Source organism: Scardinius erythrophthalmus (assembly GCF_964197995.2).
Source record: "Scardinius erythrophthalmus genome assembly, chromosome: 7".
Taxonomy (NCBI): Eukaryota; Metazoa; Chordata; class Actinopteri; order Cypriniformes; family Leuciscidae; genus Scardinius; species Scardinius erythrophthalmus.
This window is the reverse complement of record NC_138227.1, coordinates 30,256,389-30,474,379: the sequence shown is the minus strand read 5'-3', so window position 1 is coordinate 30,474,379 and position 217,991 is coordinate 30,256,389. Positions and strand designations below refer to the sequence as shown.

At 40.9% G+C, this 217,991-nt stretch overlaps 3 protein-coding genes and 1 long non-coding RNA gene across 4 annotated transcripts; 3 read left to right on the top strand and 1 right to left on the bottom strand.

Annotated features, from left to right (window-relative positions):
- The first annotated feature begins 12,298 nt into the window (after window positions 1-12,298).
- Window positions 12,299-114,297, top strand: LOC308693793 (uncharacterized protein). The gene is made up of 26 exons (XM_081370891.1): window positions 12,299-12,658; window positions 13,417-13,527; window positions 14,228-14,344; window positions 14,544-14,654; window positions 14,758-14,874; window positions 25,507-25,623; window positions 25,887-26,316; window positions 27,702-27,773; window positions 27,911-27,980; window positions 28,608-28,700; window positions 29,082-31,088; window positions 31,184-31,340; window positions 42,293-42,706; window positions 44,478-44,918; window positions 81,060-81,500; window positions 84,368-84,781; window positions 86,207-86,656; window positions 91,189-91,641; window positions 91,771-92,028; window positions 92,118-92,360; window positions 92,499-92,744; window positions 112,494-112,751; window positions 112,828-113,133; window positions 113,254-113,523; window positions 113,613-113,696; window positions 114,165-114,297. Exons 2-26 carry the CDS (start codon window positions 13,427-13,429, stop codon window positions 114,229-114,231), a joined length of 7,737 nt encoding a protein of 2,578 aa, XP_081227017.1. The 5' UTR covers window positions 12,299-12,658; window positions 13,417-13,426; the 3' UTR covers window positions 114,232-114,297.
- A 16,428-nt stretch (window positions 114,298-130,725) lies between these two features.
- Window positions 130,726-148,111, top strand: LOC308693792 (uncharacterized protein; the record flags this gene model as incomplete). Its single annotated transcript, XM_081370890.1, has 14 exons — window positions 130,726-131,088; window positions 131,698-131,774; window positions 132,739-132,855; window positions 133,049-133,159; window positions 133,310-133,540; window positions 133,694-133,810; window positions 134,027-134,137; window positions 141,178-141,294; window positions 141,544-141,660; window positions 141,780-141,896; window positions 144,175-144,583; window positions 146,912-146,975; window positions 147,338-147,430; window positions 147,690-148,111. The coding sequence occupies exons 2-14, from the start codon at window positions 131,758-131,760 to the stop codon at window positions 148,109-148,111; spliced, it is 2,043 nt and encodes a 680-aa protein (XP_081227016.1). The 5' UTR covers window positions 130,726-131,088; window positions 131,698-131,757.
- LOC308693453 (uncharacterized protein) lies at window positions 148,023-191,875 on the top strand. Its single transcript, XM_081370351.1, has 8 exons — window positions 148,023-149,644; window positions 149,972-150,128; window positions 150,647-151,102; window positions 166,089-166,547; window positions 169,313-169,723; window positions 172,143-172,553; window positions 173,961-174,397; window positions 191,435-191,875. The coding sequence occupies exons 1-7, from the start codon at window positions 148,117-148,119 to the stop codon at window positions 174,319-174,321; spliced, it is 3,783 nt and encodes a 1,260-aa protein (XP_081226477.1). The 5' UTR covers window positions 148,023-148,116; the 3' UTR covers window positions 174,322-174,397; window positions 191,435-191,875.
- On the bottom strand, window positions 175,829-177,308 carry LOC308693408. Its single transcript, XR_014030449.1, has 3 exons — window positions 177,118-177,308; window positions 176,225-176,592; window positions 175,829-176,084 (listed from the first exon to the last, which is right to left on the bottom strand). It is a non-coding gene; the product is annotated as an uncharacterized lncRNA (long non-coding RNA).
- Window positions 191,876-217,991: the final 26,116 nt, after the last annotated feature.

Here is a 217,991-nt window from a genome sequence, read left to right as displayed (position 1 = left end):
ATAAATACTATTATTTTCTATTCAACAAAGAATCCAAAAAAAAAAAAAAAAAAAAACATTTATTACAGTTTCCACACAAATATAAAGCAGCACAACTGTTTTCAACATTGATAATAATTAGAAATGTTTTTTGAGCATCAGATCATCATATTAGAATGATTTCTGAAGGATCATGTGACACTGAAGACTGGAGTAATGATGCTGAAAATTCAGCTTTGATGACAGGAATAAATTACATTTAAAAAAATGTGCTATTTAAATCATAATAATATATCACAATATTACTATTTTTTTCTGTATTTTGATCAAATAAATGCCACCTTAAGAAAAAATCTTATCAACCTCAAACTTTTGAACTTTTTTCTCCATGTCTTTGACCTGTTTGCGGGAGAACTCTTTAAAGAAGTGTAGTGTCATCTGTCAATCATTCGCAGTGGAGGAGAGGAGACCAGAGAATGTCTGGGGAGACCAGTTTTATCGGAGAGATATTTGTTTACCGAATTGTCAGCAATTTTTTTTTTTTTACAACAGATATTTACAGTCTTAACTACCTTCAGACAGATTTGACCTCAGGTGACCGCATATACATTATTATTCATATATTTTATAATTTAAATTGCATGTATATTATCATGTAATCGTATTGTTTATTGAGTTGAATGGTTTGTGACATTAAGAAACCCAGTAAACCCAACTCGTTGTAAACCAAACTTGTTGTAAATACAGCTGTATTTTATAAGAGTATCCTTGTTTGTAAAGGTGAATGTGCACTCAAATAAAATGTTTGTGCAATTTAATGGTATAGTATATGAATAACATTTTATTCTGAAAAAAAAGTTAAACACAATAATAGTCTGTGAAAGAGGATATTGGGAATTTATATTTATTTAATAATAAAATGGTTAATTTAATTGTTGTTTTATTTATTAAGAAATAAAATAATTTAAATCAGAATAGAAGTGTGTTAATTAATTGTGTTAATGCAACAGGCCATAAACACTATCAGCTCTTTGTGAATGTATATGTGCAGCACAGCAGGATGAAGGTGAAAGTGATCTTCCCAGGCAAGATCAGAGTGTGCTTCAGGAAAGGACCAACTGGATATCTGAGACAAGATCCCTCAGATGAAGCCGCGAGGATCAAAGACAACCCCAATCTCCAGGACAAATCAGCCCCTCAAAGGGAAGACAAGGTCAAGGAGAATGCCCGCTCTGTTGTCTTCATGAGAGGAGGAGATGTGTCAGACAGACAGGAGGTGCTGGGAGAGTATGTGCTTCAGTTTGGAAAGTACAAAGGCAAGTCATTCCGGTGGCTGCTAGAGAATGATGTAGGCTATATCATATTCTTGACTCAGAAGGTTGAGGAGGAAGAGAGAGCCGGACAGTTTAAACCAGAGGGTCCCAAGAAGGACAGCCTAATTTCATTTCTTGAGTGCAGTAGAAGCTTCCAGGAAGTCGAGGATCTCCTAAAGTATTTAACTGGAAGATCAGTGGCACCACCTGTGAGGAATGAAGATGACAACTTGGTTGGCTTTGGGATTAATGCAGAAAAGACTTGGAGGGATGTTTGGGTTAGGGTTAGAAGAGCAGATTGATATGCTGCATTTATCCTCCAGAAACAGTGTGTCCCGGGCAGCAAAATGTATCGGCTGCAGCAGTTCCTCACTCAGAACAAGAGCCAGCTTCAGTGTTTCAGCGGAACCTGCTTCCACTGGCCTTACAGCATCTGCCTCTCATCCTGCAGGTTTGTTGACAGTACAGTTGAGTATATATAAGGTCAAATTGAAATATGTAAATGTGGGATGACATATGATCCGCATCGAGTGTCATTCATTCCTGTGATCAAATTTCCAGCATCATTACTCCAGTCTTCAGTGTCACATGATCCTTCAGAAATCATTCTAATATGATGATCTGATGCTCAAGAAACATTTCTCACTATAATCAATGTTGAAAATACATTATAAAAAAAAACATTATAATACATTATAGAAAATACATTTTTAATTACATTTTTATTTCAGGATTCTTTGATGAATAGAAAGTTCAAAAGAGCAGCATTTATGTGAAATAGAAAGCTTTTGTAACATTACCGTTCACAAGTTTGGGGGCAGTAAGATAAATCAATACTTTTATTCATCAAGGATGAATTAAATTAACCAAAAGTTACAGAAAAGACATTTATAGTGTTACAAAAGATTATTTTTCAGATAAATGCTGTTCTTTTGACCTTTCTATTCATCAAAGAATCCTGAAAAAAATTGTACACAACTGTTTTCAACATTGATAATAATAAATGTTTTTTGAGCATAAAATCATCATTCTGAAGGATCATGTGAGACTGAAGACTGGAGTAATGATGCTGAAAATTCAGCTTTGATCACAGGAATAAATTTATTCTTTTAAAAACATAAAAAATTGTACCGATCCAAAACTTTTGACCGGTAGTGTAGGTGCATGTGTGCTCACACACACACATTTTATATACTTTATTTGGTTCCATATTACAAGTCAAATTTCATTAGGAATCAAATTTTTTAAATAATCCAACAGATTAAAACAAATCAGCACATTGTTATGGATTAAACTGTTCTAAGGGTACAGGAAGCATCGCCTTTTCCAAACAAAAATACTTCCTATAATACCGCCAATGCAAAGCCCACGGATCGTCAGCCTGTGTACATGACCTAGACTACCAAACACCAGCACAATAAGCCGGCATTTGTACCCAAGGTTCTCAATGATCGATATCAATGACTGATATTTTAGAATCTTGAACAGTAAGAGTCCTCCATAAACAAGTCAAATGCACATGACACCTCAAATAGTGTAACTTTTTTTCCATTCTGAGAGATGTTAACGATAAAGGGTGTATTTGCAATTCCTAAAAACGCACACACACACACACACACACACACACACACACACACACACACACACACACACACAGCGCTTTAGAAATAAAGTTGACTTTCTGACTTGGCTTGTATGCATATTCAGTGTGTGTGTTGTGTATACTGTACTGTACATATACTGAATATACATACAAGCTAATATAGATTTTCACAGCAGCTTCACTGTAGTAACAAATTCAAAACAAATTCTGCTGTAAAGCAGCTCTAAGAAGCCATTCAGCTCAAGTCACTTCTGTGTTGATTCAGTTTCAACTCAATTCAAGATTAAAATCAATTGTGCATACATACTGTATACAGTGTATTTGTGCACATACAGTACATGTACGCATGACTTCTGTACACACCACTGTTCACTGAACAAGCAAAAGACACGTAGCAGTGTTTTACATTTGTGTGTAGTTTGGTGTGTACTGTACTTTAACAGTAAAGGGTTTTAGATGTCATTGTGTCTGTTTATGTCATAAATGCTTGAAAGTTAAATTATCTTCACTATGCTTTCAGGTTCCGAAGTTGTTGGAGTCCCGGTGGTCAAAGGTCTTATAGTGCATACTAGAGATGTTTCTGACATGAATCAGGATTATCTGTTCTACATTGATTTGTTGCTGTTAGGCCATGTTCAGGCCCTGTTCTAATTATTGTGTTCGATACTAACATTTATATCTTATCATTGAAGGTAAGTACAAAGTTCTTGTTTTGCATGTTTTTTTTGCATGCTATACTTTAAACATTTGGTATGTACAGTACTGTGCAAAAGTCTTAGGCATGACCAAAAATGGTTTTAAAGGGGTGGTTCACTGCCTTTTTTCTTTGCTTGATTGTGTTTATGGGCTGCAATATAACATGTCTTCGTGTTTCGTTTGTTAAAAAACGCCTTATTTTTCATAAATTTCACCTTTATTGTAAGCCGCTTCCTCCTCTGTCATTTGAACGACCGGTTGACTTCCTGATTCTATGAAACCACTCCCTCAGAAAGAGGCAATGAGCTCAGATTGGTTAGTTCGGCCGGTGTGTTGTAATTGGCTAAACTGCGTCCGGAATCTTCACGCCCATTACCTTTACGGGCGACAGTTGCATGTGCTCCGGTCAAATGTAATGGTGTCAATATTGCCTCATCAGTTTGAGCCAGAATCAGACCCAGAGAGCGGTGATGAAGAGAGTCAAGCAGAACCTCCGCAAACACGGCTCTTACTAAACGTTTCTGAATGGTAATTTATTTTATTTTATTATTATTCTCTCAAAGAATTTCCATACGCTGTTACTTGAAAATGCTACTGCTGTTTGTTAGCTTTTGAGATACGCTTTCCCCCTGATTAAACATTTAATATAACTGAATACATGACTGAGTAATACCGTTTTTTAAAGATATTGTTTTATTGATAGAATGAACAACCGTTTAACTATTCACAAAGCTTAGTTTACTCAGTTTGTCGTTTTCTTTAGGTGTATATGTGATAGCAGCTGAAGTTTGCTGTTGCGATAATTTTTTTAAGTTTGTACACGTTTGTCTTATACACACAAAATAGCATCGAACTAACTAGCTACTATAAACAAACAGCTTTGGCATTGGTTTGCGTTCTTGATCAAATCAAAAAATTACGTCATAAAGTATGCATGGAAAATACGTTTACAAAATTTGTACATATTACAAATTCGGGTCCAAAATGTTTGTACGCGTTTGTCATATACTAAAGCCAGCGCTGCCATTTTTTTACATCCTTGATAAAACTAAAACATTACGTCTTAAATTATACAGGCAAATACATTTAAAATGATTAAACCTTACTTGCAGGTTGTGGCCTCTGGTTTTAAAGCTGTAACTGCTTCATGTTGGAGTAATAGTTTCTTGTTGAATCCGGCATTGAACTCGTGTAGATTCTGGAAGCTGTCTTCCGTAAAATGTGCAGCACAGAGAGCTAAACTATGATTGTAATTGTCAGGAACATAACCAAACTTAAATTTTAACCATTGTTGACGAACTACAGCGTCTGTAGGAAGCCTGAACACAGAAGACCTGACAGCTACAGCTCTCCACTATAACTCCTCCTCTTCGACAGCAGAACATGTTCCGGAGGGAGGGTGGATGTAAATGTATGGGTTAGTTACGTATAAAACCCGGGAAGTATCTCGTTGTAGTCCCATTCGAGACGTTTTTGTAGGCATTAAACTTCCTGATTTTTAAAAGACAATATCTCCGCTTACGTTGAACTTTAAGCGCAGCAACTTTGCAGATACTGTTCATGCACCAACAGCAACATTACACAGTATTTAAAATGAAAAAAGTGAAATAGCAATCAACCACCCCTTTAAGTCAGTTATTTATATCTTTTGCTGTAGTGTGTCAGTAGGAAATATCAGTTTACATGAGCGTGCACACCTGGCTTACCTGTCCACTGATAAGAATGTGCTGGATGGAGACAGTGGACTTTATGGTCAGCAGACCATCACAGGGACACTAAGAGCAACAAATACTCCTGCTCCATTTGGTGGGTATGGTGATGTGGTCGGCTGGTATGGAGTAACAGTCTCACCCCACTACTTGGTTCACTGCCTCATTCAGGAGTACCATAGGCAGGACAGCACAATCAATCTGCTCCTTCAAGGCACGTTTGGACAAGTATTAAGGGCTGACCATACCCGCAAGGTGGCCCGGAAGGTTGTGCTTGCATCAGGTACTATGTCGTCATACGCTGTGATGAATGAAAACTGGATGATCTTGTTCTGGGTGATGCTGCAGTCTGAAAGTGATAAATCCCTGCAGCCAATGTATGAGGGGCTGTCCTGTCATTACATTTTTGCAGGACTGCCAAAAGCCAACTACCAGTGGGTTGACAGGTAAGAACCAGCCATCACATTTTCCTTCCCACCTATATTATATTTGTAAAGTAAACTAAATATAGTATAGCAAATACATGTATCCTATTTATTTGAATGTTTAATATTTTAAATATACTTCTCTTTGTGTGTGAAACAGAGACTGCTGTGCTGCCTTCAGGATCCCAAACCCTGATCCCCAGGAGCACCTCCTCTGGGATTCTTGGAAGACCACTGAGGCTATAGTGACTGTAGCAACCTCTGGGCATCTCATCAACACCTGTGCCTCCCGCAAAGAATATAATAGCGACATCAACATCAAGCTGGACTTGTTCCACTGCATGCGGCGGTTCTCCAGAGAGTGTACTTCAGAGCACCATCCACTGCACAGTGCTTTCTGCAAGTTTCTGTCAGCAGCTTTTAGTGTTGTGGACCAGACGGACCTACAGAGACTGAAGCAGGCTTATGTCTTCTGTGGGATAGTGCCTGCAAATCCAACAAAGAAGCACATCAGGGAGCACTGCCGCACTAGGGTCCCACAGCCCAAAGAGCTGCTGGAGAGAGTGGAGAGCGTTCTCCAAAGATTATTTTTAGAATGTGATCCTGATGCTGGGCCACTGTTCAAATCAACAATGTTGAAAATGTGGAGGATTCAGCGAGTCCACATCCTCAGAGGCTGCCTGAGTGACCCAGAGATTGAAGAGGGGATCCTCTATAGGCATGGTGGAACGGTCCAGCTGAACCATGTGAAGGGGGAGGCGGCAGCTGTACCCGTGTGGATCCCTGTGAAAAGCAACTCTCAGCAGGAGGGGTTCCATTTCCATCAGACGAGATGGGTGACAGGCACTCAGGTATCCACAGAACTTTTCCAGGTACAGGGCATGATTGGAGTGGCTCGCTGGAATTTCCAGCGCCTTGTGGACCTCAAGCAGCCTGGAGTGAAGCTGCCAGCAGTTTTTGATCCTGTGCTGATCATGGAAATGAACAAGCTCTCAGACGTGGTGACAGGCCAGGCCAAGTACCCTGCCTTGTCTCACAGACAGACACCAGAGAAAGGTTTGGACTGCAGTATGTGGAGCCTGGTTGTCATCCTGTCCCCCTGGACAGGGACAAGCACCAGTCCTAGAAGGTACCTGTTGCAGGGGAGGGAGAGCATCAGTCCTCACAGCCGTCTGCTCTCAGTGAGATATTCCCACCCGATGACACACCTGAGGAGGTGAGGGAGGAACACTTTGCTCAGGTAAACTTACAAATATTCCACTCGCTAAAATACAAAATCTAACTATGTAATTACTGATTGTAACCCAAATTAATTACCCTATGGTCCAGGATGACATCTTTGGTGTGGCTTCTCCTGGCTCACAAACAATGATCCAGCCTGCACAGCCCACCAATGTAAAAGGTGATTCAGCTCACATCTTCATCCTTTATTATTCCTTATTAATATGAAAACTACAGATATTTCAGAGATAAAAGTGAAACTGATTTATTTTTTTCTGTCCCTTTTCCTCTCTTTTAGATGAGATGACACCACCACTGCCCTTTGCTCCCTCTCCACGAGCAGCTCGCACGGTTCCATCAAGGCAGGGGGTCTACTTTTTGTCCTGGACCATTTTCAGTGGACACAGCCCATGAGGGATTCCATTGATGGCCTTCTGGCAAAGTACCATGGGCAGAAAGACCTTCTTACCCAGGTGGATGCGGAGTATGCTGCCCTTGTGCAGGCTGCCTCCAGGGATCCCAATAGCCTCTTACACCCCACCACGAAACTGCATATCTCACGTTATGTGAAACACCTGGCCAAGATGACAAACACAAGTTCATCCCTGAACATCAGTCCAGAGAAACTCCTGAGACCCAGCAGCTGTGGCATCACCTCACAAAAGGTAGTGAAACTGTAAGTGTTCCAGTGGTAACCCTCCCACCTGCCCCAGTGAACCCACCCAGAAATAAGCCCCAGGAGTCCCCGTTAACTAAAGGTGAGATTGAACAGATGGTGAAAGAGATTGTGGCGAAGCAGCAGCAACGGCAACAGCAGCCGGTTACAAAGAGGACACGGAACTGTCTTGCTCGTGGCCAGCCAAAGTCACGTTACCTTGGAGATGGCTCCTCCATTCATTTCTTTTATCAGTCTGAGAGTGTGAAGTACTTTTACTGCTCTACAAAGGTATACCAGATGTATGCAGCAGAAGGCCTCACCAATCCTCGAATGCCGTTTGCTGACTTTGCTGAAACACCCTTTTTTAATCGAGAGCTACAGGCCGCAAAGCAGCGCTCTGCAGAGGCAAGACAGGTATTAGAGAATTGGAAAAAGAGAAAAGCCATGGAGCAGCATCCCACTGGTCGCCTCTGTAGGTTCTGCCACAAGCCCCTCAAACAAGGCCCAGAGAGTCCACACACGCATACTGGGTTCCCTGGTGTAGCAGGGAAATACGTATATTGTCCTGCCAAAGTGTTTTCCCTATATCGGACAGAGGGGATGACTCACGAGATGACTTGGGCAGAGTTCTGTTAGTCTTCCTTTTATGAGACAGAAAGGAAGAGATGGAGGGAAAGTGACTGCCCTCATGTTTCCTGGGTTTGAATGTATATATTGTAATTATTGTATCATAAAAATATAACTCTGTATCTTGCTTGTTATAGATTTGTTTTTTTTTTTTGTTTTTTTTTTTTTACTTTAGAATGCCATGTTGGTCCATGCATGACTGTAAATTTAAAAAAAGTAAGTTATATAATATAACTTTTACTGTTATATTATAGATAATTTATCAGTTAAAATGTTTTTACATTTTCAAAACTATGATTATTTAGATGATGGAAAGCACTACTTTTGGTAACACTTTATTTTGATAGTCCATTCGTTGAGACTAGTTATTAGTTGCCATTCAGTAGCTTGTCAACAGTGCATCAGTTGACATTCAACAACACTGTTTCAACTGACAAGAAACATACGTTCAACTGACTGCCTATAAACTATAAGGTACAATTCAAGTGTTAATCTACAGATTTTACGAAAAAGTGCCTGTTGACTGTCAATGTTATTTTGCAACAGGTTATTAACCAATTGTCAACTAACTTTCAATTGTCAACTAACTTTCTGTAGATTGAGTACCAACAACTCAAGATCAATCTGTCAGTTAAATGTCAACAGTCATGTCAGCATATGAAGTATATGATACTGTATATCCTAATCAAGGGGTCTGATGTGCATCAAATTAATGATTATTTTAGCTGATTTAAAGCTGTTTTTAAAAAATTGTTAACCATTTGTAGATAATCTGTTGATAGTCAACTAAAGATTAGATCTGTTGCTTGTCAACAAATAAATTTTTTATGATCAGTAGACTATTAATAGACATTATCCACTAAGTGTTAGTAGATACATTTTAGGACTATCTAATTAAAGTGAAAAACAGTTTATATCAGTAGAAAGTCTATAACCTATCAACAGATATACATATTGTTTATGATCAGTTGACTATTAATAGATTAATATCACGATCACATCTGAACCATCTGATTATGTGAAAAAAATTATATTGAGCATTCCAAATGAAAACTCTCAATAGTCTACATCATTTCAAATGCCCAAGGCCAAGATCAAAAGTTATAAACAGCAAATAATAATAATTATTAATTAATACATTTAGCCTTTCATGACAGTAAGTTTTACAGAAAATCGCATTTATTAAATGCAGTTTAACGTTATAGGCCTAAACAGTTACTCATTTAAGAAATAATCTCTGTTCCTGCTACAAACTCGCTTCGGAGGATTAACAGACAGGACTATAGTTTAAACCCTTAACAATATCTTCTTTAATCGTTTTGTAACATTTAGTTTATTTAACGTTACGGTGAGACACAAAAGGCATTTTCTCCTATAGAACCATAATACACCAAAACACAATATAAATTAACAAAATACATCATTTTTATTAGCTAACGTAACGTTAGATGTAATCCAAATCTTTATAATCCATACGCAAGCAAGAAACAGATCCAAATTCAGCCCTTCATCCAGCGATCTCCATCTCCATTCTCAGCAGCGACCGTAAATGTCAAATCTTCTTCTTCTTCTTCTTCTTCTTCTTCTTTTGGTGTTTTATGGCGGTTGGCAAACCAACTTCCGGTGCATTACCGCCACCAACTGGACTGGAGTGTGAAGCACTAATAATAATAAAAAAACAATATGCATCTCAAAAAAAAAAAACTTTTCCCCTATTCTTCAAATTCTACAACCTACTCCTATTGCTTTAAGATACTTCATTATCACACTATATATTTTTACTTGTTCTACTTGCATTCCCAATAGACTTTCCATACTAAATACTACCACACCCAATTTTCTTACTTTCCTCTTAAGTACTAACCTTTCTTTTCCATATTTTAAACATTTTATTAAAACATGTTCTATTGTTTCTAAATGTCAAATCCCGCGCTCGTGATGAATTTAAATTCAAAAATTGCGCCCTCAAGAAGCGTTACGACATGTTTTACGGCAGTGATATCAAACGCTCATTGGCTCTCGCCTGCTTCGTCACAGATTGCAGCATGCCGTGTTTCAGTTGAAACAACATTGAAATGCAGAAGCGTGTGCGCGCGCGCCGTCTTCACGCAGAGGGAAGCTGGGTTAACATTTTCATGGATTATAAATTAAATTCTGCTCTGTCTCTTATACAAAATTGTTATACACTGCCAGAGAGGACTGCAACACATCGTCATTTGAGCGACTTTTGGTACCGATTTACATTTTCGCAATAAATTATTATGATTACACATCTGTTGTTTTTCTTCATAATTTTAGCCTGCATAGTTTTAAGAAATGGTTATGGGTAGGTTTTGGGGCAGGAGTAGGATTAATGTTATTGGCTCAAAATATATTTTAATGCTATAAATAAAACTGCCATTTCCCTACACATCTCTGTCCATAAAGTGTTTTATTCTTTTTATAATCTGTATAAAATGAGTAATTTATATTTAGGTTTGGGAGTAGGGTTAAGGGAACTTACATTTATCTATAAAACAGTATAAGGGAAATGATACAGATATCTTTATGATTCGTAAACGTTTTGTAGCTGTGAATTCGTAATAATTCTACGTTGCAGACATGTCTGTATCATAAGTTTCAGCATCTAACGTTATCCAAACCTACAAAAAAAGTATGTTTTCAATCTGTTGATAGGTTAAAGACTTTCTACTGATATAAACTGTTTTTCACTTTAATTAGATAGTCCTAAAATGTATCTACTTTAACACTTAGTGGATAATGTCTATTAATAGTCTACTGATCATAAAAAATTTATTTGTTGACAAGCAACAGATCTAATCTTTAGTTGACTATCAACAGATTATCTACAAATGGTTAACAATTTTTTAAAAACAGCTTTAAATCAGCTAAAATAATCATTAATTTGATGCACATCAGACCCCTTGATTAGGATATACAGTATCATATACTTCATATGCTGACATGACTGTTGACATTTAACTGACAGATTGATCTTGAGTTGTTGGTACTCAATCTACAGAAAGTTAGTTACAATTGAAAGTTAGTCGACAATTGGTTAATAACCTGTTGCAAAATAACATTGACAGTCAACAGGCACTTTTTCGTAAAATCTGTAGATTAACACTTGAATTGTACCTTATAGTCTATAGGCAGTCAGTTGAACATATGTTACTTGTCAGTTGAAACAGTGTTGTTGAATGTCAACTGATGCACTGTTGACAAGCTACTGAATGGCAACTAATAACTAGTAAAGTCTCAACAAACGGACTATCAAAATAAAGTGTTACCCTATTTTTAATCTGCAATTGCAAATACTTTGCATCTCACCTGTAAGAATTGTTTTGCATATAATATTTCTTAAGCATGTTGTTATATTGTTCTTACTTTTTATTAGTTTGTTACTTTTGGCACAATCATATTTATAACTGTCCTGTACATGCACATGGGCAGTAGGATAATCTTTGTTTACCTGAAAAAGTACGGTGTAGCCTGTTTCAGCCTGTTTCTTTTTTATTCTTCCGTAGACCTTTGTGTTTTTAAACTGTCACTTGATTTCATAGATTTATTATTTCTTTTGGTCATGTTGAGATATTCCCCTTTTTTAACATTTGTTCATTCAATTGCCTTGGTTCACATTATTGTGTACTGTTACTGTACATAGTGTTTTGGTAGAATGACTCTTTTAAAAGGTATTATTTTATAATGATATATTTTATAAAGATATATTTATAAAAATGTTTGAATATTTGAATGTTTAAATTTTATTAAAACATAATTTAACTGAAAATATCCCAAAAATCATTCATTGACTGACTTTTTGGACAAGCACAATAAGTTACAGTATCGTATTGCACCAATTAATTTATCAGTAAAATAAGGACTGTTATTTTAGACAAGCACAATAAGTTAGATATCACATTGCACCAATTCATTTTTCAGTAAAATAATTATCCTTCAGAAACAAGTTTCATATTAGAAAACAAAAGTAAAGTGATTACTGATTCATTATCCATTAAAAATATTAATTAGTGAATGTGTCAAAAGGTATAAATAACATAATTTTCATCTCAGCTGAGATTTTTCAACCTAGAGGTCCAGCGGGGTTTTACGGAAGGGCGTAATACATTCCTGGCCAAAGTAAAAGTGGTAAAGTAAAACACAGACGGCTTATAGGCGTGTTCATTTGACGCACCTTCAAATGTAACATTACTTTTGTACTCTGTCGAGTATTATTTGTCTGCTCAGGTCCTATACGCGTCTAATAGTATCAGTTTACCAAGGATTGGTTTGGATTTGATTGGTTTTCGATTTAGGCTTATCAACATTTTTCGCGGCAACAGCTCTGTGTTAAGTCGCCAACAATAATGATTCCCATTGCTGAATTACTCACACAATTCAGAATAGGAGCAAAATAGATTAAGCTGGTAAGTGTGGTTCACTCTGACTTTTATTTATTTAATTATTTTTTCCCTGTGGCAAGTGAATTATGCTAGTTATGAGATGAAGTAAAGAGTGATTATGTTATGCCTTAATTTTTCGTCATTAGAAACTTGACATACTTCGACACTTTCCCCTATCCATTCTTTTGGGTGTTTTGAGAGAGTAATATGTTTTTAGGTAACAATATTTGTGTGGATACAATTTGATTTGTAATCTTTTCTTTCAATTGTGCCTAGTTAAAATGAAGTTGCTGACAGCCTACAGATAGGCCAAACGTTACTTCCTTGTTTTCGTGAAGCCATTATTTACAAACGCAGTTAAGTTTTGCATTTGGCTTACAGTAGGCTGTACTTTGTAGTAAAAAACTATTTTTGCACTAGATAATTAAATAAATATAGGCTATAAGATTGGACAGTTTTAAAAATTGATTATTTTTCTCTAAAATTGATTAGTCCAGAGCCTAGTTGTCTGGTAAACTATAAACTACCTTTTTTTATTTTGTTCAATTCATGATGTATTGCAATTCACTTTAAATGTTACGTGTTTATATAACATATGTGTTTACAGTACTTTAACTGGATTTTCAGGACCTTTGTGTGTTTATTTTACAAATATCCACTCTTATTAGTTTCATATTTGTATCTCATGTAATAAAATAACTGTTTGTTACCATTGTGTGCTGTATGTGTACAACCATCCATTATTACATAAGAATAATCTCACTTTTTTTCCTGTATCAAAGGGTGAACCAGATGAAGCCCCCCAGCACTGCAATATCTGTCTCTAACAAGCAATCAGACGATGGATCGCTCGATTGTGTTCAAAATGGAACCTCTAGATATATGGAAGAGAAGTATGACAATTTATATTGATAAACCAGTTTTCTCTCAAGTTTGAGATCAAATGACACAACACTCTAGAACCTTTATACTATGGCCTTGCCTAAGTTGTTATGACAAGTTTTAAAGAGTTTTAAAGTTACACTATGTAAGTTTTGGCCCTCTAGCAGTTTATAATTTTTTTGGGAATAATTATGCGAGTTGGGCTTCAGCGCTGCAATTCTACGTGGATGAATCTGAAGGTTTAAGGCGTGCCTGTATGGCCATGGTTACAGGTGATCATCTTATCAGAGTGAATGTTACTAACAACGATTACATCCACCCCTCACTCTCCAAAGGAAAATGAAAAGGATGAATATCCTCACACCCTCCACCTACAGTAGCCAGAAACCATTTTTCATTTCACACGTTGCAAAATCTGTGCAATATGTCCCGACACCTCTAATATATAAATCATTATTGTAGGCTTACCATAGTGACTCAAGGAAAGGCAAAAACACGGTTTGGAATTAAGGAGATGTTGTCAATTTCTAACAATACAAAATGTACATGGTGTAGCTTTAAATACTAGAAATATGCTAGTTTATGAATAGATGTTTTTTAGTATATGTAGAGGATTTGTAGAACCTTCAATTACAATAATATTTATGTTTGCATTTAATGGACTCAACCATTTCAACGTTTACTTGACACTTTTGTCTCCATGTACTAAAGGGCGAGACCAGATGAGGCACCCTCTCCAGCACTCTCACTCCTGTCTGCAAAGAGTGATCAGTCAATGGATAGACCCATTGCCTTCAACCATGCAGCACAAAGCTACATGGGAGAGAAGTATGAGAACTTACATTGTCAGCTCAGGAGGTTGAAGATATTGTGCTTATTTTACAATTTATTAGTTACAAAACTTCTTGTTTGGCTTTGCATATCTCTTGTCCAATGTTAAACTGGATTTGTTTCTCCTTCTGCTTTCTGGGCTTTTAGAATCTGTAATAATTAATAATAATCTCACATTGTTCTCCATGTACCAAAGGGCGAGACCAGATGAAGCAGCATCTCCAGCACTCTCACACCTTTCTATGAAAAGTGATCAGTCAATGGATCGGCCAATTGTGTTCAGAAACGAAACCGCTAGTTCCTATGGGTAATTTACTTTGTTTTAAATGGTGTGCTTGTTGCATGAAAAAAAAATATTAAACATGTCTCTTTTACATTGTTAAGTTTAATTTTCTGTCTCATCCTGACAGTCTAAGACCAGATGAGGCAGCATCTCCGGTAACTTCATACTTCTCTTTAAAAAGCAACCAATCAATGGGTCGACCGATTGCATTCAAAGACAGAACTCAGCCTTACAGTGTTAAACGGTATGAGAATTTGCATTCTTTGATCAGATATGCATGTGATTGTCTATTCAAAGAAGTGTGGCTGCAATATAAAAATTCAGTTCTTCGCTACCAATACCACAAAAAGTCATGATTCTCTACCATTTGTCATTTTGAAAAAAAGATTAACTTTTACTGTCTTTAAACACTGTCTTTAACAATTTACCTGTTTTATTTAACTATTTAAAAATAGAAACTCACAAAATGATTATTTAACAGATTAATAATTACATTTGTTCTGTCCACTGTGTGCGTACTCTCCGCAAAAAAGTGACAGACAGCTAAACCGGTGTACTGGGCACTCAATGATTAACCCTCTGGGGTCTGGGCTGTTTTTGGGGCCCTTGAGATGTTCTGACATATTAATGGCAAAGGTGTAAATTCACTCTATAAAGCACAAACAGGGCTACAATAATATGTGAGCCACGTGTATGTAAATGTTTTCATTTTTGAGAGAATAATGTTTATGCATGGATATTGAAAAGACTAAAAACTAAAATTTCTGAAATAAGGCCACAAAACACATAGTAAATATGTGTCAATAAGACTTTTGACTAATGGATGTCCTCGCCTAGAATTTTTTCTTCAAAATTATGTGAAAATAGTCTTGCTTTATTGTTCACATAAAACCATACATTGATTTAAATTGATGTAAAACAGGTTTTGCTTGGAAAGCCAATATGCGAGGGGGAGGAGTAGTTTACACCTTAGATTACAATGTCCCACCCACTCTGCATAATGATGAGCCTTTCACACAGGTGTGAAACTGACTGAGCCACAATGCAAGGACAAAAGATATATTTAGAAGAAGACTTATATTGACCATTTAAGATTTTGCTTACATCTATCTTGTAAATATGTTTTGCTATTTTATTAAAAAGGTTACAATTACAACAATAATTACAATTTCAACAATATTTCAAGTGTACTCTTTCTTTGTAAAAAAAAATGATTATAGGCCTACATTTTATCTATGTATTCATTAGTTTGAATTTAGTCAACATTGGAACAGCTAACATCTTAGTTGATGACTTATTTTTGACAAAAATAGTAATTTATATATAGAAATTGCTAAACAAAAACTTATTTGACGTGGCAGTATATTCTACAGTAAAAACTGTACCCAAATCTAGTCAACAAGATGTTGTCTTTCATATTTCGCCTGACTGTAACGTTGTTTTCATGAAATATTAGGGCATATTGTTAATTTGCAGTTTAATACGTGGCTTATACAAATAGCCTACATTTTATTTCAACATATTTCAGTCGATTTTTACTCATCTCAGTATAGCAATACAGTTTGCTAAAACATCATCATTCATTCACACACGCGATTTAAATTTAACTTCTGGCAAAGATGAAGTTGACGATAGGCTTTTGACTCGCGATCTTCGCAGTAGGCTAGTGAACGCACCGGAGAAATGCACATTTATTAGGCTACATAGTTTTTTGTTTTGGATGGTTTTGTTTACCAGCTTTCTGTAAATATATTTCACATTTTTTAGACATGTGAGGCGAGTAGGCTATTTCAAGAGGAGAGAGTCCAGTTCAAGAACCTTATGTAGTGATTGCTAGCCTATATTTACTTTAAATCCAGGAAATTTGTTAATGAAAAAAATATTAAAATTAAGATACAATTGATACAAAACGAAATTCGTTTTAAAAAAAGGATTTGTACTTTCTGTTTTGAGGTCTCTGTGAAAGTTTGAAAGTCTTGTAGTGCTTTTTTTAGAGCGCTCGCGTCCATAATGGAGAACTGTCACGTAATATTGTTTTTTTGCCAGCTGTGGTAAACAGCGCGCATCTATGCCGTTCATTCATTCATAAACAGAAACCCGAGAAGGAAAAACTTACTAGTATTCCTCAGCTCGTATTCCTCATTATTCCTCACAGCGCTGCGTTGTAAACAAGTAATGTTCTGAATAAACTTGTGTTTTGGTTTTCTCGAGCTGATGGGGGCGTTCACAGGATTGCGCGGATTACCTCAGCCATTTGCATTTGAATAACGTGCGCTCTCCGTGGGCGGAGTCACATTACATTTGAATTAGCTCTAATGAGGTCGACTGGAATCGCTCTCTTTTAATACAGATTTCACAAGATGATAATATTTGTTTTTTATATAAATTGCTTCATTTAAAAGAAGAGAATTCAAGCTTCATGCCTATGTGACTATGCCTGTTTGACTGAGTATTTGAGTATTCAGTTTACAGTTATATCAGTCACAAACACTCAATACCATGAGGTAAATATTGCATGTGAAAGCAGACGGCAGTTATATATCTTATCATACAATAAATCATGACAAAATATACAGCCCTAACCATTCACAAACATTAAATATGTCAGGTCTACTTACAAACATAGCTTCTTCAAGGCTCAACTCAGGCAGATGCTGCAGATTCACCAGAGGCCCAACTGAAGCCTCTTGCCATGCCAAACATACTTCTAAAATGGCTGGTCTCACCTAAGACCAACCATGTGACCAACCCCAACCAATAGGAAGACAGGAAAAATTAAGTGAGCTGTCTGCTTTCTCCACACAATCAACAGGTGGTGCTAAACACTCTACACATACATGAAACCAGTGACATCACACTCCCCGTCTGGTATTGCATACAATAGCATTATTAGGTATTAAATGAATCCTGACATCAGAAAACATGAAAATTCACTGTCCATGATAAACACTTACACAGACATAAGTACCACTACTTCTGTTATAGGCCTAAGAAAGGTCCTAACAGTCCCACCCTTAGTGACTTTTAACTCAAGCTTCCTGACTTTACCATCACCGTCAAGATATGCTTTAATGACGCGAGCGATAGGCCAGTAATTTCGTGTAACCAGAGAGTCTTTAAGCAACACCAAGTCTCCTTCCTTGATGTTTGGATGTGTGTCTTGCCACTTGCTGCGACTTTGAAGAATGGAGAGATATTCTTTCTTCCATCTCTCCCAAAAGACATTTGCCAAGTGTTGGACACGTCTCCATTGTTGGCGATGCAGATCTGCATGTTCAAAAGATCCTGGCGGAGGAAGAGGGGTGCAGATCTTTTGCATCAATATCATTGCTGGTGTGAGAGGGAAAGGAGCATCACTCGACATTGGTGTAAGAGGTCTTGCATTTATTATTGCGGACACCTTGGCCATTAAGGTTGACAGTACTTCATGAGTGAGATGGGAGGGGTTGAGCTGTAAAAGCATGGAGTCAAGAATCCGTCTTGAATCCCAATCATTCTTCCCCACACTCCTCCCATATGTGAGGAGTAGGGTGAGTTGAATAGCCAAATACATCCCTCCTCACTTAGATACTTGGAAATGTTTGTATCGTCTTGAAGGAAGAACAACTCCTTGCAGGCTCCTTTAAAGTTTGTACCGCAGTCAGAGCAGATCATCTTTGCAGGACCACGCACTGCAAAGAAGCGGCGTAACGCATTGATGAAACTTGATGTATCCAATGATTCTATCACCTCAATATGCACAGCACGAACACTTGGGCATGTAAAAAGTACTGCCCATCTTTTACTATTTGCTGCACGTCCTCGTGTACGGTGAGTGGAGATGTTCCAGGGGCCGAATACATCCAGACCAAAATTGGTAAAAGGGGGTTCTGTACAAAATCGATCAGGTGGGAGATTCACCATCTTTTGTTCTGCCATCCTACCACGGAGTTTCCTGCAAATGACGCACTTATACAGAAGGCTGGAAATGCATTTCTTTGATCTCATGATCCAGAAGCCATCTGTACGCACAGCACCCTCTGTGAAGATTCTGCCTTGATGTTTAACTCTCTCGTGCTAGTGATTAATGAGTAGAGTAGCAACATGGCTGCGACCCGGAACGATGAGAGGATGTTTTTCTTCCATCTCAATTGGAGCATGGTGAAGTCTGCCACCTATTCTCAGCAGTCCATCGCTGTCAAGTGTGGGATCAAGCTTCCTCAGTGAACTGTTTTTTGGTATAGGACTTCCTCTCTCCAGACAGGAAATCTCAACCTGATATGTTTCCCTTTGAATGCATCCAATTACAACTGCTTTTGCTCGAGCCAGTAAATCGGGCATATGCGGCTCAAGATGATATGCATGCTTGCATCCTTGAGTGTTGCTCTCTCGCTCAGATTTAAAGGACTGAACAATATGAATCAAGGAGGCAATACCTCTAATAAGGGATTACCATCGAGAGAATCTTTCAAAGCGATGTGAACCAAGACCTTTTTTGAGATCAATAACTGCAGTGGTGTGACATCGGACCTCTTTGTCAGATTCTGGATCAATGAGGTTATACTTAATCTCCCCTGTTGTGTCTGTCTCCCCAAGACATAAGAGGAAATCTGGACCTGTAAGCCAGAAGGTGTCTGCGAGTTGAGCTGGAGTCACCAATCTGGTAGCAACATCCGCAGGATTTTGTTCAGTTCGGACATAATGCCACTGTTCAGGATGTGATGATTTCCTAATCCTTTCCACCCTGTTGCTCACGTAGACATAAAATCTCCTGGTTTCGTTGCAGATGTAACCAATAACCACTTTACTGTCAGTGTAGAACTGCAGACTGTTAGGTTTAATATCCAACTCACTCATAACCAATTCGGCAAGTTCTACTGCTAAGAGAGCGGCACCAAGCTCAAGCCTGGGAATAGTATGGACTGATAAGGGGGCTAACTTAGCTTTCCCCATAATGAAACCTACATGGCATTTTTGATCTTTGTCTACAACCTTTAGATAAGATACGGGTGCTATGGCTTTTACAGAAGCATCTGAAAAGACGTGAACCTCAGTATGATGAGCGGTGGAAACAGAATGCAGTGTAGGCTCGAGGAGTTTCAAACTGTGCCAGCTCTTGTAGAGAATCTCTCCAAGTTGACCACTCTGCCTCATTTTCAGCTGGGAGCGGAACATCCCAATCAATAGCATCATAACTGGTGAGCTGCCTCAGCAACAACTTCCCTTGAATGGTAATAGGAGCGACAAACCCAAGTGGATCAAAAAGGCTATTAATGGTTGAGAGGACTCTTCTTGTAAACGGTTTGTCATTGTCAGCCGCACAAAATGTGAATGTGTCATGTACCAGGTTCCAGCTTAATCCAAGACTGCGTTGTAGTGGAGGTGACTCAATGTCAAGGTCCAGATCTTTTAGTTCCTTTGCATGGTCAGTTGGTGGAAAGGCATGCATGACGACTGAACAGGTAGATGCAATTTTATGGAGCCTGAGGTTTGAAATTGCAAGCATACCTTGAGCAGCTTTCAAGAGATTGATGGCCGCATTTGCAGATGACAGTGATTTAAGTCCATCATCAACATAGAAGTTCCTGTGTATAAATCGCCTCACATCTTCTCCAAATTCATCTTCTCCATATGTGGCTGTTTGGCGTAGACCATAAATTGCAACTGCTGGAGAAGGCCGATTGCCGAATACATGGACTTTCATCCTGTATTCCAAGACACCTTTAGTTGGGTCATTGTCTTTGAACCATAAGAATCTGAGAAAGTTCCGATGGTCCTCCCTGACGACAAAGCTATGGAACATCTGTTCAATATCTGCAGTAAAGGCTACTGCCTCAGACCTAAACCGCATTAATACTCCTAGCAGGCTGTTGTTTAAGTCTGGGCCAGTCAACAGCACATCATTCAAGGAGACACCAAGGTGTGGGGCACTGGAATCAAAAACAACCCGTATCTGACCAGGCTTACGTGGATGGTACACTCCAAAACTGGGAAGGTACCAGCATTCTTCTCCATCTTGCAGAGGAGGTGCCAATTCAGCATGATCTTGCTCAAAGATCTTTTGCATGAAAGCCAAAAAGTGACTCTTCATTTCAGGCTTTATATCCAGAGTTTGACAGAGATTGGTAAAGCGGATTAATGCAAGTTCTCTATTGTTAGGCCGGCTACACACTGGCTGCGTGGCGTGAGCGTGGCGTTTCTGAAGCGTGTCAGATGCATGGCGGCTGCGTCGCGTTTTCTGTCTTTGCACACCAGAAGCGTGTCTGACGCGGCGCTGCTGCTGCTAGGTGACATATTGGTGACATGGGGAGAGAGTTGTGGAAGGCCTATACTTCATGTTAAACATAAATATATAGCAGCAAAGACAACGTCGGCAGTGTTGACGGCAATATAGACTATAGAATATTTCGTTCTGTATTGACAGGTGCAGTATTTGAAAATCGATAATATTTTTTTTAAATTGCATTTATATTTGCATTTATGTCAAACCCTAGACACTTTCAAACATCAAAATGACATTTATTAATATGTATTCGTGTCAAAATGTCATATAAACATCTTTTCCTATTCAATTTTGCCTGGAAACGCTTCCAAGACGCTTGCGTGTCGCGTGAAAAATAGGCGTCGGTTCTATTTCTAGCAGGCACGCGTTTTCCGCGCGGCTCGAGCCGCGCCTGAGACGCGCGTGTCACGCAGGCAGTGTGCAAGCTCTAACCTGTTAACATGGGAGCCGAAATAAAAACGGACACGCCACGCAGCTGAGACGCTTACGCCACGCAGCCAGTGTGTAGCCGGCCTTAGGTAGGCGAGGCCTTGGCACACGAAAAGGAAGGGGGGCCACCCAACTGTTTCCATCATTTATGAACATCTCCTTTTCCATCAATCCAATGAACTGCTTGTCCTCAATGGATAGAGAAAATTTGTGGTCATCCTCTGTCCTTTCAAATATTTTTGCCCCTAAGGAATCATAATCAGTATGCTGGTCAGGCTGGTAGGCTGTCAGCAAAGTCAGAGCTTTTTTGACTTGACCAACTAAGTGGCTTTGTTTTCGTCCCAACAGGAAATATCTCTTTTAAAATGAGATGGTTTGGACATGGACTTAGATAGGAATGCCGGCCATTTTCCAGGATATTGGTCCGGTAAGCACTAAGTTCTATCGGCTTGTGTGCTGCACCCAGACAGACATCTCCAATGATCACCCAGCCAAGATCCAATCTTTGCGCATAAGGAGCATTATTTGGTCCATTACGCTGATCTCTAAACCTTATGGACCTATAGGATATCACGGCCGAGAAGAAGGAGAATCTGTGCATCATTGTCAAATTCAGGGATGAGATGAGCCATAGACTGAAGGTGAGGATGGTGTCTAGCAGCCTCAGGCGTAGGTATTTCCATCTTATCTTCTGGCATATAGTTACACTCTATGAGTGTGGGAAGAGGAACACTAATACTTCCATCCAGTGATTGAGCAATGAAGCCAGTCCCCCTTCTTCCTAACTTCTCTGTAACTCCAGCACATGTGCGCAGAGTATAGGGAGACTCTACACCCCCAAGATTGAACAAGTCGAAAAACTCAGACCGAGCAAGAGACCTATTACTCTGATCATCAAGAACTGCATAGATTTTTATTGATCGATCTGGTTGGCCCACAGGATACACTTTTATAAGACAGATCTTAGAACAGGAACGAGAGCTGTTGGCCTCACCACAAACCGCAGTGCATTTGGAAGTTATACTTGGAGAGGCCTCTTCCCTTCTCTCCCCGCCATGCTCTATATCTGGCTCTTGTGTAGTCCATGGAGCTGGTCCTGGATGTAAAGCTGTAACATGTCTGTTGCTGTCACACTCCTTACAGTGAATCACTATTTTACAGTCTTGAGCTCTATGATCGGTTGATGAGCAGCATTTGAAGCAAATCCCTCTCTCCTTTAGAAATGCTTTGCGTTCTTCAAGTGTTTTGGCTCGGAAACCTCTGCATCGTTTAAGGGCATGTGGCTTTTTGTGGATAGGACACAGCCTATCATTATCCAACTTACTGGTGTTTAGTGTTGTTGTAATATCTGTTTTGTGGGCTGAAACATGGCCTTTTAAGTTTGTGTATGTTTTTGCTAAGTTGTCTGATTTCATTGTTGACAACCCAGTAGATGAACTAAGTGTGAAACTTGGATCATTACGGATATGGGCTTCTTTGCAAACAAAATCTACAAAGAATGAAAATGGTGGAAACTGAACATTGTATTCCAGCTTATACAAACTACCTTGTGTCATCCATTTCTCTTGAACCCCGTATGGCAGCTTCTCCACAATGGGGTTAACACCTCGAGAAGTATCCAGGATTGCGAGTCCAGACAAATAACCTTCAAGTTTAGCTGACTCCAGCTCCCTCAATAAATCACCAAGCTGTCTCAGCTTTAGGGGGTCTTTGTTGCTGATCCTGGGAAATTTTTCGAGTTTCTCCAGAAGAGCCCTCTCTATTCTTTCAGGTGACCCATAGCACTCTTCCAAACGTATCCATGCCATGTTGAGCCCAGCCACGGGGTCATTCACATTAACAGATCTAATTCTCTTGACATGCTCCGATGACTGAGGGCCAAGCCACTTAATTAGAAGTCAAGTCAAGTCAAGTCAACTTTATTTATATAGCGCTTTTCACAATACAGATTGTATCAAAGCAGCTTCACAGTATTAAATAAAATAGTACATCGTTTACATGTAGTACGTTTGGTAATGCAGATCAATAGCACTGTTGAATCAATTAATCAATTTAAGTATCCCCAACTGAGCAAGCCAAAGGCAACAGTGGCAAGGAACCGAAAAACTCCATCAGGTGACCTAATGGAGAAAAAAAAAACTTGGGAGAACCCAGGCTCAGTCGGGGGCCAGTTCTCCTCTGGCGTTTATGAAGTAGAGACCGGATTTAACTGTAAGATTAAAATATTATATGAATGCCTGGCTGAAGGTCAAGCTCTTCAGTGCAGGTGAGTTTTAATCCTTGTATGACGTTCATAAAGGTTGACTTTCAACTCCAATAATTTTCTGGAAGGTCATCAAATTTAATCATCCACAAGCTCACGGCAAGCCATATAAATAGCAAATTCACTGACAGTTGCATGGTCATGAGTAGATGATTGTGTTGCCTGTCGCATCCAAGGTGAAGGAGTAAGAGGCGGAGGTACCTTCATAGTTGAAAAACTGTGTGGATGGATGCTAGGACGACATTGTGTAGCTGGCTGATTCATAGGATGCATGTTGGAGCGGGCTGCTCCATCTCCACCTGTATGAATGGATTGCTGGTTGGTGTCTTGGTGTGTCGCCGCACAAGTAACATCAGGATGAAGATTAAATCCAATACGAGTCTCACGATGGGGCACAGACTGCTGACTGGAGAGCATTTTTGAATGACATTCCACATAATCACTTGTTCTTTTCTCTGCAGAGTCATGTGGAATTACAATATCAATTTCTTTGGAGTCTGCTTTAGATTCCACTTCTGCTGCAGCTGACTCCAGAATCTCTGCCTCAGCTAGCGCAGCTGCAACTTCTTTTTCTTGCTTTAATGTGGCTAGAGCAGCCTCCATGCGTGCCTCTTCTACTTTTAGCTGAGCCTTTTTCCATCATGAGCTCTGTTTCTTTTTTCACAAATGTAGAACGAGCAAGAACTGCTTCAGCTTTGGCACGAGCTTCAACTGCCAATAAGCTTGCTGATGACTTGCTAGACCTGCTTGAAGAAGATCTGCTGGAAGAACTAGCAACAGATCTGGTCTCGAATGACTTTGCAGATGAATTCTGAGATTTAGCTCTCTGCTGCTCTTCTTCATTTGCCTTGCTATCCATCTTGTAAAAGCTTCACACATTCTTTTTCAGTGTTAAGATGCAGTTAAGATGGAGCAGAGCAATGATGTAATGTCTTTCTTTGCAAGAATAGCTGTGCTGAGCCCGCTGTGATGCTGTTTTTTCACTGTTCTGTCCACTGTGTGCGTACTCTCCACAAAGTGACAGACAGCTAAACAGGTGTACTGGGCACTCAATGATTAAAGATGACAAGGATGTTGAAGTAAAGTTAAATTCTTTTACTTGTTTGTCTTCATCACTTGTTTTTACAGTGCTTTTCCACTTACTTTGTGAAACTAAAAACACAAGAAAACTTTCTTTCAGTTTACAGTTATATCAGTCACAAACACTCAATACCATGAGCTAAATGTTGCATGTGAAAGCAGACGGCAGTTATATATCTTATCATACAATAAATCATGACTAAATATACAGCCCTAACCATTCACAAACATTAAATATGTCAGGTCTACTTACAAACATAGCTTCTTCAAGGCTCAACTCAGGCAGATGCTGCAGATTCACCAGAGGCCCAACTGAAGCCTCTTGCCATGCCAAACATACTTCTAAAATGGCTGGTCTCACCTAAGACCAACCATGTGACCAACCCCAACCAATAGGAAAACAGGAAAAATTAAGTGGGCTGTCTGCTTTCTCCACACAATCAACAGGTGGTGCTAAACACTCTACACATACATGAAACCAGTGACATCACAAAATTTGTTTGTCACTCCTGAAATTTTGCTGAACACATATCCTCTTAGCAACATGAAAAATAAAACTTCTAAATATGAGTGATATAAGCAAAAACGTGAGCAAAGAGCATTCCTTTTTTAATCACTGAAACTGTAAATTTAAAGAATTGTATCTGAATCTGTATAAGAATTGTAATTGTATGTGTTGAATTGTAATCGGTACTGCAGAAAGACCGCCATCGTTACATTTTTGTTTACATTTTCAGTATCAACTTTGTACTGAATTACTGTACTTATGTTAACACTATGAGCTTGTATGTAGATTAGAGGTCCTAATAACAAATCAAACAACTATGCTTTTACTCTTACAGTCTGAGACCAGATGAAGCAGCATCTCCAGCACCCTCACTCCTGTCTGTAAAGAGTGAACAGTCAATGGGTAGACCCATTGCGTTCAACAGTGGAGCGCAAAGTTACGTGGAAGAGAAGTATGAGAACTTACATTGTCAGGGGATTAAAGTCAGCTTTCTTGCTGTACTGTGCTTGTTTTCATAGCATATCTCTTGTGCATTTACAATGTTGTTTTAAGTGTCTCATTTTGTAATATCAAATTGTAGGCACTATACACTGAAGGTTTAGGCACACCGATATCTTCTTGTTTTTACTTTTTTTTTTTTTACTTTTAAATTTTATACTGTGTTTACAATCTTTGCATTACAGTTGAAAATAATAACCAAATATGTTTCCACAGCACACTTTCAGCCACTCTGCTGAAAGAGGATCACTACAAGTGCCCAGTGTGCACAGAGGTCTTTAAAGATCCAGTTTCCATCCCCTGTGGACACAGTTACTGCAAACACTGCATTGAGATCTACTGGAGCAAACCAACTCAAGCTGGAGGTTACGCTTGTCCTCAGTGCAGAAAGAGGTTCAGAAGTTGTCCAGTGTTGAGTGTAAATGTTGCTTTGTCTAAACTGATTGAGGAACTCCAGAAGGCAGGATTTAGTCCTGCCCTTCCTGCTCACTGTTACGCTGGACCTGAAGATGTGCCCTGTGATATCTGCACTGAGAAGAAGCTCAAAGCTGTTAAATCCTGTTTGACCTGCACTGTGTCTTACTGTGAGACGCACATCAGACAACACTACACAGTACCAGCACTGCAGAGGCACAACCTGGTGGAGGTGATTGTAAAATTACATAGAAATTTATGGCAGAATAAATATCTACAGGGGCTGCATATTTAAATTAAAAATAATTGTGATTACAGTTACAGGTCCTTGATTAACTAATCATGAAACATGCAGATTACTGCATTCTGATTTTGATCTTTTTTCTACATAAACGGTTTCTATTGAAAACATTTTAGATTGTAACCAGTCACAGACTTGGTTGTTGAGTGCATGAATGCAATGAACAATCAGAGCAATATCTAATCCGAGTCCATAAGCCAATCAGTAATGACAAAGCATTCCTAATAATTTAGGTTTAAGCAGCCTGACGGTGGGATGGTGGCACATTAAAACAGCTGAAGAAACATCACCTCATACTCAAAAAGAAGCATCATGATACATGTCCACAGGCTCTGAGAAATCAAATCACCAGAGTTTTATAATGCAAGCTGAATGACTGTTTGTTCATGCAGTGTTCTGCAATCTAAAGACCGATTCGGACGGGATTAACTTTAAAAGGGTAGATGGAGTAATGTAATTTTACCACAGGATGTCTGTAATATTAATGGCCAATTTGCACGGGATAAGATATCTCAGTAAAACTAGCAGAAGTGGGAGGAGTAACTCGATTTGCGCATCGCCGTCACCCTCCTGTCGTCATGTGCGTATTACGTTGCTTCCTGATATCACGTGTGCAAACACATAGCCTACATTTATACCGCTATGTCCGGTCGAACGATGTATTAATTAACTTCAGATTGGATTGTGTTGGTAATTGGCACTTACCTAACGCTAAAAGATGTTTCGTGCCTCCAACAAGTGCTTTCGATCTTCTTTCTGATCTGAATGTGGAAAACACTTGAATTTTGCCACAGACTTGTCCCAGCGTCTAGAACGCAACTGAATGCTTTTTCAAGCATCTCCATACTTGAAAACCCGGAAAACTACTTTTAAACAGGAAATGACTAAATATTTACGCACATATTTACGGGTCTATTTGCACGGGATTAATATTACCTGAGGTAATTTTTCCGGACCTTTTTACTGAGGTAAAAGTCGCCGTAATCTTTACTGACATTGTCCGTAATGATTACTGAGATGGCACATTTGGATGGGACTAAAATCACAGAGAAGCTCTGGTAATTATTACTGTACCCCACCTCTCCATGTTAAACTAGTCCCGTCCGAATCAACATAGCGTAGACACAGTGCGAATAATATATTTATTGTGCAGTGCAGACCACTTCATTGATTAGTGAGAGTGTTTAATTTTTTTGTTCACACAGGTGACCTTGGAGTTGTATTGACTTTTGAATGTGTATTTTATTTTTATTATAACTTTATTTGCTGAGTTTGTTTTGTAACTTAGCTTAAACTACTGATGCTACTTTGTTTAGGCTACTATGTCAATACAAGTCAGTAAGGACATCAAGGAGATCAAAGAGCTTCAAGTCAGAGTCATCGAAGAGGTAAATGAAGAAATCAGAGCGTTGAGAACATTTTCTGAATGTGGTGGTTACCTCAAAGAGATATTTACAGCACAAACACAAACATATTACTAGGTTTTCTGACAATATTCAGATATCTTTTTTTTTTTTTTGCTTAGTTTTCAAGGGATGAAAAGGCTGAAAATTTGAACCCTACTAAGTGCTTCTACAGTGGATTTTCCTCTAATGGTATGACTGGCACTCCTCTTACAAGCTTATTTACAAAAGTTCTCATAAGTATCACAATTGGATTATTTTAGCTGTAACTTTATTTTAGCGACCTTGATAATTGACATCCTTTCAAGTAATAAATAGAAATAGCTTCTATTTGTAAGTAACTTTGGATAAAAGCATCTCATAATGAGTAAATATAAATAGTATAATTTGAAATGAAATTTGTTATCAGATATCACAATCTTGGCTCGACTTCATGACATTACCTCAGATTAATTATTTTTTACTGAACATTATGATTTGCTTCTTATGTTGAAATCAGTGAATGGCCGCACAATTTGGAAATTCCAGAAAACAAGAAAACATATTTTAAAAGTTTGTACAGTATCTTTTATTTGCTTTTACATTTGTTTATTGTTATGAGTTTAAACATATAGTTTGTGAAATATTACTGGGAAAGAGGGTGTAATGTTTACTATGGTGTCTTGTAATCCAGTCAAAGAGATGTGCTGTAATCTTTCTGTATATATCATGGTTCAAAAGGCTTGTTTAATAATGTTTTTCAAGGGCTTTTCTAAAATAGCTGTGATCTAAATGTAATACTGTGCACTCCCCCCCCCCCCCCCCCCAAATTACTCACAGATTTGCCTATGGATGTAACTGAGATTACGGCAATTGGTCGTCCTTTGGATCTTGGAATGTTGTATGACTATCGGAATGAATCATTTATTTCAGGTTGGTCTATCTTACTCATTTACCCTGACTATTAGCTTATTATAATACATAATATTATAATACTATTTTAAAACAGATATAATTTTAAAAGCTCAAATGTTGTAAGTACATGTTCATGTTATTTTCCCTTTTCCATCCTACATTTTGCAGTGCTATTTTTTATTTTTTATTTTTTATTTTGTCCTTTAGTAAAAGATGCAACTAATTAAATTTGTTAAATAAAAGTGTTATGTTCTTTGACTTTATGATATTTTTTAAACAATTCCATACTCCCTCCTCTTAGGCTTCTGTGATGTAAATTGATATTGTATGTGTAGATGGACTGAATATTTTTTCGAATAAGTCAAATTAAAGTAGAATGTGCTGTGAATGTGTTTACAGACGGTAATCTTTGGGATAACCACACTGTAACAAGTAACAGAATATCTTGGCCCCTACCGAAAACACATCTAAAGGTTATGGAAGATGACTCCCTTCCGGAGAGATGCAAAGCATTTGAAATGTCACCTGTGTTACGAGTAAGTGCTCTGTGTGGACTCATGAAGCTAAATGGAGCTGCAGCCTTTCTGAATCACCCAGTTCAGTCTCAACATCAGGACAGATTTACACTACACTATAAAACCACCACCAGACTCGACATGATCAGCCAAAGAATGTTACAGGAAGGAGCTCCTACCTCAGTGATTAATGCAACCAAAGCAACACATGTGATCATCGCTGTGTTCTATGGAGCCCAAGCTTTCTTCGTTTTTGATAATGAGAGAATCAGCACAGAGAAAAATACAGAAATGGAGAATGTTATCAAGAAGCTCACCACCACCCTCAGTGCAAGAGATGTGTTCTCAAGTCTTAATGAAACTGAAAAGGCAAACAGCATTTTATATGACTGCAGTCTGTACATTGATGTGGGTGATTGGAAGAGTCCAGTGTCTTTTGATAAGGCTGTGGAGATCTACGGTTCTCTACCAACACTGCTTGGATCTAAAGGCGAGAGAGCAGTTCCTCTGAAGGTCTGGCTGTACCCTCTGAAGAAACTGGACAAGAGCTCAGTGTGTGCTGCTCTGAGTGGAGTCATTGAAAACTTGATGCATCGAGCTGAGAACATTCTGGAACATCTGAGAAAACAGATCAGGGTGTGTCAGGACATGATAACAGACTATGATAATCTGACTGTGATTACTTGGTTTCCTGCTTTGGAAGAACAATTTCAAAACTTTTCAGAATTTCTACAAGAGTACATGACAGAGTTTCAGAGAAAAGCTGCTGAGATTATTAAATCCATAAATGTCAAGGAAGGTGAAGGAGAGAAGAGTTTTCAAGAACTCATCAGTAACTGTGTTCAGTCTCCATTCAATCCAGAGAACACACATCATTGGCTTGAAAAGAAGAAAACTGAGCTGGCAGTTTTAAATGAGTGCAGAGCAGTGAACATTACTATTGTGAGATCACAGGAGGAGCTTCAGCATGTCATTAATGATCCTTCGATGAGCAGTGTGTTCTGCTTCACTATTTCATCAATGGAGGCTGGAGATTTTCTCACAGCTCTGAAGCAGCACATTCAATTAATGAAAGAGTGCACATTGACCATGCCTGATTGCATAAAGCTAGAAGAATCAGTGCAGTCATTAAAGCACGTTTGTGTAAGTCAGAAAGTATTTTCTGACTTAAAAGTGTTCATTGCTGCCAAAGACACAAATGAAGATACAAAGCAAACCAAGTTCATTGCTGCATTTGTACCTGATGATGGTTTTCCAGAACACTGTGTGCAGTTCTACCACGCTGGAACGATTATAAGCCGAAATATGAAACTTCAGACAAAGCCAAATCTTATCCAAATATCTCACATAAAACACTGTAGCATATCCCTAAAAATTAATAATAGACAAAACAGAAGCATTGAGAGGTATTTGGTGGAGTACAGAGCTCTGGGTGATGATGGAATGAACAACAACACTTGGAAACAGATCTTTTATGATGCCAAATCTGTTGAGGAAACCTTCATTATTTCAGGACTTACATCAGGCAAACGATTTCAGCTGAGGTATTTGGTTATTGAGAAGGGCTGTATGAGTAACTTTAGCAAGATTATGAACTTTCATACAGCACTTGCAGAAACTCCTGGGAAACCCTTAGTGAACAAACTGAACAGAAACACTCTCAGATTTGACTGGTTGAAAGCTGAAGCTGATGAAGATTGTCCAGTGCTGCGGTATATGGTTGAGTATAAAGAAGCAGGACTGGAGGGCTGGTCATCAGTACTAACACAAGGACCTCAGTGTGAATGTACTTTAACTGTTCCTCACAGCACCTGCTATAGAGTCAGAGTCTCTGCTGTCTATGAGGACGTCACCAGCAAACCTAGTGAGGAAACACCAGTACCGGTTGACGGTGAGACATGAGTGACACTTTTAAATCAATATAGTTATCAACTTTTTTTTTTTTTTTGCTGATCTTTCTGCATCTGATTCCATTGTCATCAATAGTTTGGTCTATAAAGCTCTCAGAGAGAAAGAGCTCCATCCTCCTAGAAGTGCTGAAACTCCAAACAGAGAAGAAACCAGTAGAGCTGATAGACTGGACAGATGAAGAGAGTGAAGTGAGGGGATTCCTCCAGTGTCTGCCCTACATCTCACAGCTCAGGTGAGATTCATTTGCGTACATCCTACTTTACAGAAAGTATTTGAGTCGCTACTGTAAGCTGGTGTATAGCCAAAACATTTTGAGAAATAAATGTGGTTTTCATTTCCAAAAACAGTGTGAGGCCTGGCGTCACCCCTCCTGCGATGATCTGAATGATTATTATTGTAATTTTAATTATGCTAATTGTATTATTAAATAGTATTATTAAAACTACCTACAATTACTTTGCCCCACAATAATTTCATAGCGCATCACCACATAACTGATGGCTGCGATGATAATAAAAGATATTAGATTAGCTTACTCCCCATTTAAAAAAAACAACTTGTTTAACACAAAATACTTCTCTTCTCGTTTTTTCACTATACGTATAGGCCACAAGAGAAAAATTAAGAACAGTAAAAGGCTCTACAATGTGAATCTCAAAACACAAAATGCTATTAAGATTTTTGTATATAATTGCACCGCATGTTATATTTAATACGTTCAGATTAGATAATTCTCCGACATTGCTTCTCTTCAAAGAAGCAATGTCTGTAATAGATTAATCTTCTTGTACCATTTCTGGCTACAGCATCTTTTGTGGTCTGGGCATGTGCCACACAGGATTCGAAACCCATAACCTGAAAGGTTCGGGGCTCGTGGCTTAACAAGTTTTGCCACTCAGTTGACGCACATTCCCCAGGCTGCTGAAGAGAGCTTTCAAGGAAAGAATGAGCAGACCAAAGCATTACTTAGCATGTTAACTGTTAACATAGCTTGATAGTTGAAGAGCCACATTGAATGGTTAGAATTATATGGTTAGCATGTTAAGCTAACATGTTAAGTCAAATTTGGAGAGGTATTTCTCAGGAATGGTAGTGAATATCAAAAATCTGTTCAGTCATTTCTGTGCGTCTTGGTCCAAAGATCATCCAAGCTGATTTTGGACAAAATTGGACAAGATTTGAAGGAGTAGTGAAAAAAAAAAACGTTTTAATTTACTTCAATATGGCGGAGAAACAAAATGATGGAAAATGAAAAATGACATATCGGCATAAACCAAGGAATGTTATGACACAAAGAAAATATTATTGCAAAAAACATATCTATGGAACACTAGGTGGCGCTGTGTTCAAACTTCTCAGATACCTTCAGGACATGCTGTCAATGAACCCTACCAAATTTTGTCAATATGTCAAATCTGTTTTAAGATTTTGGTTTGTCTGATCCTGTCAAAAATCAGTGTGACACAAGGAATCCATAGGCACCAGTATCCTGATTTTCTGACAAACTGTTCAAAAGTTATGAGAAAAAATACCCATTTTTCATATCTCATGACCCGTAGATGGCCGAACTTTGGCATGGACCCTCAGATCATGGTGTTTAAGCCTACTGAGTTTCATATTTATTGATCAAAGTTTGGCTGAGATACAGCCTCTGAACAAAATTTGGGTCGACATTTAGTTCACAACAACTTTTGAACAAAGATGAATAAATAAAAAAAAAGGCAGCAGCTATTTGCATTAAGTGCATTAAGTAGTATTTGCACTAAGTACAAATAGCAATAGATTATATTTACACAGTATTTAAAATAGCAGTATTTTCTTTGCAATAAGTGTAAATAGTAGTTAGATGCTATTTATACTTAAAAAATAGTGGCATATACTATTTGCATCTGAGTGTTTTTGTACATTAAACTGTATGCAATAATGATAAAGAGTGTAAATTATTAAATTACTTAATATTATTAAATAGATTCCGCCTTATTGGGACAATAAAGCCCTTCATACTGTACATCTACCCTTTTTTATTGAAAATAAATGGCGTTTCAGTCTGATTTGCGATGGGAAAAGGGAGTAGAGCGAGTTCAGCAAAAGGCGTATTCGACCACGGGTTGATTTGCGTCAGCTTTCTGCCTCGCGCATTACACCTATTCTACTGCTACTGTTCGCATTGCAGCATCTTACGTAATTTTGTCTGGCCCAACCAGATGTCAGTGGGCGGAGTTAGTGTAAATAGCCTCTGCCAACAAGGCTGGCTATTTGCATTTAGTGTAAATAGACACTCCGTAAAAAAGTTGGTCAGATTACTATTCATTACCAGTGGTGGACGAAGTATACATATCAAGTACTTGAGTAAAAGTACAGATACTCTTATTAAAATATTTATCCAGTAAAATATTAAGTACTCTTTTTCAATTTTATTGGAGTACAATTACAAAAGTACTTAATTTTTTAAAGTACTTGACTTAAGTATTAAAAGTAAAAATGTACTAATTGATGAATGTTTATTTTGTAATTTTATATACTTGTATACTTTTTAATTTATATTCATTTTAGGGTAACACTTTACAGTAAGGTTTAATTTGTTAACATTAGTGACATGAACTAACATGAACTAACAATTAACATGAACTAACAATGAGCAATACATTTGTTACTGTATTTGTTCATCTTTGTTAAAGCCACACCGCGGAACTTTTGCGGGCGCTAGGGGCACTAGCCCTGGAACTTTCACGTCGAGCGCCACCTAGAGGCCACAAGCGCCGCAGCACTGTCGCAAAAGTCTAGAAGACAGTATATCAGAGCCTATGGTCACGTGACGGCCGTAAAGCGATACGTTCTCCAGGTCACATGACCTGTTCAACGACGGTCCGTCTCCTCCAAACTTACATAGGCGGTATTTCAAGAGGGCAGCCCCGCTCGGAGCATTAATAGTGTCAAACGCTGTATATTGGCCTGAGGAATCATTTAAAATAACTCGTATGCGTCAACTCTTTAGGTCACAAAGTCCACGGTGTGGCTTTAACATTAGTTAATACAAATACAGCTGTTCATTGTTTGTTCATGTTAGTTCACAGTGCATTAACTAATGTTAACAAATACAACTTGATTTTAATAATATATTAGTAAAAGTTGAAATTAACATTAACAAAGATTAATATAATGCTGTAGAAGTGCAATTCATTATTAGTTCATGTGAACTAATGTAGTTTACTAATGTTAATAATGAAACATTATATAGTGTTACCAATTTTGTATTACATGTTTTATATGATCCTACTGCTCAAAAAAACAAACAGGGGGAGGGTGTCATAGTTGGGGTGAAGGGATAAAGTGAGAGGTTAAGGGCTTTTATTAATTCTAAAATAAAATAAAACAAAAACAAACTAAAACTACCCTGTGGGGGGAAAACAAGACCAGTAACTGGACAAGGCAAGACTTGGAAAGGCAAACGGGATCTGGCAGGACAGGACACCAGGGGTACATTTGACGACGAACTCGCACAAGACTGCAAACACAAGGAGAATATTTATTAAATATAATGGGAGCAAACAAGGCAAGTAATGAGGGAGGACAGGTGGGTACAAGCCATGTGCTCACACCAACAAAACAAAAACAACACATAGAGACAGAGCCACATAATCTGAAAACCAATACAAATCTGACTTTGTACTGTGTGAAGCTGCCTCCTTGTCATTTCTGACTTATAACAAAAAAAACAGAACACTGTCTGAAAGCTGCTATGTGACAGGGTGTACACAGGGCTGTTTGAAGGAATTTGGGGGCCCCAAGCAAAATGGACATGGAGGCCCCCCCAATAAAAAACATATTATAATATGTAACCATATTCCATCCGTTCGAAAAAAAGTTGCACTAACTGTTTGTTATAAGCAGCATTTGCCGTCAAGCAGGTAGCTAACATAAACATATTTTTTCTAGCCTACCTGGTGCAAAATTACACCATTTGTACAAGACAAGTGGAGCTATTTTATCCAGTGTAATTTATCACTTACCACTAGGGGTGTAACAAAATTCACGGTTCGGTTCAATATGATACACTTGTGTTACGGTTTGGTACGTTTTCGATACAGCAAAAAGAAAGAAATGCCAGAGAAATTTCCTTAATTTATTTTGTTTCTTCTTTTTTTAATTAAAACTAACATCATAAAATGTGTTTTTCTTTTTTTTTTTTTACTTTGAGCAATTCTGGAGCTATAATTGACTCTTCTTAGGAGCATAAACAAAACAGCTCCTTGGAAAAAATGAAATGTAATATTGTAGTAGTTATAAACAAATGTTTATTTTAGTTCAGATTAACATTTGAGGGCATTGTATTCATAATGTCAAAATAAAACCGACGTAATGTTACTTGAAGGTATTATAGCCTACTATTCCTGCCAAACTATGTGAATGTTTCTCACTGGATCTCGCAGCGATGTTATTACTTCTGTGGCCAATTAAAATGCTTTCTTTACTGGATCTCTTATTAGCGCTGTGTAGCAACAATGTCGCTTGATCAAGATCGGCTCGCGCTGCACTGGTCCAAACCATAGACTGTAAAAAAATAGGTCCAAACTGATAAACGGTCCGTCAACCACACAATAATGAGCAGTTTCGTTCCGCTTGCATTACCTTGCATTACGTTTGCCATTTGATGTTGGGCAATGTTGTGGTCGCGCCGGCGTCATTATGAGCGCGCTCGCCACGCGCAACGCGCCTTGAAATAACGAAATTTTGGTCGGCAGGAAAAATGGTCCGACGAACCGTTCGGTTTGAAAATGCGTACCGAAACCCGAACCGAAAGCCTCGTACCGACCGGTTCAATACGAATACGTGTATCATTACACCCATACTTACGACTATCTTGTTTTTTCTTATCCTCCTCTTCCTTTCTCTTCACTCTTTTCTGGCTTCCTTAAGCATAATTCCGCTTCATGATGACTGCCGAGGAGTATGGAGTCAAAATAATGGCACATAGTTTTGCAAAAGAATAAAATATCGCACAAGAAAATAAAGTTTTGCAAAACAAAAATAAAGTTTTGAGCAAAGAAAAAATGTTTTGCTCACAAAAACAAAGAATGGCAAAGAGGGGGAAAAGTGTATATATATATATATACATATATATATATATATATATATATATATATATATATATAAAGATTTGCAAAATAAAATAAAGTACTGCAAAAAGAAAGATATAATTAATTGCAAAAATCAATGACAGCTGCAATCCTATTTTATCTCTGCAACATATTTTCCATACTCACACCTACTAAGTTATTTGCAACTCTGCTTTTATTCTGCGTTTCAGTCAATGGCTCGCATATCTGAAGAGCCGACTCTATTTTTAAAAAATTAAATCATTATGTAGGCTAATAATGAAATAATGAATGATTTTAATTGTATTTAAAATAACTGACTAATTCAAAGACCAACAAAAAAAATGATTATATAGGCCTAAAGGCGCACATTTGTTTCGACTGTCTGATCATTCTCACATTCTGTTCCTGTCAATCATACACGCGATGTCAACCAATTAAACTGCATGAGGGAGGGCCGAGCCAACTCACACACACACACACACACACTAGAGATGCGGATAAACCGTGGATCGGGCGGGTGACGTGACGAAAAATAATATTTTAATTAAATTCGGGCGGGTGGCGGTTGAACCTAGCCTGGTTCTACCAGACTCTCGTACATTTCATTTGTACAGAGAGTCTGGCCTCTCTCCATTGAGAAACGTTTACTTCCTTGTAGGCGGGTTCTCTGTTAAAGTTCAAAACTATTGGATCTGCCCAGAGTCACTCAGGATCTGCCATAGCCAATCGCTAACGTGTGGTCGTGACGTATGTCATGCGCCGAAACCGGCCGGAAACAACAAGTCCAAATGATCAGAGGATTATGTTTAGAATAAGATGTCTGTCAACGAGAACTGCAGGTTTTGTTCATCGAATTTAAGAGTTCAAGGAACAATTGTAAATTCTAAATGTATATTTGACACTAAGGACAGTGATGTATTCAGTCAACTGTCGAAGCTGGGTCTAATCATTAACAATACCCCGCTGCAGTCGTTTCGGATCTGGCGCAAATGCTGTATAGTGATCACCAGGCTACTGCGCGATACGGAAACAACTTTTCTGCCTCCTTCACTTGGTCCTTCATTAGTGCAACAAGAGGGGAGATGACAACAACTATTGGCTTTGCATCCCTATCGTTCGCCTTAGCTAACTCATTCACCACTAGCACTAGAACTGCCATGGCGGTCATATTGACCGTTTTGAATTTTATATCTGCAATAACTTTGTTGAAAAAATAAATACAATCCTGCTGGTACCTGACTTTTCCTAAAAGTGTCTGTATTTTCATTTAAAATGTTTTTCATATAAATTACCTATGTAAATTACACATAGGCCCTAAGGCAAAAAAAACAAACAAATGAATATATTTACCTATTTCGGCCATAAACGGTCATATTGACCGCACTGAATTTCGCGGTATTATTATACCAATATACGCAACAATAAAATGTGGTAAAAATACACTAAACATATTCAAAAACAAATCATTTAAATGTAATGATATTCAGAACAGAACAAGAATGAAAAAATAACTAAAGCCAAAATGAAATGCTTTATAAGCGAAAGTGAAAGTATATTGAAAAGTTATATTTTATTATGGCTATAATGAACAGGCTGCAATGCTGGAATATGGTGTGTGTGTGTGTGTGTGTGTGTGTGTGTGTGTGTCTGTTGGCGGGCGCGATCGAACAGTGGAAACATGAAAACATCCGTCATTTTGTTCAGGGCATCTACGAATATTATTTATTTATAAATTATAATTAAACTTGTTTAAATGTACAGTTTGGTGTTGTTTTGTTTTTAAAAGACATCCTAATACAATAAATGCATTAATCTCTCTATTGGGGATTTATCATTAAAGATATAGGGCCCTATTTTAACGATCTGAAACGCAAGTGTCAAAGCGCAAAGCGCAAGTAACTTTGTGGGCGGGTCTTGGCACTGTTGCTATTTTCCCGGCGGGATAAATGACTCATGCGCCAGGCGCAAATCTAAAATGGGTTGGTCTGAAGTAGCTTCATTAGTCATAGGTGTGGTTTGGACATAACGTGAAATAAACCAATCAGAGCGACATCTCACATTCCCTTTAAGAGCAGATGTGCTTGTTACATGGCGGATTGCTATTATAACAGCGCATTTGCCAGGTGCACGCCAGTAGCCGTAAAGACAGAGAAGTGGCATTGTATGGGGATGGAGAAACCCACCCAAATTAACTTCGGTTAAAAAGGCGTATGATAATTTGGGTAAATGTGTAAGCTAGATGTATGCTTTTATAATAAATTGTCTATCTATCTATCTATCTATCTATCTATCTATCGTTATAATGTATGATTTGCAAAAATGAAAACTGCTGCTTCTGTGTAGATGAGAGAATCAAAGTGTATGCGCGTTGTGCACACGCTACATTGATTATTGCCAAGCATGCGTCCTTAAAATAGCATATGAATAACATGCGCAACGCGCCACTGACTTTAAACTATTTTTTCCTGGTTAGTGGCGCAATTGTTTTCTAAACCTGCAAAATAGCATGAAGGAACGTTTGCGCTGGAACACGCCTCCTTTTTTGCGCTGAACCGCCCAGTGAGCGCAAGTTCATTCCCTAGTTTAGTGACGTGCTTCTGTGGAGGGAAAAGCGCGCTTTGCGCGGGTGCAAAATAGGAATGATACATGCGTCGGTGTACAAATTCAATTGCGCTGGGTGCAAGATAGGGCCCATAGAGTTTTGAATAGCGATCAAAATGACCGCTTGCGGCAGTTCTAGTAGTTATGGAATTCTGGCACTTCTAGTGCTAGGCGGAGTGAGCTGGAAAATCAAACTTTTCCCGAACCCCGTGGGGAGGAGGGCCACAACATCATGGCCACCAACAAAACTTAGCAAACATTGTTCTTGCTCCGGCTTTAACTTCTGTATATTCGGCAGTTTTGCAACAACGGACCGAATAGCTTTTCTCACATCTTTCTCCGCTGCCATTACTCCAACTCAAACTGACGCACTACATCAACGTCATCGTTCTCAGCCACTCCCTCTGTTCGCTGATTGGTCCTACAAAAAATTGGTTTCTGGAAACCTAAGAATATACAGCAGTCCCAGACGTAGTACTGAAGTAAAATGAAATTGAGCGGAAGTACGTAGGAGGGCGGAGCCAGGCTAGGTTGAACCAGTCAAATGAAAAAAGTTTGCCACTAAGCAAATCTGCAAGCTATGAGCCTAGCTGTCAGTATTGGAGGAGGCCTAAGCGTCTCGTAGATGAGACTGCCTGGGGTATTTTGTTTCGATATTAGTTAAATTTTATATTTTAAAACAGCCAATTGTAGCCTACCACTCGTGGAATAGGCATTTAAAAGAGAGACAGATTATGGTCTGATATGACTCAGAAATGACATCGGGCAATGGCAGCGCAAGATGTTCAGAAGAATGCAAGAGCTGAACTTCTACAAGCTCAATAACATCCACATAAAAAATTAAATAAAAAATAAAGTAAGAAAAATAGTCAGTCATAACTTTGCCCATTAATTAGATGTGCAAGGCAAGCAGACAAGTTTTTGGGTTGTTATGGACAATTAAAAATGTGAATATTCACGTTGAACAGTTGTGCGGTGGACTTTCAGCAAGTTAAAACTATAAAATAAGTTATACTGTAAAAAATAGGTTAAAACATATATATTTTTTAAAGAGCCGTTCGTGAGTCAAAAGAGCCGGCTCTTTTCAGTGAGCTGATTCAAAAAAGCCGGCTCACAAAAAAGAGCCGGAATGCCCGCGTCTCCTGCTGGTGACGTGACTTTGCGGGGTTCCTTGACTCCACCCCCACGTTAAAACAGCGCCATGAAGAGAAACGCAGAGAAAAGTGCAGCGCAAAGGGAAAACGGTATTGCGAGCACACGCTTGACTGTGTATTTTGCAAATCTTTTTTTTTATATATATACCTTTCCCCCCCTTTGCCATTCTTTATTTTTGTGAGCAAAACATTTTTGTGAAAAAAAAAAAAAAAAAAACATTTTTTCTTGGCTCAAAACTTTATTTTTGTTTTGCAAAACTTTATTTTCTTTTGCGATATTTTATTCTTTTGCAAAACTATGTGCCATTATTTTGACTCCATACTCCTCGGCAGTCATCATGAAGCGGAATTATGCTTAAGGAAGCCAGAAAAGAGTGAAGAAAAAGGAAGAGGAGGATAAGAAAAAACAAGATAGTCGTAAGTATGGGTGTAACGATACACGTATTCGTATTTAACCGGTCGGTACAAGGCTTTTGGTTCGGGTTTCGGTACGCATTTTCAAACTGAACGGTTCGTCGGACCATTTTTCCTGCCGACCAAAATTTCGTTATTTCAAATGTAGGCGCGTTGCGCGTGGCGAGCGCGCTCATAATGACGCCGGTGCGACCACAACATTGCCCAACATCAAATGGCAAACGTAATGCAAGCGGAATGAAACTGCTCATTATTGTGTGGTTGACGGACCGTTTATCAGTTTGGACCTATTTTTTTACAGTCTATGGTTCGGACCAGTGCAGCGCGAGCCGATCTTGATCATGCGACACTGTTGCTACACAGCGCTAATAAGAGATCCAGTAAAGAAAGCATTTTAATTCGCCACAGAAGTAATAACATCGCTGCGAGATCCAGTGAAAAACATTCACATAGTTTGGCAGGAATAGTAGGCTATAATACCTTCAAGTAACATTACGTCAGTTTTATTTTGACATTATGAATATAATGCCCTCAAATGTTAATCTGAACTAAAATAAACATTTGTTTATTACTACTTTATTAAACTACTACAATATTACATTTCATTTTTTCCAAGGAGCTGTTTTGTTTTATATGCTCCTAAGAAGAGTCAATTATAGCTCCAGAATTGCTCAAAGTAAAAAAAAACAACATATTTTATGATTTTAGTTTTAATTAAAAAAAGAAGAAACAAAATAAATTAAGGAAATTTCTCTGGCATTTCTTTCTTTTTGCTGTATCGAAAACGTACCAAACCGTAACACAAGTGTATCATATTGAACCGAACCGTGAATTTTGTTACACCCCTAGTGGTAAGTGATAAATTACACTGGATAAAATAGCTCCACTTGTCTTGTACAAATGGTGTAATTTTGCACCAGGTAGGCTAGAAAAAATATGTTTATGTTAGCTACCTGCTTGACGGCAAATGCTGCTTGTAACAAACAGTTAGTGCAACTTTTTTTTCGAACGGACGGAATATGGTTACATATTATAATGTTTTTTATAGGGGGGGCCTCCATGTCCATTTTGCTTGGGGCCCCCAAATTCCTTCAAACGGCCCTGACTGTAAGACAGATCCAGAGACAGATTTGTTTTAGTTCCTACTGTTTACATTCACTTGAGACAGAACTGACTGCATTTACATTAATATTGAGCCAAAACACACTGATTCTGAGAGCAGAAAAGTATTTAAACCAACCAATTTTATATTTCATGTCTGTGCACTTGACCACACTGTAGATTTAAGTGGTCTTGACATGTTGTTTGTAATTATTTTTATATTTTCACTCGGATTAACTTTTAAATAGAGTCATATATTTAAAAAGATTATTTCCACCTTTTGTCACACACATTTGGTTTAAGTGCTACATCTCTTTAAGGCTTGTCAGTAAACGGCCACTGTTATGATTGGCTAAGGTCATTTAATAGGAAAAAGTGTCAGAGCCTCCAATATTGCACTCGAGTTAAAAACATTATCCGTAAATATAAAACTGTCATTTACAGGCAAAGCATTATGAATTTGTTTACATTTGTTTTATGAAATTTTTTACATTTTGTGGTTTCAGAAAGAAAATTCAATTACTACATTTGTTTCAATATTTCACAGTTGTTGTTTATTTTTTTATTTTTTTATTTTTATTGATTTTAACCAGTGTGGCTCCACTTGCCCATATCATTTTTGATATTTTGCCAGAAAAAAGGGCAATTCCACCTCAGAGCAAAACTAAGGATAATTATAAAAACATCTGTTCATCACTTTTCACTGTTCAATTACACTGACCTTAGGTATTATATGAAAAACTCTGATTAATTTCAAGAATCTTTATTTGTCTCCTTTATCATCTCTAACTGAATCTTGTTCATTCTTTCTTTAGATTTGTTGAACCACAAAATAAATCATCTGAATCAGGGGAGAAAAGAAAGAGATTATTAATACTGGATTTGTGTCTGCAAGCTGCTCTCCACCAGAAAGAGAAAACAGAAGAAATTGTGAAGAAACTGCTGTCATCTGTGAATTATGAGAGATGTGATTTCCTGCTGGATCTGTGTTCACATGTGAAGGACTATGAGACTCAAACAGGCAGGAGTGTCCTTCCAGCATTACAGCCAGTTTATCAGTCAGCTCCTGCAGTCTGGAGAATAAAGCTCTCAGAGAGAAAGAGCTCCATCCTCCTAGAAGTGCTGAAACTCCAAACAGAGAAGAAACCAGTAGAGCTGATAGACTGGACAGATGAAGAGAGTGAAGTGAGGGGATTCCTCCAGTGTCTGCCCTACATCTCAAAGCTCAGGTGAGAGTCTCATCAGGAACAGATCAACCATGCTTGATTATTGTGTTAAGTGCTCACAATGAATTAATTAAATCAATGTATATGTTGGGTAGACAATATAAATGTGATCGTGAACCAGAATTGAAAACATTGAACTGAAGTGTGGTTTTGCCGACACCACAGCGGCCGGATGCATAAACTTCTTAGATTCTTACAAGTTAGTCATCTCATATTTTTCTTCTTCATGACTGATAATAACTGTTTTAAAAGAGTTACATAAAAAGGTAGATTGGTGTAATTTAAATCTGTAGAGAAAGTCTGATTTGCTCTAACTAACTGCTAGTTGTTCAGACTAGTTCTCATGACACAGTTTTAACTAAGCGTCTCTGTTTCTGCATCTGGCCGCTGGCAGTCGTGTTGTAAGTAAATCTGTTGTTCAAATCCTTCTCTCACTCTTGTTCAGTCAGTCTCTGTAGAGATTGATTTTGTTCATGTATTTCTATTGTATCAGCTTCATGCAGCTCACAGAACGTTTATATATGCGGTTATAATCGAGTTACAGTGGGTTTCTGCATAGTAAATATTCATCACACAATACTTTATCAAATATTTTCAAGATTAAAAAACATCACACATTACTCTTGACTTCCACAGTTAGTGCACAACGATGAGGCCAGGTGTATTCTGATTAACACACTGGATGAAGTCAAGATACAATCACATTATCTGTTGCCTGTTCATCCGTCTTCAGAAACACCAAACCAGTACAATTTCAACTGGACTATAAAAATATACAACACTTTAAGAGACTAATAATGTTTTAAATTTATACCAACTAAAATATAATGTTTAAAGTTCATGTAAACTTGATTACTGATGTGACGTAATACAGGACAAAACAGCACTTGACTTTAATGGATATGGAAGTAAAATAATGACAAATGTTTTTGAAACAGAAAAGCTTGTTGAATTGCACTACTTGAAAAAATGTGCATTGCATTAACCCTGCTTGTATTTTAATGCATAGTATTTTTAAAGGGTTAGTTCACCCAAAAATGAAAATTCTGTCAGTAATTACTCACCCTCATGTTGTTCCAACCCTGTAAGACCTTCATTCATCTTCGGAACATAAATTAAGATATTTTTGATGAAATCTGAGTGCTGGATCACTCCTCCATAGGCTTCTAAGACAGTATAACTTGCTGGCCCAGAAAATGTATTAAAGACATTGTTAATATAGTCCAAGTGACTCCAGTGGCTCAATCTTAAGTTTATAAAGCGACGAGAATACTTTTTGTGTGCAAAAACAAACATAAATAACAACTTTATTCCACTTTTCATTTCCTTCTCTCTGGGCCTCGAGTCTTTTCACTTTTCACTTTATGGGCTGAAATCCATCATGGTTGTATATTCGAGCGGTGAATATTTCAATTCAAAACATTTCACACACATTTTCAAAAATTATTAAAAATTCAATAATCCATATTCAGCCTTTCAGATTTCACTTCCAAAATATTAATTCTGTTTAAAAATACAACATATAATATTCAACAGGCAATGTTCGGTCTATTTTATTTCACTTTACAAATTCAGTGGTTCAAATTTGACAGAAAATTTGCTCAAACTTTGTTTTTAAAATTTAGTTTAGAATCCAAAAGATAGAAGCTATTCAGAAATACTTATTTTACTAAGTACTACTTACTTCAATTTAGGATTATATTTTCACTTTTATCCAATATTTTATATTCTCCTACACTGGACAATAAAGTGAAAATTATGTGTGTCTCCACAGATTTTGGGACATTATCTACATGAAGAGAGAAGCTGCTGTAAAGTTTCTGCTGAATCTGTTTGTTTCAGCATCAGAGTTTGATGCAAATACAGAAGAAAATTACACTGAACTATTAACATCTGTGTGCAGCTACACATCTTTCCCCTATCATGAGAATTATTGTTATACCTGGTATCAGTGTGATTTCCTGCTGGATCTGTGTTCACATGTGAAGGACTATGAGACTCAAACAGGCAGGAGTGTCCTTCCAGCATTACAGCCAGTTTATCAGTCAGCTCCTGCAGTCTGGAGAATAAAGCTCTCAGAGAGAAAGAGCTCCATCCTCCTAGAAGTGCTGAAACTCCAAACAGAGAAGAAACCAGTAGAGCTGATAGACTGGACAGATGAAGAGAGTGAAGTGAGGGGATTCCTCCAGTGTCTGCCCTACATCTCACAGCTCAGGTGAGAGTCTCATGAGGAACAGACCAACCATACTTGATTATTGTATTCAGTGCTCACAATAAAATTAATGAAATTAATGTAAAGTGTATGTTACGAATACAATATGTGAACCAGAATTGAAAACGTCTCGGTTACTGATGTAACCCTCGTTCCCTGAAGGAGGGAACGGGAGACGTAACGTCGACGTGACGACGTAATTGGGATCACTTCAGGGAGCCCTATCAACTTCGAGTGTCTACAGAACGAGCCAATGAACGTTGGCGTGCGTGAATCGCGTCACGCGCCCCGCCCCGCCGCGCGGGTATAAACAGGAAGCGGGCGCACGCACACATTGTTTTTCGCTGAGGAGCCGAGATTTGTGACGGCCATGCAGCGATGGTCAGCAACGGTGGCGACGGGACGTTACGTCTCCCGTTCCCTCCTTCAGGGAACGAGGGTTACATCAGTAACCGAGACGTTCCCTTTCAGTCGCTCACGTTCGACGTAACGTCGACGTGACGACGTAATTGGGATCCCATGGAAAACGCCACGGTTGCTGCCACATCCAGCGCCCTACGCAAGACTCTCAGACCCCCAACTGCTGGGGCGGAAGATCTGCGTAGAGGGAGTTCAACTGCTGTTCCATTATACCCCACACAGCGGAACTCTTGGATAACACTGGGAAAGCGTACCTCTCCAGGGGAAAGAACGCTGCGGAGCCACATCCTGCCCGAAGGGAGGTAACATGTGGAGAATACACATATGGACTGGCCGAAGGGGCAGTGCGACATATGGAATGTCACTGGGGTGGCTCCACCCGAAGGGGGAGACACACCGGACAGTGACGGCAGAGCAGACTCTGCCAAGGGAAGACACGGGCTCACCGCAGGGAACTGGTCGTGGAAGAATACACATATGGGATCGCCGCAGGGATCACCACATATGGAACCCAGCCTAGCACAAGTTACACAAGCATACGAGCACTAGGCCTGGCGTCGGACGCTCCGCAACGTCCGACTGCCGAAGGGGTGCGGAGGAACTCACAGGGTTCGCCAATGGGGAACTCGACTGGAGTAAAAAGCGCACGTATCCGTTCCTAGGAAGGGAGTGGCGCAGCAAGCCGACACTAGAGCGGGAACTTCGGTGTTACCGGCTAGTAGAAGCGAGCACACAGGAAGAAACCGGCTCAACACGTAAGCTATAAAACCTAGCGAACGTGTTAGGTGTCGCCCAGCCCGCAGCTCTACAGATGTCTGTCAGCGAGGCGCCGTGAGCCAGCGCCCAGGAAGAAGCGACACTCCTAGTGGAGTGGGCTTTCAACCCAGGCGGGCAGGGCACGCCTTGGGCTTCGTAAGCCAAGGCGATGGCATCCACTATCCAGTGGGCCATCCTCTGCTTGGAGACAGCCTTCCCTTTCTGCTGGCCTCCGTAACAGACGAAGAGCTGATCTGAGGTCCTGAGGCTTTGCGTTCTGTCCACGTACAGACGCAGAGCGCGAACGGGACAGAGAAAAGCCAGGGCTGGGTCTGCCTCCTCCGAAGGCAGCGCTTGCAGGTTCACTACCTGGTCCCGGAAGGGAGTGGTAGGAACCTTGGGCACGTATCCGGGCCGGGGTCTCAGGATGACGTGAGAGTTATCCGGGCCGAATTCTAGGCACGATTCGTCGACCGAAAATGCATGCAGGTCCCCTACCCTCTTGATAGAGGCCAATGCAACCAGGAGTACTGTCTTACAGGACAGAATTTTTAACTCAGCTGATTGCAGAGGCTCAAAGGGTGGTCTCTGAAGTGCCGAAAGGACCAGAGACAAGTCCCAAGAGGGTATAGAGAGTGGGCGAGGAGGATTCAGTCTCCTCGCTCCCCTCAGGAACCTGACGATCAGGTCATGCTTTCCCAAAGACTTACCATCAACAGCATCGTGATGTGCGGCAATAGCGGCAACATACACTTTAAGGGTGGAGGGAGACAGCCTTCGCTCCAGCCCTTCTTGCAGGAAGGAAAGCACGGCTCTGATCGAGCAAGATCGGGGGTTCTCCTCATGAGAGGAGCACCAGTCAACGAACAGGTTCCACTTCAATGCATAGAGGCGCCTCGTAGAGGGGGCTCTAGCGGAAGTGATGGTGTCAACTACCGCAGGGGGTAGGTCACTTAGAACCTCCGCGTCCCGTCCAGGGACCAGACATGGAGTTTCCAGAGGTCTGGACGCGGGTGCCATAGGGTGCCCCGTCTCTGAGAGAGCAGGTCCTCTCTCAGAGGGATGGGCCAGGGAGGGGCTGTCGCGAGGAGCACTAGTTCCGGGAACCAGGTCCGGTTGGGCCAATACGGCGCAACTAACAAGACCTGCTCCTCGTCCTCCCTGACTTTGCACAAGGTCTGTGCAAGAAGGCTCACTGGGGGAAACGCATACTTGCGAAGGCCCCGGGGCCAGCTGTGTGCCAGAGCATCCGTGCCGAGGGTCCCCTCGGTCAGGGAATAGAACAACTGGCAATGAGACGTGTCCGGGGCGGCAAACAGATCTACCTGAGCGGTCCCGAAGCGCCTGAAAATCAGCTGGACCACCTGGGGATGGAGTCGCCATTCTCCCGGTAGCACCTGCTGCCGTGAGAGCTCGTCGGCTGCACGGTTGAGCAGGCCCGGAATGTAAACGGCACGAAGCGACCTCAGATGCTTCTGACTCCAGAGGAGGAGATGGCGGGCGAGTTGTGACATGCGGCGGGAGCGTAGACCACCTTGGCGGTTGATGTACGCAACGGTCGCAGTGCTGTCCGTACGGACCAGTACGTGCTTGCCTAGTAGCAGCGTTTTGAAACGGCTCAGTGCAAGACGTACTGCTAACAACTCGAGGCAGTTGATGTGCCAATGCAGTTGAGGCCCCGTCCACAGACCTGAAGCTGCATGCCCGTTGTACGTGGCCCCCCAGCCGGTGGTAGAGGCATCCGTGGAGACCACAGAGTGCCTGGACACTTGTTCCAGGGGAACACCTGCCCGCAGGAACGAAGGGTCCGACCACAAGCTGAGAGTTTGGCGACAGTGCGGAGTCACTTGGACCCGGCACGAGCCGCTCTGCCACGCCCATCTCGGGACTCGATCGTGGAGCCAGTGTTGGAGCGGCCTCATATGAAGCAATCCGAGCGGCGTAACCGCGGCTGCAGATGCCATATGCCCCAGGAGCCTCTGAAACAGTTTCAGTGGTGCCGCTGTTCTGCGTCTGAGCGTGCTCACGCAGTTCAACACTGACTGGACACGGGCCTCGGTGAGGCGCGCTGTCATGTTGATCGAGTCCAACTCCATACCAAGAAAAGAGATCCTCTGCCCGGGGGTGAGTTTGCTCTTTTCCCAGTTGACCCGAAGCCCTAGATGGCTGAGGTGACTGAGCACCATGTCCCTGTGTTCGCACAACTGCTCTCTCGACTGGGCCAGAATCAGCCAGTCGTCGAGGTAGTTGAGGATGCGAACACCACGCTCGCACATGGGAGCAATGGCCGCCTCCGCGACTTTCGTGAAGACGCGGGGCGACAGGGCCAGCCCGAAGGGTAAGACCTTGTACTGATATGCCCGTCCCTCGAACGCAAAGCGGAGAAACGGTCTGTGTCGAGGGAGAATCGAGACATGAAAGTACGCGTCCTTCAGGTCGATCGCTGCAAACCAATCTTGGGGACGGATGCATTTGAAAATGCGTTTCTGCGTAAGCATCTTGAACGGTAGCCTGTGAAGGGACCGGTTCAGGACGCGCAGGTCCAAGATTGGTCGTAACCCACCACCTTTCTTGGGTACAATGAAGTACGGGCTGTAGAAGCCGGTCTTCATATCGGCTGGAGGGACCGGCTCGATCGCGTCCTTCGCCAGTAGGACTGCGATCTCCGCCCTGAGCACGGGGGCATTGTCCGCCAGAACACGGGTGAACAGGATGCCCTTGAAAGCAGGGGGGCGCCGGGCGAACTGAATCGCATAGCCGAGTCTGATGGTACGGATGAGCCAGCGAGACGGGCTGGGAAGCGTTAACCAGGCTCCCAGAGACCGAGCAAGCGGGACTAACGGCACCACAGACGTACCCGGGGTGGGGCAGCGCGGCGGAATGCAGGGACCCGACTCGGACGGCACAGCGGCCCGAAGTGGGGTCTGAGTGTGTGGTGCAGCACATACCTGCTTCCGTCGAAGGGCAGAGTGAGTGTGTGGAGGCGACCGCACGTCCGGAACACAGCCACTGCTGCTTGCTGGCGATGAAAGAGGGGCTCGGGAGTGACAAGGCATGGCGGCGTCGTCGACTGCCAAGCGCGCCCTCTTGGGGCCCAGAGGTTTCAGAAATTGCTCTTTTTTTGAAAATGTGGGTACCACTGACCCGTGGGTCAGTGGCGGAACAAAAAGAAAAGGAAACAAAAGATTCTCCGCCCGGCCCTCCACCGGGGGAAGGAGTGGCGCCTTCGCCATCTCCTGAAGAGCAACTTGATCCACCTCTGGGCCGCCCGTCTCAGGGTCGTTTGCACCGTCGCTTGCCTCCTGGTTTGGCAGCGGCCTGGACGGGCGGGGTCGGCTTTCTGCGGCTTGCTCCACGCTGAGGCCTGGATGATGGCTGCTGCTGCTGGGGCTTGGCGGGAGCGGAGGACGCCGCAGAAGGCCGACCTCGGCGACGAGTAGACGGAGGGTCTGCGGCCGGCGGACGGGTGGGAGCAGCAGCGGTCCGCCGGGGCAGGATGTGCCGGATGGCCTCCGTCTGCTTCTGTGCGGCCGAGAACTGTTGGGCAAAGCTCTCGACCGCGTCGCCGAACAACCCAACCTGGGAAAGAGGGGCATCCAGGAACCGATATTTATCAGTGTCCCTCATATCCGCCAGGTTGAGCCAAAGGTGGCGCTCCTGGACCACCATGGTGGACATCGCCTGACCAACTGAACGTGCGGTTTCCTTCGTCGCCCGGAGGGCGAGGTCGGTTGCCACACGGAGCTCCCGGAGGAGCTCTGGGTCAGAACCACCCTCGTTCATGTCCATGAGCGCCTGGGCCTGGTGGACCTGCAAGAGCGCCATGGCATGGAGGGCGGAAGCAGCCTGTCCACAGGCCTTGTAAGCCCTCGCCGTTAGACCGGACGAAAACTTACAGGCCTTGGACGGGAGGCGTGGATTACCCCGCCAAGAGGAAGCGGACGCCGGACACAGCTGCATCGCGACGGCCCGCTCCACTGGGGGGATATCCACATACCCCTTAGCTGCCCCGCCGTCGAGGGTGGCGAGGGGTGAGGAGCCACTAGAACGGCTTCGGGCACTATACGGTGCCTTCCACGTCCTAGAAAGCTCCTCATGCACTTCCGGAAAGAAAGGTACCGGGGCGGCGCACTGAGAACCAGCACGGCCCGCCCCGAGAAACCAATCGTCCAACCGAGAAGGTTCGGGACGTGGTGGAGGATTCCACGCAAGCCCGACCTTCTCGGCGGCCCGGGAAAGCATAGCAGTCCATTCTGGATCTGGCTCGGACAACGCTACACACCCCGAGGGGGGCAACGCAGCCGAGTCGTCATTTCCAGAGGACAGCTCCCCCTCCGATGCTGCGATCGACATCTGATCGTCAGCTGGAGCCCCAAAGGAAACGGTTGGCCGTTCCGGAGAAGGACCAAGACGTTCACTAAGGAGCCCCAATGGCGACAGCGCTTGTGAGGCGTGAGGGGCCCGCGGAGGATGACTCGACGGGGAAGCCCTCACGGTAATCCTCAGATCACCCTGGTCATGCACCGAAGTAGGTATATTCTGCGGGGCAGAATAGACACTAGATCGGGGCATAGGCGAGGGGACTGCACCTCCCTTGAGGTAAGCGAGTCTCGATCTAAGCGCTGCGATAGTCATATTCCCGCAATGGGAACATGAACTATCCACAAAAGCTGCCTCAGCGTGTTGAATGCCCAAACACGAGAGGCAACTACTGTGGCCATCTGCTGGCGCCAGGGAACGACGGCATCCAGAAACGCACAAGCGGAATGACATCTTGAAAAAGACGCAGGATCACGCTTGTGTTGCTCTTTTAGTGAAAACAAAAAAAATAGAAAAATAACTCTCTCAGTGCTGAGGCACCCAGGGGTAGCCGCGGTGTGAATGAACACACGGGGAACGCCCACCGAACCGACACACACACACACAAACACAGAACAATAGTGCTGTGAAAACAGCAGTTGTGAGCTGCAATGCTCGCGGCCACCGCTGATCGCGCCGTCACACCAACACAAGGAGAGTCCTCTTCTCGTTTTCAAAGGCAGTCTTTTCCTGTAGAGTTCGGAAGTGAAAGCAAAAGCTCGGCTCCGAAGTGAAAGACAATGTGTGCGTGCGCCCGCTTCCTGTTTATACCCGCGCGGCGGGGCGGGGCGCGTGACGCGATTCACGCACGCCAACGTTCATTGGCTCGTTCTGTAGACACTCGAAGTTGATAGGGCTCCCTGAAGTGATCCCAATTACGTCGTCACGTCGACGTTACGTCGAACGTGAGCGACTGAAAGGGAACACTAAGTTGCATGAACTTCTTAGACTAGTCTTACAAGTTAGTCATTGTTGTGGCAAAAATTCATTAAACATTCATCACTGCGTAAGAGACATTTCTGAAATTCAAATGATCATTAAAAGGTATTTTATTCTTGCAAGAAGGCCCAGTTGCCACACAGAAGTCACCAGTACAGTCTTTGAAACAATTGCGACGAGGGAGGGCGGGCGGGCAGAGGAGCCTTTATACTGCTTTCAAGGTCTCCTGCTTACAGGCCCTTATCTAAACAAGGGAAGGTTTCTCTGCTAGTCATCTAATCCTGCTGAGTTTATTCTTACAAACTCACAAGTTCTAAATTGGACGGCCTCTGACCCTAGGGGTCAGAGCCCCTTTTCCATCTGCCTCCTCCTGATGTCTCACCTGTTTCCCAGTGTTTAAAAACACACACACATTAGTCATATGTTGGCAGACTACGTACAGTCCAGCAAAGATCATTTCAATGTCTTAATAATGAAAATAATGAAAATCAACACTGTAAATCAATGAAAATCTAAATTTTCCATTACAATTCCCCCTTTTTATCATTTACTGATAATTGATTAATCAAACACATCAAACCAAAATAATACTTATACTCTTCATCTCTGATTTTCATATGACTGATCACTCTTCTTTAAACTTGTAGGAAAAGAAAGGATTAAAAATGAAATAAGCTTAGGCTGTTTTTGTAAGGATAGGCCCTTAATTTTGTATCAAGCAAGTAATGGTTTATATAAGGCCGGGCTAGGTGAACAAGCACTGTTATTGCACCCCCAACACTATAGATCGGACCCTCAGTCACCTCAATATAAACAAGAAATAGTGTAGGTTATATTTAGTAGGAAAACAACACATCAGTTCAACACCCCTTGTTGATTTCAGAAAACTATTACACAAAGAAAAGAAAAAAGTAGATAAAAAATATCCCTCAATTCAAACCCTGTCCTTGTATGCCACCTCGTAACATTTTCGCCAATTGAACAGACATTCCAATTTTCTCGTATCCCCTCATGAATAACAAAATTATCAGAATAACACATACAATCATAACTCCTATAGCCTACATTCAGCCCTTTCCATTAATCCACGCCCATCTACATATTTCCTAACCGTATTTGGTTAACTTTTAATTCAATCGGGCAATGGTTTTACTTAGTAAGCTCTATTTAATACCCTATTTAATAAAATCTAACTAGAAGAGTTTTATGATTTTATCCATTCTATCCAATGTGCTTGTTAAAAATTAACTCTGAGTTCTCTTACGAGAGGTCTCTCGTACTGCGTAAGTATCTTACGCTAGGGGAAAATCCCTTTTCCACGAGATACTGAAGCCAAGAAAATTATCCTTAATTTTGTATTATTATAAAACGCGTTGCGGCAGCATGCAGACATAGGCAAGACGGCTCGTGTGCCTATTGGCTGCTCTGCGGCAACTGCAGCAGCCTATCGAGCGAGGCCTAGCGTGACGTCAGACCCAATGGGGTGCTTCGCGCCCACTGCGTCACGTCCCGCCGAAACGGGCGTGGCCTAGGCCTATAAATCCAGCTCGCAGGCAGCTATTTCTGATTTTTCATCTCTTCAGCGAAGCACACGCATCGCTGGATCCCGAGAGAAGCCATGCCGCCTGAAGAAGCCTCTGCAGCGGGACGAGTCGCCTCTGAAGTCGCTGGCCGCGCCGCCTTCCCGCCGCGCTATCCGGCGCTCATATCCTTTTTTCTCTGCTGCGTGTGTGTTCGCCGCCGCGACACACACTGTCTAAAAGAGCTTGCGTCTTTTTAAAGATGCCATCCTGCGGCTCGTGCAGAGCCACACTCAGTGACGGGGACCGCCATGTTATCTGCGCTTCCTGCCTGGGTGAGGATCATGCAGCTCTCGCGCTCACTGACGGCGGCTGCCCTCATTGCGAGCTACTGCCCATGGCGACTCTGAGGACTCGCCTGGCACTCTTCGCCGAGACTGCACCCCCGCCCGCTGTAGTGCCGCGGCGTAAAAAACGGCGTGCTCAGCGGGTCCCGGAACCTTCCCCCACCCGCCTAAGCTCGCCGGTTCGCCCGCCAGCTTCACCTGTCTCGTCAGCGTCTCTTCCTGACGGACAGCGGCCGCTGTCTGCCACCGCTTCCGTTTACGACGCTAATGAGGAAGCTGCGTCAGGGGAAGATGATTCCTGCTCTCTTCTGGCATCGGGCAGTGAGGATTGGGCGAGCTCCGGAGATCTCGCTCCATCTGCTCACGCATCGTCAGGCAAGAGAGCTAGCATCGAGTCAGAGCTGATGTGTGTACTCGCACAGTACTCGTCGAGCCTCGAGTGGACTACGCCTGAACAGCCTGCTCACAACCGGCTGGACGGATACTTTCTCCTTGGGGAGCGTGCTTCGCCTGCGTCCAGACCAGCGCCTTTTCTTCCCGAGCTTCATGAAGAAGACGCTAAGTCTTGGAATGCCCCCCACTCAGCTAGAATGTGCTCTTCTGTTTCGCTAGTGTAACCAAGGTTACCAGTGGACAGAAACAAAGTGCACTTCAAATTATACAACAGAGTTAAAGTATGAAAGATCATACTTTCAGATCAAATATAAGACTGCAAACAAATTAATTAATTATATAGAAATGGAGAAATATAAAATATTGAATGTTATAAATATGTCCAATAGCCTTATCTCCCTTTACATAAGCCTCCAATGAGATCACATTTTAAGTGACGTCATGGAAAATTCCGCTATCGCGGCACTTTTAGAGAGCAGCGCCTTCTAGAACCTTCTTTTCTCCGTGAACCTCTGACGCGAGCAGATGCTTGTTGCTGCTCCGGGAGATTTGAAGCTCCGATTGAGTCGAGAATTGATGTAAGAGTTGTATAAATGCCTCTAAATCATTTATATGATGACGATGTAGAAATAAGTAGCAGTAAAATGAGTTGAAGTGATATGATTGTTCACGTTATGTGTTGACCGCATGTCAATGACGCAATATTAGCGCGAGTTTAAAGCTAATACAGTGTGTGTCGTGTGTCGTCTCTAACGAAGGATTCAGAGAGAAGCAGTTTATGCTCGAGAATGACATTTTGAGAACGTGTATCATCTGGAACTTCCCTGGTTCTTCCGATGTACATGTAAACGAGTTCCTTGGTGAGTTAATATAGTTTCACTAATTTCAGTATTGTTCAATAAGGTTTATTAAGGATCATATTAAGTGTGTTACATCAAATTGTTTATTTGTTGCAGTATTAATGGCAAATACAGCCAAGTGTAAAATGAAAGATGTAATTAGGCATTTATGTGAAATTAATGCCATGAAATGCAATGTGTGTGTGTTAAATAAGATGCTTACCAGCAAGTATGCAAAAAAAATATTTATTGCACAGACAATTTATTGCATAAAGACAATTTATTGTACAGTGTCTTATAAATGGACATTATTTGCTGTGTTTTATGAGAAGTTGTGTATAATCTGAATTGATTTGTATATAGTGTCAAATGCTAATTGTTTTTTTTTTGGCTTTGTGTCTTCAAGGCCAGGTTTTTTTTTTTTTCTTCTGCTTTTGTTTCCATGTCTGAGTGCTGTGATGTCCAGCTGATGAGTGTGACCCATTTTGCATGTGAATCGAACAAAGTGTGAATCATTCCTGAATTGTGGATTGTCTCAGCTCTTCCTGTGTGTGTAACAGTGGGGTTGGACTGGCGAGCCGCCCATTTAACGAATCCTTTGATTTCCCTGTGAAAGAGAAAACTTGCTCATCTTTGAACGGTAGGATTAGAACCACACATCAAATTATTCTGTTCTATCCAGGGCAGAATAGGACGACTGAATTAAGTGCCTCACGAACTTTTGGACTGAGTTTACGAACTGATCTGTTCATTTAGAAACATCCAACTTTTGGACTTTCCGAGTATTTACATTCAAGAGTGAATGAAATTTTGTTTTGTTTTGTTTGTTTCATTTTCTATTGTTTTCCTTACGCCTGTGTGAGGTTATGTGGGTCCATGTTCAACAAATTGATTAATCATTACAATCTAACAACAAGGTGAAAAGAAAAGAACATATTCAGTAAATTCAAACTTTTCCTTACCTCATCCTTTTGTTTGAGTATTCACTGCTGCTGTATCATCTCTCTCCCCGGACAAACCTAATCTTTTGAGCCCACTGGTCCGTTTGTTAAGTTGACACAAATTTATCACGTGTAACGGGTTACACTAGCATTCCGCTGGACGGCGCGCTAAGCTGGCGCTACCTTCTAAAGCTTGCCGCATGACGTCAAGCCTGCTCGGTCGCACTTTCTCCACCGCTGGGCAGGCTGCGTCAGCGCTGCACACTATGGCCACGCTGCAAATTTTCCAGGCCGATCTCCTCTGAAAGCTGGACGATAAAGGACCAGATGCAATTTGCGTGCCAGACGGACCTCGCTCTCCGCGCTACTAAGTCTGCTGCACAGGCCATTGGACGGAGCATGGCCTCTCTCACCGTAGCTGAGAGACACCTGTGGCTGACGCTTTCCGAGATGTCTGAGGCTCAGTGTGCCGCGTTCCTCGACGCTCCGCTTTCTCCCGCTGGCCTCTTCGGAACTTCCGTTAAAGATTTAGCGGAAAGGTTCGCCGAGGTGCAGAAAGCGTCACAGGCTATGAAGCACTTCCTACCAAGCGCTCCAGTTCTGCAGCAGGCCATGCAAGACCGTCTGCCCAGAGCTCTCAGCCTCCGCCCACCGCCGCCACTTCGCAGCACTGACAGGCCCGAAGCACGAAACCGCGCTCTCGCTCATCTGGCCGCCGCCCCGCCCCGCGGGGGCCGCGGCCCAGGCTTGCGGTAAAGCCCGAGGCCCCAAAGTCGTCCTAGCACGCCTAGGGAAACGACTGTGTTCAAGTCCCGCTGCGGCCGGGCTTCCACCAAAACTCATCGCTCGTCCAGTTCCAAGAAATGTGACTGTTCCAGTGCATTTCGCAGCCAACAAGCCGGTTCCACTGCCCGCTTGCCTGCACACAAAAGCCATTTTCATGGCTACCCAGATAAATCCCACAAAGAGCATGTTTTCTGGTGTCCCGGCCACGGCCGATGGTATTATGAGTGTAGACAAAATGCCCACTGCCCAGTGCTCATTCCTACACACAAGCACAGCCCGTCACACAGGGCTCGCGCACATAAAATCGACCCAGTTCGATTGCGCATTAAACATAGCAGATGTGCCCACTGCCCAGTGTCCACAGTCACTACGTTCTGCATGTCTCCATGTTTCTGTAAAAAAGCGAAACCAGTGTGCATTCGCTCTGCCCAGGCAGACAATGCTCTCGGTGTGGTGAATGTGCCCGCTATCCCGCGCCCACATCCACAAATAGACATGACAAATCCTACGGGATTCGCCCAGCCCTCCCCCTCTCGGTTTACCACCACAGAGGAGTCGAGCGCGGGCAATCTGCCTGCTGTCATCAGCGCGCCCTCTGCCTCGAATGTCATAAACGCGACGCTTATGTTGCAGCACACCGAAGCCCCCCGGTCGCTAAGCGACCAGCGCGCGCTTCGCATTCAACCCCTAGCCATTCATGCAGATGCATGGGCGAGGCTGCCCGGGGTTTCGAAATGGGTGCTAGACATTATAGAAAGAGGCTATTCGCTACAGTTTCGCCGATGCCCGCGCCGAGACCACGGTAAAAACAGAAGTAAAACACCTACTTCGAGACGAAATTTTTAAAATATTGAGCAAAGGGGCCATAGAGCCGTCATCTCAAGCTCAGAGCGAAGGAGGGCTGTACAGCAGATACTTCCTGGTACCGAAAAAAGACGGGGGTCTCAGACCCATTCTAGATCTAAGGCAGCTGAACAGAGTGCTTGCAAAGTGACAGTTCAGAATGCTCACGACCAGAAAAATTCTCGCGCAGATTCGCAGAGGAGATTGGTCACGTCACAGGCGATATTTGAGATTCGCCTTCGAGGGCCAGGCATATCAGTACACAGTCCTTCTGTTCGGCTTGTCCCTAGCACCCCGTACATTTACGATGTGCATGGACGCGGCGCTCGCACCCCTCAGACTACGGGGCATGCGAGTATTGAACTACTTGGACGATTGGCCGATTCTAGCTCAATCTCACTCGGTGCTCATAGAGCACAGGACCATTTTGCTCGATCACCTCGAGAATCTGGGTCTCAGAGTCAATTGGGCAAAGAGTTCTTTGTTCCCCAGACAGATAATGGGTTAGGGTTATCTTTTCTGGGCACAGAACTGGACTTGCTGTCTATGATAGCGCGACTGTCACCACAGCGCGTTCTAGACATTCAGCGCGCAGCGAGCTCTTTCCGCTGCAGCGCGTCTGTCCCGCTCAGGAAATTTCAGAGGATGCTGCGTCTCATGGCCTCAGCATCGTCAGTACTTCAGTTGGGCTTGCTACGCATGCGCCTGCTACAGTTCTGGCTGAAAGCGCGAGTTCCGCGCTGAGCGTGGGCTTCCGGTCTGCTTCGTCTCAAGGTCAATCAGAAATGCATCGCAGCTCTGAAACCTTAGAAAGCAAACGACTGGTACCGAAACTGCCTCGAAATGCTGGCGGTAGGCAACGCGCTGACGCGTTTTCGTCCCCAAATACGAGGACACCACGTCCTGGTCCGCTCGGACAACATGTCAGTGGTGTCCTACATAAACCGCCAGGGCGGCCTCAGGTCCAAAAACCTGTACAGGCTGACAGAACGCCTCCTGGTGTGTGCTCAGAGCAACCTGCTCTCGCTGAGAGCAGCGCACGTGCCAGGGCTCCTAAACGTAGACCTGTTCGCGTCTCAAGAAAACGCTCACTGTCCGGAATTTTTCTCCAAGAGCAGGGACGCGCTGGCTCATGTTTGGCCTCGCTGCCCGCTCTATGCATTTCCTCCTGTCTCTCTCCTACCTCAGGTGATAGAGCGGATCAGGGAAGAAGGATGCTCAGTGCTACTCGTAGCGCCGTTCTGGAAGAACCAGCCCTGGTTCTCAGTTCTGATGCAGCTAGCGAACACTGCCCCATGGCCAGTGCCAGTGAGGAGGGACCTCCTCTCTCATGCCAAGGGCTCGATTTGGCATCCGCGCCCAGAGCTGTGGTCCCTTCATGTTTGGGCCATCAACGGGTACCCGCTGACCTCCCAAGCGGAGTGTTAAACACGATCACGCAGGCTAGAGCTCCGTCTATATGACGTCTCTATTCCTCGAAATGGTCAGTGTTCTCCAGCTGGTGCACAGCTCGTGGCGTGTCGCCCCCGGACTGTGGGGTGACGGAGGTTCTCTCCTTCTTGCAAGAGCTGTTGGATAAGGGCAGGACCCCTTCCACGCTCAAAGTTTATGTGGCGGCCATTGCAGCGTTCTCGAACGCAAAGCTTGGTCAGTCAATAGGAATGAACGATTTAGTCATCCGCTTCCTTAGAGGAGCTAAGAGACTGAATCCTCCCAGACCTCCCTCAGTCCCCGTATGGGACCTTTCCACGGTGCTGGAAGCCATGAAAGGTGCCCCATTCGAGCCTTTGCAGACCATTGGTCTTAAACACCTGTCTTTCAAGACAGTGTTTCTTCTGGCTCTCGCTTCAGTGAAGCGCATAGGGGACTTACACGCGCTCTCAGTGAGTGCGACGTGCATGGAATTTGGGCCTAATGACTCAAGAGTTATACTCAAACCTAGGCACCGTTATGTTCCAAAATCCCTCAACACACCGTTTAGGGCGCAGGTCATTTCCCTGTCACCCCTACTGGTCTCTGACGAGGAAGGAGACGCGAGCTTCCTTTGCCCAGTCAGGGCATTAACCCTCTGGGGTCTGAGGGGTTTTTGGGGTCCTTGAGATGTTCTGACTTGCCCTGACATTTGTGCTTTTTTCAGTTGCTTATAAACATATTAATGGCAAAGGTGTAAATTCACTCTATTCAGGGAAGTAATAGCGAGCAGGAAGGCTACCTTAAAGGATAAAAATTTCTCAGACACCTTATCCAGGGATTCGAAGGGTGCCAGGGATAAACCTTCGAGGACCACTGCCAGGTCCCACGTGGGGACCCTAGGCTGGATAGCAGGCCTCATCCTCCTGGCTCCACGAAGGAAACGAATTATGAGTGGGTGTGTCCCCAGCGTGCCCACCCCTAAAGGCGTGTGGAAGGCTGATATAGCCGCCACATAGACCTTAAGCGTGGACGGGGAGAGCCCGTCAGAGAAACGATTCTGGAGGAACTCCAGTACTGAAGCCACTGGGCAGTTAACTGGGTCCAACTGATGTTCTCTGCACCATAAAATAAAAATTTTCCATTTAAATGCATAAAGTTTCCTCGTGGAGGGGGCTCTAGAGTTTAGAATGGTCTCAACAACCTCGGTTGAGAGACCAGAATTTATGAATTGGTCCCCCTCAGGGGCCAATCCAGTAGCTTCCTGGGCTACAGCCAAGGGTGAAATATCATGACCTTGGGCTGAAGAGGGAGGACCATCCTGATCCAGATTCACCGCGGAAGGCCTGCCAGAAGGGCCCAGATTTTTGGAAGCCATATTTGGGCCTGTCAGTACAGGGCCACTAAGAGTAAGCTGATCCCGTACTGCTGAACCCTCTTGTACTCTAGAACCCCTGGGGGCAGAACAATCGGGGAAAGTATACACAGACATGGCCTCAACCATGTTTGTATCATGATATCCAGACCCAGCAGAGCTGGAAGAGCATGGGAGAGGTGGCGCAGAAGGTGGCCGTCCACATGAAGGGGAAACAGGAGCACCTCTGACAAACCGACCTCCATCCCGGCTAAAGCCAACTTGGGGTGGAGTTCGAAATCCCCGGGCTGCAGCCCCTGCCTCGACAGGATGACTGCCCCCTCCTTGATCAGAGAGACCACCGACATAGTGTCTGTCAAAAATAGAACCTAATGGTCTCTCTGAAGTTTCCTCAGACCCTGTGTTTCCAACACAGGTACTAGGAGCAGGAACCATAACTTCCTCCCCATGATCAGAAAACGAGGGCATGTGCGCGTAACTCTGGTCATGCGGAGTGGGTTCCCTCTCGGGGAAAACCCATTGGTCCTGAGCCACTACTACAGGGCCCCCATGTACAGCAGGCCAAAGAATAGTATGTTGAACACTGCTGCCAGCGAGCCCACTCTTTGATAAGGTCACGTAGTGGTGGCCTGGCCTAGCTTGATATACATGACTATGGTAAGGAAGATGAGTGTCTGAGCTGGAGACAATTGTGCCTGCATCATGACTATAACCTACACCGCCCCCAGAAATCGGTTTCTCTGAAGAGGCAATGGTGATTTTTCCTATACTCTGAGCCATATTCCCGAGCACCTCACGAGACTCGGAACAACACCTCGGTGTTGAACTGTCTGCTCTAGTAGTCAATGGACAGGAATGAGGATGCCCTGAAGTCTCCATGGAGCTAGGACAGTGACCATGCATTCCGAGGAGGTGCGGGGATACAATACTAGGCCGAATGGAAGAATCCGGAACTGATGTGCTTTTCCTCCAAAAGCAGATCTCGGAAACTTCCTGTGATGGGGTTAGAAGGGAATGAGGAGTTAAGGACCTTGTGGATCTATCACGACAGACCAGTCCTCGGAGCTGGTCTGACTGACAGTCGGAATCTTGAATCTGAACCCCCTCGGAGGTTGATCCATTACCCTGAGATCCGAAACAAGGCCTTACTCCCCTTCCCTCACAGGAACTATGAAGTACCGGCTGTAGAACCCGGGCTCCCGAAACCGAGGAAGAGTCCACCTTGAGGTTTCCTTTGTTAAGAGAGACTAGACTTCTTGTTCCAAGAACCAACCCTGCTCGGGGCTGGCAGACATGTGAACCACCCTTAGTAGATAATATTTGTATATTAACTGCACTGTAAGTAGGACCCTCCAGGCTATATTTTGAAGACCCCTCGGGGTGTCTAAATATGCTATTATGGGGACCAGTCCCTCGAGACTGGCCTTGGCTAAAAATGTTCAAATGGTTTCGGTGACCTGAAGCAGCTAACTGGCAGGGACTAACCGAAATATGCTCTCTCTACAGACCTCCTGAGAGGCAGCGAACTCGACAGGGCCGCAACGTTTCCGGGCAGATACTGCGATTTGTGTTCGCTGGAAGCTGATGTGTCCCGGAGCGCCATCGGCGGCGGGAAGTAAACATCGATTTCCTAAGGGCTGTATAAGGGGGCGAGACTCCTGTACTCGCTCTCCTGGGGGAACGGCCATAAGGGTCTGCGTGTTACGACAAGACCTCTTAGTTGAAGCCATCTTAGCCCGAGAGACAGTCATCAGACCTGTCCTCGATATAGAGGGCTTCATACGAGAATGTCTCTTCTGGCCCCAAGCCTTTATACGGGGGGGCACGAGAGGAAACCTTCTCAAAATATGAGGAACTGGCGGCTGTCCCATGAGGCTGCCCCCTGGCAGCAACCCCATGAGACCTAGATTGACAACTGGGGATAGCTGAATGTCGCTCTGCCTCCTGAAACCTTTTGACAACGGTTCTTGCCGCATCGCCAAAGAGGCCAGAAGGTGAAAGGGGGGCATCGAGAAGGAAAGCCCTGTCTTTCTCCTCGATCCCCAAGCGATTAAGCCATAAATGTCTCTCTGTGACGACTATTGCTGCCATAGAACGACCAATAGCACGAGCCGTCTCCTTAATAATAGGAGAGATAAGTCAGCTACTCTACGAAATTCAGTAATACCGTTGAGTGAGATCTCCCAGTTATCATCCACCTCTTTGAGGAGGTCAGCCTGGTATGCCTGTAATAACCCCATCGTGTGTAGGCATGCACCGGCTCGACCCACCGCCATATAAGCTTTCCCTAACAAATTTGATGTACGAGATTTGGAGGGAAGTGTCTGAGCTATCAGGGGTGACGTAACATCGGGGAGAAAATATTTCGCAAAATATTCCTCAACCCGAGGCATCACCCCATAACCATTCTCATTAGATTCCCTAATAGATGAGTAAATACTGTATATACATGGGGGGAAAATAATTGAGATGAACATGGATTTTCCCACGATCTCGATACCTCAGTATGAAGATCAGTGAAAAAGGGAAGGCTCTGACACAAAGATTGTGACTGGGTCTGCAGGAAGCGCTCATCCATTTTATTTTTCTTAGTCGCTTCCTGCTTATTATATGGCCATTCAACATTTAATTTAACCACTGCCCTGGTTAACCACAACCTCCAGCAATTCCTCAATAACGGGAACATGGGGTGGCGAATCCCCTTATCTATGTGATTCAGTGTTGATAATATCTAACCCCTCGGAGCCAGATAAATCAAACTTTGTGTCTTTAACACGGTCGGAAGAAGCCGCAGCGCGGGCTTCCGAACCGTGCGCGAGACCAGTGGAGCTGGTTAATAAACACTGAGAAAGGGTCTCAACCGTCTCAGTGTTATCTGCCAGCTCCACGTGCGAATCCCATGCATACAAGCGGCGCGCTGCCTCAACAGACGCGGGACCTGATGCACTGGAAACGCGAGCCTGATCTGATTGATCGAACAAGCTCAAACGGGAGCGGAGCTCTCTCATAGATAGCTGAAAACAGTTTGCACAGACAGCGCCCTCAAGCACTGCCCGTGCATGCTCCACTCCCAGACAAACAACACAAAACGAGTGCGTCACCCTCGCTCAGATAGCGCGAGCAAGGGGACGCACACCGCCTGAGTCGTTTCTCTATATTCGCCATATATATATTGAGATAGACAAACAACACCAAATAAGACAATACAGTCACACAGAACGCTTGCTGAAGACAGAAAGCTGATACGGCTATGTTCCGTTGTCCTTTTATAGCTTCCGGATCACCGTCACATGCAACGTCACGAGTGACGAGCACCAATCAAGATTGGAATAGTTCCATTACAGACTTCAGACGCGTCATGCCGAGGGCATTCCCCAAAGTATCGAGTATCGATGCAGCGGGAGTTCCCTTTACGAAAGGGAACTAAAGTTTCTGAAATAAGGCCATAAAACACATTCTAAATATATGTAAATAAGACTTTTGACTAATGGATGACGTTGCCTAGAATTTTTTCTTCAAAATTATGTGAAAATCATCCTGCCTAATCATTCACATAACACAATACATTGATTTAAATCTTGTAAAACACTTTTTGTTTGGAAAGGCCATATGCGGGTGGGCGTGATTCACACCTGCGGAGTCAATGGGGCCCGCATAATGAGGCTGCATACGTAATGAGCCTTTCATTCAGGTGTGTGACTGAGCCACAAGAATGCAAGGACAATATATAACTGGTTTGTTGTTTTTTCCACAAATTTTGCTTGCAAATTGTACAATATCCAAGGTAAACATTTCTAGTAATTGTGCAGTTAATTGTTCTCATACTGTATTTTCAGATTTGGAATATATTCTCTTCCCAAATGTGTCACTAATAAAGCATAATAAAATTATTTAAAGCGAAGGCTTATAATGACCTTTTAAGATTTTTTTTACATCTATCCTTATATATATATATATATATATATATATATATATTTATATATATTTTTTTTTTTAAGGTTATACAATTACAACAACATTTAAAACTGTAACAATTTTCCAGTGTAATCTTTCTTTGTATTCGCGATTCATATTAAAACAGTATTTTTGCCAGCTGTAGTAGCTCCACAACAGCGCGGATCTGTGCGTTCATTCATTCATAGAAACGCGATTCATATTTAAACAGTATTTTTGCCAGCTGTAGTAGCTCCACAACACGCGATTCATATTTAAACAGTATTTTTGCCAGCTGTAGTAGCTCCACAACAACACACATCTGTGCGTTCGTTCGTTCATTCATTCATACACAGAAACGCGATTCATATTTAAACAGTATTTTGCCAGCTGTAGTAGCTCCACAACAGCACGCATCTTTGCGTTCATTCATTCCGATTAGAACAAAGCAAACAGAACTGACCTATTCCTCAGCGGGATCCGTTTGCTCCTCGAAATGATACTTCCAGAACTTCTGAGGTAAATTTTTACAGGTTTGTTTGGATCGCCTCACATTTGCGTTTGAATAGCGCGCGCTCTCCGTGGGCGGAGCACATTAAAACTTAATTAGCTGAGATGAGAACGACTGACATCTCTCTCTTTGCATACATATTACATAAACTGTGAATATTTGTTTTTTATAAAAATTACTTCATTTAAAAGAAGAGAATTCAAGCTTCATGCCTGTGTGACTGTATGCCTGTTTGACTGAGTATTCGCTGAGTTACAGTTCATTTTCGGACGCGTTTCAGAATTGACTTCACTGACGGAGAGTAGGCAGAACTCGCATCATGTTTATTTTTCTTTATTTGGCGAAAAGCACAACACTTTGTTTTTATTATGAGCATACACAAAAAAAATACACACTAAACAGGATCGATTGATGTATAACACAAGCATATAAGATAAAAATTAATATTTTTTTTTTATTAATTTTTTTGCACTCATACGGAAAAAAACGAGCCTATCGCGCCGGCGCGATAGCCGACCCTCAGGGGGTTAAGAGCTTATGTGTCTCGCTCATCTGTCTTCAGACAGACGGAGCAACTCTTTGTTTCGTTTAGCGGACGCTCCAAGGGACTGGCCGCGTCGAAACAGAGCCTATCCAGATGGATAGTTGACGCCATTGCGCTGGCATACACTTCCAAGGGCATGCAGTGCCCGTTGGGTGTCAGAGCGCTCTCCACGAGAAGCATGGCTTCATCGTGGGCCTGGTCGAGTGGGATTGCCTTGCAAGATATATGTATGGCGTCAGGCTGGGCCTCCCCGTCTACATTTATAAGGTTCTATAACCTAGAGGTTCCCGCCTTACAGGCCAGGCTGTTGTCGGTCTAAATACACCAGTACTGTCTGTTCCGATACTATCGGTTCAGCATACTGTGTCTGCTGAGCACTGATCAACAGCAATGCTCACCGGTCGACATATAAATGGTTATGGGCATTGTTAAGATCCACAATTTCCCATCAGCTCAGGCCGCACTATGCCCTGGCTGTATGATGACATTTGCGTCTTAGGGACGCTACTGCATGTGGAAGAGTGCGGCTCCGCCCCTCCCTCTTCCCGATCTCCCTGTGAGTTCCCTTGGTGATTATGCACTATATGAACTCCGGGCTTTGCCCGTGGGTCTTTGGTGTTAGATCCCAGCACGCACAGAGTTTTACATTGGGTCCCCTAGCATAAGATACTTACGCAGTACGAGACCTCTCGTAAGAGAACGTACTCGGTTACTAATGTAACCTCGGTTCTCTCTAGAAGAGGGAACGAGTACTGCGTGTCTTGCCGTGCATGCACACGCTCTGGTTAAGCTTCGGCGATGAAAAAACAGAAATAGCTGCCTGCGAGCTGAATTTATAGGCCTAGGCCACGCCCGTTTCGGCGGGACGTGACGCAGTGGGCGCGAAGCACCCCATTGGGTCTGACGTCACGCTAGGCCTCGCTCGATAGGCTGCTGCAGTTGCCGCAGAGGAGCCAATAGGCACACGAGCCGTCTTGCCTATGTCTGCATGCTGCCGCAACGCGTTTTACAATAATACAAAATTAAGGATAATTTTCTTGGCTTCAGTATCTCGTGGAAAAGGGATTTTCCCCTAACGTAAGATACTTACGCAGTACTCGTTCCCTCTTCTAGAGAGAACCGAGGTTACGTTAGTAACTGAGAACGTTTTCCATTACAGACCGACTGTCTTTTTGCTTATTACTGTACTTCACAATTCACATACTTTAATAGAATTTCCACTTTTCCTGAAAACATTTGCACCAATCAAATCATTAGATACCAATCAAATAAAATCATCAAAATCGTCACAAAACAAATTATTCTGCTAAACTTAAACCATTAGTTGGTCCGCATCCTCCTCCAGGTGTGTTGACCATCTCATTGCCCCATGGACATTCCGTTTTCACCAATATGACACTTTGCGTGCCGTAGAGAGGATTTTCTCCCGTAGGCAAGGGAGGGTACGTTACCAGCACATCCCTTGACCCCTCACTGTCCTCCGCGTCGGCGCGTGGTGTTGCTAAGGTTGGTTGGTGTAGTCTAAGGTGAGAGGTGTGGACCCATGTCTCACACTCTCCACCATTTTCTGATCATTACAAGATTTTCCCTCAGATCCCGACCGCACCTCCACTGGAATGAACCATTTCCTGCCTGCTGTCACCTGTGAATGCAGACCCTAGCTATTTTGTTATTGACCGCTCGTCTGGCCGGTCGTCCCTTATGGTGTGACCTGTTGAATCAACAGCCTAAAACATATTGTCACCAGATAATTTTGCTCACTGAATAGCACTCAGGGTCCTTGTTTTCCCTGAAAAACACTTAACCCACTTTGCTCATGTCAACAAAACAATATTTATACATTTGGAACAGAATCAGTTCTGTTTGACGCAATCCATCCTGACATTCTGCAAAAGGAAGATTTTAAGTTATGCGCTGCGCAAGGTGTGGCCTTTCTGCCACAATAATAACTCAAGCCAGGATAGTGAGCCAAATTCATCCTTAGCCATTATTTTAATGGGCACACTCTGACCTGCATCAAAAGTCTGCATGCTCTGTAAAGAAAAACAAACGTCGAGGTTATTGTCAGATAATAAAGTACACATAGTTTCTTTTGTCTGCTGTGCTGCCTTCGTTGCCGCATCTGCCCTGGCGTTCCCTGTTGAAACAGTCCTTATTAGCACACCTACAGACAGCAATTTTGTTAGGGAGAAAAATGACTTCTTACATGGCTTTTACCCAGTTAAACGCAGTGTCCTCCCAACATTTATCGTCCCACCTGTTTGATTGCATTCAGCAAATTTGAATCTCTTGGTATGGCAATTGTTACCATCCCCCTTTTGATGCATGATTCAACTCGTGCATCAATTTAACAATGGTGTTTGGGTAAACAAAGTTTTCAACACTAACCCAAACGTTGTCCTTCAGCCAAATTTCCCCCAGACATCTTTCTCTGCCTCTGAAACAAAACATTACGTAAGCCACAATCTCATTTTCTTATCTAATAATTTGAAGGGCAACGGCCCTGAGTCTCACTTTTTTTCAGGCCTGTTATTTGGTCTCTCAAGTCAGTCATCTACAAACATTTTTCAATGTTTTTTCTAGGAGTTTATAAATCTGAAATTAGGATTCACACTAACTTTTAGGAGGCTAGCACTCTCCGCTTGTGATGCATCTTTTGCAGTTATCATTGTAAATAATCCGTGAGATTAGTCTCTCTATATCATCTAAACCCTTTAAAAGTGTTCCATTAAAACACAATCATCCCTTTCGTTACTTTTATGTATTTTGCAACTCATATTTTTAGTCATTATCCTGTATTCATCAATTCACTTATAAAAAATATTATCATAGATCTTTCCTTCAAAAGGATTCCCTTAAGACTTAAATCTTTCAACCTTCTATTAACCTTCAATCTTCTTACAACTTCCATTTATCAACTTAACCTTTAACTTTCTTTTCTCCCTTATTTACTTGCACGTTCTTTTCACTTTCTTTAGCACTGCGTTCACATTCTTAGTTTTTTCTCAGACGAAAACTTTAATATCGTCATTTAAATACTGTTCTACTTTCAAAACCCACATTAATACACGTCACTTTCACATTATCCCTTTCTTTTCTGAGTGTCCATTTACAATTACGGGCTAAATGGCCCTGCTGACCACAATTAAAACACTCTCTTTGCCTATAGTTTGATCATTGAGCTTGCAAACGGCTCCAGCTTACTGCACACCCTTGAAGCAGTGTGTCCCCATCAGGAATGTAAACAGAGCCACTGATAATCAGTTCTCTGTATTCTTTTACAGTCCACCAGTGGCGGATTCAATCACAATAGCCAAATCATAATCTTCATCATTATCATTGGCAGCACATTAATTTTCATAAGCTGCACAGAAAATCACTCAACATATTCTAATTTAAGGGGTTTTCACATGTTTCTGTTTGACTTGAATCACATTTCTTGAATCTGCTTCTTACAGCATTCACTCTCTTGTCTTACTGTTTGTTTCAGGATTCTCAGTCCCACTTATCTCTGCTGTTTCACAAAAACCAAAATATCATATTACTCATATCTCAATCCCTAAAGTGCACAGACAGCCATTATAGCTGCTTGCTCCTTCAACTCTTGTTATGAAAATTCTCTAGACATCATTATTTTACCAGTAAAATATAATTGTTCCCCATTCTGCTTAATAAAACTTTTGTTCATTCCTCATCTTTATGTCACTTAATTTGACTTAACAGGTGTTCATAAATAGTTCCATAAATTCTATCAGAAATTTTATTTTCATCACATACATTTTACTATATTTCTTCTCATCTTTCCCTTCTTTTCGCTCTGCCTCATCTAACCAGTACACGATTGTTTGCTTACAATCCACACACACGTCTCACACACAACAACCTTTTGTTTTTCACTTCCCTCTTCCTTCGAGTCTCTCACCGCTGTCAGCCTAGTGACACTTAACATTCCCTCCCTGGGAAAATCATGGTACTTAATCAACTTTCCCATAATTTTTCTTCATTTGACTGTAAACCGGTGAACAAAACCGGTCTCATTTACTGTTAGATGTCCCCATTTTGGCTGAATCTCCTCTCTTGGATTTTTCCTTTAGACTTCATTGCACAGTACACCGGTCATATTTGCTGTTAAATGTTCCCAAAATGGCTGTTTTTCTATCACTATGCCTGTGGCTTTTCAAAATTCAGCGCGCTTAAACTGACTTTTCACCCAAAATCAGAGGGGTCGAAATTAATTTCTGCTTACTCTCAATATCTTTTTCTGGAGTTCGTTCCAGTGATCAATTATTTCAGCTCCTTGAATTAATTTCCTAATAATGAGTACTCAGCTTCGGTCTGGACAATATCTTGACCTGCTCTGAGGTCTCAATTTCCATGCCCTTTTTAAAAGCCTCCCCTTCCTCGTACCACAGCTCTAGTTTCAACTTCCAATACAGCCATTATGGTTCACCCATACATTTTCTTAAAATCCCCAAAAGAAAATAAATTTAACTGTCTCTTACCAGAGATTTTTCTGTTGCCACTCGAATTAATTTTCTTAATTCCAGTGTTTGCTCCCTCCGGACCCCGGCGGAACGGCCCCTCGTCCCTCAAAACTGTTCGGGGTAGGGCTGTGACTCTTAGTCCAGGAGGCCAATTCACCGTCCGCTCTTGTGGCAAAAATTCATTAAACATTCATCACTGCGTAAGAGATATTTCTGAAATTCAAATGATCATTAAAAAGTATTTTATTCTTGCAAGAAGGCCCAGTTGCCACACAGAAGTCACCAGTACAGTCTGTGAAACAAGTGCGACGAGGGAGGGAGGACAGAGGAGCCTTTATACTGCCTTCAAGGTCTCCTGCTTACAGGCCCTTATCTAAACAAGGGAAGGTTTCTCTGCTAGTCATCTAATCCTGCTGAGTTTATTCTTACAAACTCACAAGTTCTAAATTGGACGGCCTCTGACCCTAGGGGTCATAGGGGTCAGAGCCCCTTTTCAATCTGCCTCCTCCTGATGTCTCACCTGTTTCCCAGTGTTTAAAAACACACACACATTAGTCATATGTTGGCAGACTACGTACAGTCCAGCAAAGATCATTTCAATGTCTTAATAATGAAAATAATGAAAATCAACACTTTAAATCAATGAAAATCAAAATTTTCCATTACAGTCATCTAATTATTTTATTCAAGACTGATCATAACTGTTTTAAAAGAGTTACATAAAGAGGTATATTGGTGTAATTTGAATCTGAAAAGTAAGTCTGATTAGCCCTAACTAACTGCTAGTTGTTCAGACTAGTTCTTGTGCAGTGTTGGGAAGTAACTAGTTACAAGTGATTGGTCTAGGGGAGGCAAGCAACAGCAAACATGGATGGTGGTGAAATGAATGTGCAACAGCATGAATGTGCAACAGACATCGAAAATCCGCTAGGGGCAGGTCCCAAAAGGGAGCAAATGTCCATAGACCCCCATGTTAAAATGTCTGTTTTCACAGCATAAATTCATGTTTTTACAGGTTGGTCCCATGGACTTTTATTGTATTTTTCGATAGGTTCCGAGTGCCTGACAACTGTGAGGGGGGTGATTTTTTTTCTAACTCGTTAGTTTAGATCGTATTTAGATATAAAATGTATGACAAATAAGGGCGTGGTTAACTTTGATTGACAGCTTGATTGACAGCTGATAACGAGCATAGGCTTCGCCGAGTGGAATTCCTGAATTTTGACGTCTCGGCCATGATCTGACACAACACATCATACCACCTCTGTATCCTTGGGCGGGGTTAGGATTTTCCAAGATGGCGCCGCCCATACCCCCCATAAACGGCCTCAAAACCGTTCTTCAGAAAGTCTATGGGTGACGTCACAGACGCTTTGTCCATATTTTTTACAGTCTATGGCGTCAACACAACATCAAGTCTGGGGTTGACCATGAGACCTCAAAGCTGTTGCACACAGTCAAGCCACCACCACAGCTCTTCTTCTTCTTCTTCTTCTTCTTCTTCTTCTTCTTCTTCTTCTTTGGGCTTATTGGCGGTTCGCATTCTTAAAAAGAGCATTATCTACTGTAGGTAATAGATCAGAGACAATATATCACAACTCCCAGAACAATCAGGGCTCATGCTTTCAATGTTGCTGTGTGTTCAGCTCCTGCATCTACAGCCAAAGTCCATCATATTCCAGAGAGGAATAATGATACTAAAAATAATAATAATAGCCTATCTATATTCTATAGATCAAATTTGTTCTATTTAAAAACTGTATTACATAACTAATAACATTTTTTTCTTTTTTTTCACAATTGTTAATGATTTGAAATTCAAAAATCCAATCATCCCTATCAATTTTCATTGTGCGCTCATAACTTCACCAATGCAGCAAGCTGGCTTTGTCTGAAGATGGAGAAGCTCAGATCATATAGCGGCTAAAAAAATACAGCCTTTATTTTCATGTTTCTATGTTGCTGCTTTATTAAATAACAGAAGTTGTTTAATAAAATTGTGGCTTGTCATCAGTTTGAGACAGTTTTAACTAAGCATCTCTGTTTCTGCATCTGGCCGCTGGCAGTCGTGTTGTAAGTAAATCTGTTGTTCAAATCCTTCTCTCACTCTTGTTCAGTCAGTCTCTGTAGAGATTGATTTTGTTCATATATTTCTATTGTATCAGCTTCATGCAGCTCACAGTTATTTTATATTTGTGGTTATAATCGAGTTACAGTGGGTTTCTGCATAGTAAATGTACATCACACAATACTTTATCAAATATTTGCAAGATTAAAAAACATCACACATTACTCTTGACTTTCACAGTTAGTGCTCAACGATGAGGCCAGGTGTATTCTGATTAACATACTGTATGAAGTCAAGATGCAATCATATTATCTGTTGCCTGTTCATCCTGTCACAGTGTCTAGTTTATGTTCCTTGGGTCACCACTAGATGTCCTCCTTCCCCACGGTGTCCATCACACTCTTGAACTACATCCCCCATGATCCTTGTCTTTTCATTGCACTCAGCTGCCCCTTATCACTGATCATTGCACTCAGCCTGTTCCCCATTAGCATTGTTATTTCCCTGTGTATTTATTTTAGTATGTGTCACAGAGTCCTTGCATTTATCACGCCACTTCAGTGTCCTGTTCTTGTCTTGTGTTTTGGATTGCTCTATTTGGAATTTGACCTATGCCTGGACTTGACCATTGATTCGGATTACCCTCAAATAAATATTACTCACTGCAAATTGGATCTCTCTGTTTCCCTGTGTGGATTGTGACACATCCATCTTCAGAAACACCAAACCAGTACAATTTCAACTGGACTAAAAATTTACAACATTTTAAGAGACTAATAATGTTTTATCCCAAATGAAATGTCAAGTCAAGTCAAGTATATTTTTATAGCGCTTTTCACAATACAGATTGTATCAAAGCAGCTTCACAGTATTAAATTAAAATAATACAACAAGGTTTGTTTCTAGTGGAATTTATTGATTGATAAAATTTAATTAAATATCCCCAAAATATCCCCAACTGAGCAAGCCAAAGGCAACAGTGGCAAGGAACCGAAAAACTCCATCAAGTGACCTAATGGAGAAAAAAAAAACTTGGGAGAACCCAGGCTCAGTCGGGGGCCAGTTCTCCTCTGGCGTTTATGAACTAGAGACCGGATTTAACTGTAAGATTAAAATTTTAGATGAATGCCTGGCTGAAGAGATGCGTCTTTAATCTAGTTTTAAACTGGGAGAGCGAGTCTGAATGAACAGTATCAGGAAGGCTATTCCAGAGTTTTGGAGCTAAATGTGAAAATGATCTCCCTCCTTTGGTGGATCTGGATATCCTAGGTATGACCAAAAGCCTCAAATTTATTGATCTTAAAGAGCGCGATGGATTGTAGGGCGATAGAAGATCCGTTAAATAGACTGGAGCTAAGCCGTTTAGGGCTTTATAAGTCAGTAGCAATACCTTGTAATTAATACAGGACTTTATAGGTAACCAATGTAGTGATGTTAAAATCGGTGTTATATGATCATATTTTCTTGATCTAGTAAGAACTCTAGCAGCTGCATTTTGGACTAACTGTAACTTGTTTATTAAGGATGCAGGACAACCAGCTAATAAAGCATTACAGTAATCTAGTCTCGAGGTCATGAACGCATGAACTAGCTTTTCTAGATCAGAAACTGATAGCATATTACGTAGCTTAGCAATGTTTCTAAGGTGGAAAAAGGCTGTTTTTGTCAGGAAGCATACAACGGATCCAGTAGCGAGTCGAAATAAGGTTTATTGTAAACAATCAGTAGAACAAACAGGTTGGCTGGCAAACAACGAGCTCTCAGCAAGTCCTAGGAAACACGAGAACAGTAGAGTAGAATCCAAGCAGGGTAGAAGAGAAGTGACGCGTCGTGAATCTCCTCAGCACAGGCAGACCACAGTTCAGGCAGAACGACAAACAGGAGATCCGTGCAAGCCGAGAGCAGGACCAGACCTGCACAGAACAGATGTCAGCACAAGAACCAGCAACCAAAAACGATCTGACACAAAACTTGAGTAAGACAGCACTACAGATAGGACTAATAAACGAGACGCACCTGTGACTGATCTGATTGCTTGTCAGCGCAGCTGGTGCTGATAGGCAATCATATCAGCGCAGTACACACAGAATGAGCAAACAAACCCATGAACCGTGACATTACCCCACCCCCTAGGAGCGTCACCTGACGCTCTCAGAGGGTCCTACCTGGCGATTGTAATCATTGATAAGGGAATGATCCAATATGTCCCGGGCAGGAACCCAACTCCTCTCCTACGGGGCGTAACCCTCCCAGTCAACCAAGTACTGGAATCCACGTCCCCTCCGCCTTGAGTCCAGGATGCGATTAACCGAATAGGTTGGTTCCCCTTCTACGATTCGCGGCGGTGGGGGAACCGGGACAGGCGGATTAATAGCTGAACGAAAAACTGGCTTGATTTTAGAAACATGGAAGGCGGGGTGAATTCTCCGGTACGCCGGAGGAAGTTTGAGGCGAACCGTCACCGGACTAAGGATCTTGGTGATGGTAAACGGGCCGATGAATTTAGGAGCTAATTTTCTACAAACGGAGCGGAGAGGAATATCAGCAGATGAAAGCCACACCTTTTGACCAGCGACGTAGAAAGGAGGTCTCGACCGGTGGCGATCGGCCTGGACCTTAGTGCGCAAACCCACCTGGAGAAGGGTCTCCCTGGCCGTTCTCCAGATGTCTCTGCACCCCTGTACGAATTCGTGGGCAGAGGGAACCGCGACTTCGGATTCCAGACTAGGAAAAATTGGTGGCTGGTACCCTAAACTACACTCAAACGGAGATAGGCCCGTGGACGACACTGGTAATGAGTTATGCGCGTACTCAACCCATGAGATATGCTGACTCCAAGAGGACGGATTCTGAGATACTAAACATCGCAAACCTCGTTCCAAATCTTGGTTGGCCCTCTCCGTCTGACCGTTGCTCTGGGGATGAAACCCAGAAGAAAGGCTGACATTCGACCCCAGCAAACGACAAAACTCTCTCCAAAATTTGGATATAAACTGGGGACCCCTGTCAGAGACCACGTCTGTCGGGAGGCCATGGATACGAAACACGTGGTCTATGACAGCAACCGCTGTCTCTCTGGCTGATGGTAATTTGGGCAGAGGGATGAAATGCGTAGCCTTCGAGAACCTGTCCACCACGGTTAAAACCACCGTGTTACCCTGTGAGGCAGGGAGACCTGTCACGAAATCTAGCGCAATATGTGACCAGGGTCTCGAAGGAACTGACAACGGTTGAAGGAACCCAGCAGGAGGACGAGTGGAAGACTTACAACTGGCACAGACCGAGCAGGCCAATACAAAACGACGAGTGTCGCGAGCCATAGTTTGCCACCAGAACCGTTGCTTAATGAGAAAAATGGTACGATTGACTCCTGGATGACAAGCCACCTTGGAACAATGACCCCACCGGATGACGTTGGACCGCAACTTCTCTGGCACAAATAAACGACCTGGTGGACATCCGGGCGGAGGCACTACCCCGTCTAAGGCCATGCGGACCTTCGATTCGATCTCCCAGGTCAACATTGAAACCACACAATTACGTGGAACGATGGACTCGGGAGAAATCGGGCGTTCAGATTGGTCAAAAATGCGGGACAATGCGTCAGGTTTGATGTTCTTGGCACCTGGATGATAGGAAATGGAAAAATCGAACCGACCGAAAAAAAGTGCCCACCGAGCCTGCCTAGAGTTAAGTCGTTTGGCGGATCTGATGTATTCAAGGTTTTTGTGGTCGGTCCAAACAATGAAAGGTACCCCCGAACCCTCCAACCAATGACGCCACTCCTCCAAGGCTAACTTGACTGCCAACAATTCTCTATTACCAATGTCGTAATTACGTTCGGCGGAAGACAAACGATGAGAATAATAAGCGCGCGGATGAACCTTGCCGTCCACGGAGGAGCGCTGGGAGAGAACCGCACCTACCCCCACCTCTGACGCATCGACCTCCACCACAAACTGACGAGAGGAATCAGGGGCGACAAGAATGGGGGCTGAAACAAAGCAGTCCTTGAGTTTGGAAAATGCAACTTCAGCTGCACTAGACCACCTGAAAGTCGTCATGGTGGAGGTCAAGGCTGTCAGAGGCGCGGCTAGTTGGCTATAGTTGCGAATAAAACGCCGGTAAAAATTGGCAAAGCCCAGAAACCTCTGCAGGGCCTTGCGGGAATCTGGAGTTGGCCAATTAAGCACTGCCTGAATCTTGTCGGGATCCATGCGCACCCCCTCAGACGACACGATATATCCTAAAAAAGGAACCGACTGTGCATGAAAAGCGCATTTCTCCGCCTTGACAAAAAGCCCATTCTCTAACAGCCTCTGAAGCACTCGTCTGACGTGCTGAATGTGTTCCTGGAGAGACGAAGAGAAAATCAATATGTCATCCAGGTAAACATATATGAACTGATCGACCATGTCTCTCAGCACGTCGTTGACGAGTGCCTGGAAAACCGCGGGGGAGTTGGAAAGGCCGAAAGGCATAACCAAGTATTCAAAGTGCCCCCTGGGGGTATTAAACGCGGTTTTCCACTCATCCCCCTTCCTTATGCGGACCAAATGATAGGCGTTACGTAGATCCAACTTTGTGAACAAAGCGCCCTGCAACCTCTCGAAGGCTGAAGACATCAGCGGCAAAGGATAAGTATTCTTTACCGTGATGCTGTTCAGCCCTCGGTAATCAATACAAGGACGCAGGGAACCATCCTTCTTTCCCACAAAGAAGAACCCCGCCCCTGCAGGAGAAGAGGAAGGACGGATGAGTTTGGCTGCCAGAGAATCAGAAATATACTTCTCCATGGCCTCCCTCTCCGGAGTGGAAAGAGAGTATAATCTGCCCTTAGGCGGAGACGTACCTGGCAATAAGTCTATAGCAAAGTCATAAGGACGGTGCGGAAGAAGAGAAGCCGCCCGGGACTTACTGAACACTTTCTTCAGGTCGTGGTACTCCCCGGGCACGTTAGACAGATCTGCCTGCTCATCCTGCAACACAGAACAAGACACAGAAGAACACGCAGACACCAAACAAGACGCATGACAGTTCTCACTCCAAGACATGACAGTTCTGACGCCAGTTTATGTGAGGATTGTGCAGGGAGAGCCAGGGGTGTCCCAAAACCACAGGAGCAAAAGTCGAGTCAATGAGGAGAAAGTAAATCTCCTCAACGTGGTTACCCGATGTGATCAGACTCACCGGTCCGGTGGAGTGGGTGACCGATGACAGGAGTTGTCCACCCAGTGCATTTACCGAGATAGGGTGAGTAACGGGAATTATGGGAACTCCCAGATGATGTGCCAGGTCACGGTCCATAAAGCTCCCCTCCGCACCGGAGTCCACCAGAGCCTCACACTGATGATAAGAGGCGGCCCACTGCAGTCTTACCGGAAGGAGCGTTGCTTCTCGAGCGGATTCATTCCAGGAAATTCCACCCGTCAGTAACCTCCGTTCTACTGACGGGTGTTGGCTTTTACCGGGCACTTGGACGCAAAGTGACCCCAGGCTCCGCAGTACAAGCACAGTCCTTGTGCTCTTCTGCGCTCCTTCTCCTCTCTAGACAGACGAGCTCTGCCCACCTGCATGGGTTCCGGATCGAATGAGTGGCCGACCGCATCACCTGAAGGGAAGACCGGATGGACCTCCACGTCTGGAACTCGACCTCTCTGCATCAGAAGACTTTGACGTTTGTAATCTCGTGTCTACTCGGATAGCTAGATCAATCAATCCATCCAATGTTGCAGGTAACTCCAGGGTGTATATCTCATTTTGTATGCGGTCGGCCAACCCATGCAGAAACATGTCCCACTGCGCCTCGCTGTTCCACTTACACTCCGCAGCCAGCGTCCGGAATTCAATGGAATAGTCCGTAACCGATCTCTGCCCCTGACGTAGATCTGCTAATACTCTTGCTGCTTCCTTGCCTGCAACTGCCCGATCAAAAACTTTCTTGAGCTCTGTGCTGAAGGTCTGCAAAGACTCCAAACAGTCATGTCCCTGCTCCCAAACAGTGGTTCCCCACAGCGCCGCTCGTCCAGATAGTAGGGTAATGACAAAAGCCACTTTAGATTCCTCTGTGGGAAATGATGAGTGCTGTAGGGCAAAAAACAATGAGCATTTTGTCAAAAATGATCGACATAGATGTGGCTCACCAGCATAGGCAGCAGGAGGCGGCAGACGGGGCTCCGGATTGTAGGCGGGGCGATCGGTGGGCGGAACAGGTGGATTAGGCGCAGTGGGCGCGTGGGCAGGCTCGACTCTAAGATGTTGCTGTTGCGTGGTTAAATCAGATACTTGCGTCACTAAAGCCTGGATTGCTCGACCAGAAGCCGTGATTTGTTCGTCCTGTCGATCGAATCGAGCATTAATGTTGTGAAGGGCTTCTCTCAGTTCGTTTACACTCGCTGGATCCATAACGGTCAGATCGTTATGTCAGGAAGCATACAACGGATCCAGTAGCGAGTCGAAATAAGGTTTATTGTAAACAATCAGTAGAACAAACAGGTTGGCTGGCAAACAACGAGCTCTCAGCAAGTCCTAGGAAACACGAGAACAGTAGAGTAGAATCCAAGCAGGGTAGAAGAGAAGTGACGCGTCGTGAATCTCCTCAGCACAGGCAGACCACAGATCAGGCAGAACGACAAACAGGAGATCCGTGCAAGCCGAGAGCAGGACCAGAACTGCACAGAACAGATGTCAGCACAAGAACCAGCAACCAAAAACGATCTGACACAGAACACGAGTAAGACAGCACTACATATAGGACTAATAAACGAGACGCACCTGTGACTGATCTGATTGCTCGTCAGCGCAGCTGGTGCTGATAGGCAATCAGATCAGCGCAGTACACACAGAATGAGCAAACAAACCCATGAACTGTGACAGTTTTTGTAACATATGAAATATGATTTTCAAAAGACAGGTTGCAATCTAGTATAACACCCAGGTCTTTTACTGTAGAGGATAAAGTAACAGGACATCCTACTATGTTAAAGTTGTATTGTGAGAGGTCTTGTGGGCGTTTTTTTGAACCGATAAGTAGTACCTCTGTCTTGTCTGGATTTAATAAAAGAAAATTACACGTCATCCAATCTTTTATATCTTTAACACACTCTGTCAATTTGGATAATTTAGCGTTTTCATCCGGTCGTGATGAAATAAATATTTGAGTGTCATCAGCATAACAATGGAAAATAATTCCATGTTTCCTTATAATATTTCCAAGTGGCATCATATATATTGAGAATAATAGAGGGCCTAACACAGATCCCTACGGCACTCCATAGTTTACTGAAGTTATGATCGATTTTTCCCCATTTAAATAGACAAAATGGTAGTGGTCAGATAAGTATGATCTGAACCAGCTTAATGCTTGTCCTTGAACACCAGTATAATTTTGTAGTCGATCTAAGAGTATTGTGTGATCTATAGTATCGAACGCAGCACTAAGATCAAGTAAAACTAATATTGAGATACAGCCTTGGTCAGAAGCTAAAAGTAAATTTGTGATTTTTATCGAGCGCAGTTTCAGTGCTATGGTGCGGCCTGAATCCAGACTGAAACTTTTCATATATGTCATTTTCTTGCAAGAAAGAGCCCAGTTGGGCGGACACAACTTTTTCTAATATTTTAGACATAAATGGAAGATTTGAAATGGGTCTATAATTTGCTAGGTTATTATGATCTAATTGTGGTTTCTTAATGAGTGGTTTTATAACTGCCAATTTAAATGTTCTTGGAACATGACCTAAAGCTAAAGATGAGTTAATAATATTGAGGAGAGGCTCTTCCACTATAGGTAACACTTCTTTCAGTAGTTTAGTGGGTATAGGATCTAATAAACATGTTGTTGTTTTAGATGAAGTGATAAGTTTATTTAACTCTTTTTGTTCTATAGTTGTAAAGCACTGTAATTGTTCTTGCGGGGTGATAATTGAGGCTGAATTATAAGGCGTGATTGAACATTTACAATTGTGGTTCTGATGCTTTCTATTTTCTCAGTGAAGAAGTTCATGAAATCATTACTACTAAACTGTAATAACGGGATATTTTGTTCAGGTGACGCTTGTTTATTTGTTAGTCTAGCCACGGTGTTAAATAAAAACCTTGGATTGTTTTGGTTATTTTCTATTAGTTTGTGGCGGTGCTCAGCCCTGGCCGCTTTTAGGGCCTTTTTATAACGTGACATACTGTCTTTCCACGCAATTCTAAAGACCTCTAAATTAGTTTGTTTCCATTTACGCTCTAAATTACGGGTTTCTCTCTTTAGAACATGCGTAGTATTGTTGTACCATGGTGCTTTAATTTTCTCTCTGACCTTTTTTAATTTAATGGGTGCAACAATATCCAATGTTTTAGAGAGAATGGTGCTCATAGTGCTAGTTAGTTCTTCTAGTTTATCTGTTTGTTTGGGTTCAGGCAGCAGCTGAGACAGATCAGATAAGCAATTTGAAAAATTATCTATGGTGGATGGAAGGATTGTTCTGCCTGGTCGATAACGCGGCGCAGCATGATATATTACAGAAGTACGTAATATGCAAGTTACCATGTAATGGTCAGTAACATCATCACTTTGTGGAATGATATCTATATCGGTTGGATCGGTTCCATATGATATAATTAAATCGAGTGTATGATTAAGACGATGAGTGGGACCAGTGACGTTTTGCTTGACCCCAAAGGAGTTTAATAAATCTCATTAAGATCGAAATAATCATTTGGTTTAAGCCAGGTTTCAGTAAGGCATAGTACATCATTGCTATTATCTGTGACTATTTAATTTACAATAACTGCCTTAGGTGGGAGTGATCTAATGTTTAGAAGACCTAGCTTTAGAAATTGTTTTTGTTCACTAATAGTGAGATTTTCTGTTTTAATAACAATTACATTATTCCTAGGTCCTGCTGTAGATTTATTATTTGATCTCACTAAACGAGTAATAGACACAGTTTCTATGCAATGTTAGTGTTTATATCAATTAAGTTGGTGCAGCAGAGACTGTAATTTGGACCCACAGGTGAAAACCGGTGTTGGGTCACTAATCGGCTTGAGACGCGTCTGCTCAACAAATGTAATGTTTAAAGTTCATGTAAACGTGTTTACTGATGTGTAGTAATACGGGACAAAACAGCATTTTACTTTAATGGATATGGAAGTAAAATATGACAAATGTTTTTGAAACAGAAAAGCTTGTTGAATTGCACTACTTGAAAAAACGTGCATTGCATTAACCCTGCTTGTATTTTAATGCTTTGTATTTTTAAGGCTTGAATTTTTATGGGCTGAAATTCAACATGGTTGTATATTCAAGCTGTGAATATTTCAATTCAAAACATTTCACACACATTTTCATTATTAAAAATTCAATAATCCATATTTACCCTTTCAAACTTCCAAAATATTAATTCTGTTTAAAAATACAAACTATAATATTCAACAGGCAATGTTCGGTCCATTTTATTTTGCTTTACAAATTCGCTTCCTCAAATTCAGTGGTTCAAATTTGACAGAAAATTTGCTCAAACTTTGTTTTTTACATTTTGTTTAGATTCCAAAAGATAGAAGCTATACAAAAATACTTATTTTACAAAATATTCAATTTAGGATTATATCTTCACTTTTATTCAATATGTAATATATTCTCCTACACTGGACAATAAAGTGATAATTATATGTGTCTCCACAGATTTTGGGACATTATCTACATGAAGAGAGAAGCTGCTGTAAAGTTTCTGCAGAATCTGTTTGTTTCAGCATCAGAGTTTGATACAAATACAGAAGAAAATTACACTGAACTATTAACATCTGTGTGCAGCTACACATCTTTCCCCTATCATGAGAATTATTTTTATACTGAGTATCAGGGCGATTTCCTGCTGGATCTGTGTTCACATGTGAAGGACTATGAGACTCAAACAGGCAGGAGTGTCCTTCCAGCATTACAGCCAGTTTATCAGTCAGCTCCTGCAGTCTGGAGAATAAAGCTCTCAGTAAGAAAGAGCTCCATCCTCCTAGAAGTGCTGAAACTCCAAACAGAGAAGAAACCAGTAGAGCTGATAGACTGGACAGATGAAGAGAGTGAAGTGAGGGGATTCCTCCAGTGTCTGCCCTACATCTCACAGCTCAGGTGAGAATCTCATGAGGAAAATTCCACTCATAGTTTGATTTAGTTTATTTTAATGTTGTCATTTAAATGCATATCATATCCATTAGTGATTTAAGCTTAATTTCTATTGTTTTAATGTAGCTGAAGATTTTGGCTGTAAGACTTTAAGACAGATCTGTTGTTTTGATACCTATTAATTTTTTTAGTTCCTACTGTTTACATTCACTTGAGACAGAACTGACTGCATTTACATTAATATTGAGCCATGAAACACACTGGCCCTCATTTATCATTCTTGCGTAGAAACGGGCGTATATATTGGCGTAAGATTATGCTTACACTCCTCTCATCGCCTGATTTATGAAGCTGTGCGTACCTTTGAAATCCAGGTGTACGCAATACCTGCCCTTGATAAATGCTGCGGCTGAAAACGATCGTCATTAGAATAACACCCCCCTATATATTCAAGTCTCCGCTCCCCCCACGCCCTCATTTTACGCCATGGACACACGGAAGACGGCAAAGAAGAGAAACTTCTTTGAGAAAGAGAAAGCGAAACCAGGGAAGTGGAAAGAAACAAAATTGATCTCTAGATTTTTATTATTAATGACACTTAGCCTATTGTTATTTAGAAGAAGAATGTCGTTATTATTATTATTTGTATTATTATTATTATTATTATTATTATTATTATTTAAAAGAAGAAGAATGTCATTTTTATTATTTTGTCAGTCTGAATAATTTTTTTGGTCATTGAAAGCCTTTCATTTCTAAACCCAGTCCGTGCACATCTGCCGGGTCTAACCCTGGCCTAACAATCGTTTCAAAGAATAGTACAACGGCGAGCGCGTTGAGTATAAACGCCTCGTCCGTTTGGGAGGTGCGCGCGCAGTCTGCGGAGACTCACGCTACGGAGCCAGGCGAAAGTATAAACAATGCTTGAAACGTCAGGTAAAGCGCACAGGCTCACAACTGAAGGAATACATATGCCTACAAATCAAATGCTTTGGTAAAATCACACAAATTAAACATTGAAGTCCATGTTGCACAAAAATAAACACTGATGTTTATAATTACTATGTTGTTGTTTTTTTACAGTGGGTCATAATATATCATATCTTTTAGTTTGTCAGTGCGTTTCGTGGTGTTAAGAATTGTTTTTCTGCGCATTCCCGGACTCAACCACCTCCTGAGCTGGCGTAGGATTTGAGCGTGCCGTACGCCAACGTCCATATTGATAAATCTCAAAGTCACCGTGGTTTTGGGTGTACGCCAGGTGTACGCTGGAAATTTGGTGTACGCACTTTTGATAAATGAGGGCCACTAAGAGCAGAAAAGTAATGAAATCAACCATTCGACCTTGACAAGATGTTTGTAATTATTTAAATATTTTTACTCTAAATACAGTTATATATTCAAAAAGAATATTTCAGTGCTCATTTTGACCTTTTGTCACACACACTTGGTTTAAGTTCTACATCTACTTTAAGACTTGTCAGTAAACGGCCACTGTTATGATTGGCCAAGGTCATTTCATAGGAAAAAATATCAGACATTGGCATTGCTCTATATTTCAATAAAAGTTTCTTTGCAAACTCTACATTAAATTGTGCCTGATTACAAAATCAAGTCTGTAGTGAAATGGTCAGAACAAACATAATCTTCCAACATGACCCTAGACTTTGTTTAATAATAAACCATCATTTGTTCCTAATGCTGGAGTCCTTCAGAAGGCTGTGCAGATCTTCCCTAACATCTTAATATTGAACTAGTTTAAAACTTGCAGGAAGCTTCAGGAGCCTGTTAACATGAGTAGCTCTATAGTCTTGGGTGACCGGCTCTCTCTCTTTCTTGTCACTCCATTGTTCTCCACTGCTGGGCAGGTTACCAAGATGAAATGGTAAAGTAGGCGTTGATGTGTTGTTGTGGAGTTGGTCAGATGAAAATATCTACTAGAGTCTAATGTCACCATGTGAAGAAAGTAGAAAACTAGTCATTTGGCAGCTTGATTTCAACTTATGACAATTTTTGGGGGGTCTGAAAAGTTTTTTTCGTTGTATGATGACATCTTATATGTCAATAGATCAAAGAAAATTTGATTCCTCATTTCATAAATGCTTTATTGGTCAACAAACATAACACTGTGGCTGATTCACCAGAGAAAAGGGATAAATGTGGCCCTACTAATATCGACTTTGGTAACTAGGGATGTATGATTTAGACAAGAAGTCTCAGCTAGGCAATACCTCTTCTGAAACGTGTTGTTCTTGTGTTGTGGCGACTAACAACTGGATCTGGCAACACATCTGTTTGTGATCAGCGGTTCTGTGTTTCCTGAGTTTATAATGTTTTCTTCCACACAGCGAGACTCACAGCTGATACGTGAATAAATTTCGGTTTCTAGATATCTGGGGAATAAATGGAATTGGTTGAAAGTGTAAATGCAGCCAAAGTGTTTATAATGCATCAGTAATGGTGGAGCAACCTTCTGTCTGACAGAGATTTACAGTAACATCAACTGAATCTGTTAATAAAATTAATAATGTAGAACTTGTGGTTTCAGGAAATTATTTAAATTACTGTATTTGTTTCATTATGTTTTACAGTTTATTTGGAATTTTGCACTCTTTTTTAATTTGAAAAATTTAATTGATTTCAACTAGTGTAGCTCCATTTGCTAATTATCATTTGATATTTTGCTAAAAAAAAAATGCAATTTCACCTCAGAGCAAAATTGTAAACTAAAGATAATTATTAAAACATCTGTTCATTCACTGTTCAATTACACTGACCTTAGGTATCATCTGACAAACTGTTTGATTAATTTCAAGAATCTTTATTTCTCTCCTTTGTCATCTCTAACTAAATCTTCTTAATGATTTCTTTAGATTTGTTGAACCACAGAATAAATCATCTGAATCATGGGAGAAAAGAAAGAGATTATTAATACTGGATTTATGTCTGCAAGCTGCTGTTCACCAGACAGAGACAACAGAAGAAATTGTGAAGAAACTGCTGTCATCTGTGAATTATGAGAGATGTGATTTCCTGCTGGATCTGTGTTCACATGTGAAGGACTATGAGACTCAAACAGGCAGGAGTGTCCTTCCGGCATTACAGCCAGTTTATCAGTCAGCTCCTGCAGTCTGGAGAATAAAGCTCTCAGAGAGAAAGAGCTCCATCCTCCTAGAAGTGCTGAAACTCCAAACAGAGAAGAAACCATTAGAGCTGAGAGACTGGACAGATGAAGAGAGTGAAGTGAGGGGATTCCTCCAGTGTCTGCCCTACATCTCACAGCTCAGGTGAGAGTCTCATCAGGAACAGACCAACCATGCTTGATTATTGTATTCAGTGCTCATAATAAATTAATGAAATCAATGTATATGTTGGGTAGACAATATAAATGTGATCGTGAACCAGAATTGAAAACATTGAACTGAAGTGTGGTTTTGCCGACACCACAGCGGCCGGATGCATAAACTTCTTAGATTCTTACAAGTTAGTCATCTCATATTTTTCTTCTTCATGACTGATAATAACTGTTTTAAAAGAGTTACATAAAAAGGTAGATTGGTGTAATTTAAATCTGTAAAGAAAGTCTGATTTGCTCTAACTAACTGCTAGTTGTTCAGACTAGTTCTCATGACACAGTTTTAACTAAGCGTCTCTGTTTATGCATCTGGCCGCTGGCAGTCGTGTTGTAAGTAAATCTGTTGTTCAAATCCTTCTCTCACTCTTGTTCAGTCAGTCTCTGTAGAGATTGATTTTGTTCATGTATTTCTATTGTATCAGCTTCATGCAGCTCACAGTTATTTTATATTTGTGGTTATAATCGAGCTACAGTGGGTTTCTGCATAGTAAATGTACATCACACAATACTTTATCAAATATTTGCAAGATTAAAAAACATCACACATTACTCTTGACTTTCACAGTTAGTGCTCAACGATGAGGCCAGGTGTATTCTGATTAACACACTGGATGAAGTCAAGATACAATCACATTATCTGTTTCCTGTTCATCCGTCTTCAGAAACACCAAACCAGTACAATTTCAACTGGACTAAAAATGTAGATAACATTTTAAGAGACTAATAATGTTTTATCCCAACTGAAATATAATGTTTAAACTGTGTAAACGTGATTACTGATGTGATGTAATACAGGACAAAACAGCACTCGACTTTAATGGATATGGAAGTAAAATAATGACAAATGTTTTTGAAACAGAAAAGCGTGTTGAATTGCACTACTTGGAAAAAAGGGCATTGCATTAACCCTGCTTGTATTTTAATGCATTGTATTTTTAGGACTTGCATTTTTATGGGCTGAAATTCAACATGGTTGTATATTCAAGCTGTGAATATTTCAATTCAAAACATTTCACACACATTTTCATTATTAAAAATTCAATAATCCATATTTACCCTTTCAAATTTCACTTCCAAAATATTAATTCTATTTAAAAATATAACATATAATATTCAACAGGTCCATTTTTATTTCGCTTTACAAATTCGCTTCCTCAAATTCAGTGGTTCAAATTTGACAGAAAATTTGCTCAAACTTTGTTTTTTTTACATTTTGTTTAGATTCCAAAAGATAGAAGCTATACAGAAATACTTATTTTACAAAATATTCAATTTAGGATTATATTTTCACTTTTATTCAATATTTTATATTCTCCTACACTGGACAATAAAGTGATAATTATCTGTGTCTCCACAGATTTTGGGACATTATCTACATGAAGAGAGAAGCTGCTGTAAAGTTTCTGCAGAATCTGTTTGTTTCAGCATCAGAGTTTGATGCAAATACAGAAGAAAATTACACTGAACTATTAACATCTGTGTGCAGCTACACATCTTTCCCCTTTGATGAGAATTATTATGATAATGAGGATCAGATGTATCAGTGTGATTTCCTGCTGGATCTGTACTCACATGTGAAGGACTATGAGACTCAAACAGGCAGGAGTGTCCTTCCAGCATTACAGCCAGTTTATCAGTCAGCTCTTGCAGTCTGGAGAATAAAGCTCTCAGAGAGAAAGAGCTCCATCCTCCTAGAAGTGCTGAAACTCCAAACAGAGAAGAAACCAGTAGAGCTGATAGACTGTACAGATGAAGAGAGTGAAGTGAGGGGATTCCTCCAGTGTCTGCCCTACATCTCACAGCTCAGGTGAGAGTCTCATGAGGAACAGACCAACCATGATTGATTATTGTATTCAGTGCTCACAATAAATTAATGAAATGAATATAAAGTGTATGTTAGGAATACAATATATATGTGAACCAGAATTGAAAACACTTAGTTGCATAAACTTCTTAGACTAGTCTTACAAGTTAGTCATCTAATTATTTAATTCAAGACTGATCATAAAGAGGTATATTGGTGTAATTTGAATCTGAAAAGTAAGTCTGATTAGCCCTAACTAACTGCTAGTTGTTCAGACTAGTTCTTGTGCAGTGTTGGGCACGGGCAGTTACTAGTAATGTGTTACAGTAATATTACTTTCTCTGGTAACTAGTAGTGTAACTAATAACATTTTTTTTGTCACAATTACTAATGATTTGAAATTCAAAAATCCAATCATCCCTATCAATTTTCATAATCGTTGTTGTGTGTGTGCGCTCATGACTTCACCAACGCAGCAAGCTGGCTTTGTCTGAAGATGGAGAAGCTCAGATCATATAGCGGCTGAAAATATAGCCTTTGTTTTAATTTTTCTATGTTGCTGCTTTATTAAATAACAGAAGTTATTTAATAAAATTGTGGCTTGTCATCAGTCTAAGACAGTTGTACTCCTCATTTATTTGTAATTTCATGGATTCACAGGGCTGCAAAAATGATGCAATTACCATAGTATCGAACGCAGCACTAAGATCAAGTAAAACTAGTATTGAGATACAGCCTTGGTCAGAAGCTAAAAGTAAATCATTTGTGATTTTAACGAGCGCAGTTTCAGTGCTATGGTGCGGCCTGAATCCAGACTGAAACTTTTCATAGATGTCATTTTCTTGCAAGAAAGAGCCCAGTTGAGCGGACACAACTTTTTCTAGTATTTTAGACATAAATGGAAGATTTGAAATGGGTCTATAATTTGCTAGATTATTATGATCTAATTGTGGTTTCTTAATGAGTGGTTTTATAACTGCCAGTTTAAATGTTCTTGGAACATGACCTAAAGATAAAGATGAGTTAATAATATTGAGGAGAGGCTCTTCCACTACAGGTAACACTTCTTTCAATAGTTTAGTTGGTATAGGATCTAATAAACATGTTTTAGATGAAATGATGAGTTTATTTAACTCTTTTTGTTCTATAGTTGTAAAGCACTGTAATTGTTCTTGCGGGGTGATAATTGAGGCTAAATTATAAGGCGCGATTGAAGATTGAACGTTTACAATTGTGGTTCTGATGTTTTCTATTTTCTCAGTGAAGAAGTTCATGAAATCATTACTACTAAACTGTAACGGGATATTTTGTTTGGGTGATGTCTGTTTATTTGTTAGTCTAGCCTCGGTGTTAAATAAAAACCTTGGATTATTTTGGTTATTTTCTATTTCTGTTTGCGGAGGTGCTCAGCCCTGGCCGCTTTTAGGGCCTTTTTATAACGTGACATACTATCTTTCCACGCGATTCTAAAGACCTCTAAATTATTTTTTTTCCATTTACGCTCTAAATTACGGGTTTCTCTCTTTAGAACACGCGTAGTATTGTTGTACTATGGTGCTTTAATTTTCTCTCTGACCTTTTTTAAGCTAATGGGTGCAACAATATCCAGTGTTCCAGAGAGAATGGTGCTCATAGTGCTAGTTAGTTCTTCTAATTCATCTGTTTGTTTGGGTTCAGGCAGCAGCTGAGACAGATTAGATAAGCAATTTGAGAAATTATCTATGGTGGATGGAAGGATTGTTCTGCCTGGTCGATAACGCGGTGCCGCATGACATATTACAGCAGTACGTAATATGCAAGTTACCATATAATGGTCAGTGACATCATCACTTTGTGGAATGATATCTATATCGGTTGGATCGGTTCCATATGATATAATTAAATTGAGTGTATGATTAAGAGGATGAGTTGGTCCGGTGACGTTTTGCTTGACCCCAAAGGAGTTTAATAAATCTGTAAACGCAGCCCCTAACGCATCATTTGGATTATCTACGTGTATGTTAAAATCTCCAACAATTAATGCTTTATCGACATTGACCAACAGATCTGAGAGAAAATCTGCAAACTCTTTTAGGAAATCAGCGTAAGGCCCTGGCGGTCTATATATGGTAGCCAAGGCTAGAGATAATAGGGATTTTTTTTCTAACATCTAAGAGCGTAACATTTAGTACAAGTACTTCAAACGAAATAAACTTATAACCCATTTTCTGAGTAACATTGAGAATATCTCTATAGATTGTTGGAACACTGCCGCCACGACCAATCAGACGGGGCTCATGCTTATAGGAGTATCCAGATGGAGTAGACTCATTTAGACAGAAATAATCATTTGGTTTAAGCCAGGTTTCAGTAAGGCAAAGTACATCGAAGCTATTATCTGCGACTATTTCATTTACAATAACTGCCTTAGGTGTGAGTGATCTAATGTTTAGAAGACCTAGCTTTAGAAATTGTTTTTGTTTACTAATAGCAACATTTTCTGTTTTAATAACAATTAGATTTTTCCTAGATCCTGCAGTAGATTTATTATTTGATCTCACTAAACGAGGAATAGACACAGTTTCTATGCAATGTTCTACACTAGTATTTATATCAGTTAAATTGGTGCAGTAGAGATTATGATTTGGATTTTTGGTTACTAGTCAAAAGGTATTTAACATTTTGGAGATGTTATCCGACAGAAGATCCGCTCCGAATCTGTTTGGGTGTAAGCCATCGGCACGGAAAAGCCTAGGACGCTCCCAAAACAGACTCCAATTATTTACAAAGAGCAGTTTCTGATCATTGCACCATGACATTAACCATTCATTTACCGCAAATAATCTACTAAACTTTTCATGCCCTTGTCGGTACGTGGGAAGCGGTCCTGACACAATGATCGTTGTTTCAGGCGATGTGCTGCGTACCGTATTGATCAGATTCCTGAAGTCTTTCTTCAGAACCTCCGTCTGGCGCAGCCTGATGTTGTTCACTCCCACGTGCAGGACCACAGTTCCGACGCGCTCGTCACTGTTCAGAATCTCGGGAACGCGAGCAGCGATTTCAGAAACATGAGCACCAGGAAAGCAGTGGCTGTGCACCTTACTTTTACCTAACATAGCGTGTACGTGCCAAACGATGGAATCGCCGATGATCATAGCATCGCGTTCTATTTCGCTAAGAGGGGAGAAGCGATTTTGGGTGGAGATCTCGAAAACCGGGAGGGTCGGAGAGAGTCTTGGTCTAGACCTGACTCGCGTCTTCCGCTGCGGAACCATCCAGGCTTCGTGGTGGTGTGTTGGAGCCGGAGTGAACGAGACCATGGCTGATCGCGACCTCGGCGCTCGGGACCGATGCTGAGAAAGTAGACGAGGTCGGAGTCAGCGGGTTAGTAACGTTAATCACTGATTTGTGTGCATTGGCACGTGATGTTTCAAGAGCTAAACGCCGGTCTCTCAGCTCGGCTTGTCTCACTAAAAGGTCGTGGATCTGTTTCTCAACAGCTTCCAGTTCAGACTGCACCGCGTGCAGCTCAAATGTGTCTTCACCTGCACCAAAAGGTAGACTACTTACATCTGATATATTCGCCATTTTAACAGATGGACAGTAAGTTAGCAACGACGCTACCAGTGATGCTATCAATATTAATACTAATTTATGACTTAAGTCTTGGATATAATCCGTTTTTTTAGTGGTACGGGTGTAGAGTAGACGCACGATAGGCGAAAAAATGTTTGTTTGTAAGTGAGTGTGGAGAAGCCGTGTTCCACAGGAGTAACCTATAGGAGTATCCAGCGTTGGATCACTAATAGGCTTGAGACGCGTCTGCTCAACAGTCCGCGTTGTAACTATGAGGTTTGAGCAGTAGTGCTTCTCAGTGAGGAAAAGTAGAAAATGTTCATTGTAAGTGAGTTTAAAGAGAAAAAATAAAGAATTATAAATCAAATCGATGGAGCTCCACAGACAACAACGCGTTCAGACGCGACGCATGCGCATTCGTCAAAAGGAAGTCACGGGTCACGGAAAAGGGTCAAGCAAGGAACCTTGTGTGTGTGTAAGAGAGAGAATGGAAGTCTTTTGGGTTTTTTTGGTTTATGATTTATTGATTTTATTTCACAATTCGCATATTCTTAAAATCTGCTCTGATGCAGTCTTACCAGTTCATGTCTGTGTGTGTGTGTGTGTGTGTGTGTGTGTGTGTGTGTGTGTGTGTGTGTGTGTGTGTGTGTGTGTGTGTGTGTGTGTGTGTGTGTGTGTGTGTGAGAGAGAGAGATTACTGATGTTACGTAAAACAACACCTGACTTTAATGGAGCTCTAGATTAAGTGTTTACTGTCAAATCAGAAAACAAACTGTGTAGAAACTGTCAATTACACATACTTGAAATGAAAGGTTTAAGGAAATTAAGTTACTCAAAACTTTTATTATATTTATTTCCCAAAAGATAGAAGCTATAGAAAAATATAATTCAATTTAGGATTATATTTTCACTTTTATTCAGTATTTTATATTCTCCTACGCTGGACTATAAAGTGATAATTATGTGTGTCTCCACAGATTTTGTGACATTATCTACATGAAGAGAGAAGCTGTTGTAAAGTTTCTGCTGAATCTGTTTGTTTCAGCATCAGAGTTTGATGCAAATACAGAAGAAAATTACACTGAACTATTAACATCTGTGTGCAGCTACACATCTTTCCCCTGTCATGATAATTATTATGAAGAAACTGAGTATCAGATGTATCACTGTGATTTCCTGCTGGATCTGTACTCACATGTGAAGGACTATGAGACTCAAACAGGCAGGAGTGTCCTTCCAGCATTACAGCCAGTTTATCAGTCAGCTCCTGCAGTCTGGAGAATAAAGCTCTCAGAGAGAAAGAGCTCCATCCTCCTAGAAGTGCTGAAACTCCAAACAGAGAAGAAACCAGTAGAGCTGATAGACTGGACAGATGAAGAGAGTGAAGTGAGGGGATTCCTCCAGTGTCTGCCCTACATCTCACAGCTCAGGTCTGTGTTAAACACTACTCATCTAACTAAAGTTATGCTTTCATGTAAGCATGATATTTTCTGCCTGAAAGTATGGCAAAGCACTATATGTTTAAATAAATAATTATTCATCATTTCCTTGTCCTGTAGGAATGCTGAGCGGTTCATCCCTTCAGTATGTAAAGTGTTTGGGCCGAGAGTGAAGGCAGATCAGGTGACTCCTCTGCTCCAGGCTTTAGACTTCACTGTTACTCTGAGTGGAGAATTACCCAGCAGCTCCTGCAGATCTGTGGCGAGAGTTCTGGGCCGTTCGCCCTCAACACTAAACCTGACTCTGAAGACACTCGCCATCTCTCTCAGAGGACTCAAACTGCTCTTCAAACACATCACACACCTGCACAAACTGAGGTTTCAGATTCATCATCTGTATTCACACTTTTAAATCATCCTGAAATCTACTGAATGTTCCTCATGATCTGTGATTTTGTCTTTGACAGTGTGGAAGACGAACTGTTAGTGAAGATGTTCAGAGCGCTGAGATCACTGAATGGTCCTTTCCCACTGATAGAGGAGTTTTCACTGCTCACAAAAGACTCAAAGCGAAATCTCTCTCATATCCTGAGCAGCTTGACGTCTCTCCTGAGACTGGTGTCTGTTCAGTGTTTGGATCTTACTGAGTGTAAATCAGAGGCTCTGTCTCTCACGGCTCTGTTGGGTCTCCAGGAACCCGTGACTATCAGGTCTGTGTTCAGCGAAGTTGGTCCATTTTCTGTGAGTAAATCAACCTGTTTAAAACTGATGAGTCCTGTTCTGTGTGTGTGTGTGTATGTGTGTGTGTGTGTGTGTGTGCGTGTGTGTGTGTGTGTGTGTGTGTTCAGGTTCTCTAAAGAGACTCTTCAACAGCTGGTTTCTCTGGTGTATGAAGCACAGGATGATGAACTGACACGCTCTTATCTGAAGAAGGTGTCGGAGGATCTGACTTCCTGCTCACTGACCTGGGAAGTGATTCATTTCTTGCTGCAACATCAAGATCTACATCTGAAGTTGGACTTTAGAAAGAACAAAATCTCTTGTGAAAACATCAGAGAACTTCTGCCCTTGTTAGAGAGAATCAAGTTGAAAAGGTAAAAATAATCCATGAAGAATAGAGCCACGGTTTCCCTCGCTAATTTATATTAAATAAAAAAAATATATATAAAAAAAATATATCTATATATATATATATATAGAATTAATTTGTATTATTCATTTTTATTATTCATTTTTACATACCTCAAATGTGAGTTTTGAAACCATCGTGTGCTAGATTTTTGCTTGCTTGCTTGGTTGTTGTTGCGCATGCGTCACGTCTGAACACGTTGTTTTTGGAGCTCTATCGATTTGATTTATATTTTTTGATTTTCTCTTTAAACTCACTTACAACTAACATTTCCAATTTTCCTTTACTGAGAAGCACTTCTGCTCAAACCTCATAGTTACAACGTGGACTGTTGAGCAGACTCAAGCCTATTAGTGATCCAACGCTGGATACTCCTATAGGTTACGTCCGTGGATCACGGCTGAACGCGTCTTCTCCACACTCACCTACAAACATTTTTTTTTCGCCTATCGTGCGTCTACTCTACACCCGTACCACTAAAAAGACGGATTATATCCAAGAGTTTAGTCATAAATTAGTATTAATATTGATAGCATCACTGGTAGCGTCGTTGCTAACTTAACGTACTGTCCATCTGTTAAAATGGCGAATATATCAGATGTAATTAGTCTACCTTTTGGTGCAGGTGAGGACACATTTGAGCTGCACACATTGCAGTCCGAGCTGGAAGCTGTTGAGAAACAGATCCACGACCTTTTAGTGAGACAAGCCGAGCTAAGAGACCGGCGGTTAGCTCTTGAAACATCATGCGCCGATGCACACAAATCAGTGATTAACGTTACTAACCCGCTGACTCCGACCTCGTCTACTTTCTCAGCATCGGTCCCGAGCGCCGAGGTCGCGATCAGCCATGGTCTCGTTCACTCCGGCTCCAACACACCACCACGAACCCTGGATGGTTCCGCAGCAGAAGACGCGAGTCAGGTCTAGACCAAGACTCTCTCCGACCCTCCCGGTTTTCGAGTTATCCACACAAAACTGCTTCTCCCCTCTTCGCGAAACAGAACGCGATGCTATGATCATCGGCGATTCCATCGTTCGACACGTACACGCTACATTTGGTAAAAGTAAGGTGCACAGTCACTGCTTTCCTGGTGCTCGTGTTTCTGAAATCACCGCTCGCGTTCCTGAGATTCTGAACAGTGACGAGCGCGTCGGAACTGTGGTCCTGCACGCGGGAGTGAACGACATCAGGCTGCGCCAGATGGAGGTTCTGAAGAAAGACTTCAGGAATCTGATCGATACGGTACGCAGCACATCGCCTGAAACAATGATCATTGTGTCAGGACCGCTTCCCACGTACCGACTAGGACATGAAAAGTTTAGTAGACTATTCGCGCTAAATGAATGGTTAATGTCATGGTGCAATGACCAGAAACTGCTCTTTGTAAATAATTGGAATCTGTTTTGGGAGCGTCCTAGGCTTTTCCGTGCCGATGGCTTACACCCAAACAGATTCGTAGTGGATCTTCTGTCGGATAACATCTCCAAAATGTTAAATACCGTTAGATGACTAGTTACCAAAAGTCCAAATCATAGTCTCTGCTGCACCAATTTAACTGATATAAATACTAGTGTAGAACATTGCATAGAAACTGTGTCTATTCCTCGTTTAGTGAGATCAAATAATAAATCTACTGCAGGATCTAGGAAAAATCTAATTGTTATTAAAACAGAAAATGTTGCTATTAGTAAACAAAAACAATTTCTAAAGCTAGGTCTTCTAAACATTAGATCACTCACACCTAAGGCAGTTATTGTAAATGAAATAGTCACAGATAATAGCTTCGATGTACTTTGCCTTTCTGAAACCTGGCTTAAACCAAATGATTATTTCGGTCTAAATGAGTCTACTCCATCTGGATATTCCTATAAGCATGAGCCCCGTCTGATTGGTCGTGGCGGCGGTGTTGCAACAATCTATAGAGATATTCTCAATTTTACTCAGAAAATGGGTTATAAGTTTATTTCGTTTGAAGTACTTGTACTAAATGTTACGCTCTTAGATGTTAGAAAAAAATCCCTATTATCTCTAGCCTTGGCTACCGTATATAGACCGCCTGGGCCTTACGCTGATTTCCTAAAAGAGTTTGCAGATTTTCTCTCAGATCTATTGGTCAATGTCGATAAAAGCATTAATTGTTGGAGATTTTAACATACGCGTAGATAATCCAAATGATGCGTTAGGGGCTGCGTTTACAGATTTATTAAACTCCTTTGGGGTCAAGCAAAACGTCACCGGACCAACTCATCGTCTTGATCATACACTCGATTTAATTATATCATATGGAACCGATCCAACCGATATAGATATCATTCCACAAAGTGATGATGTCACTGACCATTATATGGTAACTTGCATATTACGTACTGCTGTAATATGTCATGCGGCGCCGCGTTATCGACCAGGCAGTACAATCCTTCCATCCACCATAGATAATTTCTCAAATTGCTTATCTAATCTGTCTCAGCTGCTGCCTGAACCCAAACAAACAGATGAATTAGAAGAACTAACTAGCACTATGAGCACCATTCTCTCTGGAACACTGGATATTGTTGCACCCATTAGATTAAAAAAGGTTAGAGAGAAAATTAACCCTCTGGGGACCAAGGTGTTTTTGGGGCCCTTGAGATGTTCTGACATGCCTTGACATTTGTGCTTTTTTCAGTTATTTATAAACATGTTAATGACAAAGGTGTAAATTCACTCTATATAGCACAAACAGGGCTACCATAATATGCAAGCAACTTGTATGTAGATGTTTGTATTTTTAAGAGAATAATGTTTATGCGTGGTTATTGGAAAAAATAAAAATGAAAGTTGCTGAATTAAGACCACAAAACACATATTAAATATGTGTCCACAAGACTTTTGACCAATGGATGTGGTCCCTTTGAGTTCTAGCTTCAAAATTATATGAAAATAGTCTTGCTTTATCGTTCACAAAAAAAAAATACATTGATTTAAATGGTGTAAAACAGGTTTTGCTTGGAAAGCCAATATGCGAGGGGGAGGAGTAGTTCACACCCACTCTGCATAATGACTCTGCCTAATGAGCCATCCTTTCAGGTGTGACACTGACTGAGCCACAATGCAAGGACAAAGGATGTATTTAGAAGAAGACTTATATTGACCATTTAAGATTTTGCTTACATCTCTCTTGCAAATATGTTTTGCTATTTTATTAAAAATGTTACAATTACAACAATAATTACAATTTCAACAATATTTCAAGTGTACTCTTTCTTTGTAAAAAAGAAAAAGAAAAAAGATTATAGGCCTACATTTTATCATATGTATTCATTAGTTTGAATATAGCCGCATTGGAACATCTAACATCTTAGTCTATGACTTTATTTTTGACAAATATATATATATATATATATATATATATATATATATATATATATATATAAAACGTTAGGTATGAGCAGAAATTGCTAAACAAAAGCTTATTTTATGTGGCAGTATATTTTACAGTAGCCTAAAAACTGTACCCAAATCTAGTCAACAAGTGACTGACTGTAGCGTTGTTTTTATGAAATATTAGGGCATATAAATGCTAATTTGCAGTTTAATACGTTGCTTGTACAAATACATTTTATTTCAACATATTCCAGTCGATTTTTACTCATCTCAGTAGGCTATAGCAAAGCAGTTTATTCTTTCACACACAGACGCGCGATTTATATTTAGGCTAAACAGTCTTTACAAATATGTACCCTTCATTCATCTCACAGAAAGGCGAGTCATATTATAGAAATGCGATTCATCTTTTTGCGGTTTGCATAGGCCTACACTAACGTTATTCCATAACGTTATTCCACACTTGAGAAAAGAAAACAGCCTACCTCACTCCTCAGCGGGATCTGCTCCTCATATCAGGATATATTGCTCCTCATATCAGCACTGTTCTGAGGAATCTTTTCTCCATAAGGTAGGCTATATTATGCCTCACTCGATCGCGACGCGCTTTGTTTACAGCTGATGTGGGCGTTTCACAGATCTTCAATAGTTCTCAGAATTTGCGTTTGAATAGCACGCGCTCTCCGTGGGCGTGTCACATTACTGTGAATTAGCTCGTAATGAGCTCGACTGGAGTCGCTCTCTTTTTATACAGATTACAGAAGATGAGAATATTTGTTTTTTATATAAGTTACTTCATTTAACAGATGCGATCTCAAGCTTTATGCCCGTGGGTCTGTTTGCCTGTTTGACTGAATTTTCGCGGAGTTATAGATCATTTTCGAACGCGTTTCAAATGGGAGTTTACTGACAGTGAGAAGGCAGAAATCGCATCATGTTAATTTTTCTTTATTTGTCAAAAAGCAAAACACTTTATTTTTATTGTGAGTATACAGAAAAAAAATAGAAACTGAACAGGATCGTTTGATGTATTACACGAAAATGAAAGATCAAAATTAACAGAGCATTTAGTGTTTATTTTCATTGCTAAAAAAAAAAAACGAGCAAAACGCGCGGGCGCGTTTTTGGTCCCCAGAGGGTTAAAGCACCATGGTACAACAATACTACGCGTGTTCTAAAGAGAGAAACCCGTAATTTAGAGCGTAAATGGAAACAAACTAATTTAGAGGTCTTTAGAATCGCGTGGAAAGACAGTATGTCACGTTATAAAAAGGCCCTAAAAGCGGCCAGGGATGAGCACCTCTGCAAACTAATAGTAAATAACCAAAATAATCCAAGGTTTTTATTTAACACCGTGGCTAGACTAACAAATAAACAGACATCACCCGAACAAAATATCCCGTTACAGTTTAGTAGTAATGATTTCATGAACTTCTTCACTGAGAAAATAGAAAACATCAGAACCACAATTGTAAACATTCAATCTTCGATCGCGCCTTATTATTCAGCCTTAATTATCACCCCACAAGAACAATTACAGTGCTTTACAACTATAGAACAAAAAGAGTTAAATAAACTTACCATTTCATCTAAAACAACAACATGTTTATTAGATCCTATACCAACTAAACTACTGAAAGAAGTGTTACCTATAGTGGAAGAGCCTCTCCTCAATATTATTAACTCATCTTTATCTTTAGGTCATGTTCCAAGAACATTTAAATTGGCAGTTATAAAACCACTCATTAACCCCCTGGGGTCGACGGTATCGCCGGCGATACCAGCTCGCTTTTTTTCAGTTCAGTTCAAAAGAAATTAATTTTGCTCTGTGGACTTTGATATTACAAGCAAGTTTCATACATCAATCGATTCTGTTAAATGTGTATTATTTTTGTGTATACTCATGTAGCCTATGGACAGGACTCATGATTACTTGTCATTATAAATTTTAAAGGGATAGTTCACTTTGAAATTAATTTTTGATATGTTTTAGCTTACCTCAAGGGCATCCAAGATGTAGGTGTCTTTGTTTCCGCAGTAGTTTCAATTTTGATATTTTTAGGTCAAACCGTTCTTGTCTGTCAGTCATTTGATGCAGGTCTATGGTCACTGGCTCAAAACACAAGCACAGAGTCCAAATTAAAACAATTCCCCATCGTCCAAATTAAACAATTTCCCATCATAAGTACACATTGATGGCCTAAGACACGAAACGAGCGGATTGTGTGAGAAAACGAACAGTATTTATATCGTTGTTATCTCTTGAAAACAGCACACGTCCAAATGATCTGACGGCGCGGGCGGGTATAGATATATACACTAGATGTCATCTATGTCATAGATGTCAGCTCTTGCATTCTTGTGGCTCAGTGACTCACCTGAATGAATGGCTAATTAAGTATGCAGGCCCCATTGTCTCTTAAGGTGTGAACCACTAAATATGCATGATCGTTGACGCCCACTCCGCATATTGCCTTTCCAAACAGAAAGTGTTTTGCAAAATTCAAATCAATGTATTGTGTTATGTGAATGATAAGGCAGGGTGATTTTCACATCATTTTGAAGAAAAAACACTAGGTGATGACATCCATTAGACAAAAGTCTTATTGGCACATATTTAGAATGTGTTTTATGGCCTTATTTCAGAAACTTTAGTTTTTAGTTTTTTCAATAACCATGCATAAACATTATTCTCTCAAAAATGCAGACATGTACATTCTTGTTGCTCACATATTATGGTAGCCCCGTTTGTGCTAAATAGTGTGTAATTTTTTTTTGCCATTAATATGTTTATAAGCAACTGAAAAAAGCACAAATGTCAGGGCATGTCAGAACATCTCAAGGACCCCAAAAACACCCCAGAGGGTTAAGAAACCACAATTAGATCATAATAACCTAGCAAATTATAGACCAATTTCAAATCTTCAATTTATGTCTAAAATATTAGAAAAAGTTGTGTCCGCTCAACTGGGTTCTTTCTTGCAAGAAAATGACATCTATGAAAACTTTCAGTCTGGATTCAGGCCGCACCATAGCACTGAAACTGCGCTCGTTAAAATCACAAATGATTTACTTTTAGCTTCTGACCAAGGCTGTATCTCAATACTAGTTTTACTTGATCTTAGTGCTGCGTTCGATACTATAGATCATACAATACTCTTAGATCGACTACAAAATTATACTGGTGTTCAAGGACAAGCATTAAGCTGGTTCAGATCATACTTATCAGACCGCTACCATTTTGTCTATTTGGAGAAAAATCGATCATAACTTCAGTAAACTATGGAGTGCCGCAGGGATCTGTGTTGGGCCCTCTATTATTCTCAATATATATGATGCCACTTGGAAATATTATAAGGAAACATGGAATTAGTTTCCATTGTTATGCCGATGACACTCAAATCTATATTTCATCACGGCCGGATGAAAACGCTAAATTATCCAAATTGACAGTGTGTGTTAAAGATATAAAAGATTGGATGACGCGTAATTTTCTTTTATTAAATCCAAACAAGACAGAGGTACTACTTATCGGTTCAAAAAACCGCCCACAAGACCTCTCACAATACAACTTTAACATCGTAGGATGTCCTGTTACTTTATCCTCTACAGTAAAAGACCTGGGTGTTATACTAGACTGTAACCTGTCTTTTGAAAATCATATTTCATATGTTACAAAAACAGCCTTTTTCCACCATAGAAACATTGCTGAGCTACGTAATATCCTATCAGTTTCTGATGCAGAAAAGCTAGTTCATGCATTCATGACCTCGAGACTAGATTACTGTAATGCTTTATTAGCTGGTTGTCCTGCATCCTCAATAAACAAGCTACAGTTAGTCCAAAATGCAGCCGCTAGAGTTCTTACTAGATCAAGAAAATATGATCATATAACACCAATTTTATCATCACTGCATTGGTTACCTATAAAGTTCCGTATTATTTACAAGGTATTGCTACTGACTTATAAAGCCCTAAACGGCTTAGCTCCAGTCTATTTAACGGATCTTCTATCGCCCTATAATCCATCGCGCTCTTTAAGATCAATAAATTCGAGGCTTTTGGTCATACCTAGGATATCCAGATCAACCAAAGGAGGGAGATCATTTTCACATTTAGCTCCAAAACTCTGGAATAGCCTTCCTGATACTGTTTGTTGCTCAGACTCGCTCTCCCAGTTTAAAACTAGATTAAAGACGCATCTTTTCGGCCAGGCATTCATATAATATTTTTAATCTTACAGTTCAAACTACATTCCGGCCTCTAGTTCATAAATGCCAGAGGAGAACTGGCCCCCGACTGAGCCTGGGTTCTCCCAAGATTTTTTTTTTCTCCATTAGGTCACCTGATGGAGTTTTAGGACACCATTAGGTCACTTGATGGAGTTTTTCGGTTCCTTGCCACTGTTGCCTTTGGCTTGCTCAGTTGGGGATATTTTGGGGATATTTAATTTTATTTTATCAATCATTATTACATGGCTTGGCTGAATTCCAATGTAGAATGCGGTCTGTTATTTCTTGATAAAAGACCGCTGTACCGCTCTTAGTCACAACACGAAGGCTGAGGTTCTTTTAACTGATGTTTAATGCTCTCTGGAGTCAGACATCAACATCAACACCGTAGAACTGAGTAAAAAGGATGAATATACAACAAAAAACATGTCATACAGTCAGTTACATGGAAAACACACATGACTTTAAACTCGTACATAAACAGAAAATACATACCACTTTTGCCTGCTTGTGAGCTAAGAGAGGGGGTTACATCTTGAAGCTTCTTGATTGCATGACTTATGATCATAAAGAGAAATACTTTAAACTTTGCGAAGATTACATCGTTTTATATGATCAGCAAAATTGCTCTGTCAAACTCCGACCGCAGTTCTGACTCATTGTTCGTGGCAAAAAAACAGGCAGTGACATACAAAGGCACGATGGGAACAAAATAAAATATACCCAAAAAACTCTTCGAAAGAATAATTATTGCTCAAATATACAACAGTTGAGTATATAAATCACAACAAGCATTATAAAATAATCGAAATATAAAAATATACAGATTAAACTGATTCAAAGTTGCTGAAATAAATGAGTGTTGAAGTACACAAGCGCCATCTAGTGGAAATAAACATTATAGACACCCAAAGCTTTGTGACAGCAAACACACTCCCACCATCACACATGTGTGATTCTTAATAGAAGTTCAATAACTCAGCATGAACTTATAAACATTCAGAGGGTAAGTATTTGTACACGTTTAACATACACAGTTAAACACTAATCAAAGCTAACCCTTTATTCAGCTTCAAGTAGTAACACTGTTTTGTGTATGGGTCTTTCTAAGTAGACTGACTTGTTTGTGCGTGCACCCTTACTATCTAGTGTTGCATCACTAACCAGAAGTTTAAGTCTTCTCACCATTCCATCAGATCCAGGGAAGACTTCTACCACTTTAGCTAGCTTCCACTGATTTCGTGGAGCTAAGTCATCTTGAAGCAGAACAATATCATTTATCTTGGTGTTTCTCCTGCTCTTATTCCACTTACTCCTCTGCTGCAAACTCAACAGATATTCCTTCCTCCACCTAGTCCAAAACTCATTCGCCAGAAACTGAACTCTTTTCCATCTCTTCTGAAGATAAAGATCCTCCCTTACAAACTCTCCAGGAGGTGGTGCAATGATGGTGGACTTCATTGTTAGTATATGATTCGGCGTTAATGGTTCTGGTCCCACAGGATCATTGATGTGCTCTGAGGTCAATGGTCGACTATTCACGATCGCCATTACTTCATACATGAATGTTCTTAAAGAAGAACTGTCTAGTCTTGCTGCAGACTTGTCTAGGATGGATGTTAGTACACTCCTTACAGTCCGAATCTGTCTCTCCCAGACACCACCCATATGACTGGAAGCAGGTGGGTTCATGACAAAGGTACAGCCTAACTCTTTCACATGTTCTTGATCCATTCCCTTCATCAACTTCAGGAACTCTCCCTTTGCCCCCATGAAGTTGGTACCTTGATCACTATGCAGTTGGCTTACATTGCCACGTATAGCAATAAGACAACGCAGTGCATTAAGAAAGGCATCAGTGCTAAGATCATCCAGCACCTCAAGATGAACAGCTCGTGAACACATGCAGGTGAAAAGTAGTCCGTATCTCTTCAACTCTTTCCTACCCTCTTTAACATAGAACGGACCGAAGCAGTCCATGCCACTATAGGTGAACGGAGGAGTAGCTTCCATTCTTTCTAGTGGCAGGTCAGCCATCCTTTGCTCCTGATTGCATTTGCTCAGCTTCCTACACTTAATGCATTTGTAGATGAGAGATGAAACTTCACTACTGCATCCTAGAATCCAAATACCATTGGAGCGGATTTCATTGATGGTCATGCCACGACCTTGATGTTGCACCTTTTCATGGAAGTGTTTTATGAGTAAACGAGATATATGATGCCCTTTAGGAAGAATGGCTGGATGCTTTACATGAGGGTGAAGTTCTGCCTGGGTTAATCGTCCTCCCACCCGTAGAACATCATGGTCGTCGATAAACGGACTTAACTTGTACAGTTTGTTGAACTGACATGAATTAACTTCCTTGCCTTGTCTTAGATGCTTCATTTCGTCACTGAACACTTCTTCTTGAACGATACGAATAATGAATTGTTCAGCATCCTTTCTTTCATCAAGTGTTGTGAAATTGTTGGATCTTTCTACCAAACCTTTCACACTCCTTGCACAGCGTTTGAGTCTAGCTATGGCTTTCACTGCCCTCTTCCAATCTGAAAACCTTTGCAGGCGATCTGACAGACACCACTCTTCTCTTGCCTTGGTCGTAAGAACTTGTGTCCTTTTGAGCTCCGGATCTTCATCATTAATCTCTCCCACCTTAATGTCTTCCTTAGGGAGTTCTCTTTGCCATAGGAAACTTGGACCAGTAAACCAGTTCGATCCCATGAGTTCCTTTACGGTGAGCCCACGAGAGGCGTGGTCAGCTGGATTTTGTTCTGAAGCCACATATCGCCATTGACTAGTCTCAGTGCTTGTTCTGATTTGCTGAACTCGATTGGCTACAAATACATGGAAACGTCGTGCAGCGTTGTTAATATAACCAAGGACAACCTTGGAGTCGGTCCAATAGTATTCACGGATGCCATCCAATTCCAGTTCTCTTTTGAGCAAATCACCAATTCTTGTGGCAACCACTGCAGCTGAGAGCTCTAGTCTGGGAATTGTTACCACCTTTGATGGAGCAACCCTAGCTTTACCCATAACGAGAGTGCAGTAGACTTCTCCAGACATGGTTACAGCTCTGAGGTATGAACATACTCCATAGCCTGACACACTGGCGTCTGAGAAATGGTGTAGCTCATATTGCTGAACGTCCTTGAATGTTGATGGCACATAACAACGTGGTATCTTTACCAAAGACAGGTTATGGAGGTCTCGCAGCCAAGCTTCCCAATGCGGCTTGAGGTCATCAGGAAGTGGTTCGTCCCAACCTATCTTATCTTGACACATCTTTTGTAGGGTACTTTTCCCAACTAAAATGAAGGGAGCGACGAATCCAAGAGGATCAAAAATAGAAGCAACCGTAGACAACACTCCTCTTCTAGTAAAAGGATTTTCCTTTACTAGCACTCTGAAATGAAACTCGTCTGAAGCTACACACCATTGGATTCCGAGCGCCCTCTCTACTTTAGGCTCTCCTAGAGACAAGTCAAAGTCAGTCGCCCCTTCAGTACATTCCTCCTTTGGAATTGTGGCGATCACAGTCTTGCTGTTGGTGATGAATTTGTGCAAGTGAAGCTTCCCGGTATTGCAGAGACCCCTGGCTTCCTTTACAAGCTGGATTGCCTCTGCTTCAGTGTCTACACTTGCTAAGCCATCGTCAACATAAAAATTATGTTGTATGAACTTCACTGTGGCTTGATTAAACTTGCCTTCACCTTGTACGGCAAGGTATTTGAGGCCGAAGTTTGCACATCCAGGCGAGGAGGCCGCTCCGAACAAGTGGACCTTCATTCGAAAAACTGATGGTGGGGCTTTCATGTTTCCATCTTCCCACCATAGGAACCTGAGGTAGTCCCGATCCTTTGGAGCAACATGAAACTGGTGGAACATACGCTCCACATCACACATGATGGCAACTTGCCCTTTCCGGAAACGATACAAGACTCCAACAAGGGTATTTGTGAGGTCAGGTCCAGTCAGTAGATGCTCATTCAGAGAAGTATTCTGAAATCTTGCAGAGCAATCAAAGACGATGCGAATCTTGCCTGGCTTCTGCGGGTTATATACTCCATGGTGAGGTATATACCATGCTGGTTGATTACTTAACTCCATCTCTGGGACCTTTTCAGCATCGCCTCTTGCCATTATGTCCTTCATGAAAGCCAGGTAATCCTTTCGGTACTGCTCATCTCTCCTTAAACGCTTCTCTAGAGATCTGAGTCGATGCTCGGCACATGCTTTGTTGTTTGGCAACTCTGGCCTCTCACCCTTAAAAGGCAATGGCATCTTATAGTGTCCATCTTGCGTTTGCTTAATGCCTTCATTCAATTTAGCCAAGAACCTTAAGTCTTCTTGTGTCGTTGAGACTTCCTCATTATCCCTTTCTACAAAGTCTGACTCAAAAACCTTCATTATCTCTGCTGGAGTGATCATCTCTTTTACCTTGTTCCTCTGTACAAAGCAGACTTCAGACTTGAGTTTGTGAGATGGATCACCAGCTGGCAGAACTTGCTTCATAATAATCCTGTGACTCACACCGATTTCATCTTGATAACTGTCGTCATGGTTGTATCCAACGATACTCCAGCCCAGCACAGATCTTAGTGCAAATGGCTGATTCTCATTGCCACTGAGAACATCTCTGGGAAGTAAGGCTTGAGGACAGTTGTATCCTATTAACAAACCTACTTCACAGTCAAGTGCAGGAGCCATTACATCTGCCAGATGTTCTAGATGAGGCCAGTTCCTTGCGGTTTCACATGTGGGTATATGAGATCTATTTGCAGGTATATAGTCTCTAGTGTAAGTTGTTGGAAGTTTTATTTTCACTTCGGACCGGAAGCCTCTTACTTGTAGTCCATTCAATTTGTGACTGGACACAACCTTCGTTTTGGATGTTATTGTAGAAATCTTGAGTTTGACAGGCTCTTTCCTGATATCAAGTGTCTCAGCTGTGTCCTTTAGAATGAAAGTAGTGTCGCTCTGAGTATCAAGCAAGGCATACACTAAAATCTCCTTCCTTGGTTCAGCTGTTGTTGAGACATAAACTGGAATGATCGATGAGGTATGAGTGCCGTTCCTTTCTTGAACTACTCTGTTCGAAGTCACAGGCTTAGACTCTTGTACCTTATGTGATTCAGCTGTTCTATCTGCAGATCCGTGATTGACCTTGATCTGATCTTGACTGGTTTTAGATCTTTGTACTGGGGATTTATTTAAACGGTCCTGATGTAGGCTTGTTGGGTGACACTTCTCACATTTTTCACACACGCTCCTAGAGGTGCAGCTTCTGGAGTTATGACCAGTCTTAAGACAGCCAAAGCACAACTTCTCAGACTGTACAAACTTCAATCTTTCCTCAATCGGTCTTTCCATAATCTTACGACACTTATGAAGAGTGTGGCCATATCTTTTACAAAAGACACACATAAAGCTAGTCCTTTCCTCGTTGGAACTAGTGGTGAATGTCTTGGCAGTTGAGTTGCGATTCCGCTGAAACTTATGATCTTGATTTGTTTGCTTGTACCTTTCTTGCTCTGCTGGCTTTATTGCTTGCAGTGACGTGATAGGATTGCATGCAATTCGAGCTTCCTTGTTGAGAAATTCAACAAAGTATTTGAAATCTGGGAACCCCTTGTATTCGTCTTGAAACTTGGTGACTGCTCTATTCCAACGTGAACTTAACCAGTCTGGCAATTTGGCTGATATTCTCTGATTTTCAATACAGTCATTCAGAGCTTGTAAACCTTGAACATAAGGCATGGCTGACTCAACACTGCTAAGGAAATCTACAAATTCCTGGAGATCTTTGCTGTCTTTGGTAGCAATCTTGTGCCAAGACTGTATTTTGTCACGATAAGATTTGCCAACTACGAACGGATTGCCGAACCGGTCATCAAGGATGTTCCAGGCTGCCGTGTAAGCTATTTCTGTTCCAGCCACAAAATGTCCTTCAATAGCTCTCTTGGCCGGACCAACTACATACTTGCGTAGAAAGTAGAGCTTTTCTTGAGGTGGCAAGTTCTTGCGATCAATTAATGTCTGGAAAGACAGCTTCCAGTCATTATACTTTAGGGAATCTCCAGAGAAAACAACAGGTTCTGGAATTAGGATCCTGTTGGCTGTAATCGCTTCAGCGAGTGCCTTCACAAGGTCATTAGAAGCTTCGTTGGGAACAGGCAATGAAGTTGACTGAGAGATATGAGCTTGGGGAATTGGTAACCTTTGAGAGGAACAAGAGGGTTGGTTGAAAGGAGCAGTGTCTTGTGCGAGCATTAACGGCTTAGAGAGAGAAAAAGGAATGCTTGGTTGAAAATCATAGTCTTCTTGTCTTTGTTGAAGAAGAGGAGCAGAACGCCGTTCTCCCTGATCACCTGTGATGCTTTCAGCATAAACCTGCAGCCTTGCTTGTGCTGCGTTATGTCTTTTTAGTTCCTCCAACCGTTCCACTTCCTTTCTCTTTTCTTCCAGCTTTATTTTCCTAACAGTGCTTTCCGAAATAAATTGAGCCCTTTTTCTTGCATTATCCGCTTCGGTTTCTCTTTCTTGAGCTTCTCTTTCTGCTGTTAACCTTTCATCCTCTGCCTCCAGTTTCCTAATTTCCTCTTCATGTTGATGTTGTGTCTTCATTATTTTAATCACTTCTTGTGTAGCCGCTACTTCAGCTGCTGCTTCTTGTTTTTTGTGCAAAGAATCACTGTAAGATTGACTGGACATCTTGGAAACAGACTTTGACTTACTAGAGGTTGCTGAGATGATGCTGGACACCGTGGCTTCAAACACTGAATCTGAATCAGGCCAAGGAATCTCCTTAGGATCACCGTTGAGAAAGCTCTGAGACTTCTCATTTGCAGTACTAGTAATGGCAAGACAAGTGTCATTTTTCCTTCGGATTTCAGGTTCCGGGCTTGTGATGCTTCTTATATCGTCATAAATATGGTCGACCTCAGACTGAATGGCATTAATGGCGCTCACAACTTCACAAATCAATTCTGCATCATCATTGTTCTTAATGGCTCTTTTCAAACCATTGATGTGATATTTCCACCTTCTATACTTCTGCTCAAAGCTTCTTTTCAGATCGTTTAGTCTAGCGTCTTGCAGTGTTTTACCCTTCTCGGTAAGCGTGCGTGCTCGCTGACTTCTAATATCTGGGAGCTGTGTTATATCTTCGCCAATCTGAGGTTGTTGTACTTGTGCAGCCACTTCAACTTGCTCAGTTATATCAGCCTGCTGTGGTGGGATAACCTGCTCTGCATTGTCTACGTCTTGTGCAGTAGGGTATGTAGAGCTGACTTCTTTAGTAGGCAGCAATGTTTTTTCACTTGTGTATGACATGCTAGACCTGTGTTGCACTATAATGTGAATATTCAAAGAGTTCAAAATAAATCTAAAGTTTAGTGTAAAGCGATTATCTTAGCTAGACTTAAGTGATCCAATCATGTAAATGATAAACAATTGCAGAACTGTCAAGTAGTAAAGGTATAAACTTGTAACTTGTAAAATGTGAATATCAACACGCTTAAATTATAAAGTATGCAAAACACTTGAATATAACAGAAAATTAAAATCTTAGTCTTATTCACACAATTGCACAATTGCCCATCTATCTAGTTCCTTTAGTTTCTTAATAAGCCAAACGATAATAGAAAAATGTCCAACTTTATCTTAGAATGAGGATGACGGAAATACCAGAGCAATTGAAACTTCAGCGACAGTTCACAAGACCTTGTGCTGCTTCCAAGTCACTAACTTCCATAGTGCTTGCTTGTTCAGCCTTTACTTGCCCACTGGTTGCTTCAGTCAGTCAATTGCGATATTTTTATGTTGTACTTCCCTCATTCAACACGTGGCGCCTCTTGATGGCCGTCTTCCTCGTGCAGCTTTACGATCAGATGCTGTTGGCCTTCACGACGCAGCAAGTGTTCTACTGTACCGCTCTTAGTCACAACACGAAGGCTGAGGTTCTTTTAACTGATGTTTAATGCTCTCTGGAGTCAGACATCAACATCAACACCGTAGAACTGAGTAAAAAGGATGAATATACAACAAAAAACATGTCATACAGTCAGTTACATGGAAAACACACATGACTTTAAACTCGTACATAAACAGAAAATACATACCACTTTTGCCTGCTTGTGAGCTAAGAGAGGGGGTTACATCTTGAAGCTTCTTGATTGCATGACTTATGATCATAAAGAGAAATACTTTAAACTTTGCGAAGATTACATCGTTTTATATGATCAGCAAAATTGCTCTGTCAAACTCCGACCGCAGTTCTGACTCATTGTTCGTGGCAAAAAAACAGGCAGTGACATACAAAGGCACGATGGGAACAAAATAAAATATACCCAAAAAACTCTTCGAAAGAATAATTATTGCTCAAATATACAACAGTTGAGTATATAAATCACAACAAGCATTATAAAATAATCGAAATATAAAAATATACAGAATAAACTGATTCAAAGTTGCTGAAATAAATGAGTGTTGAAGTACACAAGCGCCATCTAGTGGAAATAAACATTATAGACACCCAAAGCTTTGTGACAGCAAGCACAACCGCTGCGAAGTATACATACAACCGGCACATCCGGGAACTTAACTGTCAATTTCGTAACCGCCCCTTTTTAGGGGAAAACAAGCCAGACTTCCCATAGACTTCAATACAAAATAGCGGCACAAAACAACGTCCGTACACAGCCGGCAGACGTGTATAACTTCAGAAATCACTTAGATGAAATACGTTGAGTAATTCAGGGATTAAAGTTCTCCGTCGCTACGACGGATTTCCGTTAATTGCAGCAAGTCTATGACGGATTTCCGTCAATTGCAGGGTTCCAGTCTGTCCTTACAGTCTTAAATTCACTTTTCATAATTTTAAGGCCGTAAATAGGCTTTCATTTCTCAAATAGTGTAATAAATATCTTAATTTTAGTTTGAATAGGTCTTAAATTAAGGAAAGACGAGGTGTATTCACCCTGCTGAGGGGGATGTGATCAAAGCCTGGAGTGGAGCAAAAGCACGTTCCTCTCTCCACTCTAGGCACTCTGTAATCACTTCGCTCATGATCCACTCCGGGTTTTCAATTACCGCTCACGGAAAGTGCATGTAAGGCTACAGCTGAGCGCTGAGGTAGAACTATATTTCAGTGACACACTTAATGCAGGTAGGGCTGGGCGATATATATCAATATAAAAAATATATCGATATATTTTTTAAATGCGATATGGAATTAGACCATCGCATCGATATAGTTCAAATTTGCTCTGTGATACTTGCTCCCCGCGCCCCCGCCCCTCCTCCTCCACTCTGCGTGCGTGTTTAGAGCAGTGGTTCCCAAAGTGGGGGTCGATGATTTCTATATAAAAAAAAGTGGAAAAAATATATAGGCCCCATATATTTTTGTTGCAATTAATTTAACCCTTTCGCACGTACGATCACACCGGGTAGATTTTCTGTTTGGCGAGTAAATCTCAAAAGGCTATCCGCCACACTGGCGGGTGAATGTTCATACCAAAATATGCAATTTTCAGCGCGCACGCGCTTTTCTGCCTCTGACGAGCAGCAGAGAGAGAGAGCGCGCGCACTCACTATTCAGAGCGGCTAAGCGTCAAGCTTCCCCGTACTTTTCAAGCGTCCTTGACAGGACGGCCAGAGCTTCTTTGCAGCTCAAGTCGGCGGCGGTGTGTGCGTACGTACAGTTAACGCTCTATCTGTTGACGGCGCTGAGGAAAAAGCTCCCGCCACTGGAAGCAGCGCATTTATCATGGGGGTCGCGGGCTAAAAAGTTTGGGAACCCCTGGTTTAGAGCATGTTATGTTATGAGAGGCGAATCATGACTACTTCAGAAAACCCAGCACAATAGGAACTACCAGGCAGGCAGTGACATAAGTGTACGCTGAAATAAAGTTTTTCACCTCAGAAAAACGGACTTTCTTGTCCTGTCAGCCGTTCCTGTTCGTAGCGCACACTCAATTGCACGCGCAAATGTGCCAGTGTATTGCCTCACTGATCAAGTGCAAAAGAAGCTACGAGCATGCAACGCCGTTACGTTGTAAATTACATGAAATAAAAGTAATGCAGGTATGATTCTCATTCTATTCACCAGGAGCAGTTTATGTTTCATTAACAGTTATTGTTAATATTGTGTATTCACCATGGTAACTGTCGTTTCCATATTAACCCCAAAATGCCACTATTTTTCTTTGTGTTATTTTTTATATCTTTAAATGACTGTAGTGGCTCATACCAACATTGTATTAACAAAAACTAGTTTGGGACTGCTATTTAATAGCTTTAGCATAGGCCTAATGTTTATTTATTAGAACTAGTCTTTACTATTAGTCATATTCTTACAATTCATGTTAAGTAGAGGGGAAAAGTAACTTACTTGTGTGTTAACAAATTTTGTGTAAACATGTTATAATTTGCCTATATATTATATATACTGTATATATATATATATATATATATATATATATATAATATATAGGCAAATTATAATTATATTAGTATGCTCCCTGCCTGGTTTTCATAGATTAAAATAGCTTTTAAAATACGCCTACTGGCAATATTAAAGCGGTTTAAAACATCTCCCCTTAAAACGCTATTGGTCTCGACTATTTAAAAAGTTAAAGGAATATGACTTGGCCTAAAAAAAATTTCAGTCAGAAGAATTTTTTTCACTTTAATCCCTGGTAATTATATGTCCACCCTGCCTTCCATAGAGCGTGAACGATACATTTATAAACTTAATTTGGGCAACTTAAAAACATATCCCGTTTCATTCTACCAGCGTCAAATTGGTCTAACAACCCCACCCAGTGGTTTACCCGGACATTTACTCGTACCTCATCGAGTCACCAGGTAGCCAGTGAATGATTTTACTACGGTTTTAATAAGTAAACATCTTTAAATGTATAATATTGTGTCTTTATATTTAGAGTAGCTACTGAGTGCACGTTTCTGTCCAGCTATACAACTAGCCTGATTTAGCTTTCGATAGCATCATTCGTAATTCATGATATTTCCATAACAGCAAGATATTGATGATGATGGCAGGCAGAGATGGGCATAAATACATGGAAATGTATTTAAAATAAAATAAAAAATACAAAATACTGTGTGGAAAAAAATAATTAAATACAAATACATAATAGGGGTAGCCTACTGTGTGAAATTTTTTTTTAAATACAAATTACTTGTTTGTAAGGGTTAGTACACGTCCTCAATCCGTTACTGTGTATGGCGCTCGCCGGATTGTTTTCCCCTAAAAGTGGGCGTGAACCTTTTCAGAGACGTTCTATGACGCTACGCCGGTTGTATGTATAACAGACCGTTGCCATGAAAAACAGCGCGTTGCTATGGACGCGGAACAGACTATTTTCTTTGGCGGAAGCAATACAATCGTTTATAAATCAATAAACTCCTTTTTAAATAAATAATTTGTGTCAAATTATTTATTTATTTTGTAGGTAGCCATGTAATAAGCGGGATAATGTATAGTGAGCCGGTTGTTATAGTGAATAACAACCCCTTCAGGCTGATCTGAACATCCCCTTCAGCCTGTCGGGGTTGTTATTCACTATAACAACCGGCTCACTATACATTATCCCTTACATAAATTCCACTAGAAACAAACCTTGTTGTATTATTTTAATTTAATACTGAGAAGCTGCTTTGATACAATCTGTATTGTGAAAAGCGCTATACAAATACTTGACTTGACTTGACTTGACTTTAAAAACATAAGTTGCTAACAAGTTGCCTCTGGTTGCTCCTGGCTTATTTCTCAATCATTGAAGAAACGCTCGTTTGAGAAAAGACTATGTAATTTTTGTCGTTGAACAAAATCTTTTGAAGTAATGTTTTTCCACAGACTTTATATTTACTCATGAATTGAAAACCACTATTCTAAATTCCTATTAGAAAGTTTGCAGGCTGACCCGTGGCACATTAGATTTCTGGGTCACTTTACATATTCACATCATGGCTAAACAGTTCAATTGCATCCATTGCTTCTCTATTAAAGAACATGTAGTTTATTTCTCTGTGTTCACTGAGTGACTTTGATTCAAGTAGATTTTACTGATGATCTTATTCTCCACAGGTTGAGCCCTAGCTTTACTCTGTCCCTCATTATGGAGATTTACGAGTCTCGCTCTCCTCAGTATGTGTCCAGTCTGATGAGTTCAGCAGGAAATGACATCAATCTGAGCGGCAGAGTGTTGGACTCTGTTCACTGCGCTGCCCTGCGCTTCACTCTCGAGAACTGCAACACTGTTAAACTCAATCTGCTCTGGACCTCCGTACCAGAGGAGGAGCTGGAGAGCTTTCTGCCTTTGCTCAGCAGAGTCACACAACTCAGGTTAGCAGATTTAAAGCACTGATATTATAATGGCTGTTGTTTTGCTCAAGAATCTCTTTAACAGTGTGTGTGTTAGTGTTGACAGGCTGCTGCTGCTGAAGCTGCTTCATTGCTGCAGTTCCTCTGATCTCCAGCAGGAGACAGCATCTGTTCTGCTCTCTGCTCTTCACAACACACTGGACTTCTCCTGCTGCTCGGCTCTGGATTTAACAGACACACTGGAAAATCAACAACATTTGATACTCACAAATAAAGATTGTAAAATAATCTTATCTGTGCTTCAGAAAACCCAAAGTGTTGTGAAGTTGATTTTACAGGACTGTGAGATCTCTGATACGGCCCTGAAACAACTTTGGTCAATCCTGCCTCGAGTCCAGCTGAGGTGAGAAACCTGACAGATCCCTTTCATTACTGATATGACACAGTACAATTATTTATCTCCATATAAACTCCCTGTATATTATTCTCATGTTTGTCTTTGTGTTCTCCTGTCTCTCATCAGCTGTAGTAAAGCTTTGCTGCTGCAGTTTCTGGCTTGTATTAAAGATGGATCTCAGAGAGGCTCTTCGAGGAGGACTGAGGCTCTTTCACAGGCCTTGGGAGGAGAGATGGACCTCAGTCACACTCAGATGGACCCGAGCGCTTGTGAACAGCTGGCGCTGTTTCTGGAATATTCTGAAGGGCTGAAAGAACTGGATCTCAGTCACTGCAAACTCACTGATCACTGCATGAAGCCGCTGATGCCACATCTGCACAAAACTCAGACTCTGGAGTGAGTTACAGAGACACGGCAGCAATAGACAAACACTAAACGTGTTTATTTCTGTTATTTTATTGTTTCTGTCTCATTTCTTCTTATAGTGTGAGTCACAATAATATCACAGATGAATCAGCAGAGAGAATCCACAGCGTCGTCTCCACTCACAGCAATATCCAGACTGTGCGGTAAGTGTGTGTGTGATCTGTGTTTTTACTTCTGTATGTTTATTAACCCTCTAACCCACATCATTTATTAATAAAACAGAAGTTTTAGTGATTTAACTAAACAAAACATAAATCATTAGATTTTTATATTATAAAGTCATATCTGTTTTCTGTAATTTTATTAACTGAATAATTGTTATATCACAACAAGTAAAAAAAAACTGCAAGCAATGCTAGTTTTAGATCCTAATTGTTGAAGGGCCACAAGCATTTTTTTTAAGCATTTGAATTTGATTAATCTGTATTTTTATATATGTATACATAAAAAGTGTACATTAAAAATGACTAGTCATTCATAAATGTCAGCGGTTCATCTTAGAATACAAATGTTCCACTTAGACAAATATACTTTAATATATACTTTATGATGAATACTTTAGCTTGTTGACTGAAGGCTCTGTCTTATTGTGGTCAATTTTGTGTTTTCAGGCTGTTCGGAAACAAAGTCAGAGACAAAAAGGAGTTCATCGGAGACAAGAGATTTGAAATATGGTGAAGATCCTGGACCGTATCCTGATGATTCATTATTAAAGGAGAACTCCGGTCAATTTTAACATTGAGCTCATTTTTTTGTAAATTTGGAGTGCTGTCAATACAGAGAACAACGACAAAAATCGGTGTTGCCTACACCGAGTTCCCTTTCGTTGTCACTCCGAGTTACGTCGGATGACGACGAATGGGGTTTCGCTTAGAAATCCTATCATCTTCGAGTATTAAAACACGAGCCAATGGCAAAGAAATGCCATGGGTCTGCGGAATTTGCATAGCGTAACTCCGCCCCACCCTGGGGGTATATAAGGAAGTCGCTGGCAAGATGCAGATATGTTTTCGCTTCGGAGCCAAGTTGATGTACTTCACTCCACAGCCAAATCCTGAGTTCATCTCTTCATCTCTTCGAGACGAGCCTCTCTCCAGGTGTTGGTGTGACAGCGAGTTCCAGCGAGTGCACATTCCCTGCTGATCTGTGCAGTGATCTGCCAGAGTTTGTGTGTTCTCTCCCTGGTCGCTTCAACACTCTGCGGAGAAATCTCCTTTCATAAAAGAGCATTGCACGCGGCACGTCTTTTTAAAGATGCCTCGCCCGTGCACTTCTGGTTGCGGTCTATTTGTGTCTGACTCTGATGGGCACAATCGCTGTCTTGTGTGTCTGGGTGTTGAGCACGCTAAGGCAGCGTTTGTGGATGAGTCATGTTCCCACTGCGGGAACATGCCCATCGCACGGTTGAGATCGAGACTCAATGATCTTAATGTGAGAGTCCCCTCATCCGCACCCCGATCTACTGGTCCCGAGAGGGCTGGTACTTCGGCTGGCGGCCAGGGTGATCTGAGGGTTACAGTGTGGAACAAAGCGCCGACTATTCCACGCTCCACACTGCCCTCTGTTCCCGTGCAACCCGCGAGCGTCCGAGTGGAAACCGCTGTACAGTCCTCTGACTTGCCGCGAGTTTCATTCGGCGCTCCAGAGGAAGACTCAATGTCGATTGCTGCATCACAAGGTGGGCAGGAGTCCTCGGGAAGTGAAGATTCGGCTGTGCTGCCACCCTCGGGTGTCCCAGCATTGCCCGAGTCTGATCCCGAGATGACGGCCATGCTTTCCCGGGCCGCCGCGGCGATCGGTCTTGAGTGGTCCCCGCCACCTGGGCCGGTTCGTTCGCGGCTGGATGATTGGTTTTTGGGTGCGGCTGCTGATCCGCGTCGGCGGCCAACCCCAATGCCTTTCTTCCCGGACGTGCATGAGGAGGTCACGAGGTCCTGGAAGGCACCATTGTCTTCCCGCGATCGCTCGGCGACCTCCTCCGCCTTGCCTCCTCTCGATCAGGGGGCTGCCAAAGGGTACACTGGGGTTCCCCAGGTTGAACGCTCTGTTGCGATGCAGTTGTGTCCTCAGAGTGCTTCTTCCCGCGGGGACCCAAAGCACCCCTCCAAGGCCTGTAGGTTCTCCTCCACCCTTGTGGCGAAGGCCTACAGAGCTGCGGGGCTGGCGGCCTCCTCACTGCATGCCATGGCGACACTCCAGGTCTACCAGGCCCAGATGTTGCGTGACATGCACGAGGGGAGGTCTGACCCAGCACTCTTTGATGAGTTGCGTGCCGCCACCGACCTTGCTCTCCGAGCGACGAAGGTGACCGCACGCTCGCTGGGTCAGGTGATGGCCACTTCGGTGGTCCAGGAGAGACACCTATGGCTTAACCTGGCTGATATGCGGGAGGCCGAGCGGACCCGGTTCCTCGACACCCCCATATCCCAGGCTGGCCTGTTCGGCGGCGCAGTCGAGGACTTTGCCCAGCAGTTCTCGACTGCCCAGAAGCAGACTGAGGCTCTAAAACACGTCCTGCCCCGGCGGCCCGCTGCTTCGGCAGCGCAGTCGTCGGCACAGGTGCCTCAGCCCGCTCGCCGCCGAGGGCGCCCTCCTGCGGCTCCCGCCCCTCCCGATCGGCCCCAGCAGTCCGCTGCTTCCGGGTCGCGTCGGAGAGGAAGCCGTAGGAAGGCGCCACAGCCCTCTCCCGCCCCGTGCCCCGCTAAACGCCAGGCCAAACGGCGCTCCTGAGACGGGCTGCTCAGAGATGGCGTTGAGTTCTGTTCAGGAGTCGGTTGCAGGGCCGCTCCTTCCCCCGGTGGAGGGCCGGGGGAGAATCCTTGGTTTTCCCATCCCCGCTGCTCGTCCCACGACGGGCAGCACCCTAAAATGGTTAAAGAAAGAACTCACTACCCCATCTCTGAGCACACGGAGTGTGCGGATGAGAGCACGCGCCGCCCACGGGCCACGCTCCTCTCATCCCCCTCTGTCGCCAGACCCCTGCCAGAGCACGCCCCCGTGGGACGCTGGTCCTCCCCTGGCCTCCTCTGGCAGGACGCGGCTAATGACCGTGCCCCCGCACCGGGCCGCTATGCCACCCATGTCTGGGCCGGTCATTCCGCCTCGCTGCACCCCCGACGGAACGTCTGTGGTTCGTATGACCCCGCTGGTGCACTTTCTGGAGGCCTGGCTAGAGCTTCCCAGACTGTCCCGCTGGGTCGCGAGAACCATCAGGCTCGGCTACGCGATTCAGTTCGCGCGATCTCCTCCCCGCTACAGCGGAGTCCGCTTCACTATGGTCGGTGGCAATGCCCCTGTCATGAGAGCGGAGGTCGCTACCCTACTGGCGAAGGGTGCGATCGAGATTGTCCCTCCAGCCGAAATGAGGTCCGGCTTCTACAGCCCTTACTTCATTGTTCCGAAGAAATCGGGTGGGTTACGACCGATCCTGGACCTGCGCGTCCTGAACCGCTCCCTTCACAGGCTGCCGTTCAAGATGCTCACGGCCAAACGCATTTTCGAGTGTGTGCGGCCACAGGATTGGTTTGCAGCGATCGACCTGAAGGACGCCTACTTCCATGTCTCCATCTTACCTCGACACAGACCGTTTCTACGGTTTGCTTTCGAGGGGCGGGCATACCAGTACGCGGTTCTCCCTTTCGGGCTAGCCCTGTCTCCTCGCGTCTTTACGAAGGTCGTCGAGGCAGCCCTTGTTCCCCTCCGGGAACACGGGGTTCGCATCCTGAACTATCTCGACGACTGGCTGATCCTAGCTCACTCTCGAGACCAGGTTTGCGAACACAGGGACCTTGTGCTTCGGCACCTAGCTCGTCTGGGCCTTCGGGTCAACTGGGAAAAGAGCAAACTCTGCCCAGTGCAGAGGATCTCTTTTCTCGGTATGGAAATCGACTCGGTCGCCATGTGCGCGCAGCTTACGAGCGAACGCGCGCAGTCACTGCTGACTTGTCTTCGCCAGTTCGAGGGCAAGAGTGCGGTTCCACTGAAACTTTTTCAGAGGCTCCTGGGGCATATGGCATCCGCAGCCGCAGTAACGCCGCTCGGATTGCTTCATATGAGACCGCTTCAGCTTTGGCTTCGCGATCGAGTCCCGAGGTGGGCATGGCAACACGGCAAGCTCCGGGTCCCAGTGACTCCGGCCTGCCGTCAGACCTTCACCCCGTGGTCGAACCTCAGTTTTCTACGGGCCGGAGTGCCCCTGGAACGAGTTTCCCGGCATGTTGTTGTCTCAACAGATGCCTCCTCCACGGGCTGGGGCGCCATGTGCAATGGACATGCTGCCGCGGGCTCCTGGACAGGACCCCAACGCCTTTGGCATGTCAATTGCCTCGAGTTGCTGGCTGTACGTCTCGCTCTGCACCGCTTCCATGCGTTGCTCAGGGGTCAGCACGTACTAGTCCGATCAGACAATACCGCAACAGTAGCGTACATCAACCATCAGGGTGGTCTACGCTCCCGCCGTATGTCGCAACTCGCCCGCCACCTCCTCATATGGAGTCAGAAGCATCTGAGGTCGCTTCGAGCCATTTATATCCCGGGACACCTGAACCAGGCGGCCGACGAGCTGTCTCGAGTTCAGCCTCTCGCTGGAGAATGGCGACTCCATCCCCGGACGGTTCAGCTGATTTGGGATCAGTTTGGCGACGCACAGGTAGACCTGTTTGCCTCCCACGACTCGTCCCATTGCGACCTGTTTTATTCCCTGACCGAGGGCACGCTCGGCACGGATGCACTGGCGCACAGCTGGCCGCGGGACCTACGCAAGTATGCGTTTCCCCCAGTGAGCCTTCTTGCGCGGACCCTGCGCAAGATCAGGGAGGACAAGGAGCAGGTTATGTTGGTTGCTCCTTACTGGCCCAGCCACACCTGGTTCTCGGAACTCATACTCCTTGCGACAGCACCTCCCTGGCCAATTCCTCTGAGGAAGGACCTCCTTTCTCAGGGACGGGGCACCCTTTGGCACCCTCGTCCCGGTCTTTGGAACCTCCACGTGTGGCTCCTGGACGGGACGAGGCAGGTTTGAGTACCCTACCACCAGCGGTGGTGGCTACCATCACTTCCGCTAGAGCATCGTCCACGAGACATGCCTATGCGTTGAAGTGGAACCTCTTCGTCAGCTGGTGTTCTTCTAAACAACAAGAACCCACGAAATGCCCGATCAGTGTCGTGCTTTCCTTCCTGCAAGAAGGGTTGGAGCGAAGGCTGTCTCCCTCCACCCTGAAAGTGTATGTTGCCGCCATTGCCGCACATCACGAAGCAGTTGAAGGTAAGTCTCTGGGGAAGCACGACCTGATCATCAGGTTCCTGAGAGGAGCGAGGAGACTAAATCCTCCTCGTCCTCCCCTCGTACCCTCTTGGGATCTCTCAGTGGTTCTAACTGCCCTGCAGAGCGCTCCATTTGAGCCTTTGCAATCAGTGGAGCTTAAGTTCCTGTCAATGAAGACAGCACTCCTGGTTGCATTGGCCTCCATCAAGAGGGTAGGGGACCTGCAGGCATTTTCGGTTGACGAAGCGTGCCTGGAATTCGGGCCGGCTAACTCTCACGTGATCCTGAGACCCCGGCTTGGATATGTGCCCAAGGTTCCTACCACACCCTTTCGAGATCAGGTAGTGAACCTGCAAGCGCTGCCCTTGGAGGAGGCAGACCCAGCCTTGGCACTGCTCTGTCCAGTACGCGCCCTCCGTGCTTACGTAGACAGAACGCAGTGTTTCAGGACCTCAGACCAGCTCTTTGTCTGTCATGGTGGGAAGCTGAAGGGAAAGGCTCTCTCGAAGCAAAGGTTGTCTCACTGGATAGTGGACGCCATTGCTTTGGCTTACCAGCAGCAAGGTCGACCATGCCCCCTTGGTGTGAAGGCCCACTCCACTCGGAGTGTGGCATCCTCTTGGGCTCTAGCGCATGGCGCCTCGCTAACAGACATCTGCAGAGCTGCAGGCTGGGCGACACCTAACACATTTGCGAGATTCTACAATCTCCGAGTGGAGCCAGTTTCTTCTCATGTACTCGCTTCAACTAGCCGGTACTAGATTCTGCTCAGGTGTCTTCGCTTGCTCGCCATTCCTCTCCACGGACGGGATACGTGCGATATTTCCTCAGGTGAGCCTCATAAGCCCTGAGTCTCCTCCAGCACTGACGACGTCAACGCCAGAGTTATGCCACGGGCAGCTTTCGCGCTTGGCTAGGTGCCTCCATGTGCATGGTCCCCCTTTGGCGACCCCCACATGTGTATTTCCACTGTAAGCCTCTTTGAGCATGTGTCTTTCCCTTGGCAAGCCACCTTGCCACCCCTGGGGTTGAAATATTCCACCTGCGGCTGGACACCCCAGTGTTACTCCGTATGCAGCCCTTCGGGGTCATATGTGTATTCCAAGTCCCCCCCTTCGGGTTGGGCATGATTGCATATTTCCACTGGATATGCTTCCCAGTGTACCTTGGTATCCCTGTGTTAAGTAGGACTCCTTCGTCCGTGCTAGTTTCACGACAGGGAGCTCAGACTTACGCAGGGCACTGGAAGACAGTCGAGAGGTGGCGTGATTATACGGGAACCCCATTCGTCGTCATCCGACGTAACTCGGAGTGACAACGAAAGGGAACGTCTCGGTTACGTATGTAACCCTCGTTCCCTGAGTAGGGAACGGAGACGTTACGTCTCCCTGCCACTTCCGCTGTACCGCTGGAACGCCTGAGTTCAGTCTCGGCTCCTCAGCGAAGACATATCTGCATCTTGCCAGCGACTTCCTTATATACCCCCAGGGTGGGGCGGAGTTACGCTATGCAAATTCCGCAGACCCATGGCATTTCTTTGCCATTGGCTCGTGTTTTAATACTCGAAGATGATAGGATTTCTAAGCGAAACCCCATTCGTCGTCATCCGACGTAACGTCTCCGTTCCCTACTCAGGGAACGAGGGTTACATACGTAACCGAGACGTTATTCTATTTTTAAAATTTGCACCCTGTTGACTTCAATGGGGCAAGTACTAAACCTGCTTTTAGCCTCTTAACATCCTTGATGTGTCATTACAAGTGCACAGCCATGTTAGATGATTCCTTCAGAGTCAACACGGGTGAATCTGACTGCAGTAGATGTGAAAGATATGAATAAAAATGATGTTTATTCAGCCAGCGCACATACCTGTATTTACATCCTGTTTTCGGTCGAGGTCCACAGTAGTCGATTGTCGAGTTCACGCGCGTGATCATAGGTACTAAACCTATGCGCGTGAACTCGACAATCGATTACTATGGACTTCGTCCGAAAACAGGATGTAAATATACTCAGACTGTTTTAATACACTTATTTGAGCTGTAAGAAAGTTAAATGCAAGACTTATGGTTATCATGCAGTAAAATGTATAGTTAGACCCAACCTTAGCTAACAAACGTGTTGTACTTCATCTTCATCTTGTTATCTCTCTATATGTATATTTGCTTATTATTATTCATTGTTCATTTTCCTAATCACTTTGTTACTCTTTAATCAAATCTTGTGTTGTCTTCACAAATAGAGATAAGAAGAGGTCTCCATTTTAAGATTTTCATTACATGTTGTTAAGTAGTATTTTTTCATGATGTTGTTGAGTAGTAATTTTCGTTGACTGCTTTGGTATAATAGCACTTGTTGAATTAGAGCTGGTCAGAGTTTCTCACTGAGAACTAGAAAAGACGCTCCTAAAAGATTAAATGAACTTTGCTTATGTTGTTGTACTTCGTCTCCTGTGTTCTTTTTTTTGGGGGGGAAATTTTATTTAGCTTTTTTCAAAAACTCAAGACACAAACGAGGCAAAACAAAAAAACACAAACAAAAAGGGAAAAGGGAGATACAATGTAAAACAGATTTTATCAAATAATTCCCCCCTGCCTCTCATTGAATATGTGATCTCTAAGGGGACACAGCTGCAAATTTCCGACAACCACAATCCAACTGGCACATCAGTGTCTGCCTTCCATTTCAAACAACACATTTTTCAGCTATTATTAACAACATTTCAGTAAGCTTAATAGCTTGACTGTTTCGGAGGTTAGAGTTGGTAAAATCACCTAATAAACACACCTCTGGATCCATCGGAAAATCAATTCCATGAATCTGATACATCACATACATGCACCCAAAACACCTTAACTTCAGGACCCAACCACAGGTGGAATGCAAAAATGTTCCTTCTTCTGTCCCACATTTGAAGCAGAGGGGTGAAATACTGTTGTTAAATTTACATAATCTAGATAGAGTGTAGTAAAGCTGGTGTAAACAAATTTAACTGAATTAATCTATACCTAGAATTCAGGGTTGAGGTGACCTCATCTTTACATAATTGACCCCACAGTTCCCCATCTATTCAAAACCCTGAATCCTGCTCCCATCTCCTTCTGGATTTATCTGGGTCATCTAAAGGCTGATTTGAGATCAGAGCTTCATATATTCTAGAGATTGTTTTATATAGTGGTTTATCAGAATAACAGAGTTGCTCTATACATGTCAAATCTGGCATCTTAGGATACATTTTTGCTTTGACCTTTGAACAATCTTGTAATTGCAGATAACCAATTCTTTATTACTCAAATCATATCTATTTTTAACTGTTCAAACGACATTTAAACATCATCATCAAAACAATGCTCCAAATGTCTAATTCCCTTATCTGCCCATATCTTAAAATTTTGGTTTTGATGACATATTGGTAGCAATCTGTTCCCTCATAAAGGTGATTGAAGGGAAAGAAAATTACCTGTCCCAACAGAGACCGCAGTTTCTACCAAGTCTGAATAATCATGGGATTGTTAGTTCTTTTTTTTTTTTTTGGTCAATTTGTCATCTCATGTATATATAAGATATTGGCAGGACACTCTTCTTTTATCCCAGATTTCTCCATATTCAGTCAAGAGGGAAAGGCAAACATCTGAGCTAAATACCTGGATTTGGCTTCCCAATTATACATCTTAAAATTGGGAAGTCTCAGTCCAGTCCAAAGCCAGTTTATCAAGGCTGACTCTATGTGTTTTTTACAATGCCAAATAAATGATCTTATCAACCCATTAAGAGAAGAGAAATCAGAATTAGGGATTAATTTTGGGAGAGATTGAAACGTATAAAAATTTGGGCAAAATGTCCATTTTAACTGCATTTATTCTACCAAGTAATGTGAGTGGTAGATCCATCCAGTTGGTTAAATTTCTACCTTCTCTAAAAGACTAGCCAAATTAATTTTATAGAAATTCTTTAAATTACCATCTACCTGTATACCCAAATATTTAATGCCAGTAGGTGAGCACTTAAAGGAAAACTCGTCCAGTGAAGTAGTCGAACTCAGGGTTAATGACAAAATTACACTTTTGTCAATATTAACTTTGTATCCAGAAAAAGTGCTATAATTGTAACACATTATTTCTGTATATGAGACTAGGGGTGTGCCGGTTTCAGAATTGGTGATGACGGTTATGACGTGAGTCAAATGTGACGGTTCATAACATAACCGTCGGCCGGGGGTTGGGGCGTTGCGAAGGTCGTCTGTTATAGGACAACTTAGTTTGAATAAACGAGCAGACACTGATTAGCTACTTGGTCGCCTATTAAACAAATAAAATTAATATCTCAACATCCGCACCAATGGTTTTTTTTTTTTTTCAAAGCCGCACCCGCCCGCCATCCGCTGATTGTTTTGCGGTCTATGGACGATGCAATGCTCTGTTGATGCGAGCCGCAAGAAAGCCCTTGTCTGTTCTAGAAAGGATGCAGCAAAGATATTAAATGCTAATGTATGAGGCATAGGCCTACGCTGAGTTTCATTCATTTACGATGAGATGCGCTCTAGTTCACAATGAAATGCAATGCAAGTGAACGCGGCGCGCCCGCGCCTGCATGTCGCGGTTATTATATTGTCTGCTATGTTTTCTTTTTATTTATTGAATAGGCTACATGAAATTGGTTGATGAAACATTTATTAAAATTAAGATACAATTTGTACAAAACGAAATTCGTTTTAAAGAAAGGCTTTCTACAAAGCAAAACTTAATGAAGTGGTAAAAATCATGTCTGATGATTTAGCCTACAAAACTTCATTAAGTGGTAAAAACCATGTCTCCCGAAATATTGCGCATCTTATGATCCAATCTTTTATTACAATTGTTTTTTTAGCTAAAATGTAATACACATCATATATACACACACTGTAGGCTATATGTTTCGTTTATCAAACATGTTTGGGGCCAGTCAGGCTAAACTGCACGATCACGGTAATGATACATTTGTTATTATTGCAAATGTTTATTGCTAATGTTTATTATTGCAAATGTTTTTCCTTTGTTTAATAAATCTCATAATGATGGCACATCACTATATCATAGTCCAACCCGGTATCACGACAAGACGTGAAATAATCACGTTGGTCCACTTTGGAAAACGTGTAGATGTCACAGTTTAACGCCCTCAAACGTGAATCTTACACGTTCCCTCAAACGTGAATCTTACACGTACCATTATCCCGGGACGTTTGCTAATCCTACCCCAATCTAATCATAACCATTTCTTAAAACTAAGTTACGTAGGCTACAATTATAAAGAAAAACAACAGACAGACAAGTATAATCACAATAATTTATTTATTGAGAAAATGTCAAAATCGGTACCAAAAGTTGTTCACGTGACGATGTGTCGCAGTCCTCTCTGGCAGTGGTTTTGTATGAGGTAACAGAGCAGAATTTAAGTTATTAATTCAAATCCATGAAAATGTTAATCCGTCTTCGGTTCGGTTCGCTCTGAGGGCTGCGCGCTTCATTTCAAATGTGAATGTGCATGACGCAATCTGTGACGAAGCAGGCGAGGCGAGAGCCAATGAGCGTTTGATATTGCCGTAACCATAGTAACCTTGAGGGCGCAATTTTTGAATTTGAATTCATAACAAGCGCGGGGTTTGACGTTTACGGTCAAGATGACGATTACTGGATAAAGGGCTGAGTTTGGATCTTTTTCTTGCAAATAATATTCTGAAGGTTTGGATTACATCAAGCTAATAAAATTTATGTATTTTGTGAATCGATGTAGTGTTGTAAGGTTAGTATATTATGGTTATTAGGAACGATAAATAAATTATTGTGATCATACTCGTCTGTCTGTTGTTTTTCTTTATAATTGTTGCCTAGGTAACGTTAGTTTTAATAAATGGTTATGGTTAGGTTTAGGGGTAGGATTCGTGGCTCAAACTATCTTTTAATGCCATATTGTTCATAAAAATGCCATTTTCATACACATATCTGTCCTTACGTTTTATCATTTTAATATTGTCCATAAAATGGGTATGTTTAGGTGTGGGAGTAGAAGGGATCTTACATTTATAATCTATAAAATGGTAAGGAAATTGTACAGATATCTTCAATGGCAATTACGTGTAAGATTCACGTTTGAGGGCGTTAAACTGTGACATCTACACGTTTTCCAAAGGGGACCAACGTGATTATTTCACGTCTTGTCGTGATACCGGTCGTAGCTTTTATTTCTATCTCAAATGATTGGCTGTAGGGGGTACTTGGCAAAGAATCAAATACAGTTGGAAACGACGTAGATCACTAATAACACAGACTGTTAACAATTGTTTTTAATTAGTATTTAAACATTCTCTATGATAAAAAAATGTTTGTAAAAAATATTTTAATAACACGGTTTTGGCGGTTATAGAGTTCTAATGACGGCGTTCATCTATAACCGTCGGTCTCACGGTTATATACTAACCGTCACACCCCTATTTGAGACATAGCCTGTGGGGTTAGTTAGAAATAAAAGAATATCACCGGCAAACAATCATATTTTATGCATTTCAGGGCCGAATCTAAAACCCTTTATATCAGTTGCATCTAATAGCCTCGGCTAAAGGTTTGATAGCCAATGCAAAGAGAGCTGGGCTTATGGGTCATCCTTGTCTACATCCTCTGTATGTAACGGCTCAAATGTGCTTCCACTTGCTCCATTTATTTTCATGTTTTTTTTTTTTTTTTATTTTTTTTATTGCATGAACAACATTTACAGAACATGAAAAAAAAAAAAAAAATACAAAAAAGTACATAAATAAAAATAAAGATGCCAGGGTTAAAGATACACAAACACACAATACAAAAATTTTATGAAAACAAAACTAAATAGACCAAACAAACAATAAAAGGCTTTGACATTTCACAAAATCTGAAAAGTATTCAACAAATACATGGTTTTAACAGCTTTTTTGTTTGTACTGTCCTTAATGGAAACCATATAATTTTCTAATTCTTTCAATAGCACAGAAAAAAAAAGGTTTCTGATTAGTAAATTTACATCGATGAATATGAAACTTAGCTAAAATAATCAAAAGATTAATAATATACTCTTCCTTTTCCAGACTCTTTTCATATGGGAAAAAACCAAATATAACATGTTCGTATAGCAAAAGAAAATTAAATCCAAATTTGTTATTTATAAATTTAGAAACTTCCCACCACAACCTTTTGGTGTATTGACAGTGCCAAAAAATATGAGGTACAGTTTCTGGTTGCAAATAACAAAATGAACAATTTACATCTATGTCTTTTTTAAATTTGGACCATTTATTTTCATGTATGGCCCCTTTAATGACACTGCACTCTCCGCTCAGAACTGGTAGTATAATGAACTGGTTCCAGTAGGGTCATTTAGATCCGCACCAGCTAAGAGAGTGAATGGCTGCGATGAGTGAGTGCTCCATGAGAAGAATATACTGTATTAATTGTATAATTTTGTGGGTTAATACTGGCTTATACTTGTGTTTAGAAGTAGCCTATGTTATATGATTTCTGTTAGTGCCACTGTTATATGTATTTTAATATCAAGTTTGATGTTCACCTCCATTATAGAACATGCACAAGGGTGATTCCTGAGTCTGATCACTGATGTTCTATGTTGTCAACAGAATAAAAATCCATCATAAAGCGCAAATTGGTGTCTATCGTGAGTTAAACACAACACAACGCAGAGACAACCCTGTTACATATACAGAGGGAATGTAGCAGAAGTTATTACATTAGTAACAATTTCTGCTTTAGGGGATTTATAAAGTGGTTGAATTAGGTCAATATATCGTGTTATGATCATAAGTGAATTGGGTAACACTTTAGAACACTGTTCCATCATTAATGAATAACTACACTGGTACAAATGAGTTATGCACTATTAACATTCTTGTATCTATACTAACAAGAAACTCTGATGAACAAATTAGTAAGTAATAGTGCTCAGTTGAATGTAGTAGTTCTCCATTCAATAATCTATTTTTTTAGTTCTTAGTAGTCCTCTGAGAGAACTATACAGGTTCATAATTAATATGAATAATGCATCATTTATAATTAAATCTAAAGTGAAGATCATTGTAACCCACTAGTAACAAATCAAGTGTTACCGAATCCTTCTGAAGGAATTACTCAATATTTGGATCAGTATTCTAAAGTGAAAAGCATGATAAATCTTTAGTAATGGCTGAAATCCTTGTAAGATTTTGAAGTTTATGTAAGGTTTTGTTTGGTAATGACTCATGTGTTAGTGCATTCTGCTAAAGCAATTACTAATTATTTGGATCAGTATACTAAAATGAAGATCATAGTAACCCAGAGGCAGTTTTAATATTAAATGACATGGCATCTGACACAGAGAAGCCAATGGCACATGTTGCTATGCTTGGTGACACATCCGGTGGCACTTCCGGTCTTCATTGGCATGTGCCAGTGGATAGTGGCATGTGTCACTGACATTTTCACGAAACACTGACACTGAAACACTGAGTCACAGAACATGTCGTTGTATGTTGTGACACCTCCAGCAGTGACGGAGATGAGTTGAGCAGCTATACTGACGTAATTGCCACATAAAATCCTAAATAAATAGCCAAACTTAGTGATATTTTAAAATAAATATCAATTAAACGCATCAAAGTGAGTAATGTTTTTTCAAACATGTTTGTCAGTTTGTGGCACATCTGTATTTGAGAGTCATATGCCACTGAATGTTTTGTAATACCAGTAATACCAGTTTATCACACAAAGTCGTGAACTGCCCATTCTAGGAAAGACTTTATGTTAATGCATTAACAGTTACATCCTGTAAACCTTTATTTTTGCATGATGCTGCACACACGCCAGTAGGTGTTAGTATAAGTAGGCTAGGCCTGGGTATAACACTGGCCAGCGCAATATTATCATCTGTGGCTTTAATATTTCAAAAATAATTTTATAGAATTATATCTCAGCATGCAATCCTTTTTGGATACGTAACAAATGAATTTCAAAAATTGAGTTCTTGTGCTGGACAGTGTTACTCTTACTTATACTGTGTCACCTACCGGCGTGCTTGCAGCATCATGCAGAAATTGTATTGTAAAGTGTTTTCCAAAAAAGTTTACAGTAACAAATGCTACTGTTATGCCTTATTCAGTATAATGTGGGTTACAATGATCTTGTAATTATTATAAATTATAAATTGTACATTATTCACATTAATAATGAACCTGTATGTAAATCTTAGTAGTCCTGGGAGGTATGAAAAAATAGTAGCTATGATTTGCTAATTGTGAACCACCACATTCAACAAGCACTATTACTTACTAATTTGTTAATCAGAGTTTCTTGTTAGTTAATAGTAACTAGAGTGTTAATATTGCATAACTCATTTGTTCCTGTGTAATTAGTCATTAATAACGGAACAGTATTCTAAAGTGTTACCGTGAATTGTATTGTTGACTAGTATTTTGAAAAGGGATGTTGGTGGTTGGTAACAGTGGGGTGTGTGACCGGTTTGTCCGTGTCGTTCTGCAGATACACTGTCGGACCGCTAGATGGCGGTGTCTACTACAGGCCAGGGACCAAAGTTTTTTTTATTTAATTTTTTATTATTATTATTGAATATTATTAAGAACAAAACATATTGTACATACAAAAGTGCATATAATCATACACGTCAGGGGTAAAAAAAAGTGTGTACAGTTGTAGAGTTTTCCTTGCTTTTAAGTTTTTACTTTTTGATATAACGTCAATTTTAAATTGTTCAAAATTTGGAATTTTATTCCATTTGACGAAATTAATATAGTAACGGGCAATTACTAAATCAAATATAACAAATAATGAAATCAAATATAGCCTACATTTTGTATCACCATCAAACATGCGCGTAATTTGCACGGGGGTTACGGGGGTTATGACCCCCCCGAAAATCTGATCCAGCTAATATACCCCCCCCCCCCCCCCCCCACACATATTAAAATAAATATGAAATATTCCGAATGAATACTTTTGTTCGTTTTCTTTATTTCATTTGCCAGCAAGAAAGATAGTATCATATTTTAAATAATCTGTAATGTACTTCCCGCCCACCGCACCGCCGACTACTTGGTATTACCCAACCCGCTTTCTCTACCAAGTTTGTTCACTATATTGCGCAGTCGCTGGGATGAATGGTTGGAGAAAGCTGACGGTGCATGCTAACGGATGGAAAGATGAAAAAGGACACTGAAAGGCAGCCAGACAACGATTTTTCATTGTTGGTCGACACCATTTTTTACAGTCTATGGTCGACACCAGCCAAAAAGAGGAAAAATCCTGACCAAACGGAGGTGCGTTTCTCAAAGTGTGAGGCGCGGGCGCGTGCGCGGCCCACTGCTGGGGGGGAATAGAGACATGACAAATGGGGCGCGACAAACAGGTTTTGTGCCCATCTTTTTAATTCCTTTATTTATTGACCATACACTCAAAACAAAACAAAGACACATTTAAATGTAAGCCTTGCTGAACCTTTTTACACGTAAGTTTAAAAGTAGTAGCTAGGCTATCACTTTATGGTTCCCATGGAGACGCGTCATTCATTGCTTGTCACACCGCAGCCACAATAGCGCTGAATGAATGACTGATGATCTGCTTTTATTTCTTTTTATTCAAAATTTCACAAATTTGTTAGCTATAGCAGGATATATCTGATATTCCGATTGTCAAATATGTGCAAGTGGATGTGTTTTGTTGTTTAAACACCTTTATAACGATCGCGTTAGTTGTATGCGCAACGTATTTTAGGTAAGTTATCTTAAAATACCTAAAAACAAAAATACGTAAATTATTAGGAATTTACCACCTCCGGCTCAATTTGAGATTATTATCATAATTTTTATTTTTTTATAATTTTTTTGTTCTTTTTGCAGTTTGCAAAGTGACAAAATGAATCAAAGCACAACTAGTCCACACTTTCCCAGTTTCTGAATTTGATGTTATCAGAGGCTAAATGCAAACACAATTTTTTTTTATCTACTTTTGAGTCTTATTTCATGCAAAGTGATAATATAATTGCACTTTCATTTTCTCTCTTTGAAAGTTTTTAATGCTGTTATTTGATGTTAAGTTTTTAAAATGTGATGTTAATAAAATACATTTTAACAGATAAACTTAAAGATTTTGTTAGTGGATGGTGAGTTTTGGTGATGCCCACCAATATGTGAAATCTGTTCAGAATAAAGGTGCAAGCTGCACTCCAGTGTGCCACCCTATATTGTAATATTGAGAGTTGAATTGTGCATAATACATTTGCTGCATGTAGGTGCCAATACAGTGATGCAATTGATTAATCTTTAAGTTTTTTTTTTTTTTTAGTTTTTTTTTATAAGATATTGAACACACAAAAAATCAATTAATTGGAAGCTGCCACTGCTGGCTAGTGCTTAAACACTGTGTCATTATGGCATAAATAGTCAAGTGAACAACTGCATTTACGTTAAGTAGCCTAAATCAGTAAAAGTATCACAATGTATTTCTAAAACAGGAACGGCAAATTACCTTTTACACAAGAAAATTATTCAATAAATAAATTAATAAATATGCAGCGAGTTTAACCCCCCCAATGGTAGACCCAAAGTTACGCCCTTGCCATCAAATAAAAAACATTTTAGCATAACATCAACAACCAAAGGTAAGCTGAAGAACTTTGTTGTTCTTTGCATCGAGAAGCTTTTTCACTGGAGCAAAACATTCAGTGGAATTCTCTTTAAATCTCAGTCACGTTGAGGCAGGAATCAGGCATGGTTTAAATCGCGAGCATAAATAACCCGCTGCAGGCTTACTTTACTCAGTGAAAGATATCAAGACTAGAGACTCTGGAATGCAAGGTGTAATCTAGCTAATAATAAAAAATAAAATAAAAAATAAAAAAACACAATCGGATACGAAAGGTTTGTGTGCTATGTAAAATCAGGAATCGTTGCCTCTGCACATTCAACCAGTAGAAAGTAACGGAAAAGCCAGTAAAGCGAAAGTAAAAGCAATAGGAGTGAGCCACACGCTTGTTGCCTTGATGCACAAATTTATCATTTTTTAAACTCTGTTATTATTGTTATTTTGGACGGTTCAGGTAGGCATATGTAGGCTACGTGTCTAACGCCAAGGATTGAATTGGTTTACGAAATATTCGACATTTTTCGCCAACATCTTGTCTGTGATAAGGTCGCACGAAAACAATGCTTTCCAATGCATAATTACTCCCATAATGAAGAAGAGCAGCTGTAGGTTTAACTGGTAAGTGTGCTTCACCTTGAAATGTTTTACTTGAGGCAAATGAATATCAGTTATGAGATAAATAATGTGATTATTGTTAGGCCTCAATTTATCTGTGTTACTGAGACGTTTGGTCATTAAACTACATTCTTTGGACGCGTTCTCCAGAGTTCATTCTTTTGGGAGTTTTCAGATGTTTTCAGAGAGCAATATCTGTGTAAATAGCTAAATACAATTTGATTTTTTAAATCTTTTTATTTTATTTTATTTTTTTACTGTGCCCATGCAGTCAAAGTGAAGTGTACTAGGCAGCTTAGGTCCTTCATTACTTGCGTGTTTCATGAAGACAGCATTTATATGCAGTTTTAAATGCATTTGAACGTCATGATTTAAACTTTTAAATGATGTAATGTAATTCACTTTGAGTTTTACATGTTTACATAAAACATATGTTTATTTACAGGACTTTTACTGGATTTTCAAAACCTGTGTTTATTATACAAATTGTCTCTTTTATTGATTCCATGTTTGTATTTCATATATGAAACTAATTCCTTATTACCAGAGTATGCTGTGTACAACAATCCATATTTACATAAGAATAATCTCACTATTTTCTCTGTATCAAAGGGTGAAACCAGATGAAGCTCCCCAGCGTTGTCAGACCTGACTCTAAACAGGCACCAGTCAATGGATCGATCTATTGTGTATGAGAATTTAGTCTTTTAGATGATTATGTAGTGTACTATTTTTATATGATAAACAATTATAATTTGTCAGTGACCTTCCATGCTCATCTTGCATAGTTTGCAGTCTTAAAGGGTTAGTTCACCCAAAAATGAAAATTCTGTCAGTAATTACTCACCCTCATGTTGTTCCAACCGCGTAAGACCTTCGTTCATCTTCGGAACACAAATTAATAATTTTTGATGAAATCTGAGCCATGTCTCACTCCTCCATAGGCTGCTAGGTGTCTGCGCGTCTGTGTTCCACGTCATCACGCATTACACACATGACGCGCGTCGGCCAATAGTGAGCCTACGTGGTGACGTGTAACACGGACGCACTGCGCAAAAACACTACGCGAACCAACTAGAGGTCCAGAGAGAAGGAAATGAATGGTGGAATAAAGTCGTTATTTTTGTTTGTTTTTGCGCACAAAAAGTATTCTCGTCGCTTGATATACATAAGATTGAGCCACTGGAGTCACTTGGACTATATTAACGATCTCTTTAATAACTTTTCTGGGCCAGCAAGTTTCGGACACCATAGCAGCCTATGGAGGATTCAGATATGGCTCAGATTTCATCAAAAATATCTTAATTTGTGTTCCGAAGATGAACGAAGGTCTTACGCGGTTGGAATAACATGAGGGTGAGTAATTACTGACAGAATTTTCATTTTTGGGTGAACTAACCCTTTAATATTATTTTATGTTAAAACTACTGTATGTAACAACATCTGCAGAATCTATATACCTTCAGACTTGGCTAATTATTATAAATAAGATACTGGGTAGAAACTTGACAAATGCTGTATGTAGCTTACGAATAGATTTTCTTTCCGAGTTTACTTCAAGGATTTTGTAGACCTTTCAATTCCTCACTATGCTAAGCTTTATGTTTAATGTTTAATGTTTGATGTTAATGTCATTTTTGATGTTTATCGAAGAGTGATACAAGAAGAGATGTCAACACCTGCACTCTCACACCTGTCTGTAAAAAGTGATCAGTCGATGGATTGGCCGATTGCATTAAGAGATGGAGCACAGAGTCTCGGGGTCAGAGGGTATGAGATATTATCAGATTATGCTTTGTTTGTGTAAAAACAAAAAGTATTAAGTAGTTTATTCTTTTTATCATTATGATTATATCTACAATTTTACGTGTAAATTTAATGCATGGTTTAGGGTTGTTCGAATGGATTACCTATTCAAATGGAAACAACAATCTCACTTTTTTTTTTTTTTTTTTAATCAAAGAGTGAGACCATATGAGGCGCCATCCCCAACACTCTCACACCTGTCTGTAAAAAGTGATCAGTCATTGGATCGACTGATTGCATTCAACAATGGAACCCCTAGTTACATTGGGTATGAAAAGTATTAGAATTTACTTTTGTTTAGTGTTTATAAATTGCATGCTTATTGCATAGTAAAGAAGAGAAAAACAATTCAGCTATGAAACTATTCTTGTCTTGCATAACGTTTTAAAGTCATGTTTTCTCTGTCCCATCCTGACAGTCTCAGACCAGATGAGGCACCATCTCCTGCAACTTCATACATATCTCTAAAAAGTGACAATTCAGTGTATCAACCAAAGGTGTTAAACGACAGAACTCATTTACACTATCACAGTCTGAGACCAGATGAAGCACCCTCTCCAGCACTCTCACTCCTGTCTGTAAAGAGTGAACAGTCAATGGATCAACCGATTGTGTTCAACAATGGAGCACAAAGTTACATGGGAGAGAAGTATGAGAATTTACTCTGTCAGGAGGTTGATGATATTGTGTTGTTTATTGTATAATAAAGAAAAGAAAAAAGTTTATTTGCTACAAAACTATATTTGTTTGCATAAAATATCTCTTGTACATTGTTTAACTCAAGCTGTCTCTCCTCCTGCAGTTTACATCCACATGAAGCAACATCTCCAGCGCCTTCATTATTTTCTCTGAAAAGTGAGCAGTCAATAGACAGACTGATTGCGTTTGGAAATGGAGCTCAGAGTTACAGGGTTAGAAGGTACGAGATAGTATCATATTTATTGTGTAGTGTACTTTCTTAAAAAAGTTTTTACACTGTGTAGTGTAAAAAAAAAAAAAAAAAAAAGTTTATTCTGGATGTTCTCATTCTGGCTATATCTGCATTTTATGTTAAATAAATGCTTGTTTTAAGGTTGTTCGAATGGATTATAAACCTAAAACAATCTCTTTTTTTTTTTTTCTTAATTTATCAAAGAGTGAGACCAGATGAGGCGCCATCCCCAGCACTCTCACACCTGTCTGTAAAAAGTAATCAGTCATTGGATCGACTGATTGCATTCAACAAGGCAACTCCTAGTTACAATGGGTATGAAAATATGATCATTTACTCTGTTAGGTGTTTATAATGGGGTGCTAATTGTGTCAGTGCAAGGATAAATGACAGGAGACATTAGGAATTTCAGAGGGTCATAACAAGCACACAGAGACGTCTATTTGATGTCTGCATTTTCATCTGCAAGATGTATTTTTTAGAGTGTTTGCTCATCTGCAATATGTCTCTTAGATGTTTCCTGTCAGATGTTAAATGGATATTTAGAAAATGTCTTTAAGATGTTTATGATTTAGAGTGTATGTAAAACTGCTTTTTCTAAAATGTTTATCAGATGTTTGTACACAACAGATGTGTTTTAGATTAAGCGTTATTTGGAAGCGACTTATATTGACAGAGTTTAGCGATTTGGAGAACTAGAGAAAACTTCAGAATAATGTCAAAGAGCTCATTCATGAAGTTCTGTGAAAAACACACGGTATCCTTATAGAACTGAGCACATGCCCACCTTGGTCAGAGTGGTAATAATGCGATTAAAGTTTACATGCCTGTTTATTGTGATTAAAATTGGCGTACGTAGTTTAACCCTTTGGTCCTCTTCGATCAAAAATGACCGAAAACGTAACCCTTTCGCACGTACGATCACACCGGTGTGATCAGTCTTGGCTGGTCCCTGGAGCATACAATCACACCGGTGTGGCTAGGGATGGGTATCGTTAAGGTTTTAACGGTATTACTACTCTTACCGATACTCCTTATCGATCCGGTACTTTAACGGTATTCTTATCGGTTCTTTTTGTTATATTTAAAAAAAAAAGGGAAAAAAATTATTTAGAACATAATTAATATTGCTTTATATTCTGAAATGTTAAATATATTTAAAAGCAATGCTTTAACAAAACAAATAAAACATGTATGTTATGCAGAAGGGTGCAGGCTTTTGTGTTTCATAAGACATAGGACACCAAAAACAAAGTACAAACACATGGTCAAACAAAAAAGAAAAGTCAAGTCATGACACTGCATAGTTTATCATAGATAGATTAAAGCTTATAAAAGCCAAAATTATTCATTCAAGAGCTGCGACTGATTTTCTCTTTGCCTTTTGTTGTTTGATTCACATTAAATGGAGCAATCGTCAGCAGGCTTATTAGACTGCTGCCTCTTTAAGACCAAATGCAGATCTAATCATTATTACGCATCATATTTTCTTAAAACTATTTACGCCCATTTAAGACATAAACTGTATTTAAGTGAATAAACGGTTTACGTGAATCTGCAAGACGGCCATTTTGACATATTTGTGTGTACAGTGCTATGCATAAGTTTAGACACCCATGCTAAAGTTGACTAAAAAGAGGAATAAAAAATCATCTTTTGGAAATTGAACTTAATGCCTTAATTTAAAAAATTAGGAAAAATACAACCTTTAAGGACACCAATTTTCTTTGTGAATGAATAATGTATCGTAAATAAATAAATGTTCTTCCTTAAAATACAGGGTGCATAAGTTTGGACACCCCTATGTTAAATTCCCATAGAGGCAGGCAGATTTTTATTTTTAAAGGCCAGTTACTTCATGGATCCAGGATACTATGAATCCTGATAAAGTTCCCTTGGCCTTTGGGATTAAAATAGCCCCACATCATCACATAGCCTTCACCATACCTAGAGATTGGCATGGGGTACTTTCCATAAGATCATCTCTCAATGCAAATCAAACTAGAGGCTAACTGAAATAAAACCATGCCAATCTCTAGGTATGGTGAAGGCTATGTGATGATGTGGGGCTATTTTAATTCCAAAGGCCAAGGGAACTTTATCAGGATGCATAGTATCCTAAAAAAAAAAAAAAAAAAAAAAATCTGCCTGCCTCTATGGGAATTTAACATAGGGGTGTCCAAACTTATGCACCCTGTATTTTAAGGAAGAACATTTATTTATTTACGATACATTATTCATTCACAAAGAAAATTGGTGTCCTAAAAGGTTGGATTTTTCCTAATTTTTTAAATTAAGGCATTAAGTTCAGTTTCCAAAAGATGATTTTTTATTCCTCTTTTTAGTCAACTTTAGTATGGGTGTCTAAACTTATGCATAGCACTGTATATTTGATCGTTTAGATGCGCACACGAAGCCCAAAATATACGTTGCTTGTCTCGTTGCCAGGGCCGGATTAACAATTTCCTGTGCCCTGGGCAACAAGACTCAAGGCCCCCTGTAGTTAGGGGGGTTTGGGGGCATGCTCCCCCGAGAAAATTTGGATTTCTCTGACCTACATATGTGCAATTTAGGACTTTTGAAGGCCAAAAAATTATAAGAAATAGGCTAGCTTTAAAACCTTGTCATTAGATTATTTGTCTGCTCTCTCCTCATCTTCATATTTCTTATTCTCTCAGTATTCTTATACTGGCCTATTTCTACCTCTCCTAAAGCTGAACTTTGACTGATAGTCTTTTCATTTTCGTCTGTGTCAATGACGAAAATAAACATAGGCTCAACTGATATTTATACGTTTTATGAATCATTTTCTTAGACATGTTAATTTACTCAAGGCTACCAGGAAAGCTGTATAGCTGTAAGTCAGTATTGACATTAGGAACCTTCTGCAAGCTTTGGAATTTGAAAACGTCTGTTTTTAAATGTTAAAAGTAATTTTACAAATTATAGACTACGTTTAACGCAGTTGGTGGAATTGGCAGACGTTCCCTTAAGCATCGTGCGCTGTGGAAACGCGTCAAAGCATTCTCAGGTATTATGCAGCATTAATGAACGAATGATTTTGAACGAATATTTCATCATGTCGATATACAATGGTCATATAATGTTAAAACTAATCTTGCTATTGATATCTTTGTTAAACTACCGACCCTATAGAACAAATGTCCGGCTAATATCGAAACTGAAACGAACTTTACCGCGCTCAACCAGCGGGAGTGCATTTCACGAATTAGTAATCGCTGGCGTTCAGCGGGGAGGGAGGAAAGTCGCGTGAACCCGCGTAGATGCACTTTATGCAGTGAAGAAGATCGTAAAGAGTTTGATAACTTTATTAAATTTCTGTGTATTTCCTACCTGTCAGGGCCCCCTAGATGTCATGGGCCCCTGGGCAAGTGCCCAGTTGCCCTAATGGTTAATCCGGCCCTGCTCGTTGCGGTGTGTTTCGGAGCGCGCGCCGCATTTGGAACAGCGTCTATTTCGTCAATTTTGGTAGGCCTTCTTTTAATAGCCTTTTATTATCAAACGCGTCCCGCAGTTTAGCAACAGTATAGACTACATTTTACAACAATCACCGATCGTGCAGATTCTGCCGTTACGTTTGAGTTTTAGGGAGAAATGACAGCGCACCGCTGTGAAGGGAAGGAAGTTGCGCTGGAGAGAATGTGGCTTTAGTTTTTAATGGTTATACCTCAAATATCATCTTTTTTATAATCATTGGAAGCCAAAATCTAAATCTAAAATAAAATTAGTTTAATATCAAATATCTAAAGTGTAACCGTTTGAATGTTTAGTTCTGTCCTCATCGTCACTCATTAAGCAGGGCTGTTGTGTTGTGCGCGCCGTGGCTCCGCGTGAAAGATCGCTTTCTCTCTCACACTCTCTCTCTTTAGCAAAAATGCATCACAGACAAATGGTTCAATATTATTATATATAGAAGTGGCTGGCGAGATTAAATTTGCAAGATAATAATTTCTTAATAGCAATAATAAATGGCACGTGTACTTTCTTAATTTCTCCAGTACCGACAGCAGAACCGATAACGTCCGAGCTTATCGATCCAGCGGTCTTTCATAATTCAGCACCGGGGCCCGTTTAATACCAGGTTTCGGTACCCATCCCTAGGTGTGGCCTTTATCTCATTTCCTGGTTTCGGAACGTTCGAAATCGCCAAGCAGTGTACTCGCACTTCCGGTGGTTACTTAGTTACCTTTAGATGAAAAGTAGGTCAGTAAACTTAAATAAAATCGTGATATAGACCAGTGTCTGTCAATATTAAACCACATAAAGACTATTTAAATAGGAATTGTGCATGTTCTGCGTGTCTCTGTGAATGAATGGCACAGACGCGCTGTTTCATTTACCACACACACACACTGAGGCAGGCATGACACTCGCGATGTTTTCAGCCTATATGAGGACATTAATGCACTTCATCAACACACCCGCTCCAAGAGTCACTTCAGCAGCATTTTAGCTTAATTTAAGAAAAACTATCGTCATATCATAAAACACCATAGACAGTAAAAGAAATGGACACAACGACCCCATTGGATTCAACGGAGAAAAGTGAAGTTAATTAGAAACACTCACTTCCTGATGGCTGAGCGTACTGCGCAGACTCAAACTGAGCTTGACGACGTAGATGTGACGTGAGCAACCCGTCTGTCTTCTAGTAGCTGTGCCGAGAGAAATCTGAATCATTCCCTTCCGAAACTTGCAGAGACGGAGAGTGTGAGTAGGAGCTGTCCATGAGCTAGGAGCAGGAGCAACTTTTGCTAAGTATTCTGATTAATTATTTTGTCATTTTGCCTCCACGTCTCCCGATTGCCCGCGAGCTTCTCCTCCTGTCCATACGGTAATTTCTCTACTGTGCGACAGAGAGTCGCGTGGTTATGACGCAATCGTTAGCCTATTTTTACAAAAACTGCTTCTACGGGGCCATAACGTAAGATACAAGGTAATGGAGCATTTTATACATTTTCATGTTTCTTTAGAAATAAATAATGGACAAATGGAGACTTTAAACGCCTCAGATGTAAAGTTATTCACTGTCAAAGTGACGCCAAAATGAATGGGAGTCAATGGATTGCTAACAGCAGGTGATGGTCCGCTAATCAATGGCGCGCTCGGGGAAGCTTCAGTTTTTTCTGAAACATTGCCCCCTTGTAAAACACAGAGAGACGGCATGGCAACCCGTCAAAGGTCTACACGGCAACCCGTCAAAATAAAAGTTTGGTTTAACCTTTGAAGAAAGTTTATCTTAAATTATTACATTTTAAATGATTGGTTATAACAATTGTTGGGAGATGCGTGAGCGAAGTAGTCCAGTAATAATTAACAGGCAGCCATGGTGAACGCAATAACCGGAAGACGCAGTACACTGCTTCAGCAATTTTTTGCGGCTACTTCCGGCGTTCTATTGTGATGCGATAAAGGCCTATTAGAACGGTCAGTGCATCACGTGATCAACTACTAAATTCAAATGTGCTTTCACTCGTTTGCTGGCGCTGAGCCACAGATGGACGTTCTCAGCGCTGTCGTATATCACAACTTTTCAGTGTTTTCAACCACATAATGTTTATTTTAGGTTTCAGTTCACCGGCCACTTACTTTCATGTATTTCGGGAGAGAAGTGGATGAAGTGGTGTTGTAAATCCAACAGATCCGATTCTCTGAACTGTGGCACAAACTAACATGGTGCCGCCCATTGCGCATATAGCTCAACTAACGCGATTGTTATAAAGGTGTTTAAACAACAAAACACATCCACTTACATATATTTGACAATCGGAATATCAGATATTTCATGCTATAGCTAACAAATTTGTGGATATTTTGAATAAAAAAGGAAAAATGCCATAAAAGAAGATCATTCATTCAGCGCTGTTGTGGCTGCGGTGTGTCACGTGACAAGCAATGACGTGTCACTGTGGAAACCATAAAGTGACACGTTCTAAATGACGGTCGCCTTGAAAAACTCACGCTGGGGGGTCAGCCAGAATATTTTAAACTTACATGTGAAAGGGTTAAGTTTTGAATTTATTTATTATTATTATTTTTTGCTTCATCAGAATGGGGTGACACCTGGTGACTTTTGTCGCATTAGCTATGTGAATCATAAATGATTTGGATATGTTAAAGGATCGTAAAAAAATGGTCACACTTGGCTCCTTTGCGGTCAAAAACGACAGTATTGGAAATGAATGGGAGACAAATTTCATCAAGTGTAAGCATTTGGTACTGCAGCCAAACAAAATCTGATGGAAAGCGTTTTTTTTATATATATCAAGCTCAAATTTGGAACACAGCTTGTTCTGATGTATGGCTTTGATTTCCTTGTCGTTTTAGAGTAAAACGTGCTTTTAAAAATAAATATTTCATATAAAATTGAAAATAGTATTTTTGTGCATTTTTCATAACAATAAACGTAAATTTCTGTAACTTTTCACTGTTCAATTTTTTTAAACTTCTTTCACAGCAATAATCTGCCAAGTTTCGTCTTTAAAAAGAGACCAAACTTAAGTCTGCGCTCTAAAGCATTAAATATTTACGACCGTTTAAGTTGGAAATTAAATTTTCAGGTCTATGCTCAAAAAGTGAATAAATGGATTATAAATACAGCGTAAAATTAATTTTGTATAATAAAATCCCCTAAAAAAAGTAAATATAAAACATTATCAAACTAAAATATAGTAAATTAATTTCATTGAAATAAAAAATAAAACATTCGACATGCGAAGAGGACCAAAGTATTAATAGGAATATGGTTACCATGATTATGAGATTAAGCACATTATTGCGTTTGCATGAGGTAAAGTTTAATCGCAAAATTGCCCAAATCCCCTTATATCTCCCTTACATTATGAGGTTGCATTTAAATTCACAGATTGTTCAACTTCAAAAATGAGGAACAAACTAACAGAGAATGAAACGATAATGTTCATTGGCTACCAGCTGCAGTCATGCTAACGTATGTAGCTACTTAGAAAGAAAGCTACTTAGCTTGCATTGATGATATTGGGCATGGGAACAGGGTTTTTTTTTATCTGATTAACTTGTTCTGTATGGTGCTATTATCATCCATCCCATATATTTGGTTTCTAGCAGGTAAAGAGATGTTTTCCCTAGACAGACTGCTATAATATTTATACACTGCAGACAGACAGATAGCAGCCGTGTAGAGAGGCAGGTGGTGAAGAAAAGCACAAACTTATTTTCAATCAGAGGGATAAGTGGATCCAGTGAATAAAAAGCACGCTTCTGAGAGTTCATGTGCAACAGAGAATGTTGAAAATTTGAAAATGAAAATTTTTAAACTCATGTTTGTGACAGGATCATGTTTTCATATTTTCAAGTCTCAGGCTAGATGAGGCACCATCTCCCGCAACTTCGTACTTCTCTTTGCAAAGCGACTATTCAATGTATCGACCAACTGTGTTAAATGACAGAAGTCAGCTTTACAGTGTTAAAAGGTATGAGAATTTGCTACTGTATCTTTGGTATGCATTAGTGATCCTGTTATTACCAACAATTTTTGTATGGTTCATTTGTCTCATTTAGGTATATTGTCATGTTGTTTATATCATTCTGAAAAAAAAGAGAAAGGAAAGGATGACATTTCTCTCTGAGATCCTAGGAAGGCTGTGCCCATCATCCGTTTTTTTTTTTTTTTTTTTATGTCTTTGTGCTGTTTGTTTATAACCTCATTTACACTATCACAGCCTGAGACCAGATGAAGCACCATCTCCAGCACTCTCACTCCTGTCTGTAAAGAGTGAACAGTCAATGGATCAACCGATTGTGTTCAACAATGGAGCACAAAGTTACATGGGAGAGAAGTATGAGAATTTACATTGTCAGGGGTGTAAAAACAGTTAGCTTATTGTAGAATAAATAAAAACAGTTTGTTAGGTACAAAACGGCACTTGTTTAACTCAAGCTGTCTCTCCTCCTGCAGTTTAAATCCACATGAAGCAACATCTCCAGCACTTTCATTATTTTCTCTGAAAAGTGAGCAGTCAATAGACAGACTGATTGCGTTCGGAAATGGAGCTCAGAGTTACAGGGTTAGAAGGTATGAAATTATATTCAAGGGTTAGTTCACCCAAATATGAAAATTCTGTCAGTAATCACTCACCCTCATGTTGTTCCAACCCCGTAAGACTTTCGTTCATCTTCGGAACACAAATAAAGATATTTTTGATGAAATCTGAGAGCTGGATCACACCTTCATAGGCTTCTATGCGATCGAAACTTGCCGGCCCGGAAAGTTAAAAAAGACATTGTTTAAAATAGTCCAAGTGACTACAGTGGCTCAACCTTAAGTTTATCAAGCGACGAGAATACTTTTTGTGCGCAAATCCCCCCTAGACTTTATTCAACTATTCATTTTCCACTGTGTGTGCCTCTGAGTGAGTTCACGTAGTGTAACAGCGCAGTGCTTCTGGGCCAGCATCACACGTATCACACACATGACCAGCGTCGGCCAATAGTGAGCCTATGTTCTGATGCACAACCCAGAAGCGCTGCACTGTTACACTACGTGAACTCACTCAGAGACCCACACAGAAGAAAATTAATAATGAATAAAGTCGTTATTTTAGTTTCTTTTTGCGCACAAAATGTATTCTCGTCGCTTGATAAACTTATGGTTGAGCTTAGGGCTGCACGATATTGGAAAAAAAATTACATTGCGATATTTTTTTCCCAACGATATATATCGCGATATTGCGAGCCATCAATCCAGGCTAAAGTCAATAATTACCATTCCATGTTATTAATAATTTCACTAATAAGCAAGCTTCATTACAAGTAACAAAAAGGCCACTTAATATTTTATTCCAGAAACATATTTCTCTCAGAATTCGGTGAACGTTCTACGCAGGACCTCACGTTCTTCGGGTTCTAGGACCTGAAAAATTATGTTTTCTGTGCTGATTCAGTGACGCGTTCATGTAAACGGCACCTAGACCCAGCAAAAGTAATGATTAATAATATGTAAAATATTACAATGAGACATTTTAATTGTTTATTAATAAACAAGTGTTTTCTGTAAAGATGAAGTTGACAATATACTGACTCGCGATCTTCGCAGCAGTGATCGGGAGAAATGCACTTTTCATACAGATTAAATATAGCTATATTTTTTTTAATGGTTCTGTTTAAAAGTAGAGATTTCTGTAGATAATAGATATATTTCTTTCTTTTTTTTTTCTTTTTTTTTTAGGTGTGTGAGGCGAGTAGGCTACCTTTTACGCTGAGTTTCGGTTCATGGATCATAGCTTAATCTCGGGTTCAGGCGCTGGCTGTTATATTTAATTATTATTAATCATTATTAAATCCAGGAAATTGGATAATGAAATACTGATTAAAATTAAGATACAATTAATACAAAACGAAATTCGTTTTAAAGAAAGGCTTTGTGCTTTCTGTTTGAGGTCTCTGTGAAAGTTTTAAAGCAGTCTTTTAGTGCCGCTTTCATAGCGGTCGCGTCCGTAATATCACGTAACATTGTTTTTTCCTCATAAATGCGAACACGAAAAATAAACGAATGTTTAAAAAAGACAACCATCCACAACTTTATAACACTCCAGCAAAGTAGCCTACCTCTTTTTGGTCAACATCCTCCTTTTTGTAGACGAAATAGGCTAGTCCCAAATAGCTGATTTTTACTTTTTTTGCGGCGGATCCTCTTCGTCGCGCATTTGTGAATGTTGGCTGTGAGCACGGTGAGCTGCGGCACAGCGAACCAATCACTGTGCAGGCACGCAGAACGCGTATGTCACCCCAGCAAAAAGCCATACAACAAACTCGTGTTTACTGTGTGCTACCGTTCTCTTATGGGTACTACCAGTACTACTAACGTTACCCTTCACATCGCATGTTCCGGCGATGTGACTATCGCTCATTCGCACATCGCGATGTCGATGTTAAAACAGAATATCGGTCAGCCCTAGTTGAGCTACTGTAGTCACTTGGACTATATTAACGATGTCTTTACTAACTTTCTGGGCCGGCAAGTTTCAATTACATAGAAGCCAATGGAGGAGTGAGCCAGCTCTCAGATTTAATCAAAAATATCTTAATTAAAAACTAACCCTTTAAATGGTATTGTATGCATTTGTGGAAGATAAACTGACAGTGTGAAGTGATTTTCCCATAATTAAAATTTTAATTGCATGTTTAAACTTGCATGTTTCATTGAATTCATATGAACATGTTGGGCATTATTTTTAACTATTATGTTAATTTACACGCACTATATACATCAATCTATTGTTGTTTTTATATTGTTCTCACTGGGTTCATAATAATTAAGTGATAAAATGTAGTAACCACAGATGTTTCCACAGCACAGAGGATCACTACAAGTGCTCAGTGTGCACAGAGGTCTTTAAGGATCCAGTTTCCATCCCCTGTGGACACAGTTACTGCAAACACTGCATTGAGATCTACTGGAGCAAACCAACTCAAGCTGGAGGTTACACTTGTCCTCAGTGCAGAAAGAGGTTCAGAGATCGTCCAGTGTTGAGTGTAAATGTTGCTTTGTCTAAACTGATTGAGGAACTCCAGAAGGCAGGATTTAGTCCTGCTCTTCATGCTCACTGTTACGCTGGACCTGAAGATGTGCCCTGTGATATCTGCACTGAGAAGAAGCTCAAAGCTGTTAAATCCTGTTTGACCTGCACTGTGTCTTACTGTGAGACGCACATCAGACAACACTACACAGTACCAGCACTGCAGAGGCACAGCCTGGTGGAGGTGATTAGAAACCCTATTTATCTGTCACTAGAAGATATTGTACTACTGTTCAGGGCTCCAAACTGCGACTAAAATGGTCGCATTTGCGACCAAAAATATTTATTTGCGAGTGAAATTTCTGCCAAGGTCGCCATTGGCGACAATACAAATTTACTCCCTTTGATTGTAAAATTTGCATCCTACGTGCATGTTTTATAACCAGTAGCCTATCGTAGGGGTGTGCGATATGACGATTTTTGATCATGGACGATTAAAATGTCTCCACGATCTGCTTTTGAAGAAATATCGTAGAATCGTGCATTCTAGTTGCTGTTCTGGCGCCTCTGTCCCAACATACTGAACAACGCGACGTATATTCACATGAAATGTTAACGCAGCGGAACGGGACACTGCAGTTCACAAAAGTTATTAATTTGCATGTGCTTTAATGCCTTGTCGGTTAAACATTTAATTCGCGTGCTGATGCGCTGTTCTAACGTGTGCGTTTCTCAGCGCGTACATGTGAAGCTCACATGCACTAAAAGCCTGTCTACCAGCGCCTGGATACTGGACTAAGTTATCTTTCGAGTCTTATTGTGCTAATACTGTTAAATACACACAAGGTTTGCATAAACAAAGTCGGTTATGTCTAAAGTGAAAGCAAACTTGAGAAAATTGAGAGAAAATCTGCTTGTCAAAATGCGTGTACATTAGACGTGTCGCGCTCAGCTCTTAAAGAGACAGTAGCAATAGTAAACACGCTGCCGCTTGTCCTTAAAGGGATAGTTCACCCAAAAATAAAAATTATCTCATTATTTACGCACTCTAATGTTGTTCCAAAACTGTATTAATTTCCTTCTAATATTTTCTAATATTAATAATTTGAAGAATGTGGGTAACCAAACAGTAGCTGGTCCCCATTGACTTCCAAAGGAGAAAAATATACTATGGAAGTCACTGGGGACATCAACTGTTTGGTTACCCACATTCGTCCAAATAACTTTTATTTTCAACAGAAGAAAAAAAAAAATATTCAAGTTTAAAACAACTTGAGAGAGTAAATTATGACAATTTGAATTTTTAGAACTATCCCTTTAATGTTAATGAAACAACAAAATGCAAAGAGAAAATTACTCACTGCTCTTGACTGATAACTTTAATAGTAGCTTTGATAAGTATCAATTTATAATTTATACAGTGAAGTCTATGTTTTGTTTTATTTTCATATTTGTTAATTTAATTACTTTCTTCAATGCTACTGTTAAATACACCTACTGTAGCTGAAAACAAAACACTCTTTATTTCATTTGTATATTAAGTTGTGTATGTGTAATGTTTATCTTTGATCTGAATATTTAATAACAAAGAAAATAATGACTACATTTTTTATCTTCGCCCCTTTCTGCCATTCTTTTTTATTTTATATTTTGTTACCTAAGGCTTTGTGTTTAAAATATGGACATTAGTTTGGCTGTAATGCTCAGTCACAAAATAGTAAAACCAACATAAAAAAGAATCGTGATAAAATCGTGAATTGTGATTTTCCTGAAAAAAATCGTGATATGATATTTTTGCCATATCGCCCACCCCTAGCCTATCGCTTCATTTGTTTTGTTAACGTCATGAAATGAGATGCTTTGCGTGAACGTTTCACTGAGTGAAAGCGCCAAAATATGAACTTATGAAATAGTTCATAAGTCGGAAGTGACATTCAGTTACCAAATAAGCTCCAGTTCCCAGAACATTCACAAGATGAAAATGCTGAAACTGTAAGAAGAGGAGAGACATGCACACAACAGGGTGACTAAAAGTAAGTGCATTGTTATGTGGCTCTTAAAAAAAATATTTGGCGCCTGTTTTTTTCCCCTATAGGAGCCATTGGCTCCTTAATTGATTTTTTTGTTTGGAGCCCTGCTGTTAATTGTTTACTAATTTGTCTCATTTAATGAACTTGTGCATCTACTACGTACTGTATGCCCCTGAACTGGCACTGCTGAATTACTGTTTGTAAATATGGTTTTTGCTCATCTAGGTTTCAAGTTCACTAATCAAATATAGTGTCGTTGACTTAGGCTATATCAATGTGGGTTTTTGTTGTTGTTGTGTGTGTGTGTGTGTGTGTGTGTGTGTGTGTGTGTGTGTGTGTGTGTTTAGGCTATTAATTTACCACTTAAAGTAGAGGGAAAATCACAAGATGAAATCAGAGAATTGACTTCAAGAGTGACTGAACTGGATGCGGTAACATCAGATGCTTTTTAGAAAACTCACCTGTTGGAGCAAATATTTTGATATTCTCTTAAATTATGTTTTTTAAATTTTTAAGATTTTAATTTGATGTTTTTTTTTCAGACCTTGAAAGACAGAGATGCACAGATAAAACGTTTGTGTAAAACATTTGAAGTTCACTGTAATGGTGGGTGAATACAGTGTCTTGATTTATTTAAATGAACTATTTCTGTCAAAGAATCACTTTAGTTTTTGGGGTCATTTGTTTATTACAGATCAGAATATCATGTAATGATTCCATTTTATTATTTGACAACCTGAGATTTAATGTTTTGAGCATTATTCCCCAATACATTTCTTTTTGTGACAGGATCAAAAATAAAAGTGTTTAAAAAAAAAAAAGCAAATAATTGTTTAATGAAATCATACATTATTTTTTTTTTTTAAATATCATTCTGTTGAATGAAGATGCATCAGCGTAGAAAAGTATCACTGCCTCAGCTGTTTAAACGCGTTTATTACACGTTTTTCTGTTTGTATGATTTTCAGATTTTCCCTCAGATGTGATTGAGATGGCTGCTCTAGGTCGTCCTTTAAGCCTTGGAATGTTGTACGACAGTCACAGCAATTCTTTCTGCCAAGGTGAGGTTTTTGTAGAGGAAATATTATAAATAAACAACCTTAAAACTTCAATAACAACAGAAGAAAATGGCAGAAAACAAGATGTGATTTTTTGTTAATTTTTTGGGCATTTTAAGAGCTTACACAATTGTTTCTTAAAGGGCAGTCAGTTTAACAATTATTGCAATTAACAACATTTAAATTCTATAAAAACTGTAACAGTCTTGAAAAATTAAGCAAATACTTGTTCAGTGAAATCATATATTGTATGTGTTTGCAGATATATTTATGTGGGATGAAGATACTTTAGCTCGTATGAAAGTATCTTTGCCTTGGCCACAAACATATGTGAAGGTATTGGAAAATGACTCCCTTCAGGAAAGATTCAGAGTCCTTGAAATGTCCCCAGTTTTACAAGTTGGCACCCAGACTGGACAAATAAAAATGAATGGGGCTGCAGCGTTTCTAAACCACCCCGAACAATCTCATTATCAGGAAAGAGCGACACTACACTACAGAACCACCACCAGACTGGACATGATCAGCCCAAAACTGTTACAGGAAGCAGCGCCCTCTGCATTGGTTGGTCAAACCCAACAACACACGTGGTCACCGCTGTGTACTTTGGATGTCAAACTTTTTTGGTTTTTGATAGTGAGAGCTCAGATTGTGAGAAAAATGCAGAAATTGTTGATGTTTTAAAAAAGATGACCTCTACCTTTTGTTCAAACGATGTAACTTCAAGCTTGAATGCCGGTGAAAAAGCTAAAAGCTCATTACTTGCTTGTAGTCTCTACATTGATGTGGGCGATTGGAAGAGTCCAGTGTCTTTTGATAAGGCTGTTGAGATCTACGGTTCTCTGCCGACACTGCTTGGATCTAACGGTGAGAGAGCAGTTCCTCTGAAGGTCTGGCTGTATCCTCTGAAGAAACTGGACAAGAGCTCAGTGTGTGCTGCTCTGAGTGGAGTCAGTGAAAACTTGATGCAACAAGCTGAGAATATTCTGGAACATCTGAGAAAACAGATCAGGGTGTGTCAGGACATGATAACAGACTGCATGAATGTAAAGGTGATTGTGGGGTTTCCAGCTCTAAAGGATAAACTTGTACAGTTTTCAGATCTTTTGCATGAATACATGACTGATTTGCACAGAAGAATTGCAGAAATTGCTAAAGAAGAGGAGAAGAGACTGCAAAATCTCTTTGAAAGCCATAACAAATCACCATTCAGTGCAGAGAAAACAAACCAGTGGTTGGAGAATAAAGAAACTGAGCTGAAGATTCTGAGTGACTGCAAAGCTGCAGACATCACTGTTGTGAAATCACAGGCAGAGTTACAGCAGGTCATCAGTCACTCTCAGATAACCAGAGTGATGTGTTTTAGTCTTACATCTCAAGATGTTGAAGATTCATTCCTAACTGCTCTGAGGCACCACAATAAATCTGATCACATAATGCCAAGTGATTTACTGCTGTTAAAGCCTGTTAGCATCAACCAGAAAGTGCTCATTGATGTACAGCTGTTTATTGCTGCCAAAGAGGAGAATGAAGATGCAGAACAAACCAAGTTCATTGCTGCGTCGATACCTAATGATGATTTTCCAGAATACTCTGTGCAGTTTTATCATGATGGGAGGATTGTGAGTAATAATGTAAAGCTAGGAACAAAACCAAATCTTGACCAAATGGTTCAGATAAAACACACCAGTGTGTCCTTGAAACTGAATCAACCACACACCAAAAACAAGAGATATGTGGTAGAGATCAGGGCTTTATTTGATGGTGGAATGAACAACAACACATGGAAACAGATCATTTTTGATGCCAAACCTTTCAAGGAAACCTGTATGATATCAAATCTAAAATCCGGCCATCAATATCAGCTGAGGTATTCAGTTATTGAGAAGGACTGGATGAGCAACTTCAGCAAGATTATGAACTTTCATACAGTGTTTGCAGCAACACCTGGGCAACCCTTAGTGAATAAGCTGGACAGAGACACTCTCAGAGTCACCTGGTTGAAAGCTGAAGCTGATGAAGATTGTCCAGTGCTGCGGTATATGGTTGAGTATAAAGAAGCAGGACTAGAGGGCTGGTCATCAGTACTAACACAAGGACCTCAGTGTGAATGTACATTAACTGTTCCTCACAGCACCTGCTATAGAGTCAGAGTCTCTGCTGTCTATGAGGACGTCACCAGCAAACCTAGTGAGGAAACACCAATACCAGTAGATGGTGAGATACATGTGAAACATTTTAAATGAAAACACATTATGTTTTATTAACAACGTTTGGGAGGAGCAAGTTCAGATAATTAAACCTAATCAAACACATGTGGAGCACATTCAGATAATCAAACCTAATTAAACACGAGTGGAGCACACTCTGTTAATCAACCCAATCAACGAGTTAAGAGGTGTATATATATACAGCCAACTTGCCTCCGTTCGTTGACAGTTTAACAGCATCCCTCCACCACCCCATCACTAACCCCATGTAAGTGTGAACTCGTGATTTTTTTTTATTCGTGATACTAATGCTTCATTCCTCATTACACTGCAGTCTGGAGAATAAAGCTCTCAGAGAGAAAGAGCTCCATCCTCCTAGAAGTGCTGAAACTCCAAACAGAGAAGAAACCAGTAAAGCTGATAGACTGGACAGATGAAGAGAGTGAAGTGAGGGGATTCCTCCAGTGTCTGCCCTACATCTCACAGCTCAGGTGAGAGTCTCTGTGTTTGTGTTTACTGTTTCACTGTGGCCATTGTTTGTCCTGAAGACAGTGTGATTGTGTTCATCGGTTTCCAGCTCACACTGATGTGACGTAACACACAGGACACAACAGCACTTGACTTAAATTGATATGTAGATTCTCCTGATAGTCAACACACAAACACAGTGTAGAAACAGACAGTTTTACTTTAAAATGATCTAAGTTGTTGATTCAGAAGATATTAAAGTAGTGTCATAAAAAAAATCAACCCATCAAATTATTTAATATTTTTTAATTTTAATTAAAAGTCAGATTTAAAAATTTTAGAAACCAAATATATAAGAAACATCTGAAATACTTATTTGTCTTATGGTTTTATTTACAAGAAAAACTGATAAACATAGTTCATTCTGTCCTAGCAAACAGTAGTTGGGAAAAACTCTGCTCATTTGTATTATGGGTCACATACATTATTTAATATTTTCCAGCTCCAGACATTAACATGATCATTTTGTCTGTCTCCACAGAATTCATGAATTTGCTTTGGATTTTAAGAAAAAATCTGCTGCTCAGTTTCTGCTGAATCTGACTGTTGCAGCTTCAAAGTGTGTTACAACTACAGGAGAGAATTTCATTGAGCATTTAACATCTGTGTGCAGCTACAGATCATTTCTCTGTTATGACAATGATTGGCTTTATTATAAGTGTCAGATTGAACACTGTGATTTCCTGCTGGATCTGTGTTCACATGTGAAGGACTATGAGACTCAAACAGGCAGGAGTGTCCTTCCAGCATTACAGCCAGTTTATCAGTCAGCTCCTGCAGTCTGGAGAATAAAGCTCTCAGAGAGAAAGAGCTCCATCCTCCTAGAAGTGCTGAAACTCCAAACAGAGAAGAAACCAGTAGAGCTGATAGACTGGACAGATGAAGAGAGTGAAGTGAGGGGATTCCTCCAGTGTCTGCCCTACATCTCACAGCTCAGGTGAGAGTCTCATAGGGAACAGACCAACCATATTTGTTTATTGTATTCAGTGCTCACAAAACAATTTATGTAATGCATTTTTTCCCCTCGCTTTTTGATTTTCTCCACATAAACAGAATACATCATACAATTACAGATACCATTGAATAATATCACTTATAATCTGAAATATGTACTTATAATCCTTAATATGTATATGAATTCCATCTCTCATGTTAATAAAATGGACCATGCAGCAAATAGAGACAGAACAAGGTTAATTCTAAGTAAAGAAATAATAAAAAGGAGATGTACAATAATGGATCTGTCATATGATGCAAATTACATTCAAACAGCGTTCCGCATTAATTTGTAACGCTTAACTCCAAGGAAGACGACGATGATGATATACCAACATAGGATTTATTACAAAATCAGAATATCAAGCCAACATTCAAGTCAGCGTGTAAACACGTGCAATACCGGATGTAGCTTGGAACAGGCTGTTCCATAAAGTGGGACCACCCAAAAAAATAACCTCTGTTTTATGTGCATTAAAAAAAAAAAAGTTTTTAGAAAGCCAAAATTTAACCTCATCCAAACAGGCAACTAGGGAATTTAAAGCAGTTTGATTGTTCCGAGCCATTGGGAGGTAAATTTGCGTATGACCAGCGTAGCAATGAAAAGAAACCCAGCGTTTCCTAAAGATAGAACCCAGGGGAAGCATATATGGTCAAAAAGAGCTGGTGATAAAGACAGAACCCTGTGGCACTCCACAAGCCAGATTTTCTATAGAAGAAGTGACGTTTCCTATTTCAATTGAGAATTTTCTGTTAGTTAAAAAAGACAAACCATTTTAATACTGTTCCACCCAAGCTCACACAAGATATTAATCTAGAGATAAGAATCTTGTGATCAATTGTATCAAAGGCAGAGGACAGGTCTAACATAATAAAACAACTGTTATCGGAATCTGTAGTAATTAAAATATCATTAAGAACTCTTAAAAGGGCAGTTTCAGTACTACGTCGTGACTTAAACCCAGATTAAAATTCTTCAAAAATCTGATTATCATTTAGAAAAGATTGAAGTTGTATGAGCACTATCTTTTCCAAGACCTCCATCCATCCATCCATCTTCTACCGCTTATCCGGGGCCGGGTCGCGGGGGCAGCAGTCTAAGCAGGGATGCCCAGACTTCCCTCTCCCTAGACACTTCCTCCAGCTCTTCCGGGGGGACACCGAGGCGTTCCCAGGCCAGCCGGGAGACATAGTCTCTCCAGCGTGTCCTAGGTCTTCCCCGGGGTCTCCTCCCGGTGGGACATGCCCGGAACACCTTCCCGGGAAGGCGTCCAGGAGGCATCCGGAAAAGATGCCCGAGCCACCTCAACTGACCCCTCTCGATGTGGAGGAGCAGCGGCTCTAATCTGAGCTCCTCCCGAGTGACCGAGCTTCTCACCCTATCTCTAAGGGATCGCCCAGCCACCCTGCGGAGAAAGCTCATTTCGGCCGCTTGTATCCGGGATCTTGTCCTTTCGGTCATGACCCACAGCTCATGACCATAGGTGAGAGTAGGAACGTAGATTGACTGGTAAATCGAGAGCTTCGCCTTGCGGCTCAGCTCCTTCTTTACCACGACAGACCGGTACAGGGACCGCATTACTGCAGAAGCTGCACCGATCCGCCTGTCAATCTCCCGTTCCATCCTTCCCTCACTCGTGAACAAGACCCCAAGATACTTGAACTCCTCCACATGAGGCAGGAGCTCTCCACCAACCTGAAGCGAGCAAGCCACCCTTTTCCGACTGAGAACCATGGCCTCGGACTTGGAGGTGCTGATTTTCATCCCAGCCGCTTCACACTCGGCTGCAAACCGTCCCAGTGCATGCTGGAGGTCCTGGTCTGATGAGGCCAACACGACAACATCATCCGCAAAGAGCAGAGATGAAATCGTGTGGTCCCCAAACCCGACCCCCTCCGGCCCCTGGCTGCGCCTAGAAATTCTGTCCATAAAAATTATGAACAGAACCGGCGACAAAGGGCAGCCCTGCCGGAGTCCAACACGCACCGGGAACAAGTCTGACTTACTGCTGGCAATACGAACCAAGCTCCTGCTCCGGTCGTACAGGGACCGGATAGCCCTTAGCAAAGGGCCCCGGACCCCATACTCCCGGAGCACCCTCCACAGGCCGCCGCGAGGGACACAGTCGAATGCCTTCTCCAAATCCACAAAGCACATGTAGATTGGTTGGGCAAACTCCCATGAGCCCTCCAGCACCCTGTAGAGGGTATAGAGCTGGTCCAGTGTTCCACGACCGGGACGAAAACCACACTGTTCCTCCTGAATCCGAGGTTCTACTATCGGCCGGATTCTCCTCTCCAGTACCCTGGCATAGACTTTCCCAGGGAGGCTGAGAAGTGTGATCCCCCTATAGTTTGAGCACACCCTCCGATCCCCCTTCTTGAAAAGAGGGACCACCACCCCGGTCTGCCAGTCCAAAGGTACTGTCCCCAACCGCCACGCGATGGTGCCACCTTACCGTGGTGGAGGGGTTTGAGTACCCGAATGAACCTAGGAGCTATGTTGTCTGGGGCTATATGCCCCTGGTAGGGTCTCCCAAGGCAAACAGGTCCTAGGCGACGGGTCAGACTAAGAGCGGTTCAAAACCCCCTATGATGCCCAAAAAAAGGAGGACCGTGACGTCGCCCGGTATGGCGCAGCCGGGGCCCCACCCTGGAGCCAGGCCCGGGGTTGGGGCTCGTATGCGAGCGCCTGGTGGTCGGGCCTCCCCCCATGGGGTCCGGCCGGGCTCAGCCCGAAGGAGTGACGTGGGGCCACCCTCCCGTGGACCCACCACCTGCAGGAGGGACCGTAAGGGGCCGGTGCTAAGTGGATCGGGCGGCAGTCGAAGGCGGGAGCCTAGACAACCCGATCCCTGGACGTGGAATCTAGCTCTAGGGACATGGAATGTCACCTCTCTGGCGGGGAAGGAGCCTGAGCTTGTGCGTGAGGTTCAGAGATTCCGACTAGAGATAGTTGGGATCACCTCCACGCACGGCTTGGGCTCTGGAACCACACTCCTCGAGAGAGGATGGACTCTTCACCACTCTGGAGTTGCCCATGGTGAGAGGCGGCGGGCTGGTGTGGGTTTGCTTATAGCTCCCCAGCTCAGCCGCCATGTGTTGGAGTTCACCCCGGTGAACGAGAGGGTCGCTTCCCTACGCCTTCGGGTCGGGGATAGGTCTCTCACTGTCGTTTGTGCTTACGGGCCGAACGGCAGTGCAGAGTACCCGGCCTTCTTGGAGTCTCTGGGAGGGGTGCTGGAAAGTGCTCCGACTGGGGACTCCATCGTTTTACTGGGGGACTTCAACGCCCACGTGGGCAGCGACAGTGACACCTGGAGGGGCGTGATTGGGAGGAACGGCCCCCCTGATCTGAACCCGAGTGGTGTTCTGTTATTGGACTTCTGTGCTAGTTACAGCTTGTCCATAACGAACACCATGTTCAAGCATAAGGGTGTCCATCAGTGCACATGGCACCAGGACACCCTAGGCCGGAGGTCGATGATCGACTTTGTGGTCGTTTCATCCGACCTCCGGCCGTATGTCTTGGACACTCGGGCGAAGAGAGGGGCGGAGCTGTCAACTGATCACCACCTGGTGGTGAGTTGGATCCGATGGCGGGGGAGGAAGCTGGACAGACTCGGCAGACCCAAACGTACTGTGAGGGTCTGTTGGGAACGTTTGGCCGAATCTCCTGTCAGAGAGATCTTCAACTCCCACCTCCGGCAGAGCTTCGACCAGATCCCGAGGGAGTCTGGAGATATTGAGTCCGAGTGGACCATGTTCTCCACCTCCATTGTCAACGCGGCCACTCGGAGCTGTGGCCGTAAGGTCTCCGGTGCCTGTCGAGGCGGCAATCCCCGAACCCGGTGGTGGACACCGGAAGTAAGGGATGCCGTCAAGCTGAAGAAGGAGTCCTATCGGGCCTGGCTGGCTTGTGGGACTCCTGAGGCAGCTGATGGGTACCGACGGGCCAAGCGGACTGCAGCCCGGGTGGTTGTGGAGGCAAAAACTCGGGCCTGGGAGGAGTTCGGTGAGGCCATGGAGAAGGACTATCGGTCGGCCTCGAAGAGATTCTGGCAAACCGTCCGGCGCCTCAGGAGGGGGAAGCAGTGCCCTACCAACGCTGTTTACAGTGGAGGTGGGCAGCTGTTGACCTCGACTGGGGATATCACCGGACGGTGGAAGGAATACTTCGAGGATCTCCTCAATCCCGCCGTCACGTCTTCCATTGAGGAAGCAGAGGCTGAGGGCTCGGAGGCGGACTCATCCATCACCCAAGCTGAAGTCACCGAGGTAGTCAAGAAACTCCTCGGTGGCAAGGCACCGGGGGTGGATGAGATCCGCCCTGAGTACCTCAAGTCTCTGGATGTTGTGGGGCTGTCTTGGCTGACACGCCTCTGCAACATCGCGTGGCGGTTTCCAAGACCTAAGAAATAAATAAATTAAATAAATGAGACCACAAAAATCTTGGTCATCCAAAACATACAGATTAATATCACAGGTGCAAGAAGATTATTTACTGCCAAAGGAGATAGATAGACTGGTATATAAGAACATTTCACTTTCCTACACAATCTAGGAAAGCCAAGACAGAGCCAACATGACAACCCGGAAAGTCTCTAGAAGGGATCAGGGAGGGACGGGAGGGACGGGAGGGACGGGAGGGACGGGAGGGTTGAGCCAGGGAGGCTCAGGTGGGTCTGGAGTCCTGGCAGAAGACCAGGGTGGAACCGGAGGGACAGACCAGGGTGGCTCCAGCAGATCAGGAGTCCCAGCAGAGGGCCAGGGCGGTGCTGGGGGAACAGACCAGGCAGGCTCCAGCAGATCAGGAGTCCCAGCAGAAGGCCAGGGCGCAGCCGGAGGGACAGACCAGGCGGGCTCCAGTGGTTCAGGATTCCCGGCTGAGGGCCAAGGTGGGTCAGGCGGGTCTGGATGCTTGACTGGGGCCCTCACTGGACTCTGGACAGGAGACGGAGTCATCTCCTGACGCTTGTCATACTTGGACAAGACAGGGACTAGAGTGAGGAAGGGAAACCCCACAATGATTACTGCTCCAAGGGAAGCATGGCCAATGCGGTGGGCACAGGGCAGACAGTTCTCTGGGACAGCAGACTCTGAGAACGGGCTGCTTGGCGATAGCCTCCGGGCTGGCAACGGGCTCTGGTAGGCCGACTGGCCCCGGGTCAAAAGAATTCCTGTGCATATTCCAGGTACGCAGGACAGCCAAAACATAAAACTGAAGCCCTCTTGGCCATGGCAGGACTGATGGTGGAAACGGGTGGCTCAGGAGAGGATGGAGCTGAGGTAGCCGACAGGGAGGCATGTGCAGCCCAGACACACAACAACAGCGGCAACGTACAGGGAGAGGGCTGCCTCTTCGACTGTGACAGGACAGACAGGAAGAGCGGGCTGCTCAGGGACGGCCTTCATGGCCATAACAGAGAGCTCTGGGAGCACTGCACTTGGGAGCTCTGGGACCATCGGACCAGGTGAAACAGAGGAAGCCTTATTCCTCTTCCTCCGCTTGCGAGGGCGAGGCTGTGGGAAGGAGCTTACCACCTCTGGGAGTGCCGCAGCTTCTTCGGTCACCTCTGGTGGCGCTGCAGCCTCTTCAGACGCCACTGGGGGCACTGCGGCCTCTTCAGACGCCACTGAGGGCACTGTAGCCTGTTCGGCCGCCACTGAATAGGAGGCAGATGAGGCAGACCTGTTCTTCCTCCTTCCTCTCCCTGAAGGGGTCATCGGAGGACTGGGAACTTGGCAGTTTCTGAGGTGAAAGGGAGGTGGGCCAAGAGGTGGTCCCATGGACCCTCCTCTCCATGGTTGTACACATACCCCACAAACTTCCAGATTGACAGTATTCCCAGCATTCCCATCTCCCAGGCACGGACGGGCTCATTAAGGCTGTTGTTGAAAATGTCCTTGAGCACTGCATCGCTGATGTGGAGCCCCTCCGCTACAAACACAAACTGGTGAGCAAAATCCTTCACACTGGCTCCCCCTTGTTAAAGAGAAAGGAGTTTGCTGTGTTGATCCATCTGCTGAGCAGAGGGGCAGGGAGATGGGAAAAGAAAGATGCCCATTTTTATGCTGAGTCCTCTTTTGGCTGGATCGTTCTGTCAGGGTTTGGGGTAAGGAGCAAGGACTCAATTGCAGGAAAATGGGTTTTTATTAAGTACAAAAAATAAAACAAATACAAACAAAAACTACCCCAAGGGGAAAACAAGCGGCTCGGCTCATAAGGTACATTCAACATCAATCCAGCACAGGACTGCAAAGTATGGAAGTAAAATAATGTCAAATGTTTTTGAAACAAAAAGCCTGTTGAATTGCACTACTTGAAAAAAAAATAGGCATTGCATTAACCATGCTTGCATTTTAATGCATTGTATTTTTAGGGCTTGCATTTTTATGGGCTGAAATTCAACATGGTTGAATATTTAAGCTGTGAATATTTCAATTAAAAACATTTCAAACACATTTTCATTATTAAAAATTCAATAATCCATATTCACCTTTCATATTTCACTTCCAAAATATTCAAACTGTTTAAAAATACAACCTATAATATTCAACAGGCAATTTTCGGTCCATTTTATTTCGCTTTGCAAATTCGCTTCCACAAATTCGGTGGTTCAAATTCGACAGAAAATATTACGTTGACATCCATGAACTGCAGGAAGAGCAGTAGATTACCGAGCGTACTCTCCATCTGCTGTTAGTCGGCTTCACCAGCAGGTGGTGCAAAAGCTCGTGTTGTTGACGAAGACAGAGCAACAGTTAGAGCAAGCCATTCATTCATAAAACTCATCAATGCAAGTGTATTTGTGATTATTATGACGGCGGTTTTATGTTAAATTCAGTGTCTTCACAGTTACTTTCCCTGTGTAGCCTACAAGCATCTTTCTCTACCGTTAACAAGATTATAATGTTATTCCCCGATGCGGATATACAGATCCAATATTACATTTTTGAGGTTGACATATATTTCTCTTGGTTGTTTAGTTGCCTTAACTTTATATTGTGGCGATGTGCTGCATGCAAGCTATTAGGGTTTCCCTCAATACTTAAGGATTCACCAGCTGGACATATAAATCGCTTAACGTATAGCTTAATGGACTAATTACAGTGATATAAAAGACCAAACTCGTTTAATGCTGAGCGTTTCCCAGTGATAGACTGGCATAAAGTTGGCTTGACAGGACATTCGCACATTTAGGGACCGTCTCTAAAGTGTATACGACTTTGGTATACACGTTTCTAACTTCAATAGCATTTGAATAGAACAACTTACAGTCATAAAACCAACTATAAAGTGTTCATGTAGTGTCAGGCATAATGCGCACCCTTTGGATTTTTTTATATTTATTCAATTAAAGTTTGCTATTGAAGTTAGAAACGTGTATGCTAGTGTTTTATGCAACTTTTGAGACGGTCCCTAAATGTGCGAATGTCCAATGTCAAGCCAATTTTACATTTATTAGGCTACATTTAGTCATTTATTTAGCAGACGCTTTTATCCAAAGCGATTTACAGTTAAACTAACAATAGGAGGACAACAATATGCAAGTGCTATGACTCTTCCCAGTTTAAGCTAATGCAATACACGTAGGCATAGCCTATACTATACTATACTGAGAAGAGAAGAGAAGAGAAGAGAAGAGAAGAGAAGAGAAGAGAAGAGAAGAGAAGAGAAGAGAAGAGAAGAGAAGAGAAGAGAAGAGAGAAAGTGTTAGTATTGATCAAGTGTTGATTTTATGCCAGTATACGCTCTGCATGAAACTTTGCGCGTTACGTTCATATTCTTAGTCCATCGAGCCTATATAGTAGCCTACAGCCTACATCCCCAATAAGATGCTTGTAGGCTACACAGGGAAAGTAACTGTGAAGACACTGAATTTAACATAAAACCGCCGTCATAATAATCACAAATACACTTGCATTGCTGTTAAATGAGTTTTATGAATGAATGGCTTGCTCTAACTGTTGCTCTGTCTTCGTCAACAACACGAGCTTTTGCACCACCTGCTGGTGAAGCCGACTAACAGCAGATGGAGAGTACGCTCGGTAATCTACTGCTCTTCCTGCAGTTCATGGATGTCAACGTAATATTTTCTGTCGAATTTGAACCACCAAATTTGTGGAAGCGAATTTTCAAAGCGAAATAAAATGGACAGAAAATTGCCTGTTGAATATTATAGGTTGTATTTTTAAACAGTTTGAGTATTTTGGAAGTGAAATATGAAAGGTGAATATGGATTATTGAATTTTTAATAATGAAAATGTGTTTGAAATGTTTTTAATTGAAATATTCACAGCTTAAATATTTAACCATGTTGAATTTCAGCCCATAAAAATGCAAGCCCTAAAAATACAATGCATTAAAATGCAAGCATGGTTAATGCAATGCCTATTTTTTTTCAAGTAGTGCAATTCAACAGGCTTTTTATTTCAAAAACATTTGACATTATTTTACTTCCATAGCAAACACAGGAATAAGGAATAAATAGGGAGAGCAAACAAAGCAGGTAACAAGGGAGGACAGATGGGGCAAATTAATCAATAATCAGGTAACAAGGTGGGCGGGGTTAGCCAATGACAGAAGAGCACATGGCTTGTCATCTGTTTCCTTGTGCCATGTGCTCTAGAGCAGTGGTTCCCAAACCTGTCCTGCCGGTACCCCAACACTGCACGTTTTCTTTGTCTCCCTAATCAAACACACCTGATTCAACTCATCAGCTCATTATCACATGGGTTAATGAGCTGATGAGTTGAATCAGGTGTGTTTGATTAGGGAGACAAAGAAAATGTGCAGTGTTGGGGTGCCGGCAGGACAGGTTTGGGAACCACTGCTCTAGAGCCCTGCACGGGCCAAGAACTCCAGCCCTAACCCAGCCCTGGCCCGTGGTGTTCGACAACGGCTGCAATTTTTCAGCCCGAACCCGACCTGACCCGAGACCAACATCAAATCAGTTTAAGCTCTCTCTGATGTGCGCTCTTTGATGCACGCTTCTCTGTTGCGTGCTGTCTCTGCTACACGCAAACACATGTAACGTTAGGGATGCAACGATACCGATACCAGTATCGGGTATCGGGCCGATACTGAGCTCATGTACTCGTACTCGTACTCATAAAAATACCCGATACCAACAACCGATACCAGGCAGCGTGTGTACAGTGTTTGTGTCCAGACAAAGAAACACTGAAAACAGAAATTATAATGGGGATAAAAAAGAAGGCTGTCTATGAGGTAAATGTATCTTATCAGTGAAATATTAAACAGAATATAGTAACGCCTGTGGTGCGCGAGCTGATAAGAGAAAAACGCGATTGAGTGCGCAAGCGGCACAGACGCGCGAGCTGGTCGAGCGCATCAGACGTCAGTGGAAAGTTTGTAGTTCAGTAGGATGTCAATGGCAAAGAAAGTAAAACGAGGCATGTAGCTTATTATTAACGTTAACTGACCAGAAAGAGAGAGAGAGAGAGAGAGAGAGAGAGCACATCTATTGAATGCTCTTGATTGCTGATCGTTCACTCGGCACGTGTTATTTGGATTAAAACTAAATCGTATATGTAAGTAAAACATGAACTGTTGCCTGATTTGTGTTTAACGAGTGGTTGCCTACATTATTACAGGACATTTGCAGGTCAAGAAGTTACATGAACTTCAAACATCCAAAGCGCGCGCCCCGAAAACCATCGTCTCAGACAGCACGCGATACTGAATGGAAGTCTTTCACGTCTTGCGCTTGTACGGATGAATTCACTTTTCACTGTTGGCGAGTATCCTAGTAAACAAAGTCTGTTATATCTCAAGTGAACGTAGACAGTATAATTCAAATGGGGTCCGTGCGTTCGGTCTTAAAGGTGCAGCAGTTTAATTAATCTGCTGCTGTGTTTTAATGTTAATCAAACAAAGGACAAATAAATTACTCACTGCTCTTGACTAAATAGGCTACCTTTTTTTAATTTTACAAAAAGATCCATCCATATTTAATTTATACAGTAATGAATATGCAGTGCATTAAATATATATTTGATGAACAAATTAAGTTTAAATTTAATAAACAACTAATATGATTGATATTCTTTTGGTTTCTCTACCAATACACTTAAAAATTACAAATGCATGAATTAAAAATTAATTGAAAATTAAAAATACAGGTATCGGTTACGGTATCGGTATCGGCGAGTATCGGTTACGGTATCGGTATCGGTATCGCCAAAAACGAAAGTATCGGTATCGGACTCGGTCTGGAAAAAGTGGTATCGGTGCATCCCTACGTAACGTCACAGACTACTAAAAGGTACACTTTTATTATAGGCCTGAAACATCATGCCCAGTCATGCCCACAAATCTTGAACAGACTGTCCATTAGAGAGAAGCATAAGCATGCAGTAGAGAATAGGCCTATAGCGCTACGGGATCCAACCGCAAAAATAAGTAAATAAACGGCCTACCTTTCTTTGCTTTTAAGTAACTGAAGAACAATGTTCAAAACAATGTTAAAAAATGAAGATCTCTTCGCCAACTGGCTAATGTTAAATGTCCAACTTCTCCCTGATCCTCTGCATGGTCAACTGTCACCTGTTAATGCTCGTGAGTGACGCGTGCGTATATACGTATTGCGTTTGGTGTTGCTTAGGCGATGTATAATATTTATAATATAAATACTGGGTCCCGATGGGCTTGCAGACCTTTAATGTGCTCACACCAAACATGACAAAAAACACAAGCACATGGCTAGTAAAACAAATCACAAGCCATGTGCTCACTCAAAACGAGACATGAACATGCAGCTAGTCACGTGTTCACACAAAACATGACAACATGAAAGCACACAGCTAGTGAAACACAAGCTGCGTGCTACACAGTACAAGACAAAACATGACATGAAAGCACATGAAACAAGGCATTGTCACAAGTGTCAGGGCTCTATCACAAAACCAAGAAATAGACTAGACAGAAGTGACAGAAGGCTGACAATTATAGCCTCTGGGACAACAGAAAGGAGGGATTGGATACAATATTAAACAGTGTCCTAATATTTTAAAAATATATATTTTTTTTTTATAAACCCAGTCTGGTCCGGAGAGATAATGGATGGTAAAATTGATTCTAAATAATGTCAACAACTTTATCATTAATACGACTGATCGGGTGGTAAGAAGTGTAATGCAGGAGATCTTTATGTTTCTTGAAATTAAATAAATAGAGGCCTGAATACGTGTTTAAGGGAGCCTGAGCTAATAAAATTATTTAAAATACATGTCAATCATCATGGGAGCCAATTTGTCTAAACATTTTTATAAAACTCTACTGGATACCCAACCGGCCCGTGACATTTACCATTTTCCATAGGAGTATGTTGAAGCAGAATCAACAGTGGGTATGTTCAATTCACTAGAAAAACCATCAAAAGCAAGGATGTTATCAATTTGTTCAGAAGCATAAAGGGAAATAAAATATTATTTTAAATGATCATAAACAAATTTTCTGAACAATCTCAGATAGTTTACGTTTCCTCATTTTTCCCCTATATACAGTAAATGATTTCCGCCCTTAGATACGCCTTCATAGTTTCCCAATGAAGGGATGCCGAAACATCTGAAGACTTGTTTGTTGATATAAACACATCTATTTAATTAGACACAAATTCCACAAAATGTTCGTCTGACAGCAAATGGGTATTTAAATACCAAGGTGGCTGTATGCCGTCAAGCTCCTTAATACAAACCTTCATATTAACCGGTGCATGGTCTAAAATAGCAATAGCATTGTATGAGCATGACTCAACATTAGAAATTAACCTGTTATCTATAAAAAAAAAGTCAATCCGAGTAAAAGTATAATGCACCTGAGAAAAGGAGTATTCTTTCCCAGTTGGTTTATAAAAAAAAAAATAAGGGCCCGAGACCTTAAAGGGGACATATCATGAAAATCTGACTTTTTCCATGTTTAAGTGCTATTATAGGGTCCCTGGTGCATCTACCAACCCAGAAAACATGAAAAGTGACAACCCAGTAACTTTGTTTTGGTAAGCCTTTCTCTGCAAGCATGACAAACAATTAAGCCGATCAGATTTCACTCCCCTTCTGACGTAAGAAGGGGATCTTATTATAATATTACCACCCCTTAATCTGCACGTTTCGACCCACGGCGCTGCCATTTGGTTTTCGCAAGCGACAACAGTGTAACGAGTTCTAAAGCAATGGCAAAAGTTTGAGTAAAGCATGCAAACTGTTCTGTTGTTGGCTGCATGGACGAGCACAGAACACTATTTGACCAAAAAATGTCACAGCTGTTTTATAAAGACCTCAGGAAACTGTGTCAACTTGTGTAAAAGTTAAACATGACGGTACATGCAAGTCGATGAGATTAATCATTGTAACTCCACAACAACTACATAAATGCATCCACTTACCATTCAGAAATGTCCAGGTGCAGTCTAAAAATTGCAACCTCTTCCTGAGTCTCTCCGTAAGGCTGCACTCCACTACTAGTTATTTCTGAGATTTTGGATGAGAGAGATTTGCACTTTGTTATTGATGGAGTATCTGAAGCTCGTGTAAAGGATCTGCCGTCTTCTGAACGGGGGCTCGGAGGAGATAGGTCTGACTGCAGAACCGCAGAACCATACGTCATAACAGTGTGAGGACGACAGCGCCAGCCTAACAGTCTGATGCCGGAACTGCATACCATACATATCCACCTTACATATACCATACCTAAACCTACCCATCTCCACCCCCTGACCCCTAAACCCACCCCTAAACCTACCCATCTCCACCCCTTAGATGCTTTTACCCCGCCCACTTCCGGCATCAGACTGTTAGGCTGGCGCTGTCGTCCTCACACTGCTATGACGTATGGTTCTGCGGTTCTGCAGTTGGTTAATATTGGCTCGGAGCAGCAGCTCATTTGCATTTAAAGGGACACACACAAAAACGGCGCATTTTTGCTCACACACAAAATGGGGCAAATTTGACAAGCTATAACAAATGATCTGGGGGGTATTTTGAGATGAAATTTCACAGACACATTCTGGGGGCACCATAGATTTATATTACATCTTGTAATATAAAAATGGGCATAATATGTCACCTTTAAACTCCTCCATAAAAGACTAAATAATTTGTGCAGAGGAGCGATCGAGTTCCTAAATAAGATGTTGTGAAGAGGTATCAGGAAGTACAGAAAATACATGTCTAAAATAATTATTGTTATCCAAGTTAGGTGCATAGACATTATAGCAAGAAGAAATGGTAAATTACTGATTTTACCTGAGACCATGACACATCTCCCATTTGAATCTGCTATGACATAAGAGCCCATGAAGGGAACTGACCTGTGTAGAATTGCAGCACCCCTGGCTTTACCATGAAATTTAGAGTGGAACACCAGATCAACCCATCTTCTCCTTAACAATAGTTGGTTATGAATTTTAAGATGTGTTTATCTTTGTATTTATAAGATAGACAATGTGGGCCCCTAGAAGTTGTGGTGATGAAATATCTATTCCATTACAGATCCAACTAATGAATGTGAAATTCCAATTCATAATTCAACACCATTGCTGAATATTTTCTCCTTAAAACTGCAGTGAACCAAAGACAGTCTCAAAAGCACGGTTTGAAATTACTGGTGTTTCTTACATCACAAACTACCTTGTATCCAGTCACGTCAACGTGGGGGGAGGCTTTAGCGTAACATTAATGCTGCGAGTCAGGGGAGTCTCAAGAGAAGCCAGGTTACCCCGGTATATTTTTAGTTGATATGAAAAATCAGGTACATTTATCAATATAGTGGGTAAATTATGTATGATGTATGTTACGATGTTATGTACTATATGCCTTTCTCCACTGACTTTCTGAGTTGTTCAAAGCGTTTCTATTAGGACGCTGATTGTTAGAAGGCAGCTGTCTGACTTTGAGAAGGTGAACGGGAACATGGTTTATGTAACATTAGCAACACATTATTAGCTGTTTGATAACGTAGTCAAGCAAAAGACTGATTTGGGGCTAATTTGCGTATTCAGGCCTCCGTGTATACTAAATGAAGCAAGGTCATAGTTACATTCAAGCTATTTTAAGGCATGAAGACATTTTTTTCACTGGATAAAATGTAATTTTTGTGATCACAGATGAGTTTTAAGGGATAAAATTATTGACTACAGGGAGACTTTTAGAAAAAGAAGACTTTAGACGAAGGCATTTACATGACATGAAAATATGAATAATGGTTTTAGTCTGACTGAAATCAAACATGTAAAGTGCATGTGAATGTGATTACTGATGCAATCATATTAACTTACCTTCATATCAACTGGTTCAATGGCTTAAATCATTTTGAAAGAATCCCTCAAAGAAATTAATTACATTATTTGATTATAATTTTCACATTTTATTGTCAGTTTAATTTTTAGAAACCTGTGACACAAAAAAATCCTTGAAATACTTAAATTAATTTTACAATTGTATTTAAAAGACAGATAAACACTCTTGATTCAGCCATAACAAACAGAAAAAAGGAACAAAAAATACATTTATATTGTTACAATTGGTTGCAGCGATGGAGAAAGCAGGATCTAATTGCAGCAGTCTTTTATTAAACAAAATCTTACAAAGAACCCCAGGTACTCAAAAGCAGGAACAGGGACAGAACAACCAACCTAATGTAACAATAAGAACTGACAAAAAACAAGACAAAACTGAAGAGCAAATTAACAAGACACACCTAAACTGAACTACCAATCAATCAGAAACTATAGAAACAAACAGGCAGGGGTGGAGAAAGACAGAACTGAACTAATTAACAGATTTAATAAACAGACCAGAACAGAAATCAAAACAAACTGACATTGTGACATATATGATGGATCACATATAGCATATAATTTCATCCAGCTCCAGACATTAACATGATCATTTTGTCTCCACAGAATTCATGAATATTCTTTGGATTTTGATAGGAAGAAATCTGTCCAGTTTCTGCTGAATCTGACTGTTGCAGCTTCAAAGCGTGTTGCAACTACAGGAGAGAATTTCATTGAGCATTTAACATCTGTGTGCAGCTACAGATCATTTCTCTGTTATGACAATGATGAGTTTTATGATGAGTGTCAGATTGAACACTGTGATTTCCTGCTGGATCTGTGTTCACATGTGAAGGACTATGAGACTCAAACAGGCAGGAGTGTCCTTCCAGCATTACAGCCAGTTTATCAGTCAGTGTCTCCTGCAGTCTGGAGAATAAAGCTCTCAGAGAGAAAGAGCTCCATCCTCCTAGAAGTGCTGAAACTCCAAACAGAGAAGAAACCAGTAGAGCTGATAGACTGGACAGATGAAGAGAGTGAAGTGAGGGGATTCCTCCAGTGTCTGCCCTACATCTCACAGCTCAGGTCTAAATACTTTATATTTACAATTAATTTTTATATTTGACAAAATCAGTCAATAAAGCCATTATGAGTAATTCTGTCTTTGTAACGATGCAAATACAAGCTCTACAAGTGAAATAGTTTTACAGATGCAAATTTGTTTAAACTCCAGCATGTTTTTATGGGTTTCATTTTTATCATTCCCAGTTAAGAGTTCAAAGTTTTGTATGTGGCAATTAGTAGCAACAATCAATCACACTTTACTTGACAATTACTTGAAAAAATATTTAATCCACTTTTTACTTTGAATCAATATTCCTCAGAAAAGCTATTCTCACTTTATCTTACTCTGACTCTGAGATAATCTGCACTATTATTTAGTCTGTCTCTAATATTGCTCAGCCAAACATTCTCAGAAATAACAACCACTTCATTAATTCCCCAAAACTAATACAATTAATGACAGATAATTCTTAAACGGAATTGAATAAAAAGCTTTTCTGAGACAGTCTAAGATTTTGGTAACACTTTACAATACGGGTGCACTAATATGCATTAATTCATGCTTAACTAATGCACAGATAATCATGTGTTAAGGTATGACTTTGTGTTTGATCTAATCTAAACAATTAATTATTACTGCATCAGCAACTAATAAAAACTCTATAGACCTTATGCACCAGAGAAACGAGGGCGCCGCCATCTTTAGAATATTGTCTTTTAACTTCCGTTTTTGCGGTCGCACTGTATATTTCTATGGCATTGCTGTCCAGGCGTAATTAGCTTTTGAAGTGGATTTACTTAATGTAAAGTTAACGAAAGTTATCATGAGGACTGTAATGTTTAAAGCAGATGACTTAACAAATGTCAGTCGACCGGGACGATTTTAAAACGAGCCATTCATTAATAAATATGCAAAATCGCTGTGAAAATACAGACCGGAAGTCAAAAGACAACGAGCGGAGCGCTGAAAAGGGGCGGGGCTACATAAGGTCTATATGATGAATAGATTAATATATGAATTGTTATTAATTAAATGTGCCATAATGTGTTCATTCCTTAATAACATATTGTATTAACTAATAGTGTAAATGTATCTATACCAGATGAACTGCCGCATCTAGTACCTTGTTGTTCATGGCACAGGAATATGTCAGGTTAAGGTTGAGGTCTAGGATTTAAAGGTGGAACTCTGGGAACATGCGGTCGGGCACTGCTATTTCATAACACTGTGTCAAGACCGGACAAAGACAATATAATGTCCATTATAGTCAGTGCTAGTGATGCTACGCTGGATGTGGCATGACGCTACACGACACAGCAAAACCCCGACAGTAAACTGATGCCACTTTCTATTTCTGATGTTCTCCAAGCTCTTGCGCTACTTCTGTTATGAAGGACAAATGAACTTGCAATGGTTTGTCATGTCCAATGTAGACAGCTGTTGCGGTGTGACACGATAATGGTCACGTGACGTCCAGTTTAAACACAGTGTAACAGCGGTCAGTTGGTCAGATTCTGGTGTGCTGATATTTGTGTGCAGCCCAACTTACCCATCCTTCACACACATTCTCTGACATTACATTCACTGCATGTGCCACTGTCAAACCCATGAATGACATATCACTTAACAATTAGTTAATAGTCATGTGCCCCAACAAGTAAAGTCATAACATAATGATACATTTGCAAATCATTAGTTAATGATTAATTAAAGCAGACAACTGGAAGTTGAAGTACATATAGCTTTGACCCATTGTGGTAATTAACGCATTCATTTACACTATTAGTTAATACAATGTGTTATTAAGGAATTAATGCATTGACACATTTAATTAATAACTTTATATATTACTTAATCTATTTATCATATAGACGCTTTATTAGTTGCTGATGCAGTAATAATTAATTAATGCTTTAGTTCTTCATGAGTCATACATTAACACATGATTATCTGTGCATTAGTTAAGCATGAATTAATGTATATTAGTGCACCCGTATTGTAAAGTGTTACCACTTTATTTATCAGCCACTCTGCTATCACCAATAGTTTAAACGCCTGTACTTTCCCCAGATAGATGGACCTCTGGTGCACACATGCACACTTTTTGGGAACATTTTATCTTACACATGTTTATTAATGTCTGTGACTGTAGTCAGATTATTTTGACAGTCATTTTGTACTTTAAGGCACTTTTTACTCTTATATATAGTGTTTGTGTTTGTAACTGAGCTGCAGTAAAAGTCCACATTGTGTCTGTAAACTAAACCAAACGTACATTTTGGAGTTATACTCTTACAAAGAAAATGTATATCCATAAACAATTATGATCATAGATTTAAGAATCACAGTCTTACAAAAAAATAATTACATGTGTGTTGCTGCCAATTTTTAACTTGGGCTTAATTTGTCAAATATACTTTGTAAATATGTTATTCATATGAACTTTGAACTGAACAAATGGCATCAAAGTTTTTGGAGTGTTATTACCACAATTTTATATATTTACTGTATTTACTAGTCTTGCATAACTTACATTGTAAGAGATAATGTACAGTCAGCTGGTCATTATCACAAAATAAACCTGACAGAGTGTTCAGGACTGACATGCTGATTCTCACCACAAACTTCAGAGGATGAAATACTCTTCTGTCTCCTGCTGATCACATATTGTATCAGATTATATTTGACAAGCTGTTTCAGTAGATCAGTGTCAGTTGATCATTTTCATATTAGCACTTCCTTTCCTTTGTCATCTTTAACTAAATCTTGTTCATTCTTTCTTTAGATTTGTTGAACCACAGAATAAAACATCTGAATCATGGGAGAAAATAAAGAGATTAATACTGGATTTGTGTCTGCAAGCTGCTGTTCACCAGAAAGAGAAAACAGAAGAAACTGTGAAGAAACTGCTGTCATCTGTGAAATATGAGAGATGTGATCTCCTGCTGGATCTGTGGTCACATGTGAAGGACTATGAGACTCAAACAGGCAGGAGTGTCCTTCCAGCATTACAGCCAGTTTATCAGTCAGCTCCTGCAGTCTGGAGAATAAAGCTCTCAGAGAGAAAGAGCTCCATCCTCCTAGAAGTGCTGAAACTCCAAACAGAGAAGAAACCAGTAGAGCTGATAGACTGGACAGATGAAGAGAGTGAAGTGAGGGGATTCCTCCAGTGTCTGCCCTACATCTCACAGCTCAGGTGAGAGTCTCATGAGGAAAATACACTCATAGTTTGATTCAGTTTATTTTAATAAATAATATTGTTAAATTAGATTAATTAGAAATATTTTTATGTCAGATCCATTAGTGATGTAAGCTTTCTATTGTTTTAATTGTAGCTGAAGATTTTAGCTGTTAGACTGTAAGACAGATCTGATGTTTTGATACCTATTCATTTTTTTAGTTCCTACAGTTTACATTCACTTGAGTTGAAACTGACTGCATTTACATTAATATTGAGCCATGAAACACACTGAGAGCAGAAATGTAATGAAATCAACCATTTGACCTTGACATGATGTTTGTAATTATTTAAATATTTTGACTCTATTTTAAATACAGTTATATATATTAAGATTATTTTCAACCCTCATTTTGACCTTTTGTCACACACACTTGGTTTAAGTGCTACATCTCTAAGGCTTGTCAGTAAATGGCCACTGTTATGATTGGCTAAGGTCATTTCATAGGAAAAATTATCAGGGCCTCCAATATTGCACCTGAGTGTTTTGAAGACATTATCCATAAATATAAAACTGCATTTACAAGCAAAGCATTATGAATTTGTTTACATTTGTTTTGTTATGAAATTGTTTACTTTCTCTTTGTGATGTCAGATCCAATAGAGTTGGCATTGCTCTATCTTTCAGTAAAAGTTTCTTTCCAAACTCTGCATTAAATTGTGCCTGATTACAAAATCAAGTCTGCAGTGAAATGGTCAGAACAAACATAATCTTCCAACATGATCCTAGACATTGTTTAATATAAACCATCATTTGTTCCTAATGCTGGAGTCCTTCAGAAGGCTGTGCAGATCTTCCCTAACATCTTAAAGGAGCTGTATGTAAGATTGTGGCCAAAACTGGTACTGCAATCACTTTCAAATTACTGTATAGAGCGGTGTATCCCCTCCCCCTCCCCCTGACTCGAGGTTGCCAGATAGGCTGCAGGATCCAGCAGGAACGTAGGCTGCAGTTTGAATCTGCAGCTGTGGTAACTAGAGCAGAGCTGGCAACCCGGATGCAGAAACACTACTGACTTCGTGATTGGTAGATAGATGGAGGGCGGCGCTTCAGGCCAAAACACAAGATGACAACATCAACATCAGTTGAGGGCTGCAACTTCACTTTTTAAATGACAATATCCTGGCCGTACTACTTTTGTCAGTGATATAAGTATTTGAAATGAACATGATTTCTTAATGTCTATTGACATATCAGGGCCATTTTATGATTAATTGAAATACATTTCTTACATACAGCTCCTTTAATATTGAACTAGTTTAAAACTTGCAGTAAGCTTCAGGTGTCTGTTAACATGAGTACCTCTATAGTCTTGGGTGACCAGCTCTCTCTATCTTGTCATGTCATTGTTCTCCACTGCTGGGCAGGTTATCAAAATGAAATGTTAAAGTAGGCGTTGATGTGTTGTTGTGGAGTTGGTCAGATGTAAATATCTATCACAGTCTAATGTCACAATGTGGAGGAAGTAAAAAACAAGTCATTTAATAGCTTGATTTCAACTTATGACAATTTGTGGGGGGTCTGAAAAGTTTTTTTCGTTGTATAATGACATCTTATATGTCAAAAGATCAAAGAAAATTGTATTCCTCATTTCATAAATGCTTTATTGGTCAACAAACATAATACTGTGGCTTATTCACCAGAGAAAAGGGGAAAATGTGGCCCTACTAATATCGACTTTGGTAACTAGGGATGTATGATTTAGACAAGAAGTCTCAGCTAGGCAATACCTCTTCTGAAACGTGTTGGTCTTGTGTTGTGGTGACTAACAACTGGATCTGGCAACACATCTGTTTGTGATCAGCGGTTCTGTGTTTCCTGAGTTTATAATGTTTTCTTCCACACAGCGAGACTCACAGCTGATACGTGAATATATTTCGGTTTCTAGATATCTGGGGAATAAATGGAATTGGTTGACAGTGTAAATGCAGCCAAAGTGTTTATTAATGCATCAGTAATGGTGGAGCAACCAACGGTCTGACAGAGATTTACAGTAACATCAACTAAATCTGATAATTAAACTAATAATGTAGAACTTGTGGTTTCAGGAAATTATTGAAATTACTGTATTTGTTTCATTATGTTTCACAGTTTATTTGCAGTTATGCACTCTTTTTTGTTTGAAGAATGTAATTGATTTCAACTAGTGTGGTTCAATTAGCCAATAATCATTTGATATTTTGCTACAAACAATGCAATTTCACCTCAGAGCAAAACTGAAAACTAAAGATAATTATTAAAACATCTGTTCATCACTTTTCACTGTTCAATTACACTGACCTTAGGTATTATCTGACAAACTGTTTTATTAATTTCAAGAATCTTTATTTCTCTCCTTTGTCATCTCTAATTTAATCTTGTTCATTCTTTCTTTAGATTTGTTGAACAGAATAAATCATCTGAATCATGGGAGAAAAGAAAGAGATCATTCATACTGGATTTGTGTCTGCAAGCTGCTGTTCAACAGAAAGAGACAATAGAAGAAACTGTGAAGAAACTGCTGTCATCTGTGAATTATGAGAGATGTGATTTCCTGCTGGATCTGTGTTCACATGTGAAGGACTATGAGACTCAAACAGGCAGGAGTGTCCTTCCAGCATTACAGCCAGTTTATCAGTCAGCTCCTGCAGTCTGGAGAATAAAGCTCTCAGAGAGAAAGAGCTCCATCCTCCTAGAAGTGCTGAAACTCCAAACAGAGAAGAAACCAGTAGAGCTGATAGACTGGACAGATGAAGAGAGTGAAGTGAGGGGATTCCTCCAGTGTCTGCCCTACATCTCACAGCTCAGGTGAGAGTCTCATGGGGAACAGACCAACCATGCTTGATTATTGTATTCAGTGCTCACAATAAATTAATGAAATCAATGTATATGTTGGGTAGACAATATAAATGTGATTGTGAACTAGAATTGAAAACACTGACTGAACTGAAGTGTGGTTTTGCCGACACCACAGCGGCCGGATGCAGAAACTTCTTATATTCTTACAAATTATTAATCATCTCATATTTTTCTTCTTCAAGACTGATAATAACTGTTTTAAACGAGTTACATAAAAAGGTAGATTGGTGTAATTTAAATCTGTAAAGAAAGTCTGATTTGCTCTAACTAACTGCTAGTTGTTCAGTCTAGTTCTCATGACACAGTTTTAACTAAGCGTCTCTGTTTCTGCATCTGGCCGCTGGCAGTCGTGTTGTAAGTAAATCTGTTGTTCAAATCCTTCTCTCACTCTTGTTCAGTCAGTCTCTGTAGAGATTGATTTTGTTCATGTATTTCTATTGTATCAGCTTCATGCAGCTCACAGTTCGTTTATATATGTGGTTATAATCAATCAAGCTACAGTGGGTTTCTGCATAGTAAATATTCATCACACAATACTTTATCAAATATTTGCAAGATTAAAAAACATCACACATTACTCTTGACTTTCACAGTTAGTGCTCAACGATGAGGCCAGTTGTATCCTGATTAACACACTGGATGAAGCCAAGATACAATCACATTATCTGTTGCCTGTTCATCCGTCTTCAGAAACACCAAACCAGTACAATTTCAACTGGACTAAACAATGTAGATAACACTTTAAGAGACTAATAATGTTTTAGGCAAACTGAAATGTAATGTTTAAAGTGTGTAAACGTGATTACTGATGTGATGTAATACAGGACAAAACAGCACTTGACTTTAATGGATATGGAAGTAAAATAATGACAAATATTTTTGAAACAAAAAGCTTGTTGAATTGCACTACTTGAAAAAATGTGCATTGCATTATAACCCTGCTTGCATTTTAATGCATTTTATTTTTAGGACTTGCATTTTTATGGGCTGAAATTCAACATGGTTGTATATTCAAGCTGTGAATATTTCAATTCAAAACATTTCACACACATTTTCATTATTAAAAATTCAATAATCCATATTCACCTTTCAGATTTCACTTCCAAAATATTAATTCTATTTAAAAATACAACCTCTAATATTCAACAGGCAATGTTCGGTCCATTTTATTTCGCTTCCACAAATTCAGTGATTCAAATTCGACAGAAAATTTGCTCAAACTTTGTTTTTTACATTTTGTTTAGATTCCAAAAGATAGAAGCTATTCAGAAATTCTTATTTTACAAAATATTCAATTTAGGATTTTATATTCTCCTACACTGGACAATAAAGTGATAATTATGTGTGTCTCCACAGATTTTGGGACATTATCTACATGAAGAGAGAAGCTGCTGTAAAGTTTCTGCTGAATCTGTTTGTTTCAGCATCAGAGTTTGATGCAAATACAGAAGAAAATTACACTGAACTATTAACATCTGTGTGCAGCTACACATCTTTCCCCTGTCATGAGAATTATAGTGGTTATCATATTCAGATGTATCAGTGTGATCTCCTGCTGGATCTGTGTTCACGTGTGAAGGACTATGAGACTCAAACAGGCAGGAGTGTCCTTCCAGCATTACAGCCAGTTTATCAGTCAGTGTCTGCAGTCTGGAGAATAAAGCTCTCAGAGAGAAAGAGCTCCATCCTCCTAGAAGTGCTGAGAAGAAACCAGTAGAGCTGATAGACTGGACAGATGAAGAGAGTGAAGTGAGGGGATTCCTCCAGTGTCTGCCCTACATCTCACAGCTCAGGTGAGAGTCTCATAGGGAACAGACCAACCATGCTTGATTATTGTATTCAGTGCTCACAATAAAATGAATGAATTTAATGTACAGAGTATGTTAGGTATACAATATATATGTGAACCAGAATTGAAAACACTAAGTTGCATGAACTTCTTAGACTAGTCTTACAAGTTAGTCATCTAATCATTTTATTCAAGACTGATCATAACTGTTTTAAAAGAGTTACATAAAGATGTATATTGGTGTAATTTGAGTCTGAAAAGTAAGTCTGATTAGCCCTAACTAACTGCTAGTTGTTCAGACTAGTTCTTGTGCAGTGTTGGGCAGTAACTAGTTACTAGTGATGCGTCACAGTAATATTACTTTCTCTGATAACTAGTAGTGTTACGATTTCCTGATTGGTCTAGGGGAGGTAAGCAACAGCAAACATGGATGGTGGTGAAATGAATGTGAACAGCATGTTTCGCAACAGCCCAAAAAAAACCCACATAATATTTCAGGAAAGAAAGTAGTTTTTATTTACAAATCAAGCAAAAGAGGGGTATCAGATTCAGAAGGGGGTATTGCCAAAACAACAAACATAATCAGTCTAACTCCTTATTAACCAAACTACTTAAACTAAACTAAAAGAAAACAAGAGTACAGCAAAATAAGATAACTCCCTTGCTAACATAAACAGGAGAAAAAGTCAAGTTCAAAATAAACGGCACCCCCCTCCCCACTAACCCCACAAATAAAGAAATAAATGATTAACTAGCAAACTTCAAGTAAACCAAGAGAAAAACAGATGAATTAAACCATACAATGAATAATCATTGAAGTTAACACTCACTTCTGCCTTTTAAGTAGTGATGGTGAAATGAAGCTTTGTGAAGCACTGAAGCTTTCCCCTCAAGTGTATCGTAAATTGGTTCATTACTCAAAGCTTTTTAACATGGTGCACACTAACGACATCTTGTGGTCAAAAGGTGGAAAAGCCAAAAAAAAGCCAAAAAAAAAAAAAAAAAAAATATATATATATATATATATATATATATATATATATATATATATTATGTAATAAATCATTTTGTGCAATGAAAACCACAAAGCAATAAAAATCATCAGTATTAGTGTTGATGTTTACACAATGTATGAACAAATGAGTCTATGAATTAATTTATGAAACAATTATTACATAGGATACATTAACTCAGCTTTGTTCAACAAATGCAGCCTTAAAACTTTAGCCGTAGTCCTAAACCTATGAGTTCATAGGCAAGGCTCATATAGGCATATATAATCAAAATAAAAGAAAACTATGTGGAATGGTGAAGTGCTGGGTAGTGAAAGTGCTTGTGAACCGGGGAGTTGGGTAATAGAAGAAATTAAAGATTTTTATTAAGGAACAGGACTTGTTCAACAGTGTGAGGGCTGAGTCTATTTCTTTTTTTGTTTACTACTTCCCCTGCCTTTGAGAATATTCTCTCACATGGGACTGAGGAGGCAGGAGTGCATAAAAATTCCAGGGCAAGACAATGAAGATGCGGATAGACACCCTTTTGAGTAGCCCGGAAATGCAGGGGATCTTCTGTACGTGGAATATTTGGGTCACTGAGGTAGCGTCGAACTTCAACTGTGGCATCTGCTGTCGCATTTTTAATTTGTCTGGATTCCACGACATGACTGTCCAGTAGATCCCACAGACCTTGACCTGAAAAAGAATAGAATAATACAAATACAAGTTTAATGGAATTCAATGTATTTCTCTGCAATAGCTACATGCATGATCCATGCCAAATGTAATAAAACACAAACATACACACACACACACACACATACAACAAACAGTACCTGAGTGGGTTGCATCGCTGCCTGTGGCTCCTGTTGGCTCTGGTTGTGATGAGGAGATTTGAGAGGATGGGGTGTTTTGGGCTGCTCGTATGATTGCAGCACATTCTCACAGCAGTCTGTGCATTTGACTGGCTGCCGAAGCCGATAGTTTTGAAGCGTGGATCAAGCAGAGTTGCTAGAGTCATGATGCTCATAGTTTAGACATCCTCTCAGAAAGAAGTCTCAGGAGGTTGTTGCACAATTACAAAGCCATCTCATCATGAACCTGTGAGCTTTCTGAGGTGATTGCATGCCTCAGCATTCTTATAAGAGGAATCACCTTTGACCCTGACACTCTCTTCTCCTCTGACAATTTTGTGGAAGCCTCACTGAAATTACACAATACACCCAGACATTAATTTACTGTCTGGTACTCTTCTGAAGTCAATGGTATGAGGCTTGTCTTCAGAGTAACCAAAGCAGCGCCTACTGGCTCCCTCTGAGCAAAGAGCCGCTCTAACATGGCATATGTGGCCGCAGGAAAATAACACCGGACCAACAGATATAAGTGGGGGTTGTATTTTATTCCTTATAATTAGTTAGGAGTTTCTGTTTATTTTCTTGTAGATACATAGGGCAGAAAACCCATCATAAAACAAAAACACAGTGCCAATATAACTTTGGATCACACGGTGAATTGTTCACCCCAAAAATAAAGTAAATATAAAAGTACAAGTTGTCTCCACTTATTGTGTGCAATAATAAAGAACAATGCAAATCATGAAACACCAGTAACAATAATACGGTAGTGGTACTTCTGAAAAGAAAACATAACATCTTAGAACTGCATCAACAGTTAGACTGAAATAACACTCACAAAATGCAACTGAAATGACAGTGTGAATATTACTCACTTTTTCCTGTGTGTCTTACGTTACACACTAATAAATCACTTCTTCCACGCGAACAGGCCTCGTCTGTACATGCGGTGCGTTAGCTCAGTCACACTCACACATTCACGCAATCCGGCGTAAACATCCAACTCCCTATGGATACAAATCGACATTCGAGGCAATCTTCCAGTAAACAGCAAATCTTCTTCTTCTTCTTCTTTTAGTTATCTGGCCGTTTACTCCATAGGAGCATTACCGCCACCTACTGAATTTTTTTTATCCACCTGGGTGATGAATCTGTATTGTTTTCTTTTCTTTTCTTTCTTTCACCTTTCCTTCCTTTCCTTTCTTAAAAAAAAAAAAAAAAAAAAAAAAAAAAAATTATTGAAGGGGGGTGAATATCCCACCCACCCCAAAGGATCAGAGCCCAGGCTTCAGCTGACGCTGCGTGTTCAGCTCCTCCAGCTTCCACACTGGGCTCCTCAGCCTCTAAGGCAGGCAGAGGCACCATACATCTCACCCTCAGACCCTATATTCCTATATCCTGTAACATATACCTGTAACCTCCAAAAAGATTAAAACAGCCCTATATAAAACAGCAAATCTACACTATCATAACAGCGTTATACTGTACATAGATCGGTACCTGAATGATGACAAATTACACTCGAACAGCAGTCACACACACTTGCAGCATAACTCTGTGACTTCCTCATCGCGCATTCACGCTCATTTTTCTCGTTCGCATATGCGATGACGTCACCCGATGCCTCTTAAAGGACCCTAGTACATTCTCTGCAGATATGTCTCTTATTTACATTAAAAGCATTAAGGCCTCTAACCATCACCTGGTTACATTCTCCCCTGCATCAGGGTAAGCGCCCCCGATTACTCTTTTAAGACCAGAGTACTCTTAACCTCTTTTACTGCTTCCCGAAACAGAACAGAACTCAAATCAGCCAATATCTGTGAAACTGCTGCCGGACTTATAGAGGTACAATCTAAGACCGACCGTGGCTCATGGTGGACATTTGAATGCTGTCCAGCATTTGGCCTCCTACTGCATCTGCGTGGTGCCGCAACAGGATGGGTTAACACACTTGTAGCTGAATCCAGCATTTCCACAGTCTCCAAGGCCTCAGCAGGCTCTGATAGAACATTGGCATGGTCAGAATCAACTGATTCTCTGCTGCGTACAACATTGGGCATATGGCCCATACCTTGTTGGCCAACAGACTGGGTGCTGAGACCTCTTACTGCCGGCGCATGAGATTTCTCCTCCCTCAAAACTACACCCTCCTCTGAATCCTCAGACTCCACGTCACTAAGGGACTCAGACTTCTCCTCTCGTGCCTTTGGCAGTCTTCTAGGGGTGGGAGTAGGCGGATTCACACAGGCCCTAATGTCTACTCTGTTAACTCTCTTTGTAGGCCCTCCTTCCAATGGCTCCACTGTGTAGGTGTTGTCCACAATCCCTACTACCCGATATATGATTGGCCCCCAGGCATCCTGTATCTTGTGACGGCCTACTGGCCTGCTCCTCAGGTACACGAGTGCTCCGACCTCGATCTTCGGGCAATAGATTTTATCCTTGTGCAAGGAAATGCGCTCAGCAGCCTTCTGTTCAGAATATTCCCTCGCCCTGGCATGGGCATCATTAAGACGCCTTTGGTGAACCAACAGCCAGTCGTGTTTCTGGTCAAAAACTTGCTCTTGTCCTAGAAGGGCATCCACAGGCAGGTAAGGATCAACCCCAAACAATAAATAATATGGAGAATACCCAGTAGTCGCGTGAGGCGTTGCATTGTATGCGAAAACCAACTCTGGTAGGTATTCAGGCCACCGTCGTTTCTTTTCAGGTGGCAGTGTTCTCAACAGGTCATGTAACGTCCTGTTGAACCGCTCACATTGCGCGTTGCCAGTGGGGTGATATGGTGTGGTGCGGCTCTTTTTCACCCCATAGAGCTTACAAAGTTCAGCTACAACCTCACTCTCAAAATTACGCCCCTGATCGGAGTGCAGACGCGCAGGAATACCATACTTCATAAACCATTCCCGAAGCAGCACCTTGGCTGTGGTGTCTGCTTTTTGATCTCGGGTAGGGAAGGCCTGAGTGAACTTTGTAAAGATGTCAGTGTCAACCAAAACATTCTCCTGTCCATTGGTTGAGGGTTCCAACACCGTAAAATCCACAGCAATTACCTCCAGCGGTCTAGAAGCCAAGAACGATTTCATGGGAGGGTGGACCCTTGGCTGCGGCAGCTTGGTCATCACACAGCACTGACAATCTTTTATCCATTTGTCAACATCATTGTGCATCCCTATCCAAAAACACCGGCGCCTCAACAAGTGAAGTGTGCGCTCGATACCTTGGTGTCCCATTGAATCATGCACATACTCCAGAACAGGCTTCTTCAAATTGAGAGGTAACAAGAGCTGATAACATTCCCCATGCCTCACATCCTCAAAGACACGGTACAGTAGACCCTGGCGCTCCTTAATGCTGTTCCAGTGCTTCAGCATGGACCGAACAGGTTTTGGCAGAGCTTTTAGTTCTTTACCATAGGGTCTCCTCTTTTGATCCCAAAACTTCCTGAATCCGCCAATCACAGTGTCTTGCTGTTGGAAGCTGATCAGTTCATCATTTGAATAACCTGGAAAGGTGGGTGTATTTCCCTGACCCAGTTCATTACCATTATTGAAGTTGGACACTACAGCCCGCATTTGCCTCACTTTACAGCTGTGCATCCCAGCAGCCACAAGTGCTGGGTCCAGGTCTGAACCTCTGTGAATCCATCCGCAGACTGCTACACATCCATCGTACTCTGCATCCTCTGAGGCTGGCTCATGCTCCCCTGCAAATGGCTGTCTGGATAGTGTGTCAGCTACGTTGTTTTGATACCCTGGACGATACTGGACATCGAAATCAAAGACGGATAATTGTGAAATCCATCTTTGTTCAATCGCTCCAAATTTTGCTGTTTTCAAGTGACACAGAGGATTATTGTCAGTTATCACAGTAAATTTGGACCCCAACAAGTACCCCCGAAACTTTTCAACGATCGCCCACTTGAGAGCAAGGAGCTCGAGCTTCATGCTGCTATAATTTCTATCATTTTTCTCTGCATCTCTCAGCCGTCTACTGGCAAAGGCAATAACACGTTTTACATCTCCTTGTTTCTGATATAAAATGGCGCCTAGCCCCTGATTACTGGCATCTGTCTCCACAATAAAGGGTTTCGAATAGTCAGCCACCCCTAAGACAGGCGCACTAGTAAGCCGATCTTTGAGGGTGTCAAAAGTGGTTTGACATTGTTCAGTCCATAGACTTCTCAACACAACATTAGTTCTGCTGGAGCTCTCAGCGGTCAGACATGAATTCACCACATCGTGAAGTGGCCCAGCTATCTTGGAGAACCCCTTAATAAACCGTCTATAGTAACTACAGAGCCCAAGGAATGATCTCAATTCCTTCAGTGTAGACGGAACCGGCCACTCTTTTATAACTGCCACTTTCTGAGGGTCTGTGCCAATACCATCGGCAGATATCTGATGTCCCAGGAACACAACCTCTGACTGAAGAAAGTGACATTTCTCTAACTTGACCTTGAGACCAGTGTCCTGCAGCCTTCTCAATACAGCTTCCAGCCTTACTAAGTGCTCCTGGAATGTTGAAGAATACACCAGGATATCATCTAAGTAAACTAATAGAATCTGGAAAACAAGATCATTCATGGTAGCCTGCATCAGTCTTTGGAACGTTGCAGGTCCATTGCAAACCCCGAACGGCATACGCAAGAATTCAAAGAGGCCAAAAGGGGTTGAGAAAGCCGTCTTGTGCCTGTCTTCTTCCGCCATGGCCACCTGATGATAGCCGCTTGCTAAATCAATTGTTGAGAAGTAACACGCCCCCTGCAGAGCATCAAAGCTCTCATCGATCCGAGGTAAGGGAAATGCGTCTTTTTTTGTTTTCTGATTTAGTTTACGGTAATCTACACATAGCCTGATACTGCCATCTGCTTTACGTACCAGCACGATTGGTGATGCATAGGCACTATTACTATCTTGTATGACTCCTTTCCTTACCAGTTGTGAGATGTGATCCTTCACTTCTTTATACTGATTAGGAGGAATTCGACGATAGGGCTGTGTGACGGGCTCATTGTCAGTTAAGTGGATTTCATGTTTGATCTTGTCCGTGTAACCTAGGTCTTCATCCTCTAAGGCAAAGATATTGATGTATTTTGTCAACAATGACCTGAGCTGTGCTTGCTCATACTCGCTTCCTCCTACATCAATCTTATCCAAGATAACCTGCACACGATCTCGGTCTTGTCCATCCTTCATGTTTAAAGTCACCTGTTCAAGGTCAGCCGAGATTCGTTGAAATTTTACTTCACACCGCTGCGGGCTGTCCACAGACTCCACCTTTGACAGGATACCCAGACGGGTCCTAGGTGACAACCACACATCCTCCTGAGAAAAATTCAGAATTTTAACAGGTATGCAGGGACAATGCGAGTCAACCAGGGTGGGGATGACTATCAGACCTCCTGGCAACGGAGTACTGAGCGGCTCTAACAACATAGGACTTCCCTGCCCTACACCCCTATTGAAGCCCGTCGTTGTTATTGTAACCACTGATTCGGCAGGTATGCGCTCAGTCCATTTTCCAGCTACACGCACAACAGATTTTCTGTCCAAAGAGCATGTCTGGACTTTCTGGAAAACATGCCTCCAATCAGAATCTAATTTCCCCCCTAAAGTGGTATTAAATTCTGCTTGGACCAGCTGCCCACATCGGCTGATTATATTCATTCCTATGATACATGGTACTGTGTTTCCAGAGCTAGAGATGTCTTTGACCACTAGGATACCACAATTTGGCATCTTAATTCCCACTGCCTCCACCTCGAGCTCTAAGTAACCCAGGTAGGGTATATCAAGACCATTGGCTGCTGTGAGCTTTAGCCAACCAGCCATGGAGAGAATGTCGTCATCTTTACCGCACAAATGGTCTCTGAAAAACTGCTCAGTTATTGTGCTAACCTGACTCCCTGTGTCCAATAGGCCTTTAGTGGGGACGCCACAAATTGAAAGGTCTACAACAGGACATGTAACAACAGCACGTTGCAACAACTGGTCACAGGTTGGAGGTGCATCCTTTGAGTCTGTGTGTCTCCCCCGAATTGCCTGACTCACAACAACCGGGGGTTCTCGTTTCCCTGGGAGTCAGAGGATACAGACCTAGCTGTTCTAGAGCTCTGCTTCTGAGGGCAATTCTTTGCCACATGTCCAGCGCCTTGACATTTGAAACATATTGGTTGTCCATCCTCAGTGAATTTTGGCTGTGATTTAGGCCTAAAAGTTTCTACCCTTGCACTACCACCCCTTACAGTCAGATTTTTGACGGCTTGAGCACTAATTGCTTTGCCTTGTTCGGCTACCACTTCGAGAACATCTTCTAAGGTGACACTCTTTTTCTCTTGCACCCTGAGAATTGAACATTGTGTCATGTTAGTACTACATCGAGACTTAGTAGTTTTTGGACTCGCTGGGGGCTCTTCTACAAACCAAAGCTGTGCTTCATCTCGCACCTCTATCATCGTACACCTAGGGTGGTCTCGCACAAATTTGAGAAGCTCTCTTCGAAGAGATGGATCGCGGACTCCTTCAACAAATTGATCTCTCAATGCCACCCTTTCGTTTGCAATAGCATCGGGAGAACATTTCAAAACCAAGCGGAGGGCTTGTGACAAGGCATGAGAAAAGTCTCTTATGTTTTCCCCCTCTAGTTGTTTCCGACTGTAAAAACTGTGCAGGAGCTGAGGTGTGCTGCGTCTGTCTTTAAACGCCTCCCTGAGGTACTCAAACAAATCGTCAACCCCATCATCAGTAACACTGCGAAGACGTACCTCGTCCAAGGCTGTACCCCTTAACAGAGACATAACAAAATCATACTGATCTTGGTCAGATTGGTGCCTAACACGCAGCACCCGCTCGACTTCCTCTATAAAATCATCGACTGACCTGCCATCTTTCTCCATATCACCACAATATGGTAATATGTGCCTTTCTCTCGGGACATAAACATACGACTTCTGACTCAGTGAGGAAATCGCAGCCATTGCATGATCATGTTTACTCTGCAACTCTCTAATTTGTTCTGTTAAATTAGCTCCACCATGATCATCACCTCTAATTTGCTCTGTTAACTCAGCTCCGCTATGGTTATCATCTGGGTCTGACATTGTAAAATCTCACGTCCTTAAAAGTCTCTATGCAAAGCTCTGAAAAGGATAAGTGCCTGTTGAAGTCCTTCCGATCTGAAGCAACAACTGTCGAAAAGTCTCTTTTAGCCCCTGGCTGACGAGATCTAGCTGGGCCCTTGCGATGCTCCACGACGATCGGTCTCTTTCCTCGCCACAGCTGTTCCCTCCTCGCCTGCAGGAATCTTCAGTCTCCTCTTCACCCCTACCGTATTATTGCATTGCACTTTTTATATTTATATTTATAAAAAAATATATATATATATTATTTTTTTTATATTGCACACACCGATGAAAAAACGTAATTCTCCTAACTTTCTTGGAATACCCCACTCCTGGTACCAAAATTGTGTCCGCAGGAAAATAACACCGGACCAACAGATATAAGTGGGGGTTGTATTTTATTCCTTATAATTAGTTAGGAGTTTCTGTTTATTTTCTTGTAGATACATAGGGCAGAAAACCCATCATAAAACAAAAACACAGTGCCAATATAACTTTGGATCACACGGTGAATTGTTCACCCCAAAAATAAAGTAAATATAAAAGTACAAGTTGTCTCCACTTATTGTGTGCAATAATAAAGAACAATGCAAATCATGAAACACCAGTAACAATAATACGGTAGTGGTACTTCTGAAAAGAAAACATAACATCTTAGAACTGCATCAACAGTTAGACTGAAATAACACTCACAAAATGCAACTGAAATGACAGTGTGAATATTACTCACTTTTTCCTGTGTGTCATACGTTACACACTAATAAATCACTTCTTCCACGCGAACAGGCCTCGTCTGTACATGCGGTGCGTTAGCTCAGTCACACTCACACATTCACGCAATCCTGCGTAAACATCCAACTCCCTATGGATACAAATCGACATTCGAGGCAATCTTCCAGTAAACAGCAAATCTACACTATCATAACAGCGTTATACATAGATCGGTACCTGAATGATGACAAATTACACTCGAACAGCAGTCACACACACTTGCAGCATAACTCTGTGACTTCCTCATCGCGCATTCACGCTCATTTTTCTCGTTCGCATATGCGATGACGTCACCCGATGCCTCTTAAAGGACCCTAGTACATTCTCTGCAGATATGTCTCTTATTTACATTAAAAGCATTAAGGCCTCTAACCATCACCTGGTTACACATATGTGCTGTTCCAGCGAGTTTCCACCTCTTGAATCAACTTGTGATTTGGTTTGCCCATCTGATTTTGTAAAACCAATAATCTTTCTCTTGCTGTTGTGCTAGACTTGAAATGTGCCACAATCTTCCGTGCCTTTAGTCTAATATCCTCCAATCCTGGTGTTTGTTCTATTGCCTTCTTCACAACCAGGTTTAAGGCATGTGCTATGCAGTTTGTGTGGCGCAGCTTCAGGATGCTGGCACATGCTACCATGTTGGCAGCAGCATCAGTTACCGACACCTAACTTTGTTTTGAATGCCCCACTCCTCCATCAAAGCTGACTTGACTTCAGCTATATTTTCAGAAGTGTGACATTTGGAAAATTTTCCCACCCCCAGTAAAACGGTGGACATGTGAACATTTTCATTTATAAAATGACATGTCACTGCCAGATATGCATCCATATGCAGTGATGTCCACATATCGGATGTGAGGCTTACAGCTCTGGCCTTGTTCACCTCTTCTTTTGCCTTCTTTTTGGCCTCCTTGTATTTTTCCTCAACCATTTACTTTAATGACTGGCGGGATGGAATAATGTAGTTTGGATCCAACATTCCCACAAACTCCTTAAAGCCAGCATCTTCAACAATTGAAAATGGCTGGTAATCTTTAACAATCATGTTAACCAAGGCCTCATCAATCATTTGTTTTCTGATCCCTGCAATACAGTAAAGTATTTAAAATATAACTGAATAATTACATAACTATGTAGCCTACTATTTAAGATACCTCATTATAAATGCAGAAATTGACAAACAAATAAATGAATGACTGATCAGAAGTCTTATACCTTGGTTGCTAGTTGTTGGTCCACTTCCAGAAGATGTGTTTTCATGTTTAGCTCTAAAATGTCTCAACATTGACGATGTGTTGTTGTTATTATAAGAAACTGTTGAGAACATATTAGGCACTCAACCTACAGAAGGAGGTCACATGTATTAACTGGGGTACTTTTTTTCATATACATAATGTAGGCCTATTATTTAACATAATATATTGTTTATTATACACTGAATATGCATACAATTACATGTAAATATCAATTTACATTATAATTAATTCATATATTTATTTTATATAAATTCGTAAATCATAATTCATTTTAAAATCATATTCTTATTACAAAATAATAATAATAATAATTAGCTTACTTTATTTGTTGATACGGCCTGAAAATGCTGCCAGACTTCCGAACGGCCTCTTTTCTTGGCTGGTTCCATGCTGAAAATTCAAAAGAGCTCACTCTCTGTTTCAGTCTCAGTCGGTCTCAGCTCACTACCGAAGCACATGACACTCGAAACCTGCGCAAGGGGTTCGCGCTATTTTTGAATCGGAATATGAAGCAGTCACGTGGTTGTGTGTGGAAACGAAGCTTCGGACGTCACAGATCACGTGGTTATGGCAAAACGAATCAAGCTCCGATACACTGCTTCAATGTGTGATGTTTTGTTTTTTTGATACAAGCTTCGAAGCCTCGGTGCCGAACGTCACATCACTACTTTTAAGTCTCAATCACAGAGTGTGATCAAAAGAGACTAAAGAGAAAACTCTACTTAAATCAGTAGAACACAAATTAGTTAAAGATACACAACAACACCATCAATGACTTGCTTCAACAAAACATCAAGTCTGGGGTTGAACATGAGACAGGGTTCTCAAGTTTTATCAAAATCTTGGAGTGAGATCACATGCGGTTGGGGGAGGAGCCCTAATGGAGCCCCGCCCCCACCTGTCCCCGCCCCCCAATTTTACCCATTGTTCATAATTAACCAGCACAAATTGAAATTATAACAATTGGTAAATCTGATAAATGACAGAGCAATTAATCACATCAAATATACTCTTTAATGTTACAATTAAGTTACAAAAATTACAAAAATATAACAAATTGCTCCAAACAGTTTGGAAAAACAAATATCTTTGCATTTTGAATGTGTCTAGTCGAAATGGTATAATGATTTATTGTGTGGTGGGACATTGAGAACAAATGACATATTAGAGTATTATTAAGGTATGTGTGTGTGTGTTTGTGTGTACACAAGAGTACACACTCCAGCTTATGAAATGTGTTTTGTGTTGCAAGTGTTTGAAAAATACAAATGCAATGGCAATCAATGATTAATGTAACGTTATGTTCTGACAGGATATATTACCCAGAGCACTCTGCTTTAATACGTATGTAGCCTTAATGTAACTAGAAATACTATTAATACAGTATAATATATAATATAATTTAAAATAAAATAAATACATTTAAATTTATTTAAAATAAAATGAAGAAATACATCTTCATTCCTTCCCACACCCACTAACATTTCCCTTAGTTTCAGATAATGTAAGCTAGCCAAACTGAGCCAAAGCTTCTGGCCTGGTTGCAATGTAGTTGTAGAGTTTTTGACTGCATCAATAATAATGTATACGATGGGCTATATATTAAATGTTCTACCCTTAAAATGTTAGACGAGCTTTCTTCCAACTTACCTTCTCCATCATCACACGACGTGTGTTCGCGCGATGTTGTTGGTTACCTAGTAACGAACGTACGGTGGCCGAGAATGTTCCGTCAACTTCCGTAGGTGTTTCTCAATGTCAAGGATACTTCCTTGGCAGGACTGGTCCTTCCAAGTCACTTCCTTCAAAGGCTAGACGAGGCTCCTCTTTAGCATTCTACTGTCTATGGTTTTTCAACGGCTCTGGAACAGGCTAGCAAGTGCACGTCAGTGCGTCATTACGTCAGTGAAAATGAAAAACAGAGCGTTGCTATGGACGCAGTTCTGTTCACTCAGGCAATATAATCGTTTTTAAATCAATAAACTCCTTTTTAATCATATTGATTCTTTGACTGTCAAGTGTGTTTATAAACATAATGGATGTAATTATTTTTTTAAACAAATGTTTGGTAACGTAAATATATACTTATATTTGAAAGCATATTGAGCCGTTAACGATCCGACTCCGCTAACGTCCGAAATTTTGAATTTTTTGAACAAGATAGCAAAGCTGCGCGCATAGGATTGTGGGTGATTTGAGAGCGTGAAGACCGCGAAGGCTACACATATGCATCCTTTCCTGTATATGGGATTTTTTTCGAACGAAGGACTCAGTCCTTGGTTGAAATTCCGAGGATCCTCGACATTGGAACAGTCCTTCGACGGATGTCGATGACGTAGCATCCTCGAAATTCTGGCTTCCGAGGATCCTTCCTTGACATTGAGAAACGGCTCGTGTGTTCGCGCATCTATGTTGCCTATTAACGAACGCAATCTGGCCGAGATACGTGCTGGCGGCAGGAAACTTTACTTTGTGTGCCCACGCCTCATATACAACGTTATATATAAAGCTTGTAGGACAACTTGGTTGGCATTGCCTTTTCAGCGTGAGAAATACACGGTGTGGCGTGTGAACTGGTTGAATTGCGTGTGTCTCACGGCCAATGCGTGAGACTTGAGAACCCTGCATGAGACCTCAAAGCTGTTGCACACAGTCAAGCCACCACCAGAGAATAGCCGTTTCTCGATGTCAAGGAAGGATCCTCGGAAGCCAGAATTTCGAGGATGCTACGTCATCGACATCCGTCGAGGATTGTTCCAAGGTCGAGGATCCTCGGAATTTTAACCAAGGACCGAGTCCTCCATTCGAAAAATATCCCATATACAGGAAAGGATGCATATGTGTAGCCTTCGCGCTCTTCACGCTCTCAAATCACCCACAATCCTATGCACGCAGCTTTGCTATCTTGTTCAAAAAATTCAAAATTTCGGGCGTTAACGGAGTCGGATCGTTAACGGCGCAATATGCTTTCAAATATAAGTATATTTACGTTACCAAACATTTGTTTAAAAAAATAATTACATCCATTATGTTATGGGTCAAATTGACCCGCACTGTTTATAAACACACTTGACAGTCAAAGAATCAATATGATTAAAAAGGAGTTTATTGATTTAAAAACGATTATATTGCCTGAGTGAACAGAACTGCGTCCATAGCAACGCTCTGTTTTTCATTTTCACTGACGTAATGACGCACTGACGTGCACTTGCTAGCCTGTTCCAGAGCCGTTGAAAAACCATAGACAGTAGAATGCTAAAGAGGAGCCTCGTCTAGCCTTTGAAGGAAGTGACTTGGAAGGACCAGTCCTGCCAAGGAAGTATCCTTGACATTGAGAAACACCTAATGTCTAATATGGCGAGAAGTTTCACTCTCACTACACTTCCGGCTTCTGAACTGGTTGCAGTTCCACTCTGATTCCATATGAGGGCGCTCACAGGACGAGTGCAGAATGAATGGAGGTCAATGGCGGTATACCCCTCAAAATCCACTTTTCTCAGGATATAATTTTTTGTCTAGTAATTTGAATGTTGTATTCGAAAGGAGATGCAAAGAAATTACACATTGCTGGGTGTTAGATTTTTTAGAGTCACTTATTTGCTTTAAAAAGTCTTTCAAAATGTCAATGACGTCAGAATGCTGACGTCATTAGCAGAATGCTAGCGTGTTCTGGGCAACAACAACTCAACCTGTAAGAAATCAAAACGACATAAGTACTCGTTCATTCAACTTTCGACCTAAAACCCATGTTGAACTTGCAAAATCTAAAATCAGATCTGAGATTTCTCAATGGCAATCGGGTGAAAGAGACAAATTTAGCCGTCTAGCCCCATTGACTCCCATTCATTTTGCACTCATGGCGAGCTCCCCCAGTGGAGCTCTGGTGGTACTACAACCAAAATTCGGTACAATAGGACTTAATAGGGAGTGGGCAGGCTCTCCGTAGACGGGCTCTGCCACCACCAACACAGCTCTTCTTCTTTCCAATTTTACGGCGGTTGGCATCCAGCTTTTTGGTGCATTACTGCCCCCCTCTGCTCCGGAGTGTGGATCAGACAATAGATTACAATACAGCTTTGTCCATTCCCTTTCCTACACTTACATAACACTCATTCCCCTAAAATAAACACTCACACACAAAACAAACTTATATCGATTAAATCCTATTGAAAACTCCCGCCTCCCTTAAAAAAGACATCAATATTCTACTCTGTGTCCCATTTACTGCGCTTAATAACCCTTTTAATGTGACCTCCTGCACCCCAATCTGCCTCAACTTATTCTTCATTACCTGCCTCTGCGTTTCATATCTCTTACAAATCATAATTATGTGCTCCACTGACTCCTCTTCTCGACATCACTCACACAACCCTGTCTGGTGCTTCCCTATCATCTTTAGTGTTTTCCAACACAGCTCTTCTTCTTCTTCTTCTTCTTCTTCTTCTTCTTCTTCTTCTTCTTCTTCTTCTTCGAAACCAACACAGCTCTGATGATGGTGTCAGTTTAAACACTCTCCTTCCCCTCCCAGCATCCAATCACAGCAGGGCATTGATTACTGGCATCAGGTGGAAACCATTTCTCCTTCGAAGAGAGACAGAGAGAGAGAGAGAAACAGAGCACAGCTTGGGCACAAACAAAACCTTACGGCTCTGGACGTAACAGTAGTGTAACTAATAACATTTATTTTTTTGTCACAATTGCTAATGATTTGAAATTCAAAAATACAATCAATCCTATCAATTTTCATAATCGTTGTTGTGTGTGTGTGCGCTCATGACTTCACCAACGCAGCAAGCTGGCTTTGTCTGAAGATGGAGAAGCCCAGATCATATAGCGGCTGAAAATACAGCCTTTATTTTAATTTATTTTGCTGCTTTATTAAATAACAGAAGTTATTCATTCATTAAATAACAGAAGTTATTCAATAAAATTGTGGTTATCATCAGTTTGAGACAGTTGTACTTAACTAAGCGTCTCTGTTTCTGCATCTGGCCGCTGGCAGTCGTGTTGTAAGTAAATCTGTTGTTCAAATCCTTCTCTCACTCTTGTTCAGTCAGTCTCTGTAGAGATTGATTTTGTTCATGTATTTCTATTGTATCAGCTTCATGCAGCTCACAGTACGTTTATATATGTGGTTATAATCAATCAAGCTACAGTGGGTTTCTGCATAGTAAATATTCATCACTCAATACTTTATCAAATATTTGCAAGATTAAAAAACATCACACATTACTCTTGACTTTCACAGTTAGTGCTCAACGATGAGGCCAGTTGTATCCTGATTAACACACTGGATGAAGTCAAGATACAATCACATTATCTGTTGCCTGTTCATCCGTCTTCAGAAACACCAAACCAGTACAATTTCAACTGGACTAAAAATGTAGATAACACTTTAAGAGACTAATAATGTTTTAGGCAAACTGAAATATAATGTTTAAAGTTCATGTAAACTTGATTACTGATGTGACGTAATACAGGACAAAACAGCACTTGACTTTAATGGATATGGAAGTAAAATAATGACAAATATTTTTGAAACAGAAAAGCTTGTTGAATTGCACTACTTGAAAAAATGTGCATTGCATTATAACCCTGCTTGCATTTTAATGCATTGTATTTTCAGGGCTTGCATTTTTATGGGCTGAAATTCAACATGGTTGTATATTCAAGCTGTGAATATTTCAATTCAAAACATTTCACACACATTTTCATTATTAAAAATGCAATAATCCAAATTCACCTTTCAGATTTCACTTCCAAAATATTAATTCTATTTAAAAATACAACCTCTAATATTCGACAGGCAATGTTCGGTCCATTTTATTTCGCTTCACAAATTCAGTGGTTCAAATTCGACAGAAAATTTGCGCGAACTTTGTTTTTTACATTTTGTTTAGATTCCAAAAGATAGAAGCTATATAGAAATACTTATTTTACAAAATATTCAATTTAGGATTATATTTTCACTTTTATTCAATATTTTATATTCTCCTACACTGGACAATAAAGTGATAATTATGTGTGTCTCCACAGATTTTGGGACATTATCTACATGAAGAGAGAAGCTGCTGTAAAGTTTCTGCTGAATCTGTTTGTTTCAGCATCAGAGTTTGATGCAAATACAGAAGAAAATTACACTGAACTATTAACATCTGTGTGCAGCTACACATCTTTCCCCTGTCGTGAGAATTATTATAATACTGAGTATCAGTGTGATTTCCTGCTGGATCTGTGTTCACATGTGAAGGACTATGAGACTCAAACAGGCAGGAGTGTCCTTCCAGCATTACAGCCAGTTTATCAGTCAGTGTCTGCAGTCTGGAGAATAAAGCTCTCAGAGAGAAAGAGCTCCATCCTCCTAGAAGTGCTGAAACTCCAAACAGAGAAGAAACCAGTAGAGCTGATAGACTGTCCAGATGAAGAGAGTGAAGTGAGGGGATTCCTCCAGTGTCTGCCCTACATCTCACAGCTCAGGTGAGAGTCTCATGAGGAACAGACCAACCATGCTTGATTATTGTATTCAGTGCTCACAATAAATTAATGAAATGAATGTAAAGTGTATGTTAGGAATACAATATATATGTGAACCAGAATTGAAAACACTAAGTTGCATTAACTTCTTAGACTAGTCTTACAAGTTAGTCATCTAATTATTTTATTCAAGACTGATCATAACTGTTTTAAAAGAGTTACATAAAGAGGTATATTGGTGTAATCTGAATCTGAAAAGTAAGTCTGATTAGCCCTAACTAACTGCTAGTTGTTCAGACTAGTTCTTGTGCAGTGTTGGGCAGTAACTAGTTACTAGTGATGTGTTACAGTAATAATACTTTTTCTGGTAACTAGTAGTGTTACGATTTCCTGATTGGTCTAGGGGAGGTAAGCAACAGCAAACATGGATGATGGTGAAATTTTTATTTACAAATCAAGCAAAAGAGGGGTATCAGATTCAGAAGGGGGTATTGCCAAAACAACAAACATAATCAGTCTAACTCCTTATTAACCAAACTACTTAAACTAAAAGAAAAGAAAACAAGAGTACAGCAAAATAAGCTAACTCCCTTGCTAACATAAACAGGAGAAAGTCAAGTTCAAAATAAACGGCACCACCGCCCTACTAACCCCACAAATAAAGAAATAAATGATTAACTAGCAAACTTCAAGTAAACCAAGAGAAAAACAGATGAATTAAACCATACAATGAATAATCATTGAAGTTAACACTCACTTCTGCCTTTTAAGTCTCAATCATAGAGTGTGATCAGAAGAGACTAAAGAGAAAACTCTACTTCAATCAGTTGAACACAAATGAAGTAAAGAGACACAACAACACCATCAACTACTTGCTTCAACACAACATCAAGTCTGGGGTTGACCATGAGACCTCAAAGCTGTTGCACACAGTCAAGCCTCCACCAACACAGCTCTGATGATGGTGTCAGTTTAAACACTGTCCTTCCTCTCCCAGCATCCAACTGATCCTCCATCTCTGCTGTCCACAGCAATTTCACTTTGTGCTGCGCCATGACTGCGTTTGTTATGCTTTCGTCTTCCATCATCTCGCTTTCTGATTGGATATTGTTTCGTTTCACGTTATAATCTCCAGAGCGTGCGCGCGTTTGTCCTCGGAGTTCCCCCATATGATATGGTTCCCCCCACACATCAGGATTTCTGATCGTAAATATTCAACATGTTGAATATTTACGATTCGCGATCGGGGCGGCTCCGACGTTCTTCCGATCAGGTTCGGACACTCTTAACACACCTCACACCAAGAGAAAATCTGATAAGATCATCTGTAGAACCATCAAGATAATCGGGACATAGCTAGGATTGTCGGAAGGGGGAAATCGGCCCAAAATCAGCCCGATTATCTTCTGGTGTGTACCTAGCATTACGGCTCTGGACGTAACAGTAGTGTAACTAATAACATTTATTTTTTTGTCACAATTGCTAATGATTTGAAATTCAAAAATCCAATCAATCCTATCAATTTTCATAATCGTTGTTGTGTGTGTGCGCTCATGACTTCACCAACGCAGCAACCTGGCTTTGTCTGAAGATGGAGAAGCCCAGATCATATAGCGGCTGAAAATACAGCCTTTATTTTAATTTATTTTGCTGCTTTATTAAATAACAGAAGTTATTCATTCATTAAATAACAGAAGTTATTCAATAAAATTGTGGTTATCATCAGTTTGAGACAGTTGTACTTAACTAAGCGTCTCTGTTTCTGCATCTGGCCGCTGGCAGTCGTGTTGTAAGTAAATCTGTTGTTCAAATCCTTCTCTCACTCTTGTTCAGTCAGTCTCTGTAGAGATTGATTTTGTTCATGTATTTCTATTGTATCAGCTTCATGCAGCTCAGTTCTTTTATATTTGTGGTTATAATCAATCAAGCTACAGTGGGTTTCTGCATAGTAAATATACATCACACAATACTTTATCAAATATTTGCAAGATTAAAAACACCACACATTACTCTTGACTTTCACAGTTAGTGCTCAACGATGAGGCCAGTTGTATCCTGATTAACACACTGGATGAAGCCAAGATACAATCACATTATCTGTTGCCTGTTCATCCGTCTTCAGAAACAACAAACCAGTACAATTTCAACTGGACTAAAAAAAATGTAGATAACACTTTAACACTAGAAGTCCCAGAGATTTGTAACCCTCCTTTAGCCAAGTGGATGCTAACTGGCTAGTCTTTTGGCTATCATTAGCATCAATTCATGTGTAAATGTGGTCATTACCTGAGCAATCTGCAGGGGGGTTGGGGGGTGTGTGTGAATGGTTGCTGGTGGCTTGTTTGTATGTGTGGGGGAGGGAGGGCTGTTAAAAGCAGAGAACTTGATTGACCATGTCTCACATTGGCATGTAAGGTCTTGCCCAGGTGTAAACAGGTATGAATTAGCACATCTAATTGCATGCAGCTTGCTCTCAAATGAGAGGTAATTCCTTTTGTGCTGAGGTGGATAAAATCTCACTGCACATAGCCTACTACTTCAGTCCCCTCAAGAATTCTGTGGTGTACGAACCTCCTCTCCAAGAAAAGAAAATGCAGAGAAGACTCACCACTCGGCAGGCCTTGGAAATTATCCTGAGTGAAGTAAACCCTTGTGACTCAGATGGAGAAGACATAGAACTACAGCCGGATTCGGACTCAGAGCTGTCTGATCTGTATTCAGGTTAAGTTTCATTTCATATTATTTCCTATTTCATTTCAAACCAGTAAGTGGAAAACACCAAAAAAGCAGAGTGGAGTGACATAAATATTTACTCTGCCTTTTTTGTATTGTCCACTTTTTTGTTTGTACTACTTAGCAGACATTCACTGCCATCTGAAGTGCAAAACATTATTAGTTGTTTCTTTGCTTTAGTTGTATCTTTTTATTTAGGAAGATATTTCAGACATTATTTCGATACAGAGAAGGAGATACTGGAATTATTATTAGTATCTATGCATGCATTTGTGATATCATTTGACTTTTCCATTGCTCACAATTTGAATTTGTTCACACTGCAGATGAGGAGACTGCTCCTCAACCAAAAAAGAGAGCCCGTTTGGGGACTGACCTGACAGAGACAGCGAAAGATGGCACAGTGTGACGTGAAGAACAGGTGGGGATGCGTCTCCCTTTCACCCCAATCAAAGCGTACGCTGCAGATGGAGAGCCAACGGCTAAGGCCAGGAAAAGTATCTCGAGTCGCCTTCAGAGCTTCCTGTGTTTCATCACTCTTGACATGCTTCATAGCATTCAAGAATGGACTATTCAACATGCACAGGAAACGGAGCATGTTCATTGGTTCATGGCCCTCCCTGAACTAATGGCATTTATTGCAATTTTCATCTTGCGGGGGCTTACCAAGGTTCCATCAATACGTGACTGCTGGTCAGCAAACCTGGGAAACCCACATATCATTGGAACAATGCCGCGAAACCGCTTCCAAGACATCATGCGACACCTACGCTTAGATGACAGGTCCACCCGGAGGGATCGAGCAAAGACTGATAAGTTTGCTGCAATTTCCAGTGTGTGGGGATCATTTGTCACCAATTGCATCACGTCCTACAACCCTGGTCTACATATCACCGTTGATGAACAGCTTTTCCCATCAAAGACTCGCTGCTGTTTCCTGCAGTATATTGCAACTAAACCTGACAAGTTTGGGATCAAGTTTTGGGTGGCTTGCGACCTAAAATCCAAGTACATTTGTAATGTCCTCCCATATCTTGGCAAGGACCCTAGTCGTCCCAGTGGAGAGAGACTGTCTGAAAATGTAGTGATGATGCTGATGGAACCATTCCTAGACAAGGGCAGAAATGTTACCACGGACAATTTCTTCACATCGCTGTCACTTGCTGTCACTTGTCAGACTGATAATACCACCAAAAGGAAGCCAAACACTGTCACCCTTTACAACACCACAAAGTGCGGCGTGGATGTGATGGACCAGATGGTGCGGGAGTACACTGTCCGCACAGGGACACGGCGCTGGCCAGTTGCCGTGTTCTATAACATGATTGACATGGCAGCACTGAATGCACATGTGCTGTATCAAGCATGCACCGGAAGGCAGGAAAGACGGGTGTACTTCCTGGTGGAGCTTGCAAGAGAGTTGGCTAACTCTCATATGTGTGCGAAGAAGGCAAGAAAAGAACAATTGCTTCGGACACAACCCTCCACACCTAGCCCTGGAAAAAGAGCCATGTGTCAAGTCAAACACCAATGCAAGAACAATCATGCCACTGTGCGATGTGTTCACTGCTACAGATACACATGTGGTAAATGCAGACGGGAGATACCATGGCAGTGCCAGGATTGTGAGTGATTGCTGGAATGTACTCACTCACTTTTTAATAATATTTGTAAATATGTGTACAAATGGTTGGTTTCTATTTTATTTTGTACTGTTTTTATCAATAAATCTCAGCAACAAAGGAAAAAAAACATGTGTGTTGATTTCTCCCTAAGATGGCAAAGTGAAACACAAGTTTCCTTGAAGTGGCTCAGCATGGCCCCACATTATTTACATAACAAAAGCAACCGTTCACAGGTGATTAAGGATATTAGCCTAAAGCCTTCCAGCCCATCGGCTGTCCTGCGGGTTTTATAGGTAGAAAAGCCAAATGGCTGCTCTCTGGGACTTCTAGTGTTAAGAGACTAATAATGTTTTAGCCAAACTGAAATTGTCACAAAGAGAGTCGTAGATCCAAATGCAGCAAGCAGTTTATTGTAGACAAGCCGAGACAGGTTTCACAGATGAAAATACTCAAAACACCACGTATACCAGGCAGGCACCAGGATACACATTCACATGAGAGGATGATACCGTCTCAGGCAAAACACTGGAACTGGATAAAGAGAACTCCACACGATCTCCAGAAGTCTGGAAACACAGACGAGATCGATCCTATTCCATGCCAACTAGAACTGGATGAAGAGAGCACAAACAAGAGTGACAAATGTATATAACGAACCGACACCAGGCAATGATTAATTCCGCTAGATATAGGCAGCTCACAAGAGAATAAACTAGCTGCAGCTGTGGCTTGTATTTTAATGCATTGTATTTTCAGGGCTTGCATTTTTATGGGCTGAAATTCAACATGGTTGTATATTCAAGCTGTGAATATTTCAATTCAAAATATTTCACACACATTTTCATTATTAAAAATTCAATAATCCAAATTCACCTTTCAGATTTCACTTCCAAAATATTAATTCTATTTAAAAATACAACCTCTAATATTCGACAGGCAATGTTCAGTCCATTTTATTTCGCTTCACAAATTCAGTGATTCAAATTTGACAGAAAATTTGCTCAAACTTTGTTTTTTACATTTTGTTTAGATTCCAAAAGATAGAAGCTATATAGAAATACTTATTTTACAAAATATTCAATTTAGGATTATACCTTCACTTTTATTCAATATTTTATATTCTCCTACACTGGACAATAAAGTGATAATTATGTGTGTCTCCACAGATTTTGTGTCATTATCTACAGGAAGAGAGAAGCTGCTGTAAAGTTTCTGCTGAATCTGTTTGTTTCAGCATCAGAGTTTGATACAAATACAGAAGAAAATTACACTGAACTATTAACATCTGTGTGCAGCTACACATCTTTCCCCTATGATGAGAATTATTATAATACTGAGTATCAGTGTGATTTCCTGCTGGATCTGTGTTCACATGTGAAGGACTATGAGACTCAAACAGGCAGGAGTGTCCTTCCAGCATTACAGCCAGTTTATCAGTCAGTGTCTGCAGTCTGGAGAATAAACCTCTCAGAGAGAAAGAGCTCCATCCTCCTAGAAGTGCTGAAACTCCAAACAGAGAAGAAACCAGTAGAGCTGATAGACTGGACAGATGAAGAGAGTGAAGTGAGGGGATTCCTCCAGTGTCTGCCCTACATCTCACAGCTCAGGTCTGTGTTAAATACTACACTTCTGACTAGTAAAAAGTTATGCTTTCATGTAAGCATGAGATTTTCTGCCTGAAAGTATGACAAAGCACTATATGTTTGAATAAATAATTATTCATAATTTCCTCGTCCTGTAGGAATGCTGAGCGGTTCATCCCTTCACTATGTAAAGTGTTTGGGCCGAGAGTGAAGGCAGATCAGGCGACTCCTCTGCTCCAGGCTTTAGACTTCACTGTTACTCTGAGTGGAGAATTATCCAGCAGCTCCTGCAGATCTGTGGCGAGAGTTCTGGGCCGTTCGCCCTCAAAACTAAACCTGACTCTGAAGACACACGCCATCTCTCTCAGAGGACTCAAACTGCTCTTCAAACACATCACACACCTGCACAAACTGAGGTTTCAGATTCATCATCTGCATTCACACTTTTACATCATCCTGAAATCTGCTGTTTGAATGTTCCTCATGATCTCTGATTTTGTCTTTGACAGTGTGGAAGACAAACTGTTAGTGAAGATGTTCAGAGCGCTGAGATCATTGAATGGTCCTTTTCCACTGATAGAGGAGTTTTCACTGCTCACAAAAGACTCAAAGCGAAATCTCTCTCATATCCTGAGCAGCTTGACGTCTCTCCTGAGACTGGTGTCTGTTCAGTGTTTGGATCTTACTGAGTGTAAATCAGAGGCTCTGTCTCTCACGGCTCTGTTGGGTCTCCAGGAACCCGTGACTATCAGGTCTGTGTTCAGCGAAGTTGGTCCATTTTCTGTGAGTAAATCAACCTGTTTAAAACTGATGAGTCCTGTTCTGTGTGTGTGTGTGTGTGTGTGTGTGTGTGTGTGTGTGTTCAGGTTCTCTAAAGAGACTCTTCAACAGCTGGTTCCTCTGGTGTATGAAGCACAGGATGATGAACTGACTCGCTCTTTCCTGAAGAAAGTGTCGAAGGATCTGACTTCCTGCTCACTGACCTGGGAAGTGATTCATTTCCTGCTGCAACATCAAGATCTAGATCTGAAGTTGGACTTTAGAAAGAACAAAATCTCTTGTGAAAACATCAGAGAACTTCTGCCCTTGTTAGAGAGAATCAAGTTGAAAAGGTAAAAATAATCCATCAAGAATAGAGCCATTGTTTCCCTCGCTAATTTAATATATATATAATTAAAAAAAAAATACATTTACAATGCAATTTACATTACATTACATTTTTACTCATACCTCAAATGTGAGTTTTGAAACCATTGTGTGCTTTAAGAAGTTGCTAACAAGTTGCCTCTGGTTTTTCAGGGCTCCTGCTTATTTCTCAATCTTTGAAGAAACTCTCGTTTGAGAAAAGACTAATTTCAAATATAAAGATACATATTTTTTGTCGTAGAGCAAAATCTTTTAAAGCAATGTTTTTCCACATATTTTATATTTACTCATGAATTGAAAACCACTATTCTAAATTCCTCTTAGAAAGTTTGCAGGCTGACCCGTGGCAAATTATATTTCTGGGTCACTTTATATATTCACATCACGGCTAAACAGTTCAATTGCATCCATTGCTTCTCTATTAAAGAACATGTAGTTTACTTCTCTGTGTTCACTGAGTGACTTTGATTCAAGTAGATTTTACTGATGATCTTATTCTCCACAGGTTGAGCCCCAGCTTTACTCTGTCCATCATTATGGAGATTTACGAGTCTCGCTCTCCTCAGTATGTGTCCAGTCTGATGAGTTCAGCAGGAAATGACATCAGTCTGAGCGGCAGAGTGTTGGACTCTGTTCACTGCGCTGCCCTGCGCTTCACTCTCGAGAACTGCAACACTGTTAACTGCAACTCAATCTGCTCTGGACCTCCGTACCAGAGGAGGAGCTGGAGAGCTTTCTGCCTTTGCTCAGCAGAGTCACACAACTCAGCTTAACAGATTTACAGCACTGATATTATAATGGCTGTTGTTTTGCTCAAGAATCTCTTTAACAGTGTGTGTGTGTGTGTGTGTGTGTGTGTGTGTGTGTGTGTGTGTGTGTAGTGTTGACAGGCTGCTGCTGCTGAAGCTGCTTCATTGCTGCAGTTCCTCTGATCTCCAGCAGGAGACAGCATCTGTTCTGCTCTCTGCTCTCCACAACACACTGGACTTCTCCTGCTGCTCGGCTCTGGATTTAACAGACACACTGGAAAATCAAGATTGTTTGATACTCACCGATAAAGACTGTAAAATAATCTCATCTGTGCTTCAGAAAACCCAAAGTGTTGTGAAGTTGATTTTACAGGACTGTGAGATCTCTAAAACGGCCCTGAAACAACTTTGGCCAATCCTGCCTCGAGTCCGGCTGAGGTGAGAAACCTGACAGATCCCTTTCATTACTGATATCACACAGTCCAATTATTTCTCCATATAAACTCCCTGTATATTATTCTCATGTTTGTCGTTGTGTTCTCCTGTCTCTCATCAGCTGTAGTAAAGCTTTGCTGCTGCAGTTTCTGGCTTGTATTAAAGATGGATCTCAGAGAGGCTCTTCGAGGAGGACTGAGGCTCTTTCACAGGCCTTGGGAGGAGAGATGGACCTCAGTCACACTCAGATGGACCCGAGCGCTTGTGAACAGCTGGCGCTGTTTCTGGAATATTCTGAAGGGCTGAAAGAACTGGATCTCAGTCACTGCAAACTCACTGATCACTGCATGAAGCCGCTGATGCCACATCTGCACAAAACTCAGACTCTGGAGTGAGTTACAGAGACACGGCAGCAATAGACAAACACTAAACGTGTTTATTTCTGTTGTTTTATTGTTTCTGTCTCATTTCTTCTTATAGTGTGAGTCACAATAATATCACAGATGAATCAGCAGAGAGAATCCACAGCGTCGTTTCCAGTCACAGCAATATCCAGACTGTGCGGTAAGTGTGTGTGTGAGCTGTGTTTTTACTTCTGTATGTTTATTAACCCTCTAACCCACATCATTTATTAATAAAACAGAAGTTTTAGTGATTTAACTAAACAAAACATAAATCATTTGATTTTTACGTTATAAAGTCATATCGGTTTTCTGTAATCTGATTAAATGAATTGTTTAATTTTAGTTTTAGATCCACATTGTTGAAGGGCCACATAAGCATTTTTTTAAGCATTTAAATATGATTAAGTCTGTAGTTTTGATATGTAAAAATGCGTATTTAAAATTAAATTTACTTTTTGACTGAAGGCTCTGACTTATTTTTCACATCACACGACTTTATATCATATTGTGTTCAATTTGGTGTTTTCAGGCTGTTCGGAAACAAAGTCAGTGACAGAAAGCAATTCATCGGAGACAAGAGATTTGAAATATGGTAAAGATCCTGGACCGTATCCTGATGATTCATTAAGATGTTTTGTAAATGACTCAATTCATGATAAAACAAAGTGACAGTCACTTTGCAAAGCATGAAACATCTGTGTCATAGTTTATTTTTATGATCATTTTAAAATGAATTTATTCATATCTTTAATGTAGTCTGGTTCATTTAAACCAGAATGATTCAATTGAAATGTTTAATATATTGCAATATGGTGGTAATAACGAATATATTGCCTTAATATACATATTAGAGCAATAGTTATTTCTTATGAATTTAGTTCTATGTATTGATCTGTCTTAACTGGCTTCCAGTCGCTGCTCATCAAGTTCAAGAGACTGACATTGTGTCTCTGTGTTCGAGCCTGTACTTTATAATTTGTATTCCACATGTATAAGTCACTTTGGATAAAAGACTCTGCTATATAAATAAATGTAAATGTGATGTAAATGAACTCTTATTTGTGCAAAAGTGCGTGGGCCCTTAGAATCGTCCTAACTAAGGTTAATTAAAGGATTAGTTCACCCAAAAATGAAAATTCTGTCAGTAATCACTCATGTTGTTCCAACCCCGTAAGACTTTCATCTTTTCATCTTCGGAACACAAATAAAGATATTTATGATGAATTCTGAGAGCTGTCTCACTCCTTCATAAGCTGCAGGGTAATTGATATCTGCCATCCCAGAAACGTTAGTAAAGACATCGTTAAAATACTCCAAGTGACTACAAAGAAGATGTGCACTCATTGACGTCTTTTCTTTAAAATTTGGATATTGAGACTTTTTCACGGTTTTTAAAGGTCCCATTCCATGGATTATTTTTATTATTTAATAATGTTTCCAGGGGTGCCCTTATAATGTTAGTATGTTTTTTAGATCAAAAATTGTTATAATTTAGAAATAAAAGGCATATTTCCTAGCCTGATTTCATTCCCTGGTTTGAACACTCTGTTTGAAGGGGCGTGTCTGCTGTGAGACTTCAGTGTAAACGCCCTCTGCTGTGATTGGCTGACATGCTTGCATATGAAATATCTGGCATTACATGTGGAACTATCTGGAAAACTTTTACTATTACAGCTATTATACGTTTTTACTATTACAGCTATCTGGATTAACGAATCGTGAGAAGTTTTTTAAGTATTTAGATCTATTCCCATCACATAAAAGGTTGCAGTGATGATGAGCATTGAGCAGATGACAGTCTGTTGATCGCGTGAATGAAGATCTTATCATTGCAACGCAGTTTCTGCACTCACTAATGATTTCACCAATGCAAACATGAGGTATATAAATACAGTAAGAGCTTCGTTGTGCAGTGTAACAGCGTCATTGATTTCATAACGAGTTTTGGCAAGAGTCCAGATAAACTCGCGCTGTGTCACCGACAGCAGCTTGGGCGATTGGAAAGGGATTGTTCTTTGATCGCTTTCTGTATATTAATCACAGTTTAAAGCTACACTGTGTGATTTTTTACCCCCATCTAGCAGTGAAATTGTATATGACTACCCAGTGAATATTAGTTTCTGTTCCTCTCAATTCCGAGGGCGTTTTTACTCCTACGGTGGCCGTATTATTCCAAGATTAACATGGCTTCCAGTTGTCACTTCGTCCATGACAATAATAAACAATACGTCTAAAATGAATAAAACTACAGGACAGATGTCAGGAGGTAAACGTCACCCTTGGAATCGGCTATCCCAGCATAATCAGATTAGGCTAATGTTACAATGTGTACAAAGTAAAAGCAATTAAAAATAACAAAAATTTACAGTGGCCTTTTTTTATATATATCTTAAAAAATTGCGCCTTTAAAACTATTCATTACCTGTGATCCGTCGCAGCACAGATTTATGTTACAAGGTAAACAATACTTTTTCACCATTGACGCGAGGATGAAGTTATACTAAAGGTCGTTCTGGCGTTATGCACAACCATGCTATGGTTAGACAAGCAACTATAAAACTTCGAATTTACACAAATGAATTTCAACAGGCTGAATTACCTGTCGAGAAGAAAGCAGGCAACCTCGGCGTCCATTTTAAAATCTTTTCTCCTCATGAGCTCTTTCCATCTGGGAAAAGTTACTCCAATATTGACTATGGTCTTGCTGATTTGTCTGTCGCGTTGACGTTTTAATTCTCTCTTTCAAATGTGAGTACACACACACACACCACACTATCTTTCAAATCTGCCGGCACTCGCGAGCTCGCGAGTAATCTCCCCCTCGCATTCGTCACGGTGTCACTGAGTGAAAAACGCAAAAGGCGAAGCTTGAATTTACAGGCATGTCCCTCTTTAGCTAATGTAGTTTCAAGATGGAGGGGCAACATGGCGACCGGCATTCGAACCCCTCACCCGTATGTTCTTCTTCTTCTTTTATTTTTATCTGGCGGTTGACAACTTGTTGTTGTATTACCGCCACCTCTGGACTGGAGTATACCCACAACTTATATTTTCTCTATACTTTTAAATTCTTTTTAAAAGCCCTGTATTCTTTAAAAAAGAAAACAATATTTGACACATCTTATCAGAACTTCTATGTAAAATATTTCTATAATTAAATATAATTTCATTGGCTTCTACTTGCTCAATAAACCTTTCCCTCTCATTCTTATATTTCTGACAATAAAACAATAAATGCTCTACAGTTTCTGGGTTATTTCCGAGACAATACTCACAGATACCATCAGCATGCTTTTTCATTAAAAATAATGTACTGTTAAGTCTGGTGTGCCCAATCCTCAGCCTGGACAACACCACTTCTTCATATCTAGTTCTACCTGACACTGCATTCTTATTTAGGCCTACTTTAGACTGTAAGTTAAAAAGATGTCTCCCACTTGATTCATTTTCCCAACAGCGCTGCCATATTTCAAAAGTTCTTGTTTTAATAATACTTTTAACTTCTGCTTTACTGTGCTTTATGTCAACATCAATGATATCTTTATCTGCTGCTTTTTTGGCCCATACATCAGCCAGCTCATTCCCCTCCACCCCTATGTGTGCTGGAACCCATAAGAAGGAAAACATTTTACCCGCCTTTTTCAATCCACTCGCTAACTGCAATATTTCAAGCAGAATGTCTTTCCTGGACCCTGAATGGGAATTCTTGATACTTAAAATAGCAGAACTGGAGTCAGAAGCTATGACAGATTGTCTATTCCCCCCATTACTTTCTACCCATACCAGGGCAAACCATATAGCTACAAGCTCTGCCGTATATACTGCCAAATCATCACTTAGCCTATTTCCTACAGCCAAACCCAGCTCAGGCACCACATGAGCCACTCCCACCCTTTTATCTGATCTTTTAGATGCATCTGTAAAAATAATCCTGTCATTTCTGTAGTTTTCTGTTATATATCTATTAACCATCCCCTTTTCCACTCCACCTACCTGCTTTTCCTCCAGAAGCCCTAAGTCCACTTTTAATTCCTCAAAAGTCCACGGGGGAACTGTAGAGTATGGTACTGTCATACAGATATTAAGAGCACTTAAACCCATACACTCAACTTTTTGTTCAATACCCCACCCAAAGCTTTTTACTCTTTTATTTAATCGCTCTTGACAATTTCTTAGGGTTATGTGAGCAATATGATCCTCTCTATGACCTTTAAGATTAGCCCAGTACACTAGGGCCAGCTGATCTCTTCTTAAATTCAAGGGCATCTCCCCCACCTCCACTTGGATGGCTGCCACCGGAGAGGACTTGACTGCTCCACTGCAAATTATCAAGGCTTGGTTTTGCATTACATCAAGTTTATATAACATTGACTTGGAGGCTGACCCATATGCTACACTCCCATAATCGAATACGGACCTCATTAAACCAGTGTAAATTGTTCTCAAAGCTGCACCAGACGCACCCCACTCAACCCCACACAAGCACCTCATCACATTTAGAATTTTCTTACATTTCTCAACCATCTTCTGGATATGGAAGGCCCATGTCAACTTCTTGTCAAACCATACACCCAAGTACTTAAAAACCTCTACTCTTTCCAGCTCTTTTCCTGCCAAGCTAATCTTAAATTCAGGTCTTATACTCCCCCTAGAAAAGAACATAACTTTTGTTTTCTCTGCTGATATCCTAAATCCCCATTGAACTGCCCATTTCTGAACTTCATTTACTGCTCTCTGAATTTTCTTAACTATGAATTCCACATTCCTCCCTTTCTTCCACATGGCACCATCATCAGCAAACAAAGCTACTCCGTCAGGCCCTTTCACATTTTTAAAGATCTGATCTATTAATATATCAAACAATATAGGACTAACAATACTCCCCTGCGGAGTACCATTCTCAACTATATATTCATTACTTAACTCTCCGTTTATTTTAACCCTTAGCCTTCTTTCAGCCAAAAAAGCTTTTATCCACTGGAGCATTCTGCCACCAATCCCCATCTGCTGCAACCTAATCAACAATCCGTTCGTCCACAACATGTCGTACGCTTTTTCAATATCGAAGAATACTACCACCACTGCTTCTCTATTTACTTGAGCTCTTCTTATACTATCTTCCAAACATACTATTGGATCCATTGTACCTCTACCTCTTCTGAAACCACTCTGGTAGCTCTGCAATAACCCCTTTGACTCAACCCAATAATTTAACCTATCATTTACCATTTTCTCCATAGTCTTACCCACCTGCTAAGTTAAAGCTATAGGCCTGTAACTACTTGGATTATGAGGATCCTTACCAGGTTTCCTAATTGGCACAATTATAGACTCTTTCCACTCCTTAGGTATCCTTCCCTCCATCCATATCTTGTTAAATAACAGCAACAGCTTATCTTTCCCTATTCCACTCAATTTATCCAACATATCATAACATATTGTGTCTCTCCCTGGCGCAGATTTTCTTAATTTTCTCAGGGCAATATTTAGTTCTAGTCTAGTAAAAAATTCATTAATTCTACCTTCATCCTCATTCACAATCCCTTCCACATTCGAATATCTTAACAATGTCTCTCTCCTTCCTTCCTTTTCCTCCAAACTGAGGTTATCTGAACTATGCACCCTAGCTAATGTTTTAGCAATCACTTCCGCTTTATCTTTACTCGTCACCACTATATCCTCTCCATCTATAAGCATGGGGTACCCATAACTTCTATCTATTCCTTTCATTTTTTTGATCATACCCCAAATCCTCTCTATAGGAGTAGTACGACCCACAGCATTACAAAACCTCCACCAATATTCCTTTTTTGCCTTCTTAACAGTTCTTCTCACCAAAGCTTGAGTTCTCTTATACTCAATCAAGCATTGAAAATTATGTGACTTCTTCAATTTCCTAAAAGTTCTATTCCTTTCTTTTACTGCCTCCTGACACTCTTTTGACCACCAAGGTACTATCCTATTTAAAGGCCTGGACTCTGCCTTAGGAATAGTTGCCCCTGCTGCATCCACTATACTTGAACTAATTGACCCACATAGCTCTTCCACACTCATACTTCCTTCAATAGTTGACATCCACTCATCACTGACTTCTCTAAACTTCTCCCAATCAGCTTTTCCTAGTATCCATCTCCCGCCTCTCCTTTCCCCGTCTTTTTCCAATTCCACCCCTACCTGCACTCTGATGGGGTAATGGTCACTCCCAATTGTCGTCTCCTTAAATACTTCCCACCCACACTTATCAGCTATATTCCTAGAAACTATTGTCAAATCAATTGCTGACTCTGTACCTCTAGAAACGTCTAGTCTAGTGGTAGAACCATCATTAAGACAAACTAAACCCTCTTCCTCAATAAACTCTTCTACGACATTCCCATTACTATCATCCCTATCACCCCACAGTGTACTATGTGCATTAAAATCCCCGCACCATATTACCTTTCCAGTCAGATCTTTCCATATTCCTTCAAGCTGTCCCCTTTCCAATTGTCTACATGGATTATATAAATTAATAATCAAGATTCTACCAGTATTTGACCATACTTCAACTATAATATACTCCAAATCCTCTCCTTTCCTTACTTCTCTAAACTGGAGACCCCTCTGAATGAATGTAACTACCCCACCTCCTTTACCATTGTCTCTGTCCCTTCTTACTGATATATACCCCTTTATCCCAAAATCTAGCCTAGGGATCAGCCATGATTCTTGTATACATAATACATTTGGTTTCACCTCAAGATCTTCTACATACTTTTTGAACTCTTGCCCATTAGAAATCAAACTCCTTGCATTCCATTGGATTATATTCAATACCATTAAGACTATCCTTAGCATGACTGACTTTGAGATGACTCCTCAACATCATTAGCTTCTGAATCCTTAAGACAATCGACAACAAACCCCCACTCCACCCTTTGCACATTCAAGAACTTTTTGGCTGATTTAACTATGATCCTAATCCTATCTGTTCTACTACTTGTTTGAGCAGCTCCATTAACAACATCTGCCATGAAAAGCACAAAGTCCAATTTCTTTACTATCAGTGTGTCTTCTTGAATTTTTTTACATGCTATACACTCTCCTTCCATTTTGCTATTAACCTTCTTTGCCTCTGGAACTAGTTTAGGGACTTGCTTTACTGCCTCCGCATAGGACATTCCTTGTTCTGCTTTCATCCTCTGAATTTCTCTCATGCGTTTATACACCTCACATCCTCCATACGCTGCACTATGGTCGCCACCACAATTGCAACATTTTTGAGTTGCCCCTTCTTCGCATTCACCGTACTTATGTTCTCCTCCACACTTACTACACCTAATCTTCCCTTTGCATACAGCAGCCACATGCCCATACCTTTGGCAGTTGAAACATCTCAATGGAGGTGGGATGTATACCCTAACATTATAGCTCATAAACCCAATATACACCTTATCTGGGAGTTGTTTTTCATCAAACGTTAGCAATATTGACAGACTATCGCTCAACACACCATCCTTTTTCATTTTCAACCGTTTCGCTTCTTTTACTTTCACATTTTTTATGTTTCCCAACAACTCATCAATTGAATCTTTAACTGGAATCCCAGTAATAACTCCTCTAATCAGTTCATTGTCACTGGCTATAACCCCTCTCACTCCTTGGCCATTCATCTTTCTTATTTTAACTGCTTTCTTCTGTTGTTCCTCATCAGTACATTCTACCAACAATGATCCATTTCTCAATTTTTTCACATTCAATACTTCCCCTATCTCCTTGTGTACACATTTCGTTAACTGTACAGGACTCCAATCAGAAAAGGAACCTCCCTCTTTTATAAAGGATATAAATACCTTATATACCATCTTCCTTTCAGAGATATCCATATCCTCATCACCTTGTTTACTAAATTTCTTTTTCTTGCGTTTTGGCCTACCTTCCTCTTCATACCCACGCTCAGATTCATCCATTCCCCACTGCTTACTCCGTCACTTCCTACAATCAACTCCAGTCCAGTCGGCGGCAAAATGCGGCTAACAACTGCGCGAGTCGAAATGCGGCGTGCCTCCTCCCAGTCTTGCAGCGCCACCTACTAGTGTGGAAGCTGTTGGTCTGTACCTGCTTGTAATATCTTCTGTCTCACCCGTATGTACTTTCAATGGCAGATTATAAACTTAAGAGAATACTTTATTACTTGAAAGAAGTAAATATACATTAATGAGCACATATATTTTTGAAAGAACTAAGTGTTTTTTGCTAAGAATCAACTAAAAAAGTTACACAGTGTAGCTTTAAGTAAGATTATTTTCATCCTACTAAGAGAAACGAATGATGTGAAGAGTGATCGCTACTTCCATATTAAATCACTACTTACCGCTTGCTGGAACCCAGATAGCAAGCCAACATTGAATAAACATTGTTTTAAACATTGTACAGGACTCCAATCAGAAAAGGAACCTCCCTCTTTTATAAAGGATATAAATACCTTATATACCATCTTCCTTTCAGAGATATCCATATCCTCATCACCTTGTTTACTAAATTTCTTTTTCTTGCGTTTTGGCCTACCTTCCTCTTCATACCCACGCTCAGATTCATCCATTCCCCACTGCTTACTCCGTCACTTCCTACAATCAACTCCAGTCCAGTCGGCGGCAAAATGCGGCTAACAACTGCGCGAGTCGAAATGCGCCGTGCCTCCTCCCAGTCTTGCAGCGCCACCTACTAGTGTGGAAGCTGTTGGTCTGTACCTGCTTGTAATATCTTCTGTCTTACCCGTATGTACTTTCAATGGCAGATTATAAACTTAAGAGAATACTTTATTACTTGAAAGAAGTAAATATACATTAATGAGCACATATATTTTTGAAAGAACTAAGTGTTTTTTGCTAAGAATCAACTAAAAAAGTTACACAGTGTAGCTTTAAGTAAGATTATTTTCATCCTACTAAGAGAAACGAACGATGTGAAGAGTGATCGCTACTTCCATATTAAATCACTACTTACCGCTTGCTGGAACCCAGATAGCAAGCCAACATTGAATAAACATTGTTTTTCCATCTGAATCATCATTATGGTTGATGTTGAAATTTCAATGCAAAATAAAGGTTGAATCACCATTACCATATCGATGAAAACCCGATCTTATTAATGTTGATGGCAACAATATTGGAACAACATTGATCTATAGTTATCTTTATGATTGATTAACGTTAAGCATTGATATTTGGTTTACCGGGCGATCGCTGAATGTGTTGAAAAGTCATTGATTTATAGTTGACCGGGAAACGACGCTGTTGTTGAAGAGTCATCGGCATAGTTGACCGGGAAATATGATTGAAAATGCATCGATATATAGTTGACCGGGAAATATGATTGAAAATCCATCGATTTTTGGTTGACCGGGAGATCAACACCAACGTACTGCATCGGACACAGCTCATTTCTGGACCTTGGCACAAGCGTACAGGTAAGCTTGCTTAATGTTCGATATGAATGAATTGTACCAAATCAAATACTGTTAGGTTGATCGTTAACATGATGGTTAATGTAGTAACCGACGCAGTGCTGCAGTCACTGAAATAGATTTCTGTTTTACCAATGTGTCAAAATCTGCCAAAAGTACTTTGTGGTTCTTTTCTAGGTTATAAAGTTAGCAAAACCTCATTGGTCCAGTCTATTTTTGAGACAGCTAGCTCAAAATACATGTCTGTACCCATTGCTAGTGTCGTGAAATCTATTAACACAGCACCGCTATTTCTTCTGACCGCCGGAGAACACCGGCGGAACCAACGCTAGCATGCTCTATCTAGCGCTAGCTAGCTAGCGCTATCCACAGCAGTGACCGCGGCGGGCCAGAATTACACAAAAGACATGGTTTACCTTTACTTTATTCAAAGCAGAACTGTCTCGAGTTGTAACGTTAACTGGAAATGCCGATTAGACCATCTCGTCGTAAGCCTACAAATCCAAAATATGAATAATCCTCGAGCAGGGCTGCGATATGCGTGCGATACAGTTTTGTAACTCCATTGTGTTTGTTTTCAGAAATGATAACAGTCGTTTTATACTAGTGCTTATGCGATATCAAGATTTTTGATGATCTTCTGCACCTTTTCTGAGCGCGGGGAAGCGCGCGCGCCATGCGCGCACTGTTATTATACAGCGCCTGACAACCAGGCCTGGCGTCAAGGTGGGGCTTAAGCCCCATAGAGCCCAGAACAGGCCTCAAATCTAGGCCCGAGCCCGGCCCTGGCCCGAGACGCTCAGGCCCTAGCCCGACCCGTGTTCGACAGCTCATCAGAATTATCAGCCCGAGTCCGACCCGAGCCCGGTTTTTTTTTTTTTTTTTTTTTACAGCGGTAGCCTGCCCTATTTGCAGCCATTAAAATATGTCCTTTGTGTTAGTAATGTTTCTTTTCTTTTCATTTCTTTAAGTTAATTTAGACAAATGTTTGGAGCATAAAAAAAAAAAAAAAAAAAAAAAAAAAAAAGACGACCAAGCAGCCGAGCAAACAGCGAGTAAAACATGTTTGATCAATTTAGCCTCTCAAATCAACGATAATACTTTACTTGGCTACAATAAAGTCCATAGATATAAAACACTTCAAGCATATCACACAGACTGTTAGTTTAATGTTTATTTATTAAACCACAGTGAGTAATTTTTTTTTGAAATACTGAGGCAGGCTCAGGCTGCTCGCAACAGCGCTCAATCTAAACAAATTAAATTAAATAAATCAAAAACAAACTTGCAGGTTATCTTACCTCAAAAAATGCACCACAGAACATGGCCATTCTTTTTTCCAGTAGTTTCCAACAGTTAAACGAAAATAATTGTCCAATCAAACGAAAAGTTAGAACAGTCTCTTACAGAGCATCGTGGAGAAAAAGAATAGCATCCACAGTGGAAGGTTTTAACCCAGTCCTCCTCTCTTCTGTCACTCGCGATTTTTCTCTTAATATTCTCCATTATTTGCACATGAGGTGAATCGTTGGTTGCGCTGACGGGAAACCTTCTGTGTGTGTGTGTGTGTGCGCGCGTGCGTGCGTGAGACTGTCATGTCAATCATATGTCAGTGTAATTATAAGATTATGAAAGTTTTGAGGTTATTAAATGTCTTTCTATGTTTGTTTTTCTATCGTCGACGTCAACTTCTCATATTTTTTTAATTAATGTCTAAAAATATAAAAAGACGGATAACCCAAAAAAGGCCCGAGGCCCGCCCGCATGTGAACTATGACGTGAAAATTGGCCCGAAGCCCGGCCCTAGGGGCGTAAAAAAGTCGGGGCTCGTCGGGGCTCGGGGTGAAATGAAGGGCTTTAGCCCCACATACTTCATTTAGAAACAATTAAAATGCATCGTTAATTTTAAAGACATAGCCTTATTATTAGCCTGTTTTTGCGGAGAGATTTATGCATATTCCTCCATGCACCCAGTATTTAAGCAGAAATTAATGTGCAATTTAGTCAACCAGAAAAAATATTTTGTCTATGGTAACTCTAATTAATACATTTACTATTTAATTAGTTATAAGTATCCAGTTATTTATATTTAATTTGTTGAGTTAACAATTAGTTCTGATTTAATAAAATAATAAACATGATTTTTTTTAGAGTCACTTGGCCTCATAAATTGTCCTTATGAAAGATGTCACTGCAAGCTAATCCTTTTTGCCTCCCTTTAATTCAAATACATCCATGAACATATTGAGAGGTTTTTAAAAGTGCTTTGAATGTAGTCCGTCTTATACAGCCTCAACAAAAATGCGTTTCTGCCCAGAAATATAAAATGATTTACCCAACTATGAGATGGCAAGAAGAGAGAGGGGGTAAAATCTTTGCGTGGCAGGTGGAGCTGCCACTTGACCAGTCACGGATATATGTTCCATTCAGACATTATAGCACATGTGACAGGAAATAACGTGATGTTACGTGATATAGGTATCTTGTACTTAAATATAGTGAACGGAGTCCATTATTCATGAATAAAAAATGTTCAGTCTTTAGAAAAACCTTTGCAAGCCCAGTTTAAAAGAACATGTTATCATCTGCTTTGTGGGGAAATAATCAGGGCAGTGGATGATTCTGAATTAAACTGCTATTTACTGACACTGTGATTTACTTTTTGTCCTTTTTTTCAGATCATTAATCCACCGTTTTTCAAGTAAGCAAGTCTTTAGTATAATAACATCTGATAATCTTAAAATCTGTTTCTGATTCTGCACACCACATGCACTCACAATGGCATCACGCTGGTCAAAGAGGCGCAAATGTAGGTCAATGCTTAAGGTCACAGAGTCAGAGATACTACAGAAATTTGAGGAGACCTTTAATAATACAAATATGCAAGGCAAGACTGACACAGCATCGGAACATGTAGAGTGCCCAAGGGAAGTAGTGGATCCAATTGTTTCAACCTCTAGTCACTCAGTTGTAGAGGAGCTACCAGTTGTAGAGGAGCTTCCAGTTATAGGGAACTATGAGCCAAGTTCAGAATTCAGTGAGACCCATGAGTCAATAGACACAACTCATATTGATTCAGATGATACTGAAACTCCAACTACAGAGTTTTTGATGACTGGTCTGAGATTTTGGGCCTCTACATTTTCAGTCTCTCTGTTAATGTCGAGGCTTAAATCTTTGACTCTCCCTGCCAACTTGAACACACTTAAGTTGCAGTTCAATATAGATGGGTTACCACTATTCAGAAGCAGTAGACTTCAGTTCTGGCCAATTCTTGCAATGGTAGATGTTGATTACACCAGATCTCCCTTCCTTGTTGGCCTGTTCTGTGGCCTTAGCAAGCCTAAAAGTGCCTCAGAATTCTTGGGCCCATTTATTGAGGACCTTAAGGCCATTCTGGAGAGGGGTTTAATTTATAATGGGCAGCAGCTAATGGCAAAAGTGTGCTCGTTCATTTGCGATGCCCCTGCACGAGCCTTTATTAAAAACACCAAGGGTCACAATGGTTACTCAGGTTGCGATAAATGCATTCAAGTGGGTGAATGGCAGGGCAAAATGACATTTCCTGATGTCAATGCTAAATTAAGAGCCGACGCAGACTTCGCCTCCATGATCGATGAGGACCACCACTTGAGTCGAACGCCATCTCCCCTAGTTAGTGTAGTGAAAATGGTGACCATGTTCCCATTGGACTACATGCATTTATGTTGTCTTGGGGTAACCAGAAAAATGCTGTATATATGGATGAGGGGCAAATGTCTTGCAACTAGGTTGGGCAGTAAAACAATTGGGGAGATTTCTGTGAAGTTGAAGGCATTGACACCTTACACTCCAACTGAGTTCAGTCGCAAACCCAGGGAACTCGCAGAAATTGATAGGTGGAAAGCAACAGAGCTCCGGTATTTTATGCTATACGCTGGCCCTGTAGTGCTGAGAGATACGATTCCTTTGGAGATGTTTAACAACTTTATGTTGTTTTCTGTTGCTATGCATCTCCTTTTGTCTCCTGGGAGAGAGAGAATATAGGGCACTATATGTCACTTTGAGTGATTTATTGCCCTTAAGCCCCGCCCCCTTTTTGACCGTGGGAAATTCCCACGCTTGCCCCGCCCCTTCTACCCCATACCTCCCACCTCCGGACAGATCACGTGACCGTGGGAATTTTCCCACGGTACCCTTCCCTACAAAACATCCCCACCCCGCCCCACTTCTGAACAGGTCACGTGACCGTGGGGAAAATTTTCCCACGATCCACATTAAAACGTTAAAACAACGTATTAAAATTATATCAAGCAAATAGTTCTATTTTCTAATACATTTGAACAAAAGTTGTACATTCACAATTACATAGTGTTTAAAGGTGTATAAAACGTTGTATAAAGTTAAAATACACGTCTTTAGCGTTTGTAAAATGTTAAAACATTAATGAAAAAGTTTAAATTGCATTATCTTAAAGCTATCAAAATGTATTAGTATTAAGACATTAAACAAATATTAAAACATATCAAACGCATAAACACACACGTACAATTAAAAACTGACTTACGTTTTTACAATTTCACTTGTTGAAAGAAGAACAAAGGTTATCCAACTTTGTGTAAAGTAATATCCTGGGAACTCAATGAAACACGTCCGAACACGAGAGAAAGGAGTCAAGACTGACAATAGCTACCGCTGCACAGGAGCCAGACCTAGGCTCCGCCCCTAGACTCCTCCCACACTAAGACACTCCCACGTCAGGTGGTGAAGAGGCGTGGGAAAAGACGACAAACAGCTCCCACGCTTCGCTAAAGACTGACACACACACACACACACACACACACACACACACACGTTCACACACACACTTACGGAGAAGTAAAAAAGTTAAGAGTTTTTTCCCCATTAAAAAGATACATTTAGTATTTTATATAAAGCATCTTTAAAAAAAAGTGTTTCAAACACAATCACAATATTAAAAACTGACTTACGTATTTATATTTCCGTTTTGTTGTTGTTGAAAGGAGAACAAGGTAAGTTATTCACCTCAACGATCTCCAAAGGTTTAGAGCTTCAAAATCCTCATGCTGCATTAGCAGTGCTATGCAAAATAAGTTTATCTGGTGTTTTTGTCAAATGAGAAGTTTATACTATGTATCATCTTTATACTTTAATTAATTTTACTCTAATTCGTTTTTATAACTATCATTTATCTCTTTTTAATTCCTTTCTATCTAAATCTGTTGAATTGTCAGTGTATGATTTTAACTTTCAGCCCAAAGACTTTTGAGTTTAAGAGTTTTTTTTCCATTACAAAAAATAAATACATTTAGTATTTTATATAAAGCATCCTTTTTTAAAAAGTGTTTCAAACACAATCACAATATTAAAAACTGACTTACGTATTTACATTCCCGTTTTGTTGTTGTTGAAAGGAGAACAAGGTGAGTTATTCACCTCGACGATCTCCAAAGGTTTAGAGCTTCAAAAATCCTCATGTTGCATTAGCAGCGCTAAATGTGTCCATTCAATTCTATATCACAAGAAGAAATGAAAGTTTGCAAGTGAGACCGGAACCCCAACGCTGGTCCCACCCACAACACACGCACACACAGCCATTGGAGGCCTCCGGATGACACAGACGTGACGTGACGTCACTCCGAGGGTTACCCCCCAAAACAGCCAGTCAAGTCTCTCCTCACAAACAGCGGAACTTTGAATGTAACTCATCTCGGAGCTATCAAACTGCAGTGAATCGCTTTCTTACACATCCATTGGAACACGATTAAGTTATCCGGGGTTACGGTAAGTTACGATACTAAACATTTACCTAACTATTTATCCTTCGGATATTTAAAATAAATATTATCTCTCCAGAGCAAAAATACACAGAGGATTGTACTCCATCCACAAGAGATTACCAAGACCCATCAGGTGTGGAGCGACACGTGAAACAACTCTACACTCAAAAAAGAAAAAAGTGAACAAAATTATTTCTTAGCTCAGCTTCAAGAAAAGACGACCGGCGTGTAGCCCATTCAGTCTTGGAATGGCTTCATTCAGACCGTGTTGAACGTCGCAGAAGCCACGCCTCCTCACCAAACACACAGGATTTCATTGGGTGCATAGGGTGACGCTGACGATGACATCACCGGGGATTCCCCTATGCTGCCGAGGTTGTTCACTGTCAGGATAACGCGCTCTGTTTAAAAACTTCACCTCTAAAATTGACTAAGCTTTACTGTGGATTGTGGCTCGGACTTCAGCTTCTGTTTAAGTGCAGAGGAACGACGATCATCAGTGAACGGAATATTGGATTAATCACAACACATTGGATCTTTGTGGAGTATCAAAAAGCGAACGGAATATTGGATTAATCACAACACATTGGATCTTTGTGGAGTATCAAACAGCGAACGGAATATTGGATTAATCACAACACATTGGATCTTTGTGGAGTATCAAACAGCGAACGGAATATTGGATTAATCACAACACATTGGATCTTTGTGGAGTATCAAACAGCGAACGGAATATTGGATTAATCACAACACATTGGATCTTTGTGGAGTATCAAACAGCGCGAGAGGAACATTTTATTTGGATTAACCATGTTTCATTGGATATTTTAAGGAGTATCAGACATTATTCTTCGTGAGGAATATTTCACTGGAATCAAACGTTTTGGGGGTTTGTCAGGATATAAACGGAGAACTTCGTAACGATCTTTTAAACACGAGAGGAGAATGGAGAAATGCGTCCTGGACACCAGTTAATAACGGTAACAATGCATTAACTCTTTTTTTAAATGAACGTCTGAATGTTATTCAGATTATTAATGGAAAGACATGAAGCATTCAAGAGAAGTTATGTCACATCTCATATACTGATTTCTTTTTATTTCATTTGACTGTTATTTTAGCGTTTTCACTTGAAAGTTATGAATATGTGTAGTTTTTAATGTAGGATACACAATTTTTTATTTCTGTTACGTTTTGTTGTTATCCGTGGTCATTAGCGAACCTCTTAAGTGTTACCAGCCCGTCGGCGGTTCCAAATCTGTTACATATTTAAAACAGTAGTCTAATATCCTATACTAAACCTAAACTAATCTTGAAAAAATTTATATCATTTGAAAGCTTACAATCTTTAGCTTTCATATTTGGTGACTGATTTCTTTTTTTATTCATTTGTTATTATTTGTTATTAATTTGACTGTTATTGTTATTTTTATTACTGTTACAGTTGCTATCCGTAGTCATTAGCCATTGTTAATATTGTTTATGAATGGTAGTGGTGTTGGAGTATTCGTTTGTAGTCTACTAGTAACACATTTTAAATAAAAATAAAATAATAAAAACACCCAGAATGTCTTCTAAAAGATGTTACACTGATATGCAGTCAGACTCAGATGAAGACGTAGAACATTTAAGATCAAGGCGTCATAGTACTAATGAACAATTACGTCTTTTAATACGTGAACAACTAGGGATGCTAAACACAAGTGAACTTTCCACATCCGAAAGATTACAAAATATTATAGCCGAACAACGAGCGTGGTTAGAAACACCTGAAGGTGATGATGAAAACGCACAGTCCGGTAATGGGTTTTCAAATTATAATCACCAACTCCCTAATATGGGTCTTAGTCAGGACGAAATTCATACGTTGACGACTGAAGGCGGACGTGTAGGCGACTTTGTAATAACTCCTCGACCACGTTTCAACGGACTAGAAATCCATAGGACACTGAATCTCCGTGAAATAGATACAAACGACTTGGCAGATTTTAATATTCATCTACACAATATTTTAGATGAGATTGTGCATTTTTCTCAACTGACGGCAGGCGATACGGGCTATATAAATATAGCTCTAAATGGTGCCAGCTTACCCACATCTATAAATACAGTATTAACCCCAGAAAACAATCATGATCCAACATTATTCATTGATCAAATTGAACGTGCTGCACAAAGCAACAGAGATGTGTCAACAGATAACTCTTTATCTCTAAGAG

Bases quoted from the DNA above. Each gene is read 5' to 3' on its own strand.
- LOC308693793 (XM_081370891.1), top strand. From the start codon at position 13,427: ATGAAGCCCCCCAGCACTGCAATATCTGTCTCTAACAAGCAATCAGAC. The intron at 14,345-14,543 runs GTATGAGAACTT...CATGTACCAAAG, and splicing joins CAAAGCTACATGGGAGAGAA to GGCGAGACCAGATGAAGCAG. The intron at 27,774-27,910 runs GTAAATGAAGAA...TTTTTTGCTTAG, and splicing joins AAGTCAGAGTCATCGAAGAG to TTTTCAAGGGATGAAAAGGC.
- LOC308693453 (XM_081370351.1), top strand. From the start codon at position 148,117: ATGACCTCTACCTTTTGTTCAAACGATGTAACTTCAAGCTTGAATGCC. The intron at 151,103-166,088 runs GTGAGAGTCTCA...TTGTCTCCACAG, and splicing joins CCCTACATCTCACAGCTCAG to AATTCATGAATATTCTTTGG. The intron at 166,548-169,312 runs GTCTAAATACTT...TTCTTTCTTTAG, and splicing joins CCCTACATCTCACAGCTCAG to ATTTGTTGAACCACAGAATA.